This window comes from Mesoplodon bidens (assembly GCF_964165515.1).
Source record: "Mesoplodon bidens genome assembly, chromosome: 6".
Lineage (NCBI taxonomy): Eukaryota > Metazoa > Chordata > Mammalia > Artiodactyla > Ziphiidae > Mesoplodon > Mesoplodon bidens.
Window position 1 is genome coordinate 116758787 of NC_138162.1, and position 288358 is coordinate 117047144.

Consider the following 288358-nt stretch of genomic DNA (forward strand, 5'->3'; position numbering starts at 1 on the left):
ATATATGCCCTACTGACCTCTTCTGTCCACCATGTCTCACAGCTGAGTAACTTACTTATCTGTGCTTAACACATGAGTTTTTTCTATCCTGTTTATTTCTTTTCTCCCAGGACAGAATTCAATTTTCTCAGACAACACAGTCCTGGGCTTCAGAGCTGGTATGGTGCCCAGCTGGTGATAGGGGTGCCCACAATGCAGTCAGACTTCTCGGGACTCTTTCATTGCTGGTATCATGGTAGAATTCACGGAACCATGCTCATATCCAAGCCCAGTTTTCTCTTATTTTACTTGGGACACTGTTGGACAAGTTTCTTAGGTTCTTTCTTAGAAAAATGTTGAAAAGGAAGTGAAAACTTTTCTAAACTAAGTGGAATTTTTCACAAGAGATTTACAGACATTCTGTTTTCTTCTCTCCTTGAAGATACGTAGCCTAAATTGGGGGAGAGGTGCCTAGGTTTGAGAACAGGCAATAGTCGGAGTCACAGTATTGTGCTATAATTGTCCAACATGAGGAACTATAGTTAACACTATAGTTAACTGTGTGGTATATTTGAAAATTGTTCATAGACCAGATACGAAGAGTTCTCATCACAAGGGGAAAAAGTGTGTTTCCTTTTTTTGGTATCTACATGAGATGATGCATGTTAACTAAGCATTGTGGTAATTGTTTCACAATATACGTGAGTGAAATCATTATGCTGTACCCCTTGAACATATGCAGTGCTGTACATCAACTGTATTTCAATAAAACTGGAAAAACCCAAACCAAACCAATGACTAAAAATAAATAAAAAGCCGTCAGCACACAGGAAGTAGTTGGAGGCACAGCAAACTATGTTATGTGAATAAAGCCAGGCTCCTGTACTTTAAGTCATAGTTTCTGGCTGGAACTGAGCTGGAGCACTAATAACAACTCTACCAAGACTTGTACTAGCTTTACTCCTCCTCCACCAACCAGCCAACAAAACCTTGAAGCTCTCAAGAAAAGTGAAAAAGAAGAATAACGCACAGTGCTAAGAGTGTGCTTATTCCAACCAGCTCTGGTGCCCCGGCAGAGCCAGAGAACACATGGTAGACATCGCCAGTGAGTGCATGTGGTGGCACGCATTCCTTTCTGCCAGCATTTCTGTCACTCTGGAAGTGGCAGCTTGAAATGTGCTGTTTTATAGACTTAGCAAAAGAAGTGAAAAAGAGCACTGGGAATCAGATTTCAGTTTCTCCTAGATTCTTGCTTTCTGGCCTCAGTCAAGTTGCTCTAAGTTTTCCCTGAAATAGAAAAACCTGGAGATATGATTATTTCCCATAACAACTTGAGAAATACATTAAAAAAACAGGTCTGCAGAAAATCAGAGATATGAACAAAGCCATGGAGATCTGCTTCATGTATTGGTGAGCTGTTTCAGAAAAACAACTGATTTTTTTTTTTTTTTTTTTTTGCAGTACGCGGGCCTCTCACTGTTGTGGCCTCTCCCGTTGCGGAGCACAGCCTCCGGAGGCACAGGCTCAGCGGCCATGGCTCACGGGCCCAGCCGCTCCATGGCAAGTGGGATCCTCCCGGACCGGGGCACGAACCCATGTCCCCTGCATCGGCAGGCAGACTCTCAACCACTGCGCCACCAGGGAAGCCCCTGTATTTAATTTTTGATAGTTTGGTTAATATGTGTCTTGTCATGTTTCTCCTTGGATTTATCCTGTATGGGACTCTCTATGCTTCCTAGACTTGATTGACTATTTCCTTTCCCATATTAGGAAAGTTTTCAACTATAATCTCTTCAAATATTTTCTCAGTCCCTTTCTTTTTCTCTTCTTCTTCTGCGACACCTATCATTCAAATGTTGGTGCATTTAATGTTGTTCCAGACGTCTCTGAGACTGTCCTCAATTGTTTTCATTCTTTTTTCTTTATTCTGCCCTGTGGTAGTTATTTCCACTATTTTATCTTCCAGGTCACTTATCGGTTCTTCTGCCTCAGTTATTCTGCTATTGATTCCTTCTAGAGAATTTTTCATTTCATTTATTGTGTTGTTCATCTTTGTTTGTTTGTTCTTTAGTTCTTCTATGTCCTTGTTAAATGTTTCTTGTGTTTTCTCCATTCTGTTTACTAGATTTTGGATCCTCTTTGCTGTCATTACTCTGAATTCTTTTTCAGGTAGACTGCCTATTTCCTCTTCATTTGTTTGGTCTGGTGGGTTTTTATCTTGCTCCTTCGTCTGCTGCATATGTCTCTGTCTTCTCATTTTGCTTACCTTACTGCGTTTGGGGTCTCCTTTTCACAGGTTGCATGTTCGTAGTTCCCTTTGTTTTTGGTGTCTGCCCCCAGTGGGTAAGGTTGGTTCAGTGGGTTGTGTAGGCTTCCTGGTAGAGGAGACTTGTGCCTGTGTTCTGGTGGATGAGGCTGGATCTTGTCTTTTTGGTGGGCAGGACCGCATCTGGTGGTGTGTTTTGTGGTGTCTGTGAACTTATTATGATTTTAGGCAGCCTCTCTGCTAATGGGTGGTGTTGTGTTCCTGTCTTGCTAGTTGTTAAAGCCTGAAATTTAAGACCTGACTAGATAATGTTTTATCTTTGCATGTCAAGCTAGACCTACCAGATTAAGATCCAGAAATGCACCAGGCTGCTGCAGTTTCCATCCAAGCTCCCTGCAGCTAATGGTTCATTTAAACTGTACATCTAGCATAAGGCCAGAGTAGGCTTTCAGGAGTGTGGCTTAAAACTAAAAGCTCTCCTCTTAGAATATAAAAAGATGGAGTGCACAGACACTGAGTTGTTTTCCTCTTGCATTTGAATATTACATGTTTTCAAGAGGTCTGGATTTTAGAGAATGTGTTTCCTCCTATTTAAGGTTTTAGGTCTTTCTCTTCCCCAATCACAAAAGATGACTTGTGTGTCAGGATAGTTTGATCACATACATAAAACTACACAAACACATGGCCTTTTCATAACTTCACGAAGGGAAAACACTCAGTGTAGGTGGACTGCCAACCACCTGCTCTAATTTGTTATCCTGCAGTTTGTCTCATTGCTGCCTGCTTTCTGGAAAGAACAAACCACAATACCCAGCCCTGAATATGTCTGTCCCCATCACCCAGCATGGCACTCAATTTACTGTGAATGAATGACAGGGTATTTTTCTGAAAAACCTCAGTAGAAGAGCACTTTAGTAATAGTCCCTTTCTGCTTGCCATGTTATACACTGCTATGAATAAAGGTTTAAGGAATTTTCTTTTTTTTTTCTACCAGAAAAGAGGTCCACAAGTGTAATTTTATAACCATATTTAGGATAGAAGTCTGTTTAATTATCATAATTTTAAAAATTAATTTAGGAACTCCCTGACAGTCCAGAGGATAGGTCTCGCTCAGTGCATCCACTTGCAGTGGCCCCGGTTCTGTGCCTGGTCGGGGAACTAAGATCTCACAAGCCGTGCAGTGAGGCCTGAAAAAAACATTATTTTAGTGTTGCCATTTCTTTTTTTTTTTCAAATGGAAATATTGTTGAAACCAAGCAGGGTCCTGTGGGGTCTTCCCTGGGGACAGACCCCTCCCTCCCACCCATGTCCCCTGCCTGTTGTTTTTATTTTTTATTTTTTATTTTTATTTTTTTGCGGTACACGGGCCTCTCACTCTTGTGGCCTCTCCCGTTGCGGAGCACAGGCTCCGGACACGCAGGCTCAGCGGCCGTGGCTCACGGGCCCAGACGCTTCACGGCATGTGGGATCTTCCCGGACCGGCGCACGAACCTGTGTCCCCTGCATCGGCAGGCGGACTCTCAACCACTGCGCCACCAGGGAAGCCCCTGCCTGTTGTTTTTAGAAAAGCTTTAGCCTCTTAGGCCTTCTCCAGCTTCCAAAGAGCAAATTTAATCAGAGAATTGAGAAAATATATAAACAGAGGAAAATTATCAAGCAAGATGGAATAATAAGAGTGTAGCCATAAAACAAAGTCAAGGACATTTATTTCCTTCTCAAGGGCTGTAGATAATATCCTGAGCCATATCCTTGAGTTGTTTTGCAGATACCGAAGCCCCCACCGGTGGAAGAAGTTAACTGCATGCTGACCACCAGCACATAGACCGCAGACTGCTTGGAGCCAGAAAACTGGTAATTGAGTTTCCTGGAATATCACCATGTCAGCTCACCATCAACCAATCAGAGAATTGTACACGAGATGATCATGCACTCTGTGAACCTCTCCTTCCCCAGCCTTCCAAAACCCTTCCATGAAAGTCATCAGGGAATTTGGGTGTTTTGAGCATGAGCTGCCCATTCTCCTTGCTTGGTGCCTTATAATGAACACTGCACTTTCCTTCCTCACAACCTGCTGTCAGTAGATTGGCTTTACTGAGTGAGGGAGAGTGGACCCAAGTTTGGTTTGGTAACATTGTTTACAGAATTTCTTGATTACTAAAACAAACTTATTCTTTAAAAAAACAAAAATATATATATATATATACATACACACACGCATATTTATTTATTTAGCTGCACTGGATCTTAGTTGTGGCACACGGGATCTCCATTGCCCTGTGCAGGCTCTTTAGTTGCGACATGTGGGATCTTTTAGTTGCAGCAGTGTGAACTCTTAGTTGTGGCATGTGGGATCTAGTTCCCTGACCAGGGATCAAACTGGGGCCCCCTGCATTGGGAGGGTGGAGTCTTAGCCACTGGGCCACCAGGGAAGTCCCAAAACAAACTTATTCTTTTTAAAATGGACACATTGAGTAAGAAACTAATAGGTAAATGGAAGAGAAATCCATAAATAGACACTGGTATAAATAGGAAATGTAGTGTATGATAAAGTTTACATTTCAAATCAGTCGAAAAGGAAATCACATTTAACAAATGATTCTGCATAACTAGCTTTCCTCCAAAAGAAAACCAAGTTATTCTCCCTATGTTACTTATATATAAAAATAAATTTCAAGTGCATTAAATTCATTAGACAATTAAAATCCAAGAACATTGAGATTATTTAGATAATTCTGGGGTGAAGGAACATTTGCTTGGCAAGATGAGGAACCTAACTGACAAAGAAAAAGACCGATAGATTTGACCACAAACAAACTGACAAATTTCTGTATGGTCAAAGATGCCATAAAACACATCAGCAACTCTAGCCGGGGCCACAGGGAGCAAAAGCACCACCCAGCAGACCCCTGCTTGACTTCCTGGCCTCAGAAGTGTGAGAAATAATAAATCGTTGTTGTTTTAGGCCAGTAAGTTTTAGGGTGGTTTGTTACACAGAAATATATAACCAAAGCACAGGAGTACCTATTAAAGTGAAAAAAGAAGAAAAAAAAAAAGCATGCTTTTTGACCCAGCAAACCCTCTTTTCAGAATCTATCCTTCATAAATAATAATACCAGTGGAGACCATCTCTATGTCTGTTGAGTGGGATCTATTGAAATAGATTTCAGTACATTTATCTCATGGAGTATTGATTAATTGATCTCTGCAGAAATGTTCATGATTTACTGTTAAAAAAATTCAGGTGGCAAAATAATGTATATACTATAATCTCATTTTAAAAGATTAAAACTAATATATATGAATACAAGCTCATGCATGTTTTTATGAGCTTAGAGAAAAATGTAGATTATATACGTGAAACTTAACAGTGGCTTCCTGGGGGAGTGAGCACAGGCTGACTTCTGGAAACTGACTGCATACGGACCTTACGTATGCATGTTTGTGTTATTGGGTTTTTGCAAGGAACAGACTTTTTGTTGTTTGAAAGAAAAATCCAATAAAATACTTAAATAAAAAGAATCAAAGGAACCTAAACACACTCTTGTTGTAAAAAGAAAAAAATATTACCGAAGTATATAAACTAGAAAGAGAAATAATCAGGTAATCCTTTTAACTCAGGTTATGAAACTGAGTCCCCCTAAAACCAAGTTGCCTTACCGAGTTTATGATTCATCTCTCCTTCCAAAATTTTATTCCTTTTCTTGTCCCTGCTGACCTCAATCCTATGCTCCCTGAACACTCATCAACCAGAATCAGATGACTGAAATTGTTGTTGCTGATAACATTGCTAAAGTACTAAAATTGCTATTATAGATATCATTAACATATAAATGCAGGTTGTTTCTCCAGGGCAAGATGAGCTCACAGATGCCCCAGCCATGGAACACCTGGCCAGAGAATCATAATCCACAGACATCCTGACTCCTGATTTTCAATTAAGAAATGTGACAAGACAATGCTTAACCCCAGCTTCTCTGTTTTTCCCCTTTAAAACAAACAAACAAACAAACAAACCCCCCCCACACACACACAACTCAAAGACCAAGGGGTAGTGGATCTGAGGATTGTCTCCCACCCCCTTGCTTGGATCCCTGCAATAAACCCTTACTTTGCTGCAAACTCCTGCTATCGCTGTGGGAGCTTGGCTTTCTACGCCTTGGGCACTGGCCCTTTGCTCTGTTACAGTAAAGAGTGAACTGCATTATTTACTCAACAGTATGTCAGGGGCAACTTTCTGTGTCAGTACAAATAGATCTCAGTAACCCTTTTCAATGTTTTCAGAATACTCCATTGTTTGGATATATTGGAATGTATTCAGTCAATTCCTTATTGTTAGACATTTACATTGTTTTTAGTTTTTCTAATTATAAACAATGATGGTTACCTTGTGTATATATATATATATATATATACTTACCCTCTTGTCTTACAAGTGAACTTGCTGTCAAGGATATGCGTATAGCTGGCATGCCTTCTGCAAAGACTATAGCAGTTTATGTTCCCACCAACAGTTTATGACAGGAGCCTATAGAAGGGTCTGACTAATCATTCTTCATGAAAGCAGCAAAGAGCTTACTTAGATTAGCAATTGGCAATGTTTTCGTGTTCCTTTCTGTACAAAGGGATGTGGGTAGAACTGGCGTTATTGTGCATTCAGACACCAAAATTCCTACTGACTGGGGGTGGGAAGGGTCACAGGAGGTTAGCCTAGGAGTCGGGAAATGAGGGAAACAAGTCTTTTGCTTGGAGATTGAAGAGAGGAGATATACCAAAGCAGACTGCCCCAGCTTGCCAGGTTGGATGACTTGCAGTGCCATCTTCTGGCAAAGAAGCCAAAAACGTTCAATTTCCACGCTAGCAATAAAGTACTTCTTATAAGCAGGACTAAACCAGACTGGCAAGAGAACCCAGAGAGGTTTTAGGCGCTGGTGTGTTTGGGAGGGCATGAGGGGGAAGGAAGCGGATTTCTTTGAAGCCAAGGTCTGAATCATTTACATCTGAGGTCTCTGGCAGAATCTGTGGTGTCTCTGCCACGCTACCCACAACACATACAAACAGGTACTACAACCTGGGGAGTAACTAAGGTGGCTAGGCCACTGTCCTCCTTCAGCTTCAAGTTTGGATTCTCCAGTATCTTGGCTTTATTCTAGGGAAGGCAATTTAGCTGAAGGACTACACCACACCTGATCCCTTATTACACAAAGTCTGTCTCTATCTTTGAGAGTCCTGCAATGAAGAAAGGTACTTAGACCACTAACCCTTTCAATATACCAGCGAGTAATGTGTACACCCATTAGATGTAAAGGTGTAGAACCACATTTTGTTTGTTTTGTTTTTAATTTTTTTCTCTTTAAACCAAGTTATACTAAAAAAAAATTTCAAGACTTAAAAATACTTTCTTTTAATCATCGAATATACTAGGAATAGGCTTGCTTTTAAAAAACATTGTTTATTTATTTATTTATTGAGGTGCAGTCAATGTACAATATTACATAAGTTTCAGGTGTACAACGCAGTGATTCAATATTTTTACAGGTTATACTTCATTTATAGTTGTTACAAAATAATGGCTATATTTCCCTGTGGTGTATAACATATCCTTTATCATTTATTTTATACATAGTAGTTGTACCTCAATCCCATACCCCCATCGTTCCCCTCCCTCCTTCCCTCTCCCTGCTGGTAACTACTAGTTTGCTTTCTATATCTGTGAGTCTGTTTCCTTTTTGCTGTTTTTTGTTTGTTTTGTTTTTTAAAATATTTAGTAGAGGGCTTCCCTGGTGGGCAGTGGTTGAGGATCCACTTGCCAATGCAGGGGACACAGGTTCGAGCCCTGGCCCAGGAAGATCCCACATGCTGCGGAGCAACTAAGCCCATGCGCCGCAACTACTGAGCCTATGCTCTAGAGCGCGTGAGCCACAACTACTGAGCCTGTGCTCTAGAGCCTGCAAGCCACAACTACTGAGCCTGCGAGCCACACCTACTGAGCCTGTGTGTCACAACTGCGGAGGCCCACGCACCACAACGAGAGGGGTCGCCACAATGAGAAGCCCCGCGCACTGCAATGAAGAGTACCTCCTGCTCGCTGCAACTAGAGAAAGCCTGCGTGCAGCAATGAAGACCCAACGCAGCCGAAAATAATAAATTTATAAAGGAAGAAAAAAAATATTTGTTGGATTATAGCTGATTTGTTACATTCACTAGTTTATATTATTTTTTAGATTCCACATGTAAGTGATATCATACAGTATTTGACTTATTTCACTTGTCTTGCTTTTTAGAGCAAATTTAGTTTAAAAATATGGCATCCCTAAGAAATGGCCCTCAAGTTAAAAAAAAAAAATCCCTTTTTCTGTGCGGTATGGGCGAGACGAATTTATCACAGGCTTTACTGCACACCAGCTTCAGCGTGTTCCGGCTGCCGCCGGGCCTCGCTCCTGTGAGGGACGCTCTGGTCTCCCTTTCCTCCTCTCCTCTCCTCCCGCACCTACAGAGCCCGAGCCCGCCCCCGCCCCCGCCCCCGCCTGCCCTTCCCAGCCACCCCCGCTCCGCGCCGCCTTCGGCGCGCTGACGTCACACGGCCGCGCCAGGGACGCCCCGCCCTCTGCTCCGGCTCCGGGATTTGGGGCGCCGCTTGTGGAGTCCTGAGCCTGAACCCGGAGTGCATCTCCGCGTTGCCGGGTAGCCAGCGCCCGCGTGGCGAGGCTGGGGGACGAACCGGCAGGGAGCCCCCAGCCCCAATGCGCACGGCCCGCGAGGCCGCCGGCAGCCGCCTCTGAGAAGTTGGGGGGCGGCGCCCGGGGAACACCCCACGCCACCGCCGCCGTTGCAAGGGGCTCGGAAACCGGTTTGTTTCGTCCGGCGGCGCGGACCTGTGTCCCGGGGCGTTGGCCGGGGTGGCGCGGGCTGCGGCCCAATGCCCTTTCCGGACCGCGGTGGGGTGCCTCGGGCTTGCTGAGCCCTGCGTGAAGGCGGCGACCTCCGGACGGTGCCCGCCCACGGCCTGGGTCCTGAGGTGAGCTGCGCTCGGGGCAGCGTTACGTGCGCGATGGTGGGGTCGCTCGGCAAACGGGAGAGCTTGCCTCGACTTCCGATGTAGAGGCTGCGGGGTCCTCCCTGAAGTGCGCGGAAAATAGCACCAGTAGCCGCACCTCGTCGAGATGGGAGTTCTCTAAGGAGCCGTGTGTGTTACTGAGCACCCTTTGGACATTATTTAAAAAGCGATAGTGATCATGGAATTAAAATAAGAATAGAAGCGTTGGTATGAGTAAGAAGTCATTTACGTTGCTTATATCTTGTCTGCGATCTTTACGTATACCTTTTAACTAGAAAATGAGTAGCAGTTAACTGGCTGGCCCATAATCTTATATTTCAGTTTCCATAGTTTGATTCAACAATTTCTTTATGGAAGGCATTGAAAGTTCTAGGACTTGTAGAGTTCATCACAACTCTTTTTTTTATGCAGGCCTGATTTTTGTTCTCTAATGTAAGACCCGCCCCCCAAGAAGCAGAAATTTTTGTATTGCCAGGGTAAGTTACATCAGAAATAATTATGAAGGATTAAAAGTAATATCCAGTGTATGCTAATAATGGCCTTTTCTTATGATGCAGCAGTATTGCAGAGATGATGGAAGGAAGCCAGATATGGAGAGAAGTAGTTCTTTGTTTCTGCTTTAGATTTGTCTGAAATTAGAGCATCCGCAGATCTATTTTAACGTTGCCCGCTTGTTTTTGGTGAGAGGTTTGTGGGAAAACAGGTTTTCCACGTTAAGAGTCACCACTGGGAGTTTAGTAAAGGTTATGGAACTTGGCCACAGGAGTTCTTTTGAGGTCATTTTAATAATGCATTGACGTTGTACTCCAAGTATATTTTCCTCTGTCTGATCCCCTGGACTTGAATATATCCATTTCATGAATGTAAACTCTTTATTTACATGTTGGTACTTTCACTAGGGAAGCTGTTAATTGTTGTCTGAATAGTCTTACAGAGAGGAATAGACTTACAGAGAAGAACAACAAATATTTTGAAAAAACTCTATTAGGAATCCCGCTTTTGCTTTCTCCTTTTTTGAATTATGCGAAGTAAGACAGGGCCTTTCCTCACTGAGGAGTTAAACTGAGCCTCTCCCATAACCCAAAATGGTATTCATTATTTGGGGAGAACTATATGTGTAGATCCTGGTTGCAGACAGTACCCTGAGGGCTTCCTGAAATCTGTTGACACTTCTTTACCAGTGTTTCCCTTCAGGACAACTTGCTTGTTCATCAAATAGCTGAAGCAGCTGAAGAGGCTTAATTTTCCAGATTGGTGGGCATACAGCTTTTCATTCATGTACTCTGACATTTTTCTCATTCGGTGCACAAAATTTTATTACGTCAAACATTTATTTGTGGCTTAAAGGTGTTCTTAGTAAAAAGTGAGGAAAGATGTCTACTTGACTAGAGGCTAAGATATTTTTTCTGGAGCGTAGTTGACATACTTGAAAAGAGTGATGCCATATAGGAAAATTTGATGGACATTTACGTATTTTATCGTCTGAAATTTGTGTTGGTGTAAAGCGAAGAAAATGGATTTAATTTTTTTTTCCATATGGCTGCCTAGTCTAAAAACTATTTATTTCAAAATCCATCTTTTCCTTACTGATTTAAAATGTCACCATGGTCATCTACCAAATTAAAAAAAAATTTTTTTTTGTATATTTCTGGACTTTCTATGATTTACCTGTCTAGTTCATAATTATTACTGCTGATAATGTGTCTTGATATCAAGTAGAACAACTCTTCCTTCATTGCTTTTTTTTTTCCAGTATCTCTGTCTATTCTTTCTTCTTTTTTTCACATTAACTTTAAAAATCAGCTCGTCTGATCACCCTCACCCCCAGAGTTTGTGTTTTTACTAGGGAAGCAGTAAATTTAGAGATTAAGAATTAAAATCTTTCGACTACTGAAACTTCCTTTCCTTTTCTTCCTTCCTTCCTTCCGGGTATGTCTTTTTGTTTTTTCTTCATTTTTTCTCTCTGTTCTTTTGTTGAATATATTCTGCTGGTTTACTTTACATATTACTAATCCTGCTGTATGCTGCCTGCTGTAAAACCCATGCGATGAGTTCTTAATTCCAGATATTTTATATTTTACTTCTAGAAGTTCATTTAGTTTTTAAAAATAAATTTCAGTTCTTTGTTGAAATTCTCCATCTTTTAAAAACTCACTTTTGTCCATCGTTTCCTCCTATTTTCTTGAACGTATTAATCAAGGTTATTTGAAGTCCCCTGCGGCTAGCTCCGTATTTGAGTCGTTCGTGAGTCTGTTTCTGTGGTTAGGTCTAGTCTGATTTAGTCTTGCCCTGTATCTGCACAATTTAGGAGTGGGCTGACTGACAGGAGAGGAATTTACGTGCACATTTTTGGCCTCCTGTTCCTTCACCTCCTCCCGAGGATTTTGGAGGCCCTAAACTCTGACTTCTCTGTCCTCAGCCCATAAGGCTGCTGCTTTCTACTCAAGCTCCATCCTGCTGTGCCACATTTTGGAAAATGTCTTCAGGGAAAAGGCTGGGGTAATGTGGGACTCGCTAGGATATTCCCACCTGTCAGTGAATTTCTTTCTGTTCTTTAATATATTTTACTCAGGGTTCGTGATTGTTTTTGGAGGCAGGGTGGTCTGGTACAAGTGCACCGTCATGGTCCGGAACAGTCTCACCGTTCATTATGTCAGCTTTCATTCAGTCTCCCAGACGGTATTCCCATTCTCAGCTGTGATGGGTGTTCCTAATCTGGAGGCGTCTCTCGCCTCCTGCCAAGATGGGAGGGGTGGTCGCCTGACTGGGAGAGGGGATGGAGGAGCTGTGTGTCTCACAGCTTCTTACAAAGTCTCCGCCAGTCACTGAGCTAGTCTGTAGTGGAAGTGACTTCGTCCCCACTCGTGGCTGAGGACACAGCTTTCTCTAGCTTCCTGAGTCAGTTGCTGCTTGCTCTTGTGTTGGTCAGCGTCCAGAATTTTACTGCCGTTGCTGTCTCTCCTCTTCTGCCTTTCTGATCCTTTCAAGCTGTGTTAGCTGGGTTTAGGGAAGACGCAGAGATAAATATGTACGTTCAGTCTGATATCTTAACTTGTAAGTTGCAGTTTATTTTTTGACTTTTTAAAGACTTAGGCTAAAGATTTGGGGCATCTTTTGATTTTTCTGAAGGAAAGGCTTTGGCCATCTCTCTGTCATTCCTACTCTTTGTGGCTAATAGTGCAATTTTAAGTTGTTGAAGTTTCCTACTTTCTGACCTACTTAAAACTTTTTTTCTCCTTGAGTCACAGACTTAGAATTCGTAGGGCCCTTAAGATAGTATTATATTTAAATCTTTAGTGTTTTTAGATGAAGAAACTAAGACCCAGGGAAGTCGGGTGGTTTGCTTTTGGTCACGTAACTTTTCTCTTCTGAATCCATTGCTTTGTTTGTTATATCACAAGACTCTTGGAAATCTTAAATATCAAAAAAATCTCTAATTTTATACTTTGAATAGCTTCAGTATCACATATGTATTACAGTGATTAAATTGATGTAATTGTTAGAGACCTTAAGATACTGTCAAGTTGGTATGCGATTTCCCTCTGACTTTGGAAGCTGAAGCATAGAAAGGACAAATATTTATTTATAATTTGGGTTTATTACAGTAATGAAATTAGAACAGGCTCCGTGTGCTTCTTCAGTTACATGTTACGACTATTTTGGATGTGTAAGCCTATAGTACATTTTGTTGTTACCTTTTATTTCCTTTGGTTTAAAAACCTTCTAGAGTTGTTATTCAGCTGAGAAGTCTCGTGACTAGGAAGTAAGTACCCCAGTTACATGTGCTTTAAGACGCGGAAATTATCTGTCTTGCCGTGTTTTCCCTTTCATTTCGTCTGGCGTCCGATACTAGTCAAGTGTAGACTGCAGAATAGGAGGGGTTGTTGGTTGCTCTGAAACTCACGTACCTTGCCTTTCATTGTCCAGAAAGCTGTCTGCACTGGACGTTATTTGGTGGCAGTGAGAGCCGTATTTCTTCACTTCCGGGGCAGTAGATTCTCCTCCACTTTCTGGAGGTGCCAGAACACACTGTAGTCCTGTGGTGGGCAGCGCACTGCAGTGCTAGGACCCTCGGAGCCTCCATCTTGTTAGTGTGGTCCCTCGAAAGGGATTGGCAACTCCATTTTGGGGGAGGGCCAGATGGACTAATTGTGGTTTTTTTTCTTGGCAGAAGTCACAGAGTAATGATGGTTGTCAAGTAGTCTCATTGTACGGTTACTATTTAATGTAATTTTGTGTGTGTGTGGTACGCGGGCCTCTCACTGTTGTGGCCTCTCCCGTTGCGGAGCACAGGCTCCGGGCGCGCAGGCTCAGTGGCCATGGCTCACGGGCCCAGCCTCTCCGCGGCATGTGGGATCTTCCCGGACCGGGGCACGAACCCGTGTCCCCTGCATCGGCAGGCGGACTCTCAACCACTGCGCCACCAGGGAAGCCCTATTTAATGTAATTTGATTTATGAAATTTAGTTTTCTAAGATGAGTTTGTATTTTTTCTAAACAGCGTAGTAATGTGATATCATGACCTGGAGAAATCAGTAAATTCTGTCTGGGGCCCAGAGAGCTGTTATATTACACCAGTTGCCCAAGCTTGGGCTTGCAGGTGTGTTTGCAGTGACGTGTCTTCTTTCACTCACTAGCGATGCTGTAGTGTTGTCATCACAGGTAATTTCTTGTTTCTCTTACAGCTGCTAAAAGCCATGAATGTCAGTTCTTACGGAAAGTTTGAAACAGAGAAGTTTCCTGAGGTAGAAGAAGGCTCTTGCCCACAAATTTCTATTAAGCATGATTATCCCATTGATTTACCACAGGCAAAGTTGTGGCCTTTGAGTTGTACAGGCCCAGGATACGAATTTTGTCATTGAAGGAGACTGGATCAATATATTAGAGGCAAAATAAAATTAAATTTAGTATTAATGGGTGAAATGAGAACATGAATTTTTTCACTTACAATGAGAGATATGGTAAACTGTCATAGAAATTGTGATATAGTCTTCATGACAAGCTCATTTTCTCCTAGAAGGGAATCATACATAGAAAGCCTGCTTGCTATGGAATGGAAATAGAAAAGAGCAAGTTATGTGAATCACTATTTTTCGAATTATTTGTTTATACTTTATTTTTTTATCGAAGTATAGTTGACTTACAATATTATATTAGTTTCAGGTATGCAATATAAAGATTCAATTTTTTTATACATTACAAAGTGGTCACCATGATAAGTCTAGTTACAATCTGTCACCATATAAAGTTATTACAGTGCTATTGACTGTATTCCCTATGTTGTACGTTACATCCTCATGACTTGTTTTGTAACTGGAAGTTTGTACCTCTTAGTCTCCCTAACCTATTTCACTCATCCCCCACCCCCACCCCTCTAGCAACCACCAGTTTGTTCCCTGTATCTATGAGTCTATTTCTCTTTTGTTACATTTCTTCATTTGTTTTCTTTTATATATTCCATGTATAGGTGAAATCATACAGTATTTGTCCTTCTCTGTCTGACTTTCTTCACTTAGCGTAATGTCCGTGTTATTGCAAATAGCACATTTCATTCTCTCTCTTTTTTTTTTTTTTTTTGGCTGTGCCACGCGGCTTGCAAAATCTTCCCCAACCAGAGATTGAACCCGGGCCCCGGCAGTGAAAGTGCCAAGCCCTAACCACTGGACCACCAAGGAATCACCTCATTCTTTTTTATGACTGAGTAATAGTCCATTGTATATATATGCCAAGTCTTCTTTATCCATTCATCTATTGATGGACAATTCGGGTGCTTCCATGTCTTGGCTGTTTTAAGTAATGCTGCATTGGGGTGCACATATCTTTTTGAATTAGTGTTTTTGGTTTCTTCAGACAAATGCCCGGAAGTGGAATTGCTGGATTATGTGGTAGTTCTATTTTTAATTATTTGAGGAAACTTCATACTGTTTTCCAGAGTATCTGCAGCAACTTACATTTCCACTGAGAGTGCACGAAGATTCCCTTTTCACTACATCCTCTCCAACACCTTTTTTTGGTCGTCTTTTTTTTTTTTTTTTTTTTTTGCTGTACGCGGGCCTCTCACTGCTGTGGCCTCTCCCGTTGCGGAGCACAGGCTCCGGACACACAGGCTCCGCGGCCATGGCTCGCGGGCCCAGCCGCTCCGCGGCATGTGGGATTTTCCGGGATAGGGGCACGAACCCGTGTCCCCTGCATCGGCAGGCGGACTCTCAACCACTGCGCCACCAGGGAAGCCCTGGTCGTCTTTTTGATAATAGCCATTCTGACAGGAGTGAGGTGGTATCTCACTGTGGTTTGGATTTGCATTTCCCTGATGATTACTGAAGTTGGGTATCTTTTCACGTGTCTGTTGGCCATCTGTAGGTCTTCTTTGGAAAAATGTCTATTAAGAGTCTCAACCTGGCCTTCCCTGGTGGCGCAGTGGTTAAGAGTCTGTCTGCCAATGCAGGGGACATGGGTTCGTGCCCCGGTCCGGGAAGAGCCCACACGCCGCGGAGCAGCTAGGCCCATGAGCCATGGCCTCTGAGCCTGCGCACCCGGAGCCTGTGCTTCGCAACGGGAAAGGCCACAACAGTGAGAGGCCTGCGTACCGCAAAAAAAGAAAAAAGAGTCTCAACCCATTTTTTAATGGGGTTTTTTTTTTGATGTTGAGTTGTATGAGTTCTTTGTATATTTTGGATATTAACTGCTTATAAAGTATAATATTTGCAAAATCTTCTCCCATTCAGTAGACTGCCTATTGTTTTGTGGATAGTTTCCTTTGCTGTGCAAGTTTTTTAGTTTGATGTAGTTCTAAATGTTTATTTTTGCTTCCATTTTCCTTGCCTGAGGAGAGGTATCTAAAAAAATAGTGCTAAGATTTCGAAGAGTATACTGCATATGTTTTATTCTAGGAGTTTTATGGTTTGAGGTCTTACATTTAAGTTTTTAATTCATTTTGAGTTTATTTTTGTATATGGTATGAGAAAGTAGTCCAGTTTGATTCTTTCGCATGTGGCTGTCGAGTTTTCCCAACAACCTTTATTGAAGAGGCTGACTTTTCCCTGTTGTATATTCTTGCCTCCTTTGTCTTAGACTAATTTGCCCATATTAGTGTGGATGCATTTCTGGGCTCTCTATTCTGTTCAGTTGATCTGTGTGTCCGTTTTTGTGCCAGTGCCATACTGTTTTGATTACTGTGGCTTTGTAGTATAGTTTGAAATCAAGGAGGGTGATACCTCCAACTTTGTTCTTCTTTTTCAAGATTGTTTTGGCTATTTCGGGCCTTTTATATTTCCATACAAATTTTAGAATTATTTGTTCTAGTTCTTTGAAAAATGCCATTGGTATTTTGATAGGGATTGTATTGAATCTGTAGATTCCCTTGGGGAGAATGGTCATTTTTACAATACTGAGTCTTCCAATCCGTGAGCACAGTATATCTTCCCATTTGTTTGTGTCATCTTCAGTTTCTTTCATCATTGTCATAGTTTTCTAAATACAGGTCTTTTACTGATACCTCCTTAGTCATATTTATTTCTAGGTATTATATTCTTTTTGCCACCGTTGTAAATGAGATTTTTTTCTTAATTTCTCTGATAGTTCATTGTTAGTGTATAGAAATGCAACAGATTTCCGTATATTAATTTTGTATCCTGCACCTTTACTCAATTCATTTATTAGTTTTAATAGCTTTTTGATGGTGTCTGTAGGATTTTCTATCTATCAGGTATTTCTAGTATCATGTCATATGCAAACAGTGATAGTTTTACTTCTTCCTTTCCAACTTGGATTCCTTTTATTTCTTCTTCTTGTATGATTGCTTTGGCTAGCAAAGCTACCAGTTGCTTTGATTTGACTTCCAATACTATGTCGAATAAAAATGGCAATATTTGGCATCCTTGTCTTGCTCCTGATCATAAAGCAAATCCTTTCAGCTTTTCACTGTTGAGTATGCTGTTGGCTGTAGGTTCATATATGACTTTTATTATGTTGAGGTATGTTCCCTCTATACCCATTTTGCTGAGAGTATTTATAGATGGATGTTGAATCCTGTCAAAAGCTTTTTCTTCATCTATTGAGATGATTGTATGGTTTTTATTCTTCAGTTTTTTTCATATGGTGTATCACATTGGTTGATTGGCAGATATCTCACCAGCCTTGCTCCCCTGAGTTAAATCCCACCTGATCATGGTATATGATTCTTTTAATGTATTGTTGAATTTGGTTTGCTTATATTTTGTTGAGGATTTTTGCATCTGTGTTCATCAGTGATATTGACCCTTAAAAGTGATATTTTCCTTTTTTGTGGTATCTTTGTCTGGTTTTGGTATCAGGTGATGTTGGCCTTGTAGAATGAGTTCAGAAGTGTTCCTTCCTCTTCAGTTTTCTTTGACTAGCTTGAGAAGGATAGGTGTTAACTCTTCCTTAAGTGTTTTGTAGAATTCACCTATGAAGCTGCCTGGTTGTGGACTTCTGTTTGTTGGGAGATTTTTGATTAGTGATTCAATTTAATTATTGTTGAGTAGTCTTTTCATACTTTTTTTCCTTCCTGTTTCAGTCTTGGGAGGTTGTATGTTTCTAGAAATGTATCCATTTCTTTTAGGTTGTCTATTTTATTGGTATAAAATTATGTATAGTAATCACTTATGATCTTTTGTATTTCTGTGGTATCATTGTAACTTCTCTTTCATTTCAGATTTTATATATTTTTCTCTCTATTCATAAGTCTGGCTAGAGGTTTAGCAATTTTCTTTATTTTTTCAAAGATCCAACTCTTAGTTTCATTTATCTTTTCTATTTTTTTTTTAGTCTCTATTTCATTTATTTCTGCTGTGAACTCTGTTTTTTCCTTCTACTGACTTTGGGTTTTGTTCTTTTCGTAGTTCCTTTTGGTGTAAGGTTAGATGGTTTATTTGAGATTTCTTGTTTCCTGAGATAGTCTTGTATTGCTATAAACTTCCCTCTTAGAACTGCTTTTGCTGTGTCTCACGGATTTTGGATCATTGTGTTTTTGTTTTCATTTGTCTCCAGGTATTTTTTGATTTCATGTTTAATTTCTTTAGTGATGTATTTGTTGTTTAGTAACATATCCGCATTTTAAATTTTTTTGCAGTTTTTTTCTTGTAATTGATTTCTAATCTCTGTTGTGATCAGAAAAGATGCTTGATATGATTTCACTCTTCTTAAATTTATTGAGACTTGTTTTGTGGCCTAGCATATGATGTATCTTGGAGAATGTCCCATGTGTGCTTGAAGAATGTGTGTTCTGCTTTTGGATAGAACGTTCTATATATATCGCTTAAGTCCATGTGATCTGATGTGTCATTTAAGGCCATTGTTTCCTTATTGATTTTCTGTCTGGGTAATCTGTCCATTGATGTAAGTGGGGTGTTAAATTTGCCTACTGTTACTGTGTTTCTGTCAATTTCTTCCTTTATGTTTGTTAATATTTGCTTTAGGTATTTAGGTGCTCCTATGTTGGGTGCATATATATTGACAATTGTTATATCTTCTTGTTAGATTGATCCCTTTATCGTTGTCTATTGTTATTCTTTGTCTCTTGTTACAGTCTTTGTTTTAGAGTCTGTTGTCTATTATAAGTATAGCTACCCCAGCTTTCTTTCCGTTTCCCTTTGCATGGAACACCTTTTTTCATCCTCTCACTTGCAGTCTGTGTGTGTCTTAGCTCTGAAGTGAGTCTCTTGTAAGGCAGCATACATGCTGTGTCTTTTGATTGGAGCATTTAGTCCATTTACATTTAAATTAATTATTGATAGGTGTGTACTTATTGCTGTTTTGTTAATTGTTTTCTCGTTCTTTTTTAAGTTCTTTTTTTTTGTTTGCTCTCTTCCCTTGTGATTTGATGGCTATCTTTTTTTTTTTTTTTGGCTGCGCAGTGTGCCTTGTGCAATCTTACTTCCCTGATCAGGGATCGAACCTGGGCCCATGGCAGTGAAGGTGCCAAGTCCTGACCACTGGACTGCCAGGGAATTCCCCTGATGGCTATCTTTAGTGTTATGTTTGGATGCCTTTCTCTTTTTTGTATATCTATCTATTATATGTTTGGTTAGTGGTTACCATGAAGTTCATATATAACAACCCCCTTCCCTCCCTAACCCTCTCTCCTCACTGTCTCTCTCTCTCTCTCTCGCCCTCCCTCCCCCCCCTCTATATATATATGCACACACATATATATGTGTGTGTGTGTATGTACTATGATTATTTTAAGTTGATGATCACTTAAGTCCTAATGCATTCTAATAATTTTGTGTTTTTTCTCCCTACCTCCCAAATTGAATGCTTTGGTCTTCATTTTTTTTTTTTTTTTTTTGCATCTTTTTGTTTAGGTATCCCTTAACTACTTATTGTGGATATAGATGATTTTATACTACTTTTCTTTTTTAACCTTCCTGCTAGCTTTATAAGTGGTTTATCTACTACTTTTACAGTATGTTTGCCTTTACCAATAAGATTTTTCCTTTTGTAATTTTCATATTTCTAGTTATGGTCTTTTCTTTTCCACTTAGAGAAGTCTTTGTACATTTTTTGTAAAGCCAGTTTAGTGGTGCTGAACTCTTTTCACTTTTGCCTTTCTGTAAAACTTTTTATCTCTCCTTCAGATCTGAATGATAGCCTTGCCAGGTAGAGTATTTTGGGTTATAGGGTTTTTCCTTTCATCATTTGGAATGTATTCTGCTACTCCCTTCTGGCCTGCAAAGATCAGCTGATGATCTTTCAGAAGTTCTCTTGTACATAACTAGGTCCCTTTTTTTTTTTTTTTTTTAAAGAAGATGTTGGGGGTAGGAGTTTATTAATTAATTAATTTTTGCTGTGTTGGGTCTTCGTTTCTGTGCGAGGGCTATCTCTAGTTGTGGCAAGCGGGGGCCACTCTTCATCACGGTGCGTGGGCCTCTCACTGTCGTGGACTCTCTTGTTGCAGAGCACAGGCTCCAGATGCGCAGGCTCAGCAGTCGTGGCTCACGGGCCCAGCCGCTCCGCGGCATGTGGGATCCTCCCAGACCACGGCTCGAACCCACGTCCCCTGCATTGGCAGGCAGACTCTCAACCACTGCGCCACCAGGGAAGCCCCGCCTTTTTTTTTTTTAAGATTTTTTTTGATATGGACCATTTTTTAAAGTCTTTATTGAATTTGTTACAACACTGCTTCTGTTTTATGTTTTGGTTTATTTGGCTGCGAGGCATGTGGGATCTTAACTCCCTGACCAGGGATCGAACCTGCAGCCTCTGCATTGGAAGGCGAAGTCTTAACCACTGGACAACCAGGGAAGTCCCATAACTGGTTGCTTTTCTTTTGCTGCTTTTTTAAAAAAAATTTATTTATTTTTGGCTGTGTTGGGTCTTCGTTGCTGTGCATGGGTTTTTTTCTAGTTGCGGCGAGTGGGGGCCACTCTTCTTTGCAGTGTGTGGACCTCTCTTTGCGATGGCTTCTCCTGTCGTGGAGCATGGGCTCCAGGTGCACGAGCTTCAGTAGTTGTGGTTTGCGGGCTCTAGAGCGCAGGCTCAGTAGTTGTGGTGCATGGGCCCAGTCACTCTGTGGCATGTGGGATCCTCCCAGACCAGGGCTCGAACCCATGTCCCCTGCATTGGTGGGTGGACTGTTAACCACTGCTCCACCAGGGAAGCCTTCTTTTGCTGCTTTTAAGGTTCTGTCTTAATCTTTAACTTTTGCCATTTTCATTTTCACGTTTCTTGCTGTGGACCTCTTTGGGTTTATCTTGTTGGGGACTGTCTGTACTTCTTGGACCTGGATATGTTTTCTTTCCCAGGTTAGGGAAATGTTTGGCTATTATTTCTTCAAATAAGTTCTCTTCCCCTTTCTCTGTCTCTTCTCCTCCTGGGACCCCTTATAATGCTAATGTTAAACATTGGATGTTGTCTTAGCAGTTTCTTAAACTATCTTCATTTTTAAAAATTACTTTTTCTTTTTTCTATTCAGCTGGGTGATTTCAACTACTCTGTCTTCCAGTTTGTTGATCTGTTCCTCTGTATTGTCTAATCTACTGTTTATTCCTTTTAGTGTATTTTTTATTTCAGTGATTGTATTTTTTATATTTGTTGGGTTTTTTCCTTGTGTTTTTTAACTCCTTGTCACACTTCTAAGAGTGTTCATCCATTTTTCTCCTGAATTTATTGAGCATCTGTATGATCATGACCTTGAACTCTTTATTGGGTAGATTGCTTATCTCCGTTTTGCTCAGTCCTTCTGGGGTTTTGTCTTGTTTCTTCCTATGGTATGTATTCCTCTGTCTCCTCATTTTACTGAATTATCTGTCTTTATTTCTATGAATTAGGTAGGTCGGTTGTGTTTCCCAATCTTGGACAAGTGGCTTTGTGTAGGAGTTGTCCTATGGGGGCCAGTGGCACACTCCTCTTTGGTCACAAGAGCTATGTGCTCTAGGAGTGTCCCTTATGTGGGCCCTTCTTTTTTGGTGGGGCTGCCCTGTGGCCTGGTTGATTGTCAGGTCCTGCCTCCTGTGGTGGCTGCCACTGGTGGGTGGGGCTGGGTACTAGCGTAGCTGACTGCAGGTCCCCAGGGGGTGGCCTCCAGGGCTGTTGCCATCTGGTTAGTGGTTGGGTAAGCTCCTGCTGCTAATAGGCTAGAGGGAGGACTCCAAGCTGGCTTTTGTACCATCAGTGTCTTCGTGGAAGAACAGACTTCCAAAAGTGGCTGCTGTGAGCGTCTGTATCCCCAGGGGAGTCCCATTGGCCCTCCTGCCTCTGGGGGCTCTCCAAGATTAGCAGGTGAGTTTGATATAAGCTTCTTTCAAATTATTACCTCTCAGAGCTGTATCTCAGAGTGGGTGAGATTTTGTGTGCGCCCTCTAAAAGTAGAGTCTTTTTTTCCTACAGCGCTCTGGCTCTCTTATGTGCAAGCTCTGCTGGCCTTCAAAGCCAGGTATTCTGGGGGCTCATCAACCTGGTGCAGGAGCCCTGGGCTGGGGAGCCTCATGTGGGGCTTGAACCCCTTGCTTCTCAGGGAGAACCTCTGCATTTGTGATTATCCTCCTATTTGTGGGTCACCTGCCCATGGCTGTGCGTCTTGTCTGTACCAGTCTCCACCACTCCTACCCATCCCATTGTGGTTCCTTCTTTGCATCTTCAGTTGCAGAAAATCTTTTCTGCTGTTCTTCCGGTTGTTCTTATAGGTAGCTGCTGTTTAAATAGTTGTACTTTTGGTGTGTTTGTGGGAGGAGGTGGGCTCAGGGTCTTCTTACTCTGCCATCTTGGCCACCCCCCCTAAATTAAATATTTATTATTTTTAGACTAACAAAGTGAATTCCTGTATCTTCACAGTATGTGTGATCTTGCCAATAGGCAGTGCTAGAGGTTGCTTTTGGGACACGTTTTCTCTCCCTTCCTCTCCCTCCATCTGTCCTCGTCCCCTTCCCTTCACTTCTTTAAGCTTTCACTACCTAACCTATTGTACTCGCTTCTGTCTCCACCACTCTACTGAAGTTACTCTTGCTGAAGCTAGCAACTGTAATCAAGTATCTTCCGGTATTCGGTACAGTAAGTTTCTAAGTGTGATACCGATGGCAGAAATATAAAGAAGACATTAATAAATTTGTTCACATCAAAATAAACTTTTGTATTTCAATAAAATTGAAGACAAATGGCATATAAGCAAAAAAAATTCATGCTGGAGAAGGGCTAACATTGTCATTAAAGAAGCTTCTACAAACTAATGAAAAGAAGATGAACTTGAAGATGGTGGAGTGGTGGGATGTGGAACTCACCTCTTCCCACAACTACATCAGAAATACATCTGTGGGACTTCCCTGGTGGCACAGAGGTTAAGAATCCGCCTGCCAATGCAGGGGACGTGGGTTCGAGCCCTGGTCCGGGAAGATCCCACATGCTGCGGAGCAACTAAGCCCATGCACCACAACTACTGAGCCTGTGCTCTAGAGCTCGTGAGCCACAACTACTGAGCCCACTTGCCTAGAGTTCGTGCTCTGCAACAAGAAGCCACCGCAATGAGAAGCCCACACACCGCAATGAAGAGTAGCCCCCGCTCGCCGCAACTAGAGAAAGCCTGCACGCAGCAACAAAGACCCAAGACAGCCAAAACTAAATAATAAATTTTAAAAAATACGTCTATATGTGAAACTATTCTCATGGAATACCTGCTGAAAGCTGGCAGAAAATCTCATACAACCAAAGCTGCAGTAAAGATCCCCAAGTAATTGAATAGGACAAAGGGAAAAGGGAGATGAGGAATTGGGATGGGGCCTGCCCCCTGGAAGGGAGCTGTGAAAGGGGAAATGCTCCCTCGCTCTGGGAACCTCCTTTACCAGCTGGGAGGTTCGGTGGGACAGATAGGGAGCTTCAGAGGCTTGAGAGGACAGTGTGGAAGCCGCCTCCTGTCCTGCAGGGTAGAGGGAGTGCAGCACAGATGGTCTTGGCCATGCTGCTGCACTTTCCAGCCTGTGATGCACCTGCTGGTGTGTGAAGCAACTGGGTGCTGCAACTCAGGCTTCAGCAGACAGACCCGGGGAGGGACTCAGGTTGGGTGCATGGAGACAGCCCGAGGGGCCTGGAGTGTGGCACAGGACACAGCTGGGGGTGCGCACAGCAGGAGCGTGGGCCCGCCGTAGGAGCCTGTTGTCAGTGCATAAAGGGAGGGATGTGGGCTGCCTTAACAGCGCATTATCAGCATGCTCACAGCAGGCATGGCTCTGGCTGCCGTGGACTTTGTGCAGTTTGTGGGCGTGCACACAGAGGTGGGGCTGAAATCAGAGCCAGTCACCGGTCCTCCCACAGTGGGTCCCAGGCTGTGGCTGTGGCGGGCTCTCGTGGTGGTGCGTGGGTTTTGGGACAACTCATGCATGCCTGAGGGACGTCCACAGTGGCCCTGAGGTGGCCCCTGAGGGCAGCACTAGCACTGGTTCACTAACAGTTCACTAACAGTGAAGTCTGTGCGTGTGCACACGGGTGGCATCACAGAGTTGCATGTCCTGGTGGAGAGCTCCTGGGGGGGAGCACACGCTGGCTCCTGGTGCTCCAGCCCCTCATTCCTCGTAGTGCAGCTCGGAACTGGATCTGGGGGCTTCGACTGTGACAGCTGAGGAGCAGACCCTGTCCCTGACAGGGCTGTGACAACTACAGGGCAGAGAAGAGGCCCCACGCAGTATCCACTGCAGGCTCTAGTCACCACAACACCAGACACACCCCTCATCAAGGGGACAAGGGCCAGCACACCCTGAGGAAAGACGTGGCAAGCATCCACACTAAAAACAGCCTTCGCACCAAAAATAATTGGGCTCACACAGTCTACACAGGGACACTCCCACATAAAAACAGCCCTGTGAGACCACGATAGATAACTGTTTCTCTTAAGTTCTTAGAGTCAGAGAAATTTAACTAAAATGAAAAAGCAGAGGAACTACTCCCAAGTAAAAGAACAAGAGAAATCCCCTGAAGGAACAAACAATGAAACAGACCTCTCCAGTCTACCAGACCCTGATTTAGAAAAGGAGGTAATAAAAATGCTGATGGAGTTAAGAAAGATTATTGATAGAAATGCAGATCACTGTAACAAGCAACTAGGAACTATAAAGAGGATGCAATGTTTATAGCAGCACTGTTTATAATAGCCAAGACATGGAAGTAACCTAAGTGTCCATCGACAGATGAATGGATAAAGCAGATGTGGTACGTGTATACAGTGGAATTGTATATATTACTCAACCATAAAAAAATGAAATATGCCATTTGCAGCAACATGGATGGACCTAGAGATTATCATACTAAGTGAAATAAGACAGGGACAAATATCATAAGATATCACTTATGTGGAATCTAAAAACATGATACAAATGAACTTACTGACAAAACAGAAATAGACTCACAGACATAGAAAACAAAATTGTGGTTACCAAAGGGGAAACAGGTGTGGCAGGGACAAATTAAGAGTTTGGGATTAGCAGATACAAGCTACTGTATACAAAATAGATAAACAACAAGGACCTACTGTATAGCACAGGGAACTATATTCCTAATCCTGTAAACACCTATAATGGAAGAGAATCTGAAAATATGTATACATGTATCTGGAATGCTTTGTTGTGCACCTGAAATCTACACAGTATTGTAATCAACTATACATCAATTAAAAAACAATAAAGAAGACTATCCCAGTAGAAAATGGACAAAGAACCTGAATGAATAGTTCAAAAGAGAAGAAATGCAGCAGTTCAGAAATGTGGAAGAATTTTTCAGATTCATTGGTGAGCAAAGGAACTTACAAAACAAAGTGAGAGACTGCTTCCCCCATCCAACATAATGAATAACAGTAAAGATAGATTGTGACACAGTGCTCACTGTGTGTAGGTCACTGTTCTCCAGACATTAATGAAGTTGACGAATCCTCCCAGCAGCTCTGTCAGCAGGTCCTGTTGTTGGCCACATTGTCCAGATGAACAAACTGTGCCACTTAAAGATAAGTAACCTGTCCAAGGTCAAATAGCAAATAAGTGCTAAACCAGGATTTAAACCCAGGCTCTCTGACTCTAAGGTTTTAGTGCTATTTGACTACTACCCTTTATTGCCTCTGAAAGATTTTAATAAATAATAACTACTGTTAAAAGAGTGCGTAGGAACAGGCACTTTTATTCACTCCTGGTCAGAATGCAAGCAAGCTAGTAGGTGTTTCTGTAAGACAAGCAGTGTGTTTGAAAGCTTTAACATGTGCATATTCTTTGAACTCACAGTGTGTACTATGGAAATCTTTATAATGAGTACATAAAAATGTATGTACAGAAATTTAATCTGAAGTTCTTTTATAATAGCAAACACTGTAAACAGCTTAAATGTCTAATAAGAGAGGATTAGTTAAATAACTTTGGGAAATAGTCTTGCTAAGCTTGTATTCTTATTGCAGGTAGTAAAGTAATGCTGCTAATTAATTAGTTCATGTAGGAAAAGGTTTGCTTCTTCCTCCATTAAGTATGTACAGTATTTGACTTTCCAAAGTATTCTTATAAGATTGAAATGTCACTGGTTTTCTCTTTTTAGCTATCTCTAGGTTGCATGACTAAAATTGAGGTAAAGTTTATTTAACCTTCAGTAAAGATTTTATATAACTTTTTTTAAGTAAGCAAATCACTGAGGAATATAATTTGAATTAAGTATTATAATTGTTATAGATGACATGCTTTATTTCTATTAACTGTTACTCTATTTTTTTTTTTTAATATCTAGCCTATCTGTTAAGATGTCTTAGAAAAAGAACCATGGAGAAGTATGTTAGAGTACAGAAGATTGGAGAAGGTTCATTCGGAAAAGCCATTCTTGTTAAATCTATAGAAGATGGCAGACAGTATGTTATCAAAGAAATTAACATCTCAAGCGTAAGTATATTTTTTGTTTGGTCATTCAAGTAGAAGTCTGGTTACAAGAGCGAATAAAAAAATATATGGCAATGCATGACCTAAAGTGAAAGACTGCCGTAATCACAGAGAGAACCACTAATTTCAGAAGAGTCTGTAAATCCTTTCAGATTTTTTTCTGTGATGTGTGGTTATGTTTATGTGTTTAAAAAAGATACCTCACCTACTGTTCTGTGACTTAATCTGGTTTGAACATCTTAAAATGTTTTTGTTATATTTGTGCCTTCAACTTATTCTTTTTATCTTCTAGCTATATTGTAGTATTTGGGCTGTGCTTCATTGGTAGCATTAATTTTTTTTTTTTACTATTTATTTATTTATTTGGTTGTGCCGGGTCTTAGTTGCAGCAGGCGGGCTCCTTAGTTGTGGCTTACTGGCTCCTTGCGGCGTGCAGGCTCCTTAGTTGCAGCATGCGTGTGGCATCTAGCTCCCTGACCAGGGTTTGAACCCAGGCCCCCTGCATTGGGAGCACAGAGTCTTATCCACTGCGCCACAAGGAAGTCCCGGTAGCATTATTTTTAACCACTCTCTTTTTGATGGACTATTATGTTGTTTATTTACTTAATTTACTATTTTCTTTTTTCCTTCTATTTAAGATGTCCAGTAAAGAAAGGGAAGAATCAAGGAGAGAAGTTGCAGTGCTGGCAAACATGAAGCATCCAAATATTGTCCAGTATAGAGAATCATTTGAAGGTCAGATAAATCTTGCAAGAGTGCTCAAAAGAACTCCTAAGCCTTATGATAACTGTTGTATACTTCCCTTTTAAGGATCTTTTTGTGAATTATTCTCAGGAAGAAAAGTATATCATTTTTACTTCAATACACATGCATTTTAGACACAGGAGGAACAGTCATTTACACCTTCTTAAACTAAACTTCTTTTAAGTGCTACCACCACTGCCACTGAGAAAATGTTCTGATTTTAGAAAGTGTCCTGCTTGAGGGTGTTCTCAGATTCTTAAAATATTATAAAGTGTTGCTGTTTTGGAAATATCTACCATCCTATTTGGTAATGCAGGTACTAAGATAAGACAAAGCTTCTCTAAAGGCAGGAAAAGTTGGTTTATTGAAGTCATTCCCATTATCATAAATCTCTGTCAGTTGCAAAATAGAAAGATAATCTAGATTGAAAGTAAAAGATAGTTTAAATGACCATTTCAGGCTCTGATTACATACCAGTTTCAGCAGCTGAATTATATCCTTGTTCCCAAATAAACTTGATATCTAGTAAAGTAGAACATACTTTTAAAAAGTGTATGGAACGTTAACACCTTATGCCATAAAGTACTCAGTTTATTTATTTTATGATGGCAGTGAAATGAGGCTTTATAGCTCATGTGAAAGAGTACAATGTTAACCATCTCTTCTTTCTCAGGACCTTGATTTCCTTTATTTGTCTTTCCCTTAGCATCTGTCTTTTAGTTTCTTTCTTCTTTCATCATGAAGATTTTACTATTTCAAGGTAAAAGGTTTGAATGTATGTCAACACATATTCTATCAGACATTTTGTATTTATGTTGAATGCTTCACTTAGAAACATCTGAATGATTCAAAAGAGATACAGCACGTTCTTTAAATAAGGTTATATTGTTACTGGCGTTTAGTTTTAAAGGAGTAAGTGCTCATGGTAAACGTATTCAGGAGTGCAGACATGCATGAACCCCAAGCTCTCTGTTCCTCCCACTCATTCTCATTCCCGAGGCGTAAGCAATGTGAATAATTCCACATTGATTCCTTACTGTATTTTCTGTGACTGTGTGGAACAAGCATATGTGTGTAGCCTTTGACGTTTAAAAACAAGTGGGATCGTATCTGTGTGTGTCTGCATCTAGTTCTTTTCACTTTGTCTCTCATGGGTATCTTTCCATGTCACTGTGTATTGATGCACCCCATTCTTTACAACTTTCTTGTAACATCTGCAGTGTTTTCCATCGGATGCACTTTATGGCTGTATCACAATTTGTTTAGCCTCTTTTCTGTTATGGATACTTAGGTTGTATTTAGTGTTTCACTGTTATAGGTAGTGTTGCATGGGACGTCCTTGTACAGGTGTCTGTGTACTGTGGCAGTGTTTTAGGAGTGGAGTTCTTAGACTAAAGGGCATGAGAGTTCCTTTTTCTCACAAGCTCTCCAACCCTGGCCTATAAGTTCATTCTCAGATTTATAAGATGTAGTTTCGTCTGGTGATTCTATATATTTGGTATAGAATTCGGTCCCTGTTTCTGCCTCACCTGAGCCATCTTCTCATTTTAATCATGTAGCTCTTTGGACCTCTTAGTTTCTCATAGAGCTTTTGGGAGCTCTGAAACACAAATATTTAATTTTTCTGTAAAATGATTAAAAATAAATAACTTACATATGTGAACATTTTAAATCTCTCAATTTTTAAAAATAAGCAAGTTGGTTAAAAAAGTGAAAATTTTGATGTTATTTTGAATGTCTGCCATGAAAGGTGAGGAAATTAGTGTCTTTACAGTTCCTCCCCACTGATTTTTGTTCATCTTGACAGGGTAAAAATACTTAATAATTATCTTTTGTTCTGAAATTATAATTCTTAGAGTTGTTTGGCCTTGGTTCTATATTTAGACAGATTCAATTCTTATTGTTAGTTCTTTTATAACTTAGATACCCCTTTCCAGAGATACTTGAATTTATCTCCAACTTTTCTGGATTTCATCAATTTTTTTTCATGACGAGCTTATGGATGCTGTATTCCCTCAATGCAGTTACTGTTTGCATTTCTGAGAGTGTCTAACTGATGCTTTTATAAGTGAATAAGTATCCTTGATGACCCCTTTTCTCTTACAATCACATTATGTCTTCTGGAATTGAATGTTTCTGTAGAAAAGTTTGAGGTGAGCATAAAGCTTTTCCTCTTGAAGGTAATTTACTTTATCGTTCCTCGATGCTTGAAGGATTCTTTCTTTAGAATTGAAATTCACCAGAACATGGCTTAGTATTAATAATTCTGATTCTGTCTCTCTTGGAACATTTTGTACCCTTTCTGCCTGCAGATTCTGGTTTTTCTTTGTTTCAGGAAAGTTTTCATTTCACTATTTTAAAAAAATTCATATATACCTTAAAATAAGGAAAAATATTCAAAAATTTGTTTGTCATAAAGTTGTCTTAGCATACAGATGAATTCTTTCTTACAAAGTCTCTTGTATTACGGGATGTGCTCTCAAATTTTAAAATACATTAAATAACAAAGTGGTTTTGGGGAAGAAAACTTCACTGAGTTAGTTTTGAGTGCTTATAGAGGTCCTCAGGCAGAATCAGTTTTAAAAAGAGGCATCAAAGAAATTTAATACTGATGTCATAATTGCAGATATTAGATACTGTTGTAAGTCTTCTAAAGTCACTTAAAAGGCAGTATGGTTATGTTGTGACAATCATGCATATGAACTCTCTAGGATGATTTTTTTTAAGTCCCAATATTATGCGTATGGGAATTAGGACATAGAAAAAATTCCACTGACAACATAAACAGATTTTAAAAGTGCTCTCTTTCAGTTAACTTAAAAGGAAATGAAGATCATGTGTATCGGGAAAACATAGGTGAATCAATAAAAGCCATTTATATTGATGACAGATGTGAAAAATTTGGATACAATTGTTTTATAAAACTGGAGAGTGGGGAGAAAACAGTATTTCCAGGTATATAAATGTATAATTAGATAATATTAAATATTATAATTAGACATTTTTGTCTATATTCCTAACATTTTAAAAATTTTAAAAATTTGATCTTATCATTGAGAAAGTGTTGTGTCACTGTATATTGGGGTATCTGTGTTATACAGTTTTGTTTTCTCTACTGTTATTCATATATTGCTCTCTGTTTTTAGTTGTCTCTAGCTATCACCTTCTAATTGCTTTCATTCTTTTGTTTGTATTTTCCTACAGTCTGTGTTTTTTTAACCTCATAAGTTTGTTTTACTTCTTACTGTTGCAAAAGTAGTTTTTATATCTTTAATGGAAGCTTTTCAGACTCAATTATGGAGCTTGTGTTGGCATTCACCTTGTTCCCCATTGGTGTTGCCCAAATCTAACTTCTCTATGTACTTGAAGAAAGCTTTTCTTTGAGGCTAAGTTTGCATTGCTTTTTGCTGCAGGTAACAGAAAATCTAGCCAGTATTGGCTTAAGTGAGAAAGATATTTAATGATGTCACGTAACAGGAAGTCTTAAAGATGAGCTGTCCTGTGTATAGGGTGTATATGGCAGCTTAGGCCCTGTCTGATTTCTACTTTGACATCCTTAATAGGCACGTTTTTAAGCCTAATGCTGTCTCCTTGTCCTGAGAAGACGCTTTGCAACTCCAGGCATCGCCTGCATCCAAAAGACGCCAAAAGAAGGGTCAAGGGCAGCACCAGCAGCTTGCTCTTGTCTGTTCCTGTGACCAGACGAGCCAGTGCTTTCTCAGAAGCCACTGTTGAGATTTCCTCTTAGATCTTAGTGACCGATATGGGGTCAGTGACCACCTCTAACTGTAGGGGAGACTGGGAATTAGGGAATCTGGGGTTTTTTTCAGCTTCTCAAGTGAGAGACGATGAAGGAAGAAAAGCGTTAGAATTACAGGGTTAGCCTGCCAGCAGTGCGTGCTTCGCTGAGAGGTCATGGTTCGTGTCCTCTCTTAAACTCTCGGTCGTTTTCTAACATGCCTTGAGGCTTTGTCACTTGCCTTGTCACTTGTCTTTTTGCCTCAATTTCAAGCAGTTTCTAGGTGGTCATTATGTTGGGTTTTTTTGGAGGGTGTTTCTTCAGTACTGTGTGAGCCCATTGGTGATAGGGGTGGTGTCTTATATTTCTGTATCCCTGGCATCTTGTGCAAAGTGCCTGGAACATAGTTGGCACTCAGATGCTTGAATGATCGAAGGAATACAAAACAGATTAGTATTTCCGGCATGCAGAAAAGACTTTTCTTTTAACCTTACATTTTAACTAGTACTTATCCCAAAATAAAAGATAAATGTTTAAACAGCAAAAAATATAACAGAGCTCAGATATTTTTCTTCAGGATTGCTCCTCCATTTCCTTTCTCAGGTCCTGTTTAACCTTCTCTGTCTCCCTGTCTCTGTGTCTGTCTGTGTCTCTCACACACAGACACACACACCTTTTAAAAAAAATCTTGTAATGGTTTTGTTTAATTTTTGCTACATGCAGATGGTACAGAATTCAAAGGTTACATAACAGTAAGAAATTTGCCTTCTGTTTCTATTTTTGAGTCACCTGTTTTTCCCTCCTGGAGGTACCCACTGTTTTACCACTATCTTGAGTTTCCCTCCAGAAATGTTCTAAGCATTAATAAGCATACATAAATCATAGCACACGGTACTTTTTTGTTTTGCTTTTTGTTTCTCATGCTATGTAAATGGTGGCATTCTATACTTATTTTTCATAAGTAGTAGATTGTACGGTTTTCTGGGGTTTTTTTTCACACAGTGATTTCTCACATGTATATTTGGATGATCTTTTCGTATCAATTGTAAAGAGTTATACAGATTCTTAACCAGCTCATTCATGTAGGTTCCCAACCCTGGGCACATTGGAAGCAGTGTATACAAGGTGAACGTGAGCATTGCGAGTAACAAGACCACCACCCAAGGTGCCGGGAGCAAGGCCATCAGCACAAGGCAGCGAGAGAAGTGAACTCTGGGAAGGCTGTTCCTTGAGGTGGAATAGGTGATATTGGCCGCTCTTCCTTACCTGGGAAGAAGTGGTGTGGTCTTAGTCCTATGGAAGAGTGAGGGTGGAGAGAAGGATTGGAAGTGTTCTTCTCATCCTGTCTACCACAGGAAGGGTCATGGAAGTCTTTTATCCTGTGGACTGAGGCATGCAGGTGATTAGGGAAGTGCCCCATCTTCATGTTCGTTCACAGATTATATGTCACTACTAAGAGAGCTCCAGGAGAGTAGAGACCGTCTCACTGTTGAGTCCTGACAGTTTATTGCAGCATCTGTTATTGTGTTTGTTTAACAGGTAATTAAGTGGATGAAATAAAGCTGGAAAGTAATGGTCAGCTAAAAACCAAGGTTACCCATCTCTGACAAATGAGTGGAAAAATGTGATTTTTATAGTTGATGTTTAAGGAAATATATCTATTAAATGAAATCAACTATATCTGTCTGCATTTTGTCCATATTGCAGAGATGTTTATGTCAGTGTGGATAACGGGATGGTGTATTCTTGGCAGAAAAGTCATTAATGATGGAGTTGCCTGTTAACCCAAGTTACCACACAGTCTGTACGACCAGTAAACCTTGACTTTGCACTTCACTTCTTCTGGCTGTGGTTCTGTTTTTAGTTTAGTGGAACGTATTTAATTAATTGCTGCTTTTTAGTAAACCTTTAGGTACCTTTAATGTAGCTATGCTTTTGATGTATATTTTAAAAAATGGACTGTAACGTTTATATTTTTTAGAAAATGGCTCTCTCTACATAGTGATGGATTACTGTGAAGGAGGGGATCTGTTTAAACGAATAAATGCCCAGAAAGGCGTTTTGTTTCAAGAGGACCAGGTGAGTTAGCACGTGGGAGACTGGCTCTTACTCCGTAAGTGTTGTTGAGAATTCATTCAGCGCTTGTTTGTTTGTACTACGAGTATTAACTGGACGCCTACTCCAGCTCTCGTGACCGCCTCCTGAGTTCAGGCCCCATCTTGTTTCCGTCTGTGGCGATGCTGCTGTGTGTGTCGTATACGTCGTGTCCTCTGTGTGTGTGTGTGTGTGTGTGTGTGTGTGTGTGTAACTATTTTTATGCGGTAGCTGATTGATTACTCTGTATGCTGTCAGTTGGCTTACTGCCGCCTTATCTTAGAATGTGGCTTTGCCGGTAACTCCAGCTCTAGAAGCCTTGCCCTGCAACTGCGTGAAATCCAGTCTTTGTTGTGATTTCAAGGATCTCTAAAATATGAGCTATTCTACGTACGCAGTCTTGTTTCCTGTTCCCTAGTGTGCACCCTTTTTCATTGATGTACCAGATATTTATCGCGCATTCATTTTGTGGTTGGCACCAGGACACAGGTTTATACCTCTCATTCTTCTTCCTGTGTATTTATTCTGATTATTTATTTTATTTTGGTAGTACCTTCTCCCCCACACCCCTGACTCTCTGTTACTAATATTTTACCATTTTTTTAAAAACTCAGCTCAAGTCCCAGTCTCTTCTTTAGATTTTCCATAGGCACTCTGATTTTCCATGATCTTTTCTTTCTCTGAATTCCTATTGCATTTCTCCGTATCACCCATCCTTAATTTTAATTGCAGGCTATTACTTAGGAGAATGGAGGGAGCTCTGTGCTAGGAGTGTTGCATTTGTTGTCTCTTTTAATTCTTAAATCCCTCTGTGAATTAGCATACTGTAGTTTTCTCTATTTAATAGGTAAGAAATCTAAGGTTAAGTAGCTTGCCCCAAATCACAGTTGGTGTTTGAACCTACCCCTGTCTAACAGCAGAGTTTATAAAATCTGCTTTTTACAGACTTAAATTGTAAAATTATTCAGAGGTTTGGAGATGGAAAGCCGTCTTCCCCCGCCGTTCTGTCCCTGAGATTACCACTGCTTTTGGTTTGGTGTGCCTTCTTTTTCATATTGAACATACACGTGTATACACTGAGACATGCGTATTCAGAAATGGGAGAGTATACATACCATGCTCTGTCTTGCTTTTGTCGCTTAAAAATTATCTTGATTACATTGACATGTCGGTCCATATAGATCAGTTGTATAAGGTTTTGTTTTGCTTCGTTTTGTTTTTTTGGCCACGCCGTACACGGGATTTTCGTTCCCCAGCCAGGGATCAAACCCATGCCCCCCTGCAGTGGAAGCTCGGAGTCCTAACCACTGGACCGCCAGGGAAGTCCCAAGATCAGTTGCATTAGTTTTAAAAGGTGCATTGGGGCTTCCCTGGTGGCGCAGTGGTTGAGAGTCCGCCTGCCAATGCAGGGGATGCGGGTTCGTGCCCTGGTCCGGGAAGATCCCACATGCCGCGGAGCGGCTGGGCCCGTGAGCCATGGCCGCTGAGCCTGCGCATCTGGAGCCTGTGCTGCGCAACGGGAGGGGCCACAACAGTGAGAGGCCCGCGTACCACAAAATAAATGAATAAAAATTAAAAGGTGCATTATATTTCATTCCAGTAAAGCCCTTGCTTTGTTTCTTTTCACTTCCTACTCATTTCTGTTCCACTCCCCTCTATCCTTAGGCAGCCCTTCCAGTGTCTTTAATCAATATCTCTGTCTGTGTCTGCAAAATAGCCATCATTGTTTTGTATACATGTATTTTTAAAGGTGTACCTGTTGTATCATATCTCATTCAGTTTTACTTTTCCCCTAAGGACTGTTTCTGATCCATCTGCTTTGCTGTCTGTACATCTGTTGTTTCTAGCTCCAACCTAATAGTCCATGGGATTCCTCCCAGTCTACACTCACCTTTAGTGCATCGTGCACCCTTGTTAATGTACTCTGAATAATGTCACATTAGAGTTGTGTCTCCGAGCAGGTTGTAATTTACTATAGAGCGGAGGCCCCAGTCTGCTTATGTCAAGGTACTGAGGAAGGCTGCGTCTGTGGTAGCACCGCCTTGGCACAATTCATCAGCTGATTGATAACGTCATACAGATGGGGGCTTTGAGGGTCTTGGCAGCAGCTTGGAGATATGGTAGGATGAGAGCTTGAGTTAAAAGTACTCTCAAGTAGGGTAGTATAGTATTCCTCAAACTTTCCTTACCTCATGTTCCACAATTAAGCCTACTAGGCAGAGCACAGAACTTGGAGTGAGAAGACTTGGGTTTGAGTGCTTGTCCTATTTATCAGCTTGGTAATTATGTTCACAAGTTACTTAACTGCTTTGTGACTTTACATCCTTATTCGGTAGTAGGGATATTCCTACCAGGTAGCCAACGGTACTGTTGTGGTAAAGGTCAGATAGTAATGTTTGTTTGCGTACAAGGTGCTATTTTTTTATTACAGTTTTATCTGATATATTCCATTGCTTGTGCTTATTTTTATTCTTTTGTCTCTTTTGGACTTTAAAATGCTTGCTGTTAAATTCCATAACATTATACTGTAAAGTACATTGATAATCTATGGATTTATTTTAGTTTTGTTTTTTTAATTAATTAATTTATTTATTTATTTTTGGTCTTTGTTGCTGCATGCGGGCTTTCTCTAGTTGCGGCGAGCGGGGGCTACTCTTCGTTGTGGTGCGCAGGCTTCTCATTGCTGTGGCTTCTCTTGTTGCGGAGCACAGGCTTTAGGTGCGTGGGCTTCAGTAGTTGTGGCATGTGGGCTCAGTAGTTGTGGCTCGCCGGCTCTAGAGCACAGGCTCAGTAGTGGTGGTGCACGGGCTTAGTTGCTCCACGGCATGTGGGATCTTCCCGGACCAGGGCTCGAACCTGTGTCCCCTGCATTGGCAGGTGGATTCTTAACCACTGCGCCACCAGGGAAGCCCTATGGATTTGGTTTTTCTGTTAGATAAATATTCTTAGTACGTAATGATATATATGTGTGTGTGTTTGTACATATATCTTTCTTGTAATCCTAGAAATTATGGAGATTTACTCTAGTTTTTTCATCCATTCTGAGATTATTCCATATAAACAATAAAAATTTGGCAAGTCTTTCTTTTAAGTTAATAGCATTTTTTCCTACCCTTCAAAATGACAAGTTTTGTTAGCCTACTTAAAATGGTAATTATTTACACATAAACAACCTGCTACTCTCTGGTCTTTGAAGCAGGAAAACAGAGGTCAGAGGCCATTTTTTTTTTTTTTTTTTTTTTTGCTGTACACGGGCCTCTCCTGCTGTGGAGCACAGGCTCCGGACGCACAGGCTCAGTGGCCATGGCTCACGGGCCTAGCCGCTCCGCAGCATGTGGGATCTTCCCGGACTGGGGCACGAACCCATGTCCCCTGCATCGGCAGGCAGACTCTCAACCACTGCGTCACCAGGGAAGCCCCAGAGGCCATTTTTGCTGTAGGCTGTAGGTTGAAATCAGTCTGAGATGGTTTTGTTCCATCTCTAGAATGGAAGTGGGAGCAGAGACGTGTGAGACAAGGAAATTCTCCAGCCGCTCAAGCCATTCTCTTCAGTGATACTTCCTTGTTTGCATCTTTACTAGAAAAAAGCCTCGTCAAGTTAGGAAGCAAGTTGACTAAGTCTGTGACTTTTCATCAGTAGTAAACAGTGATATGAAGTAAGTACATTCTGCTGAACAATCCTTGGATGGCCTTTCTCCACGTAGATATTAAAAAGATGTGCCACTGACTATTTTTGGCTTATTTCTAAGTGTTGGATAAATTTTCTGATAGTCTCGTCTCCTGATAATTTCCAAATGTTTGTTCTTTTAAAAGAAAGTCTGGTCTCGTAGGGTTGGCCCTAATATTTAGGTGCAGTCAGAGTGTTAATTAGGCATATAGACTTCCTTGAGTTTGCTCTGAAAATCCAGAGCCTTATAGAAATGAGCAACTATGCAGGTACTAAGGCCACAGAATTGATTTCTGTCCAGAAGTTTTCATAAGGAATCTTAGATTGGATTTTTTAAAATATTATTTGTTCTTCTATCCCAAGGCCAGGAAACCAAGCCCAGTACATTTTCCACCAAATTTCACCTGCAGTACATATAAATTTGGGTGATTTTCTTTCTTCTTGAGAGTTTTCAGATTTGCCAAGGTTTTTGGCTACTACTAAATGACCTTGCCACCTGTGATGCTGAGACCTTGTAAGTCAGGCACTAGGCCAGTTCCCTGGTGGCACAATGTAGGAATTGGCTCTGTGTGTATTTGTTGGCAGCAGGCTTGTCATAACTGATTGAATGAAAATCATCCTCACATAAGACAGTCCAGGTATGGCTTTGGTTGCACAATTGATTTGTGTAGTTATATTCTGGTAAAAAGGAGTGTACATTCTTATTGAACCAATGAAAATTACAATATTCCTGAAAAGTAAAACTCAGTAAAACTATTTCTAAATTCTGAATGGGTCAGAGAGAAGCAGATAATCATTTTAAGATGTTATATTTCAGTCTAGAAAAGCATAATTTACTAAATTGAGAGTAAAGATAGCTTAAGAAGAGAAAGAAGAGGACTTCATATGTTCATTAAGTATAGAAGGATGGAACATTAAAAATATATGTATAATATCAGTTGTATTCCAACAAATAAACACAATTAAATTTCATTTAATTCAGTTCATTCAGTCCTAGTAATTCTTATCATGCTGGGTTTTGGGTGAGTCTGCTTTTATGATGTATATCAGCTTCTGGACTGAAAAAGCCTTAGGAATATTGGCTCAGTCCATTGTTCAATGTCAGCAGTGTCAGCTCAGAAGCCTGTACTCAAGAGTGTGTTTTCTGAGGTGTTGGTAGTTCAGTGTTCCTAGTACAGTCCTTTCCAGGAGCCTTCTGGTCATCAAGAAGCAAAGGCCTGTTTGATAATGAGACTGAAAGGCTGTAGTTAATTTCGTATAGTAACCAATAATAGAATACAGTTCTCCATAGGGGTATTTGTTATGGGCTTGATGAATATTTTCCCTAAGAGTAAAAATGGATAGCAAAGTCATTGACAAATCTCTGGGACCTCCCATAAAGCATGCACTTTCTGAAATATTTATATTAATATATATATATATTTTTTGCTGTACGCAGGCCTCTCACTGTTGTGGCCTCTCCTGTTGCGGAGCACAGGCTCCGGATGCGCAGGCCCAGCGGCCATGGCTCACAGGCCTAGCCGCTCCGCGACATGTGGGATCTTCCTGGACCGGGGCATGAACCTGCGTCACCTTCATCAGCAGGCGGACTCTCAACCACTGCGCCACCAGGGAAGCCCCACCATGGTGACTTTTTAATTTCCCTCAGATCCGTGGTTGCTTTGAATGCCTTAAGTTTTTAACGTCTGGCTCCCCAAAGGTGAAAAGAGAGAAATGTAGCAGGGGGGAAAAGAGCTTCTGGCCCTTTAAATCCTCTGGAAGTCCCTTCAGCCAGAAGGAGAGAGGCTTGCAACAAAGTGGGGAGGAACAATAACAATGGCTGCCCTCCTCTTTGGCCCCAGATCTGAAGTAGCCATCAACAATCAGAGCACAGATCTCTGATACATGGAGGACAGGGACCTGTTTGCCCACCCTGGTTCCCACAAGGTGCATGCAAGCTGCTTCTGGGATGCATGCACAGCTGGATGTCTCAGTGCTGGGACGTGGGGGATGAGTAGCCCCTGCTACAGAACTAAGAGGTGAAATTGACTGAAATTAACCACAATTTACTATCCAAGCCTTCACCCAGAAGTTGCAAAGATTCAAGAGATTCCAGAGACCCAAAATAGTTACATCAGATAGATTCTGCCACTGTATTGTTGTACAGGTAGGGAGACAGATTCCTAGTGTTTCCTACTCTACTATCTTCCCAGAATCTTCTCCATCTGTATTTATTTTAAAATACTTTATCTCTTTGATTAAATAGGTAACCAAATATTACTTCTCAGGTACCCCAAACCATCTCTTAATCAAGTGACCAAATCTCTGACAACTGTGTAATCTTTCCTTCCCAAGATTAGATCCTAAATTTAGAAAAAATAAAATAAAAATTCTAGGCTACCTCTCACCATATGTATTAGTTAGCTCAACATTTTTATAAGAGCTGCATGGGAAGATTTACCAAATCAACAAAGGTGCTCAGCATTTTCTAGGTTAAGTTTGTATACATAAAATATTATTGGGCTTCCCTGGTGGTGCAGTATATCTGATGGCAGATATACTAGACAACGGGTTGAAAACAACTGTCTTAAAGAGGCTCAAAGCTAAAAGAAGACATGGAGAAAGTCAAAAAAACTATACGAACAAAACAGAAATATCAATAAGGAGATAGAAAAATCTAAAAAGAAACTAAAAAAGAAAGTCCAATAACTAAAATGAAAAATTCATTAGAGAGATTCAAAGGCAGATTTGAACCTTTGCTGAAGAAGACTCAGTGAACTGGAAGCTAGGACAATGGAAATTATTGAGTCTGAGTAACAGAAAGATAAAAGATTCAAGAAAAATCAACAGAGCTTAAGGGACCTGTGGGACATTGTCACACAGACCAACATGTGCATCTTGGGAAGGAGAAGAGGGAGAGAGGGATGGACAGCAAATTTGAAGAGTTAATGGCTGAAAACCTCCCGAATTTGATGAAAGACATGTATATAAACATCCAAGAAACTCAGTGAACTCCAAGTAGGATGAAGTCAAGGAGACCCACACCCAGACACACTATAACCTAACTGTTGAAAGCCAGAGAGTCTTGAAATCAGCAAGAGGGAAGTGGCTCATCACATACAAGGAATCGTCAGTAAGATTTCCAGCAGATTTCTCAGTGGAAACTTTACAGGCCAGAAAACACTGGGCTGATATATTCAAAGTGCTAAAAGAAAAAAAGCTATCAACCAGGAATCCTGTATCTGGCAAAATTGTCGTTGAGTAATGAGAGACATTTCCAGACAAAAGCTGAAGCTATTTGTTTCTACTACAGTTGCACCGAAAGAAGTGCTAAATGGAGTCTTGCAGATTGAAGGGAAGGGACACTAGACAGTGGCTTGAAGCCATGTGGAGAAATGGAAAGCTCAGTAAAGGTAAATACACGGGCAGTTATAAAAGCTAGAATTGTTACAGCAGTGGTTTGTGACTCCCCTTTTTCTACATGATTTGAGACTAATAAATTTTTTAAAAAGCAATTACTAGTCTAAAAGCTGGTATTATTGTAACTGGTTTGTAACTCCCCATTTTGTTTTTCTACATGATTTAAGAGACTAATGCACTTTAAGAAAATTATTAATTTTACGTTTTGAAACATACAGACAATGATGTCATTGTACAAAGATGTAATTTGGTGACATCAGCAACTGAAAGAAGTAGGACAGAGATGTAAAGGAGTAGAGGTTTTTTTTGTTTGTTTTTAATTATTTATTTTTGGCTGCATTGGGTCTTCATTGCTGCGCGCGGGCTCTTTCTAGTTGTGGCGAAGGGGGGCTACTCTTCCTTGCAGTGTGCGGGCTTCTCATTTCAGTGGCTCCTCTTGTTGCAGAGCGCGGCCTCTAGGCACGCGGGCTTCAGTAGTAGCACGCAGACTCAGTAGTTGTGGCTCGAGGGCTCTAGAGCGCAGATTCAGTAGTTGTGGTGCACGGGCTTAGTTGCTCCGTAGCATGTGAGATCTTCCCGGACCACGGCTCGAACCCGTGTTCCCTGCATTGGCAGGCAAATTCTTAACCACTGTGCCACCAGGGAAGCCCAGGAGCAGAGTTTTTATATGTTATTGGAGTTAAGCTGGTACAAGTCCAAATTAGAGTATTGTAATTTTATGGGATCGAAAGTAATCCCCTTGTTAACACAGAGAAAATAGGTATACACTTTTTGGGTTGACTAAAAAGTGCCTTCAGTTTTTAAGTAAAAATAAAAGACCCATTTTTCATTTTCACCAAGAACTTTATTGAATAACGTATACACCATTTTGTTCCACTACCTTCTGCCATTTTTCAGGCAACTTCATAATTCCATCTTCCCAAAACTTTTTATCTTTTTGAGCAAAGAACTGTTCCAGGTGCCTTTTACAGTCTTCCAGGGAATTGAAATTTTTTCATTAAGAGAATTTTGTAAAGACCAAAATAAATGGAAATCCGCAGGTGCAATGTCTGGTGAATACAGCGGATGAATCAGAACTTCCCAGCCAAGCTGTACAGTTTTTGCCTGGTCATCAAAGAAACATGTAGTCTTGCGTTATCCTGATGGAAGATTATACGTTTTCTCTCGACTAATTCTGGACTCCTTTCGTCAAGTGCTGCTTTCAGTTGGTCTAAGTGAGAGCAGGACTTGTTGGAATTAATCGTTTGTTTTTTTTGGAAGGAGCTCATAATAGAGGACTCCCTTCCAATCCCACCATATACACAATATCACCTTCTTTGGATGAAGAGCCTTTGGTGTGGTTGGTGGTGGTTTATTTCGTTTGCCCCACTATCTCTTCTGTTCCACATTATTGTACAGTATCCTCTTTTCATTGCCTGTCACAATTTGTTTTAAAAAACGGAACGTTTTCATTACGTTTAAGTAGTGGAGAATTGCCTGCGGAAATACAGTTAAGAAGGTTTTTTCGCTTAACTTACGTGGAACCCAAACATCAAAGCGTTTCACATAACCAAGCTGGTGCAAATGATTTTCAGCACTTGATTTGAATATTCTCAGTATGTCAGCTACCTCCCACGTGGTGTAATGTTCATTGTTCTCAATTAACGTCTCGATTTGATCGCTGTCAACTTCATATGGTCTACCCGACAGTGGAGCATCGTCCAGCGAGAAATCTCCATCATGAAACTGTGCAAACTGCTTTTGACATGTCACAGCACCTTCTCCATACACTGCACAAATGTATTTTTGCATTTCGGTTGTGTTTTTACCTTCCTGAAATAATATAACATAATATGCCGAAAATGTTGCTTTTTCTCTTCCATCTTCAATATTAAAATGGCTACACAAAAATTCAATTTTCATGTCTTTTTTAATTTTTATTTATTATTATTATTTTTTTTTTTTTGGCTGCGTTGGGTCTTGGGTCTTCGTTGTTGCGCACGGGCTTTCTCTAGTTGTGGTGAGCAGGGGTCTCCTCTTTGTTGTGGTGCTCAGGCTTCTCATTGCAATGGCTTCTTGTTGCAGATCATGGGGTCTAGGTGCACAGGCTTCACTAGTTGCAGCATGCGGGCTCAGTAGTTGTGGCTCATGGGCTCTAGAGCGCAAGCTCAGTGGTTGTGGTGCGTGGGCTTAGTTGCTCTGTGGCGTGTGGGATCTTCCCAGACGAGAGATCGAACCCGTGTCCCCTGCATTGCAGGCGGATTCTTAACCACTGCGCCATCAGGGAAGTCCCTGATGTGTTTTTTCAAATGCACGCTGGTATGACAGCTGTCACATACAATCTAACAGAATTGTTTCAAATGAAGTTAGACAGCTAAGTGCTACTAGAGCCATCTTATGGAAAAAAACGAACGAACCTTTTGGCCAACCCAATATATAAAATTAAATGAGAGGGGCTTTCCTGGTGGCACCATGGTTAAGAATCTGCCAGCTGTGCAGGGGACATGGGTTCGAGCCCTGAGCCAGGAAGATCCCACATGCTGCGTAGCACCTAAGCCCGTGTGCCACAACTACTGAGCCTGTGCTCTAGAGCCCGCAAGCCACAACTACTGAGCCCGCGCACCACAACTACTGAAGCCCGCGTGCCTAGAGCCCCGTGCTCTGGAACAAGAGAAGCCGCTGCAATGAGAAGCCTGTGCACCGCAATGAAGAGTAACTCCTGCTTGCCACAACTAGAGAAAGCCAGTGCACAGCAACGAAGACCCAACACAGCCAAAGATAAATCAATAAATTTTTTTTAAAAAGTAAATGAGCGATGAATGTAAATGTTTCACAACACAAAAATCAACTAAGCACAAAGAAGACAGTAATGCAGGAAATAGGGACAAAAGGACCACAGGGCATATGGAAAACAAATAGCAAAGTGACAGAAGTAACTCTCCATATCAGTCATCCTTATAAAAGGAAAGGAATTCTGACATATGCTACAGTGGATTGACCATGAGAACATTATGTTCAGTGAAATAAGCCAGTCACAAAAAACTGAATACTGTATGATTCCATGTGTATGACATACTTAAGAGTACTCGAAGTCATAGAGACAGAAAGTAGAACACTGATGTCTAGGGACGAGGGAAAGAGGGGAGTGGGGAGAACTGTTTAACATTTAATGTTCCAGTTTTACAAGGTGAAGAGTTGTACAGGTGGTGATAGTTGTACAACAGTATGAATGTACTTAATACCACTGAAGTATGCACTTAAAAATGGTTAAGGTGGTAAATTTTGTGTTCTGTGTATTTTACTACAATTAAAAATTTTTTTAAACATACATGAAGGTAATACAATTATAAGGATCCTTAGCACTCTCATAGGTGAGGAACCTTTCTTCAAAAACAGAAATGATAATAAAGTCAGTAGATAGCATAGAAAACTATTCTGGTGGACCTGGGATATCTGCTTTCTGGACAAATTACATGGAAGTTAAATAGTAAGTAAGGTCTTATAACCTCTTACATGCGCTCTAAGATCAATTTACGGTTCTATTAGAGAGACAGCCAAGTTCTGTTTTTTCACTAATATAATATTTGGCAGTAAAAGTTTCTCAAAAAATTTTTTACAATGAATAAACATGTGAAAACAGCATACTTTAGTAAATTTTAACACATTTTGTTGCACAAAGAAACCTGAGTTTTGGAGCAGAGAAGGTGCATTGTGGAATTGTTTTAGTGCTCTAAGGCAGTCTGTAGTAATGGAAATAACACGTACACATAAAGCTGTAATTCAGACAAGTGTATGGTAATTACCATGTGTTTAGTTGGGCTGGCTCAGCATTTTATACCATTGGAATTTGGCAAATAGGGTCAAATAGGGACATTCTCTTTTGAGCAAGAGAATGCCATTATCCCAACATTATTTTGTAAATATTAATGTGAGCTAATGTGTACAAGGAAGTGCAGAGGAGGAGTGGTTAGAAGCAGGCCTGTAATTTAATGGCCTTCCCTCCCCTCCAGCCCTGATGTAAGACAGGCTGAACTAGATGGACAGAGGGAGCACAGACTTGTGCTGTGCCCTCCTCCTCCTCCTCAGAACTTCCCTCCAGAACCTCGTCTTCTGTCGGGTTTTGCTTTATCGCCTCCAGGCTGAGTTGGCTGTTGTCCTCTGTGCTGTCAACACTCAGAGCATCACCTCTGCTCTACTTACTCATCTCCCTCCTGGTCTCTGATGTGGGTCAGCAAACTCGGCCCACGTCTTTGTTTGTAAATAAAGTTTTATTTGAACAGTTCATGCTTATTTGTTTGCATATAATCTCTGGCTGCATTTATACTACAGTGGCAAATTTGACTTGGGACAGAGACCATAGGGTCTGCAAAACCTAAAATATTTACCCTCTGGCCCTTTACAGCATAAATTTGCTGACTCCTGGTCTGTGAGCTCTTTTATTAAGTTTTTTGGCCAATTCCAGCCCATATCAGGTACATTGTTGGTGCTGAATACATTTTTGTCAAATTATAAAGGAGTACAGGTATGGGAAATATGGTAATGAAAAACGTTAATCTGTAAAACAAGGCATTGGTGGTTTCTAGCATGTGTCCCAGGCGCTCCAGATAGACTGTATAACAATAAGACTCAGCTGAGCTGAATTTTCATTTTCTTTTTATACTTTTCCTGACCCCTCCCTGCTGGAGTTAATTGCTTTCTCAGTGCACATTGCTGTTATAAGACTTGTGCATTTTATTAGGTATTTGTCTAAAAGTGTATTTCTACCACTGTATGAACGAACTCAGAACTATATTTAATTTTTCTACATACAGCACCTTATGTGAATATTGAAAGGAACTTAAATTTTGTGTAGTCCTCGGTAAATATCTACCGAACTGAACCAAGAGGGTTGTTTTTTAAAAAAAAGATGGGCTTCCCTGGTGGCACAGTGGTTAAGAGTCTGCCTGCCCAGGGGACACGGGTTCGTGCCCCGGTCCGGGAAGATCCCACATGCCGTGGAGCGGCTAGGCCCGTGAGCCATGACCGCTGTGCCTGTGCATCCGGAGCCTGTTGCTCCGCAACGAGAGAGGCCACAACAGTGAGAGCCCCGCCTACCGCCAAAAAAAGAAAAAGAAAAGGGGGGAGTGAGGGTTGTTCTCCCCACTCCCCTCTTTCCCTCATCCCTAGACATCACTATTCTATTTTTTAATTTAAAAAAATTAATTTAAAAATTAATTTTAGGTTACATTCTTTGTTTTGTTTGTTTTTGAATTTTATTTGACTTACTTTTTATACAGTAGGTTCTTATTAGTCATCAATTTTGTACACATCAGTGTATACATGTCAATCCCAGTCACCCAATTCATCACACCACCATCCCCACACCCTGGGGTTTTCCCCCCTTGGTGTCCATACGTTTGTTCTCTACATCTGTGTCTCAACTTCTGCCCTGCAAACCGGTTCATCTGTACCATTTTTCTAGGTTCCACATACCTGCGTTAATATACTATATTTGTTTTTCTCTTTCTGACTTACTTCACTCTGTATGACAGTCTCTAGATCCATCCATGTCTCAACAAATGACCCAATTTCGTTCCTTTGTATGGCTGAGTAATGTTCCATTGTATTTATGTACCACATCTTCTTTATCCATTCGTCTGTCGATGGGCATTTAGGTTGCTTCCATGGCCTGGCTGTTGTAAATACTGCTGCAGTGAACATTGGGGTGCACGTGTCTTTTTGAATTATGCTTTTCTCTGGACATATGCCCAGTAGTGGGATTGCTGGATCATAAGGTAGTTCTATTTTCAGTTTTTTAAGGAACCTCCATACTGTTCTCCATAGTGGCTGTATCAATTTACATTCCCACCAACAGAGCAAGAGGGTTCCCTTTTCTCCACACCCTCTCCAGCATTTGTTGTTTGTATATTTTCTGATGATGCCCATTCTAACTGGTGTGAGGAGATACCTCATTGTAGTTTTGATCTGCATTTCTCTAGTAATTGGTGATGTTGAGCAGCTTTTCATGTGCTTCTTGGCCATCTGTATGTCTGCTTTGGAGAAATGTCTATTTAGGTCTTCTGCCCATTTTTGGATTGGGTTGTTTGTTTCTTTAATATTGAGCTGCATGAGCTGTTTATATATTTTGGAGATTAATCCTTTATCCACTGATTCATTTGCAAATATTTTCTCCCATTCTGAGGGTTGTCTTTTTGTCTTGCTTATGGTTTCCTTTGTCGTGCAAAAGTTTTGAGGTTTCATTAGGTCCCATTTGTTTACTTTTGTTTTTATTTCCATTACTCTACGAGGTGGATCAAAAAAGATCTTGCTGTGATTTATGTCAAAGAGTGTTCTTCCTATGTTTTCCTCTAAGAGTTTTATACTGTCCAATCTTACATTTAGGTCTCTAATCCATTTTGAGTTTATTTTTGTGTTTGGTGTTAGGGAGTGTTTAATTTCATTCTTTACATGTAGCTCCCCAGTTTTCCCAGCACCACTTATTGAAGAGACTGTCTTTTCTCCATTGTATATCCTTACCTCCTTTGTCATAGATTAGTTGACCATAGGTGTGTGGGTTTATCTCTGGGCTTTCTATCTTGTTCCATTGATCTATGTTTCTGTTTTTCTGCCAGTACCATATTGTCTTGATTACTGTAGCTTTGTAGTATAGTCTGAAGTCAGGGAGTCTGATTCCTCCAGCTCCGTTTTTTTCCCTCAAGATTGCTTTTGCTATTTCGGTTCTTTTGTGTCTCCATACGAATTTTAAGATTGTTTGTTCTAGTTCTGTAAAAAATATCGTTGGTAATTTGATAGGGATTGCATTGAATCTGTAGATTGCTTTGGGTGGTCTAGTCATTTTCACATTATTGATTCTTCCAATGCAAGAACATGGTATATCTCTCCATCTGTTGGTATCATCTTCAATTTCTTTCATCAGTGTCTTATAGTTTTCTGCATACAGGTCTTTTGTCTCCCTAGGTAGGTTTATTCCTAGGTATTTTATTCTTTTTGTTGCAGTGGTAAATGGGAGTGTTTCCTTAATTTCTCTGTCAGATTTTTCATCATTAGTGTATAGGAATGCAAGAGAATTTCTGTGCATTAATTTTGTATCCTGCAACTTTACCAAATTCATTGATTAGCTCTAGTAGTTTTCTGGTGGCATTTTTAGGATTCTCTATGTATAGTATCATGTCATCTGCAAACAGTGACAGTTTTACTTCTTCTTTTCCAATTTGTATTCCTTCTTTTTCTTTTTCTTCTCTGATTGCTGTGGCTAGGACTTCCAAAACTATGTTGAATCATAGTGGTGAGAGTGGACATCCTTGACTTGTTCCTGATCTTAGAGGAAATTATTTCAGCTTTTCACCATTGAGAATGATGTTTGCTGTGGGTTTGTCATATATGGCCTTTATTATGTTGAGGTAGGTTCCCTCTATGCCCACTTTCTGGAGAGTTTTTTTTTTTTTTTTTTTTTTTTTTGCGGTACGCGGGCCCCTCACTGTTGCGGCCCCTCCCGCTGCAGAGCACAGGCTCTGGACGCACAGGCCCAGCAGCCATGGCTCACGGGCCCAGCCGCTCCGCGGCATGTGGGATCCTCCTGGACCGGGACACGAACCCATGTTCCCTGCATCGGCATGCAGACTCTCAACCACTGCCCCACCAGGGAAGCCCTCTGGAGGGTTTTCATCATAAATGGGTGTTGAATTTTGTCAAAAACTTTTTCTGCATCTATTGAGATGATCATATGGTTTTTATTCTTCAATTTGTTAATATGATATATCACATTGATTCATTTGCGTATATTGAAGAATCCTTGCATCCCTGGGATAAATCCCACTTGATCATGGTGTATGATCCTGTTAATGTGCTGTTGGATTCTGTTTGCTAATATTTTGTTGAGGATTTTTGCATCTATATTCATCAGTGATATTGGGCTGTAATTTTCTTTTTTTGTAGTATCTGTCTGGTTTTGGTATCAGGGTGATGGTGGCCTCATATCATGAGTTCAGGAGTGTTCCTTCCTCTGCAATTTTTTGGAAGAGTTTGAGAAGGATGGGTGTTAGCTCTTCTCTAAATGTTTGATAGAATTCACCTGTGAAGCCATCTGGTCCTGGACTTTTGTTTGTTGGAAGATTTTTAATCACAGTTTCAATTTCATTACTTGTGATTGGTCTATTCATATTTTCTGTTTCTTCCTGGTTCAGTCTTGGAAGGTTATACCTTTCTAAGAGCTTGTCCATTTCTTCCAGGTTGTCCATTTTATTGGCATGGAGTTGCTTGTAGTAGTCTCTTAGGAGGCTTTGTATTTCTATGGTGTCTGTTGTAACTTCTCCTTTTTCATTTCTAATTTTATTGATTTGAGTCCTCTCCCTCTTTTTCTTGATGAGTCTGGCTAATGGTTTATCAATTTTGTTTATCTTCTCAAAGAACCATCTTTTAGTTTTATTGATCTTTGCTACTGTTTTCTTTGTTTCTATTTCATTTATTTCTGATCTGATCTTTACAATTTCTTTCTGCTAACTTTGGGTGTTGCTTGTTCTTCTTTCTCTAGGTTTTTTAGGTGTAAGGTTAGATTGTTTATTTGAGATTTTTCTTGTTTCTTGAGGTAGGCTTGTATAGCTATAAACTTCCCTCTTAGAACTGCTTTTGCTGCATCCCATAGGTTTTGGATCTTCGTGTTTTCATTGTCATTTATCTCTAGGTATTTTTTCATTTCCTCTTTGATTTCTTCAGTGATCTCTTGTTTATTTAGTAACGTATTGTTTAGCCTCCATGTGTTTGTGTTTTTTACGTTTTTTTTTCCCTGTGATTCATTTCTAATCTCATAGCACTGTGGTCAGAAAAGATGCTTGATATGATTTCAGTTTTCTTAAATTTACTGAGGCTGGATTTGTGACCCAAGATGTGATCTATTCTGGAGAATGTTCCATGTGCACTTCTGAAGAAAGTGTAATCTGCTGTTTTGGGATGGAATGTCCTATAAATATCAATCAAACCTATCTTGTCTAATGTGTCATTTAAAGCTTGTGTTTCCTTATTAATTTTGTTTGGATGATCTGTCCATTGGTGTAAGTGAGGTGCTAAAGTCCCCCACTATTATTGTGTTATTGTTGATTTCCTCTTATAGCTGTTAGCAGTTGCCTTATGTATTGAGGTGCTCCTATGTCGGGTGCATATATATTTATAATTGTTATATCTTCTTGGATTGATCCCTTGATCATTATGTAGTGTCCTTCCTTATATCTCATAACATTCTTTCTTTCTTTCTTTCTTTCTTTCTTTCTTTCTTTTTTTTGTGGTATGCGGGCCTCTCACTGTGTGGCCTTTCCCGTTGCGGAGCACATGCTCCGTCCGGCCACGCAGGCTCAGCGGCCATGGCTCATGGGGCCAGCCGCTCCGTGGCATGTGGGATCTTCCCGGACTGGGGCACGAACCCGTGTTCCCTGCATCTGCAGGCGGACTCTCAACCACTGCGCCACCAGGGAAGCCCAACATTCTTTATTTTAAAGTCTATTTTATCTGATATGAGTATTGCTACTCCAGCTTTCTTTTGATTTCCATTTGCATGGAATATCTTTTTCCATCCCCTCACTTTCAGTCTGTATGTGTCCCTTGGTCTGAAGTGGGTCTCCTGTAGACAGCATATATATGGGTCTTATTTTTGTATCCATTCAGCGAGCCTGTGTCTTTTGGTTGGAACATTTAATCCATTCACGTTTAAGGTAATTATCGATATGTATGTTCCTATTACCATTTTCTTAATTGTTTTGGGTTTGTTTTTGTAGGTCCTTTTCTTCTCTTGTGTTTCCCACTTAGCGAAATCCCTTGAGCATTTGTTGTAGAGCTGATTTGGTGGTGCTGAATTCTCTTAGCTTTTGCTTGTCTGTAAAGATTTTGATTTCTCCATCAAACCTGAATGAGATCCTTGCCAGGTAGAGTAATCTTGGTTGTAAGTTGTTACCTTTCATCACTTTAAGTATATCATGCCACTCCCTTCTGGATTGTAGAGTTTCTGCTGAGAAATCAGCTGTTAACCTTATGGGAGTTCCCTTGTATGTTATTTGTCGTTTTTCCCTTGCTGCTTTCAGTAATTTGTTTTTAATTTTTTCCAATTTGATTACTATGTGTCTCAGCGTGTTTCTCCTTGGGTTTATCCTGTATGGGACTCACTGCGCTTCCTGGACTTGGGTGGCTATTTCTTTCCCATGTTAGCAAAGTTTTCGAATATAATCTCTTCAAATATTTTCTCGGGTCCTTTCTCTCTCTCTTCTCCTTCTGGGACCCCTATACTGCGAATGTTGTTGCATTTAATGTTGTCCCAGAGGTCTCTTAGGCTGTCTTCTATTCTTTTCATTCTTTTTCTTTATTCTGTTCTGCAGCAGTGAATTCCACCATCCTGTCTTCCAGATCACTTATCCGTTCTTCTGCCTCAGTTATTCTGCTATTGGTTCCTTCTAGTGTAGTTTTCATTTCACTTACAGTATTGTTCCTCTCTGTTTGTTTGTTCTTTAATTCTTCTAGGTGTTTGTTAAACATTTCTTTCATCTTCTGGATCTTTGCCTCCATTCTTTTTCTGAGGTCCTGGATCATCTTCACTATCATTATTCTGAATTCTTTTTCTGGAAGGTTGCCTATCTCCACTTCATTTAGTTGTTTTTCTGGGGTTTTATCTTGTTCCTTCATCTGGTACATAGCCCTCTGCCTTTTCATCTTGTCTCTCTTTCTGTGAATGTGGTTTTTGTTCCACAGGCTGCAGGATTGTAGTTCTTCTTGCTTCTCAACTTAATCTCTGTTAAGGCTAAATGCGCATATGCCAACATTAGCAGCCTGAATCTTACAATGCCTCTTTGTTCTGTAAAATAAACTAGCATTCAGAGCCTGGCAGGACAGTTCTCTGGGACATTAGTCTGCCATCTTCTTGGACTCTCTGCTCTCTGAATAAAGTTGTTATCCCTTGTGTCCCAGTTCATTGGCCTGCTAGTGTTGGACGGTCTCCTGCAGAGGTGGGGGGTGGCTGTGGCTCACCATGGGGACAAGGACACTGGCACCAGAAGTTCTGGGAAGTACTCCTTGGTGTGAGCCCTCCCAGAGTCTCTAATTTTAGGTTACTTTAATGTAACATTTGTTCTTTAAAAAAAATACTGAAGAGGTAAGAATAAAAAGTAAAGCCTGCTACTTGCCTTTCATTCATTCTTCTGAAAATCTACTTCCCTGAAGAAGACACTGTTAACTGATGGGTAGCTGTCCTGTGCATCCTCCCTGCACACAGCACACAGTCGTAAACAGTTACACAGAGTTCTGGTATGTTATAGACAGGAAGAGACTTAAGAAAAGGAGTGTGCTCTGCATACCGTGCTGTGACTTTCTTCTTTTCCCTTCACAGTGTACGTATATAGAAGTACTTCCTTCTTCCCAGTGGCTGCATAGAATTCTAGTGATTCCAATTGTGATATTTTCCCAGGCCCCTGATGATGTTTAGGTGGACAAACAATACTGGAGTACACATCCTTGTACATATTCATTTGTATTTGTGACATTTTATCTGTAGGATAAATTTGAAATTTCAGTTGCTCTTTCAAATAGTATGTGAATTTAAAATTTTTACCAAGTAACTGTAATTAACTTTCTCACAAACAGGGTATGCAAAGACTTATTTCCTCACATTCTGGCCAACGTTTATCACTTCTTTATCAGGTTACAGTGGTATCTTGTTTAATTGCTATTTTTTTAATTTGGAGGGAAGTTAGTATTTGGTTTATGTGTTTATTGGGTTATGTTTCCTCTGTCATTTGCCTTTCCCGTCTTCTGTCCACTTCTTATTTGGGCTGGCATGTTTTTCTCAGTGATGTCGAAGAACTGTTGTGTATTAGAGGATTAGCAATCTGTCAGTTATGTTGCAGGTATCTTCTCCCATAATTATTAAATTTAGTTGTATATTTTGCCATCCAGATGTTTTAACATTTATATAGGGAACTTTTCTTGTGACTTGTGGGTTTGGTATCATGTTGCGGAAGTCCTGTGTCAGTCAAAGAGTATAGAAAATTAACCTATGTTTTCTTCCTCGTTTTATACTTTAATTTTTTCATGTTTAAAAATGCCATCTACTTGGAATTTTTTTGGTGTTAGGAGTGAGGTAGAAATTCAGCCTTTTTACTTTTAAGTGGCCAGCTCCAGAGTGTGTGTTTTTATGTGATGAATGTGGGGCAAGAAAAAAGTCAGAGTTGTCTTCCAAATTTCCAGCCTAATTTTTTTCCTCTTATGATTTTCACTTACATATGTAGAAAAAAAGATATATTTAACAACAAAGAAAAGTCACTTACCATCATACTATACTAAAATATAAATTCCATTTTTCACTTTTCTCTGGAAATTTCTTTCCATATTAATTCTGATTTATAAGAGATGCTTCAGTAGCAGTGTCTTACATTTAAACTTACCATGTGTGCTGCACATAATGTGTCAATTGGCTCCAATATCTACCTAATGTTAGTGACATTAATTACAGTACAGTGAAGTGAAACATTATAGCCTAATTTTTTTAAGGATTTAGTTCCCCTTATCCTTGAATATTTCTGAATCGTTTTAATGATCAAGGAAAGACTACTGTGAAATGTAAATTTTAAAAGAAATGACCGATCTGATTTTTCCCCCCTAGATTTTGGACTGGTTTGTACAGATATGTTTGGCCCTGAAACATGTACATGATAGAAAAATTCTTCATCGAGACATAAAATCACAGGTAAGTTTATTCTGTCACTACTAACTTCTCAGTGGATGTGGACATGGGGCCAGCATTGTCTTGTGCTAGAGTGTTTGAGCTTGGTGCAGTCTGCATCCGACTGTCTTCTCCCTTCACGGTTCCCACTCCACTGTAACCCTGAAGATCACACAGGCGTCGTGTCTTAGGTCTTTACCTGCTTTTCATGTCCTGCTCTTTCATTATGATGGAAGAAATCCAACACAGTGGTTGTGTGGAAGGGATTTTGTTTTTGAGATTTTACATGTTTGAAGATTCTCCTACTTTATATTTTTTTAATTTTTGAAAAAAAATTATTTGCTTTTTATTTATTTATTTTTGGCTGCATTGAGTCTTTGTTGCTTTACGTGGGCTTTCTATAGTTGCGGCGAGCGGGGGCTACTCTTTGTTGCAGTGCATGGGCTTCTCATTGCGGTGGCTTCTCTTGTGGATCACGGGCTCTAGGTGCCCGGGCTTCAGTAGTTGTGGCACACGGGCTCAGTAGTTGTGGCTCATGGGCTCTAGAGCGCAGGCTTGGTAGTTGTGGTGCATGGGCTTAGTTGCTCCGCAGCATGTGGGATCTTCCCAGACCAGGGTTTGAACCCGTATCCCCTGCCTTGGCAGGCGGATTCTTAACCACTGCACCACAAGGGAAGTCCAAGATTCTCTTACTTTGATGAGAATTTGGTTATCAACTTCTAGGTTGGAAATTGTTTTCTTACAGAATTTTGAAGATGTTGCCCATTTGTCTTTTGGCTTCTTGTGTTGCTGTTTAGGAATTTGCAATTTCTTGCCCTTGTTTCTTCTCTCTGGCCCATTTAAGATATTCTCTCTGTCCCATGGTTCTGAAATTTCACAGTTTGTGAATTGGTGAGGCTCACTTTTATTCATTATGCTGTGTACTTTTGAGAATGTGTATTTCTTCTAGAAATGTTGTAGAAAATGTTTAGCTATATTTTTTCAAATATTATTTCTCTTTTACTACTTTCACAGTTGTCTCCTGGATTTTTTTCTAGATACATGTTGGAGCTTCTTAATTCGTCCCTTCAAGTGTCTTATTTGTTCTTTCACATTTTATTTGTGTCTCTCTCAGTTGTATTCTACGTGAATTTTTCGACCTATCTTCTAGTTAACTAAATCCCTTTGAAATTTTGTGTAAGCTAGTGCTTTTCTCATCTGTTGACTTTATTATGACTTTTTTTCTCTCGAAGATTTCTAAATGGTTTTTCATATAAATCTGTTCTTATTGCAATTGGGTTTTGTTTCATAATGTCTTGTTCTTTTCAAATGCATATTTATTTCTTCATTTATTTCTTTGCAAGTTTCTAAATATATTTACTTCAAAGTTTTTATTGGCCTGCTTTATAAAACTAATTCTGTCTGTAGTGAATTCTGGTTCCGGTTATTTTATTGGTTGTTTTTCTTTGCAGTAGCTTTCTTCACGTGTATTGGATTCTTTTGTGGGAGATACTTTGTCCCCACAGCTCACTCATCTTTGCATCGAGGTTTCTTTCATGTTTGCCTCACTTGGGCTCACGCACTTCCCAGGGTGGGTAGTACAGAGGGGCTTTGTTTCCTGATGTCAAGGCCGTGTGTCTGTCTTCTTACCTCCTTAGGCCTGCAGCTGCTTATGTAGCCTTGTAGCCCCAGGATGAGTAGTGGGAAGGAGGGGGACTATGGTGGGGTTCCCTACCCCATCTTTCCTGTCTCCCGACCCCTCTGCCTCCTAATCCCATTTCAGACCATTTTACTCCATTCCACTCAACCCTGCCTTGTGCCATCTTTGGCTGTGAGCATGTGCTTGGTTCACATCTGGCTGATAACGGAGTTTAATTCATGTAATCCCACAAACTTCTGGCTCCGCAGTTTGATGATAGAGCATTGGAAACCAGTGGTATGCTTTCTGTCTCTGTGGATTTGCCTATTCTGGACATTTGATACAAATGGATCATATAATATATGACTGTGCCTATTTTAAAATTGGGTTGTCTTCGGTTATTATTGAGTTGTAAGAGTTCTTTATGCTGGATTCTTTGTCAGATATGTGATTTGCACATATTTCCCCCAATTCTGTTTGGGTTGTCTGTTTACTTTCTTGATGGTGTCCTTTGCACAAAAGTTTTTAATTTAATGAAATCCAATTTATCTGTATTTTCTTTTATTTCTTGTGCTTTTGGTGTCATATCTAAGAAATCATTGCATAACCCAGTGGCATGGAGATGTACTTCTGTGTTTTCCTCTAGGAGTTTTATAGTTCTCACATTTATGTCTAGAATCCATTTTGAGTTAATTTTTGCTTATGGTGTGAGATAGGGGTCTACATTCATTCTTTCGCATGTGGATATCCACTTATCCCAGCATTATTTTTTAACTGGATTCATTTTTATGACAGAAGTCGTTGACTAAGAACGGGACTGTAGCAATATTTCTGGCTTTTTTTTCATCTCTTCTACAGAACATATTTTTAACCAAAGATGGGACAATACAACTTGGAGATTTTGGAATCGCTAGAGTTCTTAATAGGTAACATACAGTTTTAAACTTTAGTTTGCTATAATGTCTTCAGTGAAATTTTAATCCCTGGTGATGTATGTGTGGTAATGTCTTTAAGTGTCTTAAGCTTCTCCAGTAATTCTCTTTTGTTCTAGTACTGTGGAGCTGGTTCGGACTTGCATAGGGACCCCATACTACTTGTCACCCGAAATCTGTGAAAACAAACCATATAATAATAAAAGGTATTTAAAATGATATTCATTATGTGTTTATTTCCTTTACATCTTTCTCTGTTGTAATGTCTGTATTAACTTTCAGAATATTATTCTAAAATCAGTAATGCACATATGTAAACATATATACATATGTATATACATTTTTTTAGTATATAATGAGGGAAATTATAAAGCAGCTATTTCACTATCTTGTTGAAGGAACTATAGAATCACTTTATTATTTAAGCTATAATAGGAAATAGAGTGCTTTCTTTGTCTTTCTGTTCGTAATAGTCACTTATTGAATTATCATTGTTAATATTTATTGAACACTTACTATATGCCAGGCACTGTTTTGAATGCATTCTATGCATTAACTCTCTTTATCTTCACAATAGCCTTGTGAGTTGTAGGTATTATTCATTCCTCCTTTCCTTATAAAGAAACCAAATGCAGAAAGAGGTAAAGTAACTTCAGAGTCCCAGGCATCTGGCTCCCAAGCACAAATTCCTAATCACTGGGCTGTATTATGGCTAACAGATTGACTAATATGTGTGTTGGGAAGAGGAATTCTGCCACTGAATTCCAGTTACCCTTTATTTTCTCTCATACACACTAATTTAAAAATGCCAACCAAGAAGCATTGGTCTTGATTTTGAAAGCACCCTTAGAAGCTGAAAGGAAGAAGGTGGTAGCTGGCAATAATGCATGTATTCATGGTTGCTCTCCCTCTGCCCGCCCCCCCACACCTTTTTTTTTGAGGGTAGAGAGGAAGCTGTGTTTCAGACCTGAGCAGAAGGTCTGAGAACGTCATCCGAGGAATGTATTTAAGATCAGTTTAAATTACAATGATCAGTCAAGTCCATGCAGTGTATTATTAGTAGACATTCTAAAAGAAAATAGTATTTTCTTCGAGCTAAAGTAATTTTACATTTTAATGCTGTTTCTGTGTCTTGTGGATAACTCAACTGTGAAAATATTAGTCTTTAAATCTGGAATGGACTTTAATCATCCCTTGGAGAATTTTATGTAAAATTGGTTTTGTGGGGAAAATGCTTTAAAAATGTAATGGATGAACATCATCAATTATACTTTGAGATTCATATTTTCCCAAATGTATTTTAAAGTATTTTATTGATAAGATCATTAGTTTAATGTTTTTGTTTATAGCTTTTAGTTTGTAACATGTACAAGTTACTAAAAGCTTAATTACATTTACATTTTTTTCTTAGTTGAATCTTAAAATTAAACAGATTTTGGAGGTTACAGGTTTATATTTGTAGATTTTTGTGAGAGTTTGGGTAAAGATAACTTTAGGATTTCAATAATGGGCTTTATTCTTTTTCAGTAAGTTCAACTTCCAGGAGCAGTGGTTTTGTTTTTCTTTTTTTTGACTTCCAAGGACCACTGTAGCTCTAAATTGTGGGGGTTTTTTTCCTTTTAAAAATAGAAGTAGTCTTTTAGTTACAGAACTATCTGTTTAAGATAAAAGAGCGGAAGAGAGTATTGATAAAGAAGATAGTGTAACCAAGTCTTTAAATTAGGAGAAAATAAATTAATGTACTTACATATTTTAGTTGGCTGTCACAGATTTGTTTCAGATTTAATTTTAGTAAAGTAATATTTTCTTCATTAAAGCAGTATTTTGCTTTTATAGTATTTAAGAAATTGTGGTATTTTGCAAATAATTGAACAAAACATTTTGATTTATGCAAAATAAAAAACTAAATGAAGCATCCATGAAATTTACTGATTTTTGTCCTTTTAAATATTAGATTTCTTTAATGAAACTTTTAAAGTAATTACTTGGGCAACTGTTATTTTTCTAATCTGGGATAGCTGCTTTTGTCATTTGGTTATGGTTGTAATTTTAAGTTTGAAAGGTCATGTTTTATGGAACACATATTTTTGCAAAGCATTTTTATGCTGCTTTTGTCTCCTTTAAATTAAAAAACCTTTTAAAATAAATTCTGATATTTAGAGAAGATCTCTTATTTTTCTCTTTTCTAGTGACATTTGGGCTCTGGGGTGTGTCCTTTATGAGATGTGCACACTTAAACATGCAGTAAGTAGAAGTTTCTGAGATACTTTAAAAATTATGTCAAAAAGTACGTATAATATTTCTGATTTAAAAAAATCATATGCCATCTTTCAGATGACCCTCTTGTGTTAGAAATTCTTCACTGTCAGTTTATAAATCTCTCTTCTTTTCTGAGGTATAAATTTAAATCAATTTTCCCTTAATATGTATGCATATATTACATATACATATTATATATGTTATTATAATACATATATCATACTTTATTCCAGAAAATTATTTCTGAAGACAAATTTGCTGTCTTTTTAATGTTAAATTCACATATGAATTTGATATTTCAGCTTAACAAACTTTATTAATTTCATTATAGCAGTTTTTCTCAAAGCATCCAAATTATTTGAGTTTGGAATTGAAATTATCTAAAGAACATATCTCAGCATATTTGTTGAGGGGGGATTTTATCAATTTAAATAATCTTTAATTCAGGGTATTTAAAATTTCCACTGTTGAGATTCTTTTGAGATGACACATAATTCACCAAAAAGGGGAAGTTCTTGTCCAAAAAGGGGGAGTTCTTGTCCAAAATAGGTTGAATTTTAATCACTTTCCATTTTAAAATCTTTTTAAAAATGCTTCCCCCACTGATTAAGCAATAATATATTTTCATTACAGAAAACTTAAGGGAAGAGATTAAAATATAAGTAAGTGAATAAATATCAAAAGCAATTCTTCCAGCCAGTAGTGACTACTTGCAATATTTTGTTGTTTCCTTCTAGACTTATAGAATAATTTATAAAATGAGTTTTTGTTTTTTTTCCCTCAAGAGTTTAGTTATATGGTATAAGCACTTTTATAGTTTGTTTTTATTGCCTGATATTATTTGGGGAGTATTTTTCTTTGTTGTGTTTATTCATAGTTGCATACTCTTCTACTGTATTCCCTTAAGATTTTATTTTTCTGAAGGAAAAAAGCATGGACTGCCGAAGTGATATGGCCTGGTGGATATTAGATCTGTACTTTAAGAAATTGGTCAGTTTTTCTGTGACACACAGTCATGTAGGCCTAAATCTACATATTTTTAGAAAGTCTTTTCATTTACAATACATTGTTCTGTCACCATTGTTTCTGTATTTTGGAATTGTTTACCCTTAAGTGGACACATAAAATTAAGTAATTCATTAACCTTTATTTATGAAGAGCTTATCAGTTGAGAGATAAATAAAACTTCATTGTAATGAAAGAATAGAGTAATAACCTATTTCTGCATCTAGGATTCCTTCCTAGATATATAGGTATTTCTAGATGATTGAATTGTACTCAAATCTTAATAAACAATATCATATTTTAAATGCTAGGAGAATTCCACATTTGACAGAACTCTTTTATACTTGGATATAATCACCAGTGCCTAACTTATAGCATGTTTTGTTTTCTTAACATGTGCATTAAGAACATATTGATAGTGTACAACGGTTCTATACTATTTTAGCTGAGATGTCAAAAGCTTAATTTTACTTTCAAAATGAAATCATCTTTTGATTTTAAACTGCCCCACCTCTTTTTTCCCCCCACTTCAGTTAGAGTTTATATCGTGTTTAATCCTAAAATATATATTCCCATTGATAAGGCTTATATTCCCCTTTGGAATATTTGCCACATTGCTGATCCCATGCCTTTTGGGAGCATCACACACTTTAAAGTAATAATGAGCAGTGTATAAAAGGAAATTAATCTGTACCTTTATTTATTATATTTTTACCAAATAGTTTTAGTTCTGTAGTTAACTTCTTGTTCTAGTTGCTACAGCAGAGACACAGGAAGGCAGGTTTTAAATGAAGACTACCAGGTTTGCTTGTTTTACCATCTTGATTACTGTTATGTTTTTATAAACTCTTTACTCTAATTGATACCTATATCCCATCTTTTAGTTTTTTGAATAAGTAAAAGTTAATCTGATAGCGAGTTGTACCATTTTACGAGGACCTATGCTGTCTTTCAGATGTGTTCGTAAATAACCAAATGAACCTGGCTCTAGAGAGCATGTGCTGATTGAAACTGGGAAGAGGGTTGCAATTCTGTTCTGTATTGATAGGAAAAGTACTGTTTCTCATTGTTGAAACTGACATTTTCAACTTATGTTTCATATATGTTAATTTATTTTCTGGATTTTAGTTTGAAGCTGGCAATATGAAAAACCTGGTACTGAAGATCATATCTGGATCTTTTCCACCCGTGTCTTTGCATTATTCTTATGATCTCCGCAGTTTGCTCTCTCAACTATTTAAAAGAAATCCTAGGGATAGACCATCAGTCAACTCCATATTGGAGAAAGGCTTTATAGCCAAACGCATTGAAAAGTTTCTCTCCCCTCAGGTATGTTCTTTTATTTTATAGTTAAATTGAACAGTAGGGTTATGGTGCTTGGCTAGGACGTGGCGTCCTCTCTGGAGGAGAGCACGTCGCAGCTGTGGGGGAATGCTTGCCTTTACACTGGCGTCAGCTTGCTTTCTGTTCTCACATAGCTCTCCTCTTGCTGTCTGCTTTTGAGCTGTGCATCTCTAGGAGGGAGAACATACCTTCTGTGTTTCCTCTTCACACTTACTGCCGAACTTCTGAACTTCTCATCACCAAATGTGTGGCAGTTTTTACATACCAGGCAGAATTCATTTCAGCCCTGACCCTGTGCACCTGGAGATCGCATCAGATTCCACAGGTTAAGGGCTCCGTCCCTCCCACAAGACCACCCCCACTTCAGAAGCCAGTTTAAGTCACAGGTTGCCACCTGTGCTTCTGAGCGACTTATAAATCAGAGGTTCCCATTACCCTTCCTCTGGTTTGATTAATATGCTTGCTGGAGCGGCTCACAGAACTCGGAGAAACATTTACTTATGTTCACCAGTTTATTATAAAGCATAGGGTAAAGGATACAGATGAGCAGCCAGGTGAAGAGGTGCATATGGCGAGGTCCAGAAGGGTCCCGAGTATAGGAACTGGGGTCCCTCTTTGAATGTTCACCGACTTAGAAGCTCTCTGAACCCTGTCCTCTTGGTTTTTTTGGAGGCTTCATTAGTAGGCAGGATCAGTTAAATCACTGGCTCTTGGTGATTGGCTCCAGCCCCTTTCCTCTCCTGGGTGGGGGAAGGGAGTGGCATTGAAAGTTTTAACCCTCTAGTCAGCTGGTTGGTTTCCCTGGCAACCAGCCTCCATCTTTAGGTGCTTTCCAGATATCATCTCATTAACATAAATTCAGGTGGGTTTGAAAGGGGCTTGTTTTGAACAACAACAGACACTTTTGTGCTCTTCCCGCTGAGGGGATCACAGGGATTTGAGGGCTCTGTGCCAAGAACTGAGCAAAGACCAAGTATATGTTCCCTGACGTCCGTCGCCTCAGTGCAGAGGTACTCCTCTGTCTCTTGTGTGCCTCTCGTTTGGTTTTCCAGTTTATTTTATTGTGGTAAAATAGACATAACATAAAATTTATTATTGTGACCAGTTTTGAGTATGCAATTCAGTAGTAGTAACTACATTCATAATGCCGTACAGCGATCACCACATCTGTCTACCTCTTTTCACCTTGGAAAACAGACTCTATACCCATTAACCAGGGACTCCGCTTCCCCTCGCCCCAGCCCTGACCCCCATCTTTCTGTACTCTCTGTCTTCTCTGATTTCTGACGGTAAGATTATTGAACACTTCTGTGCTTCCCTTTCCCCACCTGTGAACAATGGGATTGTAAATGTACCTACGTCATGAGGCAGTTGTGAGCATCAAAAGTGACACTGCATGTGAAGTGCCTGATGTCTCATACTTAATAGGTACTCAGTATACGCAATATATGTTAAATATTATCAGTATATCACTTTATTATGCTAATATAAATATGTTATCTTTATAATTCATAGGATTGTAATTGTTTTTTCTCTAACAGAAAATGATTGGAAACCACTGATGTGTGCGCATTTATATGTATGTGTAATAGATTATTGACTCATGATTCCTCCTCTAGTACTTGCATATAGGTGCATAATAAATATTTGTTATGTTGAATTTTAATTTGACAGGATTTATGAAAAATCTATATCAAGTCAATTAGTGTAAGTTATTGATATAAATATGATCACCTGAAAGTGGAATTATTTTACGTAGTTTGTGTGGCCTTTGTTGATTTAAATGATCAACAATGATCATTTATACTCTTGTATAAATCAGATATCTAACAAAATCATAGTTTTATTACTTTTATATGTTTATGAGATGAGAGGGAAGTGTCGTATATCCTCTGGCTTTTAACAGAACATCCGTATGAACAAACAATCTTTAGAAAACAGAGATGTGGATTTAACTGTTACATCCAGGAAAACACATTAGTAAGCAAGAAAGCCAATTAAAATTTGGCGGTTAAAGGCCACTTATATAGGACATAGCTACAATCTCTGAAGTGTGGGTGTCTTACAAGACTCCTTTGTTATAAATAACATTTTCAAGGACAGATTTATGGTGCAGCGTACTATTGTTTTTTGGCAACTACTGGAGAAGAAAGAATGACTGCATTTAATCTTGCTGAGTTTCTTTCCCCCGCATACCAGCAGTTAGGACGTGCAGTCCCAAGGCTGAAGCACTGGAATTCAATTAGCCAGCTACAAAAGAAAATATTCAAGCCTGATATACACAAAGCCTGTAACATCTAAAGACAAAAGGGCAGATTATGGCTGTTAACAGAGTGTTTGACACACATGCTTACTAAATACATAGTACCCCGTTGCTGTTTATGCACCACTTAGATTTCACTCTTCACGAAAAACTTTCGTTCTTATGATTTTTCTGCTATCTATGACTTGTTCAGTACTTTAATGACAAAGTTTACGATACTTTTTTTAAGGCTTTAACTTTGAAACAATATGAACTTTTACTGCAGCATATGAACTATTATTTTCAGTATCACTACAATATTCTGTACTGTCTTTAAATTTCTTTAGTCCCTGAATTCTCTCAGTGCCATCAGCCAGGATCTGTGGGGCATAGTTCTCAGTCTAGCACGTCCTGGAGATGTCTTCTTGGATGTGGCTTGATAGATCGTGGACAAGCTCTGGTCCATTAGGAATGTAGGTGCCATCCTGTAGTGCTTTCTGTGAGGCTGAAGATGTTTTATATCTGCATGTGCAACCTCATAGCCACCAGCTTAAAATGTGGCTAGTGTGGCTGAAGAGCTGAACTTTAAATTTTATTTATTTTAAATTTTAATCCAAATGGCTACATGTTGGTAGTGGCAACTATATTGGACGCCACAACATAGGAATTCCACAATTTTCTTGGATTCCACGTCCCATCTCTCAGTTCACATGTGCATTCACGCAGGGGAAAAGACAGACTCACACTCAAATTTAGGGCAAGGTGGAGATCATAAAGCATGTCTTCCATGAAAAAGAAAGGAAAAAAACCCACACATGTTCAGAAGAGAAAGCACACTCACATAGTTGGCTCCCAGTTGCCTGTGAAGCAGACTTTTCATGCAGTGGTTCCCAAACTTTAGCATACATAAAAATTACCTGGAGGACGCTGCTGAATCCCACCTCTATTTCTATTTCAGTAAATCTGAGATGGAGCCTGAGAATTGGCATATTTTATAAGTTCCTGGTGATGCTGATTCACTGATATTATGAGGCTTTAAGAACTGGTCCTCTAGGAATCCCTGATGGGAAAGGCGACCATATCAGCTTCTGGCTTTTTGCCTGTTGGAGTTTCTGATCCCTTCCAGTGTGGGCAATCTTCCCTTCACCACCCCTGTGTTCTCTCGAAGAAAAAGAAAATTCACTTGCCTTTCCCTTCTTTGCTCAGTAAGAAAAAAAGCAGGCCTAAATCGACTTAGCAATTATATTGTTGCTAACATAGTTTTACATTTAAAGAGGGAAAAAATATAGTGGGTAGGGAGAGAAAGTTACTTGCAGGAAATACTAATGATTTCTGCTTCTCAAAATAAGTAGTGGAGTGTTGTAGTAATAGTAAAAGGAGATAACTTTTAAGTTATGTAAGAATATTCAAATATTTATCCAGTAATATGTTTACAATTATATATTAAGATCGAAAACTCATTGGAGATGCTGAGAAGATTCAGAGTAAAGTTGAAATAACCGAGAGGTTAATCCAGGGGAGGGATAATGAAGTGATTCTTCAGCAGTTTTGAAGTAGATGAGGGAGACGGATGCACCTCAATACAGAGGTTATTCCAGATGGAGGGCAGTGTTGTTAAATCGCCGAAACGCAGAACAGGCAAGGCAACGTGCAGGGGCCTGGGGGGTGCGTTTTGTTAATTCAAGAAGAGAGCTTGTCCAGAGAAATAATAAAAAGATATTGGGAAGGCTGGGGAGAAGGTAGCGTGAGAGGAATTTGTTGAATGGATAACTTGGATTTTAGTACAGTTTATTTGGCAGCATAATTGTGACTGAAAGAGGGAAAAAATGTGTTCTGATTAATGGCTAGGTGTTTTTTTTTAATTTGGTAATTTAACATTTTTTCTAACGATTTCCCCCATCTTTCAATTTAAGCTTATTGCAGAAGAATTTTGTCTAAAAACATTTTCCAGGTTTGGAGCACAGCCTATACCAGGTAAATGAAATTTAATATGAATCCTTTCCCCTGTTCGCCATAATCAGTATACTAATTATACTAGAGGTATTTGTAGATGTAGTAAGTTGGGGTAATCCAGAGGAAATGCATCTTTAAATTTTTTATGTTATATGGCAATATCCAACACTTTCTGATGAATTCATAACAAAATTTCCCTTTATTATCTGCCTTATTTAAATGAATTCTATTTTGAAATCTGTCTTATTCAAATGTTCAGCTCATATTCTGAGAACATCGTTAGAAAATGTTATAAAATGCCCTAGTTAACTGCAAATCTTTATGTTAAATAATTTTCTTTGAGAAATACTTAATATTTATGTAAAATAATTTTCTTTGAGAAATATTTAGTATTCTAGAATATTTTAAATGTAAATCAGTGTGAAGTCAGGCACCTTAGTAAAGATAGATTTTCTTTTAAATATAGCCAGCAGCGGTGGAGCATTTGTAGGGCTGTGAGTGTGGTTATATATTATGTTTATGTATGTAAGTGTATCTCTGTGAGAGGGAACTTACATTTTTTCTGCATGGAATGATTTCAGAATGGGTTTCTAAAATCAGTGGAAGTCATTTAAGATTTGAAGATTGTGTTGTTTTTCAAACATAATGCTTTGCATGTTCTACTCCATTTTGAGTATGAACACATTAATAAAAATAAATCCTGTATCATAAAAGCGAGTCCGTATCAGCTGGACCTGGTGTAACTGTGTGTTCTCAGGGAGGCCAGCTGGGTTAGCTCTTCTTAGACACCCTGGGGCTCATCCTCTGCGCAGGCCGAGAGTGGCAGTCCTGGGAGATCAGGTCCACTTGGAACCAAGTTCACGAGACAGACCCAGGGCAGGGTCAGCGTGTCCCTCCTGGCGAGGAGTCCCATCTTCCTCCAAAGCCTCCTTGTCACACAGGCAGGAAGGAATCCCCGTGTCAGCATTTCTTCCCAGTGGGCGAGCCTCCTGGGAGGCGGAGCGCAGGAGCCCTGCTCTGCTCTGGTGCGAGGAGCTGGATGGAGGGGGTGTGTGATGGCGAGGCCCTACCCTGTGGGCCCCCTCCCCATGGGCAGGAAGCTTCCTCCTGCTGGGAGCCTCGCCTCGGCAGCCAGATGAGTAACCCTTCCTCTTCTCTGGGGAGTGTTTGTGCTTTTGTGCCTCTTGCCCCTTTTCTGGGACACACAGTATTTCTTTGGTTATGTTAATACACGTAGCCAGGTTGCAGCGGTGTGACTTTGTATGTCTGTCTTCCGACTGGAGCTTACAGTTGAATTTTCAAAGGGGAAATTTTTTTTCTCACATTTCCTAGTTCCTGTTCTGATACAGTTGGAGTATGTGTTTGGAAAAACTTACTGTACCACACTGCATCTCAGATCTTCCACACACATTAGTTGTGAATCTCTAAACTGCCAATCAAATGGCTTATATCATTTTTATTTTTGTAAGAGTTTACTAAATTATATGAACAGTATGTGTTCATTATAAAAATTAAAAAGAAGAAAAAAAAATACCCTAATGTTAACACAGACTGTTACATTTGGTATATTTTTTTCCATGATAGGAGATGCATAATGATTGAAAATTGGGGTCGTGTTATATAAACAAGGGTTTGTTTCTTTTAATTCACAGTATTACATGTTGATCATTTTCTAATACAATTAAATATTCTTTGAAGAACAGAGTTTAATGGTAATATTTCCTCGTGAACTCCGAGGTAATTTTTTTCTCCATTCCCCTCTTAAAGAAGAAGCGTGCTTGTTGGCAGAGGTTGGTCACGTGGCTCTAGGACACGGTACACCCCTGGGGTGGAGGGCAGGCTGAGGGAGGAGTGGGGCGGAGCCGGGGGAGGGGGTCTTGGAGGAAGGGGCTCCAGGAAGGTTCCGAGCAGAGGAGACTCTTTGACCTCCTCTAGTATCTTTGATGGCCGTGTGGTGTAGACTTTCTTTTTCAGACGAGACTGAATCTTGTCTGAGCTTCAATAAAAGTTTAATACGGAATAATGCAGGGTTTACCCTTGTGTATACATTTTTGTGTTTCTCTGATTATTTCTTTAAAATCAATTCATAAACGTTCTTTTTTTTTTTCTTTTGGCCACACTGCGCGGCTTGTGGGATCTTAGTTCCCCAGCCAGGGACTGAACCCTCACCCCTGGCAGTGAAAGCGTGGAATCCTAACCACTGGACCGCCAGGGAGTTCCCATAAACATTGTTCTTGATACAGATTGCTCTCTGGAAACTTTGACCAGTTTGTATTCCTACCAGCAGTGCATAAACGTACTCATTTCCTGGGACCCTTAGCTATAGAGATTCTTTTAAGTACTCAATGGGTCTGTAGGTGTAGGCATTACTCAGACTATATATGAAGCAAATATTAAAGTGCTCATAGTGATGGAATTAATGTTTAGCAGTTGCTCTTGAGGTTTATATTCTGATTTCAAAAGTAATTTCTAAGACATTGAATGTTCTTTTTAAAGTTTATTTTTAACAGCTTTATTGAGATATAATCCGCATACCATTCAGTTCGCCCATTTAAAGTCAACAGGTCAGTGTTTTTTAGTATATTCACAGATACTTGCAGTCATCATCCACAGTCAGTTTTAGGGACGTGCTTGTTCTGTGTGAGAAATTTCAACATGTGAGAAATCTCAACAAGTTAGCTTCTTGCTTCTTTCAAAGAGTGGCTTTAGTGTGGAATAGCCCTAATGGAGGCATTGCCGTGCGGTAAGGAGGGAGTGAGACGTTTAATGAAAAGTCTCAGATTCAGTGATCTCAGTGATTGGGAACATGAACAAGGCCATCTTGAAGAGTTTTGAAATTAGGGGTTTCCTATTAAGAACTCTGAAAATATTTTTTTTCTATTTTTTTCACATAGCTAAAAGACCAGGTTCAGGACAAAGCTTGGCTTCTGTTGTGTCTGCTCCAAAAATTACAAAGCCTGCTGCTAAATATGGAGTCCCTTTAACGTATAAGAAATATGGAGATAAAAAATTACATGAAAAGAAACCACTCCAAAAACATAAACAGGTATGATGATCATGCTACAAACTGTGTATTAATAACATGCTCAGTTTGACCTTATTTTATTGTAGCTCAATTCAGTTAATCTTGATATTCATAGGATTGTTTTTATTAAGTTACTAAAGAACAATGTTCTCTGCTTCACCAGTCTTCTAAAACTTGGGAGACTTACAGAAGTCATAAAGAAACATTAGTTAAGTAAAGTAGCTGGTGCCGTAAAAAGAAAGTAACATTATAAATGAAATCATTTTTGAATAACCTAAGCAGAACCATTTGTTTTTGTGCCTAAAATAAGTAAATATCTGTGATAAACATCATAAAAATCTGGGGAAATTTTGAATTTAAGAATTCACGATGAAGGGCTTCCCTGGTGGCGCAGTGGTTGAGAGTCTGCCTGCCGATGCAGGGGACACGGGTTCATGCCCTGGTCCGGGAGGATCCCACATGCCGCGGAGCAGCTGGGCCCGTGAGCCATGGCCGCTGAGCCTGTGCGTCCGGAGCCTGTGCTTCGCAACAGGAGAGGCCACAACAGTGAGAGAGGCCCGCGTACCACAAAAAAAAAAAAAAGAATTCATGATGAGATAAATAAAATCATAGAGCTGGAGGAATATGATCATATAGTCTGTCATATTTCAGATGAAAATGAAGGCTTGTAGCATTTAGGGGTTGTGTCTAAGAACACAGAGTATTAGTTGCAGGAATTTGATATTTTTCTTCATGTCACTAGCTGTGTTCTCTGGTATATGGAACCTGTTGGTTTGCACTGCGTATGCACGTGCAACAACATACACATGTAGTTACAAAGGTGTGTGTAATGCTGTAAGACAGACCTCCTAGTAGGGGTCGTCCGTCTCTTTGGGTAGAAGCTATGATAAAGTAGTTCAACATGATCCCTGTAAAGCAGTCTTCAAATAAGTTATGTAAGTCAGCATCTAGTCAGGAGACAGAAAACATAATAATTTGATAGGGGAAAGTTTAGTGTAAGTAATTATTATCTGTTTTTAGGTAATTGACTTCTAAGGGGTAAAGAGAACTCTAAAGAATACAGGCCTGGCAGACAGATGCAGGAAGCAGGCACTGCTCCTGGTGCAGAGGCAGGGCCCCATAGGAGAGACAGAGGCCAGAGTGTCACCCCACCTGCCCTTAAAGCCGAGACTCAGAGCCTGCTGGGTGTGGATGGAGGCGACCCCTGGGTAGTGGAGTTCCCTGAGGTGCCAGGGCCGAGGCTGGCAGATGCGAGACTGTCCATTGTGGAGCTGATCAGACTCCTGGAACCTTCATAGGGTGAACTGTGCTGAGAGGCCCATGGAGGAGCCTGCAGGGCACTGCTGGGCTCTTTGGGCTGGGCTGCCGGCTGGGGCACCGGGTGCGGCGGGCAGCTGGCCTCGAGGCTGCCGCTGAAACTCGCAGAGAGGCTGCCTGGGGTACTCTGCCTGCAGGGGTGGTGTCACCCCATATCCTGCACCCACAGGGACAAGAGGAAGAGAAGCCCTTTCCTTGTGCAGCGTCCCTCCCTCCAGCATGGTCTGCGGACAAAGCTTACATCCTGCTGCAGGCCTGAGGTTTGCCCTGTCCAGCTCCAGGGTCACGAGCAGGACAGTGAAGGGTGAACTGCGAGCTGAGGGGCATTGTGACAGCTGGCACACCGCGTTTGTGTTTATGTTTTTTGGTACCATGTTTATTCAGGCCTAAATGGAGCAATTCCATCATAGCCTTTAGCCCTCTTTAGTCACCACCAGACACCCAGCGCCCCCGGCGTGCCCTCATTCCATAGCCTCTCAGCTCCCTAAGGCCCTGGTCCTCCCCCGATCCAACCTTGAACCCTGAACCCTTCCACAGAGCCTCGGATAGCACATCATCAGCAAAATCCCCTGTGTTCTAACCTTGTCAAGAGTGTCTTCACCCCTTTTGCTCTAAAACCTGGCTTGCCCTGAACACACTCATGTGTCTCTCTTGGGGACCGTTTTCCCTCTGGTCCCTCAGTCCTGCCGGGCCTAGAGGTGGGACGATGGAGGCGTGTTCCTCGCTTGTCATTGCCAGACTCTGCCCTGCTCCCTAAGCCGCTCCGCCAGGCTTCGTGTCAGCTGCTGCGCCTCCGTGTGAGGGTCACCTTAGACACTTCCCTGCACTGTCACGATTCTTGGTGACTTCATTATCTGAGAAGATGACCCTTGCAGTAGTGCACAGCCTTGTTTTCTTGATGGTTCTCTTTCATCAGTGATCGTGTCTCCTGCCTCACCTTGGAAGTCTCCCCTGTAGTCATGCCGTCACATTTGTCATCAATAATAGCATCTATTTCGTAGTCTCAGTTACAAGTACCCCACTCCTCTGACCACTACTTCCTGTGTTTTCAGCTCATTCCCTGAGGACTCTGCCACCAAAACTTCTTACTTCTGTTTGGATCCATGGATCTTAACTAGTTTTTTCATTGTCCGTCTCTTCATTTTTATTTTCTTTCTCCGGCTTTAATTTCATGTTCTCTCATTGTAATAGTTTCTAGAACCTCGACTGTCTTGCCCCCGTGGAATGTGGTGGGAAAAACAGGCAGCTGTTCTAACTGGTCTCGCTTTAAATTTAAACCCCCAGCGTCAGGCAAGCACTGTCGCCACCACCTTGTTATGTTTCCACAGTCCAGTTACCCTCCCATTTTCTAAGATGGTTATCTCCTGCTTTCTCCTTGTTCTTCACCTCACCTCAATTTCCTTCCACTTGCTTCTGTTTTCTCAGTGAAATAGGAAGCAAGGTCATTGCCCACACTCAGCAGCCCTCCTGCCAGTCAGTCCTAGGTGTTTGTAAATATCCTGCCTTTCTTCCTGTTGCTTTGCTGATCTGTTTGTGTTTTGATCCAGAGCCGACCCAGCTGTTTGTGGACCATCTGTTGTGAGTATTTCTGCCTCCTAAAGGACTTCACCCTCTCTTCTGTATCATATTTTTCCTCTCTCCTGAATCATTCCTGTTAGCAAACAGACAGGTTATATCTTCAGTCTTCTTAACAAAATCCTCCCTCCCGTGTCTCCCTGGATCCAGCCCTTTCCCTGTATCTCTGCTCGTTTAACGGCAGAACTTCCCCCAGCCTTGTCTGTACGTCTTCACTTCCTTGCTTCCCCTTTCCTCTTGCTTTGTCACAGCTGTTAGGACGCGGCCTGAGGACCGCAGGGAGCCCGGTTGGGTACGTCCAGGGGTCAGGTGTCTTCTTCCTCTGCCTCAGTCTTGGACTCACTTGGTTACCTGCTCTTTCTTGAACTTCTTCTTCACGTGAGTCCAGATATCACGCTCTGCTGCCTGTCCTCCTCCCCGCCCGCCGGCTCCTCCTGCCGCTGCGCAAGCCCCTCCTGCTGTCGCTGACCCCTGGCGCTCGAGTGCTTCGGGACGCCGGCCGGGGACACCTCCTTCCCGGACCATCCTCGCGCTCTGGCAGCGCCTGTAAACCGACACACCTGCATCTCAAGCCCGGACTCCTTTCCTGAACTCCAGCCCCGTGCCGTCCTCGCATTTCTAAGCGGGTGTCTGGCGGGCATCCCAGCGTGAGGCTGTGTAAGTCTGAACCGCCGTCCCCGTGTGTCCCCAGGCTCATCGTTCTTGTCTTGCCTCACGCCCCTGAAGTCCGCTGCCTCCCCGTCACCGTCACATCCTGTCCACCGCCTGCGGAACCTGTTCTGTTCGCAGCCTGACTGCTGCTCGCCGCTCTGTCAAACACCGGTCCAGGCCACCTCGCCCTCCCCGGCCTGACCTCACTGCTCTCAGACCGGCGTCCTGCGTCTGTCCGCATATGGCAGCCTCGATGCTGCTCTGATGGTGAAGGGTAATCGTCGCCCTTTCCTGCTCAAGAGGTGCCAGCAGCCGTTCCTCCCGCTCGGAGAAGGTGCCCTTGTTACCTCCGCAAGTCTCATCTCTGCTCCCTCCTTGCTGGTCTCCATCCAGCAGCGCTCGTGACACCTTGCTGTCCTCGGACATGCCGAGCACTTACACTTGCACTTGCTCCTCTCTCCTCCTGGAGGACTCTCTCTCTCTCGCATCGTTTTCTTCCTTCCTTCCTTCCGGGCTGTGCTCGCCACTCTACGGGTAGACCCGCCATCCAGCCTTCTGGCCCACCCCCGCAGCTCCGTCTGCGTTTTCCTCTGCTGTTTTTCTTGCATGTGCTTGTTTCCAGCCTCCTCCGTGGAGGTGTGAGTCTGTGAGAGCAGGGGTGGTGGTGTTCGCTGGTACCTGAGCCAGTGGGGCCCCCAGTAAACGCTGACTGCATAAGTGAGTGATGGGTGGATTAGAGAGCACTGACTCAGAGTTTGTCAAGTCACTCAAGTGTTCATTCTTTAAAAGAATGAGTAACACGCAAAAGTTGTTAGTGAAACTCTGTGCAGAAGCCATTTTGTTACCGTTGTTAGCAGATTGATAGCTATTAGAAAAACAAAACCAAGAGAGAGAAAATGATGATGACCACCTCCTGAGCACACTGGGATGTGTCTGTACTCCATAAGGTCACAGGAGGAAGAAAATAGACTCAATAGCTCTTTAGTTAGGAAGACGAGTAGTCTGCTAAGATTATTATCCATAGTTGTACTGAAGAGACTAAAAATTAATATGATCCCTTTAACTTTCTCTTGTAACCCAAATACATACTTGGGTGGACTTGTAGAAGGTCATTTGCCTTATCTCTGGGCCAAGTGTTTGCCTGACCAAGTGGAGAGGTCAGAGCGCTTGGTGAGGCTGGGCTGAAGGTGCAGGAGGTTGTCCTCACCCTGGGGTGGGATCATGGCCAAGTGTTTATTCTTTCACGTGGCTGGTCGTGTTCTTAATGTTTCCCTCATTTTCAGTCAGCGTTTACTCAGTACGCAAGAGCAGCACGCTGTGGTGTTTTCAGATTCCAGTTAATGATATCCTGAATGGCAGATATCATCCCATCAAGTAGTTAGAGACAGGTACATGATTCAGGTGATAGTTATAAGAGTTTTGGAGTTCAGGCAAGGTTGTTGCCCTTAAAGTTTTTAGGCATTTGGCATGATTTTCTAGACCAGACCAGTGAGAACTAAATAATAATTAGCACATGAAATAATCATGCAGCTTATTTAAACAATGTTTCACGACAGATTTCTTTGCACGACAGTGTGAATGTACTTAATGCCACAGTACTGTACACTAAAAAATGGTTAAAATGGTAAATTGTTTTTAGTTGAAGTATAGTTGATCTATCATATTGTGTTAGTTTCAGGTGTACAGCATAGTGATTCAGTTTATGGGGGGGGGCATTATATTCCATTATAGGTTATTACAAGATATTGGGTAGTGGGATCTTCCCAGGCCAGGTATTGAACCCGTATCCCCTGCATTGGCAGGCAGATTCTTAACCAGTGCACCACCAGGAAAGTCCTGTCTGTCTCTTTTTAACTGCAGAAAATTAAGCTAATACACATTAAGTTTTTATTACTCAGCATATCATAAAAATATCTGCATGTCATAAAAACTTTCTTTGCTCCAGTTCCTATTAATAATCATAGCTGTTTTCTAAAAGGCTTCAGTTAAAACAAAGGAGTGGTTATGAAGCCACCAGGGGGAGCTCCGTGAGTATGTTTCAGTATTTTGGTTCTGACTTTAGCAAAGAAACAAAACAACGCGTTTCTTTTAGTATGGATGTTTTATGTAACCATATTTTTCTCTTCTGTGTAGAAATAGTGTTCTGAAAATACTTGTGTGATGTCAGAGGAACAGCTTGGCGTTTTTATTTCACAAATATTTGAGTATCTTATATGTGAGGCAATCTGGAGGACCAAAACATGAATATAACTCTTGCTTTCATGTGACTTACCCAAGAGTACGTAGGTGTCTTAGGTAAACCTTCTCTTGTTGCACACCGTTGTGTAATCTGGTTTAAAGCTGATCATGTATAGTGAGATGCTGTATCACTCATGTTAATATTTTTAAGTTGTTGGGTGTCGTGGTTCACAAATGTGGAGACCAGTGCTAGACCTGCTACCTAAGGGTTCACCTGTGGAACTTGTCAAAATATAGAACGCAGGGCTCTGTGTCCAGAAATTATAATTCAGCAACTCTTGGGGATACGTGTTTTTTGAAAATAGCTTTATCAAGATATAACTCACATACTATACAACCCATCCATTTAAAGTTTGGAATTAAATGGTTTCTGATGAATTTGCAAGAGTTGTGCAGCCATCCCCACAAGCGACTTTAGAACATTCTCATTGCCTCCCCACAAGATCCTTTTCCCATTAGCATTCACTCCCCGTTCTTTCCCAACCCTTAGCCCTGGGCAACCGCTCATCTACTTTGGTCTCTGTATAGATTTGCTTGTTCTGGATGTTCCATGTAACTGGAGTCATACAGTACCTGGTCTTTTGTGACTGGCTTCTTTTGCTTAGTATAGTGTTTCCAAGGTTGTAGCATGTATCAGTACTTCATTCCTGTTTGTTGCCAAGTAATACTCTTTTGTACGGAAGGAATATGTATTTTTACAAAGCTCCTGGGTAGCATTTCCCACTAGTTCAGATTCTATATATATATATAAAACATACTTTGAAATGTTAACTTTGTGATTGTAATGGCATAAAAAAAATTATATACAACTGTTTTTTCCTTGTACTTCAGTAATAGAGCCCCCAGAACGCTCTCTTGACTATCTTAAAAGAGGAGGTTGCTATCTGTTAGTGGTGGCAAAACCATTTAGTGGGTGAAGAGCAGGGACTTTTTTTTTTAAGTAATAGAATGGAAAGTAACAGACTCAGCTACACATAGTAAAAGTATTTTATGGAACTTGGGAGTGTGTGTGTGTGTGTGTATCTTAATTGGGCCTGGATGTGAAATATATTTCTTACAGTGGGTTGCTTTTACAAAAAGTTTGAAGGCTACTGTTCTTTAAATATTTCAGTATTATTGTCATCTCATTAACCCTAGTGTCTTTCCTGGGGTGAGGTGGTGAGATACATGGTTCAGCTTAAGTGAAAGTTGAATTGAAATAACTAGCCAGCATTAGGTTAGGAGTTAGGATCTAATAATACAGTGAGGAGGAGATGGGACGGTTCCGGGAACCTACTGCTTGGGTCGTTTTGTCAGGGAGTAAACTTGCCATTTAGTTAGTCATGGTGTGAGGTTTTGTTTTTTTTTGGGCTGCACCGCGCAGCTTTCGAGATGTTAGTTCCCCGACCAGGGATCAAACCCATGCCCCCTGCAGTGGAAGTGCCGAGTCTTAACCACTGGACTGCCAGGGAAGTCCCTGGTATGAGACTTAATACCACTTATCACATTGATGATGTAGCTTTGAGTTTAAAACATACTGTATCAATAAAATGGATTTGGTTTATGATGGTCATTTAATTAAAATGCCAAAACACAGTGTAAGAGAATCATTATTCTCATTTTAACAGTTTATCAACCCATTTGATGATGTTACATATTCTAAATATTATCATTTTATTGTGCTCAAATTAAATAATGTATTCATTAAAATAAGTTAGTTGCATTTCCTAAGGAAGAAATTATGTTTAAAGTATGTATCGTGTTGCTTTCTAAAGCAGAAGCTTTAAATATCTTTCTGAATTTTTTTTTTAGTGAAAGGAAACTTTTGGTGCCTTTCTAGTTCTTTTTTATGTGTTGTGAGCTATATAATATCTTAACAGTAATATATTTCTGGAATTAATTATATTAATTTCATATTGATTGTGGGTCATATTTATTTTGTAATATTCTGAATTCTCATTTAGAATTTTAGTGCTCATCCGTTATGGTCATTTTACAAAATTTAGGAAGTTGAAGCAAAAAGTGATATATGAGAGTAATTTCCTGACATTGACTTTTGCCAAAATACAGCTGCTTTTGAAATGGAGTTATTAGTGGAGACACTTTAATGATTTAATCAAATACTGAATTATTTTAATAATAATGTAAATGACCACTGAAATAATTTTTTTAAGTAGCATTTGCTTTCCTTTGAGTTGAAACCCAACATAGGTAAATAATTTTGTACAGTGTTTCTTTTTATATTCATTTTTTCCTAAGGTAGCTGAAAAATTTTAAATTGGTTCATGATAAATAACTAGAGTTTCCTGTAAATACTTTTAATCTTTTTTGGTATATAGAATTGTATTTTGAACAGTTTGAAAAACTGATCATACAGTAGGCTTAACATTGCTCACAAAATTGAGTAGCTAGCCCAGGATAAAAAAGGAAAGAAATCCATGGGTCAATTATACTTATGAGCACACATGCAGAAATCCTAAAAGAAGTTTTTCAAAAACTCAAATCATTTATCAAAAGAATGATTTAAGAATTATTAATAGGATACATTTTGGGATGCAAGGATGGTTTAACAGTAGGAAACTGGTTAATTTCACTTCATTAGTAAGTTGAGAAAATCATACATAAATTATTTCAGTAGATACTGAAAGTTCAGTAGAATTTAACACTTAAAAAAAAACTTCTTTGGTTGTATACATTAAACATGTACAACTTTTTGTATGTCCATCGTACCTCAATAAAATGGTTTTTAAAAACGATCCAGTGACCTCCCTGGTGGCGCAGTGGTTAAGAATCCACCTTCTCAGTGCAGGGGACACAGGTTCCAGCCCTGGTCCAGGAAGATCCCACATGCCGCGGAGCAACTAAGCCCATGCGCCACAACTACTGAGCCTGTGCTCTAGAGCCCGTGCACCACAAATACTGAGCCCACATGCCATAACTACTGAAGCCCGCATGCCTAGAGCCCGTGCTCCACAAGAGGAGAAGCCACCTCAAGGAGAAGCCCGCGCACTGCAACGAAGGGTAGCTCCCACTCGCCGCAACTAAAGAAAGCCCTCGTGCAGCAACGAAGACCCAACGCAGCCATAAATAAATAAATAAATAAATTTTTAAAATCCAAATTTCTTTCATTCAAGAAATAGAGGGGAAAGTTCTTAACATGACAGTTTTGTATACTAGAAACCCATGTCAGGCATCATACATAATACTGAAAAATTGGAAGCATTTACATTAAAGTTAGGAGCAAAACAAAGATGTTTGCAATGATTGCTATTATTTAGTGTTATTCCAGAAGCCTAGCTAATGTAATTTAAAAGAGAAAGAAATAAGAAACATAAATACTGGGAGAGAAGAGAAAACAGACATTTACAGATGATATGATTCCCTATGTAGAAAATCCTGGTGAAGCAGCAGAACCCTACTAATGAATTCAGTAAAGTGGCCTGATAGAAGTTCAGCATGCAAAAATGGATAATCAGAAAAGGAAATGGAGAGACCTAGTGACAGACTCCCTCAAATACTTTATTTTATTTTTATACAGCAGGTTCATATTAGTTATCTATTTTATACATATTAGTGTATATATGTCAATCCCAATCTCCCTATTCTCAAATACTTTAGACCTGCTGAGAAAAGTGCAAGATAACTATGCAAGAAAGGAATCAACATCAATGGAGTATTACTTATCAATGAAGAAAACAAATGCAGATACAAATAATAACATGGACGATTCTGAAAACAATGTTGAGCAACAGAAGTGAGATACAAAGGAATATATATTGTGTAATTCCATTAATACACAACTCAGAACACAGAAAGCTAAACTGTATTGCTTAGGAAGGCATACATAATTGGCAAAGCCATAAAGACAAGCAAGATAGTGATTAGTAAAGTCAGGATGGTGGCTACCTCTCTGGTGGAGGACTTCTGCGTGTTGGCAGTATTCTCTGCCTTGACTTGGGTGGCTATTTCCTTTATTTTTGCTAACCTCTGTGTATGTCCTTTATCTACTTTTTTATAGGTGACTTTATTTTTATTTATTTAAAATATTTATTTTATTTATTTTTGGCTGCGTTGGGTCTTCATTGCTGCACGTGGGCTTTCTCTAGTTGTGGTGAGTGGGGGCTACTCTTTGTTGCAGTGTGCAGGCTTCTCATTGCGGTGGCTTCTCTTGTTGCGGAGCACGGGCTCTAGGCACGTCAGCTTCAGTAGTTGTGGCACGCGGGCTCAATAGCTGTGGCTTGTGGGCTCTAGAGCGCAGGCTCAGTAGTTGTGGTGCACAGACTTAGTTGCTCCGCAGCATGGGGGATTTTCCCGGACCAGGGATCGAACCCACGTCCCCTGCATTGGCAGGCAGATTCTTAACCACTGCACCACCAGGAAAGCCCCAGGGATAATATATTTTGAAAGACAATTATAGCAGTATTGGCTTTACATCTTTTCCTGTTTTAAATTTCCATACATTTGAATTTTTCAAAATCCTTATCTAATTTGTAGTTTTACTTTTTGTCCAGGCCCATCAAAGTCCAGTGAAGAAAGTGAATCCTGGAGAAGAAAGGAGGAAACTGTTTGAGGTATAAAGACATCTGTCTGCTTATTTTAAAGCTTTGTAAAAATAATTATAAAAGAAGAAACAAATCTTATAAAACCTCCAAACCTTTCCTCCTTATTTCTTTCAAACAAATACCTCTAACTTATCTCTGTTTTTTAACCTCCCTGGGCATACATCTACCATTGGTATGCTAGCTTTACTGATGAAACTAGAAGAAGTAGTATTTATTATTGATAAAAAATGTTCTTTTTTTATTTAAGGAACCAGCAAGGAAGAGAAGGTTGGAATTGAATGAAAAAGAAAAGAAACAAAAGGATCAGGTAGTTATTTTGCTCTTACTTTTTTCCCCTGCCAAGTTGGAGAGGTTAGTAGTTTCAAGAGTTCTAAAAAGTTTGTCTTTAAAACTTGTTACAGATTAGTTTAATGAAGGCTGAACAGATGAAAAGGCAAGAAAAGGAAAGGGTAAGAGGATGGTCCATTTCCCCGGTGTGCTGCACTGCCTCCTCCACAGGCGCCTTTTTTTTTTTTTTTTTTCCTGGCTGCGTTGGGTCCCCATTGCTGCACGCAGGTCCCCTCTAGTTGCGGCGAGTGGGGGCCACGCCTCGCTGCAGTGCACTTGCTTCCCATCGCAGTGGCCTCTCTCGCTGCAGAGCACGGGCTCTAGGCCTGTGGGCTCAGTAGTTGTGGCTCGCGGGCTCTAGAGCGCAGGATCAGTAGCTGTGGCACACGGGCTCAGCCGCTCCGTGGCACGCGGGATCCTCCCGGACCAGGGATCAAACCTGCGTCCTCTGCATTGGCAGGAGGACTCCCAACCACTGTGCCACCAGGGAAGTCCCCCCCGCCCTTTTTTTTTTAAAGGGAGACACTGATTCCATTTTATTTCTAAATGTATTTCATGTACTTTATACTAAATATTTGAAATGGTGTTTTGTTTCTTTGTTTCTTTTCCCCAAAAGTTGGAGAAAATAAATAGGGCCAGGGAACAAGGATGGAGAAACGTGCTGAGTGCTGGTGGAAGCGGTGAAATGAAGGTAGGCCTTTGGTGCCAGTGCACTTACACTACTGCTTTTTCTCCAGTTTCCTCCTGCTCTTGAAAAGGTATACAGCTGGCTTTTTGCGGGGATACACTTACTTTTCACTAGAGTTCTTCAGCGTCTATTATGACTCCTTAGTTTCCCTGCACATATTTGGTATGTAATTTGTACTGATAACTAATATGTGACACTGTTGAAATTGCATAAAAAGTTTGCTGTGAAGGCTGTGATACACCATTCCTGCCTGAGGCATCTTTTTAAAATCAAACACAGTTTGTCTCCACTCTGCCTGAAGTCCTCCTGTAGCTTCACGCAGGCCTGAACGTTCCGTTTTCAGAAGAGCCGTAGTGAGCAGGGCCCTGCCAGGCTCTCCGCACTCATCCCGGTCCCGCCCCGCAGTGCCGTGCGCTCTCGTCATGCTGAGCTGAGGACCGTACTGCAGCTTCCCCACTGTGTGGGGCCTGCTGGAGCTACGTCCTGACACCTGTGTTTCTCTTTACCTGAAGGCACCCTCCGTCCCTCCTCACTCTCACTCCTACCTCCAGCCATTTCCCTAGGTAACCAGTGACCTAACCAGCCATTTACCTAGGTAGGTTAATTCAGACATTTCCCTTGGGCAGGTCCACACTGTACAACCTTGGGCAAGTTACTTAACTTTTCTGAGCCTTAATTTCTTCATTTAAAAGAAGAAAGGAAGAAAGAAAGAAAGAAAAGGAAGGAAGGAAAGAAAGAAAACAAAGAAAGAAAGAAAAAAAAATTTCAAGAGCAGTGCCTGAGCTTGGCCTGCAAGGACTCACTTGTTAAGCTCCTTTTCCTTGCCTTGCTCTCCCAGTCTGCATCTTGTGTTTCTTCTTTTGCCCTCATAACATCCTTTACATGCCGAATTCTAAGGTGGCCCCCAGATTCCTGACTCCAGGGGTCAGGCCTGATGTTATCCCTCCACTGAAGCGTGGGGGAACCTGTGAACAGGGTGTGTCGCAGCCCCTTGGTTAAGCTGTGTTGTATGGCCCTGCTGACGGGGTAGCCACTCCTGTGGCCACGTCACTATTTTATAAGCCTCCCTCATAGCAGCCTGGAAGGGAGAAGGTCAGAGAGACAGCTGCTGCTGGCCTGGGAAGAAGCATGCGTTCACGTGGCAGGGAAGCACAGGTGTCCTCTGGGAGCTGATCGTGGTATCTGACCAACAGCTAGCAAGAGTGTAGTGACCTTAGCCGTGACAGCCACAAGGGAGTGAATTCCGCCAGGAACCAGTGAGCTTGGAAGAGGATCCTGAGCCTCAGATGGGAATGACAGCCCTGGCTGACACCTTGACTTCTGCCTGGTGAGACCCCAAGCAGAGGACCCTGCTAACCATGCCCAGACTCCTGAGACCACAAATAGGTCTGTCTTAAGCTGCTGAGTCTGTAGTACTTTATGACACAGCAGTAAAAAATGAATACATACTGTTATTCCTCTGTATTATCAGTTTTAATGTGTATCATCCAATCAGCTGTTACTTAAGGTCTTTAAACTGTGAATTCGCCTGACTACGCTCAGTAAACTTGGTATTTAGGTGCCCAGTAGATATTTGTTAAGTTGAAATGATTACCATTCTTACTTGTTTCTTTTTCCCCAAAAGATATGATTTGAATAAAAATTTATCTGTTTATGTAGATATACATGTTCGCCCTGGCTGTCTTGGTTTGTATTTCCGTGTCTTGAGATGACACATTTTTCGTATCACATGTCAATAACCCAGTAGGAGTCACTTTTTCTAATTCTGTATTAATATAGACTTACACAGTTTTTAGTAATACAATTTTATCTTTAAAACTGTACTTTACTATTTTTGTACTGTACTATCCAATTTACTATGAAATTGAACTTTTAACCTTCTGAGTGATAAGGAATGACTCAAACAGAATTTGGCCCATGCTAAAATAACTAACCCCATATCTTATATGATTAGAAAGTAAAATCTTACCAAAGTGCAGGCCCTCAGATCTTGTCAGGCATTTTATATCAGTCCATGATTAGTGTTGAGAATTTGATTATTTTTTCTTCTCCCTTTGCGTATATCTTCTTTATGCAGTAAAGCACCTTTTTGCCCTATGATGTCTAGAGCCATATTTAATCCTAAAGTCCAGTTTTATCAATGTTTGATTATAGTTTCTCAACAGTGTGAGACACTATGTGCTTAATAGGTTTCTGCTTCGCTTCATAAACTTCTATACTGCTTTCTGTGAGGATTAATAAAACAATTTATTTTCCATGATGTAAAGCAAAGTCTATGTTAGTTTCTGAATTTATTCCCCATGAGGTTTGAAATATTTAACTTCTTCAGCTGTTTGATTTCTGTACAGTTGATAAGGACCTGGAAGCTCAGTAAAAAATGTGAATCAAATTAAGGAGATTCCCAAAAATAAAGATAAAACAAGAACTAAACATTAAGGGAAGTATTTCAAAGTTAATATTCTATTATTATATACCTCTAAATACCAAGACATTATGCACAGTATAAATAACCTACTGTCCTTGATTACTTAGTATCTGCAAAATCTGGGACTTTTTGCTTTATCCATTTTTTTTTCTTTTTTTTTGATTCTTCTGATAGGTATTTTTTTCTTTTTTAAAATTGTAGTTGATTTTCAATGCTTTATCCATTTTTGATGTATCTCTTATGAAAGTGTGTTTTTAGAAAAATTATGAAATGTTCCACATATATAGTTTGATTATATAGATAACCATTATATATAAGAGTGTATGTGTTGTTTGACAATATATTGGAATGCTACTCAGCATTGAAAAGGAATAGCCTATTAATACCTGCAACAACATGGGTCAGTCAAAAGCACACTGAGTGAAAGAAGCCAGGCACAAGAGTACATATTGTATGAATCCATTTGTATGACATGATAAGAAAAGGCAAATCCAATTTCTGTGACAGAGAGCAGATCAGTGTTTGCTAGAAGGAGGGGGTGTTGGCTTCAAAGGAACATGAGGGACCTTTTGGGGTGATGGATGTGCTTTCGATTGTGGTAGTGGTTCCAAGAGTGTCTGTATTTGTCAGAACATCAACCTGTGCTTATAATTGGTGAATAAAGTCATGTTTAAAAGATCCTGTTGCTTCAGTATTCTAGTACAGTGTTTTCAGCATTATTTTGAGTATAGGTAGATTCAGAGATACGTACATACATTTGATTTTGCTAGAGAGAAACCTTAGAACACTCAACCTTAAGATGATATTAGCGCCAGACTAAACTCGAGGAACCAGTCTCGTAGGAGGTATGACCACCTTTTACCAGAATTGTGATTCTGATAATCTTGCCCTGAGATGCACATTTTGAAAATGTATATGAAAATGACCTTGATGGAGTTTCCTGCCTAATGAGGTATCTTCCCTATTTCTAGCAACTTTCATCTCTTGCTATTCAAGCATCTTGAATCAGTTTCCTATTTTTATCTTGAGCTGATTTTCTTTAAAATCAGGCTTGCTTATAATACTGTACACAATTCTTGCGTCAAGATGTTAACACAAGTTTTACCTCATTGGGTACACTGAAATGCCTTTTATTTGGACCTCGTGTTTTCCTTAGCCAGACTTCTCCCTCAGGATGTCATCACCTGGAAGCTCTTCCCCCTTTGCTGGTAGTGTTCTGGCTTCTGCTCTCATCCGCGTGTGGGTGCTGCCCCTCCACTTGAGTCATGTCACTTTGTCTTCCTTTTGGTGCTGCTGGCCTCTGCCTTTGAGGTTCCTGTTTCGTCTTTGCAGTGCAGCTCTTGCCCCCTGACCTCTGTAACATTCTGCACTTACTCACCTCTCACCGTGACATCTTTGTTTTCTGTGAGGTTTCCGTGCGCTTGGGTGCGTGTGTTCTGAGGCTGCGTCCTACGCCTTTGCCTTCATCCTTTGTTATTTCTGCAGAGAACCCACAGCTCCCTTCACCGCTGACTTGCTTCTCTGATTGCCTGTCTTTGCTCGCAGGCTTCTTGGCTTGGTGTCAGTGCAGCAAGCCTTCTAATTAGTTCCTCAACTTTGTTCTCTCTCTTATACTTGCTTATCGTGCGTCATTTGACTTACTGACCTTTTTTTTTTAAACTTTATTTATTTATTTGTTTGTTTATTTTTGGCTGCGTTGGGTCTTCGTTGCTGCACACGGGCTTTCTCTAGTTGTGGTGAGCGGGGGCTACTCTGTTGCGGTGCATGAGCTTCTCATTGCGGTGGCTTCTCTTGTTGCAGAGCACGGGCTCTAGGCGCACAGGCTTCAGTAGTTGTAGCACGTGGGCTCAGTTGTTGTGGCTCGCAGGCTCTAGAGCGCAGGCTCAGTAGTTGTGGCTCACAGGCCTAGTTGCTCCGTGGCACATGGGATCTTCCTGGACCAGGGCTCGAACCCGTGTCCCCTGCATTAGCAGGCGGATTTTTTTTTATTAGTTTCTGCTTTATAACAAAGTGAATCAGTCATACATATACATCTGTTCCCACATCCCTTCCCTCATGCATCTCCCTCCCTCCCACCCTCTCCATCCCACCCCTCCAGGCAGTCACAAAGCACCGAGCTGATCTCCCTGTGCTCTGCGGCAGCTTCCCACTATCTATCTACCTTACGTTTGGTAGTGTATATATGTCCATGCCTCTCTTTCGCTTTGTCACAGCTTACCCTTCCCCCTCCCCATATCCTCAAGTCCATTCTCAAGTAGGTCTGTGTCTTTATTCCCGTTTTACCCCTAGGTTCTTCATGACATTTTTTTTTAAATTCCATATATATGTGTTAGCATACGGTATTTGTCTTTCTCTTTCTGACTTACTTCACTCTGTATGAGAGACTCTAGGTCTATCCACCTCATTATAAATAGCTCAGTTTCGTTTCTTTTTATGGCTGAGTAATATTCCATTGTATATATGTGCCACATCTTCTTTATCCATTCATCCGATGATGGACACTTAGGTTGTTTCCAGCTCCGGGCTCTTGTGAATAGAGCTGCAATGAACATTTTGGTACATGTCTCTTTTGGAATTATGGTTTTCTCAGGGTATATGCCTAGTAGTGGGATTGCTGGGTCATATGGTAGTTCTATTTTTAGTTTTTTAAGGAACCTCCATACTGTTCTCCATAGTGGCTGTACCCATTCACATTCCCACCAGCAGTGCAAGAGTGTTCCCTTTTCTCCACACCCTCTCCAGCATTTATTGTTTCTAGATCTCTTGATGATGGCCATTCTGACTGGTGTGAGATGATATCTCATTGTAGTTTTGATTTGCATTTCTCTAATGAGCAGTGATGTTGAGCATCCTTTCATGTGTTTGTTGGCAGTCTGTATATCTTCTTTGGAGAAATGCCTATTTAAGTCTTCTGCCCATTTTTGGATTGGCTTGTTTGTTTTTTTGCTATTTAGCTGCATGAGCTGCTTATAAATTTTGGAGATTAATCCTTTGTCAGTTGCTTCATTTGCAAATATTTTCTCCCATTCTGAGGGTTGTCTTTTGGTCTTGTTTATGGTTTCCTTTGCTGTGCAAAAGCTTTGAAGTTTCCTTAGGTCCCATTTGTTTATCTTTGTTTTTATTTCCATTTCTCTAGGAGGTGGGTCCAAAAGGATCTTGCTGTGATTTATGTCATAGAGTGTTCTGCCTATGTTTTCCTCTAAGAGTTTGATAGTTTCTGGCCTTACATTTAGGTCTTTAATCCATTTTGAGCTTATTTTTGTGTATGGTGTTAGGGAATGATCTAATCTCAAACTTTTACATGTCCCTGTCCAGTTTTCCCAGCACCACTTATTGAAGAGGCTGTCCTTTCTCCACTGTACATTCCTGCCTCCTTTATCAAAGATAAGGTGACCATATGTGCGTGGGTTTATCTCTGGGCTTTCTATCCTGTTCCATTGATCTATCTTTCTGTTTTTGTGCCAGTACCACACTGTCGTGATTACTGTAGCTTTGTAGTATAGTCTGAAGTCAGGGAGCCTGATTCCTCCAGCTCCGTTTTTCGTTCTCAAGATTGCTTTGGCTATTCGGGGTCTTTTGTTTTTCCAAACAAATTTTGAAATTTTTTGTTCTAGTTCTGTGAAAAATGCCAATGGTAGTTTGATAGGGATTGCATTGAATCTGTAGATTGCTTTGGGTAGTAGAGTCATTTTGACAATATTGATTCTTCCAATCCAGGAGCATGGTATATCTCTCCATCTATTTGTATCATCTTTAATTTCTTTCATCAGTGTCTTATCATTTTCTGCATACAGGTTTTTTATCTCATTAGGTAGGTTTATTCCTAGATATTTTATTCTCTTTGTTTCAATGGTAAATGGGAGTGTTTTCTTGATTTCATTTTCAGATTTTTCATCATTAGTGTACAGGAATTGGCAGGTGGATTTTTAACCACTGCACTACCAGGGAAGTCCCACCAACCTTCTAAGAAACTGTTTTAGTGCACTTTCCTGCTAGAAAATGTATGCATGCTTTCTGTTGTTTATTCTATGAACTCGCACACCCAGGCTGAGGGTAGTTACCTGTGATGACCTTTCAGGACCAAATACAACACTCCCTATCTGCCTTCTTTCGAGTTAACTTCTTACGTCTTCCTGCATCCTTTTTCCCCCTACTGCCAACACCTAAACATATACCTCCAGTGCTTATTTTTACTTTAAGTTTTACTTTAATACCATGGTTCATATTTAATCATTTACTCTTTCTTTGTTACATTGCTTTCAAGGCTGGGTTGAATAATATTTTTCTCCAGTGATTTTTTTTTTTGGAATTTTTATTTCTCATAATTTTTTTTTTCTATTTTGTAAATTTGCTCAGTATTTACTACTGTACAGTGTGCCTGTTGCCACTCACTTACTACAGGAAATGAAATGTTTTTCAAGCTTTATACTTTGTTTCCCAGTTTGTTTGTCAACTGCTTAAGGATTGGTATGTTGTTTTGTTTCTTTTATTTACACCTAGAGTATGTTTCAGTGGTGTTTGTATCCTCACTGCTTGTTGAATTGGATTTGGGGTATGTTAAATGCCGTATGTTTTCGTTAGATATAATTTTGAGTGTTACAGAAGCAGGCTCCGTTTATTTATAAGCTATACATACTTAAACTTAATAGGATGGGATCACATAAAATGTATACTAGAAACTTGTTTCAAAACTTGTTAATTAAGACCAAGTTTTTTCATAGTTACATAAATTTAGTGATAGTTTATATTTTAGTTACATTGAATTAAGCTTTATTGTTAGTAACAAAGTATACTAGTTTTTGATTGTTAATGGTTATAATATAGTAGGAAAACATGTTAAATTAGGTAATTGCTTTTTAAGAGTCAAGTGTTGCAATTTACTTTTTTCTTTTGAGGGTAGTACAGACCTTTTGGGTCTTGTGAGACAAGCATGTGAGAGCTCTTTGTTTGATTCCTAGGCTCCCCTTTTTGGCAGTGGAGGGGCTGTGGCTCCATCACCTTTTTCTTCTCGAGGACAGTATGAACATTACCACGCCATTTTTGCTCAAATGCAGCAACAAAGAGCAGAAGACAATGAAGCTAAGTGGAAAGGAGAAATACGTGGCCGAAGGCTTCCAGAAAGGTATGGCATGTTCTGCAGAAGTTGCTTGTGCTTTGCTTTAGAGAAAGTAATGGAAGTCATCATGCGTATTTATTGGCAGAGGAATCCCACCTGGAGTACATCCAGGATTTCCCAAGGGGGCTGCAGGTCATCACCATTCCTCTGATGCCGATGCTCTTAGAAAAACTTGGAAAACATTGAAGGCCGTGTCTAAACAAGCCAATATAAACAGGTTGGACTGGGATGATCCATAAATTCACCGTTGCTTGTAAATTTGTCTTATGCCATGTACAGCCTAATACCAACACCTTCTGGGTGTTTTCTCCATTATACATAGAATATTTTTTGCGTTCTGGATGCAGTCATTTTCTTATGTGCAAATTTGGCCCTTGATTACATGTGGAAAATACGCAGCTCTTCAGCCTATTTTTTGTAGCTTATATATGTTATAGGCTGAACATAGTATTTAAAGGAACACGTGATAACTTTGAACCAACATATGTTTGTAATAACTTTATTCACTTGCTTTAAATAAATCAGAGTATATTTAAAATGGAATTACATTCTATGCAGAACTCCAAGACATGCCTTTGGGTCTTCCTTTTCCTCATTACTTAGAGCCTCCCTTCTCTCCTTGTTTTTCTCTGCATGTCCGTCTCTGATTGATGACTCACTATGATCCTGTTCATTGGGTTTTTTCTTTTCTTCCATTAATTAATTTAATATGGATGCAGTCAATAGTTTTAATCTGCATAGTTCTTTTTTTAAAAGTATGCATATGTGTTTTTTTAGATCTTCCCATTTCTTCCATAAAAACGTTCCAGTTAAGGAAGAGCAGATATCATTTTGTGAAAATTTAATTTGTCCTTTTACAGAGAATACTTTTGAGTGTGATAAACCCTTTATGGCTCTCCCAATTATAAAAGATTAATAAAAGGTAGCTGAGCAGAGGTAAATAACTGAGGTGAATACAAATTAACATTATGAATTATGTACAGTAGCCTGAAGTGTTAAGCTAATTGTAAATACTTCCCACTTTTGAGAAAAGAGGGCCACAGACTTCCACATATGCATGTTTTTTATGAAATGGTTAAGAAGATTTTTGTGTGGGGTTTTATCCTCTGGTATTATTGACCTTTCTACTATATAATTTGTATGGATTTTGTGTGTGTGTGTGTGTGTGGTACGCGGGCCTCTCACTGTTGTGGCCTCTCCCGTTGCGGAGCACAGGCTCCGGACGCGCAGGCTCAGCGGCCATGGCTCACGGGCCCAGCTGCTCCATGGTATGTGAGATCTTCCCGGACCGGGGCACGAACCATGTCCCCTGCATCGGCAGGCGGACTCTCAACCACTGCGCCACCAGGGAAGCCCCTTGTTTTGTTTAATTTTAATCAGATCTCTTAAAATAAATGTGTATAGTATAAAGAAAATAGGGAAAACTATGTTATGCTTCTTCACACTGTTCATCTTCCATAAGGTTTCTTGGTTCTTCACAGTTGGAGTGACGAGTAATGGACTAGTTTGGTCCATTTGCATCAGGCTCCCATATAACCTTGAAGTGTTCACATACATTTACACTTGTTTCATATTGTCCTCAATGACTGTGTATCTCAGTTACTTCTTCCACTAGGACACAGCTTCCATTCAGTCTTTGTTTGAGCATCCGATATAGTTTCAGTATTTTAATTTTCAGCTTTTAAACAATTTGTGATTGTGAGATCATTTATCATTTCCTTTCTGCTAACTTTGGGGGCTTAGCAGTACTCAAACATATAGTATACCTTTTCTTATGTTGCTTTAAACTTATTATTGATGATCGATATTATTTATTGCGTACTTATTATATACCAAGTTATACTTACTTATCACAACATCCCTTTGAATTAGATATCACTCTTTTAATAAGATGAAGAAATTAGGACCTGCAGAGATTTAAAACCTGTGTATGGTCAGGCCGCTAGTAAGCGGCGGAGGTAGGATTTAAACTAAGTCCGTCTGAGTGTAGAGTTCAGCTCCCCGAGGACCGTTTTAAGGACTTCTCAGCTTCTTGGGATACTACTAGTGAACAGGCAAAACAGTTACTGGTTTAGTTGGTTATAAAATTTTTAAATATTGGGTACTTTAAAGATTAAACATGATACCAAATACTGAATGAACTTTCATATGTATTCATTGAATTTATTTTGGTTTTATCTGAGGACATAGAAAATGGAAGAATTGGTAGCAAACTGGAGATCATCAAGTATCATATAATTTTCAAAAGGCAGATTCTATAAACTTGATTAGTTTTTTTCATGTTCATCCCAGGCAAGATTAAAAGTAGAGCCTGCAAACATCTTAAAAGGAAGCAGTCATCACTGCAGTGCAGCATAAATTCACAGAGAATGGGTTTTGTCCGATACAGCCTGTATTTCTTTTTAGGGCTGTAGGCTAGAGCTGTGGTTCTCAAACTGTGTGCTGAGGTGAGCTGGGGCCTCACAGTGCCTTGGATATTCTACAGTTGTGAGGGAAACGTAACTACATCTGTTGGACAAAGTGTAGACCATACTGTTAAGCAGTTTTGACCTATTTAATGAATGGGACTGCTAGGTATTTCTTTTGGCGTTAGAGGCATTGTGAAAAAATTACTTAGATACCTAGTAGGGTATATAAACTTCAACAAGATACTGTTGCCAGGGTGTCTCAGTGTAGACATGGTGAAGAAATATAAATAAAAATTGTTAGATGCATTAGTCGTTGGTTAAAGAATTATATTCAGAGGATGCTGGTTAATATTTTGATGTCCAAATTAAAAAAGTTTTAGAAGCGTGTCCTCCTGTAAATAATCTCCATTTTTAAAGAGGACATAGAAAAAACATTCAAAGGATATAGTCATATTTCCAGAAGACATAAAGTGGAAAGAAATAGTAGATATGTTGTATGATTGATCAGGAAACAAAATAATCTCAGACCATAGCTACAACTAACTTGATTTAGAGAAAACTTAATGGGAATTTGATGTAGTTTTGAGTCTGAAAAATTATCTGAGCAAATAAATATACCCTTGGAGAAGGTTCTGTAAATAGCATACACTAAAAAGTTGAGCTAATGACCTTTCACTGCCTCTTGGATCCAATTGCAGCCCCTAAATGGCCTGCGGGGTCTCTTGGAGGCCTGTGTACTTCCATGGCCTTATCTTCTGCTCTTTCTTTCCAGAGTTCTGGGAGTGCAGACTTCAAAGACATGTTTTTCCTCATCCTTGTTCCTGTGTACCTGCTGCTCCCTCTGCCCAAATTTTCGCCTGGTTAATTCCTACTTACTATTCTGGCCTTGGTTTAGGTTGACAGGTACTTACTAGGTCTATAAAATGAAAAATAAAATTGGGGGCCTGATTGAGGACTTCCAACTTTTTATTTTCCATGTAAAAGCTCATTTAAAAAAAAAAAATTTCTCAGCCCTAATTCCGTCCTTTGGTAAAAGAATGAACATTTTAATGTGAAAAAAGTAGGGTGCCACAATCTTAGAATGCAGACGATCCTTTGGGATTAAATAACTTTGGATTTGTGGGACTTATCTTCGTCGTTTCTGCATGTTGTGGACAGCTGCTGAAACCTCAGTGATGCGTGACCCCCGGTTAGGGCACGACCCGGCCGGTCTCCACGCTCTTCCGAGCCTCACCGAGCTGTGGACTCGGCTGCTCTCACAACCCGCCATGGGCCTCCTCGCGGGGCTTGAGCTGTGAGCCGGGCAGCCCCCTCGGTTGCTGCTCGGATGGCTCCTCAGGGAGCCTCTCGGGCACCCCATCACCGTCGCCATCACCACCACCGTGCCTCTACCGCTGTCCTCATCTTAGGGCTTTTATGCGTAACGTCAGTATAACCAGGTTTCCCACAGCTCTGCCTTAGTCAGCAAGCCATTCTGTCTCGTGAGGGCAGCTTTACAGCTCTTTCTTCTTTCAGTATGTTCGCTTTACAGTTTAATAGTAAGAAGTCAAATGTATTTATCTTATTTTCAGATCCTGCTAAGGTCTACACTCCAGTAGGTTAAATTAGGGAAAGAAGCAAGTTTAAACGTGTAGATAAATCAGCCAGTTTAAACACATTTGAAGGATGTGCTTCTCCTGCAAACTCCTTGTGAATGAAAAAGAAAAATCATAAAAAGCTTTCAAACTAGTATAATTATATATTGCTATAAGAATAAAAATGCCCTTATGTTTTATAGCTAGTAATCATTGGTAAGAGAAGAACTCAACTACTGTGTGTGTGATGTGCTCCTAACTTCACACTTACTAGTACCCACTGTCTCATGTTTACGTATGTATTGTGACCCTTTTCCACTGCCGCAGATCAATACCTTTTCCTACTCCATCACAGTTAAAGTGTTTTTTTTTTTAACATTTTAAAATTTATTGGTATAAAGTATTCCATACTGAAAGCAACAAACGAACAGAACTCTGTTTCTCCAACTGTGTGAACACACAAGTGCCATTAACAATGAAGCAAGCTGTGTATCCAGCCTGGAGAATTCAACGGGTCTGCCTTCTCAATCAGTACTTTCATTTTAATGTCATTCATATCCAGGAATTACCAATGCACCTTGGTACAAGGACTCATTTGTTTGCAATCTGGTGTGATACGAAATTATTCTAAGACAGCCTATCTTTTAATATTTCATACACATTTTAATTTTTATTTATTTATTTTAACATCTTTATTGGAGTATAGTTGCTTTACATTGTTATGTTAGTTGCTGCTGTATAACAAAGTGAGTCAGCTATATGTATACATATATCCCCATATCCCGTCCCTCTTGCGTCTCCCTCCCACCCTCTTTATCCCACCCTTCTAGGTGGTCACAAAGCACCGAGCTGATGTGCTATGTGGCTGCTTCCCACTAGCTATCTATTTTACGTTTGGTAGTGTGTATGTGTCCATGCCACTCTCTCACTTTGTCACAGCTTACTCTTCCCCCTCCCCGTATCCTCAAGTCCATTCTCTACGTCTGCATCTTTATTCCCATCCTGCCGTAAGTTCTTCAGAACCATTTTCTTTTAAAGATTTCATGTATATGTGTTCGCATATGGTATTTGTTTTTCGCTTTTTGACCCATCTCCTAGAGAGATGGAAATAAAGACAAAAATAAATAAATGGGACCTAATGAAACTTAAAACCTTTTGCACAGCAAAGGAAACCATAAACAAGACCAAAAGACAACCCTCAGAATGGGAGAAAATATTTGCAAATGAAGCAACTGACAAAGGATTAATCTCCAAAATATACAAGCAGCTCATGCAGCTCAATATCAAAAAACAAACAACCCAATCCAAAAATGGGCAGAAGACCTAAATAGACATTTCTGCAAAGAAGATATACAGATTGCCAACAAACACATGAAAGGATGCTCAACATCACTAATCATTAGAGAAGTGCAAATCAAAACTACAATGAGATATCATCTCACACCAGTCAGAATGGCCATCATCAAAAAATCTAGAAACAGTAAATGCTGCAGAGGATGGGGAGAAAAGGGAACCCTCTTGCACTGTTGGTGGGAATGTAAATTGATACAGCCACTATGGAGAACAGTAGAGAGGTTCCTTAAAAAAATAAAAATAGACCTACTGTATGACCCAGCAATCCCACTACTGGGCATGTACCCTGAGAAAACTATAATTCAAAAAGAATCATGTACCACAATGTTCATTAAGTGTCATCTTTGCATGCCAGTGTTTTGCTTTATTCAAAGGCATTCTTCCTTTAATCCTCAAGTTCCATTTTAATGCTGTTTCCTTTGCTGAAGTCAAGAAAGCTCACATATTTCCTGATTTTAAAATAGTGGCAGCTGACCATCCTGTTGTCCCCCTTTCACTTAGGATTCTCAGCCAAATGTTCACACCTCTTTTTTCTCTCCCTTTCGCTCAAGGAAAAAGAAAACCTGAAGGAAAGTCGCAAGTGGCTTTTTTGTCTTGTTTTTCTGCTTACCAAGGTGATATAGGTTAGCTTTAGAAATATTAGAAGGTATCGGTAGGTGTTAGAAACAGGAGAAGAAATCACTGCTCATCCTGCAAGGCAGTCACTATGAAGACTGTGGTCTATTTTCTTGCATCTTTTGTTCATATTTCTTTTTCTATAGTTAGAGGAGATCAAATCATGCACAAAGTTTTATCTGCTGGGGTTACTTTTTTTTTTGGTATCTGTTTCTATTTAACGTTTTTACCATAAAAATTTTCCCATGCAAAAAATTGTTTTCATGGGACTTTTGATGTCTGTATTCGATTCCAGTGCTGTTAATTATAGTTTATATAACAAATCCTCTAATATAATACATTGTAATTTTTCACTTTTTTGAACACTTTGTGTTTTGAACATATTTTTTATTTCTCATTATTTCTGTAGAATACAATCTTAGAAGGGTAATTCCTGGATTAAAGGAGTTGCTCTGTTATGTTCTTTATGAAGGCTCTAGAAAGAAATATTACTAAATTTATTGAATTTATGACATTAAATTTATTTAACTAAATTTATTAACTAAATACTACTAATTTTCTTTCTACAAAAGCTGTGCCAGGGCTTCCCTGGTGGCGCAGTGGTTGAGAGTCCGCCTGCCGATGCAGGGGACATGGGTTCATGCCCTGGTCCGGGAAGATCCCACATGCTGCGGAGCGGCTGGGCCCGTGAGCCATGGTCGCTGAGCCTGTGCATCCGGAGCCTGTGCTCTGCAACGGGAGAGGCCTGAGAGGCCCGCGTACCGCAAAAAAAAAAAAAAAAAAAGCTGTGCCAATTTATGCTCAGTCTAACAGTATATGATTGTGCCCATTTTATTGCCCCCTGACTAGTACCAGTTACTCTTAGGAGCTAAAGAAGTTTTTGAAAAATATAAAATTTTAAATTAAAGTAATGGAGGAAATGAAGTGTTCACTATATTCACTACTGGTCACACAACAGAATATTGACAAAGCGTGTGCCCGTGAGGATGGCGATGATGAGGATGATGACAGTGACATAAACATAGGAGCTGCTGCTGGGTTGCGTACTCTGTACCAAGACCACCATGGAGGGATTTACATGCCTCACCAGTCTCTGCTACCTGTGGATTGTGTGCTTGTGGATTTGCCTGCTGGCTAAAATTTATGTGTAGCCGCACATCAGTACTCCCAGTCCCTTCACGGTCATTCCTGGGCATGTGCAGAGCCCCAGGGACTTTGAGTTGCCCAGTGCGCAAGTCCCAGCTGAGCGGGAGCAAGGCCAGCTCTGCTTTCCTGTTTCAGCGCTCATGAACAAATGTACTTTCATAGTCTGCTCAGCTGCATTTTCTGCATTTTGGGGCATTTTGCTGGTGATTTCATTGCTTAAAATGGCCCTCACGCCTTGTGCTGAAGTGCTGTCTGGTGTTCGTAAGTGCAAGAAGGCTGTGACGTTCCTTATGGAGGAAATATTTGTATCAGAGAAGCTTCATTCAGGCGTGAGTTACAGTGTTGTTGGCCGAGAGTTCAGTGTTAATGAATGGACCGTGTAATAAGGTGTCTTTAAACAAAAACACACATAAAACAAGGTTGTATATTAATCCATTGGCGAAAATGTTGTAGCAAGAGGCTGTCAGGAGCCTAACCCTGTAATTCTCCTCGGGATAATCATTCAGTATGCGCTAATTCATATTCACGGTGACTTTACACAGCGTAACTACCAGGAATACTGAGAGTTGATTATTATTAGCTCATCTAGTCACCACCAGTGCTACGAGGCACATATCATTATTCCTAGTTTTATAGATTAAGAAATTGATATATGATAAATGACTGTATAAATAACTAATTTCTTGAAGGCCACTTAACTGTTAATTAGTAAAACTGGGAGTTGAAGTTGGACAGTTTGGTGCCAGAGTTCACTCACTTAACTTTTGTGCCATATTGACTTTACTAAGGCTTGAAACATTTTATGAGGAAAATTAGAGAAGCTGGGAAAATTCTGCTACCATTAAAGAAAGCATGCTTAAAGGAACAAGTTCAGAAGAATTGGATGGCTTGTCTTGTAGAAGAAGAATTAGATTTCTTTGTATTTCCACATTGTAGAAGTACTGTGATTGGAAGTAAAGCAGCAGATTTCCATCCATTATGAGGTGTGTTTAGTGGATGGGCTGTTGTGGGATTTACTCAGTGCTCTCAAACTGGAAGTATTACACCAGGGGTTTGAATGACCGTGTGTCAGGGATAGTTAGATGGGAATATGAGAATACTCTATTCAGCAAGAAGCTGCATTAGTTAATACTCAGGGTCTCCTCCAATTTGAATATTATGATTTTTTTAAAAATTTTAACATCTTTATTGGAGTATAATTGCTTTACAGTGGTGTGTTAGTTTCTGCTGTATAACAAAGTGAATCAGCTATATATATACATATATCCCCATATCTCCTCCCTCTTGCGTCTCCCTCTCACCCTCCCCATCCCACCCCTCTAGCTGGTCACAAAGCACTGAGCTGATCTCCCTGCGCTATGCAGCTGCTTCCCTATTCTTTTGTTGAACTTTTTAGCACCATAGGCATTACAGAGCATTTTCTCTACACTGTCATAACTTCTGGTTTTTATAATTTGTTTGTTACTGTCATATGTAGTGAGTTCCTTTCCCTGATTCAAACTGAATAAGCTAACTGAAATCTGTAGTCATCTAAGACTCCTTCAGGTGATCTTTCCCTCATATTGTAGACAGCCCATATTTGCTTCTTCCTTTTTCATGGTGTTAATTATTTTTCTTCTTCCCTTTTTATCAGTAACTCTGGCTAGTCCAACTTTGCTTTTTATATCCATGTCTTGATAACACACCTCAATTAGCTTTTTTGTGTGTGAAGACTTGAACTTTTTACAGCAGTTTAGCTTCACCACAAAACTGAGGGAGACGGTACAGAGATTTCCCACATGCTGTCCCTATACCCGTTGTCAGCATCCCCCACCAGAGTGGTATGTTTGTTACAACTGCTGAGCTTATATTCAGTTAGCTTTTTTTATTGTTGTTTTTTGTTGTTGTTGTTGTTTGTGGTACGCGGGCCTCTCACTGTTGTGGCCTCTCCCGTTGCGGAGCACAGGCTCCGTGGCCATGGCTCACGGGCCCAGCCGCTCTGCGGCATGTGGGATCTTCCCAGACTGGGGCACGAACCTGTGTCCCCTGCATTGGCAGGCAGACTCTCAACCACTGCGCCACCAGGGAAGCCCCATTCTCATATTCTTATTCCCCTTTCAGTAGTAAAACTGTACTGAATTGTGAGCACAAACTATATATGTGTGCAAGGCTCACAGGGATAGAGGAAATAGTCAATTAACTTCTTAATAGTCATTTAATAGTCATTCTCTTCATTAAATGTTATTAAGAATTTATATGTGGGACTTCCCCAGTGGCTCAGTGGTTAAGAATCCACCTGCCAATGCAGGGGACATGGGTTCAATCCCTGGTCCGGAAGATCCCACATGCTGCGCAGCAACTCAGCCCGTGCACCACAACTACTGAGCCTGTGCTCTAGAGCCCGTGAGCCACAACTACTGAGCCTGAGTGTCACAACTACTGAAGCTCACGCACCTAGAGCCTGTGCTCCGCAACAAGAGAATCCACTGCAATGAGAAGCCCGTGCAATGCAACAAAGAGTAGCCCCCGCTCGCCACAACTACAGAAAGCCTGCATACAGCAACAAAGACCCAACACAGCCAAAAATAAATAAATAAGTAAAAGAATTTATATGTGTATACTCTGTTTTAGACAAATTAAATAGACTGTATCTTTTGAGTTCCAAACTTATGCCACTTAAAATTAGTAGAATATTAATCTAGATTAATAGTAAAGATTAATATAAATACTATATAAGCCACAAATATACAGGAAGAAATTAGGAATCTGGAAAGTGAAATACAGAGACATTAAAATGGGTAAAAAAGAAATAATGAGACAAACTCTTTTTCATCCTGACAAGAGAAAAAAGGAAGTCATTTTCTTTTTTTTATACAACTGCATGAATAAATGGAAAGATCTGGGTAAGATACCTCATATCCATGGCTCAAACCTTTTACTAAGGGAAATTAAAATTTTTGAAAGATGACTAAAAATGGATTTTTTAAGAGGTGAAAGCAACATAAAAATGGCAGCAATCTAGGAAATAATCCGAGAAATGAAAAATGAGTCAATATGGTTTAAGGTAGAAGAGTTGGGGTGGTATAGGGTTAATGAAATGAAGAAAGGATGTTGTGGGTGTATTCACTAAGCTTCCTCCTCTGTTTAAGTGGCATAATGTTCCCTCAGAGAACCGAGGGAACCGAATTGTTGTCAGCTTTACTCAAATGAAGCAATACAGAGGAAAAGACTTGGAAAAGCAAAAGCTCAATAAAATACAAATGTTTAGAGGCACTCAGTGGTTTCATAAGATGGTGTCACGTGATTGAGGTTCTAACGTTAAAAGCTAACTGGGGGCTTCCCTGGTGGCGCAGTGGTTGAGAGCCTGCCTGCCGATGCAGGGGACGCGGGTTCACGCCCCAGTCTGCGAAGATCCCACGTGCCGCGGAGCGGCTGGGCCCGTGAGCCATGGACACTGAGCCTGCACGTCCGGAGCCTGTGCTCCGCAACGGGAGAGGCCACAACAGTGAGAGGCCCACATACCACAAAAAAAAAAAAAAAAAAGAATATGAGAATGGGTTCTTCTTTTTGGGTATGTATTAAGTAGTAAACAGAAATGCATGTGAAAAATGAAAACAGTATAGATTTTTAAATATTATGAGGAATCATAGAATCAATTAAACTAGTTTTGTCCTTTATTCTTTTAATAAGGTATATTACTCTGATTGATTTTTATATATTGCACCAACCTTGCATTCCTGGAATTCTGTTTTATACATCTTATATCTTCAAAGACAGATGTAATATTGGTAAATAGTTGACACACAATAAGTATTTGTTTAATAAATAAGAAGGAAAAAGAAATAATGGTAAGCAAAAATCACTACAAGTTTTAAGTTTGTGATTGAAAGCAACCAGTTATATATACCTGCTTATTTAAACCAGCTTAGGAAAAGACTATTCAGTAAAGCAAAACTTATAGATTACATAAATAAATAGAACGGGTAGTACTATATTTACATAAATGCTGTGAACATTCTTTAAATCAAAGCTGTTATGTGTATGATCAGGTTCTTAGTAAAATATTTCTGTGCAGCTGAATTATTTGATTTAGTGAATCAAATCAATCAGTGAATATGAATTAACATATGCTGAGTTGGAGCCCCGGACTGACAAACATTGGAGATACTGAGTATCTTAGAATGGGAAATCAAGCATAAAAACTTTATAGAAGTTTTACTTTTATAAAGGTTAGAAAAGGAAGTCAGTGCAGTCAGGATACAAAGCAGAGATTTTATCTAATTATATATGGTGGTGTAAGCGTCCAGGACTCCTCAAAAGAGCCTTATCAGTAGATGTACAGTTTCAGGTGACATATCTGAGCGTCATACTCTCTGAAAGTTTATCTGTCGTCTTTAGGCCCAGCCTTATATAAATGGGGCTATAGCAGACCAGAATAACAGCCTTGCCTGTATACTGAGCTAGTCAAAATGTTTGTTCAGGTTTTTCTGTAACATACAGAAAAATGAACGTTTTGGCCAACCCAGTATATGAAGGAGATTTTCCTAGCCTCAGCACCCAGAGAAGAAAAAGAAAGGGATCCAAATTGGAAGAGAAGAACTAAAACTGTCACTGTTTACAGATGACATGATACTGTCCATAGAAAATCCTAAAGACGCCACCAAAAAACTACTAGAGCTCATCAAAGAATTTGGTAAAGCTGCAGGATACAACATTAATACACTGGAAAGGCTCTGAACCGGCTATAGAGATTATCTAATCCTTGAAAATTCCAATGATGGAGTTTCACAAGAATATTTTTTAAGCACTATGAAAGTTAAATGAATCTTAGGCCACTATCTTCCATAGCTTTATGGTAAATCAGATTTTAAATTTCTACTGTTTAATTTCATGTCTCAGTACAATTGACCCTTGAATCATATGGGGGTCAATCTGCATATACTTATAGTCAGCCTTCCATATCTGAGGTTCCTCTGCATCCATGGATTCAACCAACCATGAACATGTAGTGCTGTAGTATTTACTGTTGAAAAATATCCACATTAAGTGGACCCACACAGTTCAAACCTGTGTTCAAGGGTCAACTGTAATTGTTAACAAAACATGTAAAAGAAATGACTATTTGGGGTATGAAAATCAGAAGTGTTTAAATCTACTGGAAGAGAGAAGGCATTATTTCATATCTTTTTCTGAACATAACTTAGTTATGGTCCATCACAGAGGCTGTAGGAATTTTGTGTGCCTTCGTAGCCAGTATCTGAGAAGTGCAGTCAATAACTTTCTCATCTTTCTTCCTTACTCACAGAATTACTGCAGTTGATACTATGCAATGAGTTCTCTGTTTATGGGGGGCGGGTTTTGTTTATTTTTGTATCTTTCTTAGTACACGGTAACAGACACAATATGTATTGTAAATTTATTTGTTTATTTTTGGCTGCGTTGGGTCTTTGTTGCTGCGCGGGCTTTCTCTAGTTGCAGTGAGCGGGGGCTAGTCTTCGTTGCGGTGTGTAGGCTTCTCATTGCAGTGGCTTCTCGTTGCGGAGCACAGGGCTCTAGGCACGTGGGCTTCAGTAGTTGTGACACGTGGGCTCAGTAGTTGTGGCTCATGGGCTCTAGAGCGCAGGCTCAGTAGTTGTGGCTCATGGGCTTAGTTGCTCCGCGGCATGGGGGATCTTCCCAGACCAGGGATCAAACCTGTGTCCTCTGCATCGGCAGGCGGATTCTTAACCACTGCTCCACTGGTTAGGGAAGTCCCACACAATATATATTAGATGTTCAAAATGTCATTGATAGTTTTTAGTTGTCGTCTGAGGCCGACATGTTTACATTCTCTCATAGCTGTCAGAGGAGGATACAGAAACATAACTGGACACGATGGCAACAAATCAGTGTTGCTTTTAGTTTATTCCCCTGATCTACCCGTTTTTCTTTTCAATAGTTGTGATATTCAAGGAATTCAGACTTCACTTTTTACTGCAGTTTTGAAAATTCACACGAACTCTTCCCTATTTTTGATGAGCTTTGAGATTGCGCCTCTGCTGCTTTCATCTTACTGCCATACTGATTGATATGTTTGATGCAGAGTTCTGAAATAAGCTTACCTACTTGGAAACTATTGAGATTTTTCTATAGACGTAGTCTAACGTCATTTTATGTGTCTATAAGTAGAATAGATTAAATGAACATAGCAGTGGAAATTTTACCTCTATTTAAAATAATCATGTCTCCAGTTTAAGTGGTAGATTCTAATATATGTGTAGCAATTTCTTCATCACAGAGGAAGATTTTACGTCCCATCAGCCTTCATATTTTGCAAATATCTCTAAAGAAAATATGTAGAATAAGTGTAAGTTTAGACTTTTTGAAATATTTAATGTTCAGAACTTCTAACTTTGCTATTTGTCCAAATTCCTCAGGCAGAAGGGGCAGCTGGCTGTGGAAAGAGCAAAGCAGGTGGAAGAGTTTCTACAGCGAAGACGGGAAGCGAGGCAGAACAAGGCTCGGGCTGAGGGGCATCTGGTAGGATTTTGTTTTTGAGATTTTTGAACGTGTTAGTCTTCAAAGTGAAGGTCTGGAGCAAGGTAGGTATAAACGACACGAGCCGTAATCCTTTACAGACATTTCCTCTGAACATTTGCAGAGCATTTAACCTCTCTTCAGCTACTTCTTTTATGCCAAGCGTGAAGTTCTCATGTTCCTTGGTTAATTGAGAGTAAGTTCGTAGCTGTATCCTTCCTTTTAAAAGAGTTGAAGTAGGTATAGCAACCCAGGTATTTATATTAAATGAATACGTTCTTACATTACTTTTTTCTTCCAATATGCTTTTGGTTTTAAATACTTTTAAGTAGCAAAGAATTGTAGAAGAAAAATGGGAAATAAACATTTGGGTAACTATACATGTAACTGTGCCTTTACTCAAAAGCAAATTAGGAACAAAAGTATTTTAAAGCCTCTAATTATTCCAGTTAACTGAATTAAGTCCTGTACATAAGAAAATATTAATAGTTTTCGATCATCGTTTCAGTAGTTAATAGTTTTGACTTGCAGAGGTACACAGATGCCTTTTCACCTTTTGTCCACAGAACAAATGGTGATTGTTTGTCAGCTCAGCACCTGTGAAGCATCATGCTCACGTAGGAAACAGGTCAATTGTATGGTAGTATGTTTTCTTTAGACTTAGATCTACTGTAAGTCCATAAGTGATATCTTTATGAGTGAATTAATATAATTATTCCAATTTAGGATTTTTTTTTCTTTGAAATAATATCACAGAAAATTAGTTACATTTTTTAATGGTTACCCTGTGTATGTGTAACACCCATCAGCTTGTTTTTCTAATACCTGGAATTAATCTGTATTTGTATCCTCTCTATAGACAGAGGAGAACCTCCTTTGTTCTCCCTTGCCCTATTTCTCCCATGTTAGTAGCATCTGGAATTTTAGTTACAGATTTTAAAAACAGTTATTAGACTTACCAAGATTTACACGTTTCTTTCCTCAGCTCCTTATATACTACTGTCCTCCCTCAGTTTATTTGTCTTCATGATGGAGACTATCCTCTCGTAACCTTTTGGAGAGAAACTGTCAAAGATTTGTTGGAAAGGTCCTTATTTTATCTTCACACTTGAATGTTAATTTGTAGTGGTGGTCTGCTGGTGAATTTGCTTAGCATTTATATGTCTGAAAAAGCATTTTGTCTTCTTTTTTGAAAAATATTTTTGCTGGATGTAGTCTTATAGTTTGAGAGTTCTTTTTCTTTCAGTTCTTTAAAGGTGTTTCTCCACTTACATCCTGGCACGCCTGTTCTGACCAGAGGTGTGCTGCCATTCTTAAATTTTCCTCTGCGTGTAATATGTCTTTTCTCTCTGATGGATTTTAACATTTCCTCCTTATCGCTGGAAGTGGATTGATTTAGATGTATCTTGGTGTCGTTTTCTTCATTTTTATTTTGTTGGGGGTTCATTGAGCTTCTTGGATCAGTGGATTTATTGTTTTTATCAAATTTGGAAAAATTCAGCCATTATTTCTTCAAAAATTTTTTTCTGTTCTCCTCTCCTTTTTCCTCTGGGTGCTCAGTACCCATACGTCAGCTCACTGATGCTCTGTTCATTTCTTTTTGGTCCTTTTCCTGTGTTTGATTTGGGTAGCTTCTGCTACTGTATCTTCAAGTTCATTACTCTTTTTGTCTGCTTTGTGTAATCTGCTCTGCTCTTAAGCCCATCCAGACACTGTACATTTTTCATTTCAGATACTGTGTTTTTTAATCTCTTAAAATTTATTTGGGTCATTTTTAAACTTTCCATGTCTGTCTTTATAATACTTACACTTTTCTCTATCTTCTTGAACATATGGAATATGATTAGAGTCGCGTTTTTAATGACCTTTTCACTAATTCTGTTATCTGTGTCATTCCTGAGTCTGTTGATTGATTTTCTCTTCATTTGGGTAATCTTCTCCTGCTTCTTTACCCACCTGGTAATTTGTGGTTGGATGCCTGGCATTGTGTATTTTATCTTAGATTTTTTGTATTTAAATACAAATGAATAAATTTATTCTGCGATGCAGTTATGTTACTTGAAAATAGTTTGAGTCTTTCAAGGTTGATTCTCAGCTTTGCTAGGCAGGTGGAGAGCAGCCTTTCGTCTACAACACACTTGGCGCCACCGCCCAGGCAGTACTCTTTTTTTTTTTTTTTTTACTTTTATTTGCATTTACTTTTTGCAGCATTTATTCCAGGGCCATAAGTTTTTGTTTCTTCAATTTCTTCTGGGATATCTTTTTTCTGGGCTCCTCTTCTGCTCTAGGAAAATCTGTTCTTTTTCAGTAAGGATCATCTCAGTGGGGCTGGGAGAGCTCATGTACAGGTTGATCCAACCATGAGCTCTGTTAGTCCCACGCCGCATCTTGGTGGCTTTGTTCACCTGGATATGCTCAATGACCAGAGCATCTACATCTAAGCCCTTAAGTTCAGCATTACTCTTTGCATTTTTGATCATGTGCAGTAAAACTTCAGCACTCTTTTTGGGCCACCGACCCTGCGTGCAGCCCCACTGTTTGTCCTGGGCACACCTACTAACTCCACCATTGTAATGACGGAATGGCACACATTGCTTCTTTAAAGTGACATCCTTCAGATACTTGGTGACTTTTCAGATATGCATACCCTTAATGGCCTGGGCCGTTTCACAAGTGTTCTTAAAGTGAACACAGATTTGAACCTCTCGACTTGCATGATTTTGTGGGGTTTTCTGGGTCAAGTGAATAGCGAACCACTTTTAGAGGTCACCTCAGGCTGCTTACCGAAAAAGCGAGGCAGTACTCTTGACGCTCTGATGATGGCTTGGTGGTTCTCCAATGCTCTGTTGATCTGGAGGCCTTACTCGTCTGGCTGGTGGAAGTGTGATGTGTTCCCAGCCCTCAGTGAGCCTGAGGGATTGGTGACGTCATGGTAACCGTCACTCAGCAGGAGACTCGGGAAACCCCTGCCGATTCCAGGACTCTCTGGGCAGCTCTCTCTTCCTTGGTACCCCTTCCTGCAAATGGTAGTGCTCTTCAACCTCCCAAGCTCTGGCTGCTGTTTCCCTAACTCAGGACACCCTCTCCCTGTGCTGCAGCCTGGAAACTGGGCAATTACTGAGCTTACCTCACCTGTTACCCTTCTCACAAGGATCACTGTCTTGTGCTGCCTGTTTGCCAGTGTTGGAAAATCGTTGTTTCATCTACTTTGTCCAGACTTGTAGTTGCTGAAGGTGGGAGGGTAGATCTGGTCCCTGTTACTCCACCACAGCTGCAAGTGGAAGTCTTGGCTGGTCGTTTGCTGGGTGAAGAAATGTGGGCTGCAAGCTCTCCCCACCCCACCTTGAAGCCGCTGCCTCATCATGGTCTCATTGTCGCTCTCAAGTCTTGTGACATTGTCTTCCTTCATGTTCCTCCATAAGGGGTTTTTCCTCTCTGAAAGCTTCTGGCACTGTTTTTCTACCTTCCATGTTCTGAAATATCGCTTGAGTGTTCTCGGCATTTCTTAATTGACCCGTCATGACTCTAACCAGATGCTTTCAGTCTGAGCGCTCACCTTCAGTTCTGGGACATTCTTAATTGACGCTTCTTCACATATTGCTTCTTCTCCTTTTTCTCCTTAAGAGAACTCCCGTTAAATGGATAGATTGGAACCTCTGCGTCAAATGTCTTTTTTTCTGTACTTTAATTTCATCTTTTTTATCCCTTTGTCCCTTCTTATGTTTTGGAAGGATTCCTGGGCCCAAATTTCAGCTCGAAACGTGTTCTTTAGTTTTGTCTACTCTGCTCTTCAGCCCATCCAGTGATGTTTTCTCTTAAGTTTAAAAACTTGTATTCTCATGTCCATGAATCTTCTTAGTTTTCCTTGAAAGCTCCTTGATCATGTGCTCATTTCTTTAATGATACTTTGGTTATCATAAGGTCTTGTTCTTAGTGCACTCTTGGCCGTGTCACCTCGGTGTCTTCAGTTTTTCTTTCAGAAAGTCTGCTCCCTGTTTCATGGTACTGGCATCCCTCATACGTTTGGTGTTCTTGCTGGTGTGTTCACGTTTGGGGGTGTCTATTTTACCCTTCATTGCCTCTGTTTGGGTGGCCCCCTGGTGAGATGGGCACGTGTTGCTGACCTCTCCTCTGTTCAGTTTTTCATCAGAGTAGAGGATGGGTGGGACACATTGCTGTTCGGCCAGGCAAATACATGGCAGCTTATTTTCTGAGCATTGGAGACCCCACCTTCCTGGGTGTCACCGGTCACCTGGAGCACCGGCCTGGCCTTTCACTCCAGGCTCTCTCATCACTCGTGTCTGAAGGGAGCTGCTCGCGGAGATGGACAGTGTGCTGGGTGACCTCTTCTTTAAGCGCCATTGCTGCTGTTCCCCTCGTGCCCCAGCTGCCAGCTCATCGCAGAGCAGCCTCCTGTTGCTCACATCTGCTGCTGAGGCCTCTTCCCTACAGGCTGTGCTCATGACGCTTCTCATCTTAAACCCACGTGTGTACTTTCCTTACCTCTGGATTCCTTCTGGTCTTGGGACTACCAAGAGTTTCACTTGTTTGTGAGTGCTGCTATGCATTCACTTAACAACTTCTCAAGTGTAGAATTTTGGAAGAAGAGGAGGCCATGGTCTCTCTGCAGTCAGATATCAGTATTTTCATTTTGTTGTTTTATCATTTTTAAAAGATGTGCTTTAGAAATCAGTGCATTTTTGACAGTGATTTTTATATGACTTTCCAAGATTTGTTTTGTTAACCTGTATAGAGTTTCTTCATTCCCTACATGACTATATGTATATGTGAAACTTTACTTTAGAAAAATGTGGCCAAAAAGTGAAGAATTTTTACTTTTCAGTATATTTGGGTGGGTGCATCATATATTACTTTCTTTATTCACTAATATAACAACAAGGCAGTGTGTTAAACACTTTGGGGTAATAGGTTAATTAATTGATTAAAGATGACTTAATTAAAGCTTACTCAGATATAGTTTCTCTCTGGAATAACTTAGAGTCTGGTGTTAGACAAGAATGTATATTCTGGAAGCGTGAGGTAAAGAACAAAGGCGAAAGCCGAGGTTAGCTGTGGGGATTTTAAGATTTTAAGTTCACACCATTTTCAGTTCTAAATTGGAACTTTTTTATGATGAGGTAGAGGGGTTGTTTAAAATCGGCCTCTCCTTTCCGTGCTGTATAACAAATTACCATAATGTAGTGGCTTAAAGCAACACAAATTTATGACCCAGTTTCTCCGGGCCAGGACTCTGGCATGTTGTAACAGTTCTCTGCTCCTGGTCTCCTGAGGCTGAGGTGGAGGTGTCAACGGCTGTGTCCTCAGCTGGAGGCTCAGCCGTCTTCACCGACCCCTCGGGGTGCTGGCAGGACTTCCCTCCTTGCTGCTGTGGAACTCAGGCCTCGCTGTCTGAGAGCTTTGATTGGGACCACGTGGCCCCTTCATCTCAGCATCAAAGAACTCCCTGTGCATCAACCCCCCCACCTGCCGCTTCTACAACCAGCCAGGAAAACTGCATTTAATGGTCAGCTCACTGGTTTAACATCCCTCATCCCATTTATCGTGACCTAATCCTGGGGGGTACAACCCATCAGACTTGCACACCTGGGGACTGGGAGTGGGTATCAGGAAGCCTTGGGGGTCTTCTCCAGGTTCTGCCCGCCACAGTCCCTTTGCCTGTGACTTAGAGGCCGCGTCTGGGGATGTAGACAAGGCGAGGGGGAGGAGCTGTCTCGAGCCCATGCCTGGTGGTGGAGCACGCAACCCAGGCGTCCAAACAGAGCCTTGTGAGAGGTCAGCTGTATTAACATGAAGTTTAAATACAGTGAAATTCACCAGTGTTGGGTGTGTATCTGGATGAGTGTTGACAGGTGTGTGTAGTCATGTAAACACTGCCACAATCACAGGACAGCTCCATTCCATCATTTCTTAAAAGGTTCCTCCTCTTGCCACCAGAGAAAAAACTGTCGGTATGTGAGATGATGGATGATAACCAAACTTACCATAGTGATCCTTTCTCAGCATATGCGTGTATCAAGTCATCATGCTGTACACCTTAAACTAACAGTGTCGTAAGTCAGTTGTGTCTCAGTAAAACTGGAGGAAGAAGTTTCCTTGTGCCCCGTGACAGTCAATCTTCTACCAGCTGTAGGCAACCACCGATCTGCTTCCTGTCACTGTGGTCTTGTTTCTTCTAGAATTTCATGTAAAATTATTGTACAGTGTATAGAGTTTTGAGGCTGGTGTGTATCAGTAGTTCAGTTTTATTCCTGAGTCATATTCCATCGTGTGGATGTACCACAGTTTGTTTGTTCAGTCCTCAGTTGATGGGCATTTGTGTAGTTTCTAAAAGAGATGCTTTTAAAGCTCACGGGAGTGGCCGATCATTAAATTCCCTCAATTATATGCTCCCCATGCTCCCACAGAGCCCTTCTTTCTGAGTGGATATATCCCTCTTTATTATGTGTAACTCAGTTGGTGACTGTTTTTACTCTCAGACTTCTGAACACTGCTGGAGAAAGTTAAAGCTGTGATGACTAGTGTCAGATGGATTTGTGGCCTCTGGTTTCAGCAGAGCTGTCAGTCCTTCTCGGCTGTCCCCTGCATCTCCGTGGTCAGCAGCCTCTCCTATTGCCCACAGTGGGGACTTTCCTCCATGGTTTCATCTTCTTCCCTTTCTGTGAAGATTATCATGACATCACAGAGAAAATTGGGCTTAAGAATCCCACATTTTGTCACATTTTCTGCCTCCATACTTATAAACTTCTGCATAATGGTACCCAATCTATCCTTGTCTTGTCCAGTCTCAGAGAAGGATATAACTTCCTCTGTTCAACAGTAATCTTCCTATTCGTTCCTATTTGATGATTATAATGCTGGCAATTGTTAACATTGGTCATTTACTGGGTGCTTATGTGTCAGGCTTAGTTCTAAGTTCTATACCTGTATTCACTCACTTCTCATAGCAGTGCTCTGAGGCAGGTTCTGTCGTCTTCCCATCTTACATCTCACTGAGGCAGAGGTGGAGAGCTAAAGTGACAGCTTGAGCTTTACAGGAGCCGAATGATAGATTACATCGTGTTTAAATCCCTGCAGTCTGACTTGAGAGCCCACGCTTTCCTGGCCTTATTTTCTGGGCCATGCTGTCTGTTCCCCCAAGGGTCCTCCTTCCTCTATCACTTGTTTCCTCTCTTTTCTGACCTTCCCTTCTTTCCTGCACAGCCCATCAATATATTCATGTTTCTCACGTTCCCGGCTCCTTCCTTCTCTTCATAGCCAGACACCTCAAATGAATGAAGCTCTGTTCTCTGTCGTTGCTTACCCGCTATTCATAGTCCTGTTGAAACAGAAGTCACCGATGTCCATCTTGCCAAATATAATAGAGTATTTTAAATCTTTCTCTTACTTGACCTTTCTGTGACATTTGATCTCATGAGTTACTTCTTCAAAATTTCTTCCTTGCCTTCCGTGACACCAAATTCTCTTTGTTTATCCCTTACTTTTCTGCTTATTATTTCTTAATATCTTCTTCTACAGGATTCTCTTCTTCTTTAGTTTCTAAGGCTGATATTTCCTGGGGTTCTGTCCTTGGTTAATTTTCACTGTAAGTTAATACCCTGGGGTGATCTCACTTACTATTCTACCAGGGACTGGTGACCTCAAAGTCTCTGTCAGTTACGCAGACTACCCTCCTAACTTCCATCCCGTCTAGCTGCCTTCTGGACATCATTTCCTAGCGGTCGCATTGGCACCTTATTTTTAAATTTTCCTTTTGTTATGTAAATCATCATACAATAACGTTAACTTTATTTTTCTTCTCCAGTTCTATGAATTTTAACACAAGTATACATTCACGTACCCACCACCACCCTCAGGATACAGACCCGTCCCATCACCCCAGAGCTCTCCCGTGCTCTCTGGCAACACAGCCATGCTGTCCCCTCACCCCTAATACCCTGGCAGCCACTGTCCGTGCTCCATTACTATGGTTTTGTCTTTTCAAGGAGGTCTTCTATGGCACCCGTGTGTGCTGTATGGAATAGTGTATAACCGTTAGCGGTCGGCTTCTTTCATTCACCTTAATGCCGTTCATCCAAGTTGTTGCATATATCAGTAACTTTTTCTTTTTTGTTTTTGAGTAGTATTCCATTGTCTGGATGTGCTACAGTTCCTTTATTCATTCACCCACCAAGGGACATTTGGGTTGTTTCTAGTTTTTGGTAATTATAATCAGTGCTGCTTTGATCATTCATTTACAGGTGTTTGGAGAAGAGTAAGTTTTTGTTTCTCTAGGATAAATGCCCAAGAGTGGCTTTTCTGGATCATGCGGTAAGTGTAGACTTAACTTGAGTTTTCACAAGTCAGCCATTTGCCAGAGCACGCGCACCTTTCTGCCTTCTTAGCAGCAGTGATCAAGAGCGCCCGTCGCCCCACATCCTCATCAGTATTCGGTATTGTCTCTGTCTTTTATCTTGGCCATCTAATCTATGTATAGGGGTATCTCATTGTGGTTTGATTTGCATTTCTCTAAATGTTAATGATGTTGAATCCCTTTTCATGTGCTTATTTGTGATCCTTATATCCTCTTTAGAGAACCGTGTGTCTTGAGTAATTTGTCCATGTTAATTGTGTTGTGTTGTTACTGTTTTGCTTTGAGAGTTCTTTATATTCTGGACAAATCTTTTATTGGGTAAGTGATTTGCCAATATTTTCTCCTAGGTGGCAGTTTGGCTTATCATTCTCTTAACAATATTTTTCACAGAGCTCAAGGTGTTAACTTCGATAAAGTGTACGTTTTCAGGTTTCTTGTTTACGGATCATGCTTTTGCTCTATCATGTCTAAAAACTCTCTGCCTATCCAGCAGTCATGAAGATTTGCTCCTATTTTTCAAAAAAAATTTGTACTTTTACTTATAACCTTTAGATCTATGATCTGTGAAAGAAAATGTTTTTAGTGTGGTAAAATACACAAAACATAAAATTTTCTGTCTTAACCATTTAAAAATACACAATGCAGTAGCATAAGGTACATTCACAATGTTATCTTCCTTCTGCTTGATTTCTGTTTATTTTGCTCTTTTCTGGTCTTTTAAGGTTGAAGCTTAGATAGCTGAGGGTGAGACCTTTTTTCTTTTCTAATACTGGTATTGCATGCTGTAAATTTCCCTCTAAGCACTGCTTTAGTTGCACCCCACAAATTTTTCTGTGTTCTATTTTCATTTTCATTCAGTTCAAAATTTATTGTAATTTCCCTTGAAACATCCTCTTTGGCCCATGGATTACTTAGAAATGGGTTAATTTCCAAGTGTTTGGACATTTTCCTACTTTTTTCTGGTTTTATTTTATGATCAGAGAACATACTTTATAGAACTTCATTCAGTCATTTTACATTTGTTAGGGTTTGTACTTTGATCTAGAATATGATCTATCTTCGTGAATGTTCCACATGCATTGAAAAGAATGTGTACCCTGCTGTGGTTGGGTGGAGTGCTATATGTTTCAATTAGATCCAGTGAGTTGATGGTGCTTTTTAGTACTTGATCCACGCTGACATTATGCCAACATTGTTTGATACTGAGGTAGGAGAGTTGAAGCCTTCAAATATAATTGTAGATTTATCTGTTTCTCCTTTTAGTTTGGTCAGTTTTTCCTTTCTTTCTTTCTTTCTTTCTTTTTTTTTTTTTAGAGAGCATTTAGAATTGTTGGGGTTTTAGAGTGAATTGACCTTTCTTACCAAAATGTAATCTCTTTTTATTCCTCGTATTAGTGAAGGGGTTCGTTTTTGTTTTGCCGTGTAACAAATTAGCACAAGTTAGTGGCTTTTAACAACGTGTATTTGTTATCTCATTTTCAACTGCATGAAGGGTCGGTGCCCCAAACCCCTTGTTGTTCCTGGGTCAGCTGTAAACACTATTTTACTGCTTCAATTTGGAATGTAGAAATTTTTCCATCACGTAGGTACCCTTACCCTCTCCCCTTTATGCCATAGTTGTCTTATATATTACGTTTACATACATTTAAATCCTCATTGGGCCGTGTTATAAATTTTGCTTGCAACTTCAAACATGTTTAAGAAGGCAATAGGTCAGGAATACTTTCTAATATTTACACAAATATTTACCATTTTCCTTGCTATTCACTCATTCCTAATGATCCAAGTTTCTTCTTATATAATTTCTCTCTGTCTGAAGAAATTCCTTTGGCAGTTCTTTTAGGTTAGGTGTGTTGGCTATAAATCCTCTTAGTTTTATTTCATCTTTATTTCTAAACAGTATTTTTGATGGTTGTAGTATTTTGGGTTGACAGTTCATTTCTGTTTTCATTTAAAAAGTTACTTAAAAAGTTACTGCTTTCTGTCCTCCATAGTTTTTGAAGAGAAATCCTCACCTTTATTTCTCCTGCAGGTATGTCTTATTTTTCTCTGGATGCTTCCAGATTCTTTCTTTGTCCTTAGTTTCCAGCGGTGTGATTAAGTTGTCTCTGGGCATGGATTTCTTTAGGTTTATTCTGTTGGTGGTTTGGTAAGTTTCTTGAACTTGTAGATTTATGCCTTATGCCATGTTTGAGCCATGATTTCTTCAAATATTTTTTCAGCTCTGTGCTCTTTCTCTTCTCGGGTTCTCTGATGACATGAATGTTAGACCTTTTGTTCTTGTTCCACAGGTTTGTGAAGCTCTGTTCAGTTTTTTACAGTTTTTTTCTCTGTTGTTCAGATTGGTTAATTTCTGTTGTTTTCAGGTTCACTTCCTCTTTCCGCTTTCATCTTTATTCTGCTTATTTGGTCCAGCCAGGGAGGGTTTTATTTTGGTAATTGTATTTTTTCATTTCTTGTGTTTCCATTTGGTTTTTCCTTGTTTCTTTTTTCTCTGCTAGTATTTTCTATGTTAACCTTTTTTCACCACTTGATTGCTGTTCAAATACTTTTAAAATAGTTTCTTTGAAGTTTTTGTCATATAATTATATCATCTCTTTCATCTAATCATAATCTGTCTATTGTATATTCCCAGGTAGGTTGAGATTTTTGTTGTTTTTCATGTGCTGATTAATTTTGAGTTGTACCCTGGATATTTGGAATATTACATTATTAGACTTTGGATTTTGTTTAAATTTTATGGAGGCTGTTGATTTTATTTGTTTTAGCAGGCAGTTGACCTGTCAGGGTCAGGCTTCAAATTCCTGTTTTCCTTTTGTCCGTCGTGTGCACTGTGCAGTGTTGCCTGCCCGGGATTTGGGTGGAAGTCTGTCGGCCAGCCCTGTGCTCATGCAGAGCAGGGTCTTGTCCACACACAGATGTAGGCAACCCCAGGACTTTATAACAACTCTGGGGCCATTTTCCGGAGCCCCGCAGTGTGCCATTGGTCTGATGCCCACCTTTTCCCTGGGCTCACCTCTCAGTCTGAGGCCTCGCATACCTAGGGCTCCCTCACTCCTAGAGTGAAGCAGTGGGAGGAGAGACAGACAGACAGAGGCAGAGAAAGTAGCAGAGAGGCAGAGGCCACAGGCTTTGCTCTGGCCTTTTTTTTTTTTTTTTTTTTTTTTTGCGGTACGCGGGCCTCTCACTGCTGTGGCCTCTCCCGTTGCGGAGCACAGGCTCCAGACACGCAGGCTCGGTGGCCATGGCTCACGGGCCCAGCTGTTCCGCGGCATGTGGGATCTTCCCGGACCGGGGCACAAACCCGTGTCCCCTGCATCGGCAGGCGGACTCTCTAGCACTGCGCCACCAGGGAAGCCCTGCTCTGGCTTTTGGAGTATCAACGTCACAGGAGACAAAGGGTTCCCCCCTCACCGGTGTAGTTCCCAGAAGCTCCTCTTTCTGTCTCAGCTGCCACCACAGCAGTGAGCTTTCCTGGGGGCTGCAGCACAAGAAAAAAAGGAGAGAGAAAGAAAAACACGGGAACATTTCCTACTTGCTCCTTAAGTTTTCCCTCCCCACTCCGGAACTGGAAGAGATGACCAGTTACTGCTGTCGTTACCAGAGTGCTCAGTTTCGGGGTTTTGGCCAAGTTAGGTTTAGGCCAGAAGATACTGCAGTTTTGAAAATGTGGCACCTCGTCGTGCATTTACAGGTACCCTGAGCTCTGGCATTCTCAACTCTGCCTGCCTCTGTTGACCTTTCAGGGTCCCCAGATGTGCCTGTACTTTATCATGTGTTCATTGGGAAAGGGGGTGCGTGTGCTTCCACCTTACCCAGGACTAGAGCTCTCTGTGCTTCATCCTTCTATTTCCAAATCCAAATTCACTTCTTTGTCTTCAGACCCATGGCCCTTCCTGTAGTACCCATCCTGCTGCAGAGAATCACCATCAAAGATGGCTTGACTTTGGGGGTTCTGGTTTGAAAGCCATCTCGTAGCATCTTCTGTCACGTCCCAGCCAGCTCATAGCCAGTCAGCGACCAGATCGCGTTTTCTGCCTTCTGAATATCCCGTAGCCACCTCCTCCTTTCTGTTTTTGTTATTTTTGCCCTTGTTGAGATCCTTACCTCTTGTTAGTCTTTTCATCTCACCGCTTCTAACTGAAGATCCTTCTAATGCCTCTTTGGCTTGGGCTGCCAAGGTGATCTTTCTAAAGCCACATGGAACACATTGCCCATATGCTTGGAATTACTCAGTGGTGGTTTATTGTTTAGAGGATAAATTAAACCTGGTAGCTTAGCACAAGGGGCCTACCCTTTGTCTTTCTTACTGCTCTTGATTTTCCCATTCCCTTCTTATCCCTTCAGCTTCAACCATACCAGACTACGTACAGTTCCCGGAAGACACTGTCTCTACTTTCTACTGACATTCCATCTGCCTTATCTTCATGGGAGAGTTCATGGTACCTTTCTGTTGCCTTGTTGGCTTGGGGACTGTGGCCGAGGCTGTGGGAGAGATTCAGGGGGAAGGTAGACATGTTTTTACTGCCACTGCATTTCTTTCCTGCTGAGGAGGAGATGGTGATTAACTCTAGAAATAATTACTGTTAATTTGCACAGCATCTTAGGTAGTTTATGTAAAGCTTTCTGATTTTGCCAGCCTCGTGTATCTTCAAAGAGTAGACATTCCGTTATTGCCATGGGAAAACAATTGATTCTGTGCCACAGGTCTGTACTGCACGTTTATGCTGCACAGGCTGGAGCAGGGAGACGTGGCTGCTCTGAGAGTTTATCAGCTCTAATGAATCAGCCGGGGAGCCTCAGGGAGGAGGCCTTAGGGAGCGCCTTGCAGTCTCCTCTGAAAACAGCCAGGAGCCTGGAAACCGTTGCTCACTCAGCGTGAGGTGCTGAGTCAGTCAGCCCTGTGTCTCGTGTAGGAGACCCTCCTTAGCCCAGCAGCATTCATGTTGGGAAAAGCCACTTAAAGTAAATCCATCTAAAATAGAGACACACATTTTGTAGTAAAGAGTGGAAAAAGGGTTTGATTGGGATTTTACCTTGAAAAATGAAATTTAAAAATGATTTTGGGGCTTCCCTGGTGGCGCAGTGGTTGAGAGTCCGCCTGCCGATGCAGGGGACACGGGTTCGTGCCCCGATCCCGGAAGATCCCACATGCCGCGGAGCGGCTGGGCCCGCGAGCCATGGCCGCGGAGCCTGTGTGTCCGGAGCCTGTGCTCCGCAACGGGAGAGGCCACAGCAGTGAGAGGCCCGCGTACCGCAAAAAAAAAAAAAAAAAAAAAAAAATGATTTTGTCTTATGTTTGTTGGAATTTTGGATATACTTCCAAGTCCATATTGATTCTGAAAGTAACTAACTTGAGGAGCATTATAATTTTTGTGTTAGAATTGTATAATGAATACAATATGTATTTTATCAAATCCAAGATACAACTATAAGGCATATTGTTATTTTAGATATGACTAAAAGAGAAAAAATCTTGCCAATTTAACTTGATACAATGCTTTTTATCACGTAACCTTTTTATTTTATACCTGTTGAAATAAGTCTTTTGGATTTTTTTTATTATGTTATTCTTGAGCATCCATACAAAGGAAAATATGAATGAAATAAATTGGTAAAGGTATTCATTCCTAAATCTACTTTCATACTTTGACTTTCCAATCATTCGTTTTTAAAATTAGGGTCATTGATGTTCACGTTTTCTCAAATAATATTATCCTCTATGCCACCAAACGCACTGAGACTTCAGCGATTCTTAAAAGAGAACCCCAATTTTCTCTCAGGGAGTCGGCACCAGTCTGCAAGCTTTGGTGCTGGTGCTTTCTTGCTCTTATCAGAGGGAATCAATAGAAGGTTTTCAACAACTGCTGGGCTCCTGTTTCCTCTTGAACAAGCCAGTACGTGATTTTTTTAATTTAAAACTGAGGAGTTGAGGTTTTCCAGTTACAACACCAAGAAATAAAAAATTGACAAAGTTCATACATTCTCAGGCAGTAACATCTATGTTGTAACTGCTGCCTGGCCCACAGTTTATAAGATTATAACAGATCATAGAGATGCTATTGATTGTAAGATGCACCCCATTTCAGAGATCTTAAAATGTGAACAATGTTCATATTAGAATTGGTGAAAGATGGTATACCCTTCACTTCACAATTTTTGTATGTTTCAGTTTTTATAACTATATTATAAAAGAGGGCTGTTTCTTGTGAAAATGGCTGAGATTTTGGCAGTTTTCCAAAGATCATTTCTGAATTTTTTAATACCCATAATATTTTGAAGGACCAACATCATAATTCTTTGCACTTTTTAAAAATTCACTTAATTTATCTAATCCTTTTGTATTTGTGGACAGTTTTGTGTGTGATTTGAAAATTTTTCCAGTATCATTATCATCTTCATGAAACCCTTCATCTTTGGCAAGATTAATAATTTTCTTTGTCAGTCAGTTTGCATTAGACGTGCACCATGTTGTCAGATATTTACAACATTCAACAATCAGGGAGAGATGGATCAACAGAGACCTTGATGTGATGAATGAGGAGAAACTGGTGTTACTTGGGGACTACTTTTGTAGTGGTCATTAATGCTTATTTTTGGACTCTGACAGCATTCAGCATTGTAACTACTGAGATATTTATATAACAACTGTACCTATAGCACAGGACTGTGATGGATATTTATGGTAATAACCCTGACTCTTCAAGAAAAATATATTAACACCAGTGATTTAAGGCAGCACATAATAAACATTTTTCCACCGATAAACATTAATACTCATGATTAGTTTGTACAGTTTGAAAATGTATATATATTACACTGTGGTTTATCCTTATATAACCAGTCATAAAATATCCATTTTGCTGATGAAGAGAAGGAGTCTTAAAGAGGTTGTGACAGATACACGTCTTAAACCTAATATGTGTTTTCTAATATTTACAATCTCATTATAAATAATCAAACCTAAACAGTTAAGAATAAGTTCTGAGTCTTAAAGATTAATCCTCTAGAATTGGGAAACTGCTATAGTTAATTGATAGTAGTTATTTGATCAGTACATTTTATTAACTGCTTTGGGAAATCATAATGATTACAACATTGTTTCTGTGGCAAAATGAAATCAAAGTCCCCGACCTGTGAATAAGCATTTGGGACATAAATAATTTTTAGGTTGAATTGTAATTTAAAGTAACCATGGATTTCAGAGTAATTTCATATGCTTGTATGCGAATTCAAAATTTTCCCTGTTCAGGTAATTTGAAATTTTTTAAAAATGCAGGTTAAGGAAAGTCTTAACAAGTAAGGCTTCAAGCCAGGTGGTTTGTTTGTTTCTTTTTCTCTGAGCAGTATTTATAAAAATTAACTAAAGTTACTTAGAATCCAATCCTGACAGTAATTCTCTGCGGTGGGGATTTTTATTCCAAGGTCACAGGTTGTGAAACTGACTCAGTCATTAGTACTTTGCCCGAGATCACTTGGTATGTCCAGAGGCAGCATGCAAGCCCAGTGCGCCTGACTTTCAAGATCATTCTTCTAGCTATTTTGCTTTGCTGTTTGTTCCTTTTTAAATTCCATATTAGTATTTGCTTTACTTTAGGTAAAACTTGTGGATTTTATGATTTTGTAGTGCAGGGATAGACAGACCTTTTCTGTAAAAGGGCAGATAGTCACTGTTTTAGGCTTTGCAGCCCATAGGCTGTCCTTAGTAACGACTCAACTCTGCTGTGGCAGTGAAAGCCGAAGCAAATGGGCGGGGCTGTGCTGGTAAAACCTTATCTAGGAGACCTTCAAGATGGCGGAGGAGTGAGACGTGGAGATCACCTTTCTCCCCACAGATATATCAGAAATACATCTACATGTGGAACAGCTCCTACAGAACACCTACTGAACGCTGGCAGAAGACCTCAGACCTCCCAAAAGGCAAGAAACTCCACCACGTATCTGGGTAGGGCAAAAGAAAAAAGAAAAAACAGAGACAAAAGAATAGGGACAGGACCTGCACCAATGAGAGGGAGCCGTGAAGGAGGAAAGGTTTCCACACACTAGAAGCCCCTTCACGGGCAGAGACTGCGGGTAGTGGAGGGGGAAGCTTCGGAGCCGCGGAGGAGAGCACAGCGACAGGGGTGCGGAGGGCAAAGCGGAGAGATGCCCACACACAGGATCGGTGCTGACCAGCGCTCACCAGCCAGAGAGGGTTGTCTGCTTATCCGCCGGGGCGGGCGGGGGCTGGGAGCTGAGGCTCAGGCTTTGGAGCTCAGATTCCAGGGAGAGGACTGGGGTTGGCTGCGTGAAGACAGCCTGAAGCTAGTGCACCACAGCTAGCCATGAGGGAGTCCAGGGAAAAGTCTGGACCTGCCTAAGAGGCAAGAGACCATTGTTGAGGGGTGTGCGAGGAGAGGGCATTCAGAGCACCACCTAAATGAGCTCCAGGGCATGAGCTGCGGCTATCAGTGTGGACCCCAGAGATGGGCATGAGATGCTAAGCCTGCTGCTGCAGCCACCAAGAAGCCTGTGTGCGAGCACAGGTTACTCTCCACACCTCCCCTCCCGGGAGCCTGTGCAGCCTGCCACTGCCAGGGTCCCGCGATCCAGGGACAGCTTCCCTGGGAGAACGCACGGCGCCCTCAGGCTGGTGCAACGTCAGGCCAGCCTCTGCCGCCGCAGGCTCGCCCCGCGTTCCATACCCCTCCCTCCCCGCTGTCTGAGTGAGCCAGAGCCCCTAATCAGTGGCTCCTTTAACCCCGTCCTGTCTGAGCAAAGAACAGACGCCCTCAGGTGACCTACACGCAGAGGCGGGTCCAAACCCAAAGCTGAACCCCAGGAGCTGTGGGAACAAAGAAGAGAAGGGAAACCTCTCCCAGCAGCCTCAGAAGCAGCGGATTAAAGCTCCACAATCAACTTGATGTACCCTGCGTCTGTGGAATACCTGAATAGACAACGAATCATCCCAAATTGAGGAGATGGACTTTCGGAGCAACGATGTATATATATTTTTCCTTTTTCTCTTTTTGTAAGTGTGTACGTGTATGCTTCTGTGTGTGATTTTGTCTGTACAGCTTTGCTTTTACCATTTGTCCTAGGGTCCTGTCTGTCCGTTTTTATGGCTTGTTTGTTTTTTAGTATAGTTTTTAGCGCTTGTTATCATCGGTGTATTTGTTTTTTGGTTTCGTTGCTCTCTTCTTTCTTTTTTTTTTATTACTTTTTAATTTAAAAAAATTTTTTATTTTAATAACTTTATTTTTCTTCCTTCCTTCCTTCCTTCCTTCCTTCCTTCCTTCCTTCCTTTCTTTCTCTCTCTCTCTCTCTCTCCCTCCCTCCCTCCCTCGCTCCCTCTCTCCCTCCCTCCCTCTCTCCCTCTCCCTCTCTCCCTCTCCCTCTCTCTCCCTTTCTCTCCCTCTCTTTTCTTCTGGGCCGTGTGGCTGACAGGGTCTTGGTGCTCCGGCCAGGTGTCAGGCCTGTGTCTCTGAGGTGGAGAGCCAAGTTCAGGACATTGGTCCACCAGAGACCTCCCAGATCCACATAATAACAAACGGTGAAAGCTCTCCCAGAGATCTCCATCTCAGTGCTAGGCCCCAGCTCCACTAAACGACCAGCCAGCTACAGTGCTGGACACCCTATGCCAAACAACTAGCAAGACAGGAACACAACCCCACCCACTAGCAGAGAGCCTGCCTAAAATCATAATAAACTCAGAGACACCCCAGAACACACCACCGGGTACAGACTTGCCCACCAGAAAGACAAGATCCAGCCTCATCCACCAGAACACAGACACTAGTCCCCTCCACCAAGAAGCCTACACAACCCACTGAACCAACCATAGCCACTGGGGGCAGACACCAAAAACAACAGGAACTATGAACCTGCAGCTTGTGAAAAGGAGACCCCAAACACAGTAAGTCAAACAAAATAAGAAGACAGAGAAGCACACAACAGATGAAGGAGCAAAGTAAAAACCCACCAGACCAAGAAATGAAGAGGAAATAGGCAGTCTACCTGAAAAAGAATTCAGAGTAATGATAGTAAAGGTGATCCAAAATCTTGGAAATAGAATGGAGGAAATACAAGAAACTTTTAACAAAGACCTAGAAGAACGAAAGAGTAAAAAAGAATGATGACGAGCACAATAAATGAAATTAAAAATTCTCTAGAAGGAGTCAACAGCAGAATAACTGAGGCAGAAGAACGGATAAGTGACCTGGAAGATAAAATAGTAGAAATAACTACTGCAAAGCAGAATAAAGAAAAAAGAATGAAAAGAATTGAGGACACTCACAGAGACCTCTGGGACAATATTAAACACACCACCATTTCAATTATAGGGATCCCAGAAGAAGAAGAAGAGAAAGAAAGGGACTGAGAAAATGTTTGAAGAGATTATAGTTGAAAACTTCCCTAATATGGGAAAGGAAATAGTTAATCAAGTCCAGGAAGGGCAGAGAGTCCCATACAGGATAAATCCAAGGAGAAACACGCCAAGACACATATTAATCAAACTATTAAAAATTAAATACAAAGAAAAATATTAAAAGCCACAAGAGAAAAACAACAAATAACTTATAAGCGAATTCCAATAAGGTTAACAGCTGATTTTTCAGCAGAAACTCTGCAAGCTAGAAGGGAGTGGCAAGACATACTTAAAGTGATGAAAGGGAAAAACCTACAGCCAAGATTACTCTACCCAGCAAGGGTCTCATTCAGATTCGACAGAGAAATTAAAACCTTTACAGACAAGCAAAAGCTAAGAGAATTCAGCACCACCACACCAGCTTTACAACAAATGCTAAAGGAAGTTCTCTAGGCAGGAAACACGAGAAGGAAAAGACCTACAATAACAAATGCAAAACAATTAAGAAAATGGTAATAGGAACACACATATCAATAATTACCTTAAATGTAAATGGGTTAAATGCTCCAACCAAAAAACATAGACTGGCTGAATGGATACAAGAATAAGACCTGTATATATGCTGTCTGCAAGAGACCCACTTCAGTCCTAGGGACACATGCAGACTAAAAGTGAAAGGATGGAAAAGATATTCCATGGAAATGGAAATCAAAAGAAAGCTGGAGTAGCAATTCTCATATCAGACAAAATAGACTTTAAAATAAAGACTATTACAAGAGACAAAGAGGGACACTACATAATGATCAAGGGATCAATCCAAGAAGAAGATATAACAATTGTAAATATTTATGCACACAATATAGGAGAACCTCAGTATGTAAGGCAAATGCTAACAGCCATAAAAGGAGAAACCGACAGTAACACAATCACAGTACGGGACTTTAACACCCCACTTTCACCAATGGACAGATCATCCAAAATGAAAATAAATAAGGAAAGACAAGCTTTACGTGATACATTAAACAAGATGGACTTAATTGATATTTATAGGACATTCCATCCAAAAATAACAGAATACACTTTCTTCTCAAGTGCTCATGGAACATTCTCCAGGATAGATCATATCTTGGGTCACAAATCAAGCCTTGATAAATTTTAGAAAATTGAAATCGTGTCAAGTATGTTTTCCGACTACAGTACTATGAGACTAGATATAAATTAGAGGAAAAAATCTGTAAAACATACAAACACATGGAGGTGAAACAATACACTACTTAATAACCAAGAGATCACTGAAGAAAACAAAGAGGAAATCAAAAAATACCTAGAGACAAGTGACAATGAAAACAAGATGACCCAAAGCCTATGGCATGCAGCAAAAGCAGTTCTAAGAGGGAAGTTTACAGCAATACAATCCTACCTCAAGAAACAAGAAACATCTCAAGTAAACAACCTAACGTTACACCTAGAGCAATTAGAGAAAGAACCAAAAAAACCCCAAAGTTAGCAGAAGGAAAGAAATCATAAAGATCAGATCAGAAATAAATGAAAAAGAAATGAAGGAAACAATAGCAAAGATAAATAAAACTAAAAGCTGATTCTTTGAGAAGATAAACAAAATTGATAAACCATTAGCCACACTCATCAACAAAAAAAGGAAGACTCGGGCTTCCCTGGTGGCGCAGTGGTTGGGAGTCCGCCTGCTGATGCAGGGGACACGGGTTCGTGCCCCGTCTGGGAGGATCCCGCATGCCGTGGAGTGGCTGGGCCCGTGGGCCATGGCCGCTGGGCCTGGGCATCTGGAGCCTGTGCTCCGCGGCGGGAGAGGCTGCGGCAGTGAGAGGCCCGCGTACCGCAAAAAAAAAAAAAAAAAAGGAAGACTCATCAATACAATTAGAAATGAAAAAGGAGAAGTAACAACTGACACTGCAGAAATACAGAGGATCACAAGAGATTACTACAAGCAACTCTGCCAATAAAATGGACAATGTGGAAGAAATAGACAAATTCTTAGAAAAGCACAACCTTCCAAGACTGAACCAGGAAGAAATAGAAAGTATAATCAGACCAATCCCAAGCATTGAAATTGACACTGTGATTTAAAATCTTCCAAAAAACAAAAGTGCAGGACCCAATGGCATCACAGGTAAATTCTATCAAACATTTAGAGAAGAGGTAACACCTGTCCTTCTCAAACTCTTCCCAAATATAGCAGAGGGAGGAACACTCCCAAACTCATTCTATAAGGCCACCATCACCCTGATACCAAAACCAGACAATGATGTCACAAAGAAAGAAAACCACGGGCCAGTATCACTGATGAACATAGTGATATAGGTGCAAAAATCCTCAACAAAATACTAGCACACAGAATCCAACGGTACATTAAAAGGATCATACACCATGATCAAGTGGGGTTTATCCCAGGAATGCAAGGATTCTTCAATGTAAGCAAATCAATCAATTTGATACGCCATATTAACAATTTGAGGAATAAAAACCATATGATCATCTCAGTAGATGCAGAAAAAGCTTTCGACAAAATTCAACACCCATTTATGAAACAACCCTCCAGAAAGTTGGCATAGAGGGAACATATCATAATAAAGGCCATATATGACAAACCCACAGCCAACATCGTTCTCAGTGGTGAAAAACTGAAACCATTTCCACTAAGATCAGGAACAAGACAAGGTTGCCCATTCTCACAACTATTATTCAACATAGTTTTGTAAGTTTTAGCCATAGCAGTCAAAGAAGAAAAAGAAAGAAAAGGAATCCAAATCGGAAAAGGAGAAGTAAAGCTGTCATTGTTTGCCGATGACATGGTACTATACATAGAGGATCCTAAAGATGCTACCAGAAAACTACTAGAGCTAATCAATGAATCTGGTAAAGTAGCAGGATACAAAATTTACAGATTTCTTGCATTCCTCTACACTAATGATGAAAAATCTGAAAGAGAAATTAAGGAAACACTCCCATTTACCACTGCAACAAAAAGAATATAATAATTAGGAATAAACCTACCTAACTAAGGAGACAAAAGACCTGTATGCAGGAAACTATAAGACACTGATGAAAGGAATTAAAGATGATACAAACAGATAGTGAGATACACCATATTCTTGGATTGGAAGAATCAACATTGTGAAAATGCCTATACTACCCAAAGCAGTCTACACATTCAGTGCAATCCCAGTCAAACTACCAGTGGCATTTTTCACAGAATTAGAAGAAAAAATTTCACAATTTGTGTGGAAAAACAAAAGACCCCAAATAGCCAAAACAATTTTGAGAAAGGAAAACGGAGCTGGAGGAATCAGGCTCCCTGACTTCAGACTCTAGTACAAAGCTACAGTAATCAAGATAGTATGGTCCTGGCACAAAAACAGAAATATAGATCAGTGGAACAGGATAGAAAGCCCAGCGATGAATCCACACAAGTAGGGTCACCTTATTTTTGATAAAGTAGGCAAGAATATACAATGGAGAAAAGACAGCCTCTTCAATAAGTGGTGCTGGGAAAACTGGACAGCTACATGTAAAAGAATGAAATTAGAACATTCCCTAACACCATACACAAAAATAAACTCAAAATGGTTAAAGACCTAAATGTAAGGCCAGACACTATAAAACTCTTAGAGGAAAACATAGGCAGAACACTCTGTGACATAAATCACAGCAAGATCCTTTTTGACCCATCTCCTAGAGAAATGGAAATATAAACAAAAATAAACAAATTGGACTTAATTAAACTGAAAAGTTTTTGCACAGTAAAGGAAACCATAAACAAGATGAAGAGACAACCCTCAGAATGGAGAAAATATTTGCAAATGAAGCAACTGACAAAGGATTAATCTCCAAATTTTATAAGCTGGTCATGCAGCTCAATATCAAAAAAACAAACAACCCAATCCAAAAATGTGCAGAAGACCTAAATAGACATTTCTGTAAAGAAGGTATACAGATTGCCAACAAACACATGAAAGGATGCTCAACATCACTAATCATTAGAGAAATGCAAATCCAAAGTACAATGAGGTATCACCTCACACTGGTCACAATGGCTATCGTCCAAAAATATACAGTGCTGGAGAGGGTGTGGAGGAAAGGGAACCCTCTTGCACTGTTAGTGGGAATGTAACTTGGTACAGCCACTATGGAGAACAGTATGGAGGTTCCTTAGAAAACGAAAAACAGATATACAGTATGACCCAGCAATCCCCTACTGGGCATATACCCTGAGAAAACCATAATTCAAAAAGAGTCATGTGGGGCTTCCCTGGTGGCGCAGTGGTTGAGAGTCCGCCTGCCGATGCAGGGGACGCGGGTTCGTGCCCCGGTCTCGGAGGATCCCACGTGCTGCGGGGCGGCTGGGCCCATGAGCCATGGCTGCTGAGCCTGCACGTCTGGAGCCTGTGCTCCGCAACGGGAGAGGCAACAGTAGTGAGAGGCCCGCGTACCGCAAAAAAAAAAAAAAAAAAAAAAAAAAGAGTCATGTACCACAATGTTCACTGCAGCTCTATTTACAATAGCCGGAGCATGGACTGAACCTAAGTGTCCATTGAGAGATGAATGGATAAAGAAGATGTGGCACATATATACAATGCAATATTACTCAGCCATAAAAAGAAACAAAATTGAGTTATTTGTAGTGAGTTGGATGGACCTAGAGTCTGTCATGCAGAGTGAAATAAGTCAGAAAGAGAAAAACAAATACCATATGCTAGCACATATATATGGAATCTAAAAACAGAAAAAAAAAAGTTTCTGTAGAACCTAGGGACAGGACAGGAATAAAGACGGAGACATAGAGAGTGGATTTGAGGACACCATGGGGCGGGGAGGGGAAGCTGGGTCGAAGTGAGAGAGTGGCCTGGACTTATATATACTACCAAATGTAAAACAGATAGCTAGTCGGAAGCAGCCACATAGCACAGGGAGATCAGCTCGGTGCTTTGTGGCCACCTAGAGGGGTGGGATTGGGAGGGTGGTGGGAGACACAAGAGAGAGGAGATATGGAGATATATGTATATGTATAGCTGATTCACTTTGTTATAAAGCAAAAACTAACCATTGTAAAGCAATTATACTCCAATAAAGATGTTTAAAAAAACAAACCCCTTATCTTCACCATCAGGCAGCTGTCCGGGTTTGACCTGAGGATTGTAGTTTGCTGACTCTTGTAGAGTTCTTCAACACTAAGTTGTTCATTTTGAGAAGATTATTTTTTTAGTTCTTTAAAAAAAATGATTCCCTTATTGTCCTTGTAAAATATAATTTTTGGTCCATAAAAAAAAGCATATATGTAATATATATATATATGTAAGTTATCAAGCAAGATAACATACCCAGCAGGTAGAACACTAAGCTCTATCTGTGTACTGTTCCCTAATCTAGGGATTGGCGGGTGTTTTTCTGTAAAGGGCCAGATTGTAAATATCTTAGTCTTTTCAAACCATAAGATCTCTGTCATAACTAGTAACTCTGCATTGTAGCAAAGTAGTAACGATAGACACTGTGTAAATGAGTGAGCATGGCTGAGTTTCAGTAATACTTAGGGACTGAAATCTGGATATCATATCATTTTTATGTGGTCATGAAATACTCTCTTCATTTTTTTGACCATTTAAAAATGTGCAAAACCATTCTTAGCTTATGAAACATAAAAAAACAGGTGGTGGGCTGAATTTGGCCCCTGAACCATAGTTTGTCAACCCCTGTCCTGACTGTGCCTCTGTCTTCTCCCAGAGGTGTCCATTATCTTGAATTTTGGATATATCATTCCTATGGATTTTTTAAAATGCTTTTTCCACTTACGTATATGTGTCTGAATGATGTCTTGTTCTGTTTTGCCTGTTTTTGAGCATTATAAAAATTACATCGTACTGTATATAGATTGGAACTTGCTTTTTTTCATTCGTCATTATTTTTCTAAGATTCATTTACATAGTTGGGTTTAGCTGTATAATATTCTGTTGTATGAATATACCGCAGTTAATTCACCTGACAGTAGGTATTTAGGTTGGATCTAGTTTCTGCTTTGAACGTTCTTGTACATGTCTCCTGGTACACATATACAAGAATTTTCTTGGCTATCTGTTTTCTTCTGTTGAATGATTTAACAGAACACTTATGAATTTTATAAAAAATGATGAAGCAGTGTTATTTACCTTGAGAAATGTTACTGTCTTACTGCCTCATCTTAAATCATTCCTTATGTATTTACATTAATGGGAAAATGCCTTTAAAATGTGCAGTGAAGTGTTAAATATTTAATTCATTCTTTCACTCATTTTTTTAGTATTACACAAACATTTATTGACTAATATATTAGGTTCTGTGCCAGCAAGAGAACTTAAGCAGTAAAGGAGATAGACAATTAAACCAAAAATTAAGTAATAAATGACAACTGTTTATTGAAAGCTTACTATGCCAGACATTATGTTTAACAATTTATGTGCATTATCTCTGTATTAGTCTACTAGAGCTGCTGTAAAAAAATTCCACAATCTAAATGTCTTACACAACAGAAATTTATTACTTCACAGTCTGGAGGGTAGAAGTCCGAGATCAGCATGTCAGCAGGGTTTGTTCCTTCTGAGGGCTGTGAGAAGAATCTGCTCCCTGTCTTCTGGTGGTTGCCTGCCTATCTTTAGCATTCCTTGACGTGTAGAGTCATCACCTCAGCCTCTCCCTTCATTTTACATGGTGTTCTACCTGTACGGGTGTGTGTCTCCAAATTTCCCCTTTTTTCTAAGGACACCAGTTATACTGGATTAGAGCCCACCCTCATGATCTCTTTTAACTTGATAAAGATCTTGTCTTCAACTAAGGTCACATTCTGATGTACTAGGGGTTAGAACTTAAGCATATGAATTCTGGGGGAACACAGTTCAACCCATGAGGCTCTCTATTAGTCTTTGCAGCAATCCCAGGTAACTCTGTGGAACCTTAATATACAGTTGAATCTTGAACAATGCGGGGATGAGGGCACCAACCTGCCTTGCTGTTGAAATTCTGCATATAACTTAAGCCTACCCTCCGCCTACCCTCCGTGTACATGGTTCCTCCAAGTCATGTCTGCAGCTCCGCATCCATGGATTCAACAACCGCAGATCGTGTAGGACTGTAGTATGTTTGCTATTGAAAAACATCTGAGTATACATGGACCTCACAGTTCAAATCCGTATTGTTTAAGGGTCAACTGTACTGGTCTTATCGTAGAGCGTGTTGCAGTGCAGAAACCCTAGGTGCTAAAAAATGACTTCTGTATTGTTCCAGGACAAGATGGCATAGACTCACTTTTCCCCGCTCTTCCCACCTAAATACGGTTAAATACTCTGGAAGTTACATCTCCTGTATATCATGGACTGGGTGTTGGACATGCCTGCAAACCAGATCCACCATAGACATAGACAAGAAAACAAAGAAACCAACCAAACAAAAAAAATCCCAAGAAAATCCTCTCACTTGCCAACGTACTAGGAAAGAAGAACTCCAATATGTGCCACAGGGGGTCCTGGTGAGTGATTTAAACTATGGGTAGCAGTGAAGCCCCAGGGTGTCCCAACCTCATCCCACAACTGGAGCATCAGCAGGTGACTTGGAGGGCAGTTTGACCTACCAGTGGCAACAAAGCCCTGGACCGTCCCAGTCTACTCAACAACTGGTACATGAGCAGGTGATCCATCTACCCATAGCAGCAGTTGCCACAAAACTGTGTCCCCATGCTGTCCACCTAATGATAAGGAGACCAGGCCCAGTGGCATTTGCCCCTCACCCCCACCCTCAGGAGATCTTCAGTAACAGCAGGTGACCCAGGGAAGCAACTTCATCCTCATAGAATAACAGCAGAACGGACTGAGCAGGAGCTCCATCAGCACCAGAACAACAAAGCAGACCAGATTAACATTACAAGAATTCAGAAGGCCAAACTGTCATTGGAGTGAAGCCCCACAAAAGTAGGCCAGGACCTCAATGGCCTGCTCAAACAGGCCATTGTAAACAGGCCTATGTAAATAGGATCAAGAGTCTTCTAACATAATACCTAAAATATTCAGGATACAATAAAAAAACCACTTGTCATACCAAGAACCAGGAAAACCACAACTTGACATTGAGCTGACCTAGGGCTAATTGAATACTGGAATTATCTGACAAAGATTTTCAAGCTGCTTTAAACAAATGCTTCAACAAGCAATTAGGAATTCTCTGGAATGAAAAAAGGGGGAAATCTCAGTGAAGGATTAGAAGTTATAAAAAGAACCAAATGGCAGTTATATAATTGGAAAATATAATAACCAAAATTTAAAATTCACTGGGTAGAATCAGTAGTAAAGTGGAGCTGATGGAGATATAATCACTGAACTTGAAGGCAGATCAGTTGAATTTACTCCATCTGATCAACAGAAAAAAGACTGAAAAAAATTATCAGAGTCTTAAGGATTTCTGGGACAATAACAAAAGATTTAACGTTTGTATCATTGGAGCCCAAAGGATTAGAGAAAGAGCATGGGACTTGGAAAAGTATTTGAAGAAATAATAGCTGAAAACTTTCCACATTTGGTGAAAGACATAAATTTAAAGCTTCAAGAAGCTGAGCAAACCCCGAAATAGGATACACTTAAAGAAATCTTCATCTAGGAATATTAAACTTCTGAAAGTAAAAGACAAAACAAACCTTAAAATAGAGAGAAATGACACATTAGGTATAAAGGACTACCAATTGGAACAACACCAAATTTCTCATCTGAAACCGTGGAGTCCAGAAAGAAGTGGCATAAAACTTTTCAAGTGCTGAAAGAAAAGAACTGTCAACCCTGAATCCTATATTTGATGAAACCATCCTTCAGGAATGAAGGGGAAATAAAGATGTTCTCAAACGAAATAAGCTAAAAGAATTTATTGTTAATGTAGCAAACAGAATTACTAGGGAGAAAGAGAGACATCACATAATAACAAAAGAATCAGTCCAATAAGAAGTTATCGCAGTCCTTAATGGGTCTATACCAAACAACCAAACTTCAAAATATATAAAACTAATAGGGCTGAAAGGAGAAATAAATTCACAAGTATAGTTGGGGACTTGAACACATCCTCAGTGATTGATAGAACTGCTAGTCAGAAATGAGCAAGGGTATAGAATAGCTAAACACCACCACAGGCCACCAAGATCTAATTTACATCCTATCCAACAATAGCAGAATACATTATTTTTTCAAGTGCCCATGGACCATTCACCAAGATAGACCATATGCTGGATCATAAAACAAATCTTAACTAATTCAGAAGAATTAAAAGTATATGACATATATTTGAACGTAATGGAATCAAACTAGAAATCAATCATAGAAAGATAACAAGAAAATCTACAAACACTTGAAAGTTAAAAATACTTCTAAATAATACAGAGACAAAGAGGAAATCTAAAAGGAAAGCTAAAAATACAAAGAATGAATGAAAATACATCACATATCAAAATAAGTGAGATGCAGCTAAAGCACTGCTGTGAGGGAAATTTATAGCACTAAAGGCTTATATTAGAAAAGAAGAAAAGTCTCAAATCGGTAGTCTAATTTCCTACCTGAAGATGCTAGAAAAAGAAGAGCAAGATAGACCCAAAGCAAGCAGAATGAGGGAAATCATTAAGAGTAGAAGTCAGTGAAATTGAAAACAGGAACACTTCTGAGAAATGTAATGAAACAAAAAATTGGTTCTTAGAAAAGAATGAATGAAATCGATAATTCTCTAGCAAGATTGATAAAAATAAAGAGACGACACAAATCACCAATATCAGGAATGAAGCATATCACTACAGATCTTCTAGTGAGTAAAAAGATGACAACTTTACACTCATAAGTTAAACAGCCTAGAAGAAATGCACCAACTATTTGAAAACCACGAGCTACCAGAACTTAGCCAAATTGAAATAGATAAATAGCCCTATAACTATTTTTTAAATTGAACTTTTGATTAAAAACTGACAAGAGGGGCTTCCCTGGTGGTGCAGTGGTTGAGAGTCCGCCTGCCGAAGCAGGGGACACGGGTTCATGCCCTGGTCCAGGAGGATCCCACATGCCGCGGAGCGGCTGGGCCCGTGAGCCATGGCCGCTGAGCCTGCGCGTCCAGAGCCTGTGCTCCGTAACGGGAGAGGCCACAAGAGTGAGAGGCCCGCGTACCGCAAAAAAAAAAAAAAAAGTGTGAAACTGACAAGAAATAAATCTCCAGGCCTAAGTGGTTTCACTGGAGTATTTTACCAAACACAGAAAGCATTAACGTCAATTTTTGATGAAATGATACCGTCTCTTTCAGGCTGTCAGAGCAGAAGGATCACTTCCCAACTCATTTCGAGGCCTGTATTACCATAATACCAAAACTGTACAAATACAGCACAAAAAAGAAAACCACAGACTAATATCTCATTAACTTAAATGCACAAATTCTCAACAAATTTTAGCAAATTGAATCCAACCACAACCAAGTGGGATTTAGTCGGGAAACCCAAGTCTGTTTCGGTATTAGAAAATCAATGAGATCCACCATATCAACAGGCTAAAGAAGAAAAATCATGTGATCATAACAATGGATGCAGAAAATGTTTTGACAGAATTCAACATCATAATAAATAAAAACTATCAGTAAGTAGAAAGCAAGAGGAACGTCCTCAACCTCATAATAGGCATCTATAAACTTACACCTAACTTAATACTTACAGGTAAAGGACTGAATGCTCTCCCTCTGCAGTCTGGAAAGGGACAAGGAAGTTAGCTCTCACCACTGTTAATCAACATACTGCTGGCAGTTTTGGTTACTCCAGTAAGGAAAGAAAAAGAAAGAAAAGGCATACAGATTTGAAAAGAAGGAATGAAACTATTGTTATTTCCAGTTGACATGATTATCTGCATAGAATATCTGAAGGACTCTACCAAAACACTCCTAGAACTAAAAAATGAATTTATTATAGTTAAAAAGTATAAGGTCACTTCACAAAAATCAACTGATTTCTATACGTTGACAATGAACAAGTGGAAACATTTTAAAAAACACAATACCATTTACAGTTGCTCCAAAGAAAATGAAAAAAAGTATAATAAAACATGCAGGATTTGTGCAATTAAAATGACAAAATCTTGATGAAATTGAAGATTTAAATATTTGGAGAATCATACCATGTTCATTAATTGGAAGACTCAAGGTAATGAAAATGGCAAGTATTCTTAAATTGTTTTACTAATAATTGTAATTTTTAGTAAAACCTCAGAAACATTTTTTATAGACAAGCTTATTCTAAAATTTATAGAGACAGAGAAAGGCCTTAAAATAGCCAAACAATTCTGAAGAAGACTGAAGTGGGAAGAATGACTCTTCCTGGTGTCACAGCTTGCTTGTAGCTGCAGTGATCGAAGACATATAGTGCTAGTGGAAGGATGGGCACATAGGTCAGTGGAGCAGTGTGAGGAACCCAGAAGTAAATTCACACCAATATGCCCTGCTAATTCTTGATAAAGAAGCAAAAGCAGTTCAGTGGAGGAGGGATTGCCTTTTCAGTATTAGTGCTGGAGAAATTGGACATCCATCTGTAGGCAAAAATATGAACCTTGACCTAAACCTCACTCCTAAAACAAGTAACTCAATACAGATCATGCACTCTAATGTAAAACATAAAATTGTAAAACTTAGAGAAAAAGAAGAAAATTTCAAGACCTAGGACTAGACGAATAGTGCTTAGACTTAACACCAAAAGCACAATCCATAAAAGAAAAACTTGATAAATTGGACTTCATGAGAATTTAAAACTTTTGCTCTACAAAAGACTCTTAAGAGGAAGAATATACAAGTTACAGATTGGGGGAAAATATTTGTAAACCCTGTGTTTAACAAAGGACTTGTATCTAGAACATATAAAAACTCACCAAAACTCAACATTAAAAATACGAAGAGTCCAGTTAGAAAATGGGCAAAAGACAGTCTAAACACTTCATTGAAGAGGATGAATGGCAGACACAGACACAGATGGCAGATAAACACATGAAAAGATGTTCAACATCACTAGTTATTTGGGGAATGCAAATTAAAACCACAATAGTATATCGCCACCCATCCATCAGAATGGCGCAAATAAAAATTGTGATGAAACCAAATGCTGGTGAGCATGTGGAAAAAGTGGGTGACCATAGCATTGCTAGTAGCGATGTTAAATGATACAGCCACTTTGCAAAACTGTTTGGCAGTCCCCTTTAAAACTACAAATGGATCTGTCACACCAAGAGCAGGTAATGCTGCTCTTGGGCATTTGTCCCAGAGAAGAGAAAACTTATTTTCACTAAGAAACTTATTACATGCATGTTCTTAGCAACTTTGTTCTTAATAGCCAAAACTGTGAAACCCCAATGTCCTTCAGAGGGTGAATGAGTGAACAAATTGTGGTACTTCCATACCATAGTCTGCTGCTCAGCACTGAGATGGAACAGGCCATTCAGTCATGCGTCCAGTGTCTTGGATGGACTGCGAGGAAGTAATACCAAGTGAAAACAGTCAACCTCAGAAGGATGCATACTGTGTGATTCCATACATATATATAGAACTTGTGAAATATAATTGTAGATGTGGAGAACAGATTGGTAGTTGACGGGCAGAGATGGGAGCAGTGAATGTGGCTATCAAGTGACATAGTAATGGTACAGTTAAGCATCGATTTGATGGTGGTCACATAATGCTATGCATGTGATAAAATAGTACTGATGCAGATACAGAAACGTGAGCGCTTGTAACTGGTGAAGTCTCTGGTTCGTGCAGTGCCAGCTTCCCAGTGTGGATAGGTACCACAGTTATGCAGGACGATACAGTTGGGAGAGGGTGGGTGAAGGGTACATGGGACCTCCCTGTACATTACTTCTCACCTTTCTGTTGTTATCTATAATATTTCAAACTAAAATGGTTGAATTCCTACATAGGCATAGAAGGAAATCTGGAGGAGAACACTGAAACTGTAAGTTTCTCAGATGGTAGAATTACGAATGATTTGTATTTTCTTTGTTTCATACGTTTTCAACAGTGAACATATATGATTCTTATAAGAGAAAAAAATACTGACATAAGCTAAATGGATTCAATGAAAACTAATTTCCAATGGAAATGTTCATTGCAAAATTTGCTCAAAAGGGTCCGTTTGAATTACGAACTTGGAGGGCATTGGTAGCCTTGAAAGATTTTCAGAGTCACAGTGGGATCAGAACACAGAGTGTAGCAGATTTAAAAATAAATGGGAAGCAGGTAAAAGCAGGGAAGTATAAAAAGTATGCATTCGGCAAGCCGACAGAAAGACGTGAGAAGGGGAAGTGGGACGAGGATTTTTCAGTTGGGAGGCTCTTGAACCACAGCTGGTGCCGCAGGAAGAGAAAGTGGGTAACTATGAGTAATTTCTAATGAGATCATTCCATGCTTGTGATAAACCATGTTAGTCGGCGTGTGGTTGGGCGGGTCATTTGCAGTCCAGGACCAGGGCGTGCCCGAGTGCAGGGAGTTGGAGCTCATGTTATTCCCTGTCGTATGCGTGTGTGTGTGTGTTTGTGTGTGCGTGTATTTACTGTGTAAGCGAACATGTAGAAATGATGGGCCTTTGTAGAGGAAGATCTTGATTTGAGGTTTAGCTAACCTCCAAAGCAGTTTTAAAAAACCTGTTGACTTAAATGGCTAATAAAAAGGTAGCTGGTCTCTATTTGAATAATTACATATGGGGTTTAATTGCTTCTTTCTGTTCTCACTGAATGTGTTGGTTAAATCGCCAAAGGAGAATGCCAGCGTCTTTTATCAGTTTATCAGCTAATCATTTAGACATGATCAGTATTTGCCACCAGAAGTAGTGGTGCCGGTCCCTAGGTAAGATGCTGCTGTAGCCTTAGTCGTTCTTTAACCTTAGTACATTAAATGATGCACAGGGCACCCTGCACAACCTGGCAGCTCTGTGCGAAGGCAGGCGCAGCTCTTCACGAGGAGGGAAGCCAAGAAGCAAAGAGGAAGAGGTACGCCTCCTGCATGCTCGCTGCCTCACGCCGTCACTTTGAGTTGATTGCCTTCCTTTCCTGCATGGTTTAAATTCCTAACAATGACTGGACGATCTTTAGGTCTGTAGGGACCTGTTAATATATTTTGACTGACATACTGTGTCATAATTTTGCCCCATAACTGTTATTCAGAATTCTGAGTTCAATTTCTTTTCTTTTGATAAAATTAAAAATTCGTTATTGTGTTGTTTTTCTTTTCAGAAACAAATTGATCTAGATTAAACACTTGAAAGCTAATATTACATTGCCATTAACCAGATTTCAAAACTTTTATTTCTTATATTCACATTAACACCTTTCTTTAAATAAAAAACATTTTAGCAATGAAAACGGTAGTTTTTCTTTTAAATTAAAATGTTGCGGGTTTTTTCTCTTTGTAGGTTTATCTGGCAAGGCTGAGACAAATAAGACTGCAGAATTTCAATGAGCGCCAACAGATTAGAGCCAAGCTTCGTGGTGAAAAGGCAGGTTGAAAATCTCTTTTTCAAAAAGTAATTGAATGACATTATAATACACTGAGATTATGTGCCACTAACACAAAATAAAGTCTGATGAAAACAGCGAAAGTCAAAGACCAGAAAACTATACATAATGATACAGTATATCTTATTTATATGACTTAAAATTGATAAGACCTTTTGTTCCAGGGGGATTTCCCTGAGAGGAAAGTGTGAGTGGTACCCATGGGCATATAAAATGGTCCATTTTATATCCTTCTGTTTCTTCAGTGTCCATAGGAGTTGACGGTTGTGGAGCGTTCAGTTGCAGCTGTGAACGACTTGCCATTTTTCATTTTTAGATGTTAGTTTATTCGTGTGAAGTCTACAGTGAGTTTGTGGTTCTATCCTAAGTGGTCTGCTCACTACTTATTTTGTAGAAAGAAGCTGACAGCTCCGAAGGACAGGAAGGAAGTGAGGAGGCTGATGTGAGGCGTAAGAAAGTGGAAGTGCTGAAGGTATGTATTGGAAGTGATACAGGTTTTCCTAGAGGAAATGGAAACCCGAGATAGAAAGTTGTGTTCTTAAGTCTTTCGTAGTAAACCAACTTATTCTCTTGCCTTAACTTTTCTTTCCCTTTTATCCCTCACTTTTCCATTTCTGAAAAATAGCGTTTTTCTCTCTTCATGTCATATTTATGGAGAGCAATTTGATGAAGCCACAGCAAAAATACATGAAACTATCACACAAGTAACCTTAAGAAGAGAAAATGGAAACCCTAAAAGTGAAAAACATAATCTCCATTTCTGTGAAGACAAGTTTGTGCATAATAGTCATAGTTGTAAATTTTTAAATTTTTATTTCCATTTAACTGTACCTGCATTTATTTTCATTGCAGAAATACTTATTGAGCAGTTGCTGTGTGTTGGCAGCCCGTTTAGGTGCTGGGCATGCGGCTGACGTTTGTGTTCTGGAACCTCACACACCCACTTCTTTTTTGGCTAATAAGGAAATATTTTTATAGACCTGGAAAAACAGACAGGCAAACCCCACACCTTTCTTTCTGGCACTAGCTGTGCTGATTGTCTTCATTTCCAGGCCCAGGTGAGCGCCCGTGCGGCTGTGCTGAAGGAGCAACTAGAACGTAGGAGGAAGGAGGCGTACGAGAGAGAGAAGAAGCTGTGGGAGGAGCATGTGAGCCTTGCCCCTGTCGTCGTCCTGCCGGGCTCCTGCCCGCCTGCTGTCACTGGGTGCTGCGCCAGCCTTACGGTTCTGTGGTCCTATTTTCTCCCTCTTGTTCCTTTCCCCTACATCTCTCTGTCTCTGTCATCATTTAAGGATGATCCATATGGACGTTATTTTGGGGTTTGATTTGAGGTGAGAACCCAATGTGTTTTATTTAGTCTTTATCATTGCCAAGTAGCTAATCAGAGTCCCAGCATCACTTAATGCCTGCAACATTTCTTCTGCCCCTGATCTGCTATGCTGCCTGTGAGAGACTAGACGCCTGTGTGTCCTGGAGGATGAGTCCACATCTGTTGCCCAGGGCCCCGTTGTGCTTGTAATTATGGGTTTAGAATATATTTAATTCTTGGAAGGGTTCTTCCCTCATTTCCCCTTCACTCTTCTTTTTCATTTGTTTTCCTTGTTTGCTCTCTTTTTCTCTGAGAGGTACAGTTTAGGGTAATTTTTTTTCTTTTTTCTTTTCTTAAATCCTATTGGGATTTTGATCATACTACCTTAAACCTACAAATTAACTTAAGAAGAACTGACGTGTTTATAATAGTCTTTATCCAGAAGCATGTTAAATATCTACATTTACTCGTATCTTTTATATCTCTTACATAATTTTGATCATTTTTAACTCATACTTGTTATATTTCTTGTAAAGCTAATTTCTTGATGGTTTATAATTCCATTTCTGCTTTTAAACGTTTGTTTTTTTCTAACAGAATAGTGCTGATATTTGGAGAAATTGTTGGGTTTTGCTTATCTCCTATGCAGTGAGTGTGCCTGTTCTACCAATTTTGAGGGGTTTCAGCATGCAACAATATCACTGACAAGCAGTCATGATATACATCATAACAGTAATTTCTACAGTTCATAGTTGATTATTGTATGCAAGGCAGATTATAACCACTGCCCATGGATCGCTTCGCTTACTCCTTACGACTTTACAAAGCAGATAAAGAAAGATAAAACAATTAGATGAGGTCACATTTTCAGGAAGTGTGGAATTGGGATAGGAACCTGTGCCCGTCAGGTATCAAAGTCTTAGTATTCATAGGCAGTACGCCTAACTCCCCTGCTTTCTTTAAGTTTTGCTTTTTATTACCACTTTATTCTTACTGCATTGGCCAGAACTTCTAGGACAGAGTTAAATAGTAATAGGGATAATACTATTGTTCCTGTCTTTAATGGAAATACTTTAGTCATTTCTCTGTTATGTATGATAAAATAGTAAGGAATATAATTTTATGTCTGGGTTTTACAGTTTTTATCAGACTTGTGTTTTGGCATTTTATCAGATGTCTTTTGTGTTATCTCTCTTTTTTTTTTTTTTTTGTGGTACGCGGGCCTCTCACTGTTGTGGCCTCTCCCGCCGTGGAGCACAGGCTCCGGACGCACAGGCTCAGCGGCTATGGCTCACAGGCCCAGCCGCTCCACGGCATGTGGGATCCTCCCGGACCGGGGCACGAACCCGCGACCCCCACACCGGCAGGCAGACCCCCAACCACTGTGCCACCAGAGAAGCCCTGTGTTATCTCTTAATATGATTGTATTTCTTCTGAATCCACCCGTTGATGTCATATACAGGGAGATTCTCTTACCATATTCCTAAAGAAAAAGAACCATTTAGCTATGAAGCATGAGTGAAAGGGACAGAACTCCAGAAATCAGAATAAGTCTAAGGGTTTTCTGATAGTTCCCTTTTGTTTTCTGCTCCCAGCAATTTTGATTTCTCCACCCTGCGCTAGTTAACGTTTTTCTCTGTAGTTTCCAGAGCCCAATAGTGGAGAACTCTCGTTTTGTTTGCCACGTCATGAACAAGTCTTGACTATGAGACAATAACTGTCACAGGGTATCTCATCTTCCTCCCAAATCATAATTACTGTTATCTGGTACTTATCTTCTGGCCTACTGGTCCCAGTCTTACCTGGCTTCAGATTGTTATGCTCTTTAAATCATGTTTTAATTCTAGTGTTTTTTACTTCCCCCCTTTCTTTTTTTTTTTTTGAATTTCATTAAAAAAATGTTTTATATAGCAGGTTCTTATTAGTTATCTACTTTATACATATTAGTGTATATATGTCAATCCCAATCACCCAATTCATCCCAACACCACCCCCACCACTTTCGCCCCTTGGTGTCCATACATTTGTTCTCTACATCTGTGTCTCTATTTCTGCCCTGCAGACGAGTTCATCTGTACCATTTTTCTAGGTTCTCCATATATGCATTAATATACCATATTTGTTTTTCTCTTTCTGACTTACTTCACTCTGTATGACAGTCTCTAGGTCCAGCCACGTCTCTACAAATGACCCAGTTTCATTCCTTTTATTGGCTGAGTAATATTGCATTATATATATGTACCACATCTTCTTTATCCATTCGTCTGTCGATGGGCATTTAGGTTGCTTCCATGACCTGGCCATTGTAAATAGGGCTGCAGTGAACATTGGGGTGCATGTGTCTTTTTGAATTATGGTTTTCTCTAGGTATATGGCCAGTAGTGGGATTGCTGGATCATATGGTAATTCTACTTTTAGTTTTTTAAGGAACCTTCATACTATTCTCCATGGTGGCTGTATCAATTTACATTCCCACCAACAGTGCAAGAGGGTTCCCTTTTCTCCAACCCTCTCCATCATTTATTGTTTATAGATTTTCTGATGATGCCCATTCTGACTGGTGTGAGGTGATACCTCATTGTGGTTTTGATTTACATTTCTCTAATAATTAGTGATGTTGCGCAGCTTTTCATGTGCTTCTTGGCCATCAGTATGTCTTCTTTGGAGAAATGTCTATTTAGGTCTTCTGCCCATTTTTGGATTGGGTTGTTTGTTTTTTTTAATATTGAACTGCATGAGCTGTTTATATATTTTGGAGATTAATCCTTTGTCTGTTGATTCGTTTGCAAATATTTTCTCCCATTCTGAGGGTTGTCTTTTCACCTTGTTTATGGTTTCCTTTGCTGTGCAAAAGCTTTTGAGTTTCATTAGGTCCCATTTGTTTATTTTTGTTTTTATTTCCATTACTCTAGGAGGCGGATCAAAAAAGATCTTGCTGTGATTTATGTCAAAGCGTGTTCTTCCTATGTTTTTCTATAAGAGTTTTATACTGTCTGGCCTAACATTTAGGTCTCTAATCCATTTTGAGTTTATTTTATGTATGGTATTAGAGAGTGTTCTAATTTCATTCTTTTACAGGTAGCTGTCCAGTTTTCCCAGCACCACTTATTGAGGAGGCTGTCTTTTCTCCTTTGTATATACTTGCCTCCTTTTTCATAGATTAGTTGACCATAGGTGTGTGGGTTTATCTCTGGGCTTTCTATCCTGTTCCATTGATCTATATTTCTCTTTTTGTGTCAGTACCATACTGTCTTGTTTACTGTAGCTTTGTAGTATAGTCTGAAGTCAGGGAGTCTGATTCTTCCAGCTCTATTTATTTCCCCTCAAGACTGCTTTGGCTATTCGGGGTCTTTTGTGTCTCCATACAAATTTTAAGATTTTTTGTTCTAGTTCTGTAAAAAATACCATTGGTAATTTGATAGGGATTGCATTGAATCTGTAGATTGCTTTGGGTAGTATAGTCATTTTCACAATATTGATTCTTCCAATCCAAGAAAATGGTATATCTCTCCACCTATTTGTATCATCTTTCATTTCTTTCACCAGTGTCTTATAGTTTTCTGCATACAGGTCTTTTGTCTCCCTAGGTAGGTTCATTCCTAGGTATTTTATTCTTTTTGTTGCAGTGGTAAATGGGAGGGTTTACTTAATTTCTCTTTCAGATTTTTCATCATTAGTGTATAGGAATGCAAGAGATTTCTGTGCATTAATTTTGTATCCTGAAACTTTACCAAATTCATTGATGAGCTCTAGTAATTTTCTGGTGGCATCTTTAGCATTCTCTATGCATAGTATCATGTCATCTGCCAACAGTGACAGTTTTACTTCTTCTTTTCCAATTTGTATTCCTTTTATTTCTTTTTCTTCTCTCATTGCCATGGCTAGGACTTCCAAAACTATGTTGAATAATAGTGGCGAGAGTGGACCTCCTTGTCTTGTTCCTGATCTTAGAGGAAATGCTTTCAGTTTTTCATCATTGAGAATGATGTTGGCTGTGGGTTTGTCGTATATGGCCTTCATTATGTTGAGATAAGTTCCCTCTTTGCCCACTTTCTGGAGATTTTTTATCATAAATGGGTGTTGAATTTTGTCAAAAGCTTTTTCTGCATCTATTGAGATGATCATATGGTTTTTATTCTTCAATTTGTTAATATGGTGTATCATCACATTGATTGATTTGCGTATATTGAAGAATCCTTGCATCCTGGGATAAATCCCACTTGATGATGGTGTATGATCTTTTTAATATGTTGTTGGATTCCGTTTGCTAGTGTTTTGTTGAAGATTTTTGCATCTGTAATCACCAGTGATATTGGTGTGTAATATTCCTTTTTTGTAGTGTCTTTGTCTGGTTTTTGTATCACGGTGATGGTGGCCTCATAGAATGAGTTTGGGAGTGTTCCTTCCTCTGCAATTTCCTGGAAGAGTTTGAGAAGGATGGGTGTTAGCTCTTCTCTAAATGTTTGCTAGAATTCACCTGTGAAGCCATCTGGTCCTGGACTTTTGTTTGTTGGAAGATTTTTAATCACAGTTTCAATTTCATTACTTGTGATTGGTCTGTTCATATTTTCTGTTTCTTCCTGCTTCAGTCTTGGAAGGTTATAGCTTTCTAATAATTTGTCCATTTCTTCCAGGTTGTCCATTTTATTGGCATAGAATTGCTTGTCTCTTAGGATGCTTTGTATTTCTGTGGTGTCTGTTGTAACCTCTCCTTTTTTATTTCTAATTTTATTGATTTGAGTCCTCTCCCTCTTTTTCTTGATGAGTCTGGCTAATAGTTTATCAATTTTGTGTATCTTCTCAACAACCAGCTTTTAGTTTTATTGATCTTTGCTATTGTTTCCTTCATTTCTTTTTCATTTATTTCTGCTCTGGTATTTATGATTTCTTTCCTTCTGCTAACTTTGGGTTTTGTTTTTCTTTCTCTAGTTCCTTTAGGTGTAAGGTTATAGATTGAGATTTTTTTTTGTTTCTTGAGGTAGGCTTGTATTACTATAAACTTCCCTCTTAGAACTGCTTTTGCTGCATCCCATAGGTTTTGAATTGTCGTGTTTTCATTGTCATTTGTCTCTAGGTATTTTTTGATTTCCTCTTTGATTTCTTCAGTGATCTCTTGGTTATTTAGTAACGTATTGTTTAACCTCCATGTGTTGGTGTTTTTTACGTTTTTTTCCCTGTAATTTCTAATCTCATAGCATTGTGTTCAGAAAAGATGCTTGATATGATTTCAGTTTTCTTAAATTTACTGAGGCTTGATTTGTGACCGAAGATGTGATCTATGCTGGAGAATATTCCATGTGCACTTGAGAAGAAAGTGTAATCTGCTGTTTTTGGATGGAATGTCCTATAAATATCATAAAACCTATCTGGTCTTATGTGTCATTTAAAGCTTATGTTTCCTTATTAATTTTCTGTTTGGATGATCTGTCCATTGGTGTAAGTGAGGTGTTAAAGTCCCCCACTACTATTGTGTTACTGCTGATTTCCTCTTTTATAGCTGTTAGCAGTTGCCTTATATATTGAGGTGCTCCTGTGTTAGGTACATATATATTTATAATTGTTATATCTTCTTGGGTTGATCCCTTGATCACTATGTAGTGTCCTTCCTTGTCTGTTGTAACATTCTTTATTTTAAAGTCTATTTTATCTGATACGAGTATTGCTACTCCAGCTCTCTTTTGATTTCCATTTGCATGGAATGTCTTTTTCTGTCCTGTCACTTTCAGTCTATATGTGTCCCTAGGTCTGAAGTGGGTCTCTTGTTGACAGCATATAGATGGGTCTTGTTTCTGTATCCATTCAGCGAGCCTTGACTTCTGGTTGGAGCATTTAATCCATTCACGTTTAAGGTAATTATCAATATGTATGTTCCTATTACCATTTTCTTAATTGTTTTGGGTTTGTGTTTGTAGCTCTTTTCTTCTCTTGTGTTTTCCACTTAGAGAAGTTCCTTTAGCATTTGTTGTAAGGCTGGTTTGGTGGTGCTGAATTATCTTAGCTTTTGCTTGTCTGTAAAGCTTTTGATTTCTCCATCGAATCTGAATGAGATCCTTGCTGGGTAGAGTAATCTTGGTTGTAGTTTCTTCCCTTTCATCACTTTAAATATATCATGCCAGTCCCTTCTAGTTTGTAGAGTTTCTGCTGAGAAATCAGCTGTTAACCTTATGGGAGTTCCTTGTAAGTTATTTGTCATTTTTCCCTTGTTGCTTTCAGTAATTTTTCTTTGTTTTTAATTTTTGTCAGTTTGATTACTGTGTGTCTCAGCGTGTTTCTCCTTGGGTTTATCTTGCCTGGCACTCTTTGCACCTTCTGGACTTCGGTGGCTATTTCCTTTCCCATGTTAGGGAAGTTTTTGATTATAATCTCTACAAGTATTTTCTCGAGTCCTTTCTCTCTCTCTTCTCCTTCTAGGACCCCTGTAATGTGAATGTTGTTGCGTTTAATGTCTCAGAGGCCTCTTAGGCTGTCTTCATTTCTTCTCATTTTTTTTTCTTTATTCTATTCCTTGGCAGTGAATTCCACCATTCTGTCTTCCAGGTCACTTATCTGTTCTTCTGCCTCAGTTATTCTGCTATTGGTTCCTTCTAGTGTAGTTTTCATTTCAGTTACAGTATTCAGTTACAGTATTTCAGTTACAGTATCTCTGTTTGTTTGTTCTTTAATGCTTCTAGGTCTTTGTTAAACAATTCTTGCATCTTCTCAATCTTTGCCTCCATTCCTTTTCGGAGGTCCTGGATCATCTTCACTGTCATTATTCTGAACTCTTTTTCTTGGAAGGTTGCCTATCTCCACTTCATTTAGTTGTTTTTCTGGGGTTTTATCTTGTTCCTTCATCTGGTACATAGCCCTCTGCCTTTTCATCTTGTCTGTCTTTCTGTGAATGTAGTTTTTGTTCCACAGGCTGCAGGATTGTAGTTCTTTTTTCTTCTGCTGTCTGCCCTCTGGCCTATTTCCCCCTTTCTTTTCCTTTGTTTCAGACATAGCATGCATAGGGTGTGAGTCTGAAATAATTGCTGTGCTAAGTTATTGCCTCTTCTGTAGGAGAACGTTGGAGCAACCACATTTGTCAGAAGTAAGTAGAAATATCTCATCTTCATAGTCAGAGCTAGTAATTTGTCCTCCTAGCCAAATCCTTTCAGACTTACCTGATGTGGAAAAGGGGGTGAGCCTGCCTTTGGTGGCCCCTGTATAGTGGAGTGGGCAACGGTCTACTTTTGTTCTCCTGAGCCCAGGAAACAGAAACATTTCGTCGTTTGCTGATTTGCACAGTGGGGCAGTTTCTATCAGGGTGAATCAGTATGAAACCGCCTGTGTATCCTTTTTAATCAGCTCTCCTTGGGTTGAGCCTGCTGCTGTCCTCCTTGTGTTCAGCTGCAGGGTCGCAGTTGCAAGCTGTAAGGGCCGTCGCTCCCTCCTAGTTTATAGCTTAGTCTTTAGTAATCCACTCTGGCCGTCTGCATAGCACATGAAAGTGATTGTGCGAGCAAGGTAGCCATTAAATACAATGAGGAGCTTATGCTTAGTGCACATTGGCCTTATTTTAAGAGTGTGATCCGTCATGCAGAACTACACGGGGCCTCAGAGCATTTGCTGACAGCAGCCTGCGTGGTGACGCCCTGGAGCCTTAGAGGTGGGTCAGTGCTCCACATCCCTCCCTCGGTGTGCATGCAGAGGCCCTCACTGTGCTGCCTGTTTATACACCTTGTACGGTTCCTCACACACGGTGGAGCGAATGGCTGTGTCATCGTTCATGTTGTGGTTGGCACATGGGACCCTGGAGTAGCACCTTGATCACTGGGAGATGTTTCCTTTTCTCCCAGTCACGTAGGCACTGCGCACGTTAGTGATTTAGAACGTTATGCTTCTAACAGCTCAAGTTAGTATATCTCAGAGAACACAAGCATGTTTAAACGTGGTCTTGAGCACGTCTGGTAAGATGGTGTTCTAAAGCACAGTTCCCCAAGCAGGCTTCCTTTCCATCGCTTGTTCCTCTCTGTCCTGCCCGTTGGATGAGGTCGTGACCCCTGTCATCTAAGCTTTCACAGCCTGGTGCCCAGTGTGCACACTTCTTCGCATCAATTCAGGCGTCATGTTGGTGAAAGTCTGCTCCTTGGTTAGGTCAGAGGCTGTGTTTTGAATATGTTGACTTCCTCTTTTATTGCATTTCACTCTTTGTTGTGTATTGCATGTCTGTGTTTGTCCCATTCTTTGGACACAGGCCTACAAGCTTCCCCCAGGCTGGACACACTCCCCATCTTGGCTACCTCAGAATCTCCTATCCTTAGTCTTGCCATCTGATCTCATCCATCTCAGTAGACACATCCTGAGGTCACTTTGGAATCATGCTCTCTGAGCCAGGTCTCACTGGATATTAACAGAGTTCCAGAGATCTCTGAAATGTATGTCTGACATCAAAGGATTCAAGAACATCGAAGAGAATCAGGGTTCCACTTACGCCGAGGAATCCTCTGATGGTCTTCCTCACCTCGAGCTGCCTTTCCCTAAGCAGCCGGAGCACAGGGGTGTCAGTTGCTGGAGGTGGGGCAGGGGAGGGGCGGGGGAGCACCTCTGGAAGCACTGTGAGGCGTCCTGTTCCCGCAAGTGTACTTACAGACTGTGTCCAGTGGGGCTTTGGCTTTGAGCAGGTACTCTGCGTTCTTACCATAAGACCTTCCTTGCTGGGCAGCTGCACACGTGCACAGCAGGAATTCTGACCCCTCACAGGGCAGCTGGAGCCTGGCCTCTTCCACCAGAGGCTGCCCTAGACCTCATACACCCACCAGTACACTTGCACGAGCAACCACATGCTTATAGTACCGTCCAGGCCACGTTCCCTTAGAAGTCTCAGCTCTCTAAGCCATGTAAAACCAGTGTCAATTTTTTTAAATTTTAATGGTAGATCTGTCTTAGATAGTTCTAAAGTGCACACGAATGACAGATTTTATGGCTATATTCCTGATAGATAATACTAGTTCCTAGTGCACAGAAATTTGTATCTCCTCATGTTTCTTCACAAAGGTTTTTACGGTGGCGACATCAATTAAACTGTGGCAGTGAGCCTGGCTTTTGAGGTGCAGCAGGCAAGCAGCCTCCTTTGGTTTGGGAGAATTACTTCATTGTGTGCACTTTTGGACAGACTGTCGAACAAGGTGCCCTGGCTTCTCCCAGCTGAGGGACAGGCCGGTGATCTAGGGTGGACCAGCTGGACCTTCTCCAGGGCGTGAAGTTTGAGCAGGTTGGAAGTTGGAGTGGACTTAATCAAGAGAGAGAACCTGGTGAAGCCAGGAGTGAGCTTCTGCTGCCAGACCCACGCAGCTACCCCGGCTCCTGTCCTCTTCTCGTGGACGGCTTCCCGTTGCTTTGCGATCCGCCTGCAGCTCTCTTCTGTCTTCTCCCCGCTCCCCTCCTGTCTTCCAACTCCATCCCCCCACCTCCTTCCTCCAGAGTTAATTTCTGTTGCTTTCAGCCAAAGAACCTTAACAGGTTGACTGTGTAACGTGCTCTGCATGGGACCTGGCGAATAGCAGCAGCAGTGAGTTCACCAGGAATTCTGTGGCCCGTGCTGTGCAGAGCTGTGCACAGAGGGTGCGTGCTGGAGTGGCGAGGACAGCGGCAGGCTGGGAATCAGGAGACCTGGGGCTAGTCTCAGCTCTGCCAGTTAATTAGCCTGTTTGGGGGACTGCCTCATCCATCTCTAATGTTCTTGTGTCTCAATGTTGCCTTGAAAAATAACCTTCACAGTGTAAGTACTTAGGTCCAGTTTAATCTACAAGAGTGGATAAAAGTTATTTTACCAAGTCATTGTTTGAACAGGAAGTCTAATTTAGCACAAGCTAGATGTATTATAGGGACTTATGTGTCTGTTCCTACTCGAACTCAGGAGTGGCTAACATGGTATTTCAGGTTGGGCTTAGCATTATTCCGCTCCTGGAAATGTTCATTAAAGGTTTGATTGTATGTATGTTGATGCATTTTTACCCAGTAAGACCACCTATCTTTCATTGGATTCTTAAGAGTATCCTTGACCTAAGAAACAGTAAAAACCACTGCCTTAATTATTCTGATTCTTTGGCATGTATACCCAATTTTATAAATTTTTCTTTTTGGCGCACTTAATGGTAAAAATTGTAGTACTAAATAGGACTTTAGAATGGAGGATGATTTTCACGTGTGATGATAGAGTTTTTCCACCCAAATAATAATGTTGCTTTTCCCAGCCAGCGTATATGCTCATATTGTAAGTAAAACGTACCAGGAAGATAGGTTCCGTTTTTTAAAATGGTAGCAGTGTATTTAGTAATCTAAAATTCAGTGAAAAATAGAATTAGGGAAATTCAGAGACTCTATTTTGAGTATGAGTTTCTTTTTAATTGCGTTGGACTCTTTCTTGTGTATCTCATTTGTGTTCTGTCTTTGTCGTGTTCTTTAGACCTGCCACATAGGCCTATACAGCCTCCACCAGGGTGGACACACTTACCCTTCTGGCTACCTTGGCATGTTCCTATTCTTAGACATACTTACAAATGCATTAGAGTAGTACTAGTTCAGAAAAAAAAATTCAGATACAAACACTTTTATATTTTTGGTACTTCAGAGACAAGGTTTTGAGAGGTTAAATATGAATTTGCTAAAATTTGGCCAAGATGTATCTTTAGGCTACATAAAATTATGTGTGAAGTTGCCCTGTACTCAAAATATTAAATCAGGGCATTTAATAATATTTTTCTAATATACATTAAAATATTACTAGTCATTCAGCATATAGAGATGAAATAGTATTTATATTTATACTTCAAGAGTAGCTAAACGTATAATTCCATGTATTTATAGACCTGGCCTCAGTATTTGGTGAAATTCTTAGTTTTGTCATTAGGTGGCATTGCTGGTTAATTTTTCAGCAAATAGTAAAACTGACAGATAAACTAGAAGGAGTTTTACAGTGATAATTAAAAATCTTGTGGAAATATAAGCAGTATGGAAAAGTCTTGAATTTATTAACCTGGTGATAAAATAGCTAGGGAAAAAATCTTCTAAAGCAATTTGTTTCTTAAACCTGACTTATGAAACTTTCAGGTCAATGTTTTATTCCTAATGCAATTTTTTTTTTAAACTTTGAATTTTGAAGAACTGTTAGAATGAAGTAGGTATTCTAGACATAACCAGGTGATCAATTTGTAACAATTGGGTTATTTGTTTTTTGTTTTGAAGTTTTATGTTTTTTTTTCTATGAAACTTTGTTTTGTTTTCTTAATTTAATTAATTTTTGTGTTGTTTTACCATATTCAGTCATCTTTCTGAATTAAGGGCTCAATCTAATGTTTTCTCTTTTGACAAATTTAAAGATACATTATTATCTTCTATCTCTTCTATTAACCAAGGTCTGGTTAATACTGAATCGCATTAACATTTCTGGCTAAAAATAATATATCCATGATGTTTACACAGAAGGCCCAAGTTCTCCTGTGCTAGTAAGTTACTGATGTGTGTTACCTTGGCTTATAAAGGGGTTGCCACATCTCAGTAGTTACCCTGAATTACCCTTAATTTTTCAATAACTGAATTAGTTTTGTTATAAAATATTTCTAAGAGTCAGTTGGGTGTTCTGTTTGTTTTTGTTCTTTGGTTTAGATTTCATATATCTTTCTTTGCTTGTTTGTTATCTCAGGTTCTTTTGGTATGCTTAGCTTAGCTGACCCGGGGAGAGACTAGTACGTGTTTGATTATAGAACATAAGCATTTCCTGAAGGCTGCAGACGATCCTTCTTATAAAGGTGCCAATGACTATCTTACACAGTGAATCAGGAATCTTAGAGACTCTGTCTGTACCAGTCGTTAGCCATATGTATGGCAGCCAGGCAGATTTTAATATACTACGGAGTAGAATTTTAATAGTCATGTGTGAAACTTTTTCTTCATTAAAATGCCTTTTATTGATTAAAAGGAAAGATTTCCTTTCAAAGATGAGTAGCGTGCAGAGAATTTAACAGAGATCTCCCATGTCGTAGCCCAGTCCTGCTGGACTGAATTTGATTGTCACTGGTCTCAGGCCCTGTTTAACTCATAGCACTTTATCAATAAGCAGATATTTTTTTCTATTACTTTAGGTTTCTCTTAAGGTTGAGACTAATATAGGAATGTCTCTAATATATTTTACAACTTAAGACTATAAGGTCAAAATAAAGGGTTTTCAATCCCTTTATATGTGACTTTTGCCATTAACTAAGGATACATTTGCTAAGTATTCCATAGAGGTTTTTAAATTCTTCTTAGGTCACATATCTCCAGTTTCAGAGAGTTGTGCCAGTGTCTTGTTTAAATTGTATAAGAATTATGTGTGTGTCTGTGGATAAATATTAAAGAGAACTATAGATAAATGAAGTGCAATTAGCCAGAGCAGGGGTATATGGGTGAATTTTTTTTTCTTTTATTAAGAGTTTCCTTAATGTTCTTATTCTAGGCAGCTGACCAGTGATTTGGGGAATGACTTTTGAGATAGTCTCTGTAAGCATCAATGAAAATTGTATCAGAGGCTGAGAAGGGAGGTTGGTGCTATTCTTGCTTCAGTGAAATTGGTTAAATTCATATTATCACTCTTGTTTATTTATACAAGTAAATTACTCTATTCACTTTTTTATCTTAGATTTTTAAAAATTTGTAATGTAAGGTATTTGCGTTTCAGGTTTCTGCTTCATACTGACTTCTATAAAACCTTTGCATACGGTGCTAACGCTTTCATTTCTGATTCTGCACTGATGGGAGGGTTTTGTTCTGTGCTGTACTCTGGAGATCAGAAACTTGCTTTCTGTAAACTTCTTCATCTCGTCAGGGACTGAAACTGGATTCTGAGTGTTTAAGGCAAATAACCCTATTTAATGGAAACTAAATAAGTGTTTGCTGACCTATAATAATTACTACTATTTATTAGGCACACAGCTGTGCGCTTTACACATTTAATCCAGTGAGTACTGCATTCCCATCTTAGAGAGGTTTGAGGTCCAGAGAGGCTAAGAAACACTGAGGGCAGGTGGGCTGGAGCCGTGGGCGCCTCCTGCCTGTGTGCACTCACGGGGCTGTGTGCGGGGCTGCCCGACCTCACGCCCTTTCCCTGGTCTGGAGTTCCTTCTTCCCCAGAGCATTGAGCACACATCTGCCCACTTTATTTCACTGCAGCATGCCAATCGATTTATGTGTTCCCTGTTCTCTTCCAGTTTATAATCCTTTCAGAGAAAGCACTTTGTCATCATTTTGGTTTTTCCTCCTTTTTTTTTTTTTTTTTGAGAATTGCTTACTGCAATTAGTTCTGGTCTATAATATATTGGGTTTTTTTCCTAACTTGATTGACCTATAACCCTCAAATAATTCTCAAATTCTCCAATCAGTAATTACTGATTTAAATATAATGGCAGAGTTTGCACATCCAGATTAATTTGTTTCCTTCAAAATAATCATTTAGGGAAGTAACATACTTGTCCTAAAAATGCTGCTATTTGATCAGAGCCAATTGAAGTATGTTTATATTTCCTCAGAATTTATACTTTTTTGAATATACTCTGTGGTAATAAGACAATCAAAGTTTTCAAACGTTTCTATATAATTTTTCAGGGAGATAATACTCAGTTTTGTGAGCTCTAGATTTTTTTTAAGTTATTTATAATAACATTAACTATCAGTGTACTTCAACAGTGCTGAACTGTGGGATTAAAGCAGTGTTTCCATCTTCCTCTTCTGTTTTTAATAAGGACTTTATTTTCTTTGGAGCATTTTTAGGTTCACTGCAGAATTGAAAGGACAGTGCAGAGATTTCCCACGTACCCCCTTGTCCCCCACATGCATACAGCCTCCCCCATTATCAACATCCCCCACTAGATGGTACATTTGTTACAGTGGATGGACCTGCATGGACACCAAAAGTTCATAGTTTACAGTACGGTTCACTGTTGGTGTTCTGCCTTCTGTGGTTTGGACAAATGTGTAATGACATGTATCCATCATTATAGCGTCATATATGGTGTCTTCAGGCCCTGCAAGCCCTCTGTGCTCTGCCTGCTCATCCCTCCCACCCCACCCCCCACTCCCTCACCAGCCCCTGCGACCACTGATCTCTTTACTGTCTCTGTAGTTTTGCCTTTTTCAGAATGTCATATGGCTAGAAACTTAAAGGATGTAGCCTTTCAGACTGACTTCTCTCACTCAGGAATATGCATTTAGGGTTCCTCCTTGTGTTTGCATGGCTAGATACCCCATTTCTTTTTAGCACTGAATAGTCTTCCATGTATGTACTGGTTTTTTAATCCATTCATCTTGGTTGCTTCCAAGTTTTGGCAATTACAAATAAAACTTCTACAAACATCTGTGTGCAAGTTTCTGTGTAGACATAAGATTCCAACTCATCCTGAGTATATGCCAAGGAGCCCAATTGTGATTGTATGGTGTAAGAGTATATTTAGTTGTGTAAGAAACCACCAAACTGTCTTCCAAAGTGGCTGTGCCATTTTGCATTCCCACGCATGTGGACTGAGAGTTCCTGTTGCTCCACATCGTTCAGCAGCATTTGTTGTTGTCACTGCAGTGGGTTTTAGCCACCATAGTAGGTGTGCAGTGGTGTTACCTTATTTTAATTTGCATTTCCCTAACGGCATACGATGGGGAGCATCTTCTCATAGGCTTCATTGCCTTCTGTATCTTCTTTGGTGTCTGTTCAGATCTTTTGCCCTTTTTTTTTTAATTTATTTTATTTATTTATGTTCGGCTGTGTTGGGTCTTCGTTGCTGCGCGGGGGCTTTCTCTAGTTGTGGCGAGTGGGGGCTACACTTTGTTGTGGTGTGAGGGCTTCTCATTGCAGTGGCTTCTCTTGTTGCGGAGCATGGGCTCTAGGCGCGTGGGCTTCAGTAGTTGTGGCATGCAGGCTCAGTAGTTGTTTGCTTATTTTTTAATTGGGTTGTTTTCATATTTTTGAGTTTTAAGAGTTTTTTGTGTATTTTGATTAGCAGTCCTTTGTTTTTATTTCCTTTGTAAATATGTTCTCCCAGTCTGTGGCTTGTTTTCTCATTCTTTTGACAATGTCTTTCACAGAGCAGAAGTTTTTAATGTTGATGAAACCAGCCTATTAATTATCTTTCATGGTTGTGCCTTTGGTGTTGTATCTAAAAAGTCGTTGCCAAACCCAGGGTCACCTGGATTTTCTCCTACGTTATCTTCTAGGAGTTTTATAGTTTTGAGTTTTACATGTAGGTCTGTAATCAATTGTGAGTTAATATTTGTGAAGGGTGTAAGGTTGTTTGTTTGTTTGCCTGTGGGTGTCCAGTTATTCCAGCACCATTTGTTGCTAAGAAGACTGTCCTTTCTCCATTGAATTGCCTTTGCTCCTTTGTTAAATGTTAGTTGACTCTATTTCTGGGCTCTGTTCTGTTCAATTGATTTGTTTGCTGTACTTTCATTAGTATCACACTATCTTGATTACTGTAGTTTCTAGTAAGTCTTGAAGTCAGGTAGTATCATTCCTCCAACTTAGTTCTTCTCCTTCAATACTGTGTTAGCTATTTCCATCTCCTTTTGAGCAAAACAGGTATTGGTGTAAAATGAAAGTACAGAAAAGTAAATATTAGAATTGGATTACAATCTTATGCTTAGAAGATGCTCAATAAATATTGTGTTTGAAATATTGGTATTTACTCAACAGAAATTCTTGTTTACTGGTTTGAAAAAGAGATAGAAGTTGGGAGTGACTTGCTGCCATGTTCCTGTGAGCATACTGTGAAATGCCATTTCCTTATATTTACTGAAAGTTCAGAACATTATTTCACATTGTTTACAGAGTCTAAATGTCAAGATAAAAGCAAAAACATATATGAATATAACAAATGGTATTTTTAGTGAAGTAAATCTTATTACCTGTACTTTTCAATTCTTCCTTTCTTATTCATGTTGACATTTTTATAATCCGGGCTCTCATGTTGGGTAACTGATGTTCAGACTCTAAGATTGTGCCAAACTTGTAGAATTTGCAGAAGCATTTCTTTTTGAAGTATAAGATTAGTAAATAATCTTTTTTTCTTCTCGCCAAATTTTATAATGGATTAAAATTAGAGGCAGAGGACTAATGTTTAATCTTTTAGAAGGGTGTTTGTGAAACATTGTTAATGCAATGGAAAGGAGTTATTTAGTACCACGTGGCGCATGATTAGGTTTACATGTGAGGCCAGAGATGTTTCTCTGTGTCCGCTGATCTTTCCCCAGCACCTAGTACATTGCCTTTTGCACAACAAAATTTGAGGATTGAAGAAAACTCCTTGTGGTTAGAGTGTGTAGACAGTGACCTTATATACACCATTTTATCTCTTCATGCAAATATGAATTCCCCAATGTACTTACATTCTTTGTTACAGTTGGTGGCCAAAGGAATAAAGAACCCTGATATGTCTCCACCTTCAGGACAGCAGGAAACAGGTGGCTCTCCATCAAAGCAACAGATGAGACCTGTTATTTCTGTGACTTCTGCTTTGAAAGAAGTGGGTATGGTAAGTTTTGTAAAATCTAGAACTCCTCAAAGTCAAAAGATTATTAAAAGGATTAAATTTAATGAAATTACATTAATTCCTAATGTCCCATTAGGTTTTTCTAGGGAAAAAATTACTTCTTAAGATTTTTATGTGTGGTTTACTCTGAATATTGGAGCCTCACTGGTCTTAGGTTTTATATCTAAGACCACCTGGTAGGTAAGAATATATTGAAATGATTCTCTTTTTTACTTTAAAAGACTATTGGACAAAAAAACATATAGAAATCTATGAAAAACAATGCAGAAAATGTTTTTATACCCTAGCACTCACAATTAGCATAGGTTCACTTTTTTAAAAAAAATAATGTCTCTCTGGTACTTAATTAGCTCTGGAAATAGTGTCCAGGACGTGTACACATATTTAAAACTTTTTGGCATAGCAAATGTTAGAGGACTCTGCATAATTGCACTTAATTCATCAATTATTTCTTTAACCTTCTACTTTTGAATCTCTGTCCTGTCATATGGATAGTAAAACAGAGAACTGTGGGCAAGTAAAAAGTTTAAACTTGGAAGTATGTTTTGGGCATCTCTCTGAAATGTGAAAAGCTCTGTTCTGAGGTTCCGGGAAAGGGGCTCGTGGTGTGGAATTGCAGCCTAGAGCTCCATAGGCAGAGGGAAGAGTCCGAGTCATATTACACGTTTCCCTGATTCTGTCCTTTCCTGGTCGTTGAAGTCTGTGCCTTTTATTTGTTGAATTTCACGAAGTTTTCGCAGACAACACTGACGTTATTGGCACACCAGTCTTTTACAGCCTTTGTGTTTATCTTGAAAATAACATTGAGTGGGAAATACCAGCCTTGGTCACCCTCAAGGACTTGATATAGGAAGCCACTGTTGCTCAAGCAGGTGTAGTCTCTCTTCTCTCTGGTAACGAGCGTGTGCTGCGTTGTTCACTCTGACTTCAGATGCCCCTTTGCGGGCCCTTCCTGGTCCCCAGTCTCACATCCCACGTAGCTGCTCACCTCTCTGGTCGTAGCGACTGCTAATGCCTGCCACTTTACTGGGTAAAATGCTCTTTGTCTGTTTTACATGTATTACTTTAAAACTGACCACTCTTTAATAATATTTGAGGTAATCCATGTAACTAAATGGTTTTTCTTTATGTGTCTTCTTGCTAAATATCACTTCCTTAGAACTTTGAGAACTGCTTTTCCTTGCCCTGAGTCTTCCAGATACCTTTGCTTTCGCAGTTTTCATAACTACTAATTTCTTCTTTTCATATATTTACAAATTCTAGATTGTCTAGATTACTCTGATTATACTAATCATAAAACAAAATTTATTTTATCTTTAGTACCAAGGACTCAGAACTCTTTATTTTTACTCTTTGCTTAGGGAGAAAAGCCAGTCCTCAATTATGTTTAGTAAGTAGTATGGCTTAATAAGAATATATGTACCTGAAACATAAAGACAGCTTCAAAATAACACAGCCTGTCTTAAATTATTCATCCATCAAAACTTCCCTAGCTCTGAGTATATGAGTTAATTTTAAAAATTTCTACAGTAAATGTAAAATTACCAAGAATCAGGTGCCAAAGAGGAAGAGAATATAGTTAAATATGTGATCAAGCAATCCAAAAATATGACAAATAATTGAGAATTGGCTCTTCTAGTATATATTACATCTATTAAATGATAATATGTAACTATTTCTCATTGCTGATACTGAAGAAAGCTGTGTTAATATTTTACAGGAATAAAAAATTCCCAAGGAGCATGAAATGTTAATGAAAACAAAAAGTAAAAATATCAAAAATTTTAAGGTGGACTTTTAAAATAACATTATTTCTTACTCTGTAACTATCTGCGTTTAAAGGACAGAAGTTTGACTGATGCCCAAGAAACCTCAGAAGAAATGCAAAAGACTAACAGTGCTATTTCGGTAGGTACAATTTTCAAATTTTCTCTCTCAATCATTTTACTTAATCGTATACCTATTAAAATACAACATTTTAACTGTTTCAGAGTAAGCGCGAAATACTACGTAGATTAAATCAAAATCTTAAAGCTCAAGAAGATGAAAACGGAAAGCAAAGTCACTCTGAAATGGGTGCAATGATTGTTCACGAAGACGCCAAAGAGCAGGAAAAAGAAAAATCGGTTTCGTCAGATCGCAAGAAATGGGAGGCTGGAGGCCACCTGGTGATTCCCGTGGATGAATTGGCACTGGACACGTCCTTCTCTGTGACTGAAAGTGCGTATGAGCGTGCTCGTGTCCTGCCTGGTGCGGCCCGGCACGCTTAGAGGGGTTGAGAGAGGCTGGAAGGGTTTCTGTAATAGGTGAAACGTGGAGAAGACCATTCAGCTTTCACATGGCAAGGGTTTTCCACAACAGTCTGTAGCGTGAGAGCAGGAACTAGCGGCGCACGTTTAAATTGTGTTACTGTACTTTAGGCCTTTCTCCCACGTTAGAGTCACCCATTAGCAGGGGTAGTTCTTGGTGAGAATCAGAGTAGTGAACTTCAGCAAAGACTCAGAAGGTCCTGTCGGCGTTGAGCAGGGGTGTCGAGAGGGTCTCGCGCAGTGATCCCTTTGCGCAGCGATGATTCCTGAGCCGCTGCCCTTTTCTCACCTTGTTCCTGGCGCTGGAGGTGCAGCAGGGAACCAACAGACACACGTGCTCGCAGGGGGCTCACTTTCTAAAGGGCCGGTCTCTCCATCAGCTAAGTACGTGCAGTTCTACGTGAGTTTTCTGACGGACCACTTCGGTAGAATTCTTTCTCGTGTTGGAGGAAAGTCCACAGGCCCCACAGCAAGCAGTTCTGTATTGAGTCCCACTACCTGCCGCACACACTTCTGAGCAGTGAGGACACCGTAGTGGTTGAGACGGAGCCCCTCCCTGAGAGCAGAGCGCGTGTCAGGGCATTGGTCCGTCGCCAGGAGGTGGTTTATGGACGGCGTGGAGTGCTGAGGGCAGAGACGCGTGGGCTGCCCTGAGCCCAGGACGCGGGGGAGAGCCTGGGACCCTGGGGAGCCGATGCAGCTAGCGCGGACGCGAAGGTGAGAATCCCCGAAGCCTCCGGTGAGCGGGCCCAGAGCACGGAGAAGCCGCAGCTGGAGCGGACCGTGCCTGCAGAGGGCTGTGTCCGCGGCCAGGTAGGAAATAGCTTAGGCGTCGCAGGCCGCGGGGCCTGTGCTAACGCTTCTCCACTCCGACAGAGCTGCTCTGCACTCGTGGGGCCGTGTTTCCAGGACGTTTTGGTTTTTTTTTAGGGACACTGACATTGTGATTTCATAAAACTGTCTTTATATCTTCTTTCTTCTCTCCAACTTTCTCTTCCTCCTTTGCTGTCTAGAGTGCTCATGATTGCTTCCTGGGGCGTTTTTATAACAACTGTTTTAAAATCCTTGTTAGATCATTCTCGCATCTGTGTTACATTGCTGTCGGCTGCTAGTAGACACCTCCCGAGAGAGTTAAGATTTTCCTGGTTCTTCTTATGCTGAGTAATTTTGACTTATACCCTAGACATTCTGAATATTCTCTTACAAGGCTCTGGGTCTTGTTTACATCTGATGGAGAACATTGATAGTTTTGCAGTCGTCCCAGTTAGAGTCAGGTCCTGAGTTCCCATCTGCCTTCTGTGGCCTGTGCTTTCAGTATCGGCTCCTTTTTCAGAGCCTGGCAGTGCTGCTTTGACCTGTCCGGCTGTGTACCACGTGGTGACTGGTCTGGGACCTGGGTGTTCCTCGGTTTGCTGGCTCAGTTTTCAGTGTTCGATACGCAGCACAGGATCAGATCCACGTGTGCACAGGAGGTGAGCTCAGGTAATAGCAGGCAACTTCAGGGGGTTGCCTTCTGGAGTTCCTGTGTCTGCACTGTCTCCCTGGTGTTTTCTGTCTCTGGTCCTCTGGTCAGAAAGCTGAGGCTCTGGTTACCTCACTCCACCGTGTGCTTGGAGCAGGGTGGCCAAGAGCCGGAGGAAACAGCCCTGACGTCTGGGTACCACGTCTCCACCAAACAGGACGGAAGCATCCTCTCCCCAGCTTTACGGGCTCTGGGTTCTGACTACCCGTGGCAGCGCGTGGGGGCTGGAAGGGAGGCAGTGGAGGGAAGAGCGAGAGATCCTCACCCTCACTCTCTCTCCAGGCATCAGGGTTCCCCGGCCCGGCCCTTGAGACAGAGTGGAAGGCCCCTCCTAGAGCTTCCTCCCTCCACAGCCCAGTGCCCTCCTGTGGGTTCCTGACCGGGGAAAACGGGAGGGGGATGGAGGGTACCACGTGCTGGGCGCGCTTTGAGTTTCTGTCTTCTTCGCTCCTCCAGCTGCTGGCTGCTGCTCAGCGTCCTCGTGCAGCTGCTCCCGTGCGGGTCCTGGTCCTGAGAACTGTGTCAGTGGGGGGGCACGGCTGGCACGTGCTTAGTACTCCATCTTCCCAGGAGTCAGAACTCCCGTTATCCTTTCGACGTGTAAATACTAAGAAAAAAAGCGTTTATTGTACTTATCCATGGAGTTACCGTTTCTGCTGTTCTTAATTTCTTTGTTTAGATGTATGTATCTGTGGTATCACCTTCCTTCTTTTAACATTGCTTGCAATGCAGGTGATAGATTCTTTCAACTTTTGTCTATTGAAGAGTATTTTTACTTAATTTTATACCTTATTTTTAAATTAATATAGATTTAATTATATAATTTTATAAGGTATAATTTAAATTTTTTCAAGTTTAAAATTGTATACCTTAACTTGTAAAAGATGTCTTCTCTGGGTATGGAGTTCTAGGTTGGCAGTGTCACTTTTGGGTGCTTTAACGATGTTGCTCTGTCGTCCTTTTACTCGCGTTGTTCCCGACAAGAAATCAGATTTACCTGTGTTCCTCTCTCCATAACATGCCCTTGTTCTCTGACTGCTTTTAAGACTTATGTTTATCACAGGTTTTGAGCAGTTCGGCTGTGCAGTGCCTGACCATGGTTTTCGTCCTGTCTCTTCCTCGGGGTTCTCTGAGCATCGTGGGTCTGTGGTGTCTCATGTTCATCGGATTGGACGCGTCGTCCCCAACATTTCTCCAGGCATTTTCCTGTGCTGCCTCCCGGTCCTCTGGGGGCAGCAACCGCACGTGCATCAAGGTGTCCCGTAGGTCACTGATGTGCTTTTCATCGTTTAAGAGTCTGTTTGGGGCTCCGGAGGAAGATGGCGGAAGAGTAAGACGCGGAGATCACCTTCCTCCCCACAGATACATCAGAAATTCATCTACACGTGGAACAACTCCTACAGAACACCTACTGAACGCTGACAGAAGACTTCAGACCCCCCAAAAGGTGGATGAAAGGCTCTTGGTGCTGCAGCCAGGAGCCAGTGCTGTGCCTCTGAAGTGGGAGAGCCAACTTCAGGACACGGGTCCACAAGAGACCTCCCAGCTCCACATAATATCAAGCAGCGAAAATCTCCCAGAGATCTCCATCCCAACACCAGCACCCAGCTTCAGTCAACGACCAGCAAGCTACAGTGCGGGTCACCCTATGCCAAGCAACTAGCAAGGCAGGAACACAACCCCACCCATTAGCAGAGAGGCTACCTAAAAACATAATAAGGCCATAGGCACCCCAAAACACACCACCAGACGTGGACCTGTCCACCAGAAAGACAAGATCGAGCCTCAACCACCAGAGCACAGGAATTAGTCCCCCCCACCAGGAAGCCTACACAACCTACTGAAACAACCTTAGCCACTGGGGTCAGACACCAAAAACAACGGGAACTACGAATCTGCAGCCGGCAAAAAGGAGACCCCAAACACAGTAACATAAGCAAAATGAGAAGGCAGAAAAACACACAGCAGGTGAAGGAGCAAGATAAACACCTACCAGACCTAACAAATGAAGAGGTAATAGGCAGTCTACCTGAAAAAGAATTCAGAATAATGATAGTAAAGCTGATCCAAGATTCTATTTCCAAGATCCATAATCTTGGAAATAGAATAGACAACATGCAAGAAACAGTTAACAAGGACCTAGAAGAACTAAAGATGAATCAAGCATCGATTAAAAACACAATAAATGAAATGAAAAATACTCTAGATGGGATCAATAGCAGAATAACTGAGGCAGAAGAACGGATAAGTGAGGTGGAAGATAAAATAGTGGAAATAACTGATGCAGAGCAAAATAAAGAAAAAATAATGAAAAGAACAGAGGACAGTCTCAGAGACCTCTGGGACAACATTAAACGCACCAACATTCGAATTATAGGGGTTCCAGAAGAAGAAGAGAAAAAGAAAGGGACTGAGAAAATATTTGAAGAGATTATAGTTGAAAACTTCCCCAATATGGGAAAGGAAATAGTTAATCAAGTCCAGGAGGCACAGAGAGTCCCATACAGAATAAATCCAAGGAGAAATACACCAAGACACATATTAATCAAACTGTCAAAAATTAAACACAAAGAAATCATATTAAAAGCAGCAAGGCAAAAACAACAAATAACACACAAGGGAATCCCCATCAGGTTAACAGCTGATCTCTCAGCAGAAACCCTACAAGGCAGAAGGGAGTGGCAGGACATAATTAAAGTGATGAAGGAGAAAAACCTGCAACCAAGATTACTCTACCCAGCAAGGATCTCATTCAGATTTGATGGAGAAATTAAAACCTTTACAGACAAGCAAAAGCTGAGAGAGTTCAGCACCACCAAACCAGCTTTACAACAAATGCTAAAGGAACTTCTCTAGGCAAGAAACACAACAGAAGGAATATACCTACAATAACGAACCCAAAGCAATTAAGGAAATGGGAATAGGAACATACATATCAATAATTACCTTAAATGTAAATGGACTAAATGCTCCCACCAAAAGACACAGAGTGGCTGAATGGATACAAAAACAAGACCCATATATATGCTGTCTACAAGAGACCCACTTCAGACCTAGAGACACATACAGATTGAAAGTAAAGGGATGGAAAAAGATATTCCATGCAAATGGAAATCAAAAGAAAGCTGGAGTAGCAATTCTTATATCAGACAAAATAGACTTTAAAATAAGACTACTAGAAGAGACAAGGAAGGACACTACATAACGATAAAGGGATCGATCCAAGAAGAAGATATAACAATTGTAAATATTTATGCACCCAACATAGGAGCACCTCAATACATAAGGCAAATACTAACAGCCATAAAAGGGGAAATCGACAGTAACACAATCATAGTAGGGGACTTTAACACCCCACTTTCACCAATGGACAGATCATCCAAAATGAAAATAAATAAGGAAACACAAGCTTTAAATGATACATTAAACGAGATGGACTTAATTGATATTTATAGGACATTCCATCCAAAAACAACAGAATACACATTTTTCTCAAGTGCTCATGGAACATTCTCCAGGATAGATCATATCTTGGGTCACAAATCAAGCCTCGGTAATTTTAAGAAAATTGAAATTGTATCAAGTATCTTCTCCGACCACAATGCTATGAGACTAGACATCAATTACAGGAAAAGATGTGTAAAAAATACAAACACATGGAGGCTAAACAATACACTACTCAATAACGAAGTGATCACTGAAGAAATCAAAGAGGAAATTAAAAAATACCTAGAAACAAATGACAATGGAGACACGACGACCCAAAACCTATGGGACGCAGCAAAAGCAGTTCTAAGGGGGAAGTTTATAGCAATACAATCCCACCTTAAGAAACAGGAAGCATTTCGAGTAAACAACCTGACCCTGCACCTAAAGCAATTAGAGAAAGAAGAACAAAAATACCCCAAAGCTAGCAGAAGGAAAGAAATCATAAAGATCAGATCAGAAATAAATGAAAAAGAAATGAAGGAAACGATAGCAAAGATCAACCAAACTAAAAGCTGGTTCTTTGAGAAGATAAACAAAATTGACAAACCATTAGCCAGACTCATCAAGAAAAAAAGGGAGAAGACTCAAATCAATAGAATTAGAAATGAAAAAGGAGAAGTAACAACTGACACTGCAGAAATACAAAAGATTATGAGAGATTACTATAAGCAACTCTATTCCAATAAAATGGACAACCTGGAAGAAATGGACACATTCTTAGAAATGCACAACCTGCCAAGACTGACTCAGGAAGAAATAGAAAATATGAATAGACCAATCACAAGCACTGAAATTGAAACTGTGATTAAAAATCTTCCATCAAACAAAAGCCCAGGACCAGATGGCTTCACAGGTGAATTCTATCAAACATTTAGAGAAGAGCTAACACCTATCCTTCTCAAACTCTTCCAAAATATAGCAGAGGGAGGAACACTCCCAAACTCATTCTACGAGGCCGACATCACCTTGATACCAAAACCAGGCAAGGATGTCACAAAGAAAGAAAACTACAGGCCAATATCACTGATGAACATAGATGCAAAAATCCTCAACAAAATACTAGCAAACAGAATCCAAGAGCACATTAAAAGGATCATACACCATGATCAAGTGGGGTTTATCCCAGGAATGCAAGGATTCTTCAATATACGCAAATCAATCAATGTAATACACCATATTAACAAATTGAAGGAGAAAAACCATATGATCATCTCAATAGATGCAGAGAAAGCTTTCGACAAAATTCAACACCCATTTATGATAAAAACCCTGCAGAAAGTAGGTATAGAGGGATCTTTCCTCAACATAATAAAGGCCATATATGACAAACCCACAGCCAACATTGTCCTCAATGGTGAAAAACTGAAACCATTTCCACTAAGATCAGGAACAAGACAAGGCTGCCCACTCTCACCACTCTTATTCAACATAGTTTTGGAAGTTTTAGCCACAGCAATCAGAGAAGAAAAGGAAATAAAAGGAATCCAAATTGGGAAAGAAGAAGTAAAGCTGTCACTGTTTGCAGATGACATGATACTATACATAGAGAATCCTAAAGATGCTACCGAAAAACTACTAGAGCTAATCAATGAATTTGGTAAAGTAGCAGGATATAAAATTAATGTACAGAAATCTCTGGCATTCCTGTACACTAATGATGAAAAATCTGAAAATGAAATCAAGAAAACACTCCCATTTACCATCGCAACAAAAAGAATAAAATATCTAGGAATAAACCTACCTAAGGAGACAAAAGACCTGTATGCAGAAAACTATAAGACACTGATGAAAGAAATTAAAGATGATACAAATAGATGGAGAGATATACCATGCTCCTGGATTGGAAGAATCAATATTGTGAAAATGACTCTACTACCCAAAGCAATCTACAGATTCAATGCAATCCCTATCAAACTACCAATGGCATTTTTCACAGAACTAGAACAAAAAATTTCAAAATTTGTTTGGAAAAACAAAAGGCCCCGAATAGCTAAAGCAATCTTGAGAACGAAAAACGGAGCTGGAGGAATCAGGCTCCCTGACTTCAGACTATACTACAAAGCTACAGTAATTAAGACAGTCTGGTACTGGCATAAAAACAGAAAGATAGATCAGTGGATCAGGATAGAAAGCCCAGAGATAAACCCACGCACATATGGCCAACTTATCTTTGATAAAGCAGCCAGGAATGTACAGTGGAGAAAGGACAGCCTCTTCAATAAGTGGTGCTGGGAAAACTGGACAGGGACATGTAAAAGTTTGAGATTAGATCATTCCCTAGCACCATACACAAAAATAAGCTCAAAATGGATTAAAGACTTAAATGTAAGGCCAGAAACTATCAAACTCTTAGAGGAAAACATAGGTAGAACACTCTATGACATAAATCACAGCAAGATCCTTTTGGACCCACCTCCTAGAGAAATGGAAATAAAAACAAAGATAAACAAATGGGACCTAATGAAACTTCAAAGCTTTTGCACAGCAAAGGAAACCATAAAGAAGACCAAAAGACAACCCTCAGAATGGGAGAAAATATTTGCAAATGAAGCAACTGACAAAGGATTAATCTCCAAAATTTATAAACAGCTCATGCAGCTCAATAGCAAAAAAAACATACAACCCAATCCAAAAATGGGCAGAAGACTTAAATAGGCATTTCTCCGAAGAAGATATACAGACTGCCAACAAACACATGAAGGAATGCTCAACATCATTAATCATTAGAGAAATGCAAATCAAAACTACAATGAGATATCATCTCACACCAGTCAGAATGGCCATCATCAAGAAATCTGGAAACAATAAATGCTGGAGAGGGTGTGGAAAAAAGGGAACACTCTTGCACTGCTGGTGGGAATGTGAATTGGTACAGCCACTGTGGAGAACGGTATGGAGGTTCCTTAAAAAACTACAAATAGAACTACCATATGACCCAGCAATCCCACTACTGGGCATATACCCTGAGAAAACCATAATTCAAAAAGAGACATGTACCAAGATGTTCATTGCAGCTCTATTCACAATAGCCCGGAGCTGGAAACAACCTAAGTGTCCATCATCGGATGAATGGATAAAGAAGATGTGGCACATATATACAATGGAATATTACTCAGCCATAAAAAGAAACGAAACTGAGCTATTTGTAATGAGGTGGATAGACCTAGAGTCTGTCATACAGAGTGAAGTAAGTCAGAAAGAGAAAGACAAATACCGTATGCTAACACATATATACGGAATTTAAAAAAAAATGTCATGAAGAACCTAGGGGCAAAACGGGAATAAAGACACAGACCTACTTGAGAATGGACTTGAGGATATGGGGAGGGGGAAGGGTAGGCTGTGACGAGGCGAGAGAGAGGCATGGACATATATACACTACCAAACGTAAGGTAGATAGATAGTGGGAAGCGGCCGCAGAGCACAGGGAGATCAGCTCGGTGCTTTGTGACCGCCTGGAGGGGTGGGATGGGGAGGGTGGGAGGGAGGGAGATGCATGAGGGAGGGGATGTGGGAACAGATGTATATGTATGACTGATTCACTTTGTTATAAAGCAGAAACTAATTAAAAAAAAAAAAAAAAGAGTCTGTTTGTTCCTGTGCCTTTCATTCTGGATAGTTTCAAATTCACTTATTTTTTTCTGCATTGCCTAATCTAGTATTAACCCCATCCAATGTATTTTTCATCTCAGATATTGTGGGTTTCATCTCTAGAAGTTCGATTTGGGTTTAAGTATCTGCCATGTCTGTACTAAACGTTTTGATCATATGGAATACAGTTATAAAAACTTTATTAGTGTGCTTGTGTGAGAATACTAATGTCTGTGTACTAAACGTTTTGATCATATGGAATACAGTTATAAACACTTTATTAGTGTGCTTGTGTGAGAATACTAATGTCTGTCTCCATTCTGAGTCCATTTTCATTGGTTAATTTTTCTCCTTATTGTGGGTCATATTCTTCTGCTTCTTTGCATGATTGGCAATTTTTGATTGGATGCCAGACATTGTGAATTTTACCTTGATGGGTGCTAGGTTTTTTTGTGTTTCTGTAATTATTCCGGAGCTTTGTTCTGGAATGCAGTTAAGTTAGTTGGACTCAGTTTGATTCGTTTATGTCTGTTTTTAAGATTTGTTAGGTGAGATCAGGGCCACATTTAACTCAAGTGCAAATTCTTCCTAGCACAGAGGGAAAGCCCTTCTGAGTGTCCAGTTCACCACGAATTATGATATTTTCCAGTCTGGCTGTTGGGAACAAGCAGTGTTTCACGTCCTGTATTCCCTGTAGTCTCTCAGGTGGTTCTTTTCCTACCTGAGGTCGTTTTTTCACACATTTGCCCACTTCAGTGCTCTGCTGAATACTAAAGGCTACCTTCTGGAAGTCTCTGGACTTCTTTTTCTTCTGCCTTAGTCTCCCAAGGGTCGGTCCCAGCTCTGTTGCCGGAACTCAGGGAATCTGCTGGGCTCTGCCTGGGTCCCCCTCCTGAGCTGCAGCTGGAAACTCCCAAGGCAGCAGGAGGGGCCGTCATAGGAGTTGTCTTGTTTGTTTCTCTTCTCCCAGGATCCATGTTCTTACCTCTTCTTATCTTACTTCTTGTCCAGTGTCTTGAGACTGATGTTTTATATATTTTGTCCAGTTGTTTTTGCTTATCCAGGCAATAGTATAACTCTGGTCACCCTGTTCTATCTTACTGGGAGTGGACGTACTTGAGACCAGTTTTTAGAGGCTGTTGCACTCATCTAGACAAAAACTGAAGACCTTAACTGAGAGATAATAAAAGCGGACATATGTAAGAGATTCTCGAGGACAGACTTGTAAGGGCTTCAAGGGAAACTCTTCTACAAGTTTGTCAGGGCAGGAACTTTGATAAGCAGATGAGGAAGCATCAGAGTTAGGAAAACTGAGAGTGTGGTATGGATTTACTAGAAAAAGAGACAGCAAGACAAGGGCTAGAATATCTGCAGTGAGTTTGTCGGTAGAGGCATGGTGATCTTGGTGAAAGCAGTGTCGCTAGAGGGCTAGGGGCAGAAATAGACTCCAGGGATTAAGGATCGCATGGCAACTGAGGAAGGAGCCTCTTCCAGAAGCTAAGCTGTGAGGAGAAGAGAGATGAGGGGGGTGCCGGATGGTGGAACCTTGCGGAAAAGAGCCTTGAGGATAAAAGTGCATCCCCGCACCCATTTTAGTACCTGCCTGACCGCGGCCGCAGTGCACTTTGGAACCCAGCGTCCCTTCCGGGGCCTGCGCCGGCGCCCCGTGGCCCCCCGGCCTCTCGCTCTGTCCCTCTGCCTTCGTGAGGCTCCCTTCCCGCCGCTGGCGCCCAGCCGCTCTTTGTACTTCACAGCCCTCCTCCCCTCTCCTCTTTCCCAAGCCCTTGGCACGGCGGCCTCCTTTGCTTCATTCGGACCCTGCTGTTCCACTGCCCCCATTTTGAAGCCCTCCTTGTAGCAGAGCTCTTCACAGGATTGTCTGTGCAGCCGGGTGCTGACCCCACACCTACCCCCACCCCCTTCACCCCGTTTCCCACCCACCCCCTTTAGATTGCTTTGGCACATTTATCCAACACCAGGTGACTGTAAGTTACGGGTTGGTTCTGGGTTCTTTACCCTTCTTAACTATCCTTTTAAAAATTGTTCCTTATTATTAATTATTTTCCCTGAAAAAAACTGAAGTTACCTGCTAATCTGCAGATATTTACTTTCATGGACTAGTACACAAAAATTTGTATTAACATGTATTTGGTCACCTTTGAAAGTTTATATGATGTACGCTCCATAATAATATCCTGTCTGTTACTGCTAGGTGCCTATATGCTTCATGTATTATTATCAAATGTTCTAAAGACTCAAACTTCAGTAGGTCCTTTTCTGGCTTTTGCTTTGCTCAATTTTAGTTAAAAGGTTTACCCCAAATTATTGTCAAAAAGGAAGTGTCAGTTGCCTACGTACGATAAATAAGGTAAAACAAATTTTCTTAGAAATACTTTTCTCTACTTTTAATCCATATGCACATTTATCTTAGGATTTTTTTTTCTATTCAGTGAAATTTATAGAAGCAAAATATTAATTTATGTTTTATCTATTTTTGTACTACCCCGTTATTCTTAATTATCTTAGGTTTAAAAAATTTTTTTCTCCAATAAAAACTTTACAGAAACATAATTTATGTTTTTTTCCATTTTTATATTCCCTAAAACTAGAGTTTAATTTATAAGTGTTTTAAAAGGCAACTTTAGATATATTTATTATTAGTATTAGTTGCTTTTGTTTTTTTCTAACATTTATTATTCATTCCCTGAAAGTCCTTTTTTTGGGTTTTGTTTTGGTTTTTTATGTTGATGACTATTTATTATTTTTTAATTTAATTTTTATTTTATATTGGAATATAGTTGATTTACAATGTTCTGTTAGTTTCAGGTGTGCAGCAAAGTGAATCAGTTGTACATATACGTATATCCACTTTTTTTAAGATTCTTTTCCTATATGGGTCTTAACCGAGTATTGAGTAGAGTTCCCTGTGCTGTACAGTAGGCCCTTGTTGTTTACCTATTTTATATTTAGTAGTGTGTTTATGTTACTCCCAAACTACTAATTTATCCCTCCCCCCACCTTTCCCTTTTGGTAACCATAAGTTTGTTTTTGAAGTCTGTAAGTCTGTTTCTGTTTTGTAAATAAGTTCATTTTACCATTGTTTTAGGTTCCACATGTACATGATATCATATGATATTTGTCTCTCTCTATCTGACTTCACTTAGTTTGATAATCTCTAGCTCCATTTTTAAGCACCATCGTTATATTCTCTTTGTGATGTAACCTTTTTTTCCTATGAAGCACTCAGTTGGACAGAAGATCTTACATCTGCCTTAAGGTATTTTTTTAAATCTTTTTCTTCTAGAACATACAGTGGGAGAGGTTATTAAATTAGATCCCGGTGGATCTCCAAGAAAAGTCTGGGGAAAAAGTCCTACAGATTCTGTTCTAAAGATACTTGGAGAAGCTGAACTACAACTTCAGACAGAACTGTTGGAAAACACAACTATTAGAAGTGGTAAGCAGAGAAACTAGTTGTTTTTCTATACTAGAAATAATATTAAAATGGAACTGTATTTTTAAAGATGTGTCTATTATAAATGAATTGTTTGTAATAGACTACCTTTTGTTATAATAATTTTCTAGTTAGCTGGAGAATGGTTGCATTTTCTGGGGAGTTCTCTCAAATGGTAGTCTTGGGTTTTGATCTGAAGTAACCTAGGTGGGATCTAAAAATACAGGAAGAGGAAATATATATGGGAGAGGGGGAGCCGGAGAAATAGAGCAGTCAGAATGCTGTTTCACATGAAGGAAGATGGAGTAGCAGTGCGTTGACATGAGTGGTGTACGTTTAATGGGGATTCGGGAGTCGAGTGGACTGAAGGGCTAAAAGATACTGTCGTAGGTACAGCAGGCGTTATCCTGGGCCTGGGGGGATGCGTTGCTGTGAGGCAGGAGGGACACGCTTGTGGTCCGTGAGTGTGGTGGGTCTCAGTGTAACAGCTACGCAAAGAGGGAGTGCTCCTGTTATCAATCAAGTGTTGCAGGAGTTAACAGCTCATTCAAACCAAGAGGGAGTCGAAGATGGTTCTTCTTTTTTGGAAGTTGTGTCAAGGCTTGAATGTGTGTGTATTTCACTTTTCTGTGGGTTCATGCTCACTCCCACCCTCACTTTCTTTTTATCTGCCTCTCCTTAAAGCTTGGAGTGAAACTTGTATCCAAAACTGACAGAAGAATAACCTGGGAGGTGAAGCTACTCACATTGTGTAAAAAGGAATTAGCCAGTTGCTGACAATTAGCTACAGAAATGAACCTACATACTTATTACAGAAGTAGCAAAAGGAGGTGTTCTTTCCTTATAAAGAGTGAGCCTCCCAGCCACTGATCATCATGGCATTTCTTTAATATTAAATGGAAAAAAACCAATTTGAACAAAGTATATAAAATCATTTGTTTGAAAAAAGGGCAAGTATATGAGTGTGTATATTTGTAATCAGTTTGTTCACACTCTTGGGTCTGGAAGTTGTGCTGTTGATGCCAAATAACAATCACAACCAAAAATACAATACTAGTAACAAATTCCTACACCTCAGTCTGAGCCTGTTCTCAAATGCTCCATGCGTTATTTAGAAAGAAGTACCTCCAGGCTAAAACATTTCAAAAATATGGGCTTCCCTGGTGGCGCAGTGGTTGAGAGTCCGCCTGCCGATGCAGGGGACACGGGTTCGTGCCCCAGTCCGGGAAGATCCCACATGCCGCGGAGCGGCTGGGCCCGTGAGCCATGGCTGCTGAGCCTGCGCGTCCGGAGCCTGTGCTTCGCAACGGGAGAGACCACAACAATGAGAGGCCCACATACCGCAAAAAAAAAAAAAAAAAAAAAAAAAAAAAACATTTCCAAAATAATAAAAATTTCAGATTATTTGGTAGTCTAAAAGTCCTAAATATGTTCATTCCCATTAGAACTATGACATTTAAATTCAGATTCCTCTTATGTAAAATTTTTATTGCTTAAATAAATGTAATAATGGTCTATGATAAGAGTTAGGCAGTGTGAAAGCAGGACTTAACTTCTCCATACAAATAGTCCATCTACATAGAATTGGAACTGAATTTTTTTTTATGATTTGTCTTTTTAAAAAATCATATTAAGCAACTATTGAATACTTATTAGCTGTGCATACTATTATGTGTTTGGTGGTAAAGCTACAAAGAGTAAAAGATGGTCGTTGCTCTCAGAAGGCAGACACAAATGAAAACAAATACAGGGTAATATTGCATGAAAAGGGCAAGAATAGGAGTACCCACAAAGTTAAGAGGTAGTGCAGAGATTTTTATGTAATTGACTTTGTCTGTGATAGTGGAAGGCTTCCAGGTGCTGTCATCTGCCGTCTTTAAAAGTTTTCTTCTAAGTACATTTACTTATAAGAATATGCTCTGTGCTGAGATTTTAAGACAAAAGAAGTTGCAGTTGTTAGCATCACGGAGATCACATGTAGCAGAGTATGTGTCAGAGGTGTCGCCTATGAGACGGTGTGGGCCCACAGCTGAGGAGGCTCTGGGTTATCAGTACTGTCCCGTGTCATTGATGGTGCTGGGCTTTTTGGGTCAGGGAAAGCTACAGAGAGAGCAGGTGCTTTTGAGCTGGGCCAAAGATACAAAAGAGCCCACTGGGTAGTTAGGGGAGAGGACGAAATTCTAGGCAATTTGCAAAGATGCCAAGGTTTCGTTAACGTGTGTGAGAGCCATCCTCATGTCGTGGAAAGAAAGTTCTGGTTTCATCACTTGCCAGCAACCATGGGGCAAATTCCTCTGACTTTGACTTCCAGGTGCTCGGTGTGTAAAATGGAAACACTGTCATTCAGGACTGTTTTGTGGATTAAATGACAAGCAGGATAGACTTGTGTTGTCTTTAGTCTTCCGATCCTTATATCAATGTCTCTTTCATCATTTTAATTGTTGAAGCTCTTTTGTGATAGATTCCTTAGGAGGAGCTCATGTGAACAATGCAGCCAAAGATTTTGCATGTTCATAAGTTTGTGTGAGGACTTTCTTCTTGAAGGTACATTTGGCTAAATATAAATCCTTGACTTACATTTCCTTTCCTTGAATGTCTTTAATGGATAACAGTGTTGTATTGTGACATAAGGCATAGCTGTCAGGAAGTCTGGTGACAATCTTACTTTCTTTTCCTTTTAAATGACTTGGTCTTTTTGTTTGGATACTCAAAGGATATCTTTTTCCTTAAAATCCAACTTCTTAAAATACATTTTGTTGTTGGTTTTTTGTTTTTTTTTAGTACATGGTTGGTTGGTTGGTTTCTTTTCATAGACTTTTGTTTTAGAGTGTTTTGGAGTTCACAGCAAACTTCAGCGGCAAGTACAGAGAGTTCCCATACACCCCCTTCTTCCACACGTGCAGAGCCTCCCTGACCATCACTCCCCAGCAAGAGTGGTGCACGTGTTACAGTCGATGAGTCGACATCGACACATTGTTATCACCCCAATCCATAGTGTACCTCAGGGGTTTAGTCTTGCTGTTGTACTTTCTGTGGAGTTTGACAAAAATTTACTGAACTTTATCCACCATTTCAGTATCATACAGAATAGTTTCCTGCCCTAAAAAATCCCTGTGTCCTACCTGACTATCCCTTCCTTCTCCCAAACTCGTAGCAACCACTGATCATTATACTGTCTCCATAGTTCTGCCTTTTCCAGAATGTCATATGGTTGGAATCACACAGTGTGTAGCCTTTTCAGACTGACTTCTATCACTTAGCAGGATGCATTTAAGTTTTCTCCATGCCTTTTCCTGGCTTGACAGCTCATTTCTTTTTAGTGCTGAATAATATTCCATTATATAGATATACCACAGTTTGTCAATAAAGGTTATTTAATAGGTTGTTCACCTATTGAAGAATATCTTGGTTGTTTCCAGGTTTTGGCAATTATGAATAAAACTGCTGTAAACATCTGTGTTCAGGTTTCTGTGTAGACATAAGATTCCAACTCATCTGAGTATATGCCAAGGAGCCCAATTGTGATTGTATGGTGTAAGAGTATATTTAGTTGTGTAAGAAACCACCAAACTGTCTTCCAAAGTGGCTGTGCCATTTTGCGTTCCCACCCATGTGGACTGAGGGTTCCTGTTGCTCCACATCGTTCAGCAGCATTTGTTGTTGTCACTGCTGTGGGTTTTAGCCACCATAATAGGTGTGCAGTGGTGTTACCTTGTTTTAATTTGCAGTTCCCTAACGGCATACGATGGGGAGCATCTTTTCATAGGCTTCATTGCCTTCTGTATCTTCTTTGGTGAGGTGTCTGTTCAGATCTTTGGTGCATTTTTTAATTGGGTTTGTTTTTGTTTTGGTTTGGGTTTTTTAATTCTTTTTGGTAACTATGTAAGGTGATGGATTTTTTTAAATATAAATTTATTTATGTACTTATTTATTTTTGGCTGCGTTGGGTCTTTGTTGCTGCACGCAGGCTTTCTGTAGTTGTGGCGAGTGGGGGCTACTCTTCGTTGTGGTGGGTGGGCTTCTCATTGCGGTGGCTTCTCTTGTTGCGGAGCTTGGGCTCTAGGCATGTGGGCTTCAGTAGTTGTGGCTCGCGGGCTCCAGAGCACAGGCTCAGCAGTTGTGGCACACGGGCTTAGTTGCTCCGCGGCATGTGGGATCCTCCTGGACCAGGGCTCAAACCCATGTCCCCTGCACTGGCAGGTGGATTCCCAACCACTGCGCCACCAGGGAAGTCCTGGGTTGTTTTCTTATTTTTGTTCTGAGAGGTTTTTTATGTATTTTGGTTAACAGTCCTTTGTTTTTATTTCATTTGTAAATATGTTCTCCCAGTCTGTGGCTTGTCTTCTCATTCTTCTGACAATGTCTTTCACAGAGCAAAAGTTTTTTAAGGTAAAAGAAATTAGCTTATTAAATGTCTTTCATGGATTGTGCCTTTGGTGTTGTATCTAAAAAGTCATTGCCAAACCCAAGGTCACCTGGATTTTCTCCTATGTTATCTTCTAGGAGTTTTATAGTTTTGAGTTTTACATTTAGGTCTGTAATCAATTGTGAGTTAATATTTGTGAAGAGTGTAAAGTTGTTTATTTGTCTGTGGATGTCCAGCTGTTTCAGCACCATTTGTTGCTAAGAAGACTGTCCTTTCTCCTTTGAATTGCCTTTGCTCCTTTGTTAAATGTTAGTTGACTGTACTTCTGGGCTCTCTGCTTGTTCCATTGATTTGTTTGCTGTTCTTTCATTAGTATCACACTATCTTGATTACTGTAGCTTTTAGTAAGTCTTGAAGTTGGGTAGTGTTACTTCTCCAGCTTTGTTTTCCTCCTTCAATGCTGTGTTGACTAATCTGGATCTTTGCATCTTTATGTAAACTTCAGAATCAGTTTGTTGATATCCACATAACTTGCTGGGAGTTTAATTGGAATTGCATTGAATCCATGTATCAAGTCAGGAAGAACTGACATCTTGACAGTATTGAGTCTTCCTATCCATGAACATGGAATATGTCTTCATTTGCTTAGTTATTCTTTGATCTTTTTCATTAGAGTTTTGTAGTTTTTTTCATCATGGTATGTTTTTTAATATGTAGTTTCCAGTCTTTTTGAGGAAAGTATTCTTGAATTATAGTTTTTTGAGTTCTTTATTCTGTTCCTTAAGTCTACTTCAGGGACTTCTAGGTATATTTTGGATCTTTTTTGCTTATCACTTTCTCTTGAATCCTTTCTGTCAATTATTTTCTTTAATTAAATTTTTTTTCTCGGGCTTCCCTGGTGGTGCAGTGGTTGAGAGTCCACCTGCTGATGCAGGGGACCACGGGTTCGTGCCCCAGTCCAGGAGGATCCCACATGCCGCGGAGTGGCTGGGCCCATGAGCCATGGCCGCTGAGCCTGCGTGTCCGGAGCCTGTGCTCCGCAACAGGAGAGGCCACAACAGTGAGAGGCCCGCATACCACAAAAAAAAAAAAAAAAATTTTTTTTTCTCCTATTTACCTTCCGTATCTCTTAAGACATTGTGTGTTTTGCTTATATGATCTTGTGTTTTTTCTAGAATCTTTATTTTTCAGATTTTTTCCTTCTTTGCTATCTTTCCTGAGCTCTATCAACTGCCTCATTTCAGATTCTTTTCTCACTGTAATTGTATTATATTGTAATTTATATTTTTATGTTGTTCTCTTACATCTTCTATGATGTTCCTAGTTTTTCTATTTGATCTTTAAGTAGTAGATTATAATTTTAATTTGTTTCATGGATTTTTATTATCTCTGGCCCACAGAGGACACTTGGTGTTGTCTGGAGACTTTTTGGTTGTCACTGATAAGGTTACTACAGGTATCTAGTGGGGAGAAGCCACACAGAGTGCATATTGTAAGAAGTGTTCTCCCAAAACAAAGAATTATCTGACCCAATAGTGCCAAAGTTGGGAAACACATCTATGAGGACATTATTCTACTTCTTTTTTTTTTTTTAATTAATTAATTTGGTTGCACAGGCTCTTAGTTGCTGCAGGCCGGCTCCTTAGTTGTGGCTCCAGGGCTCCTTAGTTGTGACATGCGTGTGGGATCTAGTTCCCTGACCAGGGATCGAACCCCGGCCCCCTGCATTGGGAGCACAGAGTCTTATCCACTGTGCCACCAGAGAAGTCCCCCTATTCTACTTCTTATTCTTTTTTTTTTCTGACAGTCACTTTGTATAGAATTTAACAATGATCCTTTTATGTTACTTATTTTCATGTGAAATTAGATTTGCTAAAATTTTAGAAAGGAAGAGTGGGTAAAAATATCTTTTCTGACTTCATAACTTGAGCTTCCTCTTCTGTTATTTTTATGACATGTTTAAAAACCATGGCCTCGTAGAGTCTGAGCTCTTCTGTCTTTGCTCCTTTCCCCCTCTTTTCTCTGTCCTTTGTTTCTGTTATCCCTGCACAGATCAATTTGGATTTTCTTTCCAGCGATTTCTCCTCAATGTGGAGCTTTGATCTCCAAGGGAACTTCAGGTGGTTAGTTTCGAGAATTCTTAGGAGCAGACTGCCCCACACTTTTTGACTTCTCCATTGGTCCTTCCTTTTAAATGAAAATTGGAATGTGTAAAAACACCTCCTGCTTTGGCTGCTCTCCTTAAATTGGCCCATCGTGCTTGCCTGTGAATACTTGCTGGCTTTTTGGGGTTCTGATCTGGGGTCTATCGGGTGCCCCATTGTTTCCCTCTGCTTTCTTTTGCACAGATGGTATTGCCACCTGAGTCTGGAGCTGACTGTGATTTGTCTCTGTTCACATGTGTTTTGGGAGTTGTGAGGTCACCTAGATTTGCTTTAGATGTTATTTGAGGGTGTTTGGTTCTCTTGGTTTTGTCTGTTTTGAGGAGGGGTTCAGGGAAATTAAAAAAAAATAAAACAAAAACAAAAAAAAACTATCTTCTTTGCTATCTTGCCAGAATTTCTCTATTTGGCTTTAAATATTTAAGCCATGGAGGATGTTCTCTAAAAATTTTTGTTGAATTTGACTATTCTTCCCTTCTTCACATGTAACACCTGTACTCTCTACCCAAGAAAATAATTCATGAGGGAAGTTTGCCTATAATTTTCCTTTTTTGTAAAGTGCTTATAGTGGTTTGGAATTAAGGTTTTCCTGACTTATTAAACAAGTGGGAAATGTCGACTGAAAAAAAAAAGCACAACCTAAAAGTTGAGAATTATGTTTTATTTGGTGAACCAAACTGAGGATTTAAACCCAGGACACAGCATCTCAGACAGCTCCGAGGGGCTGCTCCAAAGAGGTAACGGAGGAGCTAGGATATATAGGGGTTTTTGCAACAAACACCAGGTAGTCAGAACTTCAAAAGATTGCTGTTAATTCGAGAAAACCAGACATCTCAAGTTACGGAATTAAGCACTCTTCTATGTATGGGAGGATGCAAGAGTCTGGGCTCACTGAAATAATTATTTTTGATGTTTACCTTTTGATATGCACCTCAGCTGTGTGGGGCCAGAATCCTGTGTTTTCTCATCCTGAGTCCCCTCAGGGTGCACCACTGGGGAGGGGGGCGGAGGGGGAGGGGGAGTGGCTGCAGCAGTGACTGTTTGATGGGGGGGGGTCCTGTTTCTATCCTGAGTCTCCTCAGGGCTCACCTTTGGGGCAGCTGTAATGTGATGGCTCACTTTGTTTATCGATATGGCAGACAGCATTTATTATTGACAGAAACATTCCCATTTTGACTATATTCTGGAAAACTTTGTGAAAGATTAGTATTACTTTTTCCTTAAGTATTTGGAAGAATTCACCTGTGAAGCCATCTGGACTTGGTGTTTTCTCTGTGGGAAGATTTAAATCATAAACTTAATTTATGTTGTGATGTCTTTTGTGTCGGTGGACCATTTGCAAGTGTTTTGCATTTAATTTCCTAACAGTTTGGGGGTTTTCTAGTTATCTTTCTGTTGTTACTTTGTAGCCTGTGTTGTGGTTACAGAACATCATAGTGTACATGATTTCAGTCCTTTGAAATGTTTGGTACTTGCTTTCTTGCCCAACTTATGGTCTCTTTTGTAAATGTTTCATATGCATTTGAAAGGAATATGTATTTCACAGTTACTGTATTTATGTATGTATTGGGTTGGCCAAAAATTGCCTTTGGTTTTTACATAAAAATAAAAGACACATTTTTCATTTTTGCCAGGAGTTTTATTGAACAACCTATTCACCCTTTTGTTCAACTACCTTCTGCCATTTTTCAGGCAACTTCATAATTCCATGTTCCCAAAACTTTTTATCTTTTTGAGCAAAGGACTGTTCCAGGTGCCTTTTACAGTTTTCCAGGGAATTGAAATTTTTTTCATTATGAGAATTCTGTAAAGACCGAAATAAATGTAAATCCGAAGTTTCAGCGCCTGGTGAATACGACAGATGAATGAGAACTTCCCAACCAAGCTGTAACAGTTTTTGCCTGGTAATCAAAGAAACATGAGGTCTTGCATTATCCTGATAGAAGATTATGCGTTTTCTGTTGATTAATTCTGGGCACTTTTTGTCGAGTGCTGCTTTCATTTGGTCTAATTGGGGGCTGTACTTGTTGGAATTATTCATTTGGTTTTCTGGAAGGATCTCCTAATAGAGGACTCCCTTCCAATCCCACCATATATGCAACATCACCTTCTTTGGATGAAGACCAGCCTTTGATGTGGTTGGTGGTGGTTCATTTCACTTGCCCCACGATCTCTTCCGTTCCACATTATTGTACAGTATCCACTTGTCATTGCCCGTCACAATTTATTTTAAAAACGGAACATTTTCATTACGTTTAAGTAGAGAATCTCATGCGGAAATATGTTCAAGAAGACTTTTTTTAGCTTCACTTACATGGAACCCAAACATCAAAGCAGTTCACATAACCAAGCTGGTGCAAATGATTTTCAGTGCTTGATTTGGATATTTTGAGTATGTCAGCTATCTCCTGCGTGGTATAACGTTGATTGTTCTCAATTAATGTCTCGATTTGATCGCTGTCAACTTCAACTGGTCTACCCGACCGTGGAGCATCGTCCAGCGAGAAATCTCCAGCACAAAACTTCGCAAACCACTTTTGACACGTTCGATCAGTCACAGCACCTTCTTCATACACTGCACAAATCTGTTTTTGCATTTCAGTTGAGTTTTTACCTTTCTTGAAATAATAAAGCATAATATGCCGAAAATGTTCCTTTTTTTCCTTCCATCTTCAATATTAAAATGGCTACACAAAAATTCACCAATTTTGTTAAGTCTATTTTTATTTTTTTATTTTTTTGCTTGAGTAATGCTTGTGGAGTTGAATTTTTTTAACATCTTTATTGGAGTATAGTTGCTTTACAATGTTGTGTTAGTTTCTGCTGTATAACAAAGTAAATCATCTATATGTATACATACATCCCCATATCTCCTCCCTCTTGCGTCTCCCTCCCACCCTCCCTATCCCACCCCTCTAGGTGGTCACAAAGCACCGGGCTGATCTCCCTGTGCTACGTGGCTGCTTCCCACTAGCTATCTATTTTACATTTGGTAGTGTATATATGTCCATGCCACTCTCTCACTTCGTCCCAGCTTACCCTTCTCCCTCCCCGTGTCCTCAAGTCCATTCTCTACATCTGCGTCTTTATTCCTGTCCTGCCCCTAGGTTCCTTTTTTTTTTTTCAGATTCCATATATATATGTTAGCATACGGTATTTGTTTTTCTCTTTCTGACTTACTTTGTATGACAAACTCTAGGTCCATCCAGCTCACTACAAATAACTCAATTTCGTTTCTTTTCATGCCTGAGTAATATTCCATTGTATATATGTGCCACATCTTCTTTATCCATTCATCTGTCAATGTAGGTCTTTTTTTTTAAATGCACACTCATATGATAGCTGTCACATGCAATCTAACAAAATTGTTTTGAATGAAGTTAAAGACAACTAAGTGCTACTAGAGCCATCTTACGGGAAAAAAATGAACAAATCTTTTGGCCCACCCAATATATTCTGTGTTGTTTAATCATGATGTTTAAATCTCCTGTATTTTTAAGTGATTACTTGTCTGCTTGTTGTATCAGGTACTGAGTGAAGAGCATTAATATCTCCAAGTGTATGTGTGGATTTTTTCATTTTCTCCTTTTAAGTATATCGGTTTTTGATATTTATGCTTTGAAGCTAAGTTATTTAGTGCGTAGCAACTTAAGTTGTTGCCTTAAAGTGTTTAGATCATTGCATTGGTCTCTTTGTGCATCTTCCTGCTGCACTGACCATTTATTGTTATGACATGTCCTTTTTTTTTTTTTTTTTTTTTTTACGGTACGCGGACCTCTTACTGTTGTGGCCTCTCCCGTTGCGGAGCACAGGCTCCAGACGCGCAGGCTCAGCAGCCATGGCTCACGGGCCTAGCTGCTCCGCAGCATGTGGGATCTTCCCAGACCAGGGCTCGAACCCGTGTCCCCTGCACGGCAGGCGGACTCAACCACTGAGCCACCAGGGAAGCCCTGACATGTCCATTTTTATCTCTAGTAACATTACTTCCTTTAAAGGCTGCTTTATGTCCTATTACAGAGCTACACCAGCAAGCATTCTTTTGGTTAATGTTTCCTTAGTATATCTTTTTCTGTAGCCTTTTCTTTCATTTTCTCTGACTCCTTATGTTTAAATGTGTCTCTTATCTGAAATCTAGCCCCACAGTCTTTGTCTTTTTTTCAGAGTTTAATTTATTTACATATAATGTAGTTACTGATTTGCTTTAATTTAGGCTGTGTATATGTTTGTCCCTATATTTTTTTTATTTGTCCCATCTGTTCTTTGTTTCTTTATTGTTTTCTTCCTTTCATTATTTTCACTCCTCCTTTTGGATTAATCAGATATTTCATCTTTATCTTCTATTTGTTTTTTTTTGTTTGTTTTGTTTTGTTTTGTTTTTTTGCGGTACACGGGCCTCTCACTGTTGTGGCCTCTCCCATTGCGGAGCACAGGCTCTGGACGCACAGGCTCAGCAGCCATGGCTTGCCGGCCCAGCTGCTCCGCGGCATGTGGGATCTTCCCGTACTGGGGCACGAACCCGTGTCCCCTGCATCGGCAGGCGGACCCTCAACCACTGCGCCACCAGGGAAGCCCCTTCTATTTGTTTTTTTTTTTTTTTTTTTCTTTTTGCGGTATGCGGGCCTCTCACTGTTGTGGCCTCTCCCGCTGCGGAGCACAGGCTCCGGATGCGCAGGCCCAGCGGCCATGGCTCACGGGCCCAGCCGCTCCGCGGCATATGGGATCCTCCCAGACCGGGGCACGAACCCGTATCCCCTGCAACGGCAGGCGGACTCTCAACCACTGCGCCACCAGGGAGGCCCTATTTGTTTTTAATTGTACATTTTTCATTTGCCTTTTGTCATGGTCCTAAATATTACAATTTGCATCCTTGCTTAATTCTACCATAATGCTCATTTATATATACCTAAATTTAGTATTTATATCCCTTCTCAAACCATGCACAGTCCTGTTACCAATATTATTCTATTTATTCCCCTCTAAACCCTTTATGCCACTATGATTATTTTATTTTTATATCTTATACAGCTCATAAGGAGCGTCATTATTACTGTTGTTATTATGCTAAACAATCAATATATTTTTACATTTACCCCTATTCTATTCTTTACAGTGCTCTTTATTCCTTCCTGAAGTCACACACTTCCATTTGATATCTTTTCCTTTTAGTGTGAATAACTTCCTTTAGTATTTCCTGTAGTGCAGATCTGCTCTTCGTGAATTCTGTCAGTTTTTGTTTGTCTGAAAAGATTTTATTTCACCTCCAGGTTTAAGGAATATTATCACTGGGTATTAAACTCTAGGTAGATGGAGGGGGTGTTGGTTTGTTTTTGCTTTACTTCATTTTGTTTTTTGCACTTTAAAGGTGTCATTACATTTTCTTCCGGTATCCATAATGAGGTCAGTTTTATGTCTTATTTTTGTTTGTTTGAAAGCAATATATGTTTCTCTCTTAGCTGATCTAGTAGTTTCTGTTTGATTTTCAGCAGTTTTACCAGGATATGCCTAGGTAGAGTTTCCTGTGCTTTTAACCTGCTTTGGGCTTTCTCAGCTTCTTAAACCTGGAGGCTGGTATCTTTTTTGAGTTTGGGGAAAATTATGTCCCTTAGGTCCTCCTGTATTGGTTCTGCCCATTTGCTCTTCCTTATTTTGGACTCCAGTTACATATATTCGACCCTTTGAGTTTGTCACACATGTCTTCTGTGCTCTGTTCTGATTTTTTTTTTTTTTTTTTTTTTTTTGCGGTACACGGGCCTCTCACTGTTGTGGCCTGTCCCGTTGCGGAGCACAGGCTCCAGACGGGCAGCCTCAGCGGCCATGGCTTACGGGCCCAGCTGCTCCGCGGCATGTGGGATCTTCCCGGACCGGGGCACGAACCCGTGTCCCCTGCATCGTCAGGCGGACTCTCAACCACCGCGCCACCAGGGAAGCCCTGTTCTGCTTTTTTACCTTTTCTCCTTTTTGCTTCAGTCTGTTTAAATCTGTTGAGCCCTTTAGCATTTCACTGATTCTGTCTTCTGCTCTCTCTAACTGTTAAACGAATCCAGAGGGTTCCTAATATGATACTGTGTTTTTCAGTTCTAGGATGTCCATTTCATATTTTTTTATAGATTACAGTTTTCTGTTGAAAGTATTAATGGATTTTTCCATTTGGCCCATCTCTATTTTCTTGACCATATTAATCACTTATTTTAAGGTCCCTCCTTGATAAATCTTATAACTGAATCATCTAGATCTGTTTCTGTTGTTAGCTAGATCTGTTCTATTTCTGTTGTCTCTTTTTCTTGGTTTTCAGTCATTTTTTCCTGTTTCTTTGTTATAAACCATGCTTTATAACATAGAGCAATGAACTTTTTCTATAAATTGTTAGATTGTAAATATTCTAGGCTTTGTGAGCCCATATATACATATTCTCCTTCTTCTAAAAATTTTCTACAGCCCTTAAAAATGTAAAAGTTTTTCATAACTTTAGGCTGTACAAAACCACAGCACAGGTTAGAGTTTTTGTACCTGAGTTTTACAGTATTTGATTGGATGCCAGACATTGTGGATGAAAAATTTAATAGCCTCTGGGTAATGTTATCTTTCTTCAAAGAAGATTAAGTTTTCTTCTTAAAACTAAATAATGCCAGCAGATTACCTTGATACTGTTGAAGTTAGCTGTGGCCTGTTTGTCCCCAGGCGGTAGCTCTCGTTCCTACGCCTTGGTCTGCCTGAGACCTCCTCTCAGTGCTGATGATGTTTGTTCACCATGCCCTCCGCATTCCTGGGACCCAATCTCTATTATCCCTCCCAGCACCATCCAGCTGCTCATCTTTGCCCAGCACGTCACCCTCCTGGCTGCTGATTTGTGCTGGTTTGCCCAGAGTGTTGCTTGTGAATGAGTGCATAGTTTAGGAGTTAGCCGAAAATAGAGGGGATTTTTTTGTTGTGCTGAGGGGAACTTTTTGGTGATTTTTTCCTTGCAGTCTGGGTCACTTTGTAGTCGCAGACTTATTAGCCCAGTAAGACTTGCCTTCTGCCTGTGCTGGACTTAGGAAGTGCCCGCAGGGAAGCTGGGATGGAGTGGAGCTCATCCTACTGTTTTCTGCTGTCTGTTGTGGTCCAGTGCGCCCTGCCTACATCACTTACTCTCCAGTGCTTCCAAACAGCTTTTTAAATATTATTGTTGTTGTTCATCATTTATATTTATTTTCAGTGAGCAATTAATCCAATATGAGTTACACTGTCATGGCCAGGAAAACAAGTCCCTACATTTTTGTAAACTAACTTCTTTTTCCCGTGACTATAATAGTATATTTTCATTGTAAAACATTAGAAAATACCAAAAACTGTGCTGTAGAAAATTGAAATTACCTAGAACCTTGCTACCTAGAGATTATGTTCCTGTTAGTCACATAAATTTTGTTTTTATTTAAAAATCTAGTTCTCTTGTTATAAAAGTAATCTGTACACATAATTAAAAATGCCAAGTAGCTCTGGAAGTCTTTTACGGAAAACTGCAGTTCCTAGACCTCACGTGTCACCCTATTCACCACTTTCAGTCCTTTTAACTATGTGTTTTCTTATTTATCAACATAATTATAAACCGTATACCTATACTATTACCTCTTGATTTTTAAAAGCGTTTATTATTATTATTATTTTAGTTTTAGACATTATCTATGGACTTCCTACTTTGGAAGATAAGAATTTAGCTGCCTTTCCTCCATCTGTTTTTTTTCCCCGATCTCACCATATACAACTGTATTTCCTATCCCCAGATCCTCCAAATATACTTGTAATTTTGGTGAAATCATTGTACAGTGTTGGTATTACTTTGAACATGTATATTCTAATCAAAGCTGCGGTAATTGTACCATGACTACTTTTCTTTCTTGCACAATATTTTGTTTTCCCTTTAGTGAATAATTGCTTTGTTTTTCACAAACTTATTTCTAGTTTGTTGCCAGACTCTTCCCTAGATATGTTTACCTCTTCTCAGATCATCCAGATACATTAGGTATTATATGGGTCTAATCTTCGAACCATTTCTTTGGAATCCCCTCTGACCTGCTCCAAACCAGACGAGTTTTTCCTTTGACCTGCTGGAAAGATGTCATCCTGGCCTCTCCCCTAACCTGTCCTGATGTTAGATCTCTTATTGTCTGGAGTCCATGGCTTCTTTTTTCTTGATATATTCCCCCATTTTACTGGCATCTGTGGGACATGGGGGGCGGGTGTGTGTGTGTGTGTGTGTGTGTGTGTGTGTGTGTGTGTGTGTGTTGGAAATCACTGCTGTCCTGCGGTGTCCAATCTTCCCTCCTTCCTTTTTAGTACTAGTATCTTCCCATGCCCCCACGCCCACTTTGGATTTGGGTTAGCGCATGGTTGCCTAGGCAGAGACATCATTTCCCAGCTTCCTTTTGCAGCTGGGTGTGGCCATGGGAATAGGTTGTATCCAGAGTAAAATAGCCATTCATATGGCTTTTCATTCTTTTTCCAGCTTTATTGAGTTATGATTGACAAATTTTAAAAATTATATGTATTTAAGGTTTACAACATGGCGTTTTGTCGTAAGTGTACCTCGTGTAATGATCACCACGATGAAGCCAGTGAACATGCCCATCACCTCACATAGTTAGCATTTTGTGTGTGTGATGCGAACACTTAAGATTTACTTTCTTACCAAATTTCAAGTGTACTATACATTATTGGCAACTGTAATTAACCATGCTGTGTATTCGATCTCTAGAAGTTTATGCATCTTATGACTGAAGGTTTGTACCCTTTGCCAACATCTCTGCATTTTTCTCACCTCCCAGCCCCTGGCAACCACCATTCTACTGTCTGTTTCTGAGTTTGACGTTTTTAGATTCCAGTCATACGTAATATCATGCAGTGTTTGTCTTTTTGTGTCTGACTTATTTCACTTAGAATATATCTTCCAAGGATTTCCTTCATGCTTAAAGCTGAGTAATATTCCACTGTGTATCAATATATATACCACATTTTCTTTATTCATTCATTGACACTTAGGTTGTTTCCATGTCTTGGCTACTGTGAATAATGCTGCAGTGAACATAGGAGTACAGATACCTTGTCAAGATACTGATTTAATTTCCTTTGGATAAATACTCAGAAGTGGAATTGCTGGATCATATGGTAACTCTATTTTTAGTTTTTTGAGGAACCTCAGTACTGTTCCCTATAGTGGCCACACCAATTTACATTCCCACTAACAGTGCACAAGGGTTTCCTTTTCTCCACATTCTCATCAGTGTTTGTCATCTCTTCTCTTTTTGATAATAGCTCTATTAACAAGAGTGAGATGATCTCTCACTGTGGTTTTGATTTGCATTTCCCTGATTATTAGTGATGTTGAGCCACCTTTTCATATATCTGTTAGCCATTTATATGTCTTCTTTTGAGATACGTCTATTGAGTTCCTTTGCCGATTTTTAAATTGCTGTCATTAATTAATAATGGCAAAAATTTTTAATTTGTCCATCTTTTTGCTGTTGAGTTGAGTTACTTAAATATTTTAGATGTTAACCTGTTATCAGATATATAATTTGCAAATATTTTCTCCCATTCTGTAGGTTACCTCTTTATTTTGTTGATTTTTCCTTTGCTGTGCACAAGCTTTTACTCATGTAGACCCACCATTTTGTTTTGTTTTTGTTTGTGCTTTGGTGTCATATCGAAAAATTTCTTACTAAGATGCATATGCTCTTTTTTGAAGTGCCTATTCAAGTGTCTTGCCTATTTTTCCATTATGTTGGTTTCCCTTTGGTTTTTAGGAGTTCTTTGTATATTCTGGATAGAAGGCTTTTGTTAGTTACATGTGTTGTAAATATATTTTGTCTTTTAGTGGCTTGTCCTTTTAAACTTGTCCTTAAAAATGCCAACTGTAAAGAAAAGGATTGAATAAATTGGACTATAATAAAATTAACAACTTCTCTTCAAAAAATGCCATTTAGTAGAATGTTGAATAGAAGCGTCATGTTCTTGATTCAAGGGAGTAAATGTATCTATCATGTTAACTCAAGTCTTTTTTGAAAATACCCATTTTCAGATTAAGGAATTCCCTTCTAGTCTTGTTTTATAAAGAGTCATTAAATTTTATCTCACCCTTTTTCTGACTTAATTAAGATGATTGTATGATTTTCTCCTTGATTATATTAATGTAACAAATAACATTGATTGATTTTCAAATATTAAGCGGGACATGTCAGTATTATCACTTTTTTTTCATTGTTACCAATCTTACAAGTTAAGATTCCATTTGTGATTTTCTGATTGTGAGTGAATTTCATCATGTCACAGTCTTTTGGCCATTTTGCTTTGCTTCTCTGTAAATTGTGTGTATATTTTTTGCCATTTTTATATTACATTTCCAATTTTTTTTCTTGTGAAATTTTAATCTGGTATAAATAACCTTTATCTAGTATATCATCAAAGTTTTTTTCCACCCTCTGCTATTTCACTTATTTTTATGCTATTTTTGGCCATACAGAGTTTTTTTTTCTTTTTTTAAAATTTCATGCAAGTATATCTTTTATTTATATCTTCTGAATTTCCTTTATTGGGTGAAAAATTTGGCAAATCTTGGATTAGATAGATAACAGACATGTGTACACATGTGCATGCATGTACGTATATAATCTTTAACCTAGTTGGAATTCTAAAATATTTTCCTTGGTTGTTTTTATTTTACTTTTTTATAGTAGTATTTTTTTAATTAATTAAGTTATTTATTTATTTATTTTTGGCTGTGTTGCGTCTTTGTTGCTGTGCACAGGCTTTCTCTAGCTGCGGCGAGCAGGGGCTACTGTTCATTGCCGTGTACGGGCTTCTCATTGTGGTGACTTCTCTTGTTGTGGAGCATGGGCTCTAGGTGCATGGGCTTCAGTAGTTGTAGCACGCGGGCTCAGTAGATGTGGCTCACAGGCTCCAGAGTGCAGACTCAGTAGTTGTGGCACATGGGCTTAGTTGCTCTGCAGCATGTGGGATCTTCCCGGAGCAGGGCTCGAACCCACATCCCCTGCATTGGCAGGTGGACTCTTAACCACTGTGCCACCAGGGAAGTCCCGTCCTTGGTTGTTTTTAGATAATTATTATTCCAAGGAATTTTAAGTTCACTTTATCTAATTGAGTATTATGATTAGAATTGTATTAGATTTGTATATTGATTTTTGGAATTTTTTTTTCTTTAAATTTTTGGCTGCACCCCGCAGCATGTGGGATCACCAACCAGGGATCGAACCCGCACCGCCTGCATTGGAAGGCGGAGTCTTAACCACTGGACCACCAGGGAAGTCCCCATGATTTTTGGAATTTTTTTTTTTTTTTTTTTTTTTTTTTTTTTTTTTTTTTTGTGGTATGCGGGCCTCTCACTGTTGTGGCCTCTCCCGTTGCGGAGCACAGGCTCCGGATGCGCAGGCCCAGCGGCCATGGCTCACGGGCCCAGCCGCTCCGCGGCATATGGGATCCTCCCAGACCGGGGCACGAACCCGTATCCCCTGCATCGGCAGGCGGACTCTCAACCACTGCGCCACCAGGGAGGCCCTGGAATTTTTTTAATTTCAAGAATTTAAGTATGTCTTTCTTTTTGCACCAGTCTTGTTCTGTGTTTTTCAGTAACATTTTGTTTTGTTCATTTAAGTTCTAAAACCTTTTTTGGTAAATTTATTTTTATACAATGGGTATATTTTTGTCTTTATTATAATATAGATGATGTATTTTTCCATTTCCCTAGATTATTTCTAGTTAAAATAAAGCTATTCTTTCTGTTACCCAGCTATGTAAAATTTTATAGCCAGACTCCTTACTGAATTATTTCATTAAATCTATTAAGTTTTTTTCTTTGACATCGTAAATCTTATAAATGTGCAGATTATCTCATCAGTAATAAGAAATAGGGTTTTTTGTCCCGTATTTATTTGATTATTCCCTTTCCTTCTCACTGCATTGTTAGACCCTCCAGAGCAATCTTCAGTAATCATAGTGCTGTCTGGCATCCTTGTTCCTGGTTTTAATAGACATTGTTTTGTAGCAGAACATGGAGACTGAACGAGCAGAGCACAGATGTGACCTCTGTCCCTGTCACATTGTCGATGAGGCTTGGTGAAGGGAGGATGTTCCAGAACGTGGGCTGCACTGTAGTTCTGTTCTCATTGACCAGGAAGACGTAAGACGTAAAGCAGCTCACAAGCACCTGTGCACAACTGTTTTTCCTAAGGAGTTAACTGAACCAGGCAGTGCCTGCTAGCCCAGTGTTATATAAGGACATGGGCAACTCCAAGGCCCCACTTGACTTCAGTGATGATGAACTGAAGCTGGGGCCAGGGAGCAAGGCTCTGTGTTTTGCTCCAACTCTTCCAGCCACATGTGTTCAGACATGACAGGCAGAAGATGGAACTGATGTGGAGTTGGGGTTTTGCTGTGAATACCGTGAGTTGAGGATGTATGGAAGAGAGTGTTTTTAATGATGGGCTGTAGTTGGATTTTAATGGGGACGATGGGGAGAGAAACCATAGTAGGATCAGTTCATTTTAGGTCCTGGTCGAGTAACATTCTTTAGCGTTGGGGTAGTAGAGGGAGGTGAGTGGAAACACAGGATGTTGGGAATTAGAAGGTGAGGTATTTAACAGTGAGCTTTTTGAGGAGCTGTACTGAATGACAGGATCTCCGAGATGTGAGCATTGGAGTGACCGAGGGAGGGAGAAGAAAACATCATGGAGATGTACTGACCAGCCCAGATAGATACAGGAAGGCTTATTGCTGTAGACAGAAGTCCAGCAGATTAGCTAGGACAGAATGGGTGTTAGGGGGGCTCCCAGCAGTGAGCTGGAAAGGAGCTTCTCCAAGGAATGGATGGGACTGCCCTAGGCATCTTCCAGGTCACTGCAGTCATCTTTCTGAGCTGAATCCATCCTCTCCTGGTGTCACTTTAAAGTATGGGAAGTCTCTGAGCAATTACCAGAAACACACAAAAACAGTTCATAATTTTAAAAATATCATTTTGACATAAATATATCATTCTGACATTTATATATATATGTAAAAGTTTCATCTAAAGGAAAAGGCAGGGCTTCCCTGGTGGTGCAGTGGTTGGGAGTCCGCCTGCCGATGCAGGGGACGCGCATTCGTGCCCCCGTCCGGGAGGATCCCACATGCTGTGGAGCGGCTGGGCCCGTACGCTATGGCTGCTGAGCCTGCGCGTCCGGAGCCCGTGCTCCGCAGCGGGAGAGGCCGCGACAGTGAGAGGCCCACGTACCACAAACAAACAAACAAACAAATAAATAAATAAATAAAGGAAAAGGCAAGTAAGCCACCTTAGAAATGTATGTTAGCCACCTTAGAAATTTATTTTTGTTTATTTGTTTATTTTTGTTACCACTTGGTTTTTTTAGCTTTATTGACTATTACCAAGTTTCAGTCTGTTTCAAATAATTAAATACTGCAACTGGGACATTAAAAATACAAACGAGGGCTTCCCTGGTGGCGCAGTGGTTGAGAGTCCGCCTGCTGATGCAGAGGACGCGGGTTTGTGCCCCGGTCTGGGAAGATCCCACATGCCGCGGAGCGGCTGGGCCCGTGAGCCATGGCCGCTGAGCCTGCGCGTCCGGAGCCTGTGCTCCGCAACGGGAGAGGCCACAACAGTGAGAGGCCCGTGTACCGCAAAAAAAAAAAAAAATACAAACCAACATGCCAAAATAATTGTATTCTGAATGTTATGTATAATGTTATACATTTTATATTACATAAAGGGTTTTATACATAAAGATAAGATTTGATTTATGATTATTGAAAATTCAAAAATATGTTTGAACAAACATTCCTATGCATACATACACAATAACTCAACTGGGATAAACAAAACCATACATGAGTATGGTTATTAAAAAATAAAATTACATTCATACAACAATGGTAGAAATTGAAATCTCTTTTTATTAATTTGAGAGTATTATTACAAAATCATACACATATGAATGATGTAACCTAATTCTGTATATTTAAGAATCTTTATGCTTGACACTGAAATATGTCTCTATCCCATGGGAAATTTTTGATTTTAAGTTTTTTTATTTTAAGGGATTTTTATAATTCTTAATCATTAAAATGTCTATCCATGGGCATAATGCAGACCCAATCCCAGCAAATAGAAAAGCCATGCGGGTCAGCCATATCACATGTGTATTTCACCATAGTTTGAGAAGAATATCCTATTCAGTTGTACAGTTTGGTCATGCTTCATAGTCATGCTTGTCATCAGTGATTACAGATGAGGCACAGAGCTTAGAGCGGAATATATATTGCTGTAGAGAACTAGGTACTAGAGCAGCAGTATCACTGGGTGCTCATGTGGAGAACACCACCCAGACACGCTAAACTAGCTATTAAACTAGGTGTCAGACCTTCAAAAAGGTTAGTACACTGATGTGTACTAACTTGCCTTTTTTGTTTTGTTTTGTTTTTGCGGTACACGGGCCTCTCACTGCTGTGGCCTTTCCCACCGTGGAGCACAGGCTCTGGACGCACAGGCTCAGCGGCCATGGCTCATGGGCCCAGCCGCTCCGCGGCATGTGGGATCTTCCCGGACCGGGGCACGAACCTGTGTCCCCTGCATCATCAGGCAGACTCTCAACCACTGCACCACCAGGGAAGCCCCTAACTTGCTTTAATGCTGAAATGTCTAAGTTCAGAATACTTGTCAAGTGAGTTTTAGTACTATCTCACTTTTAAATTTAATGAGAACTGTGATTTTAAGTAAAGGCAAACATTTTTCTAAGTGATCTGAAAAGCCTGAAAAACAATGTCTTTATAACAAAAATGCCTTTCCAATTTGACTTAAGTGTGGCTATCGTGTGCCTTAATCGTTTATTAATTTCTAGTACATTACAGAACGTACCCAGTAATTACCTGCTGTAATAATGAACTTTGTTCTAAGTGCTGTTACAGATAAAATTCAAGTCACTTTGAGAACGTAGCATGATTTTTCATCTTTTTGTTGTTTCAGAGATTTCTCCTCAAGGGGAGGAGTGCAAACCCTTAATTACTGGAGAAGAAAAAATAAAATGTATTTCACCTGAAATGAACCCATCAGCTACTGTTGATTCTTCTGTTGAGACAGACAGTCCAAACTTTAGTAAGCCATCTCCACAGACGGCATTGAAACCAGAAGGAAATTTGGATGGTATGTTTTAATGGGGCAAAATGAGATTGATTTGATTTAATAATACTTTAATGTCTTCTTTATGAACAGATCTTCAAAATATGTATATATGTTTGGGTGATTCATCTCAAATTAAGTTCACTCTTTTTTCTAGTAACTGGCCTTTTTTTTTTTTATCGCCACATAGCAAATCACCCCAAAACCTAGTGTTAAAAGAACAGCCATTTTACTCTGTCTCCTGATTTTGTGTGTTAGGAATTGAGTCAAGGCCTGGCTCAGCCATGTGCTTTTCTAATCCATGTGCTCTTGTCTCTGTGATCATCTGGTCTCATGGGTCCGAGAGGGCTTACCTGGTGTCCTGACAGGTGCAGCTCAGAGGCTGGGCCCGGCTCGCCCCTTCCTCTTCATGCGGTCTCCAGGCCTTTCTATGCACTCTTTCCAGCAGGGTGGTCTGACGTCTCACAGGGCTCCCAGATCCCTAGGTGGAAGCCGCTTGTACTGTAGAAGCCGCTTGTACTTGTAGAAGCTTTGTCATGGCAGCACCCCACCTTCAGATATGAAATTCTGTCTTGCTTATCTAGTGCTACAAAGCAGATTACTCCCCAAACTTAGTGACTTAAAAGAACTGTTTTGTTTTATCTCACACTTTTGTGCATAAGGAATTGGGAAGATTCTCCTCCTCCTTGTGGCATCAGCTGGCATCGCTCAGTGGTGTTGGGCTGTCAGCTGCGCCTCCTTGGAGGGTGGGAGATGGTGTCACTCCCACTTGTGGCGTCTCGGCAGCGCTTGGCTGGGCCTGTTCCGCTGCGTCCCGCCCCTTAGCTTAGTGTCAGGGCCTTGCCATGTGGTCTTTGCAGGATTGTTAAACTTCTTTCATTGTGGCTTAGGCTTCCAGATTCCAAGGTGGAAGCTGCCAGTTCCCTTCAAGGCTGGACGTGGAACTGGCTTACAAGACTCCAGCTGTACTCAGCTGGTCCAGGCGATCTCACTGCCAGGGCAAACTCAAGGAGAGGGGCAACAGAGTCCCCTCTGGATGAGAGGAACGCTGGACACCTTGTTTCATGTGTGGTTGTCTTTAATTCACCATAGCAACTTAATAGTTATGTAAATAGTCTTATTCATTATACTCATAGTTAACACGTACCTTACGCCTTTTCTTAAAAAGAAACAAAGAAAAACCCTGTTAGGCATATAATAGAGGCTGTATAGCCTAGTGCAAGAGTTGGCAAACTTCTACAGAGAGTCACGTAGTAAATATTTTCGACTTTATGGGCAGTACATTGACAAATCTCGTTTGTAGAATGAGTCATATTGATAGGGCTTAAGGTTCTAGAGAACAAATACTCATTAAAAAAAAATTTTAAGGATCCCCCTCCCCCAATTGCTTACCTTGTATGCATGACCAAAAAATCATTTGAGTAAAAGATAAGAACTTTAAAGATTGGTTACAGTACCAATCATCTTTCTAAACTGGACAACTGATTGGAAACTTTTAAAATACAGAAGGAAAGAGTATCTGGATTTTAGGGAAAAAAGCGGTGGTCATGGTGGCTGAAATAAGAATTGGAGAAGAAAAAGAAAAGCTAACAAATGAAGACAGAAACCGTTTCTCATTACTATTTACTTCCAGGAACTATCACCCAGATGAAAAATGAGCCACTGCCAGAAAACAGAGGTAGTACCCTGGTTGTTAATTGTCTGAGAGTCTAGGAAAATAGATTTAGTGCACTCCAATTATGTTCTCAATATCATTGTAAAAGTCCAGGTAATGGGATGTTAGGTGTTTTTTTGTTTGTTTTTTTTGATGATTGAACTTTCCCATCAGTTACTAATCAATGATATCTTCTCCCCTTCCATATTTCTAACCACAGATAGTGTTGTTCTTTAAACTAGTTTTTATACCTTCAAGAAAGCAATTTACATATTACTGAAATTTTAATGAAAATTTTTTATAATAATCAAAATACAGTGTACTGTATTTCTTTGGGGTATTTTTATTGCAGTGAAAATACAAAAGGAAGTCTGTTATTTCAGAAACAACTAGAGAGTCAACACAGTAAGATTAAAGATCTTTAGATAAAATATTAAATTTTTTGTGGTAATTACTATTAATACTTTAGCCTAAAACTGGGTATGATAATTTATAGGAGGTTTATTCCATTTTCTCTAAATGGATTTTGCTTTCAGACCTCTTTCTTGTTATGTTTTGCCGTGCAGAGCCTGATGACTTGGAAGCAGAATTTCTGCAGGAGCCAAGTGGAGCAGACGGGGATGGTGGCTTGCCATGCCCTGTACTCGACGTGTGGGTTAGTGAGATTAAAGAAGCAAAGGAGGCTGAGTACGTTACCTCTTTCTTACATTTCAAAACCTGGTCCCTTTCTGTAATACCTTTTAAAGAAATAGTGTAACAACCCAATATTATATTAAATCCTATTATAATACCTTATAAAAATAGTTTAATTTGGGAATAGATATTACATTCATGTGGTTCAGAAATCCACAAGTATATAAAGATAAACAGTGAAAAGTCTCTTTCCCACTTCTATCCCCATCCAGCAAATTCCCACTCTCTCCTCTTTCCAGACATGTTTGATAGTAATGAATATTAACATAAACAGAAGCAGAAGTGAATATACAGTCTCCCTCGCTTTTAAATACAGTTGTTAGTATAATGTACACATTTTTTATTTTAGTCAGTAACCTGGGAATTTTTTCATACTAACACACAGAGGGCTTCCTCTTTTTTTGTTATTTCATGGCTATGTAGTAGTCCATTGTATGAATATACTATAACTCTGATGAGTCTCCTACAGTAGTTGATACTACAAATGATGCTATAGTGGATAACCTAAATAATAAGGGTATTTTGCATGTATATAGTACAGTCATCCCCCTTTATTCAACAGGGTTTCACTCTTCATGGTTTCAATTACCTGCCATCAACCACAGTCCCAAAATATGAAATGGAAAACTCCAGAAATACACATTCATAAGTTTTAAATTGTGTGCTGTTCTGAGTGGTATGATGACATATCCTGCTGTCCTCATGTGTCCTGTGCAGGATGTGAACCATCCCTTCATTCAGCGTGTCCACACTGTGTGTGCTACCTGCGTGTCAGTCCCTTAGTAGCCGTCTAGGTTATTAGGTCTGCTGTCTGGGTGTCCCAGTGCTCGTGTTCATGGGACCCTTGTTTGGCTTAATAACAGCCCCAAAGCACAAGAGTAGTGATGCCAGGAGTTCGGATGTGCCAAAGAGAAGCCACAAGATGCTTCCTTTAAGTGAAAGGTGAAAGTTCTCGACCTAACAAAGAAAGAAAATAATCGTATACCTGAGGTTGCTAAGGTCTATGTTAAGAACGAAACTTCTATCTGTGAAGTTGTGAAGATGGAAAGGGAAATCTGTGCTAGTTTTGCTGTCAAACCTCAAACTGTAAAAAGTTACACCTACAGGGTGTGATAGGTGCTTAGTTAAGATGAAAAGGCATTAAATTTGTGGGTAAAAGGCATGAACGGAAAACATGGTTCGGTTCTGTCCATGTGTCAGGCATCCACTGGGGGTCCTGAACTGTATCCCCCTGTGGGTAAGGGGGGACTACTGTGTATCTGGAGGATAGAGGCAAAGCAGTATGATTTTATAAATGCAATTATTATTCACCCCAGGGATTGTACTAGTTTATGCGCTCAGAAAGAATGTATGAAACCTCCTGTTTTCCCCACAGCCTTGCCAAACTTTTATTACCGAAGTTTTTGATTTTTGCAAATCTGATAGGTAAAAAGTAGTATCTCAGTTTGGGGTCTTAGTTTATCTCTTTTTATTAGTAAAGTTGAGCACATCTTTTCAGATGTTTAAGTCGCATTTGTATTTCCTTTTCTGTGAATTCCCTGTTTACATCTTTGACCCATTTTTAAAATTTGGTTGTTTGGTCTTTGATAAATTGGTAAGAACTCCTTAAATATTAGAGATATTTGCCTTGGTTATTATGTGAATTGTAACTATTTTTTCACTGTTGGTCACTTATGTTTTATTTTATTGCCATGCAGAAGTTTCTTGGTTGTTTGTTTTTACATTGTCATGTTTACCTGGATTTTGATAGTTATTTAGAGAAATTTTGTTTTCTCTAAGGTTATCAAAGAGTATTTCAGTCTTTCTTCTGGTACTTTTCATGTAGGTGCTTCTTACATTTACCTCTTTGATCTATTTGGAATTTATCCTGGTGTCCATGGACTCGGTTTTTCTTCCAGATGGCTACACAGTTGTCGTAACTCCATTTATTAAGGAGCCCACCTTTCCTGCACAGATTTAAAATGCCACTTTTAATATGTACTGAATTTTCTTAATTCTTTGGGTTCATGCTTGTACTTTATTTTCCTGTTCCACTGATCTTTGTTCAGTGTGCTGGTACACACTGTTTTAATTAAAATGTAAAAGATATTTTAAGATCATGTAAGGCTTATTCACTTTCCTCGCTCTTCTTGCCTGTATAATTTTTCATCTGAATTTAGAACTTATTAAATTTAGCCCACCTTCCCTCACATAAAAAAAAATCAGTTTATATTTTATCGGGACGCTATCATAAATTAATGCAGGACATGAACATGCTGTGTGTGTTCTTCCTGTCCAAGAAGAACAGAATAGGCCTTGTTTTTTGATCAGGTTGGGAGTTTTCTTTATCTAGGCTTTGTGCTTTTATGGGTAAGCTTATTCCTAGCTTTATTATCTTTTGTTTGGTGTTATAAATGGTGCCTATTCCTCTGTGAGATCTTGTGACTAGAAGGTTGTATATATGAAAGCTGTGGATTTCTTTATATTGATTTTGTACCCCACCATCTTACTGGTATCTACTATTGTTCATGATAGATTTTCAGTTGACTCTTTTGTACTTTTCAGATATACAGTCATATCATATGAAAATAATGATGGCTCTATGTCCTTCCAGTTTTTGTTTTTGTTTTTACGGTAGGCGGGCCTCTCACTGTTGTGGCCTCTCCTGTTGTGGAGCACAGGCTCCGGACGCGCAGGTCCAGCGGCCGTGGCTCACGGGCCCAGCTGCTCTGTGGCATGTGGGATCCTCCCAGACCGGGGCACGAACCCGTGTCCCCTGCATCGGCAGGTGGACTCTCAACCACTGCGCCACCAGGGAAGCCCTTTCCAGTTTTTTTTAACACTCGTTTCTTTCTCTCCACTTCCATTGCTTAGTACACCTTTTATACAGTGTTAAATATTGGAAATAGGGCTATCTTTGTCTTGTTCTTAATTTCAGTGAAATGATTCTAATGTTAACCCTCGTTAGGCATGACTATAATTCCTAGCTCAGATCAGTATTTACTCGTATTTTACTGGCTAAAAAAGGAGTGTATTTTGTCAAATGACCTTTCGGTATCTATAGAACCATTCGTATAATTGTTTTCCTTTATCTATTGGTATAATGAATTATATTAATAGGTTACCTAATATTGAACTATCCTGCATACCTTAGTGAACTCTACTTGGCCATGATGTGCTACTATTTTAATGTGCTTCTGTTTGCTAATGCTTCATTTTAGGATTTTTGCATTAGTGCTCTGGAGAGTCATCTGAAGTTCCCTTTCGTCGTGGGAAATCACTGTTGTATTTTGGTGTTCTTTTTATCTTCCTTCTTAAAAACTAATTGGAAGTTCCTTCCTTTGCTGGGCTTGTAACAGGGATTGTCAAATGTTTTCTGTAAAGGGCCAGATTGTACACTTTTTTGGCCGTGTAGACCGTATGGTCTGTGATGCAGTTGTTCGATTCTGCCTTTGTCCTGCAAAAGCAGCCATAGGTAACACATGAGCAGGTGAGCATGGCTGCTCCGGTGCCACTTTACCTGTGAAAACAGGAGGTGGGCTGGACTTGGACATGGATGCAAAGCTGTACGAGCATGTTTACTGCAGGAGAGTCATAGGAAATCATTTGAAATAGTCTAAATAATCATTGATATGGAAGTAGCTAAAATACTGTTCTCAGTATACTGCATAGTGGGTATGCAGCACTGAAATAAAATGGAGCTCTATGTATTAATATGGAAATATGTCAAAATGTTGAATGATTAACAGAATAAAATTATATTGAATAAAAAACATTTCCATATATTAGAGCAATGCTATGGTAGTCCTATCAAAATTATTATCTATCCTTAAGTGAATATACATGTGTGTAAATTTAAGGGAAAAGTATGGTAAGATGTACACAAAACTGATAACAGTAAAGGCAACTGGGAATTGAGTGGTTAGGGGACTCCTAAAAGAATCACTTTTTTTAAATTAAGGTAAAATTTATGTAACATAAAATTTATCATTTTAATCATTTTAAAGTGTACAATTTGCCACTATATGGTTCCAGAACATTCTCTCAACCCCAAAGGAACCCCTGTGCCCATAAGCAGCCACTCCCCATGTTCCCCTCCCCCAGCCCCTGGCACCACTGATCTGCTTCTATCTCTGTGGATGTGCCTATTGTGGATTTGACATTTCCTGTGGAACGGTACAGTGTGTGGCTTTTTGCATCTGGCTTCTTTTACTTATCATACTGTTTGCAAAGCTTATCTGTGTTTTAGGATGTATCAGTTCTTCATTCCTTTTTATAGCTGAATAATATTCCATTATATGAATATACCCTATATGTTTATCCATTGAGCAGTTGACAACAGTCAGCAGATGATGGTGGGTCATTTCCAGAGTTGCTTCTTCCTTTTGGTTCTTTTGAATAGTACTGCTATGAACATTGTGTACAATTCTATGTTTGCACACCTGTATTCAGTTCTTTTGAGTATACATATTTAGGAGTGGAATTGCCACAGCATATGGTAATTTTATGTTTCACTTTTTGAGGAACCAAGGAACATTACATTTCAAATGAAGAAATGTATTACTTGTATGATTAAAAATAAAGAAAAACTTTTAGAAATAAAAATAGAAAATTGCTCAAAATTTAAAAGTGAAAAAGTAAAAAATTATTTAAATTTGAAATGGACTAAAAAGTACTAGCAAAATTAAAACTGCCTTATAAACGAAAACCCCAGAAATAAATTACTGGCAACTTTTTCAATATATTTTTCTAGTTTTTACATTTTTGTTAAAAAATTAATACATCCATTTAGTTCCCAGCATGTATTGAGATAAAAATTGAGAGTCCTTCTTTACATAAATCAGTTCATTCCCTTTAAGGGTTAAAATGTTTTTGTGCATATTATTCTATTCCTTTTACTGTGCTACCCAGCATTTTTTCAAATCCTAACATCATTTAATATAAATTGGTCTGAAAATTGCTTACTTAATAACATACCTTGACTGTCATTCCATATCTGGTTATACAGATCTCTACTTCATTTTTTAAATAGCTGTATAATATTTCATAGTGTATATCATCATTGTTTTCTATTCTCTGATATTAAAGGGCATTTTGATTGCTTACAGAAGTGGTTCTCAAACATTGCAACATTTTAAAACAACTGTCTCAGCCTTATCCCCCAAAGTTCCTGATTCACAGGACTAGGGCAGGGCCTGAGGATTTGCATTTCACACAGGTCTCCATGTGTTGCTGACGTCTAGGGGCTGCACTTTGGGAACCACTGGGATGAGACTGTCGAGCCTGGTTGTTGTGAATGAGCGTGACTGGTGAAGGTTTGAATGGCTGAAACATAGGATTGTGCTTATGAGAGACGGTGTGTGTATAAGTGAGACGAGTGTTCAGAAGAGGCATCACAGGGCTCTCGTGAACTGTCTTCCACTCTTTTTGTTTCTCCCGCTCTTTTGTATTTGAGAGTGTTTTTATTTCTAGTAAACCATGTTTTCCTAACTGGTGTTTCTATTTGTGGCAGGTTGGAAGATAGGATCACCATTGAGCAAAATGAAGTTTCTGAAGATGGAGCCCCGAGGAGCATGGATCACCTTAGTGAAGTTCATGTAGGTGAGCATCACTGTATTGGCCTGATTACTTTCTGGAAGGTCGTTAGCACTAACCTGTTCTATTTGGACTCTATATTAATAGAGAGCATAGCTAACCACTAACCTTAATTATCTAAAAAATATAATAGGCATAGAGCACTGGACTCCACATTTATTTTTTTATTATTTTTTTTGAAGCATAGTCGATTTACAATATTGTGTTAATTTCAGGTGCACAGCATAGTGATTCATTTTTTTAATTTGCAGATTAGATTCCATTATAGGTTATTACAAGATATTGGGTATTGTTCCCTGTGCTATATTTGTTGGTTATCTGTTTTATGCACAGTAGTGTGTATCTGTTAACCCTGTACTCCTAATTTGTCCTTCCCATTCCCTCTCCCTTTCGGTAAACACAAGGTTGTTTTCTATGTCTGTGAATTTGCTTCTGTTTTGTACATAGCTTCATTTGTATTATTTTTTATATTACACATATAAGTGATATCATACAGTATTTGTCTTTCTCTGCCTGACTTATTTCACTAAGCATTATTTTCTCCAGGTCCACGTTGCTGCAAATGGCAGAATTTCATTCTTTTTTATGGCTGCTGGCCTCTGCATTTATAAGCCTGTATTGCTTGGCAATGTGGGCAGTGTAACTTTTTGGTCAGTTATCTTACTGAATGTTCAAAACAAAAAGAATTGCTTGCCAAAGCTAAGCCAGTATCTCAGGACATTAAATAAGTGGTCTTCTTATTTCTAATAGTATTAATTAAAATATAAGAAGTACAGTTTTTTAATATCTAATCTATAGGAACAAAGATAACCTGGAGCTACTGAGTGTTTAAACAGTACTTTTTCACATGTCCTTGCATTTGTGTCACATTTTTGAACTTCTGTTATAATGGAAGAATTTAACAAATTAAATCTCCTTTCTGAAAATAAAACATACCTGGTTAAAGATTATTTATAAGGTAATAAAATCACATATATATTTGATTTTGTTTTTCATGGAGTTTTTTCTATGATTCATGTTAAATAGTATACTTTTTCAGTATCACTGAGCACATTGAGTACTGTATAGACTTGTCATGTAATCTTTCCTTTATTCCACAGAACCTGGAGTGGATGGTTCTCCACACTCTGAGTGTGATGTAGATGAATCTATGCAACCAGAACCATTTTTCCATAAACACTTGAAAGCAGCCTCTCAAGTCCAGTCAGTCCTCTGTTCACCAGAAGAATCCTCTCCACTTCGATCTCACTCTGGTTTACCACCAAGAAAGAAAAAACAGAATTCCTTGCTGATTGGACTTTCAACTGGTCTATTTGATGCCAACAACCCAAAGGCAAGTACGCTCCTCAGATGGAAAACGTTATCCATTTGATAACATTTCACATTTACTATTTTTCTTTGATAAGCTATAATATTGAGTTTTAACCCCTTAAAAACACAAACACATACACACGGAAACACACTCATCAAAACAAACAGAAACAAGAAAAACCCTCCATCTTCTCTCCAATACTGAAAAGAAATTGCCATGGAGAGTACAGCTAGGACAAAGGCTGCCTCACTGGCTCCACGTGCAGGGTCTCTTCATGGGGTCTACTTTCATTTGAGCAGAACATCCCTCTTACATCCTCTTATTCTCTCCCCCTCTCCCATTCCCAACCCAGATTCCATTTTTAGTATTAGACTAAGCTTGAGCATTATGTCTTAAAGGGATAGAAGTGCCATGTTGCCTAATTTGTACCTAGGAAGATTAGTAGATGTGCATCTGCACTTTCTGGTAAAAGTTTTCCAGACCTCTTATCTTTTCTCACTCTCTGTTTTAAAAATATGTAACCAATTTTTTTCTTATTAAGAGATTAGAACATTATAGAAAATTTAGAAATGTAAGTAATCACATATCATTTTGTTATATTACTTTTCATATATGTAATTTTTACATATATGTAACTTCTTAACATAATAGGATATTATGCATACTCTTTGTAACCAGCTTTTCTATTTAGTACATATTATAAAATTATTACAAATATTATTTTTACAAAAACAGCATTTTGTCATATTGTCAAATATTCTCTCATATCCTTCTGAATGGCAACAAATTCCATTGTTCTGCTATATCATGCTTTCTTTAATCTGTTTTTATTGTTGGGCCTTTGGATTTCTATTTTTGTTTTGTTATAACCACGTTCAGCTGTATCTTTGTTCATATCCACGTTATTTCCATAAAATAAATTTCTGTAAGTGTAATTCAAAAAGGTATATTGTATGATGTCTGATTTTCCTTCAAGAAACATTGTGTAGTGCTGTAAATAGTATGTGAGAGTTCATACTCTAAATAACACCAACTATTATCATTTACTTAAAAATTGTGTGTTTAATGAATGAGTAATGGTATCAACTCTTTAAAGTTTATCTTTCTGTTTTTACCAGTGAGTTGAACATTTTTCATATATTTAACTCTGCATATGAATGAATTACCTGAATTCTCTTGTCCTTAACTGTTTTTAAAATATGTTTTCAATGAAAAAATGATTTTCAGTTTAATTTTCCAGATGGATCTGTTTTTACTTTGTGGAGTATTTTCTTATGATTTTCTTAAATGTAGAGACTGCTAAATTCTCTCACTTATCTGATAGCATTCAGATTTTCAAAGGTGTAAACTTAGTGTATCCTTGGTGGGCAGAAAAGGATCACTGTATGATTCATGTGCTTACTTTTTTTTGTTGTTGTGTTTTTGTTTTTGTTTTTTGCGGTACGCGGGCCTCTCACTGTTGTGGCCTCTCCCGTTGCGGAGCACAGGCTCCGGACATGCAGGCTCAGCGGCCATGGCTCACGGGCCCAGCCGCTCCGCGGCATGTGGGATCATCCCGGACCGGGGCACGAACCTGTGTCCCCTGCATCGGCAGGCGGACTCTCAACCACTGCACCACCAGGGAAGCCCTCATGTGCTTACTTTTGTCGTAAAGGTGTATAGCTGTCTTTATCCCAGAGCTTTTTAATAACTTACTGTCTATAAAAGCTAATGGACTTTTAACTGAATAATACATTTGATTACTTGATTTCCTTTCATGACCTTAGTTCAGCCTTAGTAGTTCTGTAGAAGTACTTACTCTGGACTTACAGCAAAGCAGATTTCATGTAGAGGGAGGGAACAAGAAAACTCTCTGGAAAATCATAGCAGTCTATAGCCATTTAAGGCAAGGACAGAAAGCCATGCCTGCCTATCCCATAAATTTCTGAGACCATGAGAGTTCATCACTGTGCCAAAATAGTAAATAATCATTGTTCATAATGGTGGCTTTGAATCATGAAGAAAAGGTGAGAACTATTTATAAGCATTTATATAATCCGTTTACTAAAATGGGATAATTTAACCTCCTACAGAGATTTTTGTTAAAAGTTATTTTTTTTTTAATGTTAAGTCATACTACTTCTGTCCTTTTTTTTATTAAAGGAAATCCTTCTTGAGCTTTGGATCCTAACCTCCCTCACCTTCTTAAAGAAGTCACTCTTTTACTTTTGCCCTCCAGCCTGCATCATGAACGTCTTTCTCTGTGGTGGGTTATTCCCACAGGACACCTGCTCTAACAGGTCCCATCATAAATGGCAAACTTCCCGTAAGCACACGTCCTCCCCCGCTCCCACCCCACTTCTCTTTGTTGTATTTTTGCAGTGTCCCTGCCACTCACTTCACAGTACATTCCAGTGTGGTTGTCAGCCCACTTCTCCACTGAAGCTGCTCTTGCCAAAATCACCAATTACCAGTACATTATCAAGTTCCCTGTACCTTTTTCTCTCACCTTTCTTGACTTTCCTTTCAACAGAGTTGATATACACCTTCTTTTAGAATCATTTTATCTGGAGGCATCCTGCGTATCGTACTTTCCTGGTTCTCCTCTGCATTCATTGTCCCTCTCCGGTTTCCTTTGCTGCAGCCGCTCCTACTAACAGATCTCCTTAAAAGAGTATAGATTCTTCTGTCGTTGGGTGAATTGTTCTGTAAATGTCAAGAATTAAGTCCAGTGGTGTTGCTCGTGTTTTCTTTATCTTTTTTTTTTTTTTTTTTTTTTTGCGGTACGCGGGCCTCTCACTGTTGTGGCCTCTCCCATTGCAGAGCACAGGCTCCGGACGCGCAGGCTCAGCGGCCATGGCTCACGGGCCCAGACGCATCGTGGCATGTGGGATCTTCCCGGACCGGGGCACGAACCCGTGTCACCTGCATCGGCAGGCAGACTCTCAACCACTGCGCCATCAGGGAAACCCATGTTTTCTTTATCTTGACTGATTTTTTTGGTCTACATTAACTATTAGTTGCTGAGAAAAGAAGATTGAAATTTTTAACTATACTTGCATAACTATCTATTTCTCCTTTCAGTTCTGTCAACTTTTGCTCCATGTATTTTGAAGCTCTGTTACTGAGTGAATAAGAATTTAGTATTGTTCTGTCTTCTGGGTGAATCGATAACATTTATTCTTATGAAGTGTCACTCTGGAATAGTGTTGTTCAAGTCTTCTGTATCCTTTTTCTTTTCTTTCTACTTGTTTATCAATTACTGGGAAAGCACTGTTGACATTTCCAGTCCAATTGAATGTAAATTAATAATATTTATGTCTTCTTTATAAATTGACCCCTTTATCATTATGAAATGACTCACTTTATCCCTGATCCTATCACCTTGTTCTGAAATCTACTTTGCCTGGTTTTAACATAGCCATTCTAGCTTTCTTATGCTTAGTGTTTATATGGTATATATTTTTACATCCTTTACTTTTTTTTTTTAATATACATTTATTTATTTATTTATTTTTGGCCTTATTGGGTCTTCATTGCTGTGCGCAGGCTTTCTCTAGTTGCGGCGAGTGGGGACTACTGTGTGTTGTGGTGCGCGGGCTTCTCATTGCAGTTCCTTCTCTTGTTGCGGAGCACGGGCTCTCAGCACGTGAGCTTCAGTAGTTGTGGCACACGGGCTTAGTTGCTCCGCGGCATGTGGAGTCTTCCTGGACCAGGGCTTGAACCCGTGTCCCCCTGCATTAGCAGGCGGATTCCTAACCACCGCGCCACCAGGGAAGTCCTACTTTTTTTTTTTAATTAATTTATTTACTTTTGGCTGCATTGGGTCTTCGTTGCTGCACACGGACTTTCTCTAGTTGCGGCAAGTGGGGGCTACTCTCCGTTGTGGTGCGCAGGCTTCTCATTGCAGTGGCTTCTCTTGTTGCAGAGCACGGGCTCTAGGCGTGTGGGCTTTCAGTAGTTGTGGCATGTGGGCTCAGTAGTTGTGGCTCGCAGGCTCTAGAGCATAGGCTTAGTAGTTGTAGCACACGGGCTTAGTTGCTCTGCGGCATGTGGGATCTTCCCAGACCAGGGTTCAAACCCATGTCCCCTGCATTGGCAGGCAGATTCTTAACCACTGCACCACCAGGGAAGTCCCTACATCCTTTACTTTTAATCAAACTAATTTCATATAGACTTCTTGTAGTTGTCATGTAGTTGAGTCTTGCTTTTTAACATTCTGACAGTCTTTTAATTAAAGTAGTTAGACCATTTATATTTAGTGTACTTTTCAATATATTATCATTATGATTGAGTTTAAACTTATCATTTTGCTATTTGTTTTCTATTTGTCTCATTACTTCTTTCATTCCTTTTTTACTTTTATTCTCCCTTTTGGATTGAGTATTTTTAGCATTTTATTTAATCTCTACTATTTGTTTATAAAGCAGACTTTAAAAAATATTTAATGGTCATTCTCAGTTTTCAATATACATCTTTAGTTTATCCTGGTCTGCCTTCAAATATTGTACCGTTTCACGAATAGCATCAGAGCCTTACAACAGTACATTTCCATTCCCCTGCTCTTGCCTATCCTTTGTGTAATTGTTGCCATGTGTTTTATTTCTGCATGTATTATAAATTCCACAATACATTTCTATTGTTTTTGCTTTCAACATTCAATTATCCTTCACAGAAAGTAAAAATTGAGAAAGGAAGTCTTTTATATTTACATATTAACCGTTTCTAACATTCTTCATCCCTTTGTGTAGAATTCGAATTTTTATCTGGTATTATTTTTCTACCACTTTAAGAACTTCTCTAACACTTCTTGTGTCACTGTTGGTGATGATTTTCTTTTAGCTTTTGTTTATTTAAAAACATTTTAATTTCACTTTCACTTTGAAAGGGTATTTCTACTAGATCTAGACTTACATTGTCTCCTGGGCTGCACTGTTTCTGACAAGAAACACCATAAATACAGCGGCAGCTTTCATAAGGCAGTTGTAACAGAGTGACTTAATAAAACTGAGAGTGTAACACATAAGTGAAGATTATTGAAGGTAAATTTGTAATAGGTCAGGATGAAATAGTGTAAAGATGAGACCTTCTAGGGATCTCATGTGGGGAGTAGAGTGGAAGACTGATCTCTATGACAACTGGAGAATTTATTTTCTTGTTATAGCAAATGCAGAGTGAGGGAAAGTAAATAGTAATGTACAGTTCACAAATAACACAAGTGCCTTAAGTGTCTTCTTTTGATTTGCTAAAATACCAATTCTTAGAAAATGTCCGTAATTTTTGCCTTTGGTAAGTGTTCGTAATTTTTTAATGTTTTAAGTCCATTTTTAGCCTTGTTTATGGGTTGAAGTGAGCAGGTATTTGTAGAAGCTATTTTGAGGGTGTAGTGTTACAGTTGAATTGCAGTAAGCAGAAGCTAAACAAATGTGCTCATCATAAACTATTTTATAGTATAGCCAGAGGATTACTAACACATAATTTTATATTTAAAATACTACAGATGAAAAACTGAGTTGATGGAATTAAGTAGAATTTCATGTGAAGTTCTATTAGTGCAACTACTACTAAATTCATTCATTCTTTATGTGTTGTCTTCATTTTTGAGAAAAAATAGAACCAACAGTGAGAGATCTAAAGGAACTGCATTTTTTAAATGTTTTAAGGTTTTCTAAAACATTGGTTTCCTGTTTGATTTATAATGGTACCAAATGCTAGCTGCATAAATAATTATACTACAAAAAATTTGGAAAAAATTAGTCTGACTATAAATGAAGTAAGATCTCAGGCAGCATGTTCTGGATTAATAGCTATTTTCAGGAGGATTTCTTTCTATTAATGTCAGAACTATAGAATATTATTTAAACAATATGAAAGAAATCTAGTAGACTCAGAATTACAGAACTGGAAGTGTTCTTATGTAAAATTCTTCTTATGAAGATGAATATCCTGTCTAAAACTTTAGCAGTCTGTCAGGGAAGACTGTGAACATTAGGATTTTAAATATAGGACCTTTGGGAACTGTTGGATTGTTGGGTGTGTAAACCCATTCCCAGAGGTACAGACCACTTGAAATTTCTTTCTAACCTTATTATTTTATGTTAGGTGATGAAGTTTATTTTAATTAATGACAGGAATAAACTAGAATTGAGATGATTTTACCAGGGCTAAAATTTATCTCAGCCTAAAAAATATTGCATCCTTTTGTGTAGTCCCCTTGTATTTAGGTGTATAATGTGTATGTGCTATTTATTTTTATCGATTAGCATGTACCTGGGTAAACTGTTAGTGGCTGCATATTTTGCATACCCCAGGTTTATAATACATGTGGCTCAAACCATTAAAATAACAAACAAGTCAAGCGTAAATTCTGCTGACAGTACCATTGTTAAGTGCTTTAACCAGGCAGTGTATCTTCACCATCTTGTAGCGCATCACCATTTTTTTTCTCTTGAGTGCTGTGATATGTAAATTACGTTCAAATAATAGTCTATTCCTTTTTATTCTCAGAAACAGATTGTACCAATAAAATTGGCCAAGTATATACATTTTCATTAACGTGCCAAACATTGTGTGTTCTGCACAGTCTCCCATTTGGTGCTGGGCTCTTATCGGGGCCTTAGGAGTCACGTTTCAGATCTTACCAACCCCTTTAGGGTTGACCAGCCCTGAGACTGACTTCTGTAGATGTGTGTGCCGTCGCCCTGTCTGTCCGTCACGTTCCGACTGTGGAAAGGGTGCTGGACAGAGGCTGTTCCTGTTATCCTGGTCTTATCCAACGCGGTTTACGTTTCACGCACCTCCGCCGTGTTGTGCCGTCTCATCTCGGTGTGCTGGGCTCTTCCTCACCCTGCTGCTCCAGCTGCTGTCAGCGTGAACTTGGAGGTGCCTATCTTTCCAGCCATCCTTTCTGGGGGGAAAGGCGCTCGCTGCTCGCAGTCCACTGCTTGCAGTCCACTGCTCAGGGAGGCCCCAGTGGCCTCTTCTTTGCACTAACTGGAGGCCCTGCTCTAAGCTGTTGGCCACCCAGCATCTGCTAGGGCAAAGGGACACTAAGGGCCACCAGTTGTGTGGGGTGCTGCTTAGCCAAGCTTGGGCAAAAATACCCGGAGTGCGTTGGACGTCGAGAAGTGAGAGGAAGACTCAGGAGGGGTGTTGTGGCCGAGGGGTGGCAGGGCCTGACCCAGCTCCAGCTCCCTCCATGTGCACACCCCAGATAAACACCCTCCCTACCTTTTAAAGTCCACTTCACATTGAAACCCAAGCAGAACTCGCAAGCTTACTTGCATCACTGAAAAAATACTGAGCTGCAGTTCAAGAGAAGTAGGTTCTCAGCTTAGGCAAGTCGCCTCTGAAGCTTCTAGCTTTAAATGGATGATCGATCTGTATATATAAATAACAAAATTATTATTAGCTCCAATTTTCTAATTTTTTCTCTCGTTTTAATTTTCTCACTGCCTCACTCCTAATAAGATATCGGTTGCCTTTTTATAGATGTTGAGGACATGTTCACTTCCAGACCTCTCAAAGCTGTTCAGAACACTGATGGATGTCCCCATTGTTGGAGATGGACGTCAGGACAATCTTGAAATGGATGAAATGGAAGATGAGCATGTTAAGGAAGGACCTTCCGACTCTGAGGACATGTGAGCATGATGACATTCATAGATACCGACACCAACAGGAGTTCTGAATTTACCCATGTTCTAGAGATGGAGACTCACCCACGGTTTTCAGACGTGATCTGTAGCTGACCTTGCACTACTCCTTTAACTTCTTACAATGTATTTTAAAGTACAGTCAAGTAAACTTTGATATGTGTGTCTGCCTCTAAATACTGTAACTTGGTGTCACTTGAGGAATGTAAGGACAGGGTCACCATTGTGTTCTCTGTCTTACTGGCCACTGAGCACCCATCACAACGCTTGATGTGGCTGGTGCTTAATGGAGTGAACCTCAGCAGGATAGTGACTGTTTGGTAGTGTGATGCCACATGGTACAGGGATTGCAGTGGGCAACTGAAGGACTCACTACTCTACTCTTCCCCAGGAAGATGCCAGAAAGGTCCGTCCACATCTGTCTCCTGCCGGCTGTGATTTCAGAACCATGGCAGTGGGGAGTTAGCAGGTGGAATAGTGTGTGTGTGCGCGCACATGCTCACATGTGAGTTCTGCACTCAACTGCCTTCACAAGATTCCCTTCTTATTAATGCCTGAGGAATCTAGAATCCCAGAAGAAAATTTAACCAACACTCCTGAAAGAGCTGGGAACTGGCAGCTCCTTAGACAGTAATACCCCTTCACCTTCCTTGATACCAGTCAGCCTTCTCAGCCCATCCAACAAATGTTACAGACTTTTTGGGGAAATAAAACAGAGTGTTCAAGAAGTGTATTCAAGTCACTGGGAAAATAGGTTGCAAAATGCTGTAATTTTTATGATTTATTTTTTGATTTGTTTGAATTTAAGTTTCTCCTTTTTACCTCTGCCTTTCAGTAGAAACAATGTGTGTTTTGATCTAATTGAAAGCATGATATCAGTCTCATGATTTTTCTCCCTCTAGTTCTTGAGCTGGGCACTGGATCTGGTGCTTTTTTTTTTTTTTTTTTTTTTTTGCAGTATGCAGGCCTCTCACTGTTGTGGCCTCTCCCGTTGCGGAGCACAGGCTCCAGACACGCAGGTCCAGCGGCCATGGCTCACGGGCCCAGCCGCTCCGCGGCATGTGGGATCTTCCCGGACCAGGGCACGAACCCGTGTCCCCTGCATCGGCAGGCGGACTCTCAACCACTGCGCCACCAGGGAAGCCCCATCTGGTGCATTTTATTTTCTGTTTTTGTTTTTCTTAAGGCTTGCCCTTTCTTTTTAAATTTCTAGCCAAACTTTATCTTTCAAAGGTTGACTTTTGAGTCCTCTGGCTGTCCAGTGGTTAGGACTCCATGCTCTCACTGCCGAGGGCCCGGGTTCAACCCCTAGTCGGGGAACTAAGATCCCACAAGCCACGCAGTGTGGCCAAAAAAATAAATAAAGGTTGACTTTTTTTTTTCCCCCATAGAGTTCTGTAGCTTTTTGCTGGTGCCCTCAAAATTTGAAGGAGGGCTTCCCTGGTGGCGCAGTGGTTGAGAGTCCGCCTGCCGATGCAGGGGACACGGGTTCGTGCCCCGGTCTGGGAAGATCCCACATGCCGCAGAGCGGCTAGGCCCGTGAGCCATGGCTGCTGAGCCTGCGCATCCGGAGCCTGTGCTCTGCAAGGGGAGAGGCCACAACAGTGAGAGGCCCGCCTACCGAAAAAAAAAAAAAAAAAAAAAAAATTTGAAGGAAAAGTTACCTTTTTATCCTTGCTTCTTCTGCTTGGCTGTGGTCATTAAGCACTTTACATTGTATTTTTATTAAGCCTGTTGGATAACAGGACAACATTTCAGCACCTCTGTGGTTGACAAAATCCTTGGTAACAGTTTTTTCCTCGGAGTTTTTATAAGTCATATGTTTTTATGAGTGAATATAGCTTATTTGTGGCTTATATTCTTTTAATTACTAGTTGATGACAGAATTTTATTTTAAATTTTAAGTTAGAAGTTTTTAATGTTATTTTTCAAATTTGAAAAGTAAGTTTTTTTTCAAGTAAGTTACTTCATATGCATATAGGGAAATTTCACTTGACATTTTTCTTTGGAAAATATGCATTTTTTTGATCCAAACTTTACTTATGGTCATATAGTAAAACCTACTAAAAAGAAAATTCAGGACCAGGGTTTAAAGTTCCTGAGTCAATTTTCTGAGTGCTCATTTCATAAAAAATCTTAACCCTCTTACACTTTTCTTACACTGGCATGGTTAGCAGCCCACTTGCTTTAATACCATCTGTCATGGAAACTAATTCCTCTACAGGAAGATTTTACCAACAGATTAATGCCTAGTCATATAGCAATGGTACCTAGCAGATGTGTGTGGTATGTAAGTCTGGTAATTAAATATTAAGCTAAATGCTCCTAGAACAATGATCCAAAAGATTAGACACTGTCCTTCTCATTCTAATTAGATGATGTTTGCTTTTCTTTAACTGCTGCAAAGTCAAAGTGTAGGAGTTTCTACACATATGTACAAAATAAAGATATTTCTACATTAAAAATTATTTTTCTGTTAATGAAAATTTTGTATGAGGTCTCACATAATAATATTTATGTTTTAGTTCTTCAGTAAGTATTTGTTTATTCAGTTAGAGTCTAAACTTTAAGACAGGGCTTCATCAGCCTTGTGTTCTGCTTAATATCGCTTTCCCACTATTGAAATCCTCACTGTGAGTCCCTAATCTTTCAGAGGACTTTATGTATCTAAAACTCGAATTAACTGTTAGTCTACAAGTTCTTCCATTTGCGTGCCCCAGGGAGAAAGAAGCAGCTCCTCGGGGGAATGGAGCTGCTGAGTGTGCTTCTTGTGTCTTGTAGACATGGTCAGAAGGCCTAAATCTCAGTCTCGTTTTTGTCATTTATTGACCACGTGGCCTTGACAAGTCACTTGAGCACCTTGATTCATAGTTTCCATGTTTCTAAAGTGAGTTTTGTATGGATAAAATTTAAATAGTAGGATAAACAGCTTTAATAACTAAGGTATTATATGAATGTAAGATATTGCTTGCATAAATCAATTCATTTCAGCATCTGTAATTGCACAAAAGTAGAATTAATACTCTGGGCAGTGCCTGGAGGGCAAGACCCCCGCAGTGAGGCTAGTGCCCAGCTGTCGCACATCCACACCAAGATTTTGCTGAACCTTCAAAACTACGTGAAAGAAAAATATTTAGTCTGGCTCTTCAATATTGAAGCATTCTTTCAAAACTTAAGGAATTAATAATGTTGATAGTTACATGATTCTCTCTGACAAATCAGGACCATTTTATACAAGTCATCTTCGGGCGTATGTATTCCAGAAGATGTGTCGTGTGCTTTATTTATCAATTGTGTGAATCCTCATTTCCTTTGTTTAAAACTATGTGTTTTTTCAGATTTCTTTTTATCCACAACGAGTACTTTTAGGTAGAAAGGAGCGCATGTATATTGAGTTGAAGTAAAATTTCAGAAAGGTAAAAGTTTTGGTAACGTTCCATTTAATTTGTAATTCTCAGTGTGTTTGAAGAGGCTGACACAGACTTACAAGAGCTTCAGGCCTCCATGGAGCAGCTGCTGCGGGAGCAGCCTGGGGAGGACTACAGCGAGGAGGAGGGGTCGGGCCTGAAGACCAGCGACGCGGAGCAGGCCGCCAACGGCACGGACGCGGGCGATGAGGACGAGAGCCCTAGCAGCGAGAGCGCGCTCAACGAGGAGTGGCACTCGGGTGCGTGGTGGCCCACACTGCAAGCAGAGTGTCTCTTTCTGGCCTCGGACTCGAGCCCCTTCCAGCCTTAAGTGAGGCTGAAGCCTGCTCTGCGTCGCTGACTTGCATTCACTCTCTCTTTTCACACAGTCTGCATACATAGTTGTCCCATTTCTTTTCCACTAAAGTATGGAAATGCTTTTTTGAAGCGTTTTTATCCTGTTATCCTCCACTTCTTGACTTATTTTCCTAGTAATAAAGATAGTAACATAGTTTTCTTAGCCCTTTATGTTTTACGAAGGGCTTCCACATACTGTGCTTAACCAGCAGGGTTAAACTGAAAGAGTTTTTAAAACCTTGACACTTTTTTTAAATTTTTTGGTTTGGAAACAGTTCTTTGTTCACATCATTGACCCTAAGATGCATAGAAAATTTGTGTATTTAAATAACGATTTATTTGAGAAGAAGAGGTAATGTGAAAAAGAATGATTCTGCATTCATTTTTCTTTTACTAGAATTTTTCAAATTACCTTGGGCATGTATATGACATAAAACATATAAAGCATTTATAATACCTTTTAAGTGCCTTCCAAGTTTTATGATATACATCTTAGGTCATCTGTATGCTCGTTCATGTTTTGCCCCATGTTTAATATCAAGTTTTTAAAAACAGAGTTGGTTGCCTCAGTGCAGAACATATGGGTATGCTTTTTCCTTTTTTTTTTTTTTTTTTTTAGCTAAATTCAGTGACATCTCTTGGAATAGTTTTTATTCTAACCTGACTCACTGTTTATGTCTATAAAAGAAAAGATTTCTAAAGTAACATTCCTGTTAAGACAAATTTATATATACATACATTGATTACCTATATAAATGACAAGTATTATAATGACAGAAACTTTATATTGAATGTACAAGTAGTCTATCTCAATGACAATATTTACGTGTCACAGGATTTTAATCAGTTATGGTAAGAATTATTTTATTCAGTCTTTTAAATCATAAAATGTCTTCTTTTTTATTTACATTTTTTAGATAACAGTGATGGTGAGATAACTAGTGAATGTGAATACGACAGTGTCTTTAATCATTTAGAGGAACTAAGGCTTCACCTAGAGCAGGAAATAGGCTTCGAAAAGTTCTTTGAGGCTTACGAGAAAATAAAAGTGAGTAATATGTCACTTAAAACATCTAATTTTGAAATATGCTCTGTTTGAGTTACTAGTGAAATGTCAGTGATTTTTATTGGTCAGTAGACCCATTATAAATAATAAAGTCTCTAATTAGAGGAGGTTAACATTCAAATATTAACTTATATTTGGAAATTTGGTATAGGCTGTTCATGAAGATGAAGATGAAAATATTGAGATTTGTTCAACAATAGTTCAGAATCTTTTGGGAAATGAACATCAGCATCTTTATTCCAAGATTCTTCATTTAGTTATGGCAGATGGAGCCTATCAAGAAGGTAAGATTTCCTCACATCCTTATATTTTAAATAAATGTGCAAAAACTAAAATGACAAATGTAAATTGATGAGCTTATATCACATGCATTTTGGTGAAATCTGTATTGGAATTATATGTAGTACTTTTGAGCAGTTAACTGTGTCCTTCTCTTTGACTGATTCTGGCATAAGCTTTTATTGGTTTAAGTTTTTTAAGTCAGTATTTTAATTTAATTTGCAAGTAGCATTTTGAATGAGATTTTTAAAAACCCTCCTTATTGGACAGCTCTAGAAATTAGAATACTTTTTTATTAAGGAGGCAGAATTAAATTTTTAGACACATACGTAAAATTTCTCCTAACTAGAACCAAATGTAATCTCTTCTGTTGAGAGTAAGTAGAGTTCATCTACAGTGATTTGAGGGTAAACCATTTTTATATTTGGAAAATATTTACCAATAGAATCACTCAGAATATGTTAGGACTTTATTAAAAGTTATTAAAGTTAAAAATGTTTTTCCCCTTAAATTGGTCAAGAGCACTAAGCATGGAACCTAGAGACCAGAGTTACAGTCCCGACTCTGACAAGCTGGTCACATGACACAGGTGATTTATTTTGTCTCGAGTTTGTCTCCTTTGCTGTCAGATGGAGCATGACCTCCATACTCATGCACTGTGTTGGGTTTTCAGAGTGTTTATGGAGGCCCCCGTGGGCCTGGCACTTCATTTCTGTGGCCACTGAAGGGCACGGTCTGTGCTTACATGTTGTGTACAGTTTCCTTGGGAGATAAGACAGATAGATAGAAAGAAAGTGTAAAACTATACATAGAAGTGCTCATTCTGAAATGTTTTCAGTGCAGTAGGAATTAGAGAAGGGAGATCAAACTGGGAAAAATGGAAAGAAACGTAGAAGGCGTGACATGTAGGGAAAAGAACAAACCAGCGATTCATGTGTGTTAGGGTTAGACTGACTGTATTAGGAGCTTCCTGTTGAGAATTAGTCTTTGTGATTGACCCTGTGAAATGTGTAAGGAATGTGGAGGAAACCAGTGAAGGTTTCTGAAGTGAAAGGACTGACATAGTGGAAGAGGCAGCAGGAGCACCTGATGGAAACGGTAGAGGCAGTTGGCGTGAGTTGGTGAGGACCCGGACTTCATGTTCAGAGGGTGTTCAGTTCAGGTATTTCAGAGCCAGGGTTTTATTAAAATATTTGACATTTTGACTCATGAAAAATTAAGGCTGCTAAAATCACAGCTCAAGAATGCTTTTTATTTTGGGAGAAACTTTATGATTATGTAGACTTATTTACATTAACTGTAAGCTCAGCAAAAAATGTTTCTTGAGTTGCTTTAATGGAAGTAAAAGTCTTGTTAAAATTATAATAGTTATCGTTAAATTGAAACTAGAAAATCTTCAGGTAGAATAAGTACTCTTTTTTTTTTTTAATTTATTTATTTTTGGCTGCGTTGGGTCTTCGTTGCTGTGCGTGGGCTTTCTCTAGTTGCGGCGAGCCGGGGCCGCTCTTTGTTGCAGTGTGTGGACTTCTCATTGTGGTGGCTTCTCTTGTTGCGGAGCACAGGCTCTAGGCACGCAGGCCTCAGTAGTTGTGGCTCGCAGGCTCTAGAGTGCAGGCTCAGTAGTTGTGGCACACGGACTTAGTTGCTCCGCGGCATGTGTGATCTTCCTGGACCAGAGCTCGAACCCGTGTCCCCTGCATTGGCAGGTGGATTCTTAACCACTATGCCACCAGGGAAGCCCAGTAAGTACTCCTATAGCTTCAGACCCCACTGCATTTTCCTTACTTTTCTTCTTAAGCTAACAGAATAACTGCCAAAGAGTAGTTCAGGCCATTAGCAGCAAGGAACAGATTGAGTGTAAACCAGTCCTCTTTATAAGCCGGCAGTTAGTGCTGCCTGTGTGCTTCACTATGCAGTAGTGCAGATGATCGGAAATAGGCACAAACAGAATTATGTTTTATGCTTATGGCGGTTGCTATGAAACCTATCAGTAGAAATTTAAGGGAGCTCTTATTTATTAAAAAAAATATCAAAGGACAATAAAATAATTCCACTTTGGGGAAAAAATATAAGAACGTATTTATCCAAATAAATGTTTAGTGTCTTCAAAGCAGGGATGCAGACTTATTCTAATGAAGGTATTCCATTACACAAAATATCTTGAAACTTCTCTTTCAGAAATTCCCTGACAGCTTATATACCAGATTCTTTTGATTGTCTTTCTTGATACAAGTCTATTCTGAGAGCATTTAATTTTTTTGGAAAAAGCTTAGTTACTTGCAACCAAGTTCAGTGAATGAAGTGGGTAATCAAGATAAATGATATGTGATCTTTTTCAGTAACTTACCATTCAGTAATAAGCCTAATTTGTATAACTAGTTTGTAAACTGATTTGGAATATTTTGAACAAGAATTCATTTCTAAAAATATTTGTCAAAAATTAATACTATTACTTTAAAGGTATGATTTGTAGACTAAAGTCAAGGATTTAAAGTGTTGATGCGTAATTTTGGCAGTATAAATTTTCATAAGATTTATTTATATTCCATCTCATTCCCCCAAAAAAGGTTTAACTACATTATATATATGCAGCGTATATATATGTGTGTGTGTGTTTATACACACACACACACAGAACAAACTGAAATTATGTTAAAAACAAGTGTTTGGGAAAGTCAACGTATCAGGCAAATGAATACCTCAGGCAAATGAGTGCAAGCAATATAATATTAAGCCACGTTGAAGTAGGAGCAGAAAGTTCATGGTCAAAGGGTCTCTACAATTTGGGAAAATCATTCACAAATTTGGTGCTGAGATTTGTAGCAAAGCAGGAAACCTAACTAATTACTTGAGACAAAATATGTCCGTTACTCAGTGGACAGCTCTTTTTGGTATTGAAACAAAGGAAAAATGTCCAGTGATTCTTTTAAAAAGGGGACTGTGATACAGTGTTCCTCAAACTCGGGTAGCATATAGAGTCCTAAAGGGGAAAATACTTTTTCAGACTCCAAGAATCTAAGTCCATAGACCTCAGTGAAAAACTGAAGTCTTAGTCTTTGCAAATGTCTGTCAGTTGTGTTTATTACTATAAAACATGGGGGTTTTTTATATATATTAAAAAAATCTTTTTATCAAAATGAATATATAAAATATAAACATTATCTGGAACTTGTATATTCCTGATTTAATTGAAATCTTGGACACCATTTTATAAAACAGCCTTGTTATGGCCTGAAAACATTCTCAGTAACTTTTACAATATTTGGATTTCATAGGACCCTTTCTCATAATAGGCATGAGGCCAGAAAAATGATTGTATTTGAGTGAATCTGTGGAGAGTATCAGACTAGTTCTGTTCATACTCAGACTGCATCCTTCAGGCAGTTCTCACAGTATCGTTTCAAGATGCTTTTCATGAGTAGTCAGCAACAGTGTGTTTGGGAGTTAACGTTGCTTGACAGGTGTTTGGAAAACTTGCCCCTTCCTTGGAGAAAAAGCACAGTCAGCTGAGCCACGAGGTAGAATTGACACCATCCTGTGACAACTGAGTGGTTTCAGAAGGACACATGCCTACACAGAAGGCCATTCCCCTGCAAAGCACCACCAATCATGCCGGCTAATGCACTCCTCAAGAAGCAGTACCAGGTTTTCTCTGCCACACAAACGAAAGGACACGAGGACCCCGAGTTCTGGATCATAAAGCCTGCAGTAATTCCTTTAGCCTGGAAAAGAATGCAAAGCAGCTAAACATATCAACTCACTAAGCTGGTTGTAAAATGTACATTGAATTCTTTAAATCAGCCATCCCCAACTTTTATGGCGCCAGGGACCGGTTTTGTGGAAGACAGTTTTTCCACAGAGTGGGGAGTGGGGTGGGAATTGTTTGGGGACGAATCAAGTGCATTACATTTATTGTGCACTTTATTTCTACTATTATTACATTGTAATATATAATGAAATAATTATACAACTCACCATAATGCAGAATCAGTGGGAGCCCTGAGCTTGTTTTCCTGCAACTATATGGTCCCATGTGGGGGTGATGGGAGACAGTGATACCCAAAGTGTATTGCTTATGTCCAGTCTACCCCGTTAGATGCAGCTTAATTGTCACTTGCCACTCACTGATAGGGTTTTGATGTGAGTCTGCAGGCAAGGGATTTTTTTTTTTTTTTTTTTTTTTTTTTTTTTTGCGGTACGCGGGCCTCTCACTGCTGTGGCCTCTCCTGTTAGGGAGCACAGGCTCCGGACACGCAGGCTCAGCGGCCATGGCTCATGGGCCCAGCCGCTCCACGGCATGTGGGACCCTCCCGGACCGGGGCACGAACCCGTGTCCCCTGCATCGGCAGGCAGACTCTCAACCACTGCGCCACCAGGGAAGTCCTTTTTTTGTGTGTGTGTGTGGTATGCGGGTACTCTGTGTCTGTGAGTCTGTTTCTGTTTCATGGATACGTTCATGTGTGTCATATTTTAGATTCCACATATAAGTGATGTCATATGGTACCACTTGAGTAAGTGCCAACAGTGGCACCTGCTGCCCCACCCGGCTCTGCCTCAGGCCTGGGTCACCTCTGTGTCCCAAGGTTCAGTCTCTGCCCCAGTCCTGGCTGCCCCAGTTCCAGTGCTACCCTGTGGCTTGGAGTGAATGGGGCTGGAGAACTGGCTCTGCTGGGGCTGGGGTTGTGTGATGAGGCGGTCCTGGGAAGAACCTCACCTGTTAGAGCGCACCTCTCTCTGCACTGCTTCTGGGGCCAACACTCGAGCTCCTCACGACTGGACTCCAGGCTTCTCCAGCCCTTGCATGTGTCACAGCATCTTCCAGCCAGCCAACAGGGCTTGTGTCCTCTGTCTAGGACCCCAGGATTGGGACGCCCAGTCTGTGGCTTGACCCGCTCACTCCTCAAGGCAAGTGTCCATCGCTGCAATCTCCCTTTTCCTCTGAGTCCCCTCCCAGGGGCACAGGTCGTGACCTGATCTCTCTTCTTCCCATCATACCAGATTCTCTGAGAATCTTTCTTACAACCTTGGTTGTACAGCAGTCCGGCTAGTTTCCAGTTCGTTTTCAGTGAGAATTGTTCCACACGTAGATGTATTTTTAATGTGTTCCTGGTGGGAGTGATGGTGAGCTTCACATCCTCTTACTCTGCCATCTTGATCTCTCCCTTTAGAGTCCTTCTTATTCGAAGTTCTTACACTGCAGATCTAGCTGTCTTTCCCCAGACTGTCGTCTTTTAGGCCACATCTTAGGAGATAACAATAAAACCATGTCATCTGCGTATGGTGCTTAGACACTTTTATTTTCTGTGTTGGTGGGGGGTAATGAGGGAGGGGATGAATAATGATATGTAGTACACCCAATAGTGGTATCAGGGGCATTAAGTTAGAATTAGAAGTTAAAAAGATTTTCTACAACACATTTCTGTTTAATTTAATCAGAAATTATGTGAGTCCTCAAAAGACAGCCTGAACTATTCAACTCCTCCAGCTGTCACAGTGCAGGTTTGGTAAGCACCCACAGTATAAAACTCCCCTGTCATAGTGCAGGTGTGGTAAGCACCTACAGTATACAACACCCCCATAATGTCACAGTGCAGGTTTGGTAAGCGCCTACAGTATACAACTCCCCTGTCACAGTGCAGGTTTGGTAAGCGCCTACAGTATACAACTCCCCCATACTGTCACTGTGCAGGTTTGGTAAGCACCTACAGTATACAACTCCCCTGACTGTCACAGTGCAGGTTTGGTAAGCGCCTACAGTATACATCTCCCCTGACTGTCACAGTGCAGGTGTGGTAAGCGCCTACAGTGTACAACTCCTCTGACTGTCACAGTGCAGGTTTGGTAAGCGCCTACAGTATACAACTCCCCTGACTGTCACAGTGCAGGTTTGGTAAGCGCCTACAGTATACAACTCCTCTGACTGTCACAGTGCAGGTTTGGTAAGCGCCTACAGTATACAACTCCCCTGACGGTCACAGTGCAGGTTTGGTAAGCGCCTACAGTATACAACTCCCCTGACTGTCATAGTGCAGGTTTGGTAAGCGCCTACAGTATACAACTCCCCTGACTGTCACAGTGCAGGTTTGGTAAGCGCCTACAGTATACAACTCCCTTGACGGTCACAGTGCAGGTTTGGTAAGCGCCTACAGTATACAATTCCCTTGACGGTCACAGTGCAGGTTTGGTAAGCGCCTACAGTATACAACTCCCCTGACTGTCACAGTGCAGGTTTGGTAAGCGCCTACAGTGTACAACTCCCCTGACTGTCACAGTGCAGGTTTGGTAAGCGCCTACAGTATACAACTCCCCTGACTGTCACAGTGCAGGTTTGGTAAGCGCCTACAGTGTACAACTCCCCTGACTGTCACAGTGCAGGTTTGGTAAGCGCCTACAGTATACAACTCCCCTGACTGTCACTGTGCAGGTTTGGTAAGCGCCTACAGTATACAACTCCCCTGTCACAGTGCAGGTGTGGTAAGCACCTACAGTATACAACTCCCCTGACGGTCACAGTGCAGGTTTGGTAAGCGCCTACAGTGTACAACTCCCCTCACTGTCACAGTGCAGGTTTGGTAAGCGCCTACAGTATACAACTCCCCTGACTGTCACAGTGCAGGTTTGGTAAGCGCCTACAGTATACAACTCCCCTGACTGTCACAGTGCAGGTTTGGTAAGCGCCTACAGTATACAACACCCCTGACTGTCACAGTGCAGGTGTGGTAAGCGCCTACAGTATACAACTCCCCTGACTGTCACAGTGCAGGTTTGGTAAGCGCCTACAGTGTACAACTCCCCTGACTGTCACAGTGCAGGTTTGGTAAGCGCCTACAGTATACAACTCCCCTGACTGTCACAGTGCAGGTTTGGTAAGCGCCTACAGTATACAACTCCCCTGACTGTCACAGTGCAGGTTTGGTAAGCACCTACAGTATACAACTCCCCTGACTGTCACAGTGCAGGTTTGGTAAGCGCCTACAGTATACAACTCCCCTGACTGTCACAGTGCAGGTTTGGTAAGCGCCTACAGTATACAACTCCCCTGACTGTCACAGTGCAGGTTTGGTAAGCACCTACAGTATACAACTCCCCTGACTGTCACAGTGCAGGTTTGGTAAGCGCCTACAGTATACAACACCCCTGACTGTCATAGTGCAGGTTTGGTAAGCGCCTACAGTATACAACTCCCCTGACTGTCACAGTGCAGGTTTGGTAAGCGCCTACAGTATACAACTCCTCTGACTGTCACTGTGCAGGTTTGGTAAGCGCCTACAGTATACAACACCCCTGACTGTCACAGTGCAGGTGTGGTAAGCGCCTACAGTATACAACTCCCCTGACTGTCACAGTGCAGGTGTGGTAAGCGCCTACAGTATACAACTCCCCTGACGGTCACAGTGCAGGTTTGGTAAGCGCCTACAGTATACAACTCCTCTGACTGTCACAGTGCAGGTTTGGTAAGCGCCTACAGTATACAACTCCCCTGTCACAGTGCAGGTTTGGTAAGCGCCTACAGTGTACAACTCCCCTGACTGTCACAGTGCAGGTTTGGTAAGCGCCTACAGTGTACAACTCCCCTGACTGTCACAGTGCAGGTTTGGTAAGCGCCTACAGTATACAACTCCCCTGACTGTCACAGTGCAGGTTTGGTAAGCGCCTACAGTATACAACACCCCTGACTGTCACAGTGCAGGTTTGGTAAGCGCCTACAGTATACAACACCCCTGACGGTCACTGTGCAGGTTTGGTAAGCGCCTACAGTATACAACTCCCCTGTCACAGTGCAGGTTTGGTAAGCGCCTACAGTATACAACTCCTGTGACTGTCACAGTGCAGGTTTGGTAAGCGCCTACAGTATACAACTCCCCTGACTGTCACAGTGCAGGTTTGGTAAGCGCCTACAGTATACAACACCCCCATACTGTCACAGTGCAGGTTTGGTAAGCGCCTACAGTATACAACTCCTGTGACTGTCACAGTGCAGGTTTGGTAAGCGCCTACAGTATACAACTCCCCTGACTGTCACAGTGCAGGTTTGGTAAGCGCCTACAGTATACAACTCCCCTGTCACAGTGCAGGTTTGGTAAGCACCTACAGTATACAACTCCCCTGTCACAGTGCAGGTTTGGTAAGCGCCTACAGTATACAACTCCCCTGACGGTCACAGTGCAGGTTTGGTAAGCGCCTACAGTATACAACTCCCCTGACTGTCACAGTGCAGGTTTGGTAAGCGCCTACAGTATACAACTCCCCTGACGGTCACAGTGCAGGTTTGGTAAGCGCCTACAGTATACAACACCCCTGACTGTCACAGTGCAGGTTTGGTAAGCGCCTACAGTATACAACTCCCCTGACGGTCACAGTGCAGGTTTGGTAAGCACCTACAGTATACAACACCCCTGACGGTCACTGTGCAGGTTTGGTAAGCGCCTACAGTATACAACTCCCCTGACTGTCACAGTGCAGGTTTGGTAAGCGCCTACAGTATACAACTCCCCTGACTGTCACAGTGCAGGTTTGGTAAGCGCCTACAGTATACAACACCCCTGACGGTCACTGTGCAGGTTTGGTAAGCGCCTACAGTATACAACTCCCCTGACTGTCACAGTGCAGGTTTGGTAAGCGCCTACAGTATACAACTCCCCTGACGGTCACAGTGCAGGTTTGGTAAGCGCCTACAGTATACAACTCCCTTGACGGTCACAGTGCAGGTTTGGTAAGCGCCTACAGTATACAACTCCCCTGACTGTCACAGTGCAGGTTTGGTAAGCGCCTACAGTATACAACTCCCCTGACGGTCACAGTGCAGGTTTGGTAAGCGCCTACAGTATACAACACCCCTGACGGTCACTGTGCAGGTTTGGTAAGCGCCTACAGTATACAACTCCCCTGACTGTCACAGTGCAGGTTTGGTAAGCGCCTACAGTATACAACTCCCCTGACTGTCACAGTGCAGGTTTGGTAAGCGCCTACAGTATACAACTCCCCTGACTGTCACAGTGCAGGTTTGGTAAGCGCCTACAGTATACAACTCCCCTGACTGTCACAGTGCAGGTTTGGTAAGCGCCTACAGTATACAACTCCCCTGACTGTCACAGTGCAGGTGTGGTAAGCGCCTACAGTATACAACTCCCCTGACTGTCACTGTGCAGGTTTGGTAAGCGCCTACAGTATACAACTCCCCTGACTGTCACAGTGCAGGTTTGGTAAGCGCCTACAGTATACAACTCCCCTGACTGTCACAGTGCAGGTTTGGTAAGCGCCTACAGTATACAACACCCCTGACTGTCACAGTGCAGGTTTGGTAAGCGCCTACAGTATACAACTCCCCTGACTGTCACAGTGCAGGTTTGGTAAGCGCCTACAGTATACAACTCCCCTGACTGTCACAGTGCAGGTTTGGTAAGCGCCTACAGTATACAACTCCTGTGACTGTCACAGTGCAGGTTTGGTAAGCACCTACAGTATACAACACCCCTGACGGTCACTGTGCAGGTTTGGTAAGCGCCTACAGTATACAACACCCCTGACTGTCACAGTGCAGGTTTGGTAAGCGCCTACAGTATACAACTCCCCTGACTGTCACAGTGCAGGTGTGGTAAGCGCCTACAGTATACAACTCCCCTGTCACAGTGCAGGTTTGGTAAGCGCCTACAGTATACAACTCCCCTGACGGTCACTGTGCAGGTTTGGTAAGCGCCTACAGTATACAACTCCCCTGACTGTCACAGTGCAGGTTTGGTAAGCACCTACAGTATACAACTCCCCTGTCACAGTGCAGGTTTGGTAAGCACCTACAGTATACAACTCCCCTGACTGTCACAGTGCAGGTTTGGTAAGCACCTACAGTATACAACACCCCTGACGGTCACTGTGCAGGTTTGGTAAGCGCCTACAGTATACAACTCCCCTGACGGTCACAGTGCAGGTTTGGTAAGCGCCTACAGTATACAACTCCCCTGACGGTCACAGTGCAGGTTTGGTAAGCGCCTACAGTATACAACTCCCCTGTCACAGTGCAGGTTTGGTAAGCGCCTACAGTATACAACTCCCCTGACTGTCACAGTGCAGGTTTGGTAAGCGCCTACAGTGTACAACTCCCCTGTCACAGTGCAGGTTTGGTAAGCGCCTACAGTATACAACTCCCCTGTCACAGTGCAGGTTTGGTAAGCGCCTACAGTATACAACTCCCCTGACTGTCACAGTGCAGGTGTGGTAAGCGCCTACAGTATACAACTCCCCTGACTGTCACAGTGCAGGTGTGGTAAGCGCCTACAGTATACAACTCCCCTGACTGTCACAGTGCAGGTGTGGTAAGCGCCTACAGTATACAACTCCCCTGACTGTCACAGTGCAGGTTTGGTAAGCGCCTACAGTATACAACTCCCCTGACTGTCACAGTGCAGGTTTGGTAAGCGCCTACAGTATACAACTCCCCTGACTGTCACAGTGCAGGTTTGGTAAGCGCCTACAGTATACAACTCCCCTGACTGTCACAGTGCAGGTTTGGTAAGCGCCTACAGTATACATCTCCCCTGACTGTCACAGTGCAGGTTTGGTAAGCGCCTACAGTATACAACTCCCCTGACTGTCACAGTGCAGGTTTGGTAAGCGCCTACAGTATACAACTCCCCTGACTGTCACAGTGCAGGTTTGGTAAGCGCCTACAGTATACAACTCCCCTGACTGTCACAGTGCAGGTGTGGTAAGCGCCTACAGTATACAACTCCCCTGACTGTCACAGTGCAGGTTTGGTAAGCGCCTACAGTATACAACTCCCCTGACTGTCACAGTGCAGGTTTGGTAAGCGCCTACAGTATACAACTCCCCTGACGGTCACTGTGCAGGTTTGGTAAGCGCCTACAGTGTACAACTCCCCTGACTGTCACAGTGCAGGTTTGGTAAGCGCCTACAGTATACAACTCCCCTGACTGTCACAGTGCAGGTTTGGTAAGCACCTACAGTATACAACACCCCTGACTGTCACAGTGCAGGTTTGGTAAGCGCCTACAGTATACAACTCCCCTGACTGTCACAGTGCAGGTTTGGTAAGCGCCTACAGTATACAACACCCCTGACTGTCACAGTGCAGGTTTGGTAAGCGCCTACAGTATACAACTCCCCTGACTGTCACAGTGCAGGTTTGGTAAGCGCCTACAGTGTACAACTCCCCTGACTGTCACAGTGCAGGTTTGGTAAGCGCCTACAGTATACAACTCCCCTGACTGTCACAGTGCAGGTTTGGTAAGCGCCTACAGTATACAACTCCCCTGACTGTCACAGTGCAGGTTTGGTAAGCGCCTACAGTATACAACTCCCCTGACTGTCACAGTGCAGGTGTGGTAAGCGCCTACAGTATACAACTCCCCTGACGGTCACAGTGCAGGTTTGGTAAGCGCCTACAGTATACAACTCCCCTGACTGTCACAGTGCAGGTTTGGTAAGCGCCTACAGTGTACAACTCCCCTGACTGTCACAGTGCAGGTTTGGTAAGCGCCTACAGTATACAACTCCCCTGACTGTCACAGTGCAGGTTTGGTAAGCGCCTACAGTATACAACTCCCCTGACTGTCACAGTGCAGGTTTGGTAAGCGCCTACAGTATACAACACCCCCATACTGTCACAGTGCAGGTTTGGTAAGCGCCTACAGTATACAACTCCTGTGACTGTCACAGTGCAGGTTTGGTAAGCGCCTACAGTATACAACACCCCTGACTGTCACAGTGCAGGTTTGGTAAGCGCCTACAGTATACAACTCCCCTGACTGTCACAGTGCAGGTTTGGTAAGCGCCTACAGTATACAACTCCCCTGACTGTCACAGTGCAGGTTTGGTAAGCGCCTACAGTATACAACTCCCCTGACTGTCACAGTGCAGGTTTGGTAAGCGCCTACAGTATACAACTCCCCTGACTGTCACAGTGCAGGTTTGGTAAGCGCCTACAGTATACAACTCCCCTGACTGTCACAGTGCAGGTTTGGTAAGCGCCTACAGTATACAACTCCCCTGACTGTCACAGTGCAGGTTTGGTAAGCGCCTACAGTATACAACACCCCTGACTGTCACAGTGCAGGTTTGGTAAGCGCCTACAGTATACAACTCCCCTGACTGTCACAGTGCAGGTTTGGTAAGCGCCTACAGTATACAACTCCCCTGACTGTCACAGTGCAGGTTTGGTAAGCGCCTACAGTATACAACTCCCCTGACGGTCACAGTGCAGGTTTGGTAAGCGCCTACAGTATACAACTCCCCTGACTGTCACAGTGCAGGTTTGGTAAGCGCCTACAGTATACAACTCCCCTGACTGTCACAGTGCAGGTGTGGTAAGCGCCTACAGTATACAACTCCCCTGACTGTCACAGTGCAGGTTTGGTAAGCGCCTACAGTATACAACACCCCTGTCACAGTGCAGGTTTGGTAAGCGCCTACAGTATACAACTCCCCTGACTGTCACTGTGCAGGTGTGGTAAGCGCCTACAGTATACAACTCCCCTGACTGTCACAGTGCAGGTTTGGTAAGCGCCTACAGTATACAACTCCCCTGACTGTCACAGTGCAGGTTTGGTAAGCGCCTACAGTATACAACTCCTCTGACTGTCACAGTGCAGGTTTGGTAAGCGCCTACAGTGTACAACTCCCCTGACTGTCACAGTGCAGGTGTGGTAAGCGCCTACAGTATACAACTCCCCTGACTGTCACTGTGCAGGTTTGGTAAGCGCCTACAGTATACAACTCCCCTGACTGTCACAGTGCAGGTTTGGTAAGCGCCTACAGTGTACAACTCCCCTGACTGTCACAGTGCAGGTTTGGTAAGCGCCTACAGTATACAACTCCCCTGACTGTCACAGTGCAGGTTTGGTAAGCGCCTACAGTATACAACTCCTCTGACTGTCACAGTGCAGGTTTGGTAAGCGCCTACAGTATACAACTCCCCTGTCACAGTGCAGGTGTGGTAAGCACCTACAGTATACAACTCCCCTGACGGTCACAGTGCAGGTTTGGTAAGCGCCTACAGTATACAACTCCCCTGACTGTCATAGTGCAGGTGTGGTAAGCGCCTACAGTATACAACTCCCCTGACTGTCACAGTGCAGGTTTGATAAGCACCTACAGTATACAACTCCCCTGACGGTCACAGTGCAGGTTTGGTAAGCACCTACAGTATACAACTCCCCTGACTGTCACAGTGCAGGTTTGGTAAGCGCCTACAGTATACAACTCCCCTGACGGTCACAGTGCAGGTTTGGTAAGCGCCTACAGTATACAACTCCCCTGACTGTCACAGTGCAGGTTTGGTAAGCGCCTACAGTATACAACTCCCCTGACTGTCACAGTGCAGGTGTGGTAAGCGCCTACAGTATACAACTCCCCTGACTGTCACAGTGCAGGTTTGGTAAGCGCCTACAGTATACAACTCCTCTGACTGTCACAGTGCAGGTTTGGTACGCGCCTACAGTGTACAACTCCCCTGACTGTCACAGTGCAGGTGTGGTAAGCGCCTACAGTATACAACTCCCCTGACTGTCACTGTGCAGGTTTGGTAAGCGCCTACAGTATACAACTCCCCTGACTGTCACAGTGCAGGTTTGGTAAGCGCCTACAGTGTACAACTCCCCTGACTGTCACAGTGCAGGTTTGGTAAGCGCCTACAGTATACAACTCCCCTGACTGTCACAGTGCAGGTTTGGTAAGCGCCTACAGTATACAACTCCTCTGACTGTCACAGTGCAGGTTTGGTAAGCGCCTACAGTATACAACTCCCCTGACTGTCACAGTGCAGGTTTGGTAAGCGCCTACAGTATACAACTCCCCTGACTGTCACAGTGCAGGTTTGGTAAGCGCCTACAGTATACAACTCCCCTGACTGTCACAGTGCAGGTTTGGTAAGCACCTACAGTATACAACTCCCCTGACGGTCACAGTGCAGGTTTGGTAAGCGCCTACAGTATACAACTCCCCTGACGGTCACAGTGCAGGTTTGGTAAGCGCCTACAGTATACAACTCCTGTGACTGTCACAGTGCAGGTTTGGTAAGCGCCTACAGTATACAACTCCTCTGACTGTCACAGTGCAGGTTTGGTAAGCGCCTACAGTATACAACTCCCCTGTCACAGTGCAGGTTTGGTAAGCGCCTACAGTATACAACTCCCCTGACTGTCACAGTGCAGGTGTGGTAAGCGCCTACAGTATACAACTCCCCTGACTGTCACTGTGCAGGTTTGGTAAGCGCCTACAGTATACAACACCCCTGACTGTCACTGTGCAGGTTTGGTAAGCGCCTACAGTATACAACTCCCCTGTCACAGTGCAGGTTTGATAAGCGCCTACAGTATACAACTCCCCTGACTGTCACAGTGCAGGTGTGGTAAGCGCCTACAGTATACAACTCCCCTGACTGTCACTGTGCAGGTTTGGTAAGCGCCTACAGTATACAACTCCCCTGACGGTCACAGTGCAGGTTTGGTAAGCGCCTACAGTATACAACTCCCCTGTCACAGTGCAGGTTTGGTAAGCGCCTACAGTATACAACTCCCCTGACTGTCACAGTGCAGGTGTGGTAAGCGCCTACAGTATACAACTCCCCTAACTGTCACAGTGCAGGTTTGGTAAGCGCCTACAGTATACAACTCCCCTGTCACAGTGCAGGTTTGGTAAGCGCCTACAGTATACAACTCCCCTGACTGTCACAGTGCAGGTGTGGTAAGCGCCTACAGTATACAACTCCCCTGACTGTCACTGTGCAGGTTTGGTAAGCGCCTACAGTATACAACACCCCTGACTGTCACAGTGCAGGTGTGGTAAGCGCCTACAGTATACAACTCCCCTGTCACAGTGCAGGTTTGGTAAGCACCTACAGTATACAACTCCCCTGTCACAGTGCAGGTTTGGTAAGCGCCTACAGTATACAACACCCCTGACGGTCACTGTGCAGGTTTGGTAAGCGCCTACAGTATACAACACCCCTGACTGTCACAGTGCAGGTTTGGTAAGCGCCTACAGTATACAACTCCCCTGACTGTCACAGTGCAGGTGTGGTAAGCGCCTACAGTGTACAACTCCCCTGTCACAGTGCAGGTTTGGTAAGCACCTACAGTATACAACTCCCCTGTCACAGTGCAGGTTTGGTAAGCACCTACAGTATACAACTCCCCTGACTGTCACAGTGCAGGTTTGGTAAGCGCCTACAGTGTACAACTCCCCTGTCACAGTGCAGGTTTGGTAAGCGCCTACAGTATACAACTCCCCTGTCACAGTGCAGGTTTGGTAAGCGCCTACAGTATACAACTCCCCTGACTGTCACAGTGCAGGTGTGGTAAGCGCCTACAGTATACAACTCCCCTGACTGTCACAGTGCAGGTGTGGTAAGCGCCTACAGTATACAACTCCCCTGACTGTCACAGTGCAGGTGTGGTAAGCGCCTACAGTATACAACTCCCCTGACTGTCACTGTGCAGGTTTGGTAAGCGCCTACAGTATACAACACCCCTGACTGTCACAGTGCAGGTGTGGTAAGCGCCTACAGTATACAACTCCCCTGTCACAGTGCAGGTTTGGTAAGCACCTACAGTATACAACTCCCCTGTCACAGTGCAGGTTTGGTAAGCGCCTACAGTATACAACACCCCTGACGGTCACTGTGCAGGTTTGGTAAGCGCCTACAGTATACAACACCCCTGACTGTCACAGTGCAGGTTTGGTAAGCGCCTACAGTATACAACTCCCCTGACTGTCACAGTGCAGGTGTGGTAAGCGCCTACAGTGTACAACTCCCCTGTCACAGTGCAGGTTTGGTAAGCACCTACAGTATACAACTCCCCTGTCACAGTGCAGGTTTGGTAAGCACCTACAGTATACAACTCCCCTGACTGTCACAGTGCAGGTTTGGTAAGCGCCTACAGTGTACAACTCCCCTGTCACAGTGCAGGTTTGGTAAGCGCCTACAGTATACAACTCCCCTGTCACAGTGCAGGTTTGGTAAGCGCCTACAGTATACAACTCCCCTGACTGTCACAGTGCAGGTGTGGTAAGCGCCTACAGTATACAACTCCCCTGACTGTCACAGTGCAGGTGTGGTAAGCGCCTACAGTATACAACTCCCCTGACTGTCACAGTGCAGGTGTGGTAAGCGCCTACAGTATACAACTCCCCTGACTGTCACAGTGCAGGTTTGGTAAGCGCCTACAGTATACAACTCCCCTGACTGTCACAGTGCAGGTTTGGTAAGCGCCTACAGTATACAACTCCCCTGACTGTCACAGTGCAGGTTTGGTAAGCGCCTACAGTATACAACTCCCCTGACTGTCACAGTGCAGGTTTGGTAAGCGCCTACAGTATACAACTCCCCTGACTGTCACAGTGCAGGTTTGGTAAGCGCCTACAGTATACAACTCCCCTGACTGTCACAGTGCAGGTTTGGTAAGCGCCTACAGTATACAACTCCCCTGACTGTCACAGTGCAGGTTTGGTAAGCGCCTACAGTGTACAACTCCCCTGACTGTCACAGTGCAGGTGTGGTAAGCGCCTACAGTATACAACTCCCCTGACTGTCACTGTGCAGGTTTGGTAAGCGCCTACAGTATACAACTCCCCTGACTGTCACAGTGCAGGTTTGGTAAGCGCCTACAGTGTACAACTCCCCTGACTGTCACAGTGCAGGTTTGGTAAGCGCCTACAGTATACAACTCCCCTGACTGTCACAGTGCAGGTTTGGTAAGCGCCTACAGTATACAACTCCTCTGACTGTCACAGTGCAGGTTTGGTAAGCGCCTACAGTATACAACTCCCCTGACTGTCACAGTGCAGGTTTGGTAAGCGCCTACAGTATACAACTCCCCTGACTGTCACAGTGCAGGTTTGGTAAGCACCTACAGTATACAACTCCCCTGACGGTCACAGTGCAGGTTTGGTAAGCGCCTACAGTATACAACTCCCCTGACTGTCATAGTGCAGGTGTGGTAAGCACCTACAGTATACAACTCCCCTGACGGTCACAGTGCAGGTTTGGTAAGCGCCTACAGTGTACAACTCCCCTCACTGTCACAGTGCAGGTTTGGTAAGCGCCTACAGTATACAACTCCCCTGACTGTCACAGTGCAGGTTTGGTAAGCGCCTACAGTATACAACTCCTCTGACTGTCACAGTGCAGGTTTGATAAGCGCCTACAGTGTACAACTCCCCTGACGGTCACAGTGCAGGTTTGGTAAGCACCTACAGTATACAACTCCCCTGACTGTCACAGTGCAGGTTTGGTAAGCGCCTACAGTATACAACTCCTGTGACTGTCACAGTGCAGGTTTGGTAAGCGCCTACAGTGTACAACTCCCCTGACGGTCACAGTGCAGGTGTGGTAAGCACCTACAGTATACAACTCCCCTGACTGTCACAGTGCAGGTTTGGTAAGCGCCTACAGTGTACAACTCCCCTGACTGTCACAGTGCAGGTTTGGTAAGCGCCTACAGTGTACAACTCCCCTGACGGTCACAGTGCAGGTGTGGTAAGCACCTACAGTATACAACTCCCCTGACTGTCACAGTGCAGGTTTGGTAAGCGCCTACAGTATACAACTCCTCTGACTGTCACAGTGCAGGTTTGGTAAGCGCCTACAGTATACAACTCCCCTGTCACAGTGCAGGTTTGGTAAGCGCCTACAGTATACAACTCCCCTGACTGTCACAGTGCAGGTGTGGTAAGCGCCTACAGTATACAACTCCCCTGACTGTCACAGTGCAGGTGTGGTAAGCGCCTACAGTATACAACTCCCCTGACTGTCACTGTGCAGGTTTGGTAAGCGCCTACAGTATACAACACCCCTGACTGTCACTGTGCAGGTTTGGTAAGCGCCTACAGTATACAACTCCCCTGACTGTCACTGTGCAGGTTTGGTAAGCGCCTACAGTGTACAACTCCCCTGACTGTCACTGTGCAGGTTTGGTAAGCGCCTACAGTATACAACACCCCTGACTGTCACAGTGCAGGTTTGGTAAGCGCCTACAGTATACAACTCCCCTGACTGTCACAGTGCAGGTTTGGTAAGCGCCTACAGTATACAACTCCTCTGACTGTCACAGTGCAGGTTTGGTAAGCGCCTACAGTATACAACTCCCCTGACTGTCACAGTGCAGGTTTGGTAAGCGCCTACAGTATACAACTCCCCTGACGGTCACAGTGCAGGTTTGGTAAGCGCCTACAGTGTACAACTCCTCTGACTGTCACAGTGCAGGTTTGATAAGCGCCTACAGTATACAACTCCCCTGACTGTCACAGTGCAGGTTTGGTAAGCGCCTACAGTGTACAACTCCCCTGTCACAGTGCAGGTTTGGTAAGCGCCTACAGTATACAACTCCCCTGACTGTCACAGTGCAGGTTTGGTAAGCGCCTACAGTGTACAACTCCTCTGACTGTCACAGTGCAGGTTTGATAAGCGCCTACAGTATACAACTCCCCTGACTGTCATAGTGCAGGTGTGGTAAGCGCCTACAGTATACAACTCCCCTGACTGTCACAGTGCAGGTTTGGTAAGCGCCTACAGTATACAACTCCCCTGACGGTCACAGTGCAGGTTTGGTAAGCGCCTACAGTATACAACTCCCCTGACTGTCACAGTGCAGGTTTGGTAAGCGCCTACAGTATACAACTCCCCTGACTGTCACAGTGCAGGTTTGGTAAGCGCCTACAGTATACAACTCCCCTGACTGTCACAGTGCAGGTTTGGTAAGCGCCTACAGTATACAACTCCCCTGACTGTCACAGTGCAGGTTTGGTAAGCGCCTACAGTATACAACTCCTCTGACTGTCACAGTGCAGGTTTGGTAAGCGCCTACAGTGTACAACTCCCCTGACTGTCACAGTGCAGGTGTGGTAAGCGCCTACAGTATACAACTCCCCTGACTGTCACAGTGCAGGTTTGGTAAGCGCCTACAGTATACAACTCCCCTGTCTGTCACAGTGCAGGTTTGGTAAGCGCCTACAGTATACAACTCCCCTGACTGTCACAGTGCAGGTTTGGTAAGCGCCTACAGTATACAACTCCCCTGACTGTCACAGTGCAGGTTTGGTAAGCGCCTACAGTATACAACTCCCCTGACTGTCACAGTGCAGGTTTGGTAAGCGCCTACAGTGTACAACTCCCCTGACTGTCATAGTGCAGGTGTGGTAAGCGCCTACAGTATACAACTCCCCTGACTGTCACAGTGCAGGTTTGGTAAGCGCCTACAGTATACAACTCCCCTGTCTGTCACAGTGCAGGTTTGGTAAGCGCCTACAGTATACAACACCCCTGACTGTCACAGTGCAGGTTTGGTAAGCGCCTACAGTGTACAACTCCCCTGACTGTCACAGTGCAGGTTTGGTAAGCGCCTACAGTATACAACTCCCCTGTCACAGTGCAGGTTTGGTAAGCGCCTACAGTATACAACACCCCTGACGGTCACTGTGCAGGTTTGGTAAGCGCCTACAGTATACAACACCCCTGACTGTCACAGTGCAGGTTTGGTAAGCGCCTACAGTATACAACTCCCCTGTCACAGTGCAGGTGTGGTAAGCGCCTACAGTATACAACTCCCCTGACTGTCACAGTGCAGGTTTGGTAAGCGCCTACAGTATACAACTCCTGTGACTGTCACAGTGCAGGTTTGGTAAGCGCCTACAGTATACAACTCCCCTGACGGTCACAGTGCAGGTTTGGTAAGCGCCTACAGTATACAACTCCCCTGACTGTCACAGTGCAGGTTTGGTAAGCGCCTACAGTATACAACTCCCCTGACTGTCACAGTGCAGGTTTGGTAAGCGCCTACAGTGTACAACTCCCCTGTCACAGTGCAGGTTTGGTAAGCGCCTACAGTATACAACTCCCCTGACTGTCACAGTGCAGGTTTGGTAAGCGCCTACAGTGTACAACTCCCCTGACTGTCACAGTGCAGGTTTGGTAAGCGCCTACAGTATACAACTCCTGTGACTGTCACAGTGCAGGTTTGGTAAGCGCCTACAGTATACAACTCCCCTGACGGTCACAGTGCAGGTTTGGTAAGCGCCTACAGTATACAACTCCCCTGACTGTCACAGTGCAGGTTTGGTAAGCGCCTACAGTATACAACTCCCCTGACTGTCACAGTGCAGGTTTGGTAAGCGCCTACAGTGTACAACTCCCCTGTCACAGTGCAGGTTTGGTAAGCGCCTACAGTATACAACTCCCCTGACTGTCACAGTGCAGGTTTGGTAAGCGCCTACAGTATACAACTCCCCTGTCTGTCACAGTGCAGGTTTGGTAAGCGCCTACAGTATACAACTCCCCTGTCACAGTGCAGGTTTGGTAAGCGCCTACAGTATACAACTCCCCTGACTGTCACAGTGCAGGTTTGGTAAGCGCCTACAGTGTACAACTCCCCTGACTGTCACAGTGCAGGTTTGGTAAGCGCCTACAGTGTACAACTCCCCTGACGGTCACAGTGCAGGTGTGGTAAGCGCCTACAGTATACAACACCCCCATACTGTCACAGTGCAGGTTTGGTAAGCGCCTACAGTATACAACTCCTGTGACTGTCACAGTGCAGGTTTGGTAAGCGCCTACAGTATACAACTCCCCTGACTGTCACAGTGCAGGTTTGGTAAGCGCCTACAGTATACAACTCCCCTGACTGTCACAGTGCAGGTTTGATAAGCGCCTACAGTGTACAACTCCCCTGACTGTCACAGTGCAGGTTTGGTAAGCGCCTACAGTATACAACTCCCCTGACTGTCACAGTGCAGGTTTGATAAGCGCCTACAGTGTACAACTCCCCTCACTGTCACAGTGCAGGTTTGGTAAGCGCCTACAGTATACAACTCCCCTGACTGTCACAGTGCAGGTGTGGTAAGCGCCTACAGTATACAACTCCCCTGACTGTCACAGTGCAGGTTTGGTAAGCGCCTACAGTGTACAACTCCCCTGACTGTCACAGTGCAGGTTTGGTAAGCGCCTACAGTATACAACTCCCCTGACTGTCATAGTGCAGGTTTGGTAAGCGCCTACAGTATACAACTCCCCTGACTGTCACAGTGCAGGTGTGGTAAGCGCCTACAGTATACAACTCCTCTGACTGTCACAGTGCAGGTTTGGTAAGCGCCTACAGTATACAACTCCCCTGTCACAGTGCAGGTTTGGTAAGCGCCTACAGTATACAACTCCCCTGTCACAGTGCAGGTTTGGTAAGCGCCTACAGTATACAACTCCCCTGACTGTCACAGTGCAGGTTTGGTAAGCGCCTACAGTATACAACTCCCCTGACGGTCACAGTGCAGGTTTGGTAAGCGCCTACAGTATACAACTCCCCTGACTGTCACAGTGCAGGTTTGGTAAGCGCCTACAGTATACAACTCCCCTGACTGTCATAGTGCAGGTGTGGTAAGCACCTACAGTATACAACTCCCCTGACGGTCACAGTGCAGGTTTGGTAAGCGCCTACAGTATACAACTCCCCTGTCACAGTGCAGGTTTGGTAAGCGCCTACAGTGTACAACTCCCCTGACTGTCACAGTGCAGGTGTGGTAAGCGCCTACAGTATACAACTCCCCTGACTGTCACTGTGCAGGTTTGGTAAGCGCCTACAGTATACAACACCCCTGACGGTCACTGTGCAGGTTTGGTAAGCGCCTACAGTATACAACTCCCCTGACGGTCACAGTGCAGGTTTGGTAAGCGCCTACAGTATACAACTCCCCTGACTGTCACAGTGCAGCTTTGGTAAGCACCTACAGTATACAACTCCCCTGACTGTCACAGTGCAGGTGTGGTAAGCGCCTACAGTATACAACTCCCCTGACTGTCATAGTGCAGGTTTGGTAAGCGCCTACAGTATACAACTCCCCTGACTGTCACAGTGCAGGTTTGGTAAGCGCCTACAGTATACAACTCCCCTGTCACAGTGCAGGTTTGGTAAGCGCCTACAGTATACAACTCCCCTGTCACAGTGCAGGTTTGGTAAGCGCCTACAGTATACAACTCCCCTGACTGTCACTGTGCAGGTTTGGTAAGCGCCTACAGTATACAACTCCTCTGACTGTCACAGTGCAGCTTTGGTAAGCACCTACAGTATACAACTCCCCTGACTGTCACAGTGCAGGTTTGGTAAGCGCCTACAGTATACAACTCCCCTGACTGTCACAGTGCAGGTTTGGTAAGCGCCTACAGTGTACAACTCCCCTGACTGTCACAGTGCAGGTGTGGTAAGCGCCTACAGTATACAACTCCCCTGTCACAGTGCAGGTTTGGTAAGCGCCTACAGTATACAACTCCCCTGACTGTCACAGTGCAGGTTTGGTAAGCGCCTACAGTGTACAACTCCCCTGACTGTCACAGTGCAGGTTTGGTAAGCGCCTACAGTATACAACACCCCTGACTGTCACAGTGCAGGTGTGGTAAGCGCCTACAGTATACAACTCCCCTGTCACAGTGCAGGTTTGGTAAGCGCCTACAGTATACAACTCCCCTGACTGTCACAGTGCAGGTTTGGTAAGCGCCTACAGTATACAACTCCCCTGACTGTCACAGTGCAGGTTTGGTAAGCGCCTACAGTATACAACTCCCCTGACTGTCACAGTGCAGGTGTGGTAAGCGCCTACAGTATACAACACCCCCATACTGTCACAGTGCAGGTTTGGTAAGCGCCTACAGTATACAACTCCCCTGACTGTCACAGTGCAGGTTTGGTAAGCGCCTACAGTATACAACTCCCCTGACTGTCACAGTGCAGGTTTGGTAAGCGCCTACAGTATACAACTCCCCTGACTGTCACAGTGCAGGTGTGGTAAGCGCCTACAGTATACAACTCCCCTGACTGTCACTGTGCAGGTTTGGTAAGCGCCTACAGTATACAACTCCCCTGACTGTCACAGTGCAGATGTGGTAAGAACCTACTGTATACAACTCCCTCATATCGTCACATTGCAGATTTGCTAAGTGCCTACAGGTGTAGCCATTGGTAAAATTAATGCCACTTAGTCTTTAGCTAGGTACTAGCTAGGCTAGAGTCAGAGGTCAAATAGAGATAGTACAATGTGTGAACTGCTTTATATTACCACTAAAAAATTTATTCTTTAAGGAGAGGAGGAGCCAAGTGTAGACGGTCATAGAATGGCAAAGGCCAGCAGGTCCTCGTGTAGAGCATTGATCTTAGCAGTCCAAACTTGTAAACGGCTAAGAAGGAAACAAAGACCTTCGTTCTACATTTATTTTAGATAGAAGATTGTGCTCTTCATGTGATGAGATTCTGTACACCAGTTATAGTGAAGGAATGAAATTTTCATCTATCACTTGTATAGGCCCCACCAATATGATGAGTTGAATAAGTAGTACATGATACCAGTTATATAATATTTAAAAGCAATTTTATTTAAATGTGCATATATGTAATAAAAATAAAAAGCCATGGGAAGGAAGGGGACACATCAATTTCAGGATACTGATAACACCCCTCAGCAGGAGGAGAAGGCAATAAGATGGGAAAAGGGTGCTCTCTCTCTTTAATGTGTTTTTCTTGAATCAATTATCCAAACCAGTGTGGCCAAAAGTTAACTTTTACTAATTCTAGATATTAGTTACCTGTGTGTTCATTAGTTTATTCTCTGTACTTTTCTATTTGAAACAGTTTGTCATTGTAAAAAAAAAAATAAGTAAATGATAGTACACAGCAATAAGTGTAACACTGAAAGCAATAAAATATGTTGTATGAAGTGATGGTCCAGCTATATTGGAAGACCTAAAGTGTCAGGAAAATTCTTCCCAGGGGAGGGGACGTCAGAGCTGGATTTTGAAAGATAAATGGGGATTTATCCCCCAAGGCATATGTCTCCTTGTACATAGAGGGGTGCCAGCTGTTGTACTACAGGAACTGTAAGCTCTTCAGTGTTACTAGAGCATATATTATGGGGACAGCTGGGGAAGATGGGCAATGGAAGTAGACAAGGCTAGAAGTACTTAGAAGGCCAGATCCTGAAGGGCATTGCAGTCCACATAGGAGCACAGGTTCTGCCCTGAGCCTCTGGGGAGCTCGTGAGGGGTTTCAAGCAGTGCAGTGATTAGAGATGACACTTCGATTTTAACAGAAGAGCTTTCTGGAGTGTGAAGATAGTGACTGTTATGTAAGGTTAAATTAAGCAGTCTGTTTAATTCATTCCACAGTGTTTTTTTAGACTAATGAAAATTGGAGATAACTAGAATGTCTATAAATACACATGGTTAATTTAAATACGCCATATCTGTAAAGAAAATACTACACAGCCATTGAAACTGACATGGAATATATCTATGATTTATTCATTTTCAACATTTTATTGTAAAATTTTTATCGTATGAAAATGTTGAAAAAACTTCAGTTACCACCCATATGCCCACCATCTAAATTCTTCATTAACATTTTATAATCTTGCTTTATCACTTATTTGTCCATCTTTCCATCCATTATGTGTTTCAAAGGGAAAAACTCGAGTCTCAGAACTGCATCCTGTTGTAATTTTTTAAAACATATTTGTGTATGCATAAGTAAGCAATCTGGGGAGATTTATATAAAACTATTAGCTTTGGTTGTCTTTGGCTGATAGGTGATTTTTGCTTCCCACTTAATTCTTTATTGTACTGTCTGAATATTTTACATTGAGTGTGTGATATTGTAATAAAAACTACATTTAAAACTACAGTAAGGCTCTTTTCCTTTAGTGTGACAGAGAATGAGTTTTTTACTAAGTAAATACATAGAGCTTGATTTGCAATGAGTGAATTAAATTTTTTTCTTTTTTGTACAGATAATGATGAATAATCCTCAGAACGTTCTTTAATCCTCAACGGAATGAAAGCATTTAAATTTTGGCTCATCAGAATAACAAGCTTCAGTGGGAAATATAGCGATTTTTTATAAATGAAATATTAGATTTAAAATGAGTGTGCTGATTGCATGAAAATGATGGAGAAACATGCCATTTTTCAATTAAGATTCTAGTTTTTTATCTTTTATTTTGTTTATTGAGTTCTATAGTTATCTCTTACAGAATATATACTTTATTAAATGTTCCAACCAAAGTGTAAGACACAGTGATCCAGACTGGACTTAATGGCTTTGAAGAAGATGTACCATGCAGCAAGGTAATTTTTGCTTTCAGCAAGCGTCTTTAAGTTGAAAGAATAACTTCTGTTGTGAAAGACCTGCCTTTGCTTTTTCAATTACGCATTTAAGCATGACCCTTTTTTCTGTCTACTTGTTTTCATGGCCAGCAATTCTGGATTAAATAACCTTGTCAAGGGCTCTATTTAAATCTTAACATTTCGAAGATGGAACTTTCAGCCTTAAAGTTTATATTCTCAGTCCTTTTTCAACCAGTGTCTCCTGATCTAGCTGAATGGAAACAGGCTATAAAAACAGTCTTAGAAGTCATTGAAAAATTTGATTACGAAAGAATAGCAAAAATATATTTCCTGATACCTAAAAAGTTGGTTAATTACTTTTGTTTCCTTTTGAGGACCAGAACAAGGAACACTATAACTAAAAATTAGTCTGTGAATTTTAACACTGATCTAGCATATAACATAAAGTTGCCCTTTTGGTTTTCAGCTTCCTCTCATGCATGTGCTTTTTAATTGAGATTCAAAAGGAGAAAGGAATCATTTTTATTTTGACAGTGTGACAGTTTTGGTAACTAGTATTCCAAAGGGGGGAAATGTTTACCTCTTTCAATACCATTAGGAGAAGATTTTGTTAGGTCATTAAGACAATGGTCACACAGCTTCCATTGCAATATGCCAGGTATTACATCATTAGAGATGTCTGAAGTCCAGATGCTTTTAGTAATAAAAGCAGAATTTTGGAAACTCTGAGAACAAAGAAGCCTTATTGGCATTATCTGTAATTTGAACAGTAAAATCATATGTTGCAGCACTATCAGTAGTATGCTGAATTAATTATGTATATAATTTCTAACATCCAAAGCTAAATACTTGATTTTTATATGTTTGTTTATTTTATGATATTGCTATTAAATTTTTACTCTCTACCTGAAGTACACTATTGGTTGTCTTTTATTTATTAGCACTGTCATTAATAGAATGCTTTTACAGAGAGCTGAGAATACTTTTGATTATTTTACCTGAACATTTTAATTTTTTTTTCAATAGAAGAATATTTGAATTCTGTACTTTAATTCTCTACAGTCCTAAATGATGATAATGATTTGTGGGAGTGAGTATTTTTAAATTCTTAACCTAGAAATGCAAGTAGGAGTATAACACAGTAGAAGGAGTTGTTTAGCCATATTTCAAAAGATGTCATCTATACAAGAATAGGGGTGACAAATAGGATATGTGCCATCTTCAGTCAATTGGTAGTGAGTGGCTCTGGGGTGTTATTATGGAAAGGTTGTCTGTGCCAGGGGTAAAGAGGGTTTTTATTGTTCAGTAAGGTCTATTGTAGGTGTTGGAGGAGGAATGTGGAAGTATCTATAGATTCATAGAATGTTAGAGTGAGTGAGGGCTATCAGGATAATTTAGTGTTATCTGCATTTCTCAGGCGAGGGCACTGAGTTGTCACATGAGTGCATTCACTTGTGTAGATGGCCAGGGTCAGACCAGTTCCTGGCCTTACCCTGTGCTATTACTTCCACATTCTTTTAAAATTCATCTCTTCTAGAGAGTGAAAAGGAATAGATTTAATAGGAAAAGGTACATTTAGCATTAATGCATTAAGAATTCTGCAGAGATGTTCTGTTTCTGGGAGTAGCACACTTATTCTAATTTACCTCGCTATTGAAATCAACTTTTAAATGTTAAATAAAGTTGGCTTTTTATCCATAAATTAGCATGTACTCTACCCTTTATCACTTCATTGATGGATCTTTCAAGATTGCTTGTGTACGTGTATGTTTAATATATACCTGAAAACAGAAGAGGTAAGAAGATGAATTGCAAGGCCATCACTTTGGAGAAAGCCTCAACCCAGAGATGGTGGAATATTGGAGAATAAATAAGCACTTTTGACAGGAGCATATGTCCAATGCCTCTCACTTGGGTAGAATGGGCTCACAGAGCAAAGGTGCAAAAGGTAAGGCCAAGCATCCACCACACTGGAGAATCGTGTAGGAAACCCTGTGTCAAGGTGACACTCCAGAAGGCTACATCCTCACAATCAGGGAGAACCCCAAACTCAGGGACTGTCAGAAGAGAAGAGGACCAAAAATCCCCTGGAAGTTGTAGCCACAAACCAGCCGTCAACTGGTTTTGTATCTTGAGCAACAAAACCTGGGTGGGTCGGGGAATTTAGACTCAAACATAATTTAAGGTGGTTCCCAATTGGTAGTGCCCCGTGAATGCAGAAGAAGCCATTCCAGTGCCTCTCTGAAGGAAGGCACATTTCTTTTGTGTCTTGAAAACCACTATAAATAAAATTTTAAGAGCAATGATAAACAGAGTTAAAAATATAATAGTACACAAGAAATCAAGACAATGTAAGTGGGAAATATCAGGAACAGGATATGCACAGACTTTAGATTTGGAATTATCAGAGATGTGTTATAAAGCAGCTATATTTACTGTGTTTAAAGCTAAAAAGTGATGTATATTTGAAGAACCAAATAGAATTCATTTACATGAAAAATGCAATAACCAAAATTTAAAAACCAAGTGGACATACTTGGCAGCACACTGTATGTGGCAGGGAAGAGAATTAAACTGGAAGAAATAATCCATAATAAAGCACACAGAGAGAAAAAGATGGAAAGTATACAGGAGAAGGAAAGAGATTCACTGGGAATGTCTAATGTATGTTTGATTGGAGTCCTAGAAAAAAAGAAAGGGGTAAAGTTATTCATAGAGATAAAGGCTGAGAATTTTTCCAAACTGTTGGAAGACTCCAGTCCACAGATTGCAGATGCATAGTGAATTTCAAGCAGGATAAAGTAAGAGAAAAGCATGCCTGGTGTCTTCAAAGTAAAACTGTGTAAAATCAAAGACAAAAAAAAAAACTCTTAAAAGAAGTTGAAGATAAAAAAGGCGTACTACCTTCAAAGGAATGTTAAAGACTGACGGTGTTTCAGCAGTAGTAGTGAAACACTGAAATGGCATCTGTAATGGGCTGAAAGAAAATAATTGTCATTCCAAATTACATACCTAGTAAAAATGTCTCATGGGTGGATAAAAATGAATTCTGGTGGTTGAGAGTCCGCCTGCCGATGCAGGGGACACGGGTTCGTGCCCCGGTCTGGGAAGATCCCACATGCCATGGAGCAGCTGGGCCTGCGAGCCATGGCCGCTGAGCCTGCGCGTCCGGAGCCTGTGCTCTGCAACTGGAGAGGCCACAACAGTGAGAGGCCCACGTACCGCAAAAAAAAAAAAAAATGAATTCCCACTCCCACTGCTGGCCATGAAGAAGTAAAAGAGGGGATTTACCTTCCCACCTTTAACAACTCAAACACTGGACAAAATACATGAAGCAATGCTTCTCAGACAGTGGGAGACAGACAACAAAGGGAAACATATGCGGTAAACCATGTGATTGCCCAAGTTTACGGCATAGAAATGGCATGGACGTCAGGGGACCTGTAAAAAAAACAGGATTCTTCCTAAACTGAGGATATAGAAGTTAGAATTTAGAGAGTTGAAAGCAGCCATAATTTGTGCTGCAGAGTTCCAGAAAGCAGGGAGCTGCACAGAGGACTAGAAAATCTCCAAATATTTGGAAACTAAACACATTTCTTTTTTTTTTTTAATTGAAGTATTTTTGATTTGCAATATTTTGTTAATTTCTGGTGTACAGCAAAATGATTTAGATATGTTTCAGGGATGGAAAAAGATATTTCACGCAAATGGAAATGACAAGAAAGTGGGGTAGCAATACTCATATCAGACAAAATGGACTTTAAAACAAAGGCCATAAAGATAAAGGACACTACATAATGATAAATGGATAGATACAAAAAGAGAATATTACATTTATTAACATACATGCACCCAATATAGGAAAGGCTAAAAACATAAATACAAACATACATAAAGGGAGAAATTGACAGGGATACAAAAGTAGTATTAATAGTAGGAGATGTTAACACCCCCACTGACATCAGCAGACAGAGCTTCCAGACAGAAAATCAGTTAGGCAACAGAGATCCTAAATGAAACAATGGAACACTTAGACTTAATTGATATTTGCAAGACATTACATCCATAAACAGAATACACATTCTTTTCAAGTGCACATGGAATATTCTCTAGGATAGACCACATACTAGGACACAAGCCTCAAAAAATTTAAGAGGATAGAAATCATTTCAATAATCTGTTTTGACCAAAACAGCATGAAACTAGAAATCAAACACAGAGAAACGAGAAAAAACTACATAAAGACTAAACAACATGCTAATAAAAAACCCAGTGGGTCGGGCTTCCCTGGTGGCACAGTGGTTGAGAGTCCGCCTGCCGATGCAGGGGACACGGGTTCGTGCCCCGGTCCGGGAAGATCCCACATGCCGCGGAGAGGCTGGGCCCGTGAACCATGGCCGCTGAGCCTGCGCGTCCGGAGCCTGTGCTCCGCAACGGGAGAGGCCGCAACAGTGAGAGGCCCGCGTACCGCGAAAAAAAAAAAAAAAAACCCAGTGGGTCAATGATGAAATCAAAGAGGAAACTTTAAAATACCTTGAGACGATAACACAACTATACAAAAATCTATGGGATGCAGCAAAAACAGCCCTAAGAGGGAAGTTCATAGCAATAGAGGCCTTCCTCAAAAACAGGAAAAATTCAAAATAACCTAACCTACCACCTAAAAGAAAAAGAACAAATGAAACCTAAAGTCACAGAAAGAGGGAAATAATAAGGATCAGAGAGGAAATAAAATAGAGATTAAAGAAACAATGAAAAAAATCAATAAAACTAAGAGCTGGTTTTTTGCAAGGATAAACAAAATCAACAAACCTCTGGCCAGGCTCACCAAGAAGAAACGAGAGAGGATCCAAATAAAATAAGTGAAATAGAAGAAATAATAACTGACACCACAGAGATGCAAAAAATCATAAGAGAATACTACAAATAGTTATATGCCAACAAATTGGACAACCTAGAAGAAATGGATTAATTTCTAGAAAGATACAACCTAAGACCAAATCAAGAAGAAACAATTTGAACAGATGGATCAATGGTAGTGAAATTGAAATTTAAAAACTCCCAGCAAAAAAAAATCCAGAACCAGGCGGCTTCCCAGGGAATTCTAGCACACATATAAAGAAGATCTAATACCTGTCCTTCTCAAACTATTCCCAAAAGTTGAAGAGGACAGGACACTCCCAAATTGTTTTACAAAGCCACCATTATCTAGATACCAAACCAGAGAAAGACACTCCAAGTGAAGAAAATTACAGGCCAATCTCTTTGATGGATATACATGCAAAAATCCTCAACAAAATATTAGCTAACCAAATCCGAAAATATATAAAAAGGATCATACACCATGGTGAAGTTGGATTTATTCCAGGGATGCAAGGATGGTTCAACATTTGCAAATCAACGAACGTGATAGCACCACATTAACAAAGGGAAGCAGCCTGGCTCTTTGGTGGGGCTAATGGAGTCTGGGAGGGCTCATGCGAAGGAGTACTTCCCAGAACTTCTGCCAGTGTCCTCCCCACAGTGAACCACAACCACCCCCACCTCTGCAGGAGGCCCTCCAACACATGCAGCCATGTGGCTGACGGTCTTGGTGCTCTGGCCGGGTGTCAGGCCTGTGCCTCTGAGGTGGGAGAGCCAAGATCAGGATATTGGTCCACCAGAGACCTCCCGGCTCCACGTAGTATCAAACAGCAAAGTTATCCCAAAGATCGCCATCTCAACGCTAAGACACAGCTCCACTCCAGGACCAGCAAGCTACAGTGCTGGACACCCTATGCCAAACAACTAGGAAGACAGGGATACAACCCCACCCATTAGCGGAGAGGCTGCCTACATCATCATAAGTTCACAGACACCCCAAAACACACCACCAGACACGGTCCTGCTCACCAGAAAGACAAGACCCAGCCTCATCCACCAGAACACAGGCACCAGTCCCCTCCACCAGTAACCCTAGACAACCCACTGAACCAATCTTAGCTACAGGGGCAGACACCAAAACAATGGGGACTATAAACCTGCAGCCTGCGAAAAGGTGACCACAAACACAGTTAAGCAAAATGAGAAGACAGAGAAATACGCAGCAGATGAAGGAACAAAGTAAAAAACCCACTGGACCAAACAAATGAAGAGGAAATAGGCAGTCTACCTGAAAAAGAATTCAGAGTAATGATAGTAAAGATGATCCAAAATCTTGGATATAGAATGGCGAATATACAAGAAATGTTTGACAAGGACCTAGAGAACTAAAGAGCAAACAAACAATGATGAACAACACAATAAATGGAATTTTAAAATTCTGTAGAAGGAATCAATAGCAGAATAACTGAGGCAGAAGAACGGATAAGTGACCTGGAAGATAAAATACTGTAAATAACTACCGCAGAACAAAATTTTAAAAATGAAAAGAATTGAGAACAGTCCCAGAGACCTCTGGGACAACATTAAACACACTAACATTCGAGTTATAGGGGTCCCAGAAGAAGAAAAGGAAAAGAAAGGGACTGAGAAAATATTTGAAGAGATTATAGTTGAACACTTCCCAAATATGGGAAAGGAAATAGACCATCAAGTCCAGGGAGTGCAGACAGTCCCAGACAGGATAAATCAAAGGAGAAACACGCCAAGACACATATTAATCAAACTACCAAAAATTAAAAACAAAGAAAAAATACTAAAAGCAGCAAGGGAAAAGCAACATATTACATACAAGGGAATCCCCATAAGGTTAACAGCTGATCTTTCAGCAGAAACTCTACAAGCCAGAAGGGAGTGACAGTATATATTTTTGATGACATTAAGTGATGAAAGGGAAAAACCTACAACCAAGATTACCCAGCAAGGATCTCAATTCAGATTTGACAGAGAAATTAAAATCTTTACAGACAAGCAAAAGCTAAGAGAATTCAGCACCACCAAACCAGCTTTACAGCAAATGCTAAAGGAACTTCTCTAGGCAGGAAACACAAGAGAAGGAAAAGACCTACAATAACAAACCAAAAACAATCAAGAAAATGGTAACAGGAACACACATATCGATAACTACCTTGAATGTAAATGAATTAGATGCTCCAACCAAAAGACGTAGACTGGCTGAATGGATACAAATACAAGACCCGTATATATGCTGTCTACAAGAGACCTACTTCAGACCCAGCGCCACATACAGACTGAAAGTGAGGTGATGGAAAAACATATTCCAAGAAAATGGAAATCGAAAGAAAGCTCAAGTAGCAATTCTCATATCAGACAAAATAGACTTTAAAACAAAGACTATTACAAGAGACAAGGACACTACATAATGATCAAGGGATCAATCCAAGAAGAAGATATAATAATTGTAAATATTTATGCACCCAACATAGGAGCACCTCAATACAAAAGGCAAATGCTAACAGCCATAAAAGGAGAAATTGACAGTAACACATTCATAGCAGGGGACTTTAACACCCCAATTTCACCAATGGACAGATCATCCAAAATGAGAATAAATAAGGAAACACAAGCTTTAAATGATACATTAAACAAGATTGACTTAATTAATGTTTACAGAACATTCCTTCCAAAAACAACAGAATACACTTTCTTAAGTGCTCATGGAACATTCTCCAGGATAGATCATATCTTGGGTCACAAATCAAGCCTTGGTAAATTTAAGAAAATTGAAATCGTATCAAGTATCTTTTCCGACCACAATGCTATGGGACTAGATATCAATCACAGGAAATAAATCTAAAAACACAAACACATAGAGGCTAAACAATACACTACTAAATAACCAAGAGATCACTGAAGAAATCAAAGAGGAAATCAAAAAATACCTAGGAACAAATGACAATGAAAACACGACGACCCAAAAACTATGGGATGCAGCAAAAGCAGTTCTAAGAGGGAAGTTTATAGCAATACAATCCTACATCAAAAAACGAAACATCTCAAACAACCTAACCTTACACCTAAAGCAATTACAGAAAGAAGAACAAAAAACTCAAAGTTAGCAGAAGGAAACGAATCATAAAGATCAGATCAGAAAGAAATGAAGGAAACAACAGCAAAGATCTTAAAACAAAAAGCTAGTTCTTTGAGAAGATAAAAGTGATAAACCATTAGCCAGACTCATCAAGAAAAAAAGGGAGAAGACTCAAATCAATAGAATTAGAAATGAAAAAGGAGAAGTAACAACTGACACTGCAGAAACACAAAGGATCATGATAGATTACTACAAGCAACTATATGCCAATAAAATGGACAACCTGGAAGAAATGGACAAATTCTTAGAAAAGCACAACCTTCCAAGACTGAACCAGGAAGAAACAGAAAATATAAACTGACCAATCACAAGCACTGAAATTGATACTGTGATTTAAAATCTTCTAACAAACAAAAGCCCAGGACCAGATGGCATCACAGGTGAATCCTATCAAACATTTAGAGAAGAACTAACACCTATCCTTCTCAAACTCTTCCCAAATATAGCAGAGGGAGGAACACTCCCAAACTCATTCTATGAGGCCACCATCACTCTGATACCAAAACCAGACAAAGATGTCACAAAGACCACTACAGGCCAATGTCACTGATGAACATAGATGCAAATATCCTTAACAAAATACTAGCAAACAGAACCCAGCAACACATTAAAAGGATCATACACCAAGATCAAGTGGGGTTTATCCCAAGAATGCAAGGATTCTTCAGTATACACAAATCAGTCAATGTGATAAACAATATTAACAAACTGAAGCAGAAAAACCATATGATCATCTCAATAGATGCAGAAAAAGCTTTCAACAAAATTGAACACCCATTTATGATTAAAAAAAAAAAACCTTCAGAAACTAGGCATAGAGGAAACTTACCTCAACATAATAAAGGCCATATATGACAAAACCACAACCAACATCATTCTCAATGGTGAAAAACTGAAACCATTTCCTCTAAGATCAGGAACATGACAAGGTTGTCCACTCTAACCACTGTTATTCAACATAGTTTTGGAAGTTTTAGACACAGCAATCAGAGAAGAGAAAGAAAGAAAAGGAATCCAAGTCGGAAAAGTAGAAGTAAAGCTGTCACTGTTTGCAGGTGACATGACACTATACGCAGAGAATCCTAAAGATGCTACCAAAAAACTACTAGACCTAATCAATCAGTTTGGTAAAATAGCAGGATACAAAATTAATGGACAGAAAGCTCTTGCATTCCTATTCACTAATGATGAAAAATCTGAGAGAGAAATTAAGGAAACGCTCACATTTACCATTGCAACAAAAGGAATAAAATACCTGGGAATAAACCTACCTAAGGAGATAAAAAACCTGTATGCAGAAAAGTATAAGACACTGATGAAAGAAATAAAAGATGATACAAACAGATGGAGAGATATACCATGTTCCTGGATTGGAAGAATCAACATTGTGAAAATGACTATACTACCCAAAGCAATCTACAGATTTAATGCAATCCCTATCAAACTACCAATGGCATTTTTCACAGAACTAGAACAAAAAATTTCACAGTTTGTATGGAAACACAGAAGACCCCGCATAGCCAAAGCAATCTTGAGAAAGAAAAATGGAGCTGAAGGAATCAGGCTCCCAGACTTCAGACTATACTACAAAACTACAGTAATCAAGACTGTATGGTACTGCCACAAAGAGAGAAACATAGATCAATGGAACAGGATAGAAAGCCCAGAGATAAACCCACACACGTATGGTCACCTTTTTTTTTGATAAAGGAGATAAGAATAAACAGTGGAGAAAAGACACCTCTTCAATAAGTGGTGCTGGGAAAACTGGACAGCTACATGTAAAAGAATGAAATTAGAACGCTTCCTAACACCATACACAAAAATAAACTCAATGGATTAATGACCTAAATGTAAGGCCAGACAGTATAAAACTCTTAGAGGAAAACATACGCAGAACACTATGACATAAATCACAGCAAGATTCTTTTTGACCCACGTCCTAGAGTGATGCAAATAAAAATAATATACAAGTGGGAACTAATGAAACTTAAAAGCTTTTGCACAGCAAAGGAAACCATAAACAAGATGAAAAGACAGCCCTCAGAATGGGAGAAAATATTTGCAAATGAAGCAACTGACAAAGGATTATTCTCCAGAATTTATAAGCAGCTCAGTATTAAAAAACAACCCAGTCCAAAAATGCGCAGAAGACTTAAATAGACATTTCTCCAAAGAAGATATACAGACTGCCAACAAACACATGAAAGGATGCTCAACATCACTAATCATTAGAGAAATGCAGGTCAAAACTACAATGAGGTATCACCTCACACAAGTCAGAATGGCCATCATCAAAAAAATCTACAAGCAGTAAATGCTGGAGAGGGTTTGGAGGTAAGGGAACCCTCTTGCCCTATTGGTGGGAATGTAAATTGGTGCAGCCACTATGGAGAACAGTATGGAAGTTCCTTGAAAAACTAAAAGAACTACCATATGACCCAGCAATCCCACTACTGGGCATATACCCTGAGAAAACCATAATTCCAAAATAGTCATGTACCACAATGTTCACTGCACCTCTATTTACAATAGCCAGGACATGGAAGCAACCTAAATGTCCATCGACAGATGAATGGATAAAGATGATGTGGCACATATATACAATGGAATATTGCTCAGCCATAAAAAGAAACGAAATTGAGTTATTTATAGTGTGGTGGATGGACCTAGAGCCCGTCATACAGAGTGAAGTAAGTCAGAAAGAGAAAAACAAATACCGTATGCTAACATATATATGGAATCTACAAAAAGAAAAAGAAAAAAAAAAAGGTTCTGACGAACCTAGGGGCAGGACAGGAATAAAGACGCAGACGTAGAGAATGTACTTGAGGACAGGGGGAAGGGGAAGGGTAAGCTGGGATGAAGTGAGAGAGTGACACTGACATATATACACTACCAAATGTAAAATAGATAGCTAGTGGGAAGCAGCCGCATAGCATAGGGAGATAAGCTCTGCTTTGTGACCACCTAGAGGGGTGGGATAGGGAAGGTGGTTGGGAGGAGATGCCAGCGAGAGGAGATATGGGGGTATATTTATATGTATAGCTTATTCACTTTTTTATAAAGCAGAAAGTAACACACCATTTTAAAGCAATTATACTCCAATAAAGATGTTAAGAAAAAAAGGAAGCATAAAAAATCACTTGATAATCTCAGTAGGGGTAGAAATTATTCGACAATTCAACATCAAGATTAAAAAAAATTCTCAACAAAGTGCATATAGAGGGGACGTATCTCAACATAATAAGGGCTATTTATGAGAGACCCACAGCTAACATCATACTCAACGTGTAAAGCTGAAAGCCTTTCCTCTAAATTCAGGAACAGGACATGGATGCCCACTCTTGCACTTATGTTTGCATAATGTTAGAAGCCCCAACCACAACAATCACACAAGAAAAAAGTAAAATTGTCACCATCTGCAGATAACGTGATAATTTATATAGAAAACTATAAAGTCTCTACCCCCATAACTATTAGAACTAATAAATGAATTCAGCAAAGTCATGGGATACAAGATTGATATACAGAAATCTGTTGCTTTTTTGTACATCAATAATGAACTGTCAGAGAAAGTTTTAAAATCCCTTTAAAAATCACATCAAAAGAAATAAAACAGGAATAAACTTATTGAAGGAGGTGAATGACCTCTACTCTGAAAATTATAAAACATTCATGAAGGGAACTGAAGATGATACAAGGAAATGGAAAGATATCTGTGTTCTGAAATTGAAGAATTAATATTGTTAAATAGCCATACTAGGCAAAGCAATCTTCAGATTTAATGCATTCCCCATCAAAATACCATTGACATTTTCCACACACCTGGAACAAATAATCCTATGATTCATATGGAACCACAGAAGGCCCCAAATTGCCAAAGGAACCTTGTTAAAAAAGAACAAAGCTGGAGATCACCCACCCAGACTTCAGACTGTACTACAAAGCTACAATAATCAAAACAGTATGGTACTGGCACAGAAACAGGCACAGATCAATGAAACAGAACAGAGAGCCCAGAAATAAACCAATGCATAAATGGTCAGTTAATCTACAACAAAAGAGGCAAGATTGTACAATGAAGAAAAGACAGTCTGTTCAATAAGTGGTGCTGGGAAAACTGGAGAACTACATGGAAAACACTGAGATGAGAACATTTCCTCACGCCATATACAAAAATAAACTCGAAATGAATTAAAGACCTAAACGTAAAACCTGAAACCATAAGACTCCTAGAAGAGAACACTCTTTTTTTTTTTTTTTTTTTTTTTTTTTTTTTGCGGTATGCGGGCCTCTCACTGTTGTGGCCTCTCCCGTTGCGGAGCACAGGCTCCGGATGCGCAGGCCCAGCGGCCATGGCTCACGGGCCCAGCCGCTCCGCGGCATATGGGATCCTCCCAGACCGGGGCACGAACCCGTATCCCCTGCATCGGCAGGCGGACTCTCAACCACTGCGCCACCAGGGAGGCCCGAGAACACTCTTGATGTAAATCATAGCAGTATTTTTTCAGATCTGTTTCCTAAGGCAGGAGAAATAAAAGCAAAAATAAACAAATGGAACCTTATTAAACTTAAAAGCTTTTGCACAGCAAAGGAAACCATTAACAAAATGAACAGATAACATTCAGAATGGGAGAAAAATATTTGCAAATGATACAAGTGACAAGAGGTTAATCCAAAATATATAAATAGCTCATACAACTTAAAAACAAACAAACAACAACAAAAAATCCCCCACAATAACCCACTCAAAAAAAAAGGACAGAAGACCTGAATAGATGTTTTTCCAAAGAAGACATAGAGTTGGCCAACAGGCACGTGAAAAGATTCTCAACATTGCTAATTATTACAGAAATGCAAATCAAAACTACAATCAGATAATCACCTCACACCTGTCAGTGGGGCTATCATTAAACAGTCTACAAATAACAAATATTGGTGAGGATGTGTAGAAAATGGTACCCTCATACACTATTGGTGGGAATGTAAATTGTTGCAGCAACTATGGAAAACATTATGGAGGTTATGCAAAAAACTAAAAATAAAACTCATGTGATCCAGCAATTCCACTCCTAGGTAAGTATCTGAGGGGAAAAAAAACCCCACTAATTTGAAAAGATACATGCACCCTAATGTTCTTAGCATCACTATTTACAATAGCTAAGATAGGGAAGCAGTCCAAGTGCCCATCAACAGATAAATGGATAAAGAAGATGTGGTGTGTGTGTATATATGTGTATATGTGTATGTATATGAATATTACTCAGCCATAAAAAAATAATGGATTTCTGCCATTTGCAGCAACATGGATAGACCTATAGATTATCATAGTACATGATGTAAGTCAGAAATAGAAAGACAGATACCATATGATATCACTTATATGTGGAACCTAAAAAAAACACAAAAAAATATATGTAGCAAAACAGAAACAGACTCAGAAACATAGAAAACAAACTAGTGGTTACCAAAGGGGAAAGGGAAGGAGGAACAGAAAGTTAGGGCTGTGGGATTAAGATAAATTGATCAATCAATCAATCAATGCTATCTGCCCTCCAAAATTTTGTTTAAAAAGAGTTATGCATCAAGACCAAATGGGATTTATTTCGGTATGCAAACCTGGTTCAACATTGAAAATCCAAACAGTGTAATCTATGTCAACAGGCTAAGAAAAGTATTAATTCATAATAAAAATCTCTTAGCAAGTTAGAGGGGAAACTACCTCATCTTGATAAACAACCTCTACAAAAATATCTACAACTAACATCATTCTTAATGGTGATCCACTAAAGTCTTTTACCTGAAGATCAGAAACAAAACTCTCTAATGCCCACTCTCTCTAATCTTATTTAACCTAGTATTGGAAATTCTTGCCACCATAATAAGGCAAGGAAAAGAAATAACAGACATGCAAATGGGAAAGGAAGAAATACAGAAACAAAATTCCTGGAACTAATAAATGTGTTCAACAAACATGCAGGATACAAGATCAATATAAAAATATTCTCATTTCTATAAACAATGAACATGCCATAACTGAAGTTAAAACACAATGCCATACATAGTCACTTTAAAGTGAATGAAGTACTTCCCAAACCGTACAGAGAATCAATATGGTCTGTATGATGAAAATTACAAAATGCAGACGATAGAAATCAAAGAAGACTTGTGTAAATGGAGAATCATACTGACTTTGTGAATCTATAAATCTAACATAGTAATTATTTCAGTTTTCCCAAAATTGATCTATAGGTTTAATGAGATTTTTATTGAAATCCCAATGAGGGTTTTTGGAAACAGACAAGCTTATTATAAAACTAATATGGAAAGGCACAGCCCTAGAATAGCTAAAACAATCTTGTCAAAGAAGAATAATGTGGGAGGACTAACCCTACACAAGTTAAGGCTCACTATATTGCTATAGTAATTAAGGCAGTGTAGTATCGGTGCAGGAATAGACATATTGATCAATGGAACACAATGAAGAAGCAAGTAATAGACCCATACATATATGTACAACTGATTTTTGACGAAGATGCAACAGCATTTCAATGGCGGAAAGATAGCCTTTTAACCAAATTGTGTTGGAGCAAATGGACATCTATAGGGAAAAAAATGAAACAACCTAAACTTCACAACCTTGAAAAGAAATTAACTAAAAATACACCATGGATTTAAATGTAAAACATAAAACTATAGAACTTTTAGAACGAATAGAAGAAAATCTTTGAGATTTAAGTATAAGAAAATAATTCTTATATTTGGCACCAAAAGAATGATCCATAAAAAGAAAATATATTAATTGAACCTGATCAAAAGTTAAAACTTTTGCTCTGCAAGAGATCATGTGAAATGGATGAAAAGACATGGACTGGGGAAAATGTTTACAAACTACATATCCAACAAAGGACTAATATCTAGAGTATATAAAGAACTCTCAAAACTCAACATTAAAATCTATCTAAAATTGGGTAAAAGACATGAACATATTTCAGCAGAGAGAATATACAGATAGCAAATATGCGCATGAAAAGTGCTTAAAATCTTGAGCAGTTGGAAATGTAAATTAAACTACAATGAGATATCATGACACACCTATCAGAATCGCTGAAATAAAAAACACACCACCAAAAGCTGATGAGGGTGCATAGAAACCAGATTGTGTATATACTGTTGAAGTGAATGTAAAGTGATGCAGCCACTTTGGAAGACAGTTTGGCAGTTTCTTATGAAGCTACATGAAACTACAATGCAGCTGATCTAACTATCTCCGGCATTTATTTAGGGAACCATTAAAACTTACATTTTCACAAAAACATGTACAGGAACGTTCATAGCAGATTTATTTGCTATAGGCAAAAGCTGTAAACAACCCTGAGTTTCTTCAGCAGGTGAATGGTTAAATAAAGTGGTACATCCATACCATGGAATACTACCCAGCAATAGTAGTATAGTAGTATGCTGTTGTTACATGTAACAACTTGGATGACTCCCCAGAGAATTATGATACTTTTTTTAGAAAAGCAGATCTCAAAAGGTTAGATACTGTATGATTACATTTACATAACATTTTCAAAATGATAAAAACTTAGAATTAGTAAACAGATCATCAGTGTTTGTCAGGGTGTAGGAATGGGCCAGGAGGAGGGAATGGGAGTGTTTACAAAAAGACAACTTGAGGGATACTTGTGGTGATGGAGCTGTTCTTTATCTTGACTCTGGTGGTGGATACATAAACACATATGTGATAAAACTGTAGAATGACATACATACACACATACACATGTTGGTACAAGAGAAGCTGGGGAAGTATGAATTAGAGATGGATTATATCAATGCCAATATCCTGGTTGTGATATTGTACTAGTTTTGCAAAATGTTAACATCTGGTGAAACTGAATAAAGTGTATCTCTATAATTTCTTTCAAGGGCATGTGAGCTACAGTTATCTCAATAAAGATTTCAATTAGAAAATAGTTATTATGGCTATATTACATATGTTCAAAAAAATAAGCATGGAAGAAATAAAAGATCCAATGAAACACTTAAAGATGAAACCCACAATGTATGAGATGAAAACTACCCTGAAGAGGATTAATGGCAGATTAGACATTGCAAAAGAAAAGATTATCTCACTTGAAAACATAACAGTAGAAACTAGATTTCTAATAATAAAACAAAATAATGATAGTAATAATAATAGAACAGCAACAGTGAGCTTTGGAACAAATCCAAGTGGCCTAATTATGTCTAATTGGAATCTCTGAAGAAGAGAAAGGGAGGAGACATTAAAAAATATTTGAAGAAATACTGACTGAAATTTTCCCAAGTTTAATTAAAACTATAAATACAAAGATTCAAGAAACTCAACAAATCTCATGCACAAGAAACATGAAGAAAGCTACACCACAAAACATATAAAGACACAAAACTAAAAGGAAATAGTAAATGATTATCTGCATATTCACAGGAAAATTATTTGAGAAAATGCACCACATGTTGCAAAAAATATCTAAGCAACTAGGAATACAAGGGAATTTCCTTAACTTGATAAAGGACATTTATGAAAAAGGCCACAGCTAAAATGATACTTAATGATGAAAATTGTAATGTTTCTTCCCATTTGACATTGTACTGCAAGTTCCAGTTAGTACAATAAGACAAGTAAACAAAATAGAAGTAATCCAGATTGGAAAGAGGTAGAACTGTCCTTTTTTACAGGCAACAAGATTCTACATTTAGAAAACATGATAGAATCTACAAAATAGTTACTAGAACTAATAAATGAATTTAGAAATATTGCAGGATCCAAGCTCAATATACAAAAATCAACTGTTTTCCTGTATGCTAGCAACAGTCAGAAATTGAATTTTTTTTAAAAAAAGAAATTGAATTTTTAAATCTCCCATTTAAATTGCATAAATTATTTTAAATAGGGATACATCTGACAAAATATCTGAACAGCTTTATATACTGAAAAGTACAAAATGTCTATTGAGAGAAATTTTAAAAGACATAAATGGAGAGATAAGTTGTGGGTGTTGACTACTCTCATTTCTATTCAACATTGTACTGGAGATCTTAGTGCAATAATATAAGAAAATTGTATGTTTTGAACAGAAAGAAAATCATTATTCACAGATAAAACCATTATGTGCATAGAAAACCTACTCAAAATTTTTAGAATTAATAAATCATTTTAGTCAGGTTCCTAGATAAAAAGTCAATATATAAAAGCAAATTACATTTCTGTAAATCAGCAAGAAACATATAGAAAATAAAAGGTCCTATTTATAATAGCATCAAAAATATTAAGCAACAAAAGGTGTGCAGTCCTCCAAGGGGAAAATTGTAAAACATTAAGAGTCATAAAGGAAAGCCTAAATGGAGTACTATATTCATGAATTAGAAGACTCAACAGTATAAAAATGTCAGTTCCTACCAAATTGATATATTGGTTTAGTGCAATCAAAATCTAAATCTTCATTTGATAAGCTCATTCTTAAATTTATATGAAAATATTGGGTTGGCCAAAACGTTCGTTTGGTTTTTTCCATAAGATGGCTCTAGTAGCACTTAGTTGTCTTTAAATTCATTCAAAACGGTTTTGTTAGATTGTATGTAACAGCTGTCATATTAGCATGCATTTAAAAAAAGACATCAAAATTGGTGAATTTTTGTGTAGCCATTTTAACATTGAAGATGGAAGAAAACATTTTTGGCATATTATGCTTTATTATTTCAGGAAAGGTAAAAACGTAACCAAAATGCAAAAAACAATTTGTGCAGTGTATGGAGAAGGTGCTGTGACTGATCGAACTTGTCAAAAGTGGTTTGCGAAGTGTCTTGCTGGACGAGTCTCCACGGTCGGGTAGACCAGTTGAAGTTGATAGTGATCAAGTGGAGACATTAACTGAGAACAATCAATGTTATACCATGCGGGGGATAGCTGACATACTCAAAATATCAAAATCAAGCGTTGAAAATCATTTGCACCAGCTTGGTTATGTCAATCACTTTGATGTTTGGGTTCCACATAAGTTAAGCGAAAAAAACTTTGACTGTATTTCACATGCAATTCTCTACTTAAACGTAACGAAAATGTTCCGTTTTTAAAACAAATGTGACAGGCGATGAAAAGTGGATACTGTATAATAATGTAGAACAGGAGATCGTGGGGCAAGTGAAATGAACCACCACCAAACATACCAAAGGCCGGTCTTCATCTAAAGAAGGTGATGTGTATATGGTGGGATTGGAAGGGAGTCCTCTATTATGAGCTCCTTCCAGAAAACCAAATGATTAATTCCAACAAGTACTGCTCCCAATTAGACCAACTGAAAGCATCACTCAACAAAAAGCGTCCAGAATTAGTCAACAGAAAACACATAATCTTCCATCTGGATAATGCAAGATGGCATGTTTCTTTGATGACCAGGAAAAAACTGTTACAGTTTGGCTGGGAAGTTCTGATTTATCAGCCATATTCACCAGGCTTTGCACCTTCGGATTTCCATTTATTTAGGTCTTTACAAAATTCTCTTAATGGAAAAAATTTCAATTCCCTGGAAAACTGTAAAAGGCACCTGGAATAGTCTTTGCTCAAAAAGATAAAAAGTTTTTGGAAGATGGAATTATGAAGTTGCCTGAAAAATGGCAGAAGGTAATGGAACAAAAGGGTGAATAGTTTGTTCAATAAATTCTTGGTGAAAATGAAAAATGGGTCTTTTATTTTTACTTAAAAATCGAAGGCACATTTTGGCCAACCCAATAGAAAAGGCCAGATACAGTGAAGAGACTTTTAGAAATAAAAAGGTAGATATAGTGAAGAGACTTTTAGAAATAAAAAGGTAGAAATAAAAATAATTCTTGATACCTGTTCCAGGTATCAAGAATTATTATAAAACTATAGCAATTAAGATATAATAGTGCAGAGAAAAATGAGTATGCCAGTGGAACAGAGTACACGTCCCAGAAACATATTTATCCAAATATGGATGTTGCATAGAAGTAGCACTTCTGGGGTGTGGAGAAAAGAGTCTCTTAACAAATGGTGCTGGGACAGTAGCATATCTACATAGGAAAAAAGACAAGAAGGAGGGAAAGGGAGGGAGGGAAGGAAAGAAGGGAGGGAGGACACTGGACCTAGATTACTCCATGCAAAAATCAATTCCAGACAAAATATTAATGTGAAAAAATATTTCAGAAGCAAATATCTTCTGGACCTTACAGTAGAGGAGAATTTCTTAAGCAACTCTAAAATATTCACCATAAAGGAAAGATTGATAAATTCAACTACATCAAAGTTAAGAATTTCCATTCCTCAAGTGCTAGTCACATCAATTGGACAAGAAAAAGAAATAAAAGGTATACAAATTGGAAGGGAAGAGGTGAAATTGTCATTATACGCAGATGACATAATGCTGTATAGAAAACCTTAGAGACTCATCACAAAAACTAATAGAACTGATACATGAATTCAGCAAGATAGCAGTATATAAGATTAACATACAGAAATTGGTTGCATTTCTTTATAGTAACAATGAAATATCAGAAAGGGAAAGTAAAAAAACAATCTTGGTGGCTTCCCTGGTGGTGCAGTGGTTGAGAGTCCGCCTGCCAATGCAGGGGGCATGGGTTCATGCCCCGGTCCAGGAAGATCCCACATGCTGCGGAGTGGCTGGGCCCATGAGCCATGGCCGCTGAGCCTGTGTGTCTGGAGCCTGTGCTCCACAACGGGAGAGGCCACAGCAGTGAGAGGCCTGCCTACCGCAAAAAAAAAAAAAAAAAATCCCTTTTAAAATCACTAAAAAAAATAATACTCAGGAATAAACCTGAGCAAGGAGGTGAAAAACTACTAAGCTGAGAACTGTAAGACACTGATAAAGGATCAAAGATGATTCAAAGAAATGGAAAGATATTCCGTGCTCTTGGATTGGAAAAATTAATATTGTTAAAATGGCTGTACTAACCAAAGCAATCTACAGGTTTAATGTGATCCCTATCAAATTACCCATGACATCATTCACAGAACTAGAACAAATAATACTAAAATTTATATGGACCCACAGAAGACCCAGAATTGCCAGAGTAATCCTGAAGGGAAAAAAGCTGGAGGCATAACCCTTCCAGACTTCAGACAATACTACAAAGCTATAGTAATCAAAACAGCATGGTATTGGCACAAAAACCGACACATGGGTCAATGGAACAGAATGGAGAGCCCAGAAATAAACCCACCCAGCTACAGTCAATTAATCTACAACAAAGGAGGCAAGAATACACAATAGAGAAAAAAACAGTCTTCAACAAGTGGTGTTGGGGAATTTGGACAGCCACATGTAACTCAATGAAGTTAGAACACACCCTCACACCATACACAAAAATAAACTCAAAATGGCTTAAAGACTTAAGTATAAGACATGATACCATAAAACTCCTAGAAGAGAACATAGGCAAAACACTCTCTGATGTAAATCATACCAATGTTTTCTTAGGTTAGTCTCTCAAGGCCATAGAAATAACAGCAAAGATAAACAAATGGGACCTATCAAACTAATAAGCTTTTGCACAGCAAAATAAACCATAAACAAAATGAAAAAACCTACAAAATGGGAGAAAATATTTGCAAATGATGTGACTGACAAGGGCTTAACTTCCCAAATGCACAAACAGCTCATACAACTCAATGACAAAGAAAACAGACAACCCAGTCGAAAAATGGGCAGAAGACCTAAGTAGACATTTCTCCAAAGAAGACACACAGATGGTCAAGAGCACATGAAAAGCTGTTCAACATTGCTAACTATTAGAGAAATGCAAATCAAAACTACAGTGAGGTACCACCTCACACCAGTCAGAATGGCCATCATATAAAAGTCTACAAATAATATGCGTTGGAGAGGATGTGGAAGAAAGGGAACCCCCCTACACTGTTGGTGGGAATGTAAATTGGTGCAGCCACTATGGAAAACAGCATGAAGGTTCCTCAGAAAACAAAATAGAGCTACCATATGATCCAGCAATCTCATTCCTGGGCATATATCCAGAGAAAACCGTAATTCTAAAAGATACATGCACCTCAATATTCATAGCAGCCTATTTACAAGAGCCAGGACATGGAAACAACTTAAATATCCATCAATAGATGAATGGATAAAGAAGATGTGGTACATATATACAATGGAATACTATTCAGCAATAAAAAAGGATGAAATAATGCCATTTGCAGCAATATGGATGGACCTAGAGATTATCATACTCAGTGAAATAAATCAGAAAGGCAAATACCAAATAATATCACTTATATGTGGAATCTAAAATATGACACAAATGAACCTACTTATGAAACAGACTCACTGACATAGAGAACAGATTTGTGGTTGCCAAGGGCAGGGGGCGGTGGAGGGTTGGATTGGTAGTTTGGGACTAGCAGATGCAAACTATTGTATTTAAGATGGATAAACAATGAGATCCTGTTGTATAGCACAGGGAACTATATTCAGTATCCTGTAATAAACCATAATAGAAAAGAAAAACAAACAAAAAAAGAATTTCCATTCCTCAAAAGATACCATAATGGAAGTGAAAAGACAAGCCACAGAGTAAAAATTTTGACTAGTATTTAGAATATATAAAAAGCCTTATGGCCCAAAAAAAAGTTGATAAGATGGTCAGTCTCATTGGTAAACAAGGAAATGCAAATTAACCACAATGCAAAACCATTAAACACCCATCAGATTAGCAAAGATGAGATGAATCCAATACTTTGTAATTTTGTGCGGCAAAGTAAACTCTCACATGTTGTGATGGAAGTATAAATTTGTACAACTATTTTGGAAATGATTTGACATTGTCTTGTAGATTGTTGAAGATATGCAGATCTGATAACCAGTATTCCAGTTCGATGTATATAACAAACAGAAATGTGTGTACATGTTCACAAGAATTCATGCCCAAGAATGCCTATTGCAGCATCGTTTTTAGAAGCTTCAGATTGGAAGAATCCCAAATGTCCATCAACATTAAAAGGGATAGCTAAACTGTATGAAGGAATATTATACCATATTCAAAAACATGAATGAATCTTAAAGAGTTTTGTGTGAATTAAGCAAGATAACAGAATGTACCTAATGGGATTCCACCTACTCAAAGTCTCAAAGAAGTAGGCTCAGGGAAACAATCATAAAGGGTAAAATTACAGAGTAAAACAAGGAAATAAATTATCATAAAAGGGAGGAGGGGTTGTAATTAGAAGGAGACCCAGGGCCAGTGGTGGGGTGGTAGTTTCTGGCCACTCTGAACCATTCTAGGCAAGTGACCCAGGCTGCCAGATTTGGGATACATGTTTGTGCCCATCACCATAATGTGCCAAAATGCAGAATGAGTGCTTGTATATGCGTATTCAATTTTCTTTCTGGTCATGTAGTGAGAAGACCTGATTCCCAGACTTGGTTCGGCTGCCTGATTAACTTAGTTGACTTAAGTCTGTTATTCACCTGCCAAGGTGATGCTCTCCCTGAGGTCCAGTAGTCAGGATCCCATGCTCTCAACTGTAAAGTGAGTGGTTTTATCAAAGGAGAAATTATCTGTGGGAATGTTTCATAAACTATAGCTCACTGAAAATGTTAGCAAATTTATCTCTTTCAAAATTTTAATAATTTTACTGAAGACATTTGCTTTGTTCCCATTTAAAATAGTTTTCTAGGTGTAAAACTGAGATTTTGAGGGTTTAGAGAAACACTGTTCCCAGCCAGGAACTACGAGGAATGCTGTCTTTCTAAAAATGTTCTATTAGGAGTTGGTGTCACACATTGAAACAGACTCCTTGGAGCATTAACTGCACCTTCACAACTGATTATCGAGTTATAAGAATATAAGAATTCCATCTCCAGGGAGGTATATTGTAGGTTCTATTTACATGGTAAAAATAAATGTAATGCAAGACACAGTTTTTGAAAATAGCATCTAATATTATTTATCAAGATTTTGAAATGTACATTTAATGAGTTAAAAACACTCAGTTATAATTATTTAATTATACTTAAATCAGTGTCCCCAATAATTAGAAAGGAAATCAAGCATAATGAGACTGCTCTTTATGACAATTATAGTAATTTTGTAAATTATTCAACAGAAAACATTCTAGAGAATTAACATGAAAATGTTGGTTTTGTGTGCTGAGTCATGACTCAACAAGAAGATTACGGGCACGTCTTAGCTTCTAAAGTAAACTTGCTTTTGCACTTGGTTCCTTACTTGTGGAACTTCTAATCCTTGAATGTGTCCAGGGGTGGAGTAGCCAACACAGTTTCATTTATCAAAGCCTCACAATTAGCACTGGAACATTTTTTCTCATTTTTAAGGAACGCAGGACTCTTTCGTGACTACAGTTTACTTCATTTGGGAGTGAAATCATCTTCCTCCATTTCACATACAGCTTTAAACATTCAAATCTCACAGCCGTTACCAACATTACTTTAAGGTAAATCACTGAAATTTCTTACTAGGATACAAGTCTCTGTTATCTATGACTCCAGACCAGGGTACGGTTATAACCAATTTCAAATGAATTAGGCTTGCAGAACCACACCTCCCAGAAAGTGACCTGTTAATACAAAACCATCTATTAGTTCTTAACTCATGTCAAGCAAGAGACTACTAGATGGACCACCTGTTTCTTAAGGTTACATGTGGGCCCTCTCAAGGATGCTAATTCTCTTATTTGGTACTTTACCATGATGATATTTGTATCTATTTATTTGGGGTGGCATAGAATTCCAAGAGGGTAATTTTCTACTCATCATTACCATCTTTCTAAAGTGAAATCAGAACCAGGCTAATAAAGATGTCTACGTAAACAGGGATCAACAAAATAATTTTTAAAATAGAACAAGTATTTAAAAGACCAACATTGAGAAATAAGGCTCATTATCAGCATTGGATACAGGACCTGGATATAATAGGTCCTCAATAAATCCCTTCTTTTAATACTTAAATAAAATGGCTTGAGTCCTCATTTCAAGCACTGTGGGAAACGCAGCTGGCACTTTCTGGGATTTCTAGGGATGTACATTTTTCATTATCATCTCTCTCTCTCTCTCTTTTTTTTTTTTTTTTGGCTGCACTGGGTCTTAGTTGCAGCATGCGGGATTTTTAGTTGTGGCATGAAGGATCTTTAGTTGCGGCATGCATACTCTTAGGTGTGGCATGCGGGATCTAGTTCCCTGACCAAAGTCCCTCTCATGATGATCTCTTGATCTCATTCCCTGTTTTGATTGATCCCAATTCTCTCATCTGTTTTCTTGTGATTGCCTTCTTTCTTCTCCACCCTTCAATTTCTTTATCCACTTTCCCTCTTTAACTTTTTTAAATTTATGAAATACTTGATAAATATGGAATATATATGATTTACATACTTTATAAGCATAACGATGAGATAAATGCGCATATACCCAGCTTAAGAAACAAAATATTGCCATTGTCATCAAACCCACTGGGCCCTTCCCTGAACACAGCTCCTTTCTCCCCTCCAGAGATAACATCCTGCTGAGTTTTATCATCTTTGGGGTTTGCTGCTTATATATTTTTACCTAAAATATATATTGGATAGTTTTTCTTGTGTTTGAATGTTGTATAAATAGTTGTATGGTATCATTCTTCTCTCACTTGTTTTTTAAATTTTAACATTATTTTCCTGAGGTTCATCCATGTTGTTGACAGTAGTTGAAGTTCGTCCACTTAACCTGCTAAAAAGTATTCAAATGTGTGAATATATCACAGTTTAGTTTTTCACTGTCCCATCAAAGGATATTTGGAATATTTCCAGTGTTTTTCCTCCTGTCACAGACAGTGGCACTCTTACACATGTCTCCTGATACATGCGTGTGTCAAGAATTCCTACTCTAGGAAAAGAATTACTGAGTTAGAAGCACGGCTCAGATTTACGAGGGGAGATCATATTCCAAAGTGTTTGTCCCATTTCTTACATTTATCCATGGTCTGCCCTCCTATTCCAGCACTTCACCAACACTTATTATTGTCATCCTTTTAGTGCTAGTCAGGCTCATGGGTGTAAAGTTGTGTCCCACAGTGGTTTCCATTTGAATTTCCCTGATCTAAGCCCGTTTTGTTTGTTCCATTAGCCAGTTAGGTTTTCTCTTCTGGCAAATGCCTGTTAAAATATCTTGCTTACTTTTTAAAGTTGAGTTTTTTTATCTTGTTGACTTTAAAGATTAAATACTTTCTGAAAATATTTGATTGCTGTATGTACTACATATATCTACTCCAAATTTATAGGTTGATTTTCACTTTTAAAAAATGTAATCCCTTTATAATTTGTGCATTTGCGGCATTGTTGAAAATGTTTCTTTTTTTCATACTCAGAGGTTATGAATATACTTTACATTATTACTTACCAAAAGTTTTCATTAGATTCTTTAATTCTTCTAAAATGGATTTTTGGTTATAATGCAATCATTTTTTTTTCATTTTTCACATAGATAAACATATGCCCCAGCAAAAAATAATTATACGGCCATCCTTTCCCCAGAAATGTGCAATCCCAGTATATGTCAAGTATCCACGTACTTGTGGATCTGTTTCAGGGCTCTCTATTTTAGTTCACTATCTTATTTTCTTTGCAATGCATAAATGCCAAACTGTCTTAATTATTACAGCTTTAGAATGCATCATGATGGAATAATATGGAACAGATTTACCCTCTGTAAATTTCAGGGCTTTCCAGAGAAACAGAATGAATAGGATGCATGTTTGTCATAAGAAACTGTCTCACGTAATTATAGAGTCAGGAAATAGAAAATCTGCAGTGTGGACCTGGCCCAAGATCCAGGAGAGACACGGGGCAGGTCTAGTTCCAAGGCCACTAGCCTGGAGACTGGGGAGAGTCGATGGTGCAGAGACTGGCAGACAGACACCCAGAAAAGCGGGTGGTGCAGGTGGAATCTGAAGACTGTCTGCTGGAAAAGTTTTCTTTTGCTCGGGGAGACCAGTCTCTTTGTTCTTTTCAAGCCTTCAACTGATTGGATGAGGCCCATCACATTTAGGGACAGCAATCTGCTACACTCAGAGTTCACCGATTTAAATGTTCATCTCATACAGAAGCACTCATCTAGTAGATACGTAAAATTAATCATCACAGGGCTTCCCTGGTGGCGCAGTGGTTGAGAGTCCGCCTGCCGATGCAGGGGACACGGGTTCGTGCCCCAGTCCGGGAAGATCCCACATGCCGCGGAGCGGCTGGGCCCGTGAGCCATGGCCGCTGAGCCTGCGGGTCCGGAGCCTGTGCTCCGCAACGGGAGAGGCCACAACAGTGAGAAGCCCGCGTATCGCAAAAAAAAAAAAAAAAAAAAATTAATCATCACACCCTCCTACCTTAAACGACTTCAAAAGCAGACGAAATACAGTTTTCAGACATTGGACACAAAGCCCTACAGAACAAGGATCTCTGAGTGAAAGGACACAGATTAAGTGACTCTTATCATTGCCCGGCTTCCTGCCTAGAAAACACTGTGAGGCTACAGCACGGGGAGAGGGAGGCAAACAAGACCATGTTGGTCTCCCTTGGATGAGGAAACAGAGTTGAGAATCTGAGGACACCAAGACGGCTGAAACTCGCAGAATAAAGCCCTGGACAGGAGAGAGCTGCACATGACTAGCTGAAGCCAGCAGAAGGCTTCCCCCAAGTCCTCACCTCAGTCAGTCCTGATTAGTGTGTGTGTAAGGAAACTCCGGGATGGCACTAATGGAACAGAGCAGGTGGAACAATCTTTAGAGCAAAGAGATGGCCAGGAAGAGTTGATGTCCCCACTAGCTGGAGTGGAAAAACCTAACAATGCACGGGGCGTTGGGTAGTCGACTCGGAAAGAGAGCGCCTCAGTCGTAGTGCAGGATTCTTCCTAGACCCGAGGCTGTTCTGACCCTTCCTAACAGGACCACCTTGAACGTAAGCCTCAAAAAGATCAAACAGTTTGCAAGGGTGAGAGCTTAGGGCCTTCTCAGATCTTTCCTGAGCATGTTCACAGCCCTGTGCAAGCACATAGCTTTCTAAATTCCCAGGAATATGTCAGAACATTTCAAAGCCCCTATGGGGCCTCAGTCCCCAGATTTTTCCTTTTAAGTTTTTGGTTAGCTTATTGATTTTCCTAACGGTTAGCCGCTGCCTGAGGCAGCCAGGATATTCACCAAGTGCCTCTGATTATTTTCAACAGATCTTTTGGAGAAAAGAGTTTTGTACTTAGTGAGCTCGAAGTCAGGTTAAATAAAACAGCCTTGGCAGTGGTGTCTTCCAGGGAACCACCAGACAGGTTATATAATCACAGTTCTCTGGGAATGAGGGTTTGAAGGAGTTCCAATCTAAATTTGCCCCCTCTGGTGGCTGCCAGGCTGCTGTTTTTCATTAGGATTAAGAGATGTTAGTTTTCCAGGCTGCCTCAGAACCAGAGAAAGGGAGAGGAGAGCAGGGCAAGTTAAAGTGCCACGAATCTCGCTTCTCCGACCGAGGTTGCCGTTTTTATTAAAGAAATGCCCCCTGGATTGCTGAAAGCTTTTGGTTAATTTCCAGAGTTCTGAAAAAGTCGAACTTGACCATTTTTGCAAATTTTATCATTGCTTTTATGGAGGAGAAATTTTTCAGATGTTCTTCTCCATTTTTACTTATATTTGACATCAAAAATGTATACTGTAATTTTACATGGTATGTAGCAAAGTTGTATACTATAAACTCTAAAACATCCACCAAAAGAAAGAAAACAAAGAGTTATATATAATAAACCAACAAGAGATAACATGAAATTATAACAGTAATTCAGTTAATCAAAAAAAAAGAAAGAGGACAAGGGAAACGAATGAGAAATGGGACACATCAAGAACAAGTAACAAGAGGGCAGATTTAAACCCAGCCATATCGATGATCGCATTATGTGCAAATGTGTTAAATACCCCAACTGAAAAGCAGAAGTTGTCAGTTTGGATTAAAAAAAAAATAAGGCCAAGTCTATGCCTGCCTAAGAGAAACCCAATTTAAATATGTAGATAAAAGAAGCTACAGTGCTCCAGTGGCCTGAAGGCAGCCGGTCAAGAAATGTCCCAAGTGTTGACTGTTGGTAGCAAAAGTACATGAGGCTTCGGGACACGCAAAGTGGTGGACAGTGACCCAGGCCAAACCAGTCACTACAAGCACGCTTACAGAAATGTCAGAGCATGTCGCAGACTGAATTTAATCTTCGAAGTGAGTCATTCAGGAGAATAAGTTCTCGTAAGTAGTGGCATAAATGATACATAAGGTGAAAACAACTAGGTTGGCATGAAGATTCCTGAAGGGGCGAGGCTGGTTTGGTGCCTGTTCTCAAAGGCTCCATTTAGGAGCCGAGGTGCCATCTGGGGGTGGCCCCTTCTGTCTTCTTTGACGTTCTACTGCTTCAGACACTGCAAATTCCTCCTTCCTCTGCGAAAACATTGACACCACGCAGACCACAAAGCTTTGCACTTCCTACATTGCAGAACAATTATTGATTGAGTATTCCTTCCCGAAAGGCTTTGCAAGGTTCTTACAGCAATGACTGTCTTATTTGTCTTTGCATTTCTGATGTCTGGCCCCATGCCTGGCTTAGAGTAGGGATTCAGTGAATGTTTGTTGAATGGATGAATACAGAAATCCCTTACAGCCTGTGGAAATTCTAGAAAATAAATTTTATCTTCAGTATAAAGTTTGCGTAGTATTAATTAGACAAAAGCAATGAAAATGACGAACTCCTGTACCTCGCCAATAAAAGTGATTGAGCCTCATCAGATAACTTTTACATGTGGCACACAAAACTTCTTACCTGAAAATGGAAACTCAAAACTTTAGTTAAGAAAAGCATTCCTGATTAAGAGCACTTGATTAGAAAGAGCTCATTAACGAAAAACAATACTATTTTTATAAGGACTAAGCTCCTTTTATCCTGCCCTGGTTTGGTTTCACGCTTCAACAAATAGCACCTTTTGGCAGTCACGGCCGCTTGCACTGCCAAAGGCAGCGTTCACGGCGGGTCAGGCCCTTCCCTGACGTCATTCTGGAAGAGATCACCAGCTAATTAGCTGCATAAGCTGCTCGCCATTATTGCTTCCAAGCTCCAAGTGGGGCCGTCTGATGGAATCACAAGGACCTTATAAAAACTGAGTTGATTTTTTTCTCGATGGCACAAAAATGCTTCTTAGAATACTGAAACTTAGGAGAGTTACAATGGAATGTATCTCCTTAAGGCTGACCTGTAGATAATCAGAAGAGCCGAAAAACAGTTGCTGGGATAGGATAGGATGAATACTTTTGGCTTTTTCTACAGACTAGACGTGGAAAAAAATATATGGTTCTCAGATTTTAGCTTCTCCTTCAACTCCCGTTTCCCAACAATATATCAGCCATGGTGTCCACTGTGGCTTCTCACAAAAGTGGAATCTGTCTTCAGGCTCTTTTTCTCTGAACAGGGCATCTTCCCTCTGCCCCCTTCATGCTCGAGCCCCACCCCGCCCTCAAGAGGTTCTATGCGTCCCGCTGCTACTTGTAAAGACCATGCTTTTGTTTTCCGAGGAAACACTAGTCAGTTTGGAATCTGTCATTTGTATCTATGTAAATCAGTTAATGGTCACTCTTTCTTAAATTGTCTTAAGTTAAAGATACTCTGTGTGGATTTTATGCCCCATTGTGGACTGGAAGGGGGGGGAATCATAGGAGAGAGCATTTGCTTTGAAGGGGCTCCCTGAATTATTGCTCCCTGAATATTTCAGTTCTTATTCCCTTCTCCATTCCTCTTCCTGGGAAATTCCAAAGTAGAGCTTTTAGCTTTGAAGACTTAAAATTTAAAGAGTTAACTAATTCATGATTTTAGGCAAAGGCCATTACAAAATACAATAATACCATCTTTAAAGTAAGTTGAAAGACTTCAACTGTGGCCACAGAAATTTGTAATAAAAGTCTCACGTTTGTTTGAAATATGTACTTACCTAATCAGAGTGTGTCACCGGGAACAGCTCACTCGGTTGTGAGTTCCATATTTGGGAAAGAGACTGTATTTAGTTCCCCTTGGTTTCCCTGGGGTGTCCAGCATGGAGCTTCAGAAATTCAGTGAATGGACGTTTTATTAATATTCTTGGGGCAATTAATACAAATGAGAGGCTTCTTTAGGTCACAAACATAAAACAGTAATATACGCTGAGGAAGTCACTTTGACTGATGAAATTTCTTCCAGAAAGAAGTGATTTCTAGTCTGGTGACCTAGGTCAGTCACCTCTCAGTCTGCACATCTGTAAAATGGAGCAGCCTCAAAGTCCTGCTGAGTGAAATATCATATAAAATACTTCATCGAGTGAGGCGCATAAAACGTGTCTGGCCCTCGGTGAGTACCCAATAAATACACGCGGGCTTCCTTTTTCTTCTTTCACGTTTTGTCTTGAACAGTCCCAAAGCCACTGTGACGTGGTTGCAGCTACATGAACAAAACAGACTGAAAGATCTTCCCTAACTCAGCACTGCAGGTAGAGCTGCTTACTGTGCTAAAAATATCCTACAACTCCTTTTTGTTAAGATTTGTGCTCATTTTGTTACATTATACCCCATTAGTTAAAGACCCTTGGGGAAAATTTATGATTCAGGCTCAATATTAGAAATAGACATGCTTCTCACAAGTGAAACCATGTGTAATTATTAGTCAAATCCTTTTCACCTGCCGTCACTAATCGGTCATTTTAAGACTTGCAGTTCCTCCAAGCAGCATGGAGCCTAAACAATCAGATGTTTGCCTGAGTTGTTTTCCAGAAACTTGGAATCAGCTGTGTCGAATTTGAGCTGAGCTGGTTGAGACTGGATGGGACCCCAGATCCTCCGACTTAGCCTGTGCCAGTGTCCACTCGGTGACCTTTAGGACTTGCATCGGCCTGTAGTCCAGGTACACCTGCCCTGAAGACTGTGCACCTGTTTCCAATCCCCTTTCCCCAGGCTCCCCAGCCTCAGACCTCCTTGCTTCTTTATTCGTTATCCTATAAATACCACTGGCCCCTTGCCTTGGGGGCAGGTTTGAGTTCTGTTCTTCCATGTCCTCACTTGCCTGCCTGGAGAATAAACCCTCTGCTGTGACCCTCTGCTGTGCGACGGGCAAAATGAACCTGATTCGGTAACACAGCAACTAGTTTGTGTGTTTTTCTGAACCATGAATCGTGTAATTGATTGCATTTTTCTCTTTCTGTTGGCTGGTAGAAAACTTAGAATCAAATTTGTTGCTTACTCTTTAGAAGTATATGTTCTTGCGTCAATTCACTCCTAGTTCTACTTTATCTATCAATTTTTCCACGTTGCAACATATTTTTACCGATATGTAATTTCTGTGATCTTAATATGTATTTGTAAGCTGTCTGAAATCCTAGGGAAGAGTATAGGAGACACAGAGAAATATATATATATATATATAATTTGTCATCTTGTCATATATATATGACAAAAGATTCCAGACTCCAGGCCTCTGTGTGGGAATAAGTTTATGTTGTTTTGAGCCCCCTAATCTGTGGTCATTGGCTCTGGGGCTTTCAGGAAACTGATATAACCGTGTTGAAATGAGGATTGGCTATTGGTGGAAGAAAATTTTCCATGAGTGTCTCATTTTTTTTACAGTGAAATATAGTTGATTGACGGTGTTGTGTTAATTTCAGGTGTACAGCAAAGTGAGTCAGTTGTACATATATTTTCTTTTCCATTATGGTTTATTACAAGATATTGAGTAGAGTTCCCTGTGCTCTACAGTAGGGCCTTGTGGTTACCTGTTTTATATAGAGTCGTGTGAATTTGAAGACTTAAAGTTTCAGCTGTATCTGCAAATCCCAAACTCCTAAGTTATTGCTCCCGCACCCCTTTGCCCTTTGGTAACCGTAAGTGTGTTTTCTATGTCTGTGAGTCTGTTTGTTTTGTAAATAAGTTCATTTGTATCTTTTTTTTTTTTTTCACAATACGTGGGCCTCTCACTGTTGTGGCCTCTCCCGTTGCGGAGCACAGGCTCTGGACGCGCAGGCCCAGCGGCCATGGCTCACGGGCCCAGCCGCTCCGCGGCATGTGGGATCCTCCTGGACCGGGGCACGAACCCGTGTCCCCTGCATCGGCAGGCGGACTCTCAACCACTGTGCCACCAGGGAAGCCCTAAGCGGTATCTTAATGATATTTGTCTGACTCCACTTAGTATGATCATCTCTGGGTCCATCCGTGTTGCTGCAAATGGCATTATTTCATTCATTTTATGGCTGAGTAATATTCCATTGTATATACGTGCCACATCTTCTTTATCCATTCACCTGTCGATAGAGACTTGGTAGTTTGCGTCCATATTCTCATTTTTGTGTGTCTTACAAGGAAGGCACTGACCGCCCTTTGTCCTGGATCATCTTTTCAAGGATCAGCCTTGGAGACGGTATCTCCCTTCAGGGCCAAGGGCAGGACAACTACTGCCCCTTGTGACAGGTTTGGGTTCCCCATATTCAGGGCTTCCCTGAAATGCAGCCCACTGCGTGTTCAGGCATCATCTGGCCCGCCTCCATCACCTGTGGGGTTTGGGGCTTGGGGGCCGTGCGGAATGCTGACACCTGGGCTCTGCCATTCCTGTGAGTGATACGACGTCTCTAACCCCAGGAGTCTCGTATCTCCTACCAGCATCCAGGAAGCTGCAGATTTACCTGTGGGTTTGACTGTCGTTGGTTAAATCTCGGGCTCCTCCCAGTTACTGACAGACACCATTCTTGAATCCTCTGTCATCAGGCTGTGGGCACCACTCTAGCTTTGCCTCCACACTCTGCACATGCCTCACTGAATTCCAGCCCCTCCCTTGAAGTTCTCTACAGCGTGTGAACGAGTCACTTGTCAGAGAAGCAGAACCATTGTAAAGAAGTCGATTTATGATAACCTTGTATATGTGTGTCGGTTAGGGAAGGGGAGGAGAGAAGAGGGAAATGTTTGCTTTTAAAAAACCTGCTGAGCCAAGGAGTAGAGACGGGGCATGCAGGAACGTGAGCACGTGTTAGCGTCACACAGTCACGTGGACTCAAGAGTGCTCTCGTGAGGACAAAGCATCCCTACTTGTCCCCTCGAATTAGATGGGGAGCTGATCTGTTGACAACTCCTCTGTAGGTGAGAGACACGCATTCCTCTCTCAATCCCCCCGCCCGCCCCGGAGAGCTCAGATAAGGAATCATATCGGTGCACGTGGAGCTTTATGCAATGACTCATTGGCGCCCTGTGTGGTTAAACGTCATAAGCCCATCCCGTCAGCAGCGCTGTCGTCATGCAGCACCGGGCGGGAGGAAGGGCGAGGAGGCTGGGGTCGTCGGCAAGGGCGGGCTGCGGGCGGTGTGGACCGGAGGCCGCCCCGCGCACCGTCCTTCCTGCCCAGCGCGTCGGCCAGGCCCTCCCTGGCTCGCCCGCCCCTGACCTCCTTTCTCGCTTCCTGCATGGAGAGCCCGGGGGGCCCCGCCGCAGCAGCACAGCCTGGAAGCCACATGCCGCAGGCTGGGACCCCAGCTCCGACGGGCTGAACTGAGACGTAAGTGTCAGTGGGAGAAGGTCGCTATCTGGATGGCCCCGTGCCTTCCCCCACTTCGGGGTTGGGGGTGTGGGCCCAGAGCGGCAGCTGCTCCAGCCGCAGGACCCTCCCCTCAGCGGAGGAGGCGAGGGGCACCCGGGCCTCGGGGAAGCCTCCAGGGCAGCGGAGGCGGCGCCAGCGAGGGAAGCCTCTGCCCATCCGTCCTTCCGCAGCGGAGACAGACCAACGTCTCTGGCGTCTCGGGAAGGGAGTCCCCGTGCTGTTCATCAAGACTCTTCCAGTCCTAAGGGGCAGAAACCCGAATCAAACGTGCACTTATAGAGTCAATAAGCAAAGTCTGGGGGTGGAGTGTACGTCACAGGCTCGGGAGACCCCACTGATGTCAGGGCAAGTGCCTCCCCTCCTCTGTACACGTCTGCATCCCTGCTCAGCATCCCAGTGCTCAGCCATAAGATCCAAGACAAGGGCTCTGTTCCAGCCTGGGTCACCCTCCATTTGGGGGTCCAGGCCTGTGCCAGGGTGGCCTCACGTGCTACCTGGATGAGGAGGGCTGAGCGCCCACTGGTGGCTGGCTCTTTTGTAGGGGAGAGGGAGAGTGTGGGGCGCAGGTCCTCACAGACCTAACGGGAGACGCCCCTTCCAAGGCCAGTGCAGACCCAGCTCTGCAGTGGCCGTGAACAGCCAGGTGCTTCCACAGCCAGAAAGATGGCAGCTTGGGCCATTCTCCACTTAATGAACCACACGGCGGGCCTGGGTTGAGTCTGCTATTGGATGGGATTTGGGCCCATTTCTGGTCACTAGTGTCTGGGGCAAGCACATTCCACTGCAGATCCACTGTCCAATAGTGCTGAGTCCTGTGGAGCGGACTCCCTTATAAGCTTCAGGGAGGCGAGGGCCCTTTAAGCCGACTCTAGCTTCCTGTATCTCAGGCCACAGCTGTCAACAGCCCTTAGAACGGGCCAGCAGAGAGCGTCTTCGTTCTGCCTTTCCCCACTCTCGTGCCCCTGGTAGATATCACTAATGAATCAGTGCACTCTTTCCCACCAAGCCGGAGGGGGCCTCAGAATCCTCCTGGACAGAGCTGTCCAGACAGTCAGTCCCTGGTGCGTGATGAGGATGCTGAGATGAGGCCCATGTGTTATCCCCGTGGTGTGCTGCTGGTTATGGATGGCTTCCTTCTATTATGCCTCTGTCCGCAGATGGAGGACCTGTGTGAAGTTTCCAGTGGTCAACTGCATGTAGCCTACACCAGGTGGAAGAGCAGTATATGGGCCTGTGCTCCTTGGAGGATGTGGCAGGGGCTGAGCATTGTGGACAAGGCTCTCTTACCAAGGCATCGTGTGAAAGATGCATGTTAGACTGATGTGGAACCTTCTAGATACAGCCACGTATTCAAGGTAATAGGTACCATTGAATATTTTCTAACAGCGTACATAGGCATTTCCAGATTTTCGTGTTTATGGATGACTAAACGGAAACCACACCAATATAGGGGCCATAAAAATTTTAAAGTATGAAGAGCATGGCCCTAAAGCAGAAGAATAAGTTTATACTTTAGAGGAGATTTACTGTAGCAAAAGTGGATGCCAGCCTTGGAAACCAGCTTGTTTGTGATCTCAAACAACTACATGAAAATACTAACTTTACAAAATGGTGTGGAAGATACAAAAGAGCAACGGGTAAGGATGCAGACTGAGACAAAGACAGCACTGGATTAAAAGAATAAAACAAAATTAAAGTGCTTATAAATGCAATACAGAGCAGAATTGATGGTGTTGAAAACTGAATTTGAAAGGTAACACAAATTTAAGAATCTTTCCAAAAACAAGGAGCACAAGGTCGAAGGACACAGATGACTTGAAGAAGACAATTAACAAACTTCAGTTAATGGAGAGATGCATAAACCTGCGCTAGGTCCAGAGCTTTATAAATGAGTTCTTCCAAATGTTTAAGGAGTCTTTGTTATGCGTATGTATATTGTCTTGGAGAATAGAAGAGAGAGTTTCCCCAAGTCATGAGACTGCAAAGATTCTCAATGTCACAACTAGACAAGAATAAGAATAGAAACGAAAATTCCTGGCCAATTTTACTAATAAACATAGATTTTAAAAATTCTCCATAAAATTTGAGCAAATCAAATCCAGCAGGGTATAAAACAATAATACATTATGACCAATGCAGGAATGTGGCATGTTTGAACATTAGAAAGTCCAATATAATTCAATACGTCAGCAGATTAAAGAAGATAAACCATCTCAGTGAAGCAGACAATGCACTAGATACAATTTGGCGTTCGTTGTCATTTATGCAAAGAGAAATTTAGTAAACCAAGACTAGAAGGGAATTACTTTAAAATGACAAAGAGTAACAGTCAGACATCTACATCGCACGTGACACTTAATGTTGAAATGGTAAATCTTCCCTTTTGTAAATCAGGTACAAATGTGCCAACAACCAGCACATCTAGTCCACGTTGCCTTGGAGGTCTCCTTCTTAGCTGCACAGCAAGATGAGGAAAACAACAGAAGGGATCGGGCCTAGAAGGAAGATGCCCAACTGTCATTCAGAGATGACATTAGTTTCTACATAGAAGACCCCGGAGAACCCGCGGAAAGATGCCTAAGATGTCTGGGCGCCCTGTACGTTTCACATCGGGATGCGCTGTGCGGTTAGCGAGTAGTGGCCCAGCCCTCCCTCGGCCAGGCCTGAGCTCCACGCAGGCTGCGGAGCAGTGAGCACGGCGGTGCAGACCCCCTTCACAGCCCACCACGAGGAGGCGGCAGGCAGTTAAACAGGACGATGATGACGCAGTGATTATCACGGGAGAAATCAGAGTGTAGCAGGAGCCTCTGACCCTGCGCAAAGAGAGGGAGGGGCCCATAAATCTTCCCGAGGGCCTGAGCCGTAAGCGGCAGCTCCCGCGAGGCGCGCCCAGGTGTGCAGAGCTGGGTGTGGGAGACGCAGGTGAGGCGCCAGCGCTGAGGTGAAGGCCCTGGAAGCCAGGGTGAGTGCTTCGAGCCTTATCCCAGGGGCAGTGGAAGCCGTCCTCGGCCTTCCGGTGGGTTGCATGTTACAAAACTGCCCTGGATGGAGTGTGATGTGTGATGTGTGCCGGGGAGGGCTGTGCTGGGCTGGAGCCCCGGAGACTGGGCAGGGTATGCTCCAGGGAAAGATCCAGGCGAGGGGTGAGGGCGGCCTGTACAAGAGAGGCCGGGAGGGGTCGGATGGATGCAAAGTGTAAAGGGAGGAAGGACACTCAAGTTTCTGGCCAGCGTGTGCTGAAGGCTGGAAGGAAAAGTACCAAAATGGTAAAGTTGTCTCTTAGCTGAGAAATCATCAGGGACTTCTGTGTTCTGCATGACAGTCTCTATTTCCCAGTCTTCTATAGAGTATTTACTACTTTCATAATCAAGGCAAGGTGATGACGCACTCTTTCCTCATTCCTAACATCCACCCCTAGGACTTTGTTCCCTTCCAGGAGAACCGCTGTGGCCCCTGCTCACGGAAAAATGGGTTGGCCATGTGCTATTCTCCCACGTGAAATATTTCACTTTTTCTCGGTGGTTTCTGATGGCAGTTTCTAATCCCGAAGGACTGCATGGCTTGGAGGCTAGCAAGTGGTATGAAAAAGTGAGGAGAGCCCAGGCTTTGCAGAAACGGGGACCCGCATTGCTCAGCAGTTCAGTGGTCTTGGGAGAGCCCCCCGACTGCTCTGAGTGAACCAGCTGTCACCCTCTTGGTGTCAAGTGGAATAACGGGTGAAGCACTGGTCCATCAGCAGGCAGGGTTAGCGGTGCTGTGGCCCGGCCCACAGGTCAAGGTCAGACCCCTTTCCTGGCACAGCTTGCCTGAGATTAACTGTCAGTGACACCTTCTCACCCTCCACTGTCCTACGAAGTGCCCCCAGCACCCCACTGCACTGTCTCAACCCCTGCACGCGGAATATTTCCAGACGGAGGAGGTGGTGCATGCACTCTCAAGAGGACGCACTGTAGTCTAAAGGATTGTGTGTCCTGGCATCCCGTGCATTTCCCATTTGTCCACAGTGACCATGTCCTTTACTGAGCTCGGCTTTAGGACCGCAGACCCACGTGGTCTGCTCAGTCCTGGTGGACTCTGGATCTGATCCCCTGGGGCTCAGACCTCGGACAGACGACTTCTCTCTGAACTTCAGTTCTCATCTGTAAATTGGAAGTAATAATATCCACCTTGTGGTGATTAGAAATCACATTCATAAAGTGGCTGGCCTTCCCCCATAGCGGGTGCTCAGTAAATCAGTTCTGTGATTTGCCTGTGATTTTGTATTTTCCAAAACTATGCAAAAATACATTATTGTCACCAATATGACTGGCTTTTTGGTGAAGGAGGAATATAGATTTACATTTAAGATCATGTTTTACATATACTGTACAATTTTCTGGGCCTAGTCTATGTAATTCTTTCAGCTATTCACTGGATTTAACCCAAGTAAAGGCCAACTAGTCAATCAACACAAGAAGTCCCCCAAATCTGTAGCACCCGCCGAACAAGTGATCTAAGGGAAATCTGCATCCTTTCAGCCATTACTCCCCTCAACCCATTTTTAGTTCAAACTAGGTGTTCAGATGAGACAGATAATACTCAGCAAAGCTGCAGGTGAGGAAAGGTGGAGAGTTGGCCTCCAGAGGAAACTTATTCGTCGTCGTCACCCTCATCCCTTCCAGACCTAGGATGCGTGACCTTCAATTAGCGCATTCCCCGGGAAGCACAGAATAAAGAAGATACACTCACTGTGTAAATAAATACAAAATGCTTCTTCAAAGTGATGTTAAAATTAGGTCTCACACTTTCAAACATGCAGACTGTCGCTGGGGTCTCAGAACCTGCAGAAGCTACTTGCCACCTTGGGATAAGAAAGGATCACTCCAGCTGCAGCTGTCAAGCACCTCCAAGGCCCCGGGAGGCCACAGCCATGGAGGGAGACTGAGCGCCAGCAGTGCAGGGGGAAGGGCCAGCGCTGGGCTTCACTTTTCAACTGGGCTTTGGGGAAATCTAACATTTCTCGGCCCTTTTCTCAGAGCAGGAAGACACAATTCCATCGTCCACTATCTCTAGAATTCTGGCAGGAATGGTGTCCTGGGGGCCTTTGTGGAGCCTGCCTCGTGGGGGCATTCAGGCAGGAAGCAAGTCCCCATGGGACGGAAGTACACAGGCACAGGCCATGTGAGAAAATCCCAGACATGATCTTTCTTGCATTAGCGGCAATCTTTCTGGGGATTCCCTTTTGCAGGGGTGGGCTTAGCCTGATCTCATGGCAAAATAATTTCTTTCGCTCTCTCTGCTTGGAAAGCCCTGGAAAATAAGTCAAACTATTGACATGGCCGTATTAATCTCATTCTCATTTTTCCTGAGACCTATGGGTTGTCTTGCCCATAATCAACTAGGGTAATTTCAGGAAATTATTCCACTTGTAATTATTTTTCTACTTTCTAATGTCTTCCTTTGACATTTAAGAAAATAATTCATTTACAAACAAGAATAGCTTGCAGATGGCTTTTTTCCCAGGAGAGAAATTTCCAGAATAGGCTATAAATGAAGCTAATCAGATGCACTATTTCCCAGAGATGACTCTGAGGATTTGAAAGGTTGGGGGGCTTTATAGAAAGCTTTGAAGACCCTCCCAGCTATCACTCCTATTTTTCATCTCACCTCTATTTTTAGGGTTGGAAGTGTGAAGACACTTGTCCATAAGACTGAAATTGGATCCCTGAGAACTGGGTGTCAGCGGGTCTCCAGGAGGGCACACTCTGTGGCAGAAACATGCTGGTCACGTGCTCAGCAGAGAGCCCTTGGCCTCTGGCTGCAGGTCCAGCAGGCACGCTGCTGGCCTGGAGCCAGAACCACGAGCTGCAGGAGCCATGTGCACTTCGGAGCCCCTGGGAAATGTCGCAGAAGTTCATTGTCACGGGCCCATCAGGGAGCCTCTGCAGGACTCACGTGCTCCCCGCTGGAACTCCAGAAGCGCAGGCTGCTGCTTCTACTGCTCAGTGAATTTCCACATATTCCCATCTTGGGCTTCAGTTTTAACAGATGAATTGGCACAGTACGGATATTCCTATACTTCACTGCAAGAGAAGCATCTGCACAGACTTTATGCATTTATGAGCTGGAAAACCAAGTAAACTGTTTATACTTCTCGGGTGAGACGTGAAATTGGGAGGTGACATGTACATGCATCAGAGGCCCCGGGGGAGGGTCCTTCTGCTTTGATGTCTCTTTGCTTTACCACATCATGAAGGGGCAAAGGGGCAGGATGTTTAAAAAGCACAGGCTTTAGGGACAAAAGCAGCTCTACTGCTTATCAGCTGTGTGATGTCTGGGAAGTAATTTCCTTGGGCTCACCTGTTTCTTGGGGATAATGACATGGAATCTCCTTAGGTTGGTGTGAGAGTCACCCAGTAGCAACACCTGCATTGGTGGGCAGTCAGTAAAGATTATGTTCCTTTCTTTACCCCAAATTGTGACCCAGCAGCTCTGGAAGACATTATTCCAGGCTGTTCGTTAAGCATAAAACGGAAACCACACGATCCTTTCTGAACACCAGTGATGCGCAAGAGACAGACATACTCCCCATCCTGCTCTCAGTGTACTGAGAACGGCAAGGAATAGCTAAACGCTATAAAATATACAAAAAGCACAATGAGCAAGAGACAACCAATTATCCAGAATATATAAAGAACTCCTACAACTCAACAACAAAAAGAAAGCCCAGTTTTTTTTTTGAATGGGCAATAGATCCGAATAGACGTTTCTCAAAAGAAGATGCCAGTAAGCACGTGAAAAGATGCTCAGCTTCACTGGCCATCAGAGAAACACAAACCCAAATCACAGTGAGATACACCTCCCACCCATGAGAATGGCTGTGATTAAAAGACAGATAATAACATGTGTCAGAAAGGATGTGGATCATTTGGTACCCTCAGATACTGCTGATGGGAACGTAACATGGTGTGGTGACTTTGGAAGATAGCACGGCATTTCTTGGAAAGGTTAAGTATAGAGTCACCCTATGACTCAGCAAGCCCACTCCTAGCTATGTACTCAGGAGAAGTGAAAACACGTCCACACAAAAACTTGCACGTGAATCTTCATAGCAGCATTATTCAAAAGAGCCAGCAGTGGAAACAACCCAGATGTCCCTCAACTGATGAATGAATAAGGAAAACGTGGTTAGGTTAGCCATCTAATGGAATATTCTTCCGCAGTAAAAAGGAGTGAAGTACTGTGATACCTGCTACAACACGGATGAACCTTATACTAAGTGAAAACTTTACACTCAATGAAAGAAAGATCGCATATTGTGTAATTCAGTTTCATTCCGTGAAATGTCCAGAATACATTCATCTATAGAGACAAGAAGTAGATTAGTGGTTGCCTAGGGCAGAGTTCAGAGGCTTTTTGGGGAGGGAGGTGTGTAAGTTTCCCAGGGCTGCCATAACTCGGTGGCTTAGAACAGAGATTTATCCTCTCACAGTTTTGGAGGCTACAGGTCCAAGATCCCTGCTGGCAGGGCCCTGCTCTCCCAAAGGGCCTAGAGAAGAAGGTTCCAGGGGCCTGGGAAAGATGCCTTCCTTACCTCATGTAGCGTATGGTTGTCTGCAATCCTTGGCTTTCCTGGTTTGTAGAAGCAACACTCCAGCCTCTGTCTCTGTCTTCCCATGGCCTCCACCCCTATGTGTCTGTGTCTCTGCGTCCAAAAGTCCCTCTTCTTCTAAGGATGCCAGATACTGGACTTCGGGCCACTCAAATCCAGTGTGACTGCATCTTTGGCGTCTGCCAAAAACCCTGCTGCCCTATTAGGTCACCTCCCCAGGCTCCAGGGATTAGGACTTGAACATACAATCTCTTGGGGGACACAATTCAACCCACGACATGGAGAACCGGGGGGACACTGCTCACAGGTCCAGTGGTTCTTTGGGGGAGGGTGAAGATGTTCTAAAATTGTGATGGTGGTTGCCCAACTCTACAAATATGCTAAAAACTATGGAACTGCACCCTTTAAGAGGTGCATTGTATGGCCTGTGAATTATCTCTCCATGAAGCTGTTATTTAAAAACACACCCATAGGGCTTCTCTGGTGGCGCAGTGGTTGAGAGTCCGCCTGCCGATGCAGGGGACACGGGTTCGTGCCCCGGTCCGGGAGGATCCCACGTGCCACGGAGAGGCTGGGCCCGTGAGCCATGGCCGCTGAGCCTGCGCGTCCAGAGCCTGTGCTCCGCAACGGGAGAGGCCACAACAGTGAGAGGCCTGCGTACTGCAAAAAAAAAAAAAATAACCACCCATAAGGCCCGGCTCCTGCCCCGCTGTGGTTTGTGGTCCAGTTAAGGACACCAGTCTGTTCGTGTGGAACAATCGAACAACAGAAGTCACTGCAGAATGCGGTCAGGTCACGAGATGAGGCTGATGTTGCAGGTGCTTAGAAAGAGGGTGATGCATGAGAACAGCACGGCCCGGAAAACCTCGCAGACAGGGTGTGAGTCAGCGCAACCCAGCAACGGGAGGAGGAGGAGGAGGAGGAGGAGGTGGTGGTACACTCCTTCCCTGGGGATTTAGAATGGCTTGGAAGCCCCTCTTTGTCTGCATGTGTCTACACGACCGTTCTGACCCCAAAACTCCTTCCTCCCAACCCCTCTCACATAGGGGCCTCGGGTCCCGGTCAGAGGCCGGTCCTGGGAAGCACCCCCTACCCCACGCCTTGCGAGGACCCCACTGCCCCTGCGGTGCTGGGGTCCCTGGGCAGCTGGGTGGCAGCCAGGCGGGGGAGGGCCGAAAGGGGGCAACCTTGGTGGGCAGAGGGCAGAGCAGACCCCGGGCTCTGGAGGGCCTCTGGTGGCTCCTGTGAGGATAGAAAGGGGTTCACTTTCCTGGGAGTGTAAATAACTGGTCTTGCTTCCATTTGTGAACTCTGTGTGGCTCATGGGTGATCTTCTTCCTGGTGTGGCTGGTACCCGTGAGCCCTGCCATATGCTGCAGGCGCACCTGAGAGCTTTACCTGTACCTGTCTATCTGTGGTGCCACAGGCCACAGCGAGCTGAGGGCGGAAGGGAGTCCTGCTGGTTACAGCGACTCCCGAACAAGGCCCAGCTCAAGGAGTAGAACGGCCCTTGGTAAATATTTTGTTACATGAGAGTATTATTCAGTTTATGTCTAGCTCTTAGGCACTGATTTTTGTTGTACTTAATACGCTCGCTTAATACTGTCTTAATTTCTGAAGAAATTATCATAGAACATTGTGGACATAAATCTTTTTTTTTGAATTTTATATTATTTCTTTTTTTATACAGCATGTTCTTACTAGTTATCCATTTTATACATATTACTGTATATATGTCAATCCCAATCTCCCAATTCATCCCACCACCACCACCCTCCTCCCGCTTTCCCCCCTTGGTGTCCATACATTTGTTCTCTACACCTGTGTCTCTATTTCTGCCTTGCAAACCAGTTCATCTCTACCATTTTTCTAGGCTCCCCATATATGTGTTAATATATGATATTTGTTTTTCTCTTTCTGACTTACTTCACTCTGTATGACAGTCTCTAGATCCATCCACATCTCTACAAATGAAAGGAAGTTCATTCCTTTTTATGGCTGAGAAATATTCCACTGTATATATGTAGCACATCTTCTTTATTCATTCGTCTGTCAGTGGGCATTTAGGTTGCTTCTGTGACCTGGCTATATTGTAAATAGTGCTGCAATGAACATTGGCGTGCATGTGTCTTTTTGAATTATGGTTTTCTCTGGGTATGTGCCCAGTAGTGGATTGTTGGGTCATATGGTAATTCTATTTTTAGTTTTTTAAGGAACCTCCATACTGTTCTCCATTGAGGCTGTATCAATTTACATTCCCACCAACAGTGCAAGAGGATTCGCTTTTCTCCACACCCTCTCCAGCATTTGTTGTTTGTAGGTTTTCTGATGATGCCCATTCTAACTGGTGTGAGGTGATACCTCGTAGTTTTGATTTGCATTTCTCTAATAATTAGTGATGTTGAGCAGCTTTTCATGTATTTCTTGGCCATCTGTATGTCTTCTTTCGATTTAGATCTCCTGCCCATTTTTAGATTGGGTTGTTTGTTTCTTTAATATTGAGCTGCATGTGCTGTTTATATATTTTGGAAATTAATCGTTTGTCCATTGATTCGTTTACAAATATTTTCTCCCATTCTGACAGTTGTCTTTTTGTCTTCTTTGTAGTTTCCTTTGCCTTGAAAAAGCTTTTAAGTTTCATTAGGTCCCATTTGTTTATTTTTGTTTTTATTTCCATTACTCTAAGAGGTAGATCATAAAAGATCTTGCTGTGATTTATGGCAAAGAGTGTTCTTCCTATGTTTTCTGCTGTTTTATAGTGTTCAGTCTTACATTTAGGTCTCTAATCCATTTTGAGTTTATTTTTGTGTATGGTGTTAGGGAGTGTTCTAATTTCATTCTGTAATGAAACTGTAAATGTAAACTGTAGCTGTCCATTTTTCCCAGCACCACTTATTGAAGAGACTGTCTTTTCTGCATTGTATATCCTTGCCTCCTTTGTCATAGATTAGTTGACCATAGATGTGTGGGTTTATCTCTGGGCTTTCTATCCTGTTCCATTGATCTATATTTCTCTTTTTGTGCCAGAACCATATTGTCTTGATTACTGTAGCTTTGTAGTATAGTCTGAAGTCAGGGAGTCTGATTCCTCCAGCTCTGTGTTTTTCCCTCACACTGCTTTGGCTATTCGGGGTCTTTTGTGTCTCCATACAAATTTAAAAATTTTTTGTTCTAATTCTGTAAAAACTGCTATTGATAATTTGATAGGGACTGCACTGAACCTGTAGATTGCTTTGGGTAGTATAGTCATTTTCACAATATTGATTCTTCCAATCTAAGAACATGGTATAACTCTCCATCTGTTTGTAACATCTTTCATTTCTTTCTTCAGTGTCTTATAGTTTTCTGCATAAAGGCCTTTTGTCTCCCTAAGTAGGTTTATTCCTAGGTATTGCTTTCTTTTTGTTGCAGTGGTAAATGGGAGTGTTTACTTAATTTATCTTTCAGATTTTTCATCATTAACGTATAAGAATGCAAGAGATTTCTGTGCATTAATTTTGTATCCTGAAACTTTACCAAATTCATGGATTAGCTCTAGTAGTTTTCAGATGGCATTTTTAGGATTCTCTATGTATAGTACCATGTCATCTGCAAACAGTGACAGGTTTTTTTTTTTTTTTTTTTTTTTTTTTTGCGGTAGGCGGGCCTCTCACTGTTGTGGCCTCTCCCCTTGCGGAGCACAGGCTCCGGACACGCAGGCTCAGCAGCCACGGCTCACAGGCCCAGCCGCTCCGCGGCATGTGGGATCTTCCCAGACCGGGGCACGAACCCGTGTCCCCTGCATCGGCAGGCGGACTCTCAACCACTGCGCCACCAGGGAAGCCCAACAGTTTTTCTTCTTCTTTTCCAATTTGTATTCCTTTTATTTCTTTTTATTCTCTGATTGCCGTGGCTAGGACTTCCAAAACTATGTTGAATAATAGTGGCGAGAGTGGACCTCCTTCTCTTGTTCCTGATCTTAGAGGAAATTCTTTCAGTTTTTCACCATTGAGAATGATGTTGGCTGTGCTTTGTCGTATATGGCCTTTATTATGTTGAGGTAGGTTTCCTCTATGCCCACTTTCTGGAGAGTTTTTATCATAAATGGGTGTTGACTTTTGTCAAAAGCGTTTTCTGCATCTATTGAAATGATCATATGGTTTTTCTCCTTCAGTTTGTTAATATGGTATATCACATTGATTGATCTGAATATAATGAAGAATCCTTGCATCCCTGGGATGAATCCCACTTGATCATGGTGTATGATCCTTTTAAGTGTTGTTGGATTCTGTTTGCTAATATTTTGTTGAGGATTTTTACATCTATGTTCATCAGTGATATTGGTCTGTAATTTTCTTTTTTTTGTAGTATCTCTGTCTGGTTTTGGTATCAGGGTGGCAGTTGCCTCATAGAATGAGTTTGGGGGTGTTCCTTCCTCTGCAAGTTTTGGAAGAGTTTGAGAAGGATGGGTGTTAGCTCTTCTCTAAATGTTTGCTAGAATTCAGCTGTGAAGCCATCTGGTCCTGGACTTTTATTTGTTGGAAGATTTTTAATCACAGTTTCAATTTCATTACTTGTGATTGGTCTGTTCATATTTTCTATTTCTTCCTGGTTCAGTCTTGGAAGGTTATAGCTTTCTAAGAATTTGTTCATTTTCTTCCAGGTTGTCCATTTTATTGGCATAGAGTTGCTTGTAGTAATCTCTTAGGATGCTTTGTATTTCTACGGTGTCAGTTGTTCCTTCTCCTTTTTCATTTCTAATTTTATTGATTTGAGTCCTCTCCCTCTTTTTCTTGATGAGTCTGGCTAATGGTTTATCTATTTTGTTTATCTTCTCAAAGAACCAGCTTTTAGTTCTATTGATATTGTTTTCTTTATTTCTGTTTTATATATTTCTGCTCTCATCTTGATGATTTCTTTCCTTCTACTAACTTTGGGTTTTGTTTGTTCTTCTTTCTCTAGTTCCTTTAGGTGTAAGTTTAGATTGTTTATTTGAGATTTTTCTTGTTTGTTGAGATAGGCTTGTATTGCTATAAACTTCCCTCTTAGAACTGCTTTTGCTGCATCCCATAGGTTTTGAATCGTCGTGTTTTGGTTGTCATTTGTCTCTAGGTATTTTTTGATTTGCTCTTTGATTTCTTCAGTGATCTGTTGGTTATTTAGTAACGTATTGTTTAGCCTCTGTGTGTTTGTGTTTTTTACAGTTTTTCCCTGTAATTCATTTCTAATCTCATAGCGTTGTGGTTGGAAACGATGCTTGATATGATTTCAGTTTTCTTAAATTTACTGAGGCTTGATTTGTGACCGAAGATGTGATCTATCCTGGAGAATGTTCTCTGCGCACTTGAGAAGAAAGTGTAATCTGCTGTTTTTGGGTGGAATGTCCTATAAATATCAATCAAATCTATCTGGTCTATTGTGTCATTTAAAGCTTGTGTTTCCTTATTAATTTTCTGTCTGGATGATCTATCCATTGGTGTAAGTGAGGTGTTAAAGGCTCCCCTATTATTGTGTTACTGTTTATTTCCTCTTTTATAGCTGTTAGCAGTTGGCTTGTGTATTGAGGTTCTCCTATGTTGGGTACATATATATTTATAGTTGTTTTATCTTCTTCTTGGATTGATCCCTTGATCATTATGTAGTGTCCTTCCTTGTCTCTTGTAACATTCCTTATTTTAAAGTCTATTTTATCTGATATGAGTATTGCTACTCCAGCTTTCTTTTGATTTCCATTTGCATGGAATATCTTTTTCCATCCCCTCACTTTCAGTCTGTATGTGTCCCTAAGTCTGAAGTGGGTCTCTTGTAGACAGCCTATATATAGGTCTTGTTTTTGTATCCATTCAGCGAGCCTGTGTCTTTTGGTTGGAGCATTTAATCCATTCACGTTTAAAGTGATTATCGATATGTATGTTCCTATTACCATTTTCTTAATTGTTATGGGTTTCTCTTTGTAGATCCTTTTCTTCTCTTGTGTTTCCCACTTAGAGAAGTTCCTTTAGCATTTGTTGTAGGGCTGGTTTGGTGGTGCTGAATTCTCTTAGCTTTTGCTTGTCCATAAAGCTTTTGATTTCCCTGTCGAATCTGAATGAGATCCTTGCCGGGTAGAGTAATCTTGGTTGTAGCTTCTTCCCTTTCATCACTTTAAATATATTGTGGCACTCCCTTCTGGATTGTAGTTTCTGCTGAGAAATCAGCTGTAACCTTATGGGAATTCCCTTGTATGTCATTTGTCATTTTCCCCTTGTTGCTTTCAATAATTTTCCTTTGACTTTAATTTTTGTCAATTTGATTACTATATGTCTCAGCGTGTTTCTCCTTGGGTTTATCCTGCCTGGCACTCTGCGCTTTCTGGACTTTGGTGGCTATTTCCTTTCCCATGTTATGGAAGTTTTCAACTATAATCTCTTCTAATATTTTCTCAGGTCCTTTCTTTCTCTCTTCTCCTTCTGGGACCCCTATAATGCGAATGTTGTTGTGTTTAATGCTCTCCCAGAGGTCTCTTAGGCTGTCTTCACTTCTTCTCATTCTTTTTTCTTTATTCTGTTCCACGACAGTGAATTCCACCATTCTGTCTTCCAGGTCACTTATCCGTTCTTCTGCCTCAGTTATTCTGCTATTGATTCCTTCTAGTGTAGTTTTCATTTCAGTTATTGTATTGTTCATCTCTGTTTGTTCTTTAATTCTTCTAGGTGTTAGTTCTTTAATTCTTCTAGGTCTTTGTTAAACATTTCTTCCATCTTCTCGATCTTTGCCTCCATTCTTTTTCCAAGGTCCTGAATCATCTTCACTATCATTATTCTGAATTCTTTTTCTGGAAGGTTGCCTACCTCCACTTCATTTAGTTGTTTTTTCTGGGGTTTTATCTTGTTCCTTCATCTGGTACATAGCCCTCTGCCTTTTCATCTTGTCTATTTTTCTGTGAATGTGGTTTTTGTTCCACAGGCTGCAGAATTGTCGTTCTTCTTCCTTCTGCTGTCTGCCCTCTGGTGGGTGAAGGTATCTAAGAGGCTTGTGCAAGCTTCATGATGGGAGAGACTGGTGGTGGGTGTTGCTTTGGTGGGCAGAGCTCAGTAAAACTTTAATCCACTTGTCTGCTGATGGGTGGGGCTGGATTCCCTCCCTGTTGGTTGTTTGGCCTGAGGCAACCCAACACCAGAGCCTACCTGAGCTCTTTGGTGAGGCTAATGGCAGACTCTGGGAGGGCTCACCAAGGAGTACTTCCCAGAATTTCTGCTGCCAGTGTCCTTGTCCCCATGGTGAGCCACATCCACCCACCTCCTCTGCAGGAGACCCTCCAACACTAGCAGGTAGGTCTGGTTCAGTCTCCTATGGGGTCACTGCTCCTTTCCTGGGTCCTGATGTGCACACTGCTTTGTGTGTGCCCTCCAAGAGTGGAGTCTCTGTTTCCCCCAGTCCTGTCGAAGTCCTGCAATCAAATCCCGCTAGCCTTCAAAGTCTGATTCTCTAGGAATTCCTCCTCACGCTGCCAGCCTCCCAGGTTGAGAAGCATGATGTGGAGCTCAGAACCTTCACTCCAGTGTGTGGACTTCTGTGGTATAAGTGTTCTCCAGTCTGTGAGTCACCCACCCAACAGTTATGGGATTTGATTTGATTGTGATTGTGCCCCTCCTACCGTCTCAATGTGGCTTCTCCTTTGTCTTTGGATGTGGGGTATCTTTTTTGTTGAGTTCCAGTGTCTTCCTGTCGATGACTGTTCAGCAGTTAGTTGTGATTCTGGTGCTCTCGCAAGAGGGAGTGAGGGCACATCCTTCTACTCTGCCATCTTGAACCAATCTCCTCTTTGATTATCCCTTAATGTTTATGGGACCTGCAGAGTTGTCCCTTCTTTTATTTCTGATATTACTAATTTGTGTACTCTCTCTTTCTTTCTTAATTAGCCTGGTTAGAGGTCTATTGATTTTATCCATCTTTTCAAAGAACCAGCTTTTGATTTCATTAACTTTCTCTATTAATTTCCTGTTTTCAATTCCATTGATTCTGCATTAATTCTTATTTCTTTTTTTCTGTTTACTTGTGATTTAATTTGTTTTCTTTTTTTCTGGTTTTCTTAGGTAGAAGTTTAGATGATTGATTTTAGATAGTTCTTCTTTTCTAATATATGCATTCAGTGTTGTAAATTCCTTTCTAAGCCACATCCCACAAAGTTTGATAAGTTATATTTTAATTTAGTTCAAAATATTTTAAATTTATCTTGAATTTTTTTCTTTGATCCATGTGTTATTTAGGAGTTTGTTATTTGAAATCCAAGTATTTGGAGATTTTCCAGCTATCTTTCAGTTTTTGATTTCTAACTTATTTCCATTGTGGTCTGGGAACAGACATTGTATGATTTCTATTCTTTTAAATTTGCGAAGGTATGTTTTATGGTTGAGAATGTGGTCTATCTTGGTGAATGTTCCAGGTCAGCTTGAAAAGAATGTGTATTCTGCTGTTGCTGGATGAAATAGTCTATAAATGTCCAATATATCTAGATGATTGATGTTCTTGATTTCAACTATGTCCGTACCAATTTTCTGCCTGCTGGAGCTGTCCATTTCTGATAGAAATAAAGTCTCCACCTGTAATAGTACATTCATCTGTATAAGTTTTTGCCTCATATTTTGAAACATTGTTAAGTGCATACATATTATGGATTGTTATGTTTCTTAGAGAAATGACCCCTTTATCATTATATAATGCCCTTTTTTAATCTCTGATAACTTGCCTTAGTTTGAAGTCTGCTCAGTCTGAAATGATTATAGTTACTCCTGATTTCTTTTTATTCATGTTTACATGATACATCTTTCTCCATCCTTTTACTTCTAGTCTACATGTTTCTGTATATTTCAAGTTGGTTTCTTGTAGACAACATATAGTTGGGTCTTGTTTTTTGATCCACTTTGACAATTTCTATCTTTTAGTTGGTGCACTTTGGACCATTGACTTTCACAGTGGTTATTGATACAGTTGAACTGACGTCTGTCGTATTTGTTACTATATTCTACGTATGCCCTTCTTCTTTGTTCCTATTTCTGTCTTCTAGTCTTTTTTTTTTTTTTTTGCCTTTTGTGGTTTTATTTATTTAAAAAATTTTTATTGGAGTGTAGTTGATTTACAATGTTGTGTTAGTTTCAGGTGTACAGCAAAGTGATTCAGTTATACATATACATATATCCACTCTTATTTAGCTTCTTTTCCCATATAGGCCATCTCAGAGTATTGAGTAGAGTTCCCTGTGCTTTACAGTAGGTTCTTAATAGTCATCTATTTTATATACAGTAGTGTGTATATGTCAGTTCCAAAAATCTCCCGATTTACCCCTCTCCCCCTTAACCCCTGGTAACCATAAGTTTGTTTTCTACATCTGTGACTCTGCTTCTCTTTTGTAAATAAGTTCATTTGTAACCTTTATTTAGATTCCACATATAAGCAATATCATATATTTGTCTTTCTGTGTCTGACTTACTTCACTTAGTATGATAATCTCTAGGTCCATCCATGTTGCCGCCAGTGACATTATTTTGTTCTTTTTCATGGCTGAGTAATATTCCATAGTATATGTGTACCACATCTTCTTTATCCATTCCTCTGTTGATGGACATTTAGGTTGCTTCCATGTCTTTTTTTGCCTTTTGTGGTTTTCATTGAGCATTCTACATGATTTTATTTTCTCCCCCTTCTCATCACATCATTTATGCTTCTTCTTTCTTACTTTTTTAGTGGTTCCTCTAGAGTTTGCACTATACATTTACACCTAATCCAAGTCCACTTTCAAATAACACTATACTACTTCACAGGTAGTGTGGGTAACTTATATGATAAATCATCCTCATTTCCCCCTCCTGTCCATGTATTATTGCTGTCACTCATTCCACTTATACATTAGCACACGTCAGCATTTTACATATATACATATACACACACACACACACATATATATACACATACATAATCTGTTGTTGTTGATATTATTATTTTGAACGAACTATTATCTGTTCGATCAATTAAGAAAAGAAAAATGAAAGTGTTTATTCTTTCTCTGATGTGCTTCCTTTCTTCATGTAGATCCAGGTTTCTGACCTATATCATGTTTCTTGTCTCTAAAGAAGTTCTTTTAATACGTCTTGCAAGGCAGGTCACTGGCAATGCATTCCCTCAATTTTTGTTTTGTCTGAAAAAGCTTTTATTTCTCCTTCATTTAAAAAAAATAAATTTATTTATTTATTTTTGGCTGTGTTGGGTCTTTGTTGCTGTGCGTGGGCTTTCTCTAGTTGCGGCAAGTGGGGGCTACTCTTCATTGCGGTGCACGGGCTTCTCATTATGGTGGCCTGTCTTGTTGCAGAGCATAGGCTCTATGCATGCAGGCTTCAGTAGCTGTGGCACGCGGGCTCAGTGGTTGTGGATCGCAGGCTCTAGAGCACAGGCTCAGTAGTTGTGGCACATGGGCTTAGTTGCTCCATGGCATGTGGGACATTCCCAGATCGGGGCTCAAACCTGTGTCCCCTGCATTGGCAGGCGGATTCTTAACCAGTGCGCCACCAGCGAAGTCTTCTGCTTCATGTTTGCAGGAGAACTCCGCAGGGTGTAGAATTCTAGGTTGGTGGGTTTTTTTTCTCTCAACACCTCAAATACTTTATACTTTCCTTTTCTACTCTCTTCCTGCCTGTGTGGTTTCTGAGGAGAAGTTAGATGTAATTCTTTTTTTTGATCCTGTAGAGGTGAGGTATTTTGTTTCCCCCTCTGTCTTTTTTCAGGATTTTTCATTTATCTTTGATTTTTTTGTAGTTTGAAAATGATATGCATAGTGTAGTTTTGGGGCACTTATCTTGCTTGGTGTTCTCTGAGCTGCATGGAGCTGTAGTTAAGTGTCTGACATTAATTTGGGGGAAATTCTCAGTCATTATTGTTCAAACATTTCTCCTGTTCCTTTGTCTCTTCTCTTTTTAGTATTCCTAGTTCATGTATTTGTACCTTTTGTAGTTGTCCCAGAGTTCTTGGATATACTGTTCTTTTTTTTTTTTTTTTTAGGAGTGTTTTTGATCTCTAGCATTTCTTTTTGGTTCTTTCATAGAATTTTCATCTCTCTGCTTACCTTTCCCATCTGTTCTTGGATGTTGTCTAATAAGGACTAATGTCTTTATCCATTAGTGCCCTAAACATATTAATGATAGTTGTTTTATATTCTGCGTCTTATAATCCCATCATCTCCGACGTATGTGAGCCTGGTTCTGATGCTTGCTCTGTCTTTAGTATGTCTTGTCATTTTTCTTGATAGCTGGATGTGATGTGTTGGCTAGAAGCAACTTCTGTAAGTGGGCTCTTCGTAATGAGGTGCTGCGGTACAGGGGAGGGGAAGCGTTCTGTGGTCCTGGATTGGGTCTTAGTGTTTTGTGACCTGTGCCTCTGGACTGTGAGCTTCACCTGTACTTCTCAGGCATCCCCCACCCCCACCACAGGTGGGACAGGGCAGCTAGAGGGGCCTGGAGTTGGGTTTATCTGTTCCCCCAGGTCAGTTAGCCTCTGATAAAACCCAGCAGGTTAGGCTCTGGTTGACCAGCTTCACCTGAGGACAGACACCTTGTTAAGAACAGAAGGCCCTATGTGTTTCCCTCCCCTGCCAGAAGCAGAGGGGATTCTCTCTGACATTTTGTGAGAAGCTGGTAGAGCTCCAACAGGGGAAACTCACACAATTGTGCCCCATGCCCATTGTCCACACGGGCGTCCAGCAACGTGTCAGTTCCAGTGCAGGGTTCCCTACCCGGCCGCTTGTTCCTGCAGACGTTTCAGCTGTGGGTATGTGCACCAGTCGCTTGTAATCCTCTGTATCCGTCTGTCTGTCTCCAGTTTTGGTGACAGTGGCTTGCTCCGCTCCCTCACTTCTCTGACAGATCTGAGGACAGTTGATTTTCATGTGTCAACTAAAAAACAAAAGCACAACCTAAACGTTGAGAATTATGTTTTATGCGGTGGACCTGCTTAGGACTTCAGGCCCAGGAGACAGCGTCTCAGATAACTCTGAGAGACTGCTCCGAGGAGGTGATGGGGGGAGCCAGGATATACAAGAGTTTTTCAACAAAGGCCAGGTAGTCGGAACATCAAAAGATGACCGTTAATTAAAGAAAGCCAGACATCTCACGTTAATGCATTTAGAGCTTTTCTGTGTATGGGAAGATGCAAAGCCTGGGCTGACTGGAATCATTCCTTTGATCTGCACCTCAGCTCTCTGGGGCCAGCGTCCTGTGCTTCCTCATCCTGAGTGTCCTCAGGGCTCACCGTCTGGACGGCTGTAATGTGATGGCTTGACGGCTGCAACATCCTTTGTTTACTGATACGGCAGCAACATTTTAGTTCTCAAGTGTGTTCAGCTTTTTACTCTGTTAGAATGGAGTGGCAACTTCCAGGCTCCTGACATGCCAGACCAGAACCACAAGTATGCTTTTTAGTCTATTTTTCTTTAGCTAGAATGGGTGGAAGCAGGACAAATGTGGGAAGTCAAGATTTGAAATGAATTCTTTTGAAATCTCAGAAATCTGAGTTTGAGCAGGATTGATTGCATTGATTGGCTTTTTAACAAACATCCTATCTCATCCTTCAGATACTGGTTTGATTGAGACTAGCCCCTGAGGGTGGGAATCTGAATAGGATCAACTCTGAGTGAACATCCCAGAATGATCTGATCGTTGTGTACAAGGGTCAGAGTCCCAAAGTTGGAGAGCGCTTGGGCCATGGAATTCATAGATAAGAGGAAGGATTAGAAGAGAGCCCCCCAGGTGGATAGGAAGGCCAAATTTATCCAGAGAGAGAGAGAAATACAGAACATCCAGTTAAGTTTGTATTTCAGATAAATAATGAATAATTCTCTGAGTGTAAATGTTTCCCACGGAATCCATTTTATCTGGCGTCCCTGAAGGACCTGCTGGTCTCGCTGGCCCTCACAGAGTGGCTGGGAGTTAACAGGTGAGCTGAAGTCTCTGTATCTTCAAGGCTGTAAGAAAACTAACCTTCGTAGCCGAGGAACCTGGAGCGGGGTGGGCAGAGAAGCTGGGATGAGAAATTGAGAATTTTCCAGCTGATAC

General features: G+C 40.7%; 1 protein-coding gene across 10 annotated transcripts; it reads left to right on the forward strand.

The window, feature by feature from the left end:
• The first annotated feature begins 8840 nt into the window (after positions 1-8840).
• NEK1 (NIMA related kinase 1) lies at positions 8841-234956 on the forward strand. Of its 10 annotated transcripts, XM_081237217.1 has the most exons (36): positions 8841-9260; positions 9711-9775; positions 21933-22039; positions 26501-26649; positions 27285-27381; positions 33111-33208; positions 52903-52986; positions 55439-55506; positions 55632-55718; positions 57702-57756; positions 59905-60105; positions 64276-64336; positions 67210-67361; positions 77612-77671; positions 77910-77969; positions 78064-78111; positions 78606-78680; positions 86061-86224; positions 99710-99812; positions 132472-132555; positions 132978-133065; positions 133479-133552; positions 134133-134228; positions 150775-150906; positions 152767-152832; positions 152916-153144; positions 165140-165292; positions 186822-186998; positions 189195-189315; positions 194813-194901; positions 195996-196228; positions 203678-203829; positions 207300-207508; positions 208523-208653; positions 208823-208955; positions 233722-234956. In XM_081237217.1, exons 4-36 carry the CDS (start codon positions 26533-26535, stop codon positions 233733-233735), a joined length of 3711 nt encoding a protein of 1236 aa, XP_081093343.1. In that variant the 5' UTR covers positions 8841-9260; positions 9711-9775; positions 21933-22039; positions 26501-26532; the 3' UTR covers positions 233736-234956. The 10 variants fall into 10 exon arrangements, with proteins under 10 accessions (XP_081093343.1, XP_081093345.1, XP_081093344.1 ...); XM_081237219.1 differs by lacking the exon at positions 21933-22039; XM_081237218.1 differs by lacking the exon at positions 9711-9775.
• The last annotated feature ends 53402 nt before the right edge of the window (positions 234957-288358 follow it).

Coding starts and splice junctions, on each gene's coding strand:
- NEK1 (XM_081237216.1), top strand. CDS start 26,533: ATGGAGAAGTATGTTAGAGTACAGAAGATTGGAGAAGGTTCATTCGGA. Junction 27,382..33,110: donor GTATAGAGAATCATTTGAAG/GTCAGATAAATC, acceptor TATATTTTTTAG/AAAATGGCTCTCTCTACATA. Junction 132,556..132,977: donor CAAGAAGCAAAGAGGAAGAG/GTACGCCTCCTG, acceptor TTCTCTTTGTAG/GTTTATCTGGCAAGGCTGAG.